At 39.4% G+C, this 288358-nt stretch overlaps 3 protein-coding genes across 14 annotated transcripts; 1 reads left to right on the forward strand and 2 right to left on the reverse strand.

Moving 5' to 3' along the window:
* Positions 1–10537: 10537 nt before the first annotated feature.
* MPPED2 (metallophosphoesterase domain containing 2) lies at positions 10538–203796 on the forward strand. Of its 9 annotated transcripts, XM_035550154.2 has the most exons (11): positions 10538–10650; positions 17685–17792; positions 32021–32168; positions 33175–33273; positions 89653–89801; positions 103164–103406; positions 135144–135325; positions 157123–157348; positions 196755–196870; positions 198999–199112; positions 202383–203796. In XM_035550154.2, exons 6-11 carry the CDS (start codon positions 103279–103281, stop codon positions 202499–202501), a joined length of 885 nt encoding a protein of 294 aa, XP_035406047.1. In that variant the 5' UTR covers positions 10538–10650; positions 17685–17792; positions 32021–32168; positions 33175–33273; positions 89653–89801; positions 103164–103278; the 3' UTR covers positions 202502–203796. The 9 variants fall into 9 exon arrangements, with proteins under 9 accessions (XP_035406047.1, XP_035406049.1, XP_035406048.1 ...); XM_035550156.2 differs by lacking the exons at positions 32021–32168; positions 33175–33273; XM_035550159.2 differs by lacking the exons at positions 10538–10650; positions 17685–17792; positions 32021–32168; positions 33175–33273; positions 89653–89801 and adding exons at positions 110148–110215; positions 111208–111416; positions 134117–134158 and having other exon boundaries at positions 103257–103406.
* A 25563-nt stretch (positions 203797–229359) lies between these two features.
* Positions 229360–243998, reverse strand: ARL14EP (ADP ribosylation factor like GTPase 14 effector protein). 4 transcript variants are annotated; one of them, XR_004779222.2, is made up of 6 exons: positions 243854–243977; positions 240689–241195; positions 239538–239668; positions 238576–238799; positions 229718–230031; positions 229360–229604 (listed from the first exon to the last, which is right to left on the reverse strand). XR_004779222.2 is itself a non-coding variant. In XM_035550216.2 (5 exons), the coding sequence occupies exons 2-5, from the start codon at positions 241109–241111 to the stop codon at positions 229994–229996; spliced, it is 816 nt and encodes a 271-aa protein (XP_035406109.1). In that variant the 5' UTR covers positions 241112–241195; positions 243854–243977; the 3' UTR covers positions 229696–229993. The 4 variants fall into 4 exon arrangements, 3 of the variants coding, with proteins under 3 accessions (XP_035406109.1, XP_035406108.1, XP_035406110.1); XM_035550216.2 differs by lacking the exon at positions 229360–229604 and having other exon boundaries at positions 229696–230031; XM_035550215.2 differs by lacking the exons at positions 229360–229604; positions 229718–230031 and adding an exon at positions 237283–237808.
* A 30544-nt stretch (positions 243999–274542) lies between these two features.
* Positions 274543–275729, reverse strand: FSHB (follicle stimulating hormone subunit beta). The gene is made up of 2 exons (XM_035550218.1): positions 275407–275729; positions 274543–274779 (listed from the first exon to the last, which is right to left on the reverse strand). Exons 1-2 carry the CDS (start codon positions 275563–275565, stop codon positions 274543–274545), a joined length of 396 nt encoding a protein of 131 aa, XP_035406111.1. The 5' UTR covers positions 275566–275729.
* Between the last annotated feature and the right edge of the window lie 12629 nt (positions 275730–288358).

The following is a 288358-nucleotide window of genomic DNA, read 5'->3' on the forward strand; positions in this document are numbered from 1 at the left end:
GGAACATCTCCCAAATGGAAACCAAAGATTAACAAAAATGTTGTTTAATGATAATCGAATACTAATAGTTGTGTTGATGAATTGCATTGACTCTGTCACCTGCAACTGCATTGAATCAGTTAATATGAGCTCTAAAATACACAAATAGATTCAAATATAATTGACTGTGTTACCATTACTATGGCTTTCATGCTTTAAGCTAGTTCTTGTAAAAAAAAAAAAAAAAAAAAAGTCCTCCTTGTAAAAAGCTCTCTACCATATAATCAGTCCCCTCTGGCCTTTTCTTGGACATACAGAATAGATCTTAACTTGTCAGCAAAATAATGAAGTAAAAACATCTGAAAAAAAAAAAGGAGGCTTTAGAAGAATGAAGATCATGACCCGACATAAAAGAAGAATGAACCAGCTCCATAGTTCAGGTGGATCCAGGTTTCATCATTCTTCACCCCCTCATCCACGGAGCACTTCACATAACCCCCTTCTGGATGTGCCATATAGGTAACATCTGCAAAGAATATGGGCATCACTCTAAAAACAGCTATGGTTCTTTGTTGTGTGCTAACTGCGAAGAGTTTCCAATTAGAATTACAGCTCATCAAGACTGTGCCAGCAGGCTTCTGGGTGGTTAAGCCTCCAATTTTAATTGAACTGCCTTTAGCTGGTGATAAAAGCTGTCTTTTTAAACAGGCAAACTGCATAGTTTCTATAGTTAGTTAAATTCAAGTTGGGTTTGCATTCAGGATAATTACATTGAGTGGAATCTAATTGATTTAGTTGAAATGTGTATTTTATTCACCAAAGTTCTGGAAAATGCAGTTCCTTTTTCTAGAGTATTCTGCTTCCCCCCCCCCCCCCCCGCCCCCCTTATTTCTCTTTTTTCTTTTCTTTTTTTTTTAATTATGTTGTTCTTTGCAGAATAATTAATGTGCAAGGAATAAGACATGAGAAGGGAAGAGTTCTCTGGTTGAAAGCCAAGGTGCTTCAGAGTTTCCATACAAATGGAAAAGCAGTTTAAAAACTAAACTTAATTCATAATATCCATCTTGTACTGCCAAAAACATTCAGCACTGTGTGAAATTTAGAAATATATTGCACTAATTTATCAGACTGTAATACCAGAGGTTACCAGAGTTTCTCCAGCTTCCTATGCCACAGAAGAACGAACAAGGAAAGAGCGTATTTCTCAAAATATTAACCAAGGAAAGCATACTTTTAGGACAAGTACTCTCCAAGAGTAGCATGACAGTCTTTAAAGATATTGTTAATCCACCGTGTTTAAATAGAAGTATAAAATAATCTGAGGGGGGGAGGGGAGGGTGGACGGACACAATATATTCTTTAAATCTCATATGTATTAAGCTGTAAGTATTAATAAAACAACATTTTTAATTAAAGAGGTAGTATAAGAATACCTTTTAACTATTTCAGGATATTTTTAAAATTCACAAAGTACTGTAGGGACAATCTGAAACTGGTCATAATTGTATGTGGTATAGTTAAGCTATTAGTGTTAAGAATTCAGTCTATTGCTATCCAGAAAAACGGGTAAGCACACCTATTACTGTAAATGCTCCAATAATCTCCTCAGTCATGTTTATTATATTCATTATATAAAGTGGTGATGAGCAAAAAAAGTATAGTTTGCCTTCTGTCTGCTTCACTGCACGGGCATGTCTGACAGCAAAATAATCTGCCTGTTATATCCAGGCTCACTCGTCCAAGGGGTGCCATTTAACTAGAGGCCTCATTTGCAGCTGATCAAATATGTGGACATGTCATTATTTTTCAATGATGGGGAGAAAGTAATTATTGATCTTCAGTTGCAAAAGCAATACTTGGAGTGAAAAAAGGAATTTTAAGACATTCAGCAACAAAGGCTATCAAATGCAGCAAAAATAATTCTCTAAATTACGCATGTACAAAAACTTCTTAAAAAATAGATTTTTTTATCCAGAATAATCAGCAGTTGAAAGTATGACAAATGAGTCACCTTCCAGCAAACCTGCTGTAATCTTTTCAGGACGGAAATGTCTGGGGGAGGTACACGGAAGTCACTCTGAATGCACACGGCTAGAATACTGCTTGAGAATTTATTTTTCAGAATCATAGTATCATTTCAAAGTATGTATCTCAAATGATGGACTATCTGCCACTCAGGATTATCTCAGCATAAGTATGGGCAAACTGCTTTGACAATCCCTTTTGCAGTGCTGGAGGAAGCCCAGACTTCAGTTGACCATTGTAATAAATAAGAAACAAGAGAAACAAAACACATTGCAAAGTTGTAATGCAATATCATTAGTGATTACCAAAGTTTCTGACTGTTTCTATCTCTTCTTTCTTAATGTTTGCCTTTTTTTTTTCCTAGCAGTTAAGTTTGATGTTAATGGAAAACCCATTTAAAACAATGATTACCCTATGAAGACAAAGTGAGTGCACTCAAGTGGAAACGGAAGACTTATCGATCAGTTTTCAGGTAAGCCTTACTTGCCTGACACTTCACAACAAAGAAATGCATTTTTATTACTTGGCCAGATAGTTCAGATTGCTTTCATTCTTAATAAAGACCTTCTTTATAACATTTATAAAACTTTATTACAGTTATAATAATAAAATTGGATTTCAAAATTCACACGAGATCTTGAGGGGCATGAATCTATAAACTTTAAAATCATTATTAATCTTACTGCATCTATTCTGATAAAATGTGTGTTTCTTCTAATTTCTGTGCAGATTTTAACAGTATTTGTTGTTTCTTTGGACAGGTGAGAATTTCTTTGGTAATCATTTTAAAATTTGTTTGATTAAAAAAAGAAAAGTTGATTTTATAAGTTGGAATTTGCAGGCACATTCTTCTGAGGAACTTAATTAAGGTAGATCACTGTATAGTTGATGTTACCTGGGCTCTCTTGTGCACTAGACACGTTTTAAGAAGCTCGTTACTGTTGTTGTAAACGTGTAGAAAGTAACTAGAAATAAGTATTTGTGCAATCTCAAAAAAATAATTGTGAATTGTGCATGTTCTAAATTGTGTACTAAATTGATTCTAGATATGTCAAAATTAAGTAGTAACAAGAGACTGGAACACTAGGAAGCAGGTGGCCACAGTACTGAAGGATATGCCTCTGCCTGCAACACAGTTAGCGGTGATTCCTCCAGAGGAATACTCAGAGTGTGGATTGAGCTCTGTCCAGGCTTTCTGAACTAGCCCCTGAGGGGTCTTGTCCCCGTTTATTGGGATACAGCTGGAAGAGATCAGCCTCACAAATTAGGTTTTTCAAGTAGATACCCAGGTGGTATGAGTATCTGCTTACAATGAAGTTTTGAAGTCTCTCTCACAAATCCTGTCTGGAGTTTTGAAGTTTAGTGTAAGCATTTAAATATTCAAAAATACACGCCTTCTGAAAAATAGAAGACATATGCTAGTTCTAAATTAGAAAAATGCAAGTGAATTGGAATGAAGAGTGTAATTTAACTAGTATTAAGAAACCTTATACATTTTAATTTGGTTTAAAATCTTTGGAACTTCTTTAGAACTATCCATTGGACTAAGATTCACAGAGATAGCCTTAGGAGGTGAGGTACCATTTTTACTACTGCTTGAATACATCAATATCTTTCTCGAGCTAGCTAGAGAAACCTAACTAGCTGAAGATTCAGTGACAAAAAAAATGTGATCACAGACATCCTTAGAAAGTTAAGAAGTGTTATAAAATCATCAGTATCATCCAAGAGTATTTTTAACTTAGAGATGCTAGGCAAGATCCTCACCAGAGATAAATTAGAAATACTCCAATTAACTCAACTGTACTATGACCTTGTAATTAAAAAGAAATTTGTTTCTTTTCCTGGCTGTTTTTTCTGGAATTAGGTCTCTGTATTATACAGATTCCAGGATCCATTTACCACATTATTCTGAAAACTCCCTTATTTTCAGATCATCTCTGAGTTTAAAGACTCAGATTCTACTTACAGTATGACTCATCAAATGATCGATTCTTCTTTCAGCTTTCCACTGCTCACTCTTTGGGTTTGGTGGTGGCGTTTGTTTTTTGGTTGGGGATATTTTTTTTTTTTCTTCCTAGAATTCCCACTTCTCATATTTCTTTCCTCAAATAAGGATAAAGCCTTATTTCCAAAATCAGTAAAAGTCTAAGGTTATACTAAATGGACTAAAGTGTTTTTTTTTTATTTTTATTTTTTTTCTGTTGAAAATATGGGAAATCCGTTAGTGTTTTTGAGAACAGATTATAGCCAAAGTCATGTTGTCCTGAATGCTTATGGGTTGTTGGGTTGTTGTTGTGTGTTTTTTTTTTAATTATTTCAGATAATTTTTTAATTATTGTCATAGATAGCATAATTTCTGCACTAATGCTACCTATGTAGCTATGTTACCACTGAGTCCCAGCAACAGATGCAATCTTGGAAACTACTGACAATCTACAAATTTAATGTTCTTGTTTTCTCTTAAGTAATTAAAATTTTTCTGCAATCCTTAGAATTCTGTTAGGTGAAGGCTGCACAAAACCAGTTATATAGACAGGAGTATACAGAGACTGATTTCTAGAATCCATAACTGAAATCTTATATTCCCTAAATAGGATTGCCTATTTTAACTAGAAAGTTAAAATTCAGATTCATGGCTATACCAGCCTCCTTTATTACAAGTTTCTTGAAGCAATTGAAAGAAACAGCAAAAGATTCTGGATAGGGAATATTCAGTTAAAAAAAAAAAAAAAGAAAATCAAAAGACTAATAAGATATCTTGGAGAAACTTCTCTGGACCTTTTCTGTACTGTGTGAAAATATATACTGAAGAAAAGCATATCCAAAAGTATGACTAAACATTAGAATTTGAAAAAAAAAAGAAAAGAAAAAAAAAGATACGCAACCACTACAGTTGTATACACCTGCCTATAATTGGTTTCAGATCGTAAATTTTCCAGTTGTAGTTCAATAATCTTAATCTAAATTATTTATTTTTTAGCAGAATTGGCTACAGTTGTGTTTCCTTCTTTGATTATGAGTTTTCTCAAAATCATTTGTTATCATGAGAAAACAGTTTTCAAAATGTAACATGATATAAAAACTGAATAACTAGTACAGAACTGAAATGTAGTAAGGGATTAAGATAACTTCTAAGATAATATAAAACTGTATAAAATAATAAGATAATTTTATGCATTAAGAAAAAAATCATGTTAGTTTAATGCAATTTTTAACAGAGGCTTGATAAAGCTTTTATGAATATACAAAAGACTTGGCTCGAAGCTATGGCTCTTCGGCTTGTATTATTTAGTATGATTTCAGCAGGCATAAATCAATAGTCTAGACAAGTTGGGTTTGAATTTAAATAGTTTTGATCTCATTATTTTAAATTTTGGTTTAAGTTTTGAGGGTATATTAGAAAAAATAATCAAAAGAGAACAAATAAGAAATTCTTAAAAGACCCTTTGATTCTTGCTATGTTAGATCTCATTATTAAAGTATTAAAGAGAAATAATTTTCTACAGAAGAAAGCCAAACTTGATGCCCACAGTGTTCTGTTGCATCTATAGCAGCAAGTGGACAGTGGTAAGTGCCTGATCTTCACACTATTATAAGATAATTGAAGTTGATGGAGTTATTCTACTGTAACTGGGAGGAGAGTGAGGCCCAGTCTTTTGAATTGTCAGTTTTAAAATCACGAATGAGAATAGTTTTAATAAGAAGATTTTCTGTAATGAAACATAATTTGGATTATTGCAGAAGGCTGGGCCCTCTGACAGACAGAATATTTCCTGAAATTTCCTAGGCGTAAAACTGGAAGCATTATATAGAGGTGATAGGAGGAAATGTGTCTTCTAATTTTGGAAAACCTGTTATCTTGCATTCGTTTTAAAACAATTTAAAGGCAATGATGATGTAGAGATTTGTACTTATTATAGCATTTTTTTTTATTGGACATTACCATTTCTACCAGGCTGATATAATGGAATGCTGCAGATTCCTCTGCAGAAAATAGGAGCTGCCAATGCATGTCAAATAACCTCCAAGTAAAAGTATAGGTAAATTTTTAAAGTTAGTTACTGCACTGAGGTGTGAGCAGTGAAGACCTTGACAGACTCATCTACACATTCAAGGGTATTCTCCATGTATTTGACTTCCACCAGTTCACTAAAACTAGTTAAGAGAATCACTCCCACCAGAAACTGAATGCATGTGATTCGCTGTCAGTGGAATTACATTTGGAAGCTGATTAAAAGTGTAACTGAATCATAATCTTACAACCTTATTATTCATGTGGTGCATTAATTGAACAATTTTGTTTGTTAGTGACTTTTAAAATAGCCATACATAATATGTGCTTCTTAATGAATGAATGAAAATGAAATCTATCCTTTGCATTTTTCACGTAATTGGCTTTTACTTATAGAAGTGATTATATTTAAATCAAAAGAAACAGTAGTGCACTTACAAATAAGGCTTTTAAGGATAACTCAAAATTATCACTAACTGAATACTTTTTATATTTAGGAATAATTGCAATACATCAATATGTGTAATTCATGTATTTTTGCCATGCACTGAATTATTTCAGAATCTATAGAATCATTTGTAGCTTTAAAAAATATTATACAAGATAGACTACGAAATACATTTTTTGCTGCAAAATTGAATTCTGTTTATCTGGCATTTGGCATGGATGTGATGTATTTTTTGTGTTATTGCTGCTATATATTCTTTACTATTTAATTTTATTTATTTATTTATTTATTTGAGATGGATCTTTGTAAAGCTTAACTTGAAAAGCATTAGAAATCCAGACAGGCTATAGAAGAAGCCTATCCACTTCCCATTAAAATAACTTGATTGAAATCCCCCACTGATTTCAGTGCCTGAGTCATGCCCAAGCAATTTTTTTTATTTTTTTTTATTTTTTAACCAGGTGTTACCTTAATTCCCTTGATAAAGGAAAGTATTTTTAAATAAGAAAATATTGGACTTGTTTATACCTAATGAACCACTGAGAACAGTAAGATCACACTTTTGCTGTTGAGCGTGTACCTATCTGAACCTCAACTTTTAAAGTGTCTTGAAATCACATGCAGGTTCTAGCACCAGACCTCTGTCAGAAAAGACTTACAGATCTAATAAATTGTATAAAGAATATTCATAATTTAAAGTCCAGTTAAATAAATGGGTGGTTCTTTAATGTTTCATTTAATTTAGACCCATGTCTAAAAATATAGTGAAATATATCCACTAAAATCAGCTCATACTGTGTGAAGCATGTTCACATGTCCTTCTGTAGTCAGCGTCTGAGCTTGAAGACCAAATAATGTGTAATACAAATTTAGCATTGGTATTGAACTTTCCAAAAAAATGTCAGTGTACATCTCAAAATCCCATCAGTCACTGATGAAGGAATGATGTTAAAATAGAGAAGCAAGTGTAGCCAGGAAGCAAGGTATTTGGTAGAATCTCTGGAATCTTTGGAAACACTAAATTCATGCAAAATCTTAAATGCAAAGAAAAGACCCATGCCCTAAGGGGTCATGGCTTCTTGTGCTTCTTCTTCTTTTTTTTTTTTTTCTCTTAAATCATAAAAAGTATTCATTTATCAGGTTCAAGCAGAAATTGAACCTTTCTTCAGAGTTCCAGCTACTCTGATTTAGTGTCTGATTTTGTAGCTCTTTAAATAAATACAAAATCTTAACATATTGGCATGTTTAATATATATGTAACAGAATATACATAAGAGAAATTCTTAGTTTTATTTAGTCTGTACAATATACTTATTTATTTATTGCTTTAAAGGTGCAATTAAAAGTTGTTTTTGATAACAACTACCTTTTACTGGACGAAGAAGAGCATGCTCTTGGTCCTAGTTATCTATCAGAAGTTGATAAATTGTACCAATTCCTTCCTATATTTTTGTTACTTCAGTTACTGTAATGATGCCTGAATAGGCAGAGATTAGTTCCTTTATAACTCACATTTCAATCTTCAGAGGTTCTACCATTCAGCAACTTGCAGGACTGGGCTTAGGAGGAAGACTGCTAGATGAAAGGTTAAAAACTTTTTTTTTTTTCTTTAAAAAGAGGACTGCTGGGATTCCAGCTGCTTTTACGTTGATCATAATGCTTGTAAGATTCCCTATAGTGTATCAAATATTACAACAGTTATTAAGAACACAAGAAATGTACTAGTGCATTTCTGAAACATCTATCATATCAAGGGAGAATACAATAGAATACAAGCATATAACATGTAAATATTTTTAAAAATAAGTGTCAGGAAACAGTATTCTCCTCTCTAATATTTCATTTCTCTAACAGCACACACAAAATGCCAAGAATGCTTAGAGCCCCTGAGCTCAGTAATGCGACACCAGTCTCTTCTTTCACAGTCCTTAAGATACAGAATAATAATTATAGATTTTTGCTTTATGCTAACATCTGAAACTCACATGGAAAATACAGCAGAGCGGCCTATGATAACAGCATAGGGAAAGGCGACTTTAAAAGAAAACTTCTAAAACCAAAAAGAAGGGGCCTTTTTTTTTTTTTTTAATTGCCATACAGTGAATAGGGAGACTGTGTAATGCTATACCTCCATCTAGCACAAGACTGATGCAGTATTTAAATAACCCTTCACACTTAATTAGTCATTTTTTATTATTGGAATAGGAATACGTCCCAGCTGATATCAAGGCCCAAGTATTCTGAGTGCTAGAATACATAAAAAATAGAGCTCTGGAGAGCATCTCTTTGGAGTCCAGAAAATAGGTACCTGCTAAGTCTACTTAAGTAGTTCATCAAATTATTATGGCTCTCCAGCATGTTGTTAACTTGTCTACTTCTTATGTCTCAGGCATTTCCCTTGTTTCACAGCCTGATCCTGTCCACACTCCACTCACACAGCTCCCCGGGCAACACATGCAGGGAGCATTCAGGATCTCAGGAGTTTCTTCTCTTTACATAAAGTTTTTTATTGTAATACCCCATGCTTTTATTCATGATCTACAAAAAGCCAGAGCAGTTGGGTAGCTGGGGCCAGGGAGCAGGATAACTGTTCCCAAATCACAGTATACTATCCTGCTGGTTCCCTTAGCCTATCACTGTTGCTGTGGTCACCTCCAGCATCAATGAACACCTGGTCTGTTTCCCAGCACCACCACCACCTCACAACCCAAAATCTCTGTGCACTATGGACTTCATTTACATATGTCCTCCCTTGACTCCCCTCAGCACAGAAGGTCTCTAACCATGCACGCTGCTGCTTCGTCCCTTGCTCTTCTCCCTTCTTGTTAATTTAGTTTGAAAGCCAGAAAGGTATAGGTGTTAAGGCAAGCAAACACCTGCCCACTTATCCTGCTGCCTTGCCCTGCCCATGTGAACAAGCACAAATTTTAAACTAATTCCCTGCTAGTTTCATGGGGTGTCCCAAGTCTTCCCATTGCAGAATGTGGTATGTAACAGTTCTGCATCTGTGAATGGGTAAAGCTTGCTCGCATCTCTGTCTTCTCACCTCCGTACCAGTTCTAGATTTTTAGACTTTCTTCTTCACATAATGGTTACTCCCTTTGAACATTTTTGTTGCCTTTCTTGGCATCTTCTCTAAATTGACCGTCTTACCATAGCTGTGGAGACCAGGAATGTGCAGTAGTCAACATGACAAAAAGACAGTCCCTTGTGCCCCAATAGCTTTGGTTCTTGTCCAGTGTTTTGTTGGACACTTTAACTGATGCAGTGACCGGATACTTTCAGAGAACTAGCAAAAAAAAACTGCTTTCTGGAGCTAGAGAGACAATATAGGCTCGGAGTAGAGATCTTCGTCCTCAGACATAGAGATACATTTATTTGTGTATTTGTTTTCTTTTCCACAGGCACATCAAAAGCTTTCTAATCAACCCTTTTCTCTCTCGGTGTTTTCCTCCCGGATGTGCCGCTTGGCAAGGCAGGACAGTGAGTGGAAAGGAGATGGCAGGGCCAGGCGGCAGGCTGCAGGCCTCGCCAGCTGTGCAGCCTTGGCGCGCAGGACGGCAGCCGCATGAGGAAGGCCCTGCCGGTCTCCTGCCCCTTCAAAACGGTGAGGAAGGAGATTTTATTTTTCTGGATCGTAGTCTCCACTAAAGGTTTGTTTATTTATTTATTTATTCATTTACGTATTGGGAACGATTCGCCTAAAGATTTATTTAATTATTTATTTAGGAACGATTCGGCCCAGCGCCCCCGACGCTTTGGACACACGGAGGCTGCAGCGCGGCCCCGGCCGCCGGGGGACCCCGTGGCCGCCGCAAGGTGGCGCCTGAGCGCCGGGAACCGCTGCCCCCGGCCGGGAACCGCCGCCCCCGGCAACGCTGAGGCGAGGCGGCCCCGCGGCGCTCAGGTGAGCCGCGGCGGCAGCGGCCGGGAAGGGGCTGGGCTGGGCAGGGCAGGGCAGGGCTGCGCTGCGCTGCCCGGCGGGACCTCGGCCACCGGCCGGCCCGGCCCCTCGCAGGCGGCCCGAGGGACAGGGCGGGAGGGGTTTGAGGCAAGCTCCCGCTTGGCGTGGTGCCTGACAAGCACGACGCGAGGCTCAGGGCTCAGGGGGTGGCGGGGATGTCGGCTGGGACCTGTCCCGTTTGCCACCCAGGTGCCTTCCATTGACTGCCTCTTTTGACAGGTGAGTTGTGCTGAAACTAGAAAATTTGAGCGGAGGATTTCTGTCTTTTCAAGCAGCTTTCGAACTACTGGCGCAATGCAAGCATGCACGTGCTGTGGTAGGAGAAAAAGAAAACAGCTTGAGGTTTTTCTGCCAGAGTTAACGAGTATCCAGTTTGTGATCTGAGCTGCTCGCTCTTTTTTTGAGCAAATGCCAGTGAGCCTTGCATTGCTTACGGTGAGGCGTGCAGAGTAGAAATTTACTGCATTTGGCTGAGGGAAAACCTTGCTTTTAGGTCTTTGGTAATGCTTCTCCTTACTTCAGAAGATTTAATCCTTAAAGTATGCAAGTCTCCAGTTCGTATATTTCAGTGGGCTTTTCCTGACTTGCTAATTATGTTTTGAAGCCTCCAAAAGATTTATTGTAATTGTTCCCAAATGCATAAATACAACCCCTCTACTAGGTGGGCACATGCTTAAGATATCTTCTTTGGTATGAGTCTAGTTCAGTGAGCTATATAACTCACTTGGGAGTTTAACTAGCACTTCCAATGGGCTGTGGAAGTGCAGAGGGCAGAGCGCACAGTGCTCATAAGCAGGTAAGCTGCAACTCGGCTGGCCTGTTAATGAAGATTTTATGGTTTAATGTCTCTTCTGCTGAAGTCTTCTTGTCCAGAGGACAATATACTTGTATCTCAATATATGGTTGTGCTAACACTTCTGTGACCTAGATGTATATTGAATGTGAGTTCATTAGCTTATTTGCATACAGTGAAAACAACAACTGACAAGCAATTACATTTATTTCTCAGGTATTACTTTTGACGAAGTAGGGCTGGGGAACACAGATGGACTGGGGCATGGTTTGTATATTGGTCATATTCAGACATCAAATATTACTAAAATATTTTTCAGAAGAAGTGGCCTACTTCCAAGTGGCTTTTGTTGTGACAGTTTTTTATTCTTGGAAAAAGAAATGTACGGCTGTGACATAAGCCTTTCCTTAAAATGATACATTTGGGGTAGGGTATGGCTTTACCACAGTCAACAAATTCAGAAGAAGTCTCAGTATTTTGGGGCTGAAGTGCTGATTAGGAGGCAAGGAGCTCAGATGGACATTCTCCATTTATATGGTACTCAGCCACTGAATTTTCTTGATGTATTTTCTCATTTCTCTCTCTGCCTGTTACAGGAAATAGGATACAAACAAGTTGCAGGCTATGAATGTTCTCCATTGAGTGAAGCATGATCTGGTCTTCTCTTTGTAATTTCTAGTAAAGTGAACATATTTGAATAAATAAATATATTTATGTGTTCAATTTTTTTGCATTGTTAAAGTTGGCAGTAGGTATCATTCTTAGATCTTTCTTTAATCAGTATGATGAGACTTTTCTTCTCTCTGCCTCTGAGGCACAACAAAGTTACTAACCATGGGTAAACGATAGCACCACCATGTGATTTCTTTAAAAATCATCCAGCCAGGGAGGTCACTCTTCTTATGGTAATAAGAGACAAGTACATCCCCAGATGTTCTCATAAGCCTAATTTAACTGCCTGAGGGGAGGCAGGGTAGATTTAAAATCAACTATTTAAAATAGTCATTGGCACTAAATTATTTGCATTTAAGCCTTTTTTTTTTTTTTGTGGGGAGCTTCATTGGTAATGAGATAAAATTTTAGATTGTTTGACCATATAACTTGAATTTGCTTAAGCTTTCTATTTCTCATGCATTTAGTTGTCTTTCATGTAAATAAAACTCTGGATCAGATAAACAAATGAGGTGGAACATAACTGTGCTGTTATCAGAATAGCTGTGCTCACTTGGACCAGCTGAAGATGTGTCGCTGTATGGTCAAAATCAATGTGTGATTTACTTTTAAGTAGAGGATGGGGGCTTGTTGGTCAGATGCTGGATTCATTGTCAGGAAATGCAAGCTTTATTTCTGCTCTGGTCCTGAGTTTACGTGTAAGCTGGAGCAAGCACATAATTCCCTTACACTTTGTCCATAAATTGAGAACAATTCTTTCTCCCCTCACAGGGGTACTATTAAGTTTAATTCAGTGATGCATAAAATGGGATAAATACTTAGATTAAAGTTGGTATGCAGGGTGTCAGTCACAGTATGGAAATAAATACATTTTAAAGCTGTGGGACATTTCTTCAATGAGGTTAAGTTGAAGCAGTTTCCTTAAACCCCCAGAGGGGTGTGGGCTCATGCAAGCTGAAGGTCTGATCCATGTGTATTTCTTGAGAGGTTTTCTGTAGTACAGCCTATGTAAGAATATTGAGTTTTGCATATTGGAGATGCTGTGAAGGCTGGAAGCAGTCTGTAACTGTTACTTATTAATGGTCTGTATTAATAGAAGGAAAAAAGTCCTTGTTAAATTTTTCAAATCAGCAATGCGTTTAAAGCTGAAGTAAATTTGATTCTGCCAGCTGCACGTAAGTGAAATAGGTCACCATCACTACTACTCTGGTGGGCTTTTTTTCTTCCTTTGCTTTGATGATGCTTTGCAAAGCTGGAGGAGAAATTTTATACGCATCTCCCATATACTTTATTAAAAAAGAAGTCTATGTATGTATACTCTAAAGGAATAGAATAATAAAACCAAGGAAACACCAAAGTGTCTTCAGGCTACTTACCTGTGGTAAAAATGAGTTGAATTCATATATACTGTACTTGCACAAGATAATGTAAAATAGTAATATATTTACTCTGTGATGCAGCGTGGCCCACTTATTTCTGCCCCATATTAAATGGAGAGGGGGATGAACACAACCTCCAGGTGAATTTTTCAGTGTTCTCCAAGGAGTTTTGTCCTTGTCAAATATTCCATAGCTCCTGTATATGACTGAGCTATTCTCGCTAGAAGTGGTTGGATGAGAAAATTAGTTTTGGCCCATGCCATGTAGACCTTTAAAAGAAAAAGGCCCGAGGGGGACATCTTATTTAATAACTCCCCACACCCCTGCATAGCAATCAGGTTCTTCAGTACAGCCAGAAATGGATTTGTGCAGCCGTGAAAGGTATTGGTTGATTTGCCAAGGACAGGCCAGCTTGGAGGTAGGTCAATGGTGGCGCGTCCCTCTAGTCCTGGCAGTGGCAGAAGTGGATGGAGAGTCCGTACAGCACTTCTGATCTGAGGCCACGCTGTGTCTGCGCACTGCAGATATTTGTGCAGTCCTTTGTTGGTTTTGCCTATCACACTTCTACCCATCTCAGGGCAACTAGCTGTCATTGTGCAATCCGTGTAACAACAGCTGGGTGTCAAGAAAGGATGCCATTCAGCAGTGTTTAGTGTTCAACTTAATGCTACAGACTTATGCAGGGTATCTGTCTTGTACTTGTTTGTTTATTTATGTCCTCGGCTATTTCTTTATATTCAATCGGTCCATTTGTCTTCAATCATTGTGACCAACAAAGGGTATCTGGATGACAGTAACAGAGATCATTTGCTTCACAGAAATGTGTTGCCTGTTACTAGCATGGGCTACTGATATCACAAATATCAGGATATTAAGAGTGAATGATAAACACACTTTTCTTATAGACTGGTGGATTGTGATGGCATTAGGCACTCAGCAGTCTTTAGCTTTAGAATAGCAGTGTTAGAATGCAGGTAGCAAGAAGATAGTGTCTCCAGACATCTTGTCTGTAGGAAGGTGTCAGCGTCAAATGAGGAAAGAATATGAAAGAGAATCAAGCGGAAGCTGCAAGTTTGTCCCAGGCAATGGTATAAAAGCATGTAAGCTATGCTAATTGGTACTCTGAGGGGATTGTTCCCCACCCCCCCCCACCCCCCCCCCCCCGCCCCAATACAGTACCTGATGACAATGAGGGAATGGAACCAGGCTCACCGCAAGGGTTTATGTAAATATATCTACACAGCTTGACTCTGAAGTTTACTTCTCTCCCTCTGTTCTTTGTATTTAGTCTATTTGCGACTCTGACATTTCACTAGGACTTCTACTGCTTCTCTTCCATCAATGTATATTTTCATTTACAATATTGTTCTTCTCCTCCCCTACATTTGCTAGAAAGATTTAAATTAGCATTTTACTGAAGCTTTTGCTGTATGTTGGTTTCCTCCTCTTGTAGGAGGGTAAGTTGGATGAAGAGAAAGCTGCTATTTTGTCTTTGTACTTGCTCCTATTTTGTGTCATTTTGTTCTGCTAGACAAACTATCTTTGATTTAGTAGGGTTGAAGTATGACTGCATAATAGATTATCTGTCACTGGACCAAATCAATCATGGTTAACAGTGTATTGACAGAGCATATAGCAAGTATCCTTGACCTGAGGCTGACAATACCTGTTATCACCATCTTGTGGTTCTTGCTGCTGCTTGGCATGAACTTTGAGATAGAATATTCTTTATCAGCTGTTTTTATTCTGCTATATATCTGAGTTTTCTTTATTTGAGGCTTTTTGAGCTAACAGAAGCCGTCTCCTTCATTTGTGAAGCACCGTAGAACCTGGCTAGTCATGCCTGAGTGTTCTTGAAAGTAAGAGACAAACTCCTGTGCTTTAAATAGAAGTCAGCATTTAAATGTTAAGGTTACAATGAGATTTTCACTATAGTTAGGCTGCCATTTAATTGCCCAGGTCAGGTGGTTTGATTTTGTTTATTTTAAAAATACAGTATCATATACCACAAATGAGTGTTGCTGGAGGGAGAGCATTGAATTGATCATGTCTGTTATGGTGATTCCTCTGCTTCTTTGTTCATTTTAAGCATTTATGCTTCAGCATTTCATTCACACAGCTATAGGCACTCCTAATAACATTTCTTTTAAAGTTATAGCAAAAAGTTCCCGCTGCTTGTTGTGTAGTCTCAGTGCTGTATTATTTTCTGCCAGAGGAGAAGTGTCTTTTCCCTCCTTAATGGGGATGTTTTGGGATTTGCCTTGTGATTCTGCACAAATGAGGATGCTTAGCTACTTGCAAAAGCAGTCAGGAGATGACAGGGTCAGCCCGAACCATTGGTCTCAGTTCCAATGAACAGGTGAGATGTGCTCAGTGGTACCTTGTTCGCAGTGTTACTGTTGCTTATGTCTGATTTCAGAAATTGGAATGATGATTATATTTGGGCAAATATATGAACAACTCAGCTGAATTTTCTGGTGTTTAAGTTCAACATGTGCTCAAATGCTGTACTGAAGTAGGAGCTTGCTTTGGGTCTGTGCATATCTTTACAAAGATGAAGTGGTGATGCAGAGTAAGTAAAGTAATCACTACCAAGTGAGAAATAAAAGACTTGGAGGAATATTATTGATGTACTTTGCTACTTCAAGAAAAATGTATTTGGTAAGCTTCCAGGCAAGCAATGTCTGTGCTCAAGTTTGGCTTGCAATTTATGGACAAATGAAAATATATTTTGCCTACGGACAATGTAACTAGATCTTCTTTATCTTGCTTATCAAAGCACACATATATTCATGCAAGAATGACAGAAATTCTACCAGAATGCATTTTTCTTCATTGTTACTTTTTTTTTTTAATCAAAATGTTTTCTCATATTGTTTTGTAGTCCTGGCATATGAACACTGTCTGGTAGCATAATCAATGATGTGGTAATATCTTGTCTGCTTTTTATATCCCAAATAAGGACTGTATGTTTTTGAAGGGGAAGGTGAAATGTTTTCCTCTGTGGACCAGATTGTAAATATATATTGTTGGAGAGGACAAGGTAGCAGTTTGCTTTCTGTTTGAGTCAGAATTGAGGAGATACGTGATGATCCTTACTTTTTGCTTTTCTATGTTTGTGTCAATTTCTTGTGTGAGCCGTGCAATAAAGAGAAGTTTGTGACACAAAGTTAGTAACATGGCACTGTTGGCCCAAGTATGGTTTCTTGTTTCTCTAATAACATTTGTTGTCACACCACCTCTTCTAGGCATCACTGTTTCTCCTTTCAGGACTTCAGAATACTCTGCCTAGTTCGTTCCTCAGGATTTGAGTCTGAGCACATGCTCCTTTCCCAGTAGCTTTCCTGTAGGACATACAGCCACTTTCTGTTATTACAAATATTTGATAATACATCTACCATTCCTGAAAGAAAATGTTTACTAAGATCAAATTTGGTCTAACCTTGGCTCAACTGAAATGCTACTAAGAAGCAGATTGCTCACTCCAGTTTGGAACCAGCAAAACCATTGTTGGAAAAAACAGAATCTGATAATGGGAAAGGCAAAACAGAAGTGGGATAACTGTCATCCACCCTAAACCACAACATTTGAGAAAGAAGAACCATATGGTACCCAGGACAGAAAGGTTTGTCTGTTAACCAGTTTCTCAATGAGCTCACGTGAGGCTAATGAAGAGTTTTCATCCGAGTCAGATGTAGTTAAATTGAAGATCTTCTAGGTTAAAAAGATGAGAAGAAAAACTCATTGTATTAACTTGTAGACCACAAAGCACTCATAACGACAGTGTTCGAAAGCAGCAATGTTCGATTGCCAAAGATATGAACAAATGCTAATCCTTCTCAAACTTAACCCAGAGGGCACTAATGAAATGCTGCTCCTTTGCTCTCCTTAGGGTTTGGGAGGTATTAGGTGCTGGGGAGATTTCTTGCTTGGTTGTTTCACTGGGGTTTTGAAGGGGGAAGTGACACGCTACTGGAACTGAACGAGTAACTGATAACATGTCCAGTTTTTCTTTCTGGCTTCCGACCTAAAGAGAGAGCTACTTTATTAAGATACTTTCTTCAGGCATACGTGTGAGGCTTGATAATGGGTTTTCTTTTATCTCCTCTGATGTGTTGTAAGCTGTAATCTGGTTCAGTCCTAGCTGAATTAGCAACTGTAAAGTTTAAAAACCAGACAAAACAAAGCTCTGGATATAGAGCGGCTACATATCTGTAGCTATATGTATTTTCCTTTTTCTCTTGCCTTTTTCTCTTATGTTTTTGTAAAAATGTTTGGTTGATATAGAGTGTATTGTACTACAGAGGAGATGTAAACTCTATGCTAAAAGAGACTTAACTTCTGTTAAGTTTTTCTCTTAAATCAGATTTATAAACAACTTTAAACTAAAGGTCCTTCTGCATTTGCAGGAGAGAAGGAAAACCAAAACAATTGTGGTGAGCAAAAAGAACCAAAGAACCACAACAAGTGAAGAGACAACAAGAGGAACAGAGCTGGGAGAAAATCACCGTACTTCTGTAAGTAGATGCCCACGTTGCCTGCTAAAACATTGCCTCAAAGTCTAGAGACGCTCAGGTGAAATTGCCATTGCCTCCTTTGCACACCCAGCTGCTAGCACGTCCTGTCGTTTTAAGCATCTGTGGTGGGCTTGGCATTTTTGGTTTGTGGTTTTGCTGTTACCTTCCTGTTATGGCTAATTAGTGCTACTATTAATATCTGCTGAAGTCTTCCAGGTGTGGTGGTGGAAACCAACTTATTATGGGCAAGCAATCTGGGCTGCTGGTGTTCCCAGTGTAAGGTCTAATGGTGAGGAGATGTGAGATGCTTTTGGATCTTTTCCTGTGGTGGTTAGATAGCAAAGCTTTCAACAACTTCAGTTCCAGCTGGGTCATTGGGATTCTGAACTGTGTACTTCAGCATAGCTCATGGATTTTAAACCTGTCACATTGTACTGTTATTATAGATATGGTCCTGCACTTGCAAGCTGTTTTCTTGATCTTTTGCCAGCAAGGCTTTTGTAGCAGTCCTTGGAAGATATACTGTAGCAGTTCTCTTTTATAATATCTATCATTAACACCTCGTTGGCATCTGTAAGAGTTTCTTATTTGCTGGAGATTGGAGCAGTTGATTAAGCAGCCTTTTGCTGTCCACAGGCAATTTCTCAGATTTCCACCTTGTTTCAGATCCACCTTTTCTAGCAAAGGTCCTGGAAAAAGGTTGTGGCAGGGCAACTACAGCCCTTACCTTCATGATAATAATAAACTGTTTGAAAAATTTCAATCAGGCCAAAGCAGTAAGACAGCTTTAATGAGGATTTGTAGTGACCTTCTGTTTTATAGTAGGTGGATTCTGGCACATTGTCAATTTTAATTCTTACTGATCTTTCAGTGGCTTTTGATACTAGAGATCATAGGTTTCTCTTAAAATACCTGTAGAAGATCCTGAGCCCTGTGGGCCCTGCCCTGACACTGCTTCTTTAGTATTTGCCTCAGTGGTGCCAGTTTGTCACTGTAAATATCTCATCTTCTGATACTGCCCCTGTGAACTGCCAGGTTCCCCAGGGCTATGAATTGGGCGTGTCCCTGGGTTTCCTGTATGTATATGTTAGCTACAGCTTGCATTTCCAAACCTTACACACACACAATGGCATGCAGAAAGTGCTTGGACACATTTGTTTCATACAAGTATTTCTGTATATATGACAGCAGTGCTTGCCTGCCAAAATTACTCTGTGTAAAATGTTGCAAAAGTAAATGCAAACACAGTGAGATTATGACTGCCTCGTCTCCTTTTGATTGAATTGTATTGTTTTAGTCTTGATTCAGTATCTTAAATCACTGTGGTGGTCTAGGCACTGGAGGAATTTTAGGCTGTTTGTGGTTAGTCATGTGCTGAAGAAGTATTTCTGGATGCCAAGAGGCAGCATAAACTGACTGCTCTTACCATTTGAGGTAGTAATGGCAGTATGACTTGCTGATGGAGAAAGTCTGCTAAATCATCAACTTCTCCAGTCTGAGCAGAACTTTACCCATAGGACATCTGCTAGAAACTTCTGCCTAATCCTTGTTTAAAAAAAAAAAAAAATCCAGGGTAGGGGAATCTTTATATACAGAAGGAATATTTTTTTTTAGAGTTAATCTAATGTCCTTATTCTTTTTTCCTTTACTTCTAGTTATTCTTATAGTGACTTGAGGTAGAGTTAATCTTGTATTGAAGATGTCAGTAGTTAGATAAATAGCTACCTCTGGGCTAGATGTCTAGACTGTGGGCTTCTGTCTGTAGAAAGACAGAATAAATCTGTACTATGATTCATTTAATCCATAAGTGGGCTTGTATAGTGCAGACATTTAAATCTGGACAAATGAATCCTAAGACTTTTATATGTTTGTGAATTGCTGTGTTGTTTTGGTTGTTAAACACTTGGCCTCAGCCAAGGAACTGAACCATTGCAGTTTGGACGGTGGGTATAAATAGAAGATTATGGTCTGAACAGATGTAGGCTCGGGAAGCAAAAGCACAAAAAGGCAAGATGCCAAAGGATCCACAAGTAGCTTGTGCAATGTTTGCATGTCACAGACTTCTTAGTGGTACTGCTTTCCGTAACCTTGCCCACCCAGGGTGTGCTGTGAGGCTATAAGGGGATTCTTGTAGATTCTTGTAATTCTCAAGGGGAGAATTAGTTCCCTGAAGGCCTGCTATGTTGTAACGCAGAGGCCAGAACGAGTGTCCAAAACATGGAAGGTGTTTGTATTGTTGCTGACTGCCTCAGTTGTGTTTCTCCCCTGCCACTCAGGCAGTGGTTTCATAACTCACTGTCTGAGCTTGTAGTTCATTGTGGTATCTATTCAATTAAACTGTCTCTGTCCATTGTAGAAGAAGAGCTAGTTGATAATTTACCTTGTGATTTGGTGTATATATCCTCAAATTGTACCTGCCTATTTGAATCATGTTTCACTTTGAAATGATTTCTAAGGTCTCTTATTCACAACCTCTGTGGATTTCACTGTGGCAGCTAAATCTGACAGGAGTTATGAATTGGAGCCCTTCACCACCACAGTTCAGTCCAGGGTATTAAAGTGAACTGAAATCAATAGTGGTTTACATTATAATGGGCCTGGCTCTGAACTGGAAACTGAAGAATAGGCACATCTCTTCTTTTGCTTCTTATGCTAGAAGGCAGCAGCCTCCAGCAGGAGGAAGGATGGCCAGCACTAAGAAAGCTCTTTAACCTAGCTAATAGGGCTTGGAAGGGCTCGTAAGAAAATGTTGTTCCTTGATAGTTAGCTTGCTTTCTATGTTGTTTGCTTGCTTCTTCCGTCTGTACTTGGGATTATATTTGCCACATGTATTAACTTCGCATGTGTTTCTAATTTACCTAGTTTCTTCAAATTTTGTAATCTCAGACATTTTTGCCGTTTATCCCAAATTGTTACCAGCTGAAAAGATCACAGTACATTTTTTCACACCGTAGTCCTAATCACAAATGAAAATGCTAACTAAAACCAAAATAGCAACTCTCCTATTGGCACAGGAGACAATTTCTGTATTTGAATTAATACCTTGCTTCACGTCAGTTGCTATACAGTGCTAGAGCTATGATCTGTGTACTTCACTGCTCTGTCTCCACCACTGGTGGTGAGCAGCAAGGACAAGGGTAACAGCTTGTTTAAATATGGGATTTCTAGATGTGTAATGATTTCAAGTTAATTTTACTGTTTGTTTCTGGTTTTATCTAGCTGACTTTTAATTCCTTATTGCTTTAATAAATGTAAAAGAGATGTTAGTATTGGAAACTTCACTTAAAAAATCCTCAATTAGGTGAATGTAACTTTATCAGATGAAAAGAGTACATTACTGATATAATTAAATTTGAAATAGTTTCTGTAAATCAGTGGTATTCAGTAGATGCTATCCTGCTTCTTTCCTAAGCTCTTTTCAAGCTTGAAAGCCGATAAATGTTGTTGCTACATAATGACAATTTCATAACAGAAATGATCAGGAGTACGCCTATCTTTCTAGTTCTGCAAAGCAATGCTGCGTTGTTGTTGGTTGTTGTTTTGTGTGTTTTTTTGGGGGTGTGTGTGTGTGAAGGTGGGCTGGCTGTCTCTCCTAGCTTGCTATGACTTTTCAAAAATTACTGTCAGTGCTGCGGTAAGTGTGGCAGCAAATTCCCTTTTGAGCCATAGGATGTGGGTGTCTGAACCAACCAGGTATGCTTATGCTCTGTTTTCAAGCGTTGCCTCAACTGCTTATTTCTATAGTTGCTTTTGGTGACTCCAAGACACTGTGACCATCAGATAACATTGTTGAGCAGTAACATTAAAGTCTTGTTCATTTCCATGAAGCAGAAAGACAGCAGCAAACCTTGTCACCCTAACTAAGTGTTCACAGCACAGCCCCCCTCCCCCAAGGGCTGTACTAGCTTCGTGTTAAATCATGTATTGATTACAAGATTACAGCATTTTGTATACAAAATGTGTGTGGTCATGGGCCTCTAGATTTCAATTGCCTATTTATCTCTGTGGAAGATTGTATATATTCACAGGGGAGCTTCTTGGGGTGGTTTGGCACACCGTGGGGGGAAACCAGTTGGGACTGAGAAGCAGATGCATGCAGAGACCCCTCTTCTGAGGACTCTGCTCTTCGGTAGACCCTGGACTTCAGCGTGTGAACAGCAGCAGAGAAGGAGACATGGCGTTGCCTCTCTGATCACTGATGCACAATGCGATGTTGTCTCATCCCTGCCAGCCATGAGGCTAATGTATAGGACATGCAGGATTTCTTTATCCAAAACACTGTAATTGTAGCTGTGAAGCATTTCTACTGTCTTAGCTAGGGAAAGTGGAATTATCTTTACAGTGGCTATGCTCTCTTTGATATAAGGAATCAAGTGTCAGGTTAAAGTTACCTCTAAAATCGTGTTTTACAAATGACTGGGGAAAGCAGTTTCCTGTGCATCTTGGGAAAGTCTGAGATATGGAACATCTTGTGCGTGGATCTGCACTGGTACAGGTATGCATAATTTGCAGTAGGCCGTGGTCAACTTCATTTTATAGTTGTAATCTCAGCTGCTTATGATTGAGTTAAGTATGGCTGTCTCTTGGATGGTGTCATGTTTTACACTGTAGTGAATTAACTTAAAATCCCATAGCTTTTCTCCTGTAAAGCACCTACCTCATTTTCTTTAAAGTATTCTGAGGTCTGTGGGGCTGCAGCAGTGTATCTACTTTAGTTAAAAATAATAATTTAATTCCGTATTATGTGAGTATATTTAGCCTTTCAGGGCAAGTAATAACAATGAAATATCTCACTTTAATTCTCAGTTTTTAACTAGTTGCTTAATTTTCACTCTTGTCCTCCAAATTTTCATAAAACTTTGAAAGGCTATCCTAATATTTAAGAAGTGGTTACTAGTATAAATGTGGGAAATACTGATGAGAAATGTGAACTTGTACAGCTGCGCGCAGAACTGTGTTAGTGAGAAGTGAAGAATGGCAGATACTGAGAATTTCCTGGTGGTTGGATGCACTTAAAGTATTCTCTTGATACTTGTACACTATCCATGTAAAGACTACTTGGTCATACAAAGGTCGAGTACATTTAATACAGGGGCATGAGAAGTGCAGAATAGTCCTGTATTTGCTAGAAAAAAATATATTTTGAGACTGTTTTGTACCAAGAGGTGCTGATCTGTTATGATCCCAGTAGGAAAGGCACTCAGACTCTGTAAAGTGTCATCTAACATGTTACTTATTGGAGCTAACACCAAAAAGAAAGAGAGAATAGTATAGATGATCTTAAATCCCTTTCCATACTGGGAGCCTGAGCTGTACAGTGTCATATGGGACTCTGATCCCCATGCTGCACACCACACAGACCTGTCTGTAGAAAGGGTTACCCCGTTTCAGCCATTGAAGCTGTTGTAGGCTTGTCCAACAAGAAAACAACTCTATTCATCATTCCTACTGTCAAACAGAAAGGATGTTCGCGTGTGAAATTCTTGCTGCACTTCTAGATAAAGGCAAGGCCATGCAGGTGGTGCAATCACTGCTGCCAGGGGGAGCTGCTCCTCTGTTACCCTTAGCCAGCAAAGTTTATCCTGCAGATCAGGGACATGCGGAGCACATCACAGCCTGAAGGTCAGGCTGCACAGACAGTGCGGCACAGGCCAGGGACTGCTCAGGTGAGCCGTCACGCGGACCACTAACTTCTCAATGTACAATAGTCTTCTGCTCAGAAAAACAACACCAGGGATTATGACATATATATGTATATATACACGTACGTATTAGCGGTCTTGGATGCAGCTTTAGAGTTTTATACATATTATGGCAAGAATACCTTTTAAGGAAAGGCAAGGATGTCACCAGCTATTGATATACTAGAAATGAAAACCTCATTAAGGTTTCATAAAATGAAAACCTTATTAAGTATTCAAAGAATGTCCCAATATGGTCAATTGCAGTGTTACTGGGCTGCCACAGCTTGAAACAGAGAATATAGAATTAATTGAATCTGAACTAACTCTTTGGACAAAGCCACAAAGAGAATTGTGTGCAGGTAAAATCCTGATGCTGACCTTACTCAGGAATTTCACCTGTTCAGTTTACACTGTCTCTTCACTGTATAGCCCGAACTCTCCTTCGTTATGCAGAATTTCCCTTAATGCATATAAATGGAGTTATAAAACAAAACAGTGACAAATGTTTCTCCTAGATTTTGTATTTTGAATGTAACTATATAAAGCATTCTGAAATATTTGAAATTTATAATGGTGTTACTTTCCAGACATCATATGTTGACTTATAAGTCAGCTTCTGAGCAGTATTAGTAGTAGAGTATTTTACTAATATCTTGACTGTATTTGATACACCTATTACAAAAAAAAGTGTTTATGGAAAAAAAAAAATGAAGACATTATTATTGTGTTTTTTTTTGCATTCATAATCCATGTCATCAGGTTACTTGTGCGAGGCAGAGGCAAAGGAGATGCTAGAAAATCTGAACCTGGCAGCTATACAAAGTTTACCAAGAGTCGTATTTCTCCAGTAACTTGCACTGATGCTTATTATGAGCTGTTGTAGGGAAGTCTTTTGTTTTGTCACTTAGAATAATCTGTAGGTTAAATATTTGAAAATACAATAATTGGGACCATTGCAGTGAGTATCCTGTAGCCTTAAGCCTTAAGTGTGCACGTATACATTTTCCTTATGCAGCTGTTTGGTTTGCATTCTGAAACGTGTTTTGTAGCCACGCTTGTTCCTAGCTCTTACTTTGCCAGTATTGCTGTTCTTCAAGCTCTGATGCCCAGTGTAACATCAAACGGAGCGCGCTACCTAGCATGTGAATACCAATGTGTAATTAGTGTTTTCAGGATCGAGGCTTTTGTGATAAGAACTACAGTACTCTAAGCTGTGTCAAGTCTCAGAGCGGCAGGTAAAACAAATAGGCTGAACCATAAGGGTTCTTTCTGATTATACTGAATTACCTGGATTTCAGAACAAAGATTTGTATTTTTAATATGACATATATTAAAACAAATGGAATCCTTTTTCTGCTTTGAGATGGTTAGGGATATTTACTTTGCAAGGACTCCACAAAGTAATTACTGAGTTCTACAGCTGTTCCAGAATTTAGGAAACTCCAGGAAAGAAACTAATAATTAAAATCTTACATGAGAGTGGGTTTAGGGTTTTGATTTTTTCCCCCACCTACTAGACAACTTGATTGTTTGAATGCCTGCTAATTAGTGTAGGAAAGGTCTAGATCAGTGCTCTCCTCCCCTTTCCTAGTGTATTTGGAGAGGTATGTTTCAAATTATTTACAATCTTGAATTGGTGAGTACTCCCAAATGTTTCACTGTATTTTTTTCCTACTGTTGCCTTAGACTTAATGTAATTAGTTGTCTCCATTTCATTAGGTCACTCAGGCTGATGTATATCCTGAATGAAATCTTCTAATCTTACATGTAACTAGTACTTAGAACATACTTAGCCCAATAGGGTTAAGTATTGATATTTAACTTACTTTTTTTAATTCCCATCTTCTGTATTTCAAAAATGTGGGGTTTCATTTGTAATGGTACCTTTTTTTTTTTTTTTTTATCAAATATGTTGCTTTGTCTTACTACATGGTATTTTAATGTCCTCTTATACTGTTTTTTTGCCATCTGGACCATATTGTTTTAAACTTACTCTAAACACACCCAAGCCGTGCGCAGTGCTGTTCAATCTGTTCTGTTTTCAAGGGATGAATGAAGTTTGGGTTCCCGTTTTGTTTGTTTTTAAAGATTCCCTCTTCCTCCCTCCATTATCTGTCTGGTCCCTTTCACTCCTCAGGGTGGAAAGGGAAATAATATTGTTATTAAAACTGCAGAATACAATTCCTTCCTTTTTTCTCCCATGTTCACAGCAGTCTCCCTCCAGCTGCAAAATGTTTTGTCCTGGTGACTGTATTGCAGACCAGGTTATTAGGAAGTAGAATATTGATAATTTAGGATGAGTTTTTCAAAGCTAGCCTAGAGGGTTGGGGTGTCCAATTAGAAATTAATGACCTAGAGGCAGCTTTGAAAATCCCACCTGAAGAGTTGAAGCTTTTAAATGAGTCTGAACTTAAGAGTGCAGCCATAATGGGTGCACAAATTGTGTGATATTTTCCTGTGATTGGAAGGAGTGTTAAATAGCAGCTCTCTATTTTCATGTCAAATAAGTAAGAAAATTACCCGAAATAGACTTCAGATTGGTAAACTGATCCCCCTTTCTGTGCAACAGGCTAACAGGCAGCTACTTAAAAATACTAAGGCACAATACAGCCCCACTGTAATGACAAGTTTTGTCTAGGAAGTCATGCTGTATGTGTTTTCTGGAGAGAGTTAATCAGAAACTTTGAAATAAGCCTAGAGCAAGAGCAAAAGCAGGAAATGTAGATGCAGATTTTCTTTTCCAATGGAATAAGTGAAAAAAATGTTTTTAGTTATTTTTAAGAATTTAAAGTAGTAGTACATCAGCTAAGAGAATAAAATTAAAGCAAGGCTCTTGCGTGCCAAAGATTTTTTTTTTCTTTTTTAATGATTCCAAGGGTATGGCAGGTGAATCCATTTAGCAAGTCTAATGACTGGAAAGTGGAATGTTTTTCAAATAGCATGGATGAAACGATCTGTAGCCCATCAGCGTACAGCTGGAATGATGTCATACATGGTTATGCTTTAATTCTTCCTGCGTTGCTAAAGGGGGAATGGGGTCTGTAATATCCGCAGACTGCCTTGCTGAATGCAAATCCTCAAGCTGGAAATGGAGAGCCTTCTCTTTCTCAACATGACTAATGTTAATTTCTTTAGCAGAAAAAAAAATTTAATATGTCTCTCTAATGGTAAATTACCATTTATTGTAAATGTGCCACATAAAGGAAGTAATAAGTCATTATTATTGACCTATTACTGTTCTTTCTATTTTACCTCTAATTAAATAAAAATGTGCACTTTGAGTTAATATGCTTTTTGTTTGAATATTCTTTTATTAGTCCAGAGCCTTCAGCAACCAGTGCTGATACTTCAGCACACTGCAGTAATCCAAACTTTGTCTTAGATTTTGGTTAAGCTGGGGGTGAAGTCTTCATCGTAGTTGTTCTCTTTTAATCAGATTCCCCCACCCCATTACTCTCCTTGTGACTTCGAGCCGCAGTATGGTGCTCTTAGGTGGTGTTTCTAGTCACTTGTTGGCTCTCCGAGCACAGAGGGGGGACTTTCTCCATGGGTTTCTCTGATGATACTTAAAATGTGTTAGTGCTTAAGAGAGTGGATTCTAAGAAAAATGAAGGCGAGTAATTATAAAAGAGAGGCAGGAACTTTCAGGATGAGGATGATGTTACAGTGTACCTGCTAGAACAGCTGAGTGATTGAGATAGTGGGGTAGTACGTGTGCTGGGCAGTGTTAGGAATGAGTCTCTCCTCTGAAGACAATTAATGCATTTACTGAAAATTGCCACTAGGGTAGAAACTATCCCAGATAGACTCAGAAACAGATGGTAATCAGGGAACCTAGGGGCAATTTACCCTGTCTTTATAGATGGCCAGTTGTGTTCATTCTTTCCCATGCTTTTTCCTTCATATCAGCAATCCTTTGTGCATAACAAACAGCACAGGGTTAGTGGGAGGAATGGCAGGAGGAACTGTCGTAGCTTTACATACACCCGGGAGGCCACGCACTCTCCTTTGAGCTGGGAAACACAGACTTGAGCCTTGTTAGGTGAGGAGGGCTTTGAGCCTGGCCTCTTACACTCTAAGCAAAACTGTGTGTCACGATGGTATATGATGGTAAATAGTGCAATCACCACCTTGTTATATCACATTTTAGGAAAACAAAACAGCAACAAACAAAAAAGCTTCTTGGATCACATGGAGAATAAGTGCAGAAGACTACCCTGAGAAGATGGTCCAATACTCTGTGTGCTGGTGCTTGTCTGCCTTGCTGAATAAATGCATTAGTTTGGCATTTAGGATATTCTGTGAGCTCAGATTTTTCACTGGATTCAGTGCACTGGTTGTTTTGAATCCTGCTCTGAAATGCCAAGTTCCTCCATGCACTGCAGACATCGGACTCTGAAATCTGAATTCCCTCCTTGGGATTAGAAGCCTAGAAGTTAAATGCCATTGCTTGTTCTTTATGGAGCCCCATGTCTCTTACTGGGCATACTTAATCCCAAGAGTATAGTCAGAGTGCAAGGAGAATATGTTACCTCGTGTCTCCTTAGCGATCCTGTTGCAGTAATTCTCAGCAGCGTTACTCCGGTCCCCCTGGTTCAACTGAATGGTGGCAACAATGCTGTAACTGCAGCGGGGATGAGTCTTTGCTATGCATCTCTTGACTCTAATTAAAATATGGTGATGTAAATGTAACAGTGGACCAAAATTATCATAGTATGATTAAAAAAAAATGCTCTTATTCCTTGAGAGATGCTGAAGAGCATTGCTAATTGAGGACTGTAAATCCTCATAGACTGTCATGACTGCTGATAATTATGTCAGTCCATGGCTGTTGCAGGAAGAGTAAGAAAACCTGTAAAACCAGCTGCCATGTATTTCTCCAGAAAAATATCCATATGCAAAAACAACTGAAAAGTCTTTTGAAGTGCCGAATCTATTTAAATTTTGTTTTCTGGCAGTCATAGTTCCCTTGGTCACCTCTTCCAAAGAACATCTTCCTGCAGCATTTCTCTTGCTTTCCCAGTCTTCCCGTGCTTGCTCAGCTCCATCCTTTGCCTCTTAAACACACATCTCCCCTCGATCTCTTCTCCCAGAGTCCAGCCTCTTCTTTCCACCAGTCCCCTGGTATCCTTCACTGTGTGCTTTGTTTGTTTGTTTTACTTTCTTTTGCTTTACTTTTTTTCCATGATGCCTTTGCTTACCTGAGCTTTGTGAGGAATGCTTTGAGGAACACAGATAACCGAGGCCAGATAGTAATGGCATAAATGCATTTAAGCTAATTGCCTTCTTCCGAGGAAGAAGACATTCTTTCTGGCAGAAGTTCCATTGCCTCATTGTAAGCACTCTTAGAAGAAAAAAGAAGGGGAAAAAAAACACATTTTTTCCTAGAACTCCTAAATGATCGATCTATTCAGCTCAAAATTTTCAATCTCTGATGAGTATTGTTAGTCTTCAGCAGTGCTCCTTAATAAGATAGAGAAAAAATAGAAAATATAATTTCTCTTTTAATGCTCTTTGTATAAGAGTTCTGATGTGGAAAATCAATACTTGCTATTCAAAGAAAAGCTACTGAAACAAATAATATTGCTGGTCAGCGGGCTTTGCCAGGCTGTTTGCTTTGATTATATTCCTGCTGACATAGTAGTGTGCTGGTGTTTAGAAAACCCCTAAAAACAATTTTAAGTGTTTATCTTATGAAACAGGTTAAACAACGTAGTGTTTAGGAATCAGTTGAAACAAAACTCAAGAACAGATGAGAATATGTTATTACTTTAGCCTTAAAAAAATTATATTAATAAGCAAATAGATTTTGTATGTCAACAGAATGACAGTTATTGTCGCACCTCCCCCCGCCCCCTTTATTTTGGCGGTTCATGGTTAAAATAAAAAAGCTTTTTGTCAAATTCTTAAGCAAGAAATATATGATACTTGGATTTTTTTTTCCCAGATTTCTCTGTGCCCATACTTAATCACAGGCATTTTCCTTGTTATATCTGAAACACAGATTACTCAACAGTCTTTCTTTGTCTGTGCCAGCTCATATAATTCACATTTTTATTACCCTGATCAATTGAAACATTTTATTAAAGGTCAAAAGAAAAGAAAAATTGTAAAATTAGAAATGGAAATGGATTTGCTTAACGATTGAAAGCATAAATATGGAAGCAAATGATCCAATTTATTACCTTTTTCTGTTTAATAATTATCTTTGTCTTTGATGCTAGTTCTGCATTTTACTCTAGCTGCTTTGACTCTACAACTATCTATTCTTTTTCTATCTAGCCATATATAAATGTGGGAGAAATCTGTGTTAGCCTAGGTATGTTTAAAATGGCTGGTAACAATGGCAGCTCGAGACAAAGCGTTAGACTTGGTCAAATGCACTAAGCGTTCTTTTTCTGATTTGCAAATTCAATTCAGTACTGAAACGCTGGGGGAGGTAAATCTTTTTCCTGAGATTTAAATTGTAATGCTAATCATTTATTACTATTGAAAGCCTGTTTTACAGACTCTGTGTGCACGGTGCTTAGAGTAACGGTCACCATGGCTGTGCCTACGTTGTGGAGCAAGTATATTCAGCGGTGCGTCGTGACGCTGGTGTGTCAGTACTGATGACACTGATGTTGGCTGTGCTGTGGGCCGTCGTACTGGGACTTGTGCTGCCAGTCAGCCCTGGGCTCAGCACCCATTGTCTCCCACTACTCCTGCTTTCCTCCGGAAGGAGACAGGGCTGTCTGAGCAAGAGGGGAGCCGACTTACAGTACAGTGAGCCAATGGGTTTGGTGATCGGGTGACCAGGGCGGGGGAGTTTCTGCATGTTTGAGCATACTTCAGCCACACGGCGTGTACGCTGTGTAGGTTATCCTGTCTTGGTGGTGGTGTAGCTCCAGGGTTCAGTGGTTGCGGAGTGTTTAATGGATATGGTAGTGGAAAATGGAGCCGTTGTATCTGAGTATTGAGGGCATTCTCCCTGTCAGCGCCCAGGTTCAGCAAAAATACTAGCTGCTTTCTTAACTTTTAAGCATGTCAGTAGTCTCCATGAAAGTTCAAGTCAGTTAAATGTGAGCATATGTAACATGCTGAACTGTAGGCTATTTTCTTTTTCCGATTAATACTGCAAGAGAGCCCTTGAGACCCTTTGATGGAAAATGTAGCCCTATAAGCAGCCAGAAACAGGCACTGAGAAGGAGCAGTTGCACCCTATGTGCGATACGCTGTCTGAAATGCTATCAGGCCACATCAGAAACCTGGCAGAGGGCAGGTGTAGAGGACAGTTGGGCTTTGAGAGGGCAGCTGGGCTGACAGTACAGCTGGACACTCCCCAGGAGCTGATCCCACGTGGATTCATTCCCAATCACCACCCGGCTGAGATTATTTGGAGGGACAAGAGCCCAGCCGTCCCCATGACACGGGCTGAGGGAGAGCTCCCCTCATACATCTCCACATGTCCTAAGGGCAAGGGGGTGACTGTTACTGTGCTCCTCACACAAATAAGGGAGCAGTGCCTGAAGTATCATGTAAAGAAAGTGCTGATGACACTTTGTGCACTTTTAATTACACAAAACAGATTGACAGGTACAGTGACATTAATGTTAACTGAAGACCAAAACAGACTGAAGCCTGTTATCCAGGCGATGACAGTATTCAACAGAGAAACATGCTGAGGGTTTTATTGTTGTTTGCTTGTTTTCTTGGAGAAGTACTAGTGGATTATTTATTTATTAAAGGAATCATAGTACACCATTTTTAGCACTACTAAATCATGTCCCTTATAACTTGCATAAATATATTTGTAATAGTACTTTATCTCCTAATGTGAATGTTTTATCTCAGTGCCCACTGCTTATATCTTACACTAAATTAACAGCTTTCTCATAAGCTTTCACTGATGATTACAGCAATGTTATCTAACGCAGCCATGCTTTCAGCAGCGACCAGCGCTCCAGCGGTCCTCTTTGGCTCCAGTAACAGCTCTGTTTATGCTCCCAGGTGTCTGTGAGCTGCGGTCTCTCCAGGTGGTTAGGTATTGTTGGTAGGGGCGAGGTGGGGAGCACAGAGAGTGTCCATTGGGAAAGTAAAACTGGTGAATGCTGGATGAGTAGGAGGGGAAGGTGGAGGGGTAGGAGGAGAAGCTCTGGAAGAGCTGCAAAACAGTTATTTATTTTTGGATGCTGAATGTAAAATGCCTAGGACATCTACTTTAGAAAACTTACTAGAAACTGGCACTTGATATGTTGAAAGCTGAACTTGCATTGAGGTCACATTCGAATGTGCTCTGTCCACAGAACTGCATTCATACTTATCTAAATCAAACCCCATGTCTCAAGTCAAGCACTGACAACAAACACCTGAGGAATTAGTGACCATCTGAGGCGGGGGGAAAAGTGATTTGTGTAGCAAATAGCTTATGTGGCAGGCCGTGAGGTTGTATAAACTTTCTGGGTCAACTTAACAGCTGACGTATCTTTTTTTGTATCATCCTGGACTCTTTCAAAACACAGCTTTTTTTTTTTAGCAGCTAAAACAGGTTTCCTTTACTTACAGCTCCATTCCTTCTCCAGAAGAACTCCAAGTTCCATGAATGAAGCAAAGAGACTTGTGAAAATGTCACTATAGTGTGTTGCACACGCTGAATGGAATGGAAATGGAGTGAAGGGAATTGTTCAGTCAGCCATAGTCAGATATTTCTCAGGTTTGGAATTCTTGTTATTTTTTTTTTTATTTTTTTGTTAGGCTCAATACTGTTGTAACACAAGTTTTTTTGTGCGTAATTGTACAATACTCCAAATATGCTAATATGCATTGGTTGAGAAGATTGATGGATTCTAAATATATCAACAACGAATTACCGGAGATTATCTCAAGGGGTTATTTTAGAGACAAACAAGACAAGACAGATATTTTGAGCAACAATCATATAATTCTTTTACATGGAACAACTCTTTGAGAGATGTCTGATTCACTGATAATTAAAATTATAAATGACTCTTGTTTGGCCTGAGTGATTATGTTCATGCTCCAGTGACTGTGGCCTCTAAGTACTAAGGCGTATAATTAGACCCCTCTTTGACCTTTCAATATCATGTTGACCACATCTAGGCTATAACAGATCCATAGCCTAGATAGTTGTTTAGGGCCAGATGGTGTTTTCATGCAAAATTAACGCAAGAGGTTGCTACAAAGCTCCTTGTTCCATGCAGAGCACAAGAATGGATTACTGAAGCGGGGTCTGGTATGATATGATGAACTGTAGCTGAACTTACTGAGACTGGGTGCCTTGTATGTATCATCCACCTTCCTGTCCAGCATTCTCCATGTCCATCTTCCTAGGTGATTTAACTTGTAATCTTTTAAGAATTTTTTCCATTTAGAGGCAAAATGTAGGCTTTAATCTAACTGTAAGAATAATTCATGTGTTTTACCAATAACAATCTTGTATGTGTTTAGCTAATTATAATAACGGTCCTTTTAGAATAGCACGCCAAGGTACATAATTCACATGAAGCATTTATGTACTTTGTACATCCAAAGTAAGCATTACCTTTCCAAACAGCAAGAAGAATAGGGGATTTTCTTTCAAAAGTAATTATAGCGTGGCAGAATTTCACATATAAAATCCAATTACTAATTCATTTTCCTGAAATTTTAGTTTGGGCTGTTTCCACTTCAAGCATTTTAGATTTTGACAATTCTTGTAGGAAGAAGGGTCAAACGAAAGAAAATGATAAAACACAGGATAGTAACGAATCTGTCAGGCACTGCTAAGAATTTCCTCGAATTAGAAGATGACAGCCAAGGTAAGCATGCTTTTTGAAATAGCCTTATGGGCCTGAACTTTCAGAAAGTAGCTAATGTTCAGTGTATGAAACCAGCACTACTTCTCAGTACCCAAGAATACAAAAAATCATTTTTGAAATTATGGACTATAGCCATCGACCTGTTACAAAAACAAAGTTATGAAATGGAGAAGTATGTATCAGCTCTACATCTTGAGTGCAGCTGTTACTGCACCTTACCTACTGATGAGTTCATCAAGAAATAATGAAAGAATCCTTAACCTTCCATATAATCTTTAAATATGTGCACAGGAAGGCATGAGAAACATGATTTTTCTGTATTCATTGGTTTGCTAACGAGTTGACGAGATATTGGGCTAAACTCCACCCTTGTGTATCTTTAGTGTTGCTTTACTGAGAATTAATATTGCCACTTTTTTTCCAGAGTCAGCTGTGAGTATTTCTGTAGTGCAGTTTCCTTTTAGTGCTTTCTGGTAGACTTTGGAAATGATATCCAGCAGTAACTTTTTCTGGCAGTGCCTCCAGTTTTCCACATGTTCATTTAAATGATTTACATCTTCATCTACCCAGTCCATAGCCAAAGTCTTCATTCTGTACCTTGCTGCAGGTAATGGACCCAAGATGTATTTAGAAGGCCAGATGGAAGGTTATTGAATTTAAATACTTTGTGTATGAGGCATATGAAAGTAATATAAAACAATTTGACTGTTGATGTTGATAACCTAAAGGAGTATATTACTTTTCAATTATTGATTTTTAAGTAAGCCTTGTGGTGAATGTGTCTTTGGTTCTGATGTTTCAGGCTCTTGACTACAGAAGAAACTGGTGGTTTTTGTATGGTTGGGTTTTTGTCCTCCTAATCTGTTTAAAATAGCATACTGCATGGCCTGTATTTATGTTGGCAAACCAAGGTTTTTCTCTTTTCCTTTTATATGTTTCATCTGTAAATCTGGAGTAATGCCACTAACTTAATAGTTACAGTAGCTTCGTGTGATTATAAAGCAGGTGGAAGTTTGGTCTCTGTGTTAAGTCTCATTCAGTTCTGTTAGGTGTGATTTCCTTCGTAAGTAGAAATTGAGGAGTCTGATTTGCTGGTAGTGGCATGCCTGTTAATGGCATGGAATTGTTTCATGAACCCCATCCTCTTTTTGCTGAAATTTGTATACAGAAGTTTACATAAAACATGTATTAGTAATTACCAGAAAAGCACTTGTAGGCTAAGGTTGTGCTAAAAAGGCCTGAATAATGCGAATTCTTCACTTATGGAGCTGAAGGTAGTGGAAAATATAAGTTGAATCTGAACTTTTTTTTTAATTGTAGAGAAGATAGCTCCCTGTAGCTGTTTAATGGCATCTTTTATTCTAAACCTACTAACAGGAAGTCATGTCGTCCGTTGCTGAAACGGATCTAACACTTGTATTTAAACCATGTTAGCAGCAAGCAAAGGCAGTTTGTAGAGAGCAGCAGAGAACGATAGAATCATTAAGATTGGAAAAGACCTCCAAGATATCTGGTCCAGCCATCCACCTACCACCAATATCACCCACTAAACCATGTCCCTGAGCTCCAGTGACACCTTAACCGCATCTTCTTTGGAGCTTGCCTTTTTTAGGAGAGAGATGCTAGGGTAAGGATGGATGCACAGATGAATGGGGAAGGACTTCTTGTTGCCCCTTTGGAAATCACCGCTGTTACCTTTGTGTGCCTGAGGAGTCCTGGTGAGCTGGGAGCTGTTGGAGTTGCACTTAAGGAGCAGGGTAGGAGAGAGATCAGAGCCAGAGCTGCTCCAGAAAATGCCAGAGCCTTAGGCAGTGAGTGCCCAGGAAGTCTCTCAAGGTTTGAGGTCTGGCCCTGTTCCGTACAAGGGTAGATTTGAACGTCATACATTTCTTGTTCCCTTTCTGTCACCTCTCATGACTCCTGTGAACTTCCCTGACTTCTGCTTTGAAAGGGAAAACTCCGGTTTGTTATTCTGTTACGCAGGGAAATGATGCAGTTTGACCTGGTAGCCCTAGGAAGTTTTCAAGCACCTCTTTGAGAAACTGAAGATCAGTATAGGAATCTGTAAGGAAAAATGAATAAGGCAACTTATGATAGAATTTTCTAAAAGGGCTTTTTAGTAGTTGTTGTTGCTGGTGTTTTTTTAACCAGTGCAGAACCTGCTTTAATTATCTTGTGGTTTCCTTTATTCCATTTTCTCCAGTTGTACCTGTACTGTCACTTAACTTCTTAAAATATGAATATTCTCTTTTTATTCTAAAAAGTGGATTATAAAAAGACACTGTTCAAGTAAGAGTGCACACCTGCTGTGTTAAGGTCTTGCCTTCTTTGGGGTTACTGGGAGAAGTGCTTTAGTAAAATAACCCCCCTTCCAAGGCGAATATATCAAGCACCTCATCTCAACCAATTGTATTTTAACTATTGGCTGTGAAATTCTGATTTAAGTATAAATAGATGTAACGTGTTTTGGTTTGTTGTTTTTGTTTTGTTTTGTTTTCCTGGTGTTAAGTTTTTCTTTTTGATATTGTATCTTTCCTTGTGTATTCTCATTTTGCAAGGCAGCTGTTTAGGCTTATACAATGCAAAATAATGCAAACAAACACAGGAGGTTCAGTCAGCATTATGCTTTTGTTTTACTCTGTACTGAGCACTGAGTACGAATGATAGGTTGCAGTAAGTATTCAGTTTTCTGATGAGGCTTAAAAGAACTTAGGCTCTCCAGTGTATCAGCATAGGACTCCTGTTTCACCATGATAAGAAGTGTTTGCCTTTAGGGAAAAGGAAAATGATTGAACGCGTGTGTTTTACATTACTTGAACCATGATCATTTTACTGAAACAGGCCAAGACATTAACAAGGGTTTGGCCATGAGGGAATTAAGAGTCAGCCATGTATCTTATATCCTAGTCTGAAGTTGCTTTTTTCTTTCTTTTAAAAAAAGTGCTGGAATTAACTACAGTTGGCTTTACACAAGCATACATAGATAAGGGCATATGTTTGTCCATCCACATACATGGGTGGCCTGTATGCAACATCTGTATATAAAGCATGTCATTATCACTCAATGTTAATAGCAATCATCAAGTAGCAAAATATGTTCTGTGAAGAAAACGTTAGAATTTAGGTAATGGAAGTAACAAAGAACGAGATGTGGTTATGCCAAGTTCAGTGGCATTATTCAGATAGATTCGAATCTAAATGAAAGGTGCTTAAAATTCATGTGTAAAGCTGAGTTATGCGTTATATACTTGTGGCATTACAATTCTTTGGTAATTGTTGTAGCTTCCATGTAGACTTCTTGTCATTTCAGACCACTGATCCACCCTCATTCAGGAGCTGTCTGGCCACAGTTGGCCACCCTTTAGATATTGTTTTGTACCTGTAAGCTCTCCCCGGAGCTGCATCCAGAAGTATTGTTGCTTACAAGTCGTGGAGGATTCCACATTCATTGTTGCTGGAAAGCCACCTGGCTGGCAGTTCAGATGATAATCTGGATGTTGTAGCATGACCCTATATGCCATGTCAGTACTGATGTTTGTCTGTTCGCTTTCTTTCAAACAGTAGCCGCATTGATGTTGTCTTCAATGGCATGATGTGAGGGGCAGGCACTGGGCTATTTGCTGATATTTTGTAAGAAGCGATGATTCTGAAACACAAGAATTCCTTGAAGCAGTACTTTATGACCGAGTTGCTTCCACAGACCAAAAGCCACCCATGAATAATGGCACGGAAAAGAAAATCCTGGAATCTGCTTACTAAAAATGGAACGGCACAACTCATTATGCCTTGTCATTTGGTGCTTATTTTCAAACAACAATATCGTAAAAATAGGATGTTGCGTCCAATTAAGATTTGTCTCGTGAAGCTGGTAGGGTAGCCGTGGTTTATTCCAAGTTTAGAGCTCTGGAAATTGTTACCTAGTTGTTTAGAAATGATACTGCAAACTCTCGGAGGTACCAGGTTGCTGGTCCTCTGGGAAACATCGTAGAGACCACTGATGCTTGTGCCAACTCCGAGTTTCTGGGCAGCTCTAGACTTAAGCCCTTAGCCCCTTAGCCAAGCCCTGTTATTTCATGCATCCTGGTGGAATACGCGGGGGCAATGTGCTTTAAGAACTGGAATGGTTGCAGTCCGCATGTTTATATTCACAAACTGCACGGGCCAGATCCTTTGCTTGCCTAGGTCAGTCTCTGCTGGTACAGTTTATGTTACGTGCTTTTAGTTCTAATGATGGACCTTAGGAAAGCTCTAAAAGACATCTCCTTGTATATGCCCAGAGATCCGTGCTGATCTACAAGATAAACTGTTTAGATGCCAGCCAGGCTTTCTGGTGGCAGATTTTGGTAGTTCCCAGGGCCACTTGTTTTCCTGGCACTGCCTGCGCTTCCTAGTGGGGCGCGGAACCTTCGGCCTCATGGAACACGCAGCGTTAACCTGTGAAATCAAGATTTTCACTGCAACATAAGCTGTCGCCCAGGAAAGCGGTGTACAATGCATTTGTGAAATGTATGAAAAGAAGTCCAGGAATTCAGTTAATTAACCACATCAGTTTCTTAACGTGATCAATTTTAATTAAACTGAATTTTAATAGAGATCTGTGTAGTCTGTAGAGAGCAATTGCTAATTCTACAAAGCATGTGCTGCTTTTCACTTCAGATTTGCTCCCATCTAATTAATATGGATAGGGCATTAAGCCTTTTTGGACTCTGGTGGTTTTCATTTCATGACTATTAATGATTTTAATGAACTGGACTAATTCAGTAGTTTTCATCCTAGTGTTTCAGAGCTTTGTTCATCACAAATTTCAGGTTTATAATTGGTTTCCAGGTCTTAACAGTGGTCATTGATCAGCTTCAGCAGTTTCTTTTACAACCCAGTAGGAACATAAGAAAAGTTTTTAACCCTTTGCTAGCACAAGGGCACATCAAAACTGCCTCAGTATCCAGAGAAAGAAGATGGGCTCTAGGAGCTCGTTGAACATGCCAAACTGCCTCTGAACGGGAGCTGTGTGGAAGTGTTGCCATTTAAGATGTAAGACAAATGAAAAAGCAAACACGCGAGGTGAAACTCTGTCAATCTTAAAGTGTAGCTATGGTACAGAGTTTACAAAATGGAGGACTGGATCCGGTACTGTTCCTCATGGTAGTTCTTTATACCAATGCACAACTATGTTAAAGCATTGCTACTCTAAATATGCGTATTACCGATCCGCTGCATATATATCAAATGGTTGTGAAAAAGTGGCAAATGCTTGTTCTTGAAGTCTCCAGTGTATTCAAAATTTTGCATTAAGAGATCAACAGACCTTTTTAACTCTTTCTGGACCTTATGTATTTAGATTGGAAACCCTTCACAGGTTCATCTCTGACTGCACGGACTAGCACAAGGCATCCTTCTCTCAGTAGGAGGCCTTTAGCGTGCTATGTATTATTACTAAACAAAAACATTTTCTCAGTAGGATTTAACTCCACTGTTGAGATAAATAAAATATGTATTATTTTGGCATTTAAATATGTTAAATATTTTTAATGGGCTTTGATCAAGAAAGCTTATGCCTGTAAGGCAAGTCTTATTGGTATGACTTCTTGGACTGCCTTTGCAGTTGTTCAGAACCTAAGGAAAACCATTTCAGAGGAAGAAAATAGCATCATGTTTTATTTTTTAATGAATTGGTCATCTTAGACCTAGGAAATAACAACAACAAAAAGTTTTAGATTTGTTTTAGATGTAAACACTTCCATTTACAAGCCACATGGAATGCTTTGTAGTTGCTACAGACACCAGTGCTGAAGCGTGGAAGTAAGAAGTAACTATATGTGTCCTGGTGTCATAAGGATGCTGTTCTGTTTGTTGAAAATATTGATCACTGATCAACGGAGTGCAGAAGGTAGAAGAAGGTTAGCTTGCTGCACACTGTATTCAGCAGCTGCCTGGCTGTTTGCTGATGGCCATCTGCATCAGGACACAGCCCACTGCAGGACTGCTGCACATTGGCATGAGAAGGCAGCGTGGGCTTGCAGCTGAGCTACCTGTGGACATTGGCTTCCTCTGAAATGAGTTAGGAAGAAGCTGTGCTCTCTAAGTCTCTTGCTGAGTTGTGTGCCAACCTTTTTTTCCACTCTTTGTCACGAACCATGCAAGTTTGGAGTCCATGACGATGAAGCATTTCACGCCAACAATTACATAAATGTTTATATACATTTCCGGGCTCTAAATACTTGGTTTCATAGAATCACAGAATGGTTTGAGCTGGAAGGGACCTTAAAGCCCATCTAATTTCAACCTCCCCGCCATGTGCAGGACACCTCCCACCGGACCAGGTTGCTCAAAGCCCCATCCAGCCCGGCCTTGAACACCTCCAGGGATGGGGCATCCGCACCTTCTCTGGGCAACCCGTGCCTCACCACCCTCTGAATGAAGAATTTCTTCCTTACGTCTGATCTAAATCCACCCTGTTTTACTTTAAAGCCATTCCCCTTCGTCCTATCTCTACACTTCCTGGTAGAGAGTCCCTTACCAAGTTTCTAGGTGTTAATGTCGGCTTGGAATCACATTTGCAGGTACCCTAGATATGGTCAGGGTTTGTTTTTTAGTTAATTCTGCCCTCAGACTGTGTCACTTCTTATGAATATGACAAGGATAAAAATGTATGGATGTGTAAGACCAAAATTGTTGGATTGTTATAATGGTGAAAAAACATGCTAATGACTTTCATTATTCTCTGAAACAAAGGTGTCTTTTATTTTGGAGCTTGCTTTTTTACATTCACCTAGCAATGTTAAAACTTCCAACAATTCTAAAACAGTACTGTCTGAGTCAGAGCTAAGAAAAATGCTGAAGTAGTAGGACCCAGTGAATAGGGTAGCAAAAGACAGTGAATTCCTGGCTCAATATTTCCTATGGTAAAGTGAACAGAGGCTCTCGTTTTATTTACTTGCTGTTTTTGAGGTCGGAGTTTATCTGTAGTCCAGCAAGCTGCTCTTGTACAGTGCTGTGATGATTTCTTGGGTTGAATGTGGGGGGGAGTATGACTTATTAAATTTCAAGAAAGAGGAGTTATCCTTGGGTTTCTACCCTGTCTTGACTAGTTTTTTGCAACTACTGGATAAATGCATAAGGAAATACTTCAGGACAGTAAAATTAACACAGTAGAATCCTTCTGACTCCCCATCCCTGCACCTGCTTTGCTCTGTCTTCTCCCTAGACCACTGCTGTGGGAGGTGAGCAGTGTGCTGACTTTATGATGACTTGCAGCAAGATATGCACAGCATTATCTGTGTGCATGCCCCAGGCAGGATTTACTCATTTCATGAAATTTGCAACTTGCTGCAGTGATTCTGTGAAGTCAGAAAATGTTCTGTGCAGAAGGATTAAGAGCCAGCTTGACAGCTGTAAAAAATACAGATATGTAACCATGTTTCATGATCTATTAATTCCTTTTAAGTGATGGGTGTAAATATTAACGTGTCGGTATAGGAATCTAGTGACACTGAGATACCGCAGTTCTAGGAATCGTATAGGTAAATACTTGTTCTTATACTGGGGTGTAAAGGAACTGCCTGGTAGATGTGTAAGGGAGGAGGTATGTAAGGGCAGGTGCAGTATTATTAGAAAAAACTTGCCTATCTGATTTTAACCATTATGACTGGTTGACTGTTTTCATGTCAGTTGACCATAAGGGTGTTAAAGAAGCAGATGTCAATTGATTCAATTAGGTTTAAAGTGAGGCTTTTCTTATTTTGGTTTGCACTTCTTCCCTTTGATATAATCGAGAGATAATGAAGACAAAACAAAAAGAGAATAAATAATGGGGAAATAAAGACAAAGGAACATTAAAATACAGAAAGCTGCAGTCTAGTTATGGATATGATTTTGTAAGCAAGAGTCAGAGGGGAGAAATGTTAAAAAGCACCAGAAAGGGACAGAATTGTGTTATATTCTGTGTTTAATAAAGACCTGAACATAGAGTTGCTGCAACACAAAAAGCAGCTGTGATTTAGAAAATGGTCACGTTTGAAATGTCTAGATCCCAGTTTTCCTATTTCTTTCATCATTGCAGTCAGTATAGTAACAAAAAATAGCTCTCATGATGTCATAAACTTTACTGAAGAAAGCTGTGTGTTTCTTGAATTATTTATTTTACATAAAACATTTATAAAGTGCTACCAGACAACATATAAGAGCAGCATAATAAAATCAATAAGCGTTAAAATCAGAATAAATTTGGGCACCGTATACACCCTGTGGGATTATTCTTCAACTGTGTCCTATGTGTGGCTACAAAACGCTTTTTCTGCCATCCTTGATCCTGCAGCATCTCTGGGGAGACTGTATGTATTGGAATAACACAGCTGGGCCATCCTCAGCCAGCTCCTACTATTGCCAAAGGTCTGTGTCCCAGGTGGGAGTTGCTTGTCATGGTTTGTGTTGGCCATACCATTTCCTCCCTCCTCGTCTCCGGGGCCTTTCTGAAGTTGCTGAGCACCGGCATCTTTTGCAGAGGTTTGAAGTGTAGCACAGAGCTGGCTCAACTAACCTGTGCAGGACTGTCTCTGAGGTCAGGGATCTCCTAGCTACCTGGTAGCAGAGCTTTAGGTCCATAAACTCCCTTGGAACGGCAGAATAAGGACCAAGGAAACAACTTTCTGTTGCCTTGAACAGCAATTGTTAATCTCAGGTCTGGAAAGGTGATAAAATCCTCAGCATAAGAAATAAAATTCAGCTAAGGAGTGCGAGCAATGTGGAAAGGAGATAGAGATGGATTTTGTTCTTACTGAATAAATAAATTTGTAATTATCTGAATTAATAATGTCACTCAAATATTGGATTTCTGCAAAATGACAGCATTATATAGGACATATATAAACATAAAATGCCATCACTTTGATTAAAAGCTGAATGTGTGCATATGTACAATGCAGAGGCACTGAACGTTGCAAATACAGTTTGGCAAGTGAAATTAGTTTGATGTCACATAAAAAAGCTTTTTGCAGCGTGTGTGCTGGTGTCATACATTCCATCACAAAATTTATTTTTGAAATTGCTGAGTGATAGTTTTGCTGTGAGGTGGTGCTGATGCAGCTAAATGCCTTTTTGAGATGGCTGCTTCATCCCCTCGGATAGTTCTCAGCTGCATCTTTTCGGTTCACACTCGGGTGAGGTTGGTGCCCTGGGGAGGTAGGTTATCGTGCTACCAGCTCTTGCTGTGCACGCTATTTCTCATCTGCTCTATCATCTGCTTGCTTCAGAGCAACTGCTCTGGGTTTCCTGACTTAGTACAGCATGGTTCCCCTGGGGAAGTATTGGTATTGCCTGCTGATAAGCTGTCAATATGCTTCCCAATAATAACCTGTCAGATGCTGCGTGCTCTGCTGTGATTTCTTAGCATGTAATTTGTTGGTGGGGTGTTATAGTTCCCATCTAATTTCTAGACAATGTCTGCCAACAGATGGTCCTCCTGCTCCTACCTCTTCCTCTTGATAATCCTGTTGGTTCCAGAATGCAGTCACAATTCAGTAGCTGCAAATAGTTGATGTGTTTTGGTTGTTTTTTTTTGTTTGTTTGTTTTTAAGTCTTAGGTCAGCTGTTGAAGAAAAAAAGCTGTCAGAAAACTTGCTTTTGAGCTGAAGCAAATCTTGACTACTTATTTTCTTGTCTAAATGAAAGAGGGGAAAAGTGAACAAAGCATATAATTCAAACTTAAATAAGCACAAAAAAACCCTGCTGATTCCTGTCTTTTCTCGGTCGAACCTGCATCTTATAAAATTAACTCTCAGACCAGGCAGTACAGTCACTTTCTTATGCCTTTTTTTTTTCTCAGTAAATATTTACATATTTTGCACTAACTGAAGGAGTATCAACAGCAGAGGCTGAGATCACATACACAGATGCTGTGTATGGTTTTGGCTTGCGGAATAAGAAATGAAGGTTCAGATTTTCCTAAGCAGAGAAATATATTGCATCTGGCCTTGCATTGCTGTTACTGAATGCTGCTGACAGCTCCACTGACAGTTCAGAAAATTGATCTTCAAAAACGTTTTTTCATTCTCCAAGGGTGTTACGGTGAGTTTCACACAAATTTCCTACTAGTTTTGACCCATGTGGTCCTGGGGTGGCCCAAATTAAGTCTTCCACTAAATAACTTGGAATAATATTTCCAATTTTTAGTATGTGTGTTGGCTTGTTTTTGGTTAGTTATTTTTAAAGGACCCTGCATGACAGTCCTCTTCAGCAGTAGGCAAAAATACCTGGCAAAAGTGATGTTTTGCCAAATTTTGCAGTTTGTGACTGTATCAAAGATTCAACAGATAGTTCCTGTACAATTAAAAACATTTATTTCTTTTAGAAATTACAACAGTCGCACATAGTTGTGAACGTACTTTGTGTATTATCATAAGAAGCCTAATCTGATAATTTTTCTGCGATGTGTTTTGCTATGCTGATCAAAGTGTACTGGTCTCATGACTGAACTGCTAAAGCATCTAAAGAGCCTCTAAGGCTTCACAGAAGAGCCACTACAGTGTGCGAGTGCCGCAGGTTTTTGTATGCAGACTCACCAAACTGTGAGTTTTTATTTTTGCAACCTAACTTCTCTCTCCATGGCAAACTGGACAAGGGATCTGCTTGCTTTAACTAGCGTTCAAGTGGCTGTGTCACAGATATCTCAGTAGTAGGCGGTACCCTGACAGCAAGACTTCGGGGCTCAGTTTGGACGAAGTTCTGAGATCTTACGCTTTCTGATGCCTAGAGATGTTCGAGATCTGCTCCAATGTAGAAAGTTCAGTGCCTTCAGGTCTGCACTGCAGTTGCAAAAATAATAGACCTCATTTGACTGAAGTGTTTTGTGGTAAAATGCCGCCTCTCTTTAAAAATCTCCCACCATCCAAGTGACAGATGTGATCTGACACCGACGGAGGCTGGGTTGAGTTCAGTGAATATTGTATATCCTATTGGAACACTCAGCTTAGGAGTAGCAGCTTTGAAAGTTTCTTGACAGCTTTTCCTGGCAGGCCTTTCAGTACACACAGTGTGCTCTGCCCATGGGGGACGATGCCTGCTTTTCCCGTCTTGAAAGGTGGTCGGTGCTGCTGGTACGTGCTGTGGACTTGGGGCTGGGTGGGACCCAAAATCGGTGCCGGAGTTTCTGCTTTTGGGGGGGGGGGGGGGGGGGGGGTTGTTTGTTTGGTTTGGTTTCCTTTGTTTTTAAGTAGCCCTTTTGTTGTAAGTATTTCTAGCTCCTATTCTTATTGCTTGAACATTTCTAAATTGTCTAGTAAGGGTGCAAAGTGGAGTTAGTAACAGAATGGCTATTTCTTATTTTAGAATATTCTTTCTAAATAATGTAGTATAATTTTTACAAATTTGTTCTTTGCTGGGTTCTCCAGTTCCATTACAGAGTTGCTGGTGGGTTTCAAGGCAAATACTTAAAAATTTGCTCAAATAATAACTAGCATAAAGACAGGTTCTAGAATCTGAAAAAATTATCAGCTGGAGTTTTGATTTATTTTTTTTTTCTTTTAACATGAGCCTCTGAAATGGATAAGTATTATAGAAGTATTTAGTAAAAGAAGTAAAGAAGTATTTCCCAGTTAGAAGAATCATCTGGCTAAATGTTAGAAACAGATGAAGTGCTGGTTAGTAGATGCCAGTCCCCTGAATGCGTGCCTCTATTTCCTGTCATGATCCGCTGTGCATCGCTCAGTTTTGGACGCGGTGCCCAGGTAAACTGGGCTGGCTTTTCTGTAGGCAGCAGTGCAGGACTCCTGTAATCTAAAAACTCAGCCTGTGCATGCCTCCACATTGCTATATGTTCTTCTTGCTACTGCTGAGCAAAACGTGGGAGTGCAAAATGGGATGACAAGGCAGTGCTGCTGAACAAGGTCACCTGGAGCCCACGTTTCGTAGCTAAGCAGGCTACTGCTCTTGACTGAGTCCCTGGTGAGTTCACTGCCTTGAAGAGTAGGTGGCCATGACGAGCTTTGCTTGCTTACTTTTGGCAGGAGAATAAAGGCAGCGCTCGGTGCCTGAGAGAGGCAAGAGCAATGAATTCTGTCTTGGAAGGCTTGTTCTTAAGGTGGCAAAATTCAGTTTTTCACATACTATATGGAGCGGAGCACATGACCGTCATACTTCAGACTTAATTTTAGTAAGGAATGGGAAATGTGGAGATGTTAACTTTGAAGTAAGTGATCACTAGCAATTCAGTTTAAATTAGGTGGAAGGATGTACGTAAACACTAAAGTAATTTCAGAAGGGAAGAGTTTGGGAAACGGATTAATTAAAGATCAATCAAGTTAACTGGACTGAAAAATTGTGAGGAAAAAGTGCTCTGGAACCTCAATTTAAAGGAATTCCAAGGTACAGTATAAAATTTGCAACTAAGGACCTAATTACAGGGATTCAGGACACAGTTGCTACGGAGATAACTTCGGGCCAAAATTAAGGTATGCAACCCGTATACAATCACGTTCTTTGCATGCCCCGAAACTATAATTAAGCTAACGCAAATCTGGTGGGAGAACAAATGTGTGTAATCTTGCTTTGAATAAATTTAGATTGAAAACTAACTATGAGATTCTGGCACAGCTCTCCAAAACAAGCCATGGGGGACAGAAGACCTAGTGGGAATAAAGGTGGAGCCCACCGTGTTTAGATGTGCTATCTGGAAGGTGGGTGGAAGTTGAAGGTGTAAAGCAGATATGAACTGTGAGTGGCCTCTGGTATTTTTCTGCACAATGCTGTATTGCACAGCGTGGGTTTACCCTTGGAATTTGTTTGTTACAAACCTCTTGTACTTTTTCCAAAGACTCTCATTGACTGTAAATGGTCCTTGAATTATATCCAAAAGCAACAAGTATGGTTTAATTGTACAGCCCCTGTTACTTCAGCGCAAGGTATTTCTTATTTTCCTTTTCTTACATTGTAAAGCCTAAGAGAAAGAAAAGTCTGATTACCAATATTTTATGCATATCACCTGCAGCTGATATTTTTAAAGGCATACAAGTTATTTTATGTGAAAATAAGGTGTCTAAAAGCATGTAGTCATATATGGATATAGGTATTAAATATATGTTAAATATTTAGTTTCAAAACCTGTCTAATGCTAAGAGCAGGAAATTGTTCTGTTACAATAAACAGGATTATTTATTGGCTTAAATAAAGTAATTTGTGTAGTTCATATATAGAAATATCCAGTGTACCCTGTGTTTATTAAATCGACATATCATCTCCTGTCCCTTTCATGTTTCGGGGATCCAGGAACTATTTGTTTATTGAATACTTGACATTAAATCTAGGAGACTATATTAGCAAAACTATTATACAGTTATAACACTTAAAAGACAGATAACATTTGTTGCTATTAAATTACTGTCTGCAATAGTCCATCGGTAACTGTAGGTACCTGCAATGATACCTAAAATATTTTAGCAAGGTCTGTGAGAGCTGTGAAATTTGCTTTAAGGGCTGTATAGTTAAGCACTTTTTAAATGCACTGCTTAATTTTTCCTCACATTGTAATTCATTGTTGGCCTTTTCTGCAATGAATTGTTGGGATTAACCAATAAATCAGCAGAAAAGACATGCCAATTTCCTCAACAGTTGACAAATTACAGTGTGGGCAAAGTACTGTATGTTTTATTTATTTTTTAAATTTATTTCATGAGGAAGGGTAACATTCAAATGCCCCCCAAATGTGTTGTTTTTATTTGGTAATATTATGTTTAGTCATGTTCCACTGTTTCTCAAGTAGCATATGTAAATGTATTGCTAATAGTTATTACCAATATTAAAGTAACATTTTCCTTTATTTCCAAATATTTACTTTAAAAAAATACATTGTTGGGAACACAAGATTTATAATTACAACCTTTTTCTTTCTAGACCTTTATTTTAATAGAAGACCTTAGTCTTGGGTGCAATTTTTTAGAATAAGTAGAAGAGAACTTGGAGGTTCAATACTATAGCTCTGAATTATTTAAATACTTGCATTCTGCTTTCTGCACGTTCATTATTTCCCATTGTTTTGAGACTGTAGCTGTGCAGTCAAACCCAGTACAATATCAGCATGCACAAATCCTGTACCAGTCTATATGGCTGGACGTTTAGCAGGCCATTTGTAAGCAACACTTGATGTGTGTGAGTAACAGTGATAAATAACCATGCAAATTAAACCCTTAATTGTACATTAACTTAGATTTCTCAATTCTTAAATATCATTGCTTGCATGAGTTAAAACAGATATAATTGCTGGTCAGGAGTGTAGTCTCTTTTTTGTCTTTATCGTAACAAACCTATTGTTTAAGACAAGCTTTTGTTAAGTGCTTAGAAAGTGCCAACAGAGGGAAAATGTTCCTGACCTTGGCCATGTACTACACCTCCTGAAATTGTATTAGCTTTTATACTGCATGATGTATGAGCAGCCTTTTGAGATCTGAGTCTAGAATACGATGGTGAAAAATAACCATCCATGTGATTCATTCAGTATTTAAGGTTAGACATATCAAAAAGACAGCAACATCTTAGTGTATTGCAGCATGGTGGGGCTTTGTACAAAGGTGCAGCTGCCGTCTCTACCTGGGCAGCTCCCTCGGGCACCTGCCTACCCTGGGAAGTTCCTGCACATCAGCAGAGCACATAGCTTCACCAAGTGCTTCCTGCCCCACTCTGAGCCCTCGTGGGGACTCTGTGAGACCAGGGTGTGCTGCCTGTACCTACCTCATGCCAGAGGAGCGTGCACAGAAGCCTTGGTCCTGTCGATTCACTGCCTGGTGGGTGCTGTTGAGAATTCTTCCTCTGTACGAGACATCCAACTGTGGCGGGGAGGAGCTGGCATTGGGATCTGCTGCTTCTGTGTGCAGGGCCAACTGCGGGCACTCTGCTGCCGTGACCACCCTGGTCTGTCTGAGAGCTGCTCCAGAGAAATGCAGTCAGTCTGTTGCAGCAGTTCTAGGTCTCTGTGAGCTTGCCTCATTCCCACCACAGTGCTGTTGTGGGGGTACTTTATTTTGTTATGTCTAAGATCCACGTGTTCCCCTGGGTGTGCAGGTGCCTTCCTTATCCCAGAGGCAGGAGTCATGTGGAAGGGCTGCCAACCTTGGTGGGTGCACCTGCAGGTGAAGAGGCCGTGAATTGGGAATACTGGGGGGCTTCTTGCTCACTTTTTAGAAATGGTTTGGTATTCAGTTATGATAACAGTCAAAAATGGTGCAACTTTTGCAGTTTGGCTCCGTTACTGCGTGATAAAGTTCTTAGCCCGCTTCTGGACAGGGAGTGTTCTGGGAAGTCTGGTGGCCCCATAACAGCCAAAATAGGGGTGGGAGTGATGGGGAAATATATATAGTGTCTGTTTGCATTTTTAAACTGAGTTTCTGTTTACTCCCTTGAAACCCTCTAGAGAGTAGGGCTAGGTATAGCTTATTTTAGAAAGCATACATTATTTACTTAGCTGTGACAAACGTGCTCCTGATTTAAAACAAAACTGCCTCTTTCTTAGGTACCAAGCAAAAATACTCTGTGTCAGAGGAAGCATAAATAATGAAATCATCAACAGTGCTATAGTGTGGTTTTGGGAGGGGGTTGCTTTGTTTCTGGAGCTACCAGACTTGGTGGTAAGATACTAGTAGATATGCTCAAGCAGATACGAAGCAAATTCTTGGGTGTGGAGCTGTCTGCCACACTGGCATTAGTTAGAATATAGTTAACAGGAAAAGATTATGAATTGACAACACTTTGGCTTTATATCTACGCTTTAAAATGATCAGCTAAACTCTGCTCTAAGGAACTCTAGCTGTATTTCTGTGTCATCATAACAGTTTAAACTTGTGTTTGGCTATAAGTATACAACAACTTCTAGAAGTTAGCTTACTCATGTAATCTGAAAAGTGCAATAGCACCACTCAAGCTTTTTATTATACATGTAACAATCTGAAAACCTCAGGGATGCCATTTTTCAATTCATTGCTCTGAGTGGTTGGGCTGATTTGAGCAGTTTCTAGCCTGGCCAGTCATTTCTGTCTCCTCGTGCTCGCCCAGCTTGCTGTGGCGCTGGCCTTTAATGGGAACCCATGCTGGTTAAAATCAGCCTTGCAGACAAGTGAGAAAACAATGAGGCATGCTGCTTGGGGTGGGCAAGAAGGAAAGCTGCTTGTGCCAGCCCTGCCAGCAGGGCCTAAGGGCTGGGAGACTTCGTCCTCTGTCGGATCTTCTGCACTGACTTGCATTTTTGCCATTGAATTGGAAGCTTATAAAATTGTTTGCTTTGTTGCAAGACAGCAATATTTCATGTAACAGTTTCTTTTCTGTTTTCCCCAGTGGTTCAAAATCAAGCTTCACTAAACTGTTACAGAGGGAAAAGGGTTTCCTTTTTGTCTTTTTCCTATAAGCACTCTACCTCTTACATGGTATAAAAATATTATTTACCTCTCTTAAGAAGGTTGCAAGGGAGAGCCTGAGAACTTGGTATATAAATATGTGTTAGAACAAAATGGTCTTGAAGGTTACTCTGTTATACTAATTTTGGTGACAATTTACAACTACTTTTGGAATCACTGTTTTGGCAACACTTCCCTTTTTTAGTCTGTAAACAAAATATGGCTCGCAAAAGTATCATACAAAAAAAACATAGGAATAGGCAATACATAGAGTACGTCTTTCTCTTTTGAACCAGTAGTAATATAGGATGAGATATGTAATTTGTATAAACAGTCACAGATGGAGCTTTAGTTTTACTATTAGGATCTCTCATAAAACACTAATTACTTGGCTTAAATGAAAACATCAGGGGAAAAAAATGGGCTTCATGGATCAGGAAAACATGGAATCTGATGTGAAGTTTCTGTTTCAGAATCGCTTATGCCTTTATTTTGGTTTGAGACATAGCGTGACCCCCAAACTGTATCTGACTCTGTTTTCCTACAGATTAATTTACATAAGGCAGTAGTTTAAATAACCTTCCCGTTAAATGGAAGCATTTGATTTTTTTTTTTCTTGCTGTATTACTGGCAGAAAAAAGGTTTTTTTTTTTTTTTTTTTTCCGTGTTCCTTATTTCCCAACAGGCATATGTCAGACATGAGCTCCTGAGAAAATAAGTAAAAAGATTAACAATGTTTCCCCGAAAGTCTGCATGTTAGGACAGGACCCAGGACTGCAATCCTGAAGAGTGAACCCAAAGAAAAATCTGAATTTACTTTGCTTTTTAAGTCAAAGGTATTTATAAATGTAGGTAATTTAAAATTAAGGTGATGAAAATTGTCTCAAATTGTGCAAGTTTCTTCCAGTTTATTAGTAATTTTACATGAGCTAAAATCACATGTGCACACCCATGGAATGTACACATTTAAAAAAAAGTTGGTCTGTACCAAGCTCTAACAAATTTACCCACTGATGGTACTAGCGTTTTGTCACTGAGCAATGATTCAGATCACCCACACAGCCTGGAACTCTTACTGCTACAATTACATTTCCTTAAACTGGCAGGGCCACCCTGAAACATTTTAGGTATTTTTGTAAATAACTTTTACTGTAAAGCATCCTTACTTATTTGTAGAAAAAGCAAGTTACATTTTTATTTCAAGGCTTAGTTGGCTTCTCTAGCTGATGAAATTTGGATACATGGTCCTGTGTTCCAAGAATTCAACCTGCTTCTGGTATTTGCCCTTTCATGCTTTGCCCAATCCCCTGTTGCATGACTCTTTTGATCAGAAAGAATATGTATGGATGCGTGCTAATAATTTTATCTAGAATTTAATAATTGCTGTGGAGATTCATTTTAGGAATGATGATGATTTAAAAAATATTAATTAACCAGTCAGGTTGGGAGCAGTGGGTATCAGCATTAGATTTACAGGCCTTTGATTTCTTCCATGAATTTTTGTTCTGTGAATCTACATTTTTCTGCATCTGATTAATCAAATTGTCTCTTTGCTAGCACTTTGCTTTTAGGATTTTGTGATCTTGTTCTGTTTATCTGGAAAAAAAAACCCTTTGCTTTAATACATATGTATACTGAAAAAATAACACAATTAATGATTTTTGCAATTTTAGGATATCTAATTAATTGAAACACTTGAAACAATGTCTTGAAATGAATGAATTTTGCTGATGAGGTGGTTCATATTTTATTTTTTTGATACTATTTTAGTTTTCCTAAGGGGAAAAATATTTTTTGTTCTTAGTCCAACATTTGTCTCAAGAATAAGCGTAATGAGCATCTGAGAGTTGACTCTGGGTGAAATGATGTGACATGTCAATGACATTTTCATTAAAAAATATTTTAATGAGAGCAGGAAACAGAAGGGGGAGAAAAACCCTGCAGGGTCTGATACATTGTTAGCTACCAAAAAGTGCAAATACTTTGGAGTGTGGTGGTTGTATATACATCTTCTTTCTACAAAGTAATCCTTAAAGAGGTGCCCAAGTTTCTTGTAATGGGATATAAGTAAAGCAGAATGTAAGAGTGAAGCGAGCCTTTGGTGAGTTCTGTGACATGAGCTGCTCCAGTTCCTTGTACTGCTGGAAACTGGAGGCTCTGGGTAGAGCTGTTTGAGCCATTCTGGCAGTGTGTTGCAGCCCTCTGCCATTCCGAGGAACTGGGAAACCTCTACTGAGATGCAGCACCTTCCTGGTTATCACCTTCTTGGTTATAGTGGCAATGTCATTGGAATCAAAAAAGAAAAAAAAAAAAAAAGAAAAAAAAGGACAACATCAGCTGATCCCTCCTAGGTGGATGCCAGATGACCTGTGTCGGTACCGAGCCATTTCAGTTATCCACGCCGCACTGCAGACTGTGTTGCACTACAGTATGACAGAGCCGAGGCCTTGCAACTGCCTGCAAAGGTACTTTCATTTCCACATATATAGACGTTCAAAGTCACAAAAGAGACAAAGAGCAAAATGTCTGACTGATTGCTTAACCGGCTTCTGACAGTTGGCTGCTGCGTGTATGTGTGATTTTTTTTTTTTTAAATAGGTCAAGATATTCTGAAGGCTTTTGCAATGTTATCTTGGCCAGTAAGAGCCTAAGAAGGTAATACAAATCAGTGAATAATTTTTGTGTGTCTCAGAACACTTATACAATTAGTAATTCCCTTGGGAAACATTCTGAATTTTTGCCAGTGCTTGTATTGGTACGGAGCCAGTGCAGAAATAATTGAGGGGTCCTTATGTGTAAAACTTGTGCTGTGTAATAGCGCTTGGGAATGAGGGAAAGGTCTGGGCTCATGTTTCAGTGATGTCAGCCCCGAGCTTGGGTACCATGTGGGGGATGCTGCGAACTGGAACAAGACCTAGGAACCACCACTGCCCCCTTTGCTTCTCAACGGCTACCACAGTGTGTCAAACCCTTCTTCTCCTCCACAGCGTAGCAAAGTCCTACTGAAGTCTCAAGGCACTTGTGGTCCAGTCTTTGAAAGCAACAGAGAATGAAGCGTGGAAATGTCTCATGTAGGCGGCTGTTTAGACCAAAACAGTAATTAATCTTCAGGTCAGATTCTAAATAGTTGAGAGGGTAAGGACATCTTCCTTCATTAATATGCCTTCAATGCTCACTAGGGAGGAATCCTGAAATTCTAGTAAATATCAAAAAAAGAAAACAAAAAGAAAACAAACAAAAAAAAAGCTCCACTGGAACCTGTCTGTGAAGGTAGCAAAGTTTAAAACAAATAAGACCTTGCATAATTCACTTCAAGCACATGGAAAGGCAAGCTTCATACAAATGTCTGCATGCTGTCCTTGCTTTGTCTGCTGGCTCTGTGTCTTGGTTGCCCTGTCAACACCCCTCACATGTCTGCTAAAGGTCCCTTACAACGGAGACTGACAGTATCATGCCAAACTATGTCGGGCAAAAATTAGGACATGAATAATTTCACCCTAGAATATTTTTTACTTTTCCCTTTGGGTGAATATATAATAATAAAATCTCTATCATGGAAGAACAGCCTCGTAAAATCCTAACTGAGCAATATATTGGTTATTCATTTTGAAAGAAAGCCCCCACTACATTTTATCTGTAGAGAGGAACAGAGAGAGTAGAAAGGTGTACCTAGTTTTTCACGTACTTAGTCCAGTTTTGAGTTCTGTTGGTTTCCTTTTTTTTTTTTTTAACTTGGAAATATATTTTAATGAAAATCCATTAGGTAGACCAATTTTCATAGCAGAAATAATGACATGTTTTCTTCAGAGTCTCTGACCTTACAAGCTGTGCCACAAGGAGGTTTTGCCTTTTTAGACAAACCAAGTATTTCCGTTTGATGAGCTAGCTTTGAAGGGCTGAAATTCGTAACACATAATTGTAGTAGAAGAGTTACAGGCAACTTGTCTTTGAGTCTTCTTGGCACATAAATACCAGATAACATCAACTATACATGGTGAATGGACAATGCTCCCCATACTGAGGAAATGGCAGCCATCCTGCAGATGCAGTGGATGCATCCTGCACCTTCACCACGCGCTGAGCTTCTTTGGTTAGACACTTAACCTGGAAAACAAGCAGTAGGACAAGATGCCATGGCAGTGATTGGAATAAAGAGAGAGAGAGAAGTGTAAAAATGTAAAACCAGATTGCTGTCCTCTCTATGCTTACAGAGAAAAAGCTAAATATATAGTAGGGTTTAAATATGATATAGTGCTTGGAAGGAGTTCACCGTACTGAAGAATTACTGGTTTTTGATCCTTTTCCGGTCCTTAGGACTTGTGCTTATGTATGGACAATCAGTTTGTCGTTCCAACTTTGATATTTAAACTGATTCATATTTTAGCATCCGAGGGCTAAATTTCAGAGTTGCTTGCTGTTCAGGAGGCCAGTTGATGAAAGTACCTCAGTTTGGGGATGAGTTTTTGGTGATTTTCTGTTTTACTGTTGTTTTGTGAGCATGGGGTTAGCATCATCTCCAGACATCATTCCACAAAGTTCTTGCAGTTGAGGGAAAGATTTTTTTATTTGTTGTTTGTTTGTTTGATAGCTCTTTCTGCATCTTGACTAATTAGGTTATGTTTAAATGAGTGCCTCTAAAATTGGAATATTTTAGCGACAACATTTTCTGTAACATGGGTCAGCTAAGATTTCATTTGTAACGTGGGTAGGGTACTATTGATAGTGTTGCAGTAATGATCTGCTAGCAGACAGACAAAGCCTTTCACTGGAAATCAAATAACCTTTGAGCTTGCAACCGTAAGCACCAAAACTGTCACTGGTGTGTGCAGGTAGAAGAGAAGACGGCGATACATAAGCCAGACTACTGATGATTTCCAGGAGAAAAATTTCACGGCTGTACCAAAATGTTCAAAGAAGAAAGATGAAAAATCTGCAGTGCTGCAACTTAGGTCTCATCTGGAAACTGCAGAAGTGTACAGATTCAGACTTGGATCGGTGTGGTCAGCTTGGAGGCTGTCTGAATACAACTTGAATAACAATTTAAACTAAATTGGTTTAGAAACCAATTCAGGTCTATAAACCGCATCAAACTAAATCAATTTAAGGTTCTCTTAACCTGATTTAAGAGGGACTGCACCAGGAAGTTGCACAGGTTTAACTAAATCTGTTTCTAAACCACCTGAGTTAACTCAGTGCTCATCCTCTGTATAAATCAGCCAGTAGATGCAGAAGTTAAAGGGTCCATATTTTATGGTTGTTCACTTGATTCATCTAGATCTATGTACACTGTACACAACTAGTTCATTAGCATGGAGCAGCATGGAGTGGAAGCCACAATTTTCTTTTTTCTTCTTTCTTTTTAAATGAGCTAATATTTGGAGAAGGAGAGATCTGAGGTGCATATAACGGCTTTCTGCTGAAACCTTTAGAAGGATGAAAAGACACTGGATGATAATGAAATTGTATTTTGAGCTTTTTTCCATAAAACGAAGTAGTCATTCTAGTGTGCGAAGTGCTATAATTATAAAGCAATTTGCCACTCTTAATGGGAGGACTTTTATTTCATAAAATATTAACAAAATATAATATCGGTGCAATAGGTTAGGAACAGTCTTATTTTCTCCATAAAAAGTCAATTTGTAACCACTGCAGCCTGTCTTTCTCAAGATGACTATATTAGGGTAACTGATCCTTTTATAGAAGTATCAAAATATAAGCATTAAAATAATCACAACGGCTATCTCATTTACTTTTCTACTTAGTAATTAAATATTTTTCACTGTCTGCCTATTTCACTTAGAGGCTGGTGTTGTTTCTGCAGATGATGGGCCAAGGGAAGCAGCATTTGATCGATGCCTAAAAAGGTAAAATCATTTGAGATGAAACTACATTTAAGAAAGGTCCCTTCTGTCAAGATGATAACCCTCTCTCCCAACGTGCCTAAAAAAGCATTTCTTTTAAGCTAGCAAGTAGGGAAAAATCAAATTTTTTTTCCCCTACAGTAAAATGAGGGGAAGAAAGTGAGGGAGTGTCAGTAATTACGGGATTTCAGTTCTGATCTGGGCAGCTGCAAAGCATATGTATCATACGAAGAACAAAGGACTGGAGATGGCAGAATTAACCAAGACTTAATGGATTCACTCTTTCTCTTGCTCTCTTTGTTACTATTTTTAATTATCCAGTAAATTTTTTTTCCTTTTTTTTTCTTCTTTCTGTTAGTGTTCCAGTATTCATCCAGTCAAGCAGAGCACGATCAACTCCTAGGGAAGTCGTTAATCATACTCATTTTGATAGTGCTTCAAAATCAAATAAGGATTGGATCTCTCTAAATAGTTGAGACAGAGATCATGGAGGAAACTACTTGAGCTGAATGATAAACATGGTTTTTTTTTTTTTCTTAAAATAAAGGAGACACACACCCCAACCTCCCTAGCCTCTGTGCTCACGTTAGCTGCGATGTTAGCTAGGTAGAAAAGGTAGAGCAAGAGGAATGTCACGAGACACAGAACAAAACATTCAGTTAACAAAAGAATCAGAAATAAAACAATCTCTTTCTCCAGCTTTCCATTCTGTCTGATCAGTCACTGAAAATGAATACAACAAGCCTTAGTGCAGTATAAAATTGCTGCAATGAAGCTGATGAGAGAGATGTGGTCTGCCTCTGCGCTGTTCAGGATGAGAATATGTCAGGGCTAAAGCTTGTGTGTTTGACAGAAGCTAAAGGGACAGGAAACTGACATTTCATTTTAGCAACCAGTTCATTGGCTTCAGTGCAATTGCACCATTTTACACTGACAATAATCTGATCCTATATATGGTAAAACAAAAGGTGGAGTTTTGTCAGGTTTCTCCACTAGAAAGACTCAAGGAAGAATCCCGGAAGACTCAAGGTGTTGGTGTTTTCTTTGGAAGCTATGAATCATTGCTCTTCCTTTTTTTGGTTTCGGTTTTGTTTTCCCCCAATATTAATAATGACTATATAATAGTAGTAAAGCCTTCTGCATTAAAAAACAAACAAAAATAAAACTAATCATACGTGAACATGTACCAAACTTTTATCAAATGCAGTCCCAGATCAGTTTGGCAAACTATATTTGTAAACTTTGATAAGTGGACTAAAACTTCATTTTAATGATGTCTGTTTTAAAAAAAGTGTTTGGGTTTGTTTTTTGAAAAAAAACACCAAAGGAACAGCACCACCACAACCCCTCTTTTATTTGTAACTGCGTTTTAAGACGGTCTTTTCTAAAGAGAACAAAAATAGTTTAAGGAAGTTAGAGTTTTCTCATCAAGAATACAATAAAGATGATTAATATTTGAGCCGTACCAGTGCTGTGAGGTCCCATCTCAGCATCCTTTATGCCTCCAAAGCTTCCAAGGATGTTAGGCTCTACCAGGGCTTTGGTTGCTGTTGGAACTGAAGGCTGGGATCCCAGCAGTATAGTTAGCAAATGTGTTTCGTCCCTAAGAGCTCACCGTACAGTCTGAACTTGATTATTAGCTAACAAATCACTGTGAAGCGAATGTTTAGTCAGTCTGCCCAAGCTACTGATTGGAAAATCTGTATCTAGGAATGTCATTCACACTGGAAACCCATCCTGCATCTATTATTAACAGAGGGGAAGCAATCTTGCTTATGTCTCTATGTATGTTCACAGCTGTCTGGCAATCAGGAGTGGTGGAAAACACAGAAGAAACATTGCCTGAACTAGTTGCTTATGGGTTGAAAAATCAGCATGTTGCTATTTATCCCTGTCAACAGCAGGCCCTATTAACTATTTTTAATGAATCACCACTGCTTTTACTTTTGCCATCAGCCATGACCTTCACCATTTAGAAACACATGGTCTCTCATAAACGATAGTCTATGACATATAAACTTGAGAAGGATTCTGTCACGGCTCAAACTACAGTATCTATCACAAAAACGAACTGCTCATTCCAGCTGAAGAGACACTCATATATATCACGGAGCCAGCCTTCCGTATTTTGAAATTTACTGCCCTGCATTGGTGCTTCTTTTTCTTAGCTCGCTCCTTTCTTTCTTTCTTTCTTTCTTTCTTTCTTTCTTTCTTTCTTTCTTTCTTTCTTTCGGCCATGCAACCTTGCTCATTTAATACTTTTGATAAACTTCTACTGACAAGGAACTTGATTAATGATGGTTAAAAGAATTGAATCAAGAGTAGGAAAGACAGGGCCAAAAAAGCAGACTGCTGGGCTGATGGAAACTAACGTCTCTACAGAAATATATGATGGACCCTCCTTTTTGCCATGCCAAGTAATTACTCGCACAGGCCTGTTGTAATAATTCCTATTACAGCCAAAACGGAAAAGTCAGTAACTCACAGCCCTGGGACAAGGTGAAGGCAAGGCCAGAGTAGCGTGGATCAATATTTCATTTACTCACTGAGGTTAGCTTCTATCCCTGTATCAAATTCTTTTACAGAAAGCCATGAAAGAAATGAGGTTTGCTGAAAAACACCAATACAGGCCCCTCATTTCCTTGGGGGTGCTCATAGAGTACACGGAGCAACAAAACCTTTCAGCAAAACAATATGCACTCAAGGTCACTCATTACTTGCTACTGTTGGAAAATAAAGTGCCATTAGCCTGATATGAGTAATGTACATCAATCAACTGCAGACCAGCAAAACTATGTTTTCAACATGGTATTGCAGCTGAAAATGAATGAACCATGTTAACGCTTTCCGAACAGTTTGACAACAGTGAAGAATTTTTCCTTTGGCATTATCATTTACTTCAGAGTTTCACTACAACTCATCTCTGTAAAATCAAGCCAGAGCATATCTGTTGTTTGCTGTGCTTTGTTGTAATTGAATTAATTCTCATTAAGCAAAAGTCATTATTTCGATGGGGACGGTTGGATGCTTTCCAAAAAGCTCCTGTCTGTGCCTTACAAGACTCTCAGGCTAAGGACAGATAAACAGATGTAAAAAGAAACGATCTATCATGTTAGAAAAATAATTTAAAGCAATACTTGCAGCAAATATAAAATGATATTGAGGTACACATACTTCTACTTTACTGCATGCAACAACTCTTTTCTTCTGTATGGGTTTAAGTGTTGAGGAAAAGGAGGACTTCAATATCTCATTCAAGATTGGCATGTTGTATGTAAGGCTACCATTATGCTGATCTGAAAGGCACATAAAACATATGTTCCTGAAATAGCTAAAGTACACTGCAGTGTATGTTTTTGCTGCCTTCTCTCACAGACTGTGTTTAATATTTTAAATATTTTTCCCTGTAGATCTGGGGTTTTCAGAGAAGCTGTTGGGGTGAGGTGGTAAGCACATGTATTTTGGAGCTATTTACAAGAGACCTTCCCTTGGTTTCTATCAAAATGTAGCCTTTCTGGTTGGACCTTTCTTATCTGTAAATACTTCTATTAAAACAGGAGAGAAGGCTCTTTTGCTTCTGTGCACTGGTAGGAAAACAATTTTGCTTTTATTGGCTGCTTTTTGGAAAAAAATATGTGGTGGGTTGTTTAGGACTGCTCATATAGTTGGTGCAGATCTCCTCAAATCGTCTTGATTGTCATCTCGTCGGAATGTTGTGTTTTGCTAGTTAGACCATCTTCTTTGATTTTTTTGTGGCATTTTTTCACTTATTTCGGGGATGAGTCTATTTTGTGTTATTAAAGATAAGAATTCACTAATCTTTTAAAATCTTTAAAAATTTGTAACATAGTCTTGAAGGGTACATTCCCAAGAACTGCTGTGTCATACTGTTTAAAAACAAAGGCATTACTTTGGAATGAAATGAACAATTCCCAAACAGGGGAAATTGCTATGTGATGGTCATAACTTTTTGCTATAGTATTTTCATCTTTTCTTTTTTTACCTTTTTATTTTTATGTAGCATTCTCTGTCTTTCTTCAATGTTTTAAAATCATTTCCTGAATGGAAACTTGAAGTCTTTATTCCAGAATCTTATCCTAAAGACTTACTGGGGCATACAAAGATAGCTGAAGTGTTTAGGATTCTATACTCTCACTGTCTTTTGTAGCGGGAAATATAAAGCGGTTTCCTTTTCTAGCACCATCTCCTGAGATCAGGCACCCAAAGCAAAGCACTCACATCCATAATGAGCACTGAGCGCCTTCTAGCACCTGAACTCACTTAACCCATGTTAGTTCTATGCAACGCTATAATGTGCAGGTAAACAAAATGCAGAAATAATGGGCCAAGGAGAAAATGACTGATCGATGGTCATATGCTAAGTCAAAAATGATTGTGCTCTTTCATGTCTGACATTTGGGAAGTTTCTGCTAAGTGTACTGCTGTGCAGTAGAGTCTAGGGATATCCAATGAAGTAATTTCATGTTTTCTGCGTAAATGCATCCTCTGCAGTTGTTAATGAGTTGGGTAATGCTCTGAAGTTTGCTGCAGTCATAATGTTTTGTATTTTTCTTTACAATTTGGAATTGTGGGCAGTTCAGCAAACAGTCTTAACCAGTTCCTCACATGCAATGCTGTTTTCTTTCCAGTAAATCAGTTGAGCCACTAGCAAATGTTAATTTGACTATGTTTTAGACTTTTCCTATGAATTTCCTTTTTTAAAGATGGAGATAATAGAACCACAGAACACCTGACTCTGCTTCCTATTTTTCTTTCTGCTATTTCATTTTAACCATTTCATGTGAAAAAACATACAGTGCATGAGAGTACACTGAGAGTACTGAGACAGTACTGTTCCTTTCTTCATGTCTTTAAGAAAGCAAGACAGATGAGCATTCAGAAGTGCCTGTTAGACTAAGTAGAAGATCAGTCTAAAGAGAGTCTGTCTTTCCAGTCATATAGAGAGACTGTCTTGGATTAAAAAGGTCCACTAGATTTGATTTGCTCCAAGGTTTAGATGTGGAGTCCTCTCCTTAAGGATGGAGTAATTCAGTCATAAAAAGTCTGGTCATTCCTAAGTGAGATTTTTTTGAAAGAAGTAAAGGAGAATTAGTGAACCTGTCTCCTCTCCTTGTAGGAGAATTGGAATCACAGTTTCCTTTTTATAAATTCCTGGTTTTGTGATTAAGTTTCTTTTTAAAATCTCTTTCGCTACAGGTAGCAAGCCTATAATGCTGTATGGGGCTTAGCCACATCCATGCACCTAAGATTGTCCCTGAGGCCCAAGACCTCAGAATTATTTAGGTAACTGCGTGCAATTTGAAATGACTCGGTGTTTTTTAGTAGTTCCTTCTTTGAAACTGGGAGACAGTGTTACCTTTGGTTACTTTCAGTTACTGGGAGGAAGAGGGGTGGTGAAGCATTGAATTGGTTCAAAGGCATTTATGTGCCCAGTAAAACCAGAGGGAAGTGGGCACCTAAGTAGCTGTTGGAGATCCAGGTTTCATTTACTATAGGGAGGATCAGCATTATAAATCTGTGGAATTGCCTTATGCTTCTGCTTGCAATGAATGAATCTTTCAAGAATGTCTAAATTAGGGTAAGAGAATATTGTGATGGGAGGTGGAATGCTTCAGCGTGTTTTAAAAGAGCATTAAGACACTCTTCCCCCCCAACTTTCATTGGTGTAGAGAATACTTTTTGTTTGTTTGTTTGTAAACTAGCACCCTAACTTCTGTGGTAGGTTTTGTTTGTTTTTGTTTTTGTTTTTTCATTCTTATTTCACAGGGCTAATACCCCAGTGGTTCTTAGCATCACTGAGAATGAGGAGGCATCACTTTTTATCGGTGAGCACTCTGCTATAGCTTTCAGGGCAATAAAGTTGCATGTGGCAGAATTACTTCTTGACCCAGTGTGAACTGAGACTGGGCTCACATCCGTCACCCAAATGTGAGGCGGTCTGCTTGCGCCTGTAATAAAGAACACATGTTTGGTCTGGAGGTCAACATTTTTGGACTCACTGTGCACTTAGTTAGATCAAGGTCTGATCTGGGGTTAAAATCAATATTGCAAATTGCAGATAAAATGACAATGAATATGTTTCCATCTATGTTATATTTTAGGTACAGTAGTATTAATGTATAAGTAGGTCAATTTCATTAAGATGTAATTTCATTAAGGAACTGGAACTGGAATTTGGCCACTAAGTGATTTAATTATTTTTTTTTTGTCTACAGCAAGTGTACAGACATGCATCACTCTTGGATGCTGCTCACTTGGATAGTTCTACTTTAGACCAGTAAACCAGCAATCATAAAGTGCACTCTGAAAGAAAGTTTGAAGGAAATCAGTGAAAAGTATAGAAAATATTTGTCTCTAGTGAACACGTTCTTTTTTTGAACTGTCACAAGACTTGTTAAAGCAGTATAGTAAAGCATTCATGCATTTAAAAAAAAGTATATAAAATGCATACTTCATAGAAAGAGATCTTCAGTTTCATACACTTGTATTAAGCAAGTACATATACAAGTAGAGTATTTAGCAGTAGTGCCTTCGGGCTTGCTTTCCTAATTTATATGGGACATGAGACAAAACATGTAAGTTGAGGAAGCTTCACTTCAGTTTCTGTAATGTGGCAAATCCGTTCATAGTTAACCATAAATGATGGTAAAGGCATGGCATAAAGATATTGAAATATTCTTTTCTGTGTTCATGCTGGCTAAGGCAGAAGCTCTGCGTGCAGGGCACCTGAAGGTTGTCAGATGGGGAAGAAGGGGGGAAAGTAGTCTCCAAATCTTGGAAAATGAGGAAGGCAGTGGGATGTCTTTTATGCAATCCTCGGTGAGAAGTATTCTGTCATGTGCGTAAAGCTCATGTTGAGCTTTGTAACAGAGCATGATGCCGGCTTTACAGAGCTCTATATCCGGCTCTGTATGTGGTGGCTGGACCATAGGCTGAGAATCATCTGACTTATAACCGGTAAGCTCGATGAGGCTGTGTGTATTTTGCACAAACTAGAAAAGCTTATTTTGCTTATTTTCAAAGCTTATTTTCATCCCCACTGCCCGTTCCCCTGGGGGCACTACCCAACCTTGCCAGGCAGTCCAGGGCATCATATGTTTTTTTCTACTTGCAGTGCAGAGGGGAGAGGAAGCACAGCCAAAGCCGTAGCCAAGCAAAGAGCTCCGACTCTCTCTCTTTCTGCTGTGGGGTTCCTAAGGAGCCCCAGCTTGCGGACAAGGATCTGCAGCATGTACGTGGAGGAAGCCTGGGGAGAGAGAAGATCATAACTGGGCAACAGCTGCTCTGTATGACTTGCTTCCCTGGTAACCTGGCAGCTCTCCAAGTAGAAAGCTGAATAGGAGTATAGGAGTTAAAGTGCTTGAAGCATTAATTCCCCTTGCAGTCTGCAGCCTTCTCTTTCTCCTCCCAGTTCCTGCTGGAGGAATGCTCAGCAGAAGTGGAGGCGTCTTAGGGCCATGCAGGTTTTCGAGGGTTCCTGTGGGCAGCAGGGAGGGGAAGATGCAGCTACGTGTTGTCTCCCTTGTCTGGAGCGCCTGCTGGAAGGCAGAGGAGGACCAAGCGGCTGGCAAGTGGCTCTGCTGCCTTCCCTTGGCCCTGCCACCTGAGCTTACCAGGAGTTAAAAGCTGCACGTAAACTGCAGTTGTAACAGGGTCAGTATTGGGGGATTCCTGTTTATGTGCGATGCTTTTCCGTGAATTTCCAGTCATGTGGTAGGATCTCGGGATTATTTTTTGCTGCCTCTGGGTTACTTGGACATCCTCCCCCAGTCCCCCAGGTACTTGACATGAGCAGAATTTTCTTGGCAGCTTTTCAGGACTCTCCAAGTTGTTACTGGGTCCTCTTGAACTTCAAAACGCTGCTCTGCATCTAAACCTCATTGTAAAAATGCAGTTTTATGCCTCTTGGATCTTTATAGATGTAATATTTTAAGTTTTCTAGTTTTAATCTTCTTATAATTTCTGTGACTTTTTAAAAGTATTTTTAAATTGTCCTGTTTCCTTCCTGTTGCCTTTTGTAACAGTTTTGTCTTGAGATTTCAGTTACTATGCAACATTAGTGACTCATATATTCCAGATTATTGCAAAAAGGAAAAAATAATTTTTTTACCTGTTGGGGAGTTAAGAGTTGTAATTTAAGCTAGACACAAATTAGTCCCTATTGAAGAAATGCTGATGTTTATTTTGTCAAGATATGTAATAAAACAGTATAAAATTAAACAAGAGTAATACATACAGCTGCTCTGTGCTTACCAGTAACTTTGCTCTCTATGGAGGCAGTAACGGCAGCAGCCCAGACAGTTTCTTAAGGCTTTTCCTGCTCTTCTGTGCCCTCTATTTGATCATCTGCCAAGGCTTGTGAATAGTGCCAAATCAAACAGTACAGCATCTCTATAAGTCTGCTCTTGGAGGCTAAGGAATTCAGCAGTTGAAGTGCAATGCCAGATATAAAAGAAGCAATTATAGTGGGCTTCCAGAAGTTTAGGTTGAATAACTTTAATATTTGTATAATAGATATTTTGAGGCTCCTTTTACTATCTGGACTTTTGCTTTCTGTATATTATTTCAACAGAATCTTAAGCTACACAAATATAATCTTGCCCAGATGCAAGAAATGTGTGTTTTTTTTTTTCTTTTTTCTTTTTCTCTTTTTCTTGAGGTTCTGAAGTTCCATAAAAACTTTGAAGCCTGTTTCTGTGTATCCTGGCATTGGCAACTGAAGTGCCGTGTTCATTGGCAATGCTCCTTCCTTCGCAGAAGGAACTGTAGCAGTTTTGAGTACAGAAGACCACCTTCTCCTTTGCAAGTCTTTCTCTTTCTTCATACGTATGCAGAATGCTTCCCAAGTTTTGTGTCCTCCTTACTTCGTAACAGTGAAGACACATTTGATGTGGTATCTCAGGTTTTTGTGCCGTATACAATGAAATGAATTAGTGGAGTAGTTGTATTGTTGAGTGAAAGAGAACCCGGATTTCTTTCACTGAACTGCAGTGTGAACACGTGCCAGTTCTGACTGAAGTAAAATTCATCTCACTGTGATTGACCATCCAGAATCTATTAGCCATTTAATCTCCAGGAGCACAAAGAGGAACTTTGCCCCAAATGAAGCTATTTTTACATGTATGTTAGTGAACAGCCATCCTATCCTGGGGTCTAGAGAGCCAGGGTCCACTTGTACCAACTTAGCACAAACAGCATGCTTAAAATACAGATGAGGGAACAGGAAAAATCTAACTGAACTTGAAACTTGATTACAGTATGGCAAGCTTAGGGAAGACATGGGCAAACTCCATGTAGAATTTACTGATTTTTCCATGTTTTAAAAAAATCCCTTTTTACCTTTATATATATTTTCTTGCCTCATAAAGAAGCAATGGTTCATTGCTACCCGCATGATCGAGACCTTCCACATTGAGCCTGTTACATTCACACCACTGTGTTCAGTGGGTAAAATAATTTCTTTGAATAGCTTTAATTAGATAAAAGCCAAGTTCCATACTGTTATTTTTGTTGTTCCAAAGCATCATATTGGAATACTTGAGCCATCATGATAAAGGGAAAAATGGTTGAAGTCTTTCACTTTTATGTGAAATTTATTGAAGTTGCTTTTGATGAGCTCTAACAAACACTAAAATAAATGGAAAATCTTTTTTTTTTTTTAATAATTCTTGACATTTCCCCCCCTATTTATTTTACTGGGCAAGCTCAAGTATTCACTACAGTAGATAAATAAACAACTTTTTTGCATTAGGAGGGCTAACTTATGGTTGGTGCTTGGCTGCATACAGAGGTCACTTGCTCTGAAAACACTTGAGAGAAATCAAATCTTTTACCTGCTTTGGCTGAATCTTGGGGCTGCTTCAGTACATAAAAAATTGCTCCTTTTTCCTCCAAGGCCTTAGGTCTTAATTGTAGCTACTATAACTCTGTTATTTATGGTCTCTGTAAGGCTCGTAGAAGTAATAAAAAAAGAAAATCCTAGATTTAATTTTATTTTTCAGCTCACTGCAAAAAAATCAAACCGTCTATTTGTATTGTAAGTTTTGCTTCACAACATCACAGTCAAATTAATTTTCCAGATACTCATTCAGAAACACTTTGTGAATTCTATCCCTTGGACTAACAGGTGGCTTCATTGCCACGTAGGCACACATTTGCTCCAGTAACATGCTGCAGGCTCATCGTAAAAGATCTCATGCACTCAGGGGAGTTCGCTGTCCTTGTTAGCTGACTTCACCTGCTGGTGAGCTTCCAAGTTGGAATGGCATCAGCTAAAAGAGGGTTCTTGCAGTCTCCTCTGTCTTCTCTTTCCTGGTTCTCCCCATCTCTAGTGAACGATGCAAGCAGATGTGATGATTATCTATCAAGCAGATGTAGGTTCAAGCTTCTGTAGATGAAACTGTGGCAGCATGTGGAAGTCAAGTGTGCTGAGGAAACGATCCTCGTGACATGCACGTAGACCTACACGAAGACTAATGTCTTGTCCGTATGGAATGGTTTGCTTCACCCCTCCAAACATTGAACTGATGATGCACTCTATGCAGGTGAATTACTTTTCATCCCTCTCTTTTGGAGTGAACAGTGTAAACGCAAAAGGAGGTGTGCGTTACGCAGTACAACAGGCTGGGGCTCAGCCACAGAAGCGGAGGGCGCTGTATGGCCTGCAGATCTCGGGTCTGTTACTGAACTCGTGGTGAAGATCTCAGTGTCTCATTTGGGACTGAAAGCAGACACTGTACAGAGCTCTGGGATGCTAAAGAGGCATGTGCTTGGAAACGGCAAAGGGAGGGCTCCACCTGAAACTTCTCCTTCCACCACAGGCTTCAGCCATGCCTCTGGGGAGCTGTGCTCAAGCTGAGGTGGAGGAAAGGAGCAGGAACAGCTCTGGTTAGCCTCTGAGATCTTAAAGCTTAAGTTCACAGGACATATTTAGTCCTCAGGATACAGCTACTCAATGTAGGGTAGAACTGATAGAGTGAATTTTAATATTTCATCTTTGAAAGCTTCTTGAAATGTGGAGAAAAAAAGGCTTGTAAGGAATCTTTATACTTCTTGCATGCAGACTTACTATATTTTTAATCAGTACTGAACATTAAGGAGAGGGGTTTTTGTCTTTTTTAATTTCACTTAGTGATTGTATAGTTTAAAGGAACATATTTCTAACTTTGCCTTTTCCTAGAAAATCAAATTTACATAGATGCATATGTATGTGCTGTCCATTAGGTGACATTCCCTAGTAGCTTTTTCCTAGAGAAGTTGCATACATTGAAAAGACGTGTAGCAGGAAAATAATTCCACTTTGCTTTGGAAAGCAACTTTTGTAATGTAGAATCCTATGTTACCATGTTCTTGAAAAGCTTTCTTTTACCTAAAATAAACTTTCTGAAATCTCTCTCACCATTTGGGAAGCTTTCAACACGTTGTAGGACAGAGTTCTTTCTTTTTCTCTTCCAATAATGCTTTGCACTGTGCTGTGACTTGAACTTTATTTTCACATGTTGTGGGAGCATCTTAAATTCCTTGCCAATCTATCCTGCTCTCCAAATCCTTGAATCAAAATTAAAGAAAAAAGGGTTCCTACACGTGGGTATGATACAAATACATGCACGTGGTAATTGTTTTATAACAATGGTAGGCAGCAAAACAAAACAGGCTGCAAATGGAGCCTTCTGAAATCATTTCAGTGACAGTACTAGCAAATGCTAGTTTTACATCAGGTTTACAATAAACTGGTGCAGGTTCAGTTGGTGCGGAGGCAGACCTCTGATACCTATGATATAAAATGATCTTAACAAAATGACAAAAAAAAATTGTTGTGAATTGGATAGGAACTCTTCTAGGGTATATAAATACATAATAAAATAAGAGGTTGGTCTTTGTTATAGCAAACTGTTACAGCTAGCCAACTGCTCAGAAATGGAAGTAGGTTGTACAATGCAGGCATGGCTGTGGTGTGTGGTGTGGCAAGGATGCTTAGTTTACCTTCTGTGTATTGAAAAAAAAAACCTGTTGGTTTTAATTTGATTGGTGATAAATGGATTTTTCACTTTGTGCAGCTATGTTTTTTCTTTTTTTTCTTATTGTTTTAGTGAATGCAGTTTATGTTTTCAAAAGCCTGAAACCCAGTCAGAACAATGTTTATGAATTCAGTGGTTCATGTGAGTAATACAAAATATTCCTGCTGAATGGAAGTGCTGTTGTATCTTTCACTGATGAATATTTTTTCATGAAATTTAAGTTTATATTAACCCACATCATGTTCAAAGAGAAAAACTAGTTAAGGGCCTGATCCTATAGTCTCAATTTCTTTGAACCAGGTACTGTATGATTGGGTCTTGATATAGTAACAGTTAATGCTAGAGATTCTTGCGTTCACCTTGAGCAATTATATGGTTTAAAGTTTATGCAGCAAATTATTAGGTTTGGCAATGACTCAGTCGTCAAGATTAGTTTTACACCAAATTGCTTGCAGATACCAAATGACAGGTTTTGTAATGAAAGGTTGCAATTATTTCTAATTTCTTCAATAGTAGTCACAAATCACTGATGCTGATTCTGCCATTTGTACGTGGCTTTCTAAAATAATATCCTGATGTGTCTGCCTTACCAGTCCTTTATTCTGTTCACAAAACTGAATAAATCAAGTAAAGTTACAAGTGTGCAGGAGGAATTTTCAGATAAATTATTGCTGAATGATCAGGGTGGGTGTTCTGCTTTTTGTCAGTACATTTGGTCCATGTTTTTTTTTTATTTTCCATTGCTTGTTGATTATGTTTGTTGTTTTTCCTTCTTCTGAATGATTACAGTGAATTTCAAAAAGGGTAATTAACCATGGTACAGCATTACACTGATGTGATTATTCTGCTCCTAGTTCTGCAGGTAGCATGTTCAGCCCTGGCTCGGGGATCTTTGCATTCTTTGCTACTCAGTACAGTATAAACGCTTTCAGTCTTCCCAAGCTTCTGAAATTATTCAGTACACAGAGGCTTATCATATTGCCAAGCTTATATAATCTCCTATCAGGGTCAGTCTCACACCAAGTAACATGATGTCTTATCCTTATGCTGTCCTGGCCAATATTAATGTATTCTTTCCAAATAAAACAGCTTCTAATTGCCTAAGCTGTGTGTGAGCTATCATCCACATGGGTACTCCTGCTATTGCAAGTATTTAATGGCTTAGTAATACTATGGGTATGAAAAACACCATATAAAAGCAACTTCGGTCTATTTTATGTCATGTTTCAACAACTTGCTGCAGCAGCGCTAATGTAACTTTCTGATTAATGTTTTTGTTTATGGTGTATGTATAACTGCATTTGACCAAGGACACACAGGCTGGCATTGCCTGTTTGTACATGAAAGGAAGTTTTTGATCCCTGCATGGTCTGAACAACAAAAAGTCAGTAGGTTCACTTACTGTTACAAAATCTAGAGCAAAGACATTTTGGCATTATAGGAAATATTTTTATATTCATATTTTTTGAAGGTAACTTTAGGAACAAAACTGTACTTCCAGAGAAAGCAGCTAAAATCACATGAGCTATGTGCAGTTCTTTTGGTTGAATACTTGTTTCATCTCATCTAAAGTTTTGGTCAAAGCTGTGTTCACAGTTTACACCTGTTTCGATCAGTACATGCAAGTGGATGGCAGCACTATTCTGGATTGTATGAATATGTGACTACTTTAGTCTGCAGTGTGATCTGGATTTAGATATTCATCTCAAATTCTTTTGCATTTTGGTTACTTGCAGGAAGTAGCACAACTAATGACGCATGATATCATATTGTGGAGTTAAAGCAGTATTTCCTTTGGAGAACACACTGGGAGCTTCCACGTGTGTTTCCAGGAAAACTTCCTCTTTTCTCTGCCCCCAGTTTCAGAATGTTTCTGTTGGGTTTGTTTGCACAGGACGTGTATTTTTTTCGATAAAAAGTACAAGTGCAGGTTGTTGCAAGACCCTTCTCTCCTCGGTGCTTCTCTTTCATTCTGACAAGATGTTAGCTTTAGGAAAATGAGTGTCAACAGACAAATAAGGATTTATTCCAACCTTCCTTAACATTTGTTACTAAAAAGAGTGCCAATATCATCCTTGTATAAATTGCAGTGACTCTCTTAGAGTCGAGCTTCTCTCATTTTCAAACAATTCTCAGATGAAGAATAATAGAAAATAAGCCAGCACCAGTGGATGAGCAGTAAAAAAGTTGACTGTCCTCAGTCTGTTTGGGTTTCTTTGTGCTCAGTTTTTATGTTTGCAGATATGGTTATTAGAGAGGGGGTCCATTATACTTGAAATAAATAAAGTAATGTTTCTGGACTGATATAACTTGAAAAAGCTTTAAGCAGTAGTTTTTTGTATATCTTATACGTACACTATGTTTTCTCAACATTTCATAGCTATTCTGTTGAGGGGAAAAAGTACATATGCTTAAGTACAAGGGCTTTAAATCATTAAAAAAAGAGACAAACGTGATATCATTTCTCTGGGATGCAGTTTGTTCTCAAAGATTTGGGATTCTCAAAGGGGACTCATACAGAAAGTCTGAAACACCCAATTCCTTTACATCTGTGACCTTATCTTATAAGCAAGTAAGACATTTTGCAGTTGGATGCTGCCTCTGTGGAATAACATTGTCAGAAAACCAGTCAGTAGCCTAAAAATGCCAGTGGTAATCACTGGCAATCAGACTAAAGCAAAACTTTTCTGAGATACAATAATAATAGCAATATGTGCGAAGTATGGTGGTGTAAGCAATCTTCTGGCCATCTAGTGCAATACAATCAATTTTAGGAATGCATTACAGAACATGACTACCTGATGGAAAAATAATCCCTTATGTTGCCTGGGAAGGGGTGGTAGCAAAGCTTTTTTAGCTGAGAATATTCTGGGAAGGCAGCAACCTGGTTTCTTCCTTACTTGCTGCGCACTTGAAATGGCAATTTTACTCCATGGCATCTTGGTGCTATACAGTTAATATGAGACTTGACATTAAATGCAAAATGAGTAGGAAGACGAAACTACTTGCAGATGGGACACATTTGAATGCATAATCACACCAACTTATTATTACCAGGGCTTTGGCTAGCATTTTGGTCCCTTTGGTATTTTTTAATTATTTATTTTTCCCGTTTGCCAGGTGGTTTCTGTTCCCTAATTGCATTTACATGTACTGTGTTCCTGTATGATGTACCAGGCAGCCTCTGTTGATAGTCAGGACTGAGCATGTTTTTCACTGTAGTGCCAAAGGAATGATTTTACACTCAGGGCGCTGCTTTATGAGTAAGACTTAAAACTGACAAGAGCTTTAAGTCCAGAGCTATGTTCTTTTTCTTTTACTTAACTTCATTTTTGGGCACTTATGTTCATTTTTAATTCTCTCTGCAGTTTCAAAGAGTTGTTTGTAAAACACATCTGCTTCTAAGCTGCAGTAAATACAAGCAGTGGTTGAAATGATACCTGTATTCTGAATGCTTTTGAAACTACACAGTAATCAATGGAGACAGAAGTCTCTTTATAAAAACAGAAGTTAGTATTTAAAATCAACTTTTGAAATACTGCAGAATTTTTAATTACTCTTAATTTAATTCTCTTATTTAATTACTTTTCAAATGTTCCCTTAATTTTTGTCAGATAGCCTTTTTCTTATGAATTTGAGTCGGGCAGAAATACAGAGATGTCAGAACAGAACAAAGCAGGAAGCTGGCTGTGTCTTTTCCCATCCCTTTCTTTTGTGTGGTTTCATGCGTGAGGATGAACACCCGTCACAGGGCAGAACAGTAAATATTGCAGAATTTTTTCTCTTAAACCTGGATGGTTTTAAACATATTATTTTGCTTGAGACGTTCAATGACGAGAGGACTATGTCTTTCTAATGAGACTTCCTTTTAACACCTTTGCTCATCTCCAGAAAAAGTCGTCCAAAAAGCAGTGCTTTTTATTTCTAACTCAGAGATATATCATCTTCCTGAAAGACATGCAGCCTGCAATTAACTTTCTTTCTTTACTTTTTTTTTTTGTGTGTGTAAGAATCAAACTTTATAGCATACCCTTGACAGCTTGAGTCATTTGATGGGGTCCTTCAAGGTAAAAGGGTCATGAAACATCACAGAAAAAGGAGACTTGTTCAAAAACCCCAGCCCTTAGCCTTTGCTGTAACTATGCTGCTTTTACTTCCCAAGAAGAAACACCATGCTTCAAAACGAAATACTTCTATCATATAGTAATAAACTAGTGTCAAATAGAGAGCAGATATAAAATTGCTCATCAGTTCTGCTCTTTTTCAAGTCTCCACTGGGAAAGATAATTAGTATAAGTTCCATAATGAAAGTGTTTTATTTTGTTTGTACCCTACTCTTTGGTCCAATCTCTTCTTCCCAAATCAATTTTATGAGATACTACTAGGAACTTCTGTTTAAGTAATACTTAAAATACCAAGAGAATTTGCAAAGGTGGACTTAATAGCACAATTCTTAGGATGCACCAGATACCGGCTAAAGCAGTAATACTTTGATCTCAAACACTGAACCTTGCAATAGGTCTAATGCTCAACTGTACCACCGGTAGCAATGAAATCTTGATCCCATTGCCATCAGTAGGGACTGGCTGCATTACTGTCAGTGCTCAGGCTCTCAGCTCATCATCATTATCAGCCATATTGCTGCTTGCTTTTCAAGTGTGATAATGGCTGTTAGCAAAGGGAAATGATATAAAGAAAATCTCTGTGACAACTATGGCAGTTGACCTGAGTTTGTTAATATAAAGAACTACTGATAATAGTTTAAAATAGTTTCCATTTAAAGGATAAAAGTAAGGAGATGAAAAGTATACTAATCTATCATTAAAAGGAAATGAAACTTCAGAAGAACTTTTGGCAGTGCCCCTAGCTCTGTGTATAGCCTTGTTAAAAACATTGATCAGTAAAGGCATAATGGCAGTGATAACAATGGTCAGGTGTGCAGCAAGGTAGTTGAGATAACTAATCTGATTAGAAAACTGGCAGACTATTTGAGGAACATCCGAAATGTTTATGGACTAAGGAATGTCGAGGACCTCGTCAATACAGCGAACTGCATGGACTGGACACCAGGTATGGGTAGGGATTCCAAACGCAAGGTGGATAAGCAACATCTGAAACATGTCTGTCAAAGAGTATGCTTTATATAGGAAGGATAGAAATTTAAGTGATAGGTGGTTTTCTGTGGTGATGAATCTGTGGAGTAATACGAAAGAACAGAATGGCTAAGACAAGTGTTTTGGAACTAAAATGGCTCACTTTTGGTTGAACAGTGATGTGATGGAAAAGTACCAGCAGTGAGCTATACAAGCTAAGTTTTGGTTGTGAGCAAAGAACTTTATAAAATAGTTTGACTGAACACTCTCAGAACTGTGTCACTGTAGTAAGGTTTAATGTCCCACATAAAAATGGGTGAAAAACTGGGAAATTAGTGGTGGGATCCAATTTTAACTTGGTGTGAGAATGACTTCTTCAAGTTGGTACAGGAGGAATAAAAGGTGATACTATGTTATGTGTGATTTTTGGTAAGCAGTAAGCACATAATGAAAGCTGTTCAAAGAGAAAAGCCTTGACTTGGTTGATTCTTTGACTAATTTCAAATCAAAAAGAAGTATAACAATCTATTCTTGAGAGAAATTAATAGAAGCAGAGAGCTATTCAGTGGAGTCGTACTGCAGAACTCAGGTTCTGGATTAGCTGTCTACTTTTGGTTTAAAAAGTGTTTGAAATTTACTTTTAAGCAAGAGGGAATAAACTTGTAAGGTTTTGAGGGCCAATGTTATGTTAGTCTGGGCAGCCACCTAAAAGAATATTAAGAGTAAAAATCTCACTAGAAATTAGGCAAGAAGCTGATGAACAGAGGAAGAGATCTGTCATGGGTAGGAAAATTGCGTGGGAAAAGTGCCGAAGTCAAGATAGCTTAATATGGGAAAGAAACGGAATGTAAACCAATGGTAAATAGTTCCTCATTGATGTTTTTAAAGAAAAGCTGGTGAGAGAAAGTGGGACTTGCCTTTAATACAAATGAGGTTTAGACTGAGGATAATCTAGTTTGGGCCAAAACAGCTGGAGGGGATGAAGAGGGTGGGTGTCAATGAAGTAATGCAGTTCTTAACGAGACTGAAAAGTATAAAAATACAATCTTAGTAAAGCTGAAATGAAAAATATGCATAATATACTTCAACCTGGTAGGGGAGAAGTAGCAGAGAAAAACAAGCGGACAACTCCTTCCAAAAAAACCAAGCACCTAGTACATGAAACTGTTTGCTCTAGTTCCTTTTTATTTTTAATAGATTATTAAAATGGTAAATACGGTGGTGAATAAAAGCATTATTTAGGAAACATATGCATGGTGATAAGGATGGTCCTAGATAACTTTCTGTTGCTCCAGCTTTAATAGTATACAGAGCTTTAAACCAAAAGTTAAAAGAAAGTATTAAAAACGAGGAAACAGAAAGCTCTGGGGATTGATGCGTAATAGGATAACACACCAAAGATAAATTTTGCCACATCTCTCTTTCATATATTAAATTCTCCATGTAAAGGATTTATTGTTTAAACCTGACTTCAGTAAATCATTTCTTATGGGTAATGTACGAAAAATCATGAAGGCTGGGGGCAGAGAGAAGTAAGAGGAAAACTGTGTAAGGTGGCTGAAGAATTCTACAAAAGTGTGTTCCAAAAGTAAAAAATTTTGACTGGAAGTAGATTGGAGTTATTTTAAAGGCCAGCTTTGGAATCATTGTTATATAATAACATAGGAATAAAAAGCAGGTACAATATAATTCAATTATCGCAAAGCCCAAAATTATGAAGTCATTGTTATTTAAAGAAATGAGCTTAAAAACTAGTCATAATGTCTTTTGCGAGATCTGAGCTAATCAATTGGAAATGACTACAAAGAGAAGAACCTGAAAATATTTGCACGTTACAGAATGAGGGTGAGCTACCGCTGTGACGTGGGTTGAAAAAAAGCAATAGTTATGTGCACCTGAAGAAGTATTTCCAAAAGGGACAGCAAATTGCTAAGGTCACATATGACAGTGCTACATGTCATTTGAATTATTGTGTGCTGTTCTTGCCCCTGTGTCAGTAATATAGTTCCAATAGGAAGAGGTGTAGGAAAAGGCTGCAAGGATTAATGATGGGATGAACCAGAGCACAGAGCAGATTGAAATAGCTTCATTTGTTTAGCCTAGCAAAGTGAAGCAGAAAAGTAGCTTGCTTGCTCTTTACAAGTGTGTTAAAGAAGTGAATGCCAGACAAAACAGCTGCTTAAGAGAAAGGAAAATATTGGCACAAGAACAAATTGTATTATCACCTGGTCTTAATAGGCATACATTTGGGCTGGAAATGAGAAGATCTCTTAAGGACTGGAGGAGGGAGATGCCAGAAGTGCTGTTTTATAGTAGAAATGGGAGAAAAATGCCAAGGCATTTCTAAGATAAAGTATGATTAATTTATAAACCAGATTCTGTGATGAAGTAGCTTGTGATAGCAGGCAATTAGTTTTGATTTAGGAGGCTCCTTCCTGCCCCGTGTTTGGGATTCATTAAGCAGTCTTCCCACCTGTCTCAGAGTGCGTGGTGCACAGGATGGCATGGCAGTGAGAAAGCACCAACAATGGCATTTTCATCCATGTCGTAAAATCAGGGGTATACCCTTTGAAATTGTTAAAGTTACCAAGGCTGTTCTCTCGAGTTCTGTCTGACTGCTTGCCACCTTGGCAGTTTGCTGATTGTCTACCTACCATCTATCTCGTAGCAGTTTTGCTGTACCAACAGAACGTTTGGCCAGTTCTAGCCTTCTCTATAGAGCACTGAAGAACAACAAAGAATCCAGAGCTCCTCCACTGCGGGTAGGTCTGAATTCCTGTATCTGTTCAGTTGTGGAGTTGCCTCCTAGAGCCCTCTTAAAGTGTCTGCCTCCAGAGGAGTGGACGTGCGGAGTCGGAGGGCAATGGCTGAAGTGCTCTTGGGCTTCACCAGCCCATGCAAGGTGGGGCATCCGTTCTGGGAACCACAGCGTGGCAATTCAATAAGACCTGCTGAGCCATGCTGGGACTCAGGCCGGCATGAAAACCAGTCCCAGACAATAGCTGTTGCCAATTCCTTTTTTCAGTTTTCTTCTAGTGAGCTTTCTGGTTTTCTGTGATCACCGGGTAATAGGAAGCCAGCTAAGAATTAATTCACATTGTTGTTGCACATTAGTAATCAGTGCCTGCATCCCTGTTCTGAAGTATATGTGCTTTAACAGTGAATTAAATTACATTTATACAAGAACTGAAAAAAAGCATGAGTGAATGTATCTTACACAAATGACAGCTGATTTTTTTATTGCGTTTAGTAAATTAAAAATATATATGGTGTTGGTAGAATATTTACACAGATGCTACAGCTTCAAGAAAAATAAAACAGAAATGAGGTAATGAAGAATAATATGTCCTTTTTTTTTTTTTTTTAAATTGAGATAGGATATTAATAATGAGAACTGGATCTATAATGGATTTTGTGAGTGAGGTGGGGTAAGAGTTAGATACTGCCTTTAAAAACCCATGCAGTTGGATTGTTTACCAACATATCTTTGTAAGAAATCTTTAAAATAAGGAACCTATCTACCAGAAAGTCTTTTCATGTTTCTTTCTACGAAATTGTCATGAAGCTTTGACTCTAGATAAGGGAATTATAATGAAATAAGGGAAACATTGTTTAGTTGTCAAAACGAATTTGAAGTGTGACATGTGTGGGAAGAAAGAAACCACAGAAAATTGGATATTGGCTCCTTGAAATTTATGTATGTAATGTGATGACTGTGGATTGTCTAAAAGAATCTAGCTCTTCATGGTTGGTAGAATCAGCTATTTTACTGACCTTTCTGATTTTATGTTTTATAAAGAGTGTTACTGTTGAGGAAACATAAACAAATACTGCCAGACAGGTGAAGTATTTATCTGTAATCAACTTAATATTCCATGTTTCTGCTTTTTTGCAGCTTTATTATCGTGCTTGCTCGAATTTCCTTGTAAATGAAATTGTAGATTTTAAATAAACGTTTCAGAGTATCCGTGAAACAAAATACTTTTTGCATCAGAAACAGAGTATTGGGTTTTCTTAGATGATTAAGATTCAGTTTTATACAAATAAGAACTACTCAGGTGCCATGCATGGGAATCAAAAATCAAATGTTTTGGTGTACAAATGACTAATGCTATTTCTTCTAATTACTGCTCAGTAGGGTTAAAGTATGCTCACGAGGTTAACGTGTGTAATGCTCAGGTATAAAGGCAGATACAGAAATATATTCTCTCTCTCATGTGTATGTATATGTGTGTATATATATATATGAAGAGTCAAAGGATGAATGAACACATTTTAAAATACAGATACGAATTTAAGGCATTGTGCTTCTCTTCTAATAGCCAAGCATTTGCATAATGATGATCATATCAACTTCAAAAGAAATGTATAGAATCCTAAAGTCAGCTTTGACAGCTGTAGCGAAGGGAGCTATCTCAGTCTTTTGTTTTGCATGTGCCTTTATAGAAAATCCCGGAGTGTGCAATAATGATAGTGCCAACGAGCTTCTGTAGGACAACTTGTTCTCCCAGTAATATGGTACAATTCTGTATAGACTACCGGTGGTTTTTTAAGTTTCTTTCAAATTCTGCACGGTTTTTATAAAACGGCCCAGGGAAATACATGTAATGCTTCGATGCTGGCAAGGCTGAGAAGCTGAAGGGAGGCGGAGGAGAGTTGGGGCTCCAGCCCAGGGTGACAGCGGCGGTGCTGTAAGCAGGGAGCATCATCCCGGGCTCGGCCCCACCGGTAGCGGGGGTGCGTAAGCGTGCCCTGACTGAGGGAAGGCCCGTCCTGCGCGGAGCTCTCTCAGCCCCAAGCAGACGGTTTGGCCGCGCGGTGGTCTTGGGAGGCGAAGAGGTGTTAGGAAGGGGCGGAGGCATCATTTTGTCATGCTTTCACAGCTCTGCCAGCACACGGCACAGTGTGCCGGCTGCTTGTACGCGCTGAGGCGCCTCAGGCGTGCCCTGTGCTGCAGTACAAAGGCTCTGCCCTTTTCTCAAAGCAAAGAACCTAAAGATCAAATACACGATGGACCCGAGCACATGTCCCTTTGGAAACATGGAGGGAAAAAATAAGCCAGCCTCTTTAAAAGTTTGAGTTTCTACAATGGACAAAAACACTGGATTTTTGCTTGTTCCAAATAACGGTAGAATCAAACTGTGCCGGCGGAGGGCAGGTGGACTCTGAGGCGAACAGCGTTTTTTCTTTCATTTGCCCAGACAGATTCCACCGTGAATGATTTTCACTGAGGTACTGTTATTTTACAGTAAGTCTGCCAACTTTAGAATGCGTAATCGGGTTCATGATCATGATAAATTATGTCACAGGAAAATGGAAGGAAACACACAAAGCAACAGTGATAGGACAGCTTGCTGGTTACGCCAGTCTAGAACCCATTATAACCCATTTCTTGATTGCATTTTAGGCAAATAATTTCAAAAGCATCTAAGTCAATTAAGAGCTCATTTTGAAAGCATTGTAGGCATTCAGAATTTAAGCCTCTTTGAAAGGTGTTTTTGAAAATGTAGCTGCAGGACAGTTCCATAGCTGCAAGTTGGGGATCACAGCACTTCTTGCAAAGGTGATGTGTGAATAAACATTCTTGAAAAGGAACTGGGGAGGCAGACAGGCTGCATGGGCTGTGGGACTGTGAGTGTTTATTGACGATAAGTCATGGCTTAAGCAGCCCGCACATCTCTCCTGGCTGCTGGTGGGTTGTGCCTGGCTCCTATGTTTGGGTTGCCGCAGTTGTTTGCACAGTGGCACAGTGAACTTGATCAAGGAGTAGATCCAGCTGGTAAAGGATAAAATATGTGGTGACTACGTGGCAACACAAATGCCTGTGCTAGCCAGAACATTGGGTGGCATGTGCAGCAGAAGGAGGTTGCTGGGAAGGAGGGTGGGAGCCAGGTGAGCAGCCTGCTGCCTGCTGAGTGGGAGATCTCAGTCCAGCCTTATTCTCATGTACCTTAAATGTTAATTGAGGACACAGAAGGGTTTTGTTCTAATGTACAAAAAGGATTGAATGTGGGCTCAGGAGAAAACTTGGAGATTTTGATCACTGATTTGCACACAAGTAAAACTGGCCCTCTCATTCACGTATTAAAAAATAGAAGTAAAGTAAAACATGGTGGTGGCCTATGAAAGAGATGATTTAGGAGTCATACTCTCAAGTGTTATATTTTGATTTTTATGAAGAATTTAGAAGGAAAAAAAATGGAACACTGCCTTTAAAGAAGATAGGTATAATTATTTATAAATTTTCTTAGAAGCTTATAGTGTGTCTAGTACAGCATTACTTTTATAATTACTGCTGCCTAATTGTGAGGTAAATCATTGCTGCATTACCCTTTTACATTTGTGATAGGGATACTCATACTTCAGGTTTGTCTTTCCAGGCTTCAGTGGCGGTATACTAAAGATGAATTTCATCTATTCCATGTGACACAGGTTGTTTAACAGGAAAATGTTTTTATTAGAGGAGCTGGGTTAAGGGTCCATCTGGAACCAATTGAATTCTATAATGGCCTAACCTATTTCTAGAGGGAAAGAGGAGGAAAAGCAGGGAAGAAATTCAGGCTAACAGTGTAGTTCTGCAATGTGAATTTAAGAACATTCCACTCCACACCCTCCAGCCTCTTGTTCCTGGGCTCTTGCTGTAATTTGCCACATCCTCAGCTTTGTGCATACAGACCCTTCTATGACTTCCTGTAAATTAGACTGTTCAAATAAGTGCTCTTAACAGTCTTCATCCAAAAAGGATGGGGGGAGCACCTAAATAGAACAAATGAGGGAAAAGCAAATTATGCGGTGGGAGAGGAAATGAACATGGGTCTATGAGAGGAGACTGGGAAGACAAGTTGCTGCTCGACCCATTATCCCTTGAGCCAGTCATCACTAAAAGCCCATATGTCATGTAACTAAGACTCGGTCGTAGGCTTTGATGCTCAACAGCCCTCCTTAGATTACCAAAGTATCCCCGTGTACCTCCCAGGACTGCATGCGAGGGCTCTGTCAATATATGAAGTTCTGTAAAAATACAAGACTACATATTGCAGCCTGATTCAAAGTCCAGTGAAGATCCCAGATGTCTTTCCTTTATTGCAAATGGTTTTGGACAGAACCTGTATGTGGTGTTTCCACATCAGATGGTAGGAATTCTGCCCGTCATGTGGTACAAATCAGGCTGAGTTTATTTAAAAAAAAAAAAAAAAAGGGAATGGAGAGTTGCAGTAACACTATCTGCAGTTGCAGGTATATCTTTAAAGCACTTTTTTAATATTAGAAATACACTGAGGCAGCATTTGCTTGATGCTGTGTTGTTTATAAGCCACAAACTTACCAAGGTTGCCATTTTGTAAACCTGTTCTCACAGTCAGACGCCATGTTAAGCAATTTCTTTCTCAAATGCAGACAGCCTGAAAGAAAGCAAATTATTGCTAGTTGTCCAGGACAAAAAGGGTTATGGTACATACATTAATATACATCATGGGACTCTGAACTTTTTTGATTGTGTTGTTTGTTTATTTTCAAATAAGATTGTGTAAGAGTCATCATTGATGTATCACTGTGTTAGCTTATGCAGTTTTAGCAGCATAAAATAAGGTCTCTGCCCAAACCACCTTAAAACGTTTTTAGTAAGCTATATAGAAAAAAATGTCTCCAAGAAGAAAGTGCATTTCCTTTTAGAAGGTGACAATTGAAAACATTTTATTTCTAACTCATATTGTACTATTAGCTCACGTCTCATATATTAACTATGTGAGGGTAGACTGATGGCAAAATGTAGAAAAAAATATTGCCTTGATAATCAAAACAAACAGCTGTGAACTCTGAAGCTGTGAATTTTCTGTAGCTTATGTTCCATAGAGCCATATCCTTGACAAAAACATTATAGGCAAGAGTATGGCTGGAGGAAATTAATGTAAAAAGTGTTGATTATAAAATACTGGTGAATGTCTTTGTGTATGCGTTTGGGGAGACAACAACTGTGTGGCTCACTTGTAACCCCATCTGCTTAAGTGCACTGCACAGTTGTTTGAAAAACCTTATAAAAAAGATAAAATCCTGAGTGCAAAAAACTAAAAATGCATCTATATTGAGAAAGTGTAGCCAATTGATTATTCAGCTGGCAAAATGGAAATTTCAAGTTGCATAGACAGCTAATTGTGGCCTGCCTATGGAATGACAGGTCTATAATTTTTAGTTTTGTGCACATTCAAAGCCAGTCACCTTGACACTTAACAGTCCATTATCTGCCGGCCACCGACCATATGATGATATTCAAAGAGTGACAGATCTTTTCCATTACAGAATGATAAAATGCACTATGCTTTATTTGGATAAAGCTGTCTTCACAGACAGAACAAACCAGGTGCTTATCTGATCTTTGCATGCAACAATGACATTGGGACACCTTTTACTCCACAGGGCTAACCCTTTTTTGTTGTCTTTGTTGTTCTTTGGGGATAAAGATGAGGGAAATTGGTATCCCCAGCATTGTTTCCTAGGAGAACAGGTAAACTGGTATTCGTATCTATTTCTTTCAGTATTAAATAAGATAGATTGCAGGAAGCATTGGGACTCACGTCATGCAACTACATGATTCATAACCTAGGAATAAATGTTTATTATTACTATTATTAATAACATCAATTGTTGTATTTTCAGCGTGAATACATAGCAAGGTCAGAAAACGTGTCCCAGGATACTTGTGACCAAATAAAAATCAACGACCCACCACAAATCAGGCTGAGAGCTAGCATTTAATTCAAACTCAAACAAGGGGTTGGATGCAGCCAGGGATTCTGTGAGTTCTACTGCACCTTCCTTGAATGTGGTGAATCTGTCTGCGGCTCTTGCTGGGCTGAGACAAGAACACAGGATAACAACCTTCTCTCTTTGTGGGGAAGACCTAGCTTGAAGACGAGGTGGTGTGATGGTGCTTCCTTCCAAGGCACTGTTTTTTTAGGGTAGGGCATTCCCTGGCTAAGCGTATCCCCAGGGCGTTGGAGTATCTACAGAGGAACATAAAGGAGTATTCTGTGCCAAAAACTTAAGTCACGATAGATAGAGATAGACATGATAGACAGTCTCAGACCTTGCTGTGAAGGGAAGGCTATGCCTTGGAACACTACAAGCATTTTGAGTGCCGGAGCATGCAGTTTTCAGGAGCCTCGTTAGAGATGGGCCCCAGCCAAAGCCATAAACTCTGCTTTGGCCTCAGCACTAGTTTCTGTACTGAATAGTTCTCAGTGAATTGGTTTTGTTTATTTATTTATTTCTAAATGTGAAGTTTTAGTTATAAATTCAGAATATGCCTTTAGAAATAAAAAATTAAAAATATTTCTGAAGTTTTATCAAGACTCAGTATTGTTTTTCTTTGCCTCTTCCAATTCCTAGGGATATCAGTGCAGATTCTCACTGATTCACTGTGTGCTGGAGCAAGTGGTATAGGAGTAACCATACAGAGCATTGAAAGAGAGAAGTTTTATCATTTTAGAATGATCTTAAAATGATAACAATCCTGTGAGTTACAAATTTGCAAACCAATTTCTTGAGCAATTAGACTTAGCGATAGTAACCTTTGCCACTAGAAAACACAATCTACAGATTTTCAAAATAATACACAGCTGCCATTGCAGTGTTAAACGTTATTCCTCTGGCTCCTTGCTCGTTCAGTAATGAGTGAAGATAAATCTACAGTATTTGTGATTTTTTTCCGTAAGAATTGCAGTTCATATGCAAATGTACGATCTCCTATGTGTATGTACAATCTTCTATACATACATACTGTGTATATACAGTGTATTAGATGTATTTATAGCTCTGGAGAAAAGGCTAATGAAGAGAGCATACTCTGAAGTGAACAGTCACGCGACTTCATTTGTTCCCTACATGCTGCAATAATACTAATAATACTACACCTTTTACTCTACAGAATGGCTTGTACTTGGGGAATTGTGTTTCATCCAATTTTCTTGAAAATAATGAACAAGTTCCCTCAGGTTTATTGGCACTACCTTGTGCACACTTTTTTGGTGTAAATTATTTATTCTACTAATTTAACAGCAAACAGTCCTGGATAGTGAGCTTAGTGAGGCAATTTCATACATATTGGTTGTAGGTTAATTATTTAGGGATTGAGATATCTCTGGTAATGCCAAATAAGTACAGACCTAATCAGAGAAAGCAATTGAATGCGGCTAGGTTTTCCAAATCTCAGATTGTGCAACCATTATATGATGGTCATTAAGTTTGGTGTGTTATTGCAAAAGAACACGAATGTGTTTTGAGGTAGTCCACGCATTAACCCTTATGGTTCCTGTCATTTCCCAGGCGATCGGTTCTGATCACTCAGACCCAGCTAAGCAGAATACTTGTATCTACATATTCTGTTATTGTGGAAATTGAGATAGTTAAGGATGTTACTGGATATGCATCTCATGGGATAGTGTAACGGTTTGGGGGCTGATGAAATACGGATGCTGAAGAATCAACGGATAAATCATATTTAGCAACTAAAATAAACATCCTCTGTTTTTTGAAAGGTGTTGTGCAGTCACGGAGAGGACATTGATTAACTGTTATAATTTTCACAACTTTATAGAAAGATGTTGGTGCTAATAGACTAAAAAACATTAAACATCTTGAGTCCTATGTAGCATCACTATCCAGTGTCAGTTAAACGAAAATACCTATTTTTTTTTAAATCAATGAGTTAAAAGTATTCTTAATCGGCATGAGGGTTTTTTCAGCTGACATAAAATGAGTTAGGCAGCTCATTTGAGAGGACTGTAATCTCTGAGCAGAACCTGGGAAGATGATGAATGAAAAGCAGCGTGATGAGAAATCATTAAGGAATGTTTGGTGTTTAGAAAATGTTGATGCTGGGACAAAGTTGTTTCCATTCTGTCATCTTTATTTCTACAACGAAGTTAGTGCTCTGTGCTGTGTTGTGCTTTATTTCTTAAATGGCCCTCAAATCAGGGCCAGAAGGAAGGGCTAGTAACTCTTTATCGTATGTCCATGTTTTAGCATCTCTTCAGTAGCATTGGGGCGGGGGTGGAGGGTTGGTCTGTTTTTCAAAACCACCAGTGCAAGTAATCTGTTCTGCGGGGCATTGTTTTGGTAGGGTTTGGACACAATCTAGCTCTTGGGTGCGGATTCCTTTTTAATGTTAAATATAAACAAGTTCCTAAAACATGACTTGAAGTTACAGTAGGTTGGGGGGAGAAGATTTGAGATGATCCCTTTTTATCTAAAGCAGTTCATTCCACAGGTTTAGGTCAGCCTTCATGGAAATGTTTGCTGCCTTCCCTGTGAGCCCTGCTGTGTTCTTTAAGGATCCATTTTGCTGGAGGAGGAAAGTTGTTCATTGCAAAGCTTTAGTATTCACGGGCTTTCCAGTGTAGAGGGTAGAGGACATGATGGTGAGATCACGATAGTTTGCATTGTTGAAGGGACGTACTGAAGTGTTCTGCACTAATTGGATTTTCTTTAGCACGAAAGCCTTCATGCCAGATGTATTGCACTGGTAAGAGAGATGAATAGCTGAAGCCAGATCATTAACAAGCACGATAGGATGGAGTCACTTAGCAGAAGATTGAAGGAAGCCTCATTTGTTGCCATGTAAGGGCATTATACTAGCAAGGATTTCAAGAGTACAGCTAAATATGTTTCCCATTTCCCACTCACTTGGTCTGAGATGCATCCTAACAATATTTTACCCTATTTTACTACGTAAAAATAAATACCATCCTCCGATGAGGATGAAAAGCTTGGATGTATCACGTGTCCTCTGGTAGGAAGACCTGCTAATCTGCTGAGTTCTCCAGTTGCTATGGGATTTTTGCTTTTGTAAGGAGAGAGCTAATAAAACTCATGATCAGTGGAAGAAGGTAGGAGAATCTTGGGTAGTATTTTAATGACGAAGTTGCTTCAGGGAAGCAAGGAGGAGACTAGGGGCTGGAGTCTAATGCTAGTCCATGGCTACCTTCTGAAAAGAAGTCTAGAAGATGGATGTTAAAATCTGTCCAAGGTTCTAATGAAACTATGGACTGGAGTGAAGAGCTTAGGGATCATTCAGCAACTTATATTTTATGGAACTATGGAAACTGAAAATTAAAAACATGAAAGGAAGACTGTAATAGTTGTAAGAGTGTATGAGGAATGTTGGCAAAAGTATGAAATAAAACGTATACAGCTGTGTTAAGAAAAATACTTAACTCCATTTTAAATGCCATGAGTCATTAGGATGTTTCAAAAGGCAAGAACCAGAATGGTTTGGTTTTCCAGAAAAAAAAAAAAAGAAAAAAAAAAGAAAAAAAAAGAAAAAAAAGAAAAAAAAAAGAAGAAGGAAAACGTCTCAGTTAATCGTAAACTGTTTTTAATTATAGGAGTATGCTGCACTTCTGCTTAGGGGCAGTCCCTGTGCTCTTAAATCCACCAGCTTAGAATCGTGCAGGTACACATGGAAATGGGAACACAGCTAATCAAAGGCTTCAGAGTTACACGGGATGAGTGTAGGAAGGTTGGAAAGGGAATTGTGGAGGATTTGGGACAATTGGGCCTATGCTAGTTCTTGTTATTTTAGAGTCTTATTTTGTTAAGACAAGGTGCCAAAGACAAGTAATAAAAATGACTTTTTCATAATTCAAGAATTATATGAGCTGGTAGGCTGGAAGAAAAGAAAGAAAATCTCTTCATGTTTGGGCAGTACAGCTATTTTTCCTATAAAGCCGAGCACATGTAGAAAACTGAGCTGTGCAGTGTAATTAAAATTGAGGAATACTGCATCTAATGTAGTGATGCTAGTCTGACCAGTGAGTGAGAGTAATACATGAAAGACACAACTTTGTGAAATGAATGGTTTCCTGGATGTGATAAACCACTTGTTCTTTCAGTGCGAGACAGAAAAATGGATACAGACTTAGTGAGCTGTGATGGATGGGTCTTTAAAAGCCTCCCAGTTTTGGGAAAAAATAAATATTTATTTTACTAACCTAGATGGAGACGCTCTAGCCAGTCCAGTGTTTAAATTTATGCCTGCATTACACATCTTAGAGTTCTGTAAAGAGCTACCTGAAATGGCTGTAAATGAGTAAGCCGGGTAGTGGAAACAGTCATAGTAAGGAACTCAACAAGCCCAACTTTATCCTGTTTAAGAAAACCCAGTTTTGAATTCTTCATTTTCCTTTTCTGTTTGTACATGTTAAATTATCAGTGCAGGATGCAGGGAAATTAACAGATTATAAGGGTGCATTTTTGTTGGATGTGACACCACACATCCAGTGTGTTGAATATGATGCCACTGGGTGAATATTCAGTAACAAAGCACTGGATCCCACCCTGTCAGGTTCCTTGTTTCTGCTTTGCTGATCTGAGCTGAGATGCTTGCTGTAATATGACATGAGGTGCAGCACTGTATTTCTAGCAGCAGGCTTGTTCATCTGCTCGCAGATGGAGTTCCCCCTTCTCTTTGTGGCATGGACTAGGTGTTTTGAGGAGAGAATACTGTAGACAGGCACAACAGTCAGGATTTTAATCATTTTCCTAACAAAACACAATGAAAGTCTTCAGAAAGTTGACATAGCTTGTCTGCTAGGCTTTCTGCAGTAGTTGTTTTTTATTTCTGCCATGAAGCAGTTCTAAAATGTAGTGCAAACCAGTAGGAATGACTGTGCAAAAGGTGTGTGATGCTTTCCATTGTTTTACTGATCTGTTTCCCAGTTTACCTTCTGCCTAGTGGCATGGAGATACAGCTCAGCCCATTTGTGTGAGAAGGAGAGCACAGGACTGGTCTGGATACAACCAAAGTAATCATAGAAACTTGAAATAAGAACACCTGACAGATTCAGAGTTTCCTGGGTGGAATATAGCCTTTGAAAGTCTCCCAAGAGAGTTACATTTTGTATTTCAGTGACATGTCTTTCAATGAGTCTTCTGATTTTAACATTGTTCTTTAGTATGAAATGCTAAATGGACAATCCACCTGCCTGTTTCACAAGTAGGTCAGCATTTGATAACTGCATTAAAATTGGCCTTTCCTAAATCCTCTCTCTCACTGCAATCTTTGCCGTCCCTCTCAATTTTTCTACGTTCTAATGTTCCACTGTGGAGAAAACGTTGAGTCTTTTGAGATTATTTCCAAACTGTCACCCACAGTGAAGCTATTTTGTTTTTGTTTTGGATTGTTTCTTCCTCAAAAGCTTGTGAATAGGTATCACAGATATGATGCCACGTGGGAAAGACTTTTTTTTTTTTTTATGCTCATGCAAAATTCTGTCTTTTTTCTATTATCCTGAAAAAAAATCCCAACATTTTGGGCTTGTGAAAATACCTTAAAGAATATATTCAAAATATTTAAATGTATTTGTAATCTAATTCTCAAGCCTAACATCCAGTTCATTTTCAATGTGGCCTATCACTTCTGGTGTGACATTACTGAAAACCTGCTGATTAAAGCCAGCTCTCTTATGCATACTTTACCTCTGTGACCTCTAAGTAGCTTGAAACCATTTGAACTCTGTCTAAATTGGATCCCCCTGGTTGTAAGTGTTACTGCATGTCAGTTCTGTGTCAGTTGGATGGAAATCTTGCTGTAGAGGATGAAAGTTCACAGCTCACTATTAATCTACTGGGCAAACTACATCTAATGCCTTCAGTTTTCTTGAAATACAGCTGCTGATGACCTCTGACAGGTAAAACACAATATAGGATTTTCTAATATTCATTTTTAGTATAGGTATTTAAAAAGTATCATGTATCCTTCTTCTGTACCAAATAAAGAAGAGAGAAAATTAAGAATAGTGACGAGTAGGCGATCGGAAATGAAGACTTCTGTTAATAGAATATGTCTGAGTCCATTACTACATAGTTGTCTTGTTCTCAAAACAGAACGTGCAAATTCTGGCTTCAGTAAAGGAAGCTGTGTACTGTTGAGCTACTGGCTGTGATTCCCCTGATGTCTGTAGGATGAAACGTTCAAACTGGTGTGTGAAGAGGAGCTTAACAAAGGAAAAAAAAAAATCCTGAACCTGCATGGCTTCTGGAGCAAGCAGCATAAATCATTGCGTGCTGGTGGAGTCTAGCCTTAACTCACAAATAAGAACTAATAATTTAGCACCAGAAACTGTTTACAAGAGAATCTGTATAGAGTTGTGTAAACTGGGTGACACCATTACCAACATCTCTGTTACAGTGCAACACCTTTGCTCTGTCAGCGTTAGGGAGTCTTAAATTGTAAGTACATTACATTTGGGTTTGCTTTTGAAGTGACCTTTTTTGTACAGAGAATTCCAAGCTAAAGCAAAAGTTTAATAGGTGCAGGTTTGTAAGTTTGCAACTTGATCTCACTTTTGTTTAAACTAATGGTAAAACCTCTGCCTCTTTCAGTAGGAGCAAGATTTAAATATTTAGTTAGCATCTGAAAGGAAGCTAATCTTGTATTCCTTGCAAATCCCAGATTGTCTCTGAAAACAAGTGGGGTTTGGCAGGAGGAAAGAAGTGTCTAAGATTAAGCACTGGTTTATGGTGGGATAATGATGACACTGGGAGGGACACTTTTAAGGCACTAGACATGAATCAGATTCAAATTTCTCAAAGCCATGTACCAGTCCTGTTGCCTTAAAGTGTGCTTTTGCTAGGTCTGAACGGAGCCTTGGCTGTTAGAGAAACCTATGTTTAAAAGGAAAATGTAGTCTGTGGAGTGTGTTCCTATTTTATAGTATCTTTTGAGCCCTTTCAACTCCCCTTACTCTGTAGCTACAAGTGTGTCGTTACAAAGCATTGTAATTCGGTAAGTCAGATAAAGTATCTCATGTGACAACTCTTTCCCATCCTCATTCCCTCTCAGGGAAGAACAAAACAACAGTAATAAACCAGTAAAGGTATGGCTTAGGCTGTTTTAAGACACTGTCTCGTGGATCACTTCTCGGACAGTTTAAGAGCATGTTTTTATGTGGTTTCCATTTTGAAATCCAGATTTTTTAAAATCCTGAGAGCCTGACTCCTTTTTCTGTGAGTCACACAAAGAAATAGGTTTTTGGTTCTAACATGTGGAGAATCCGGAGTCCAAAACCTTGGAGTTCTCTCCTGCCAGAGGCTCTAACACCTGCTATCAAAAGGGAGCAGCAGAGCTCCCTGTGGTGCGGTGTTCTGGTCACTCGTGTGCGGGAGAACAGAGCTACTTCAGTGGCAGTGCCGCTGAGCTTTCCTGTAAACATGCGCACACATTCTGATGTGAATATAATGTAACAGCATAAGCACTCTTACAACAGTGTAGCAACAACAAAATGCAAGAAAAAAAAAGTTAAGCAGCTTGCAGACTGTGGCAGTCTTGTGGTTTGTGAGCTTTTAATCATTGATTTTTGCTTTGTTAATTTGGCAGTATTGAACGTAGGTAACTAGCGTTCTGATCCAACAAGTATTTGGGAAAGAGCACCCCGATGAAAATCCATCAGAAGATGAGTGAATGTTGGAAAATGACCTGTGCACAGTTACTCAGATTCTGAACTGAAAGTACTAAAGCGTGAACTGACAATTATGATCTCTTCCTTTACTGTTTTTGGCTCACATTATTAATTAAAACAGAGAACTCCAGATAGGAAGAATAATTTACCCCCTGAAGAACTTGCATATATGTTAATTTTCTTTTTAAGTTGATAGTATACCATAGGTAACTTACATTGGAAAGAATAGGAAGTGTTACTGAAACCAACAACGAGGGATTAGGTAGTACGGTTTAATAGGCTTTGTTGTATATGAAATGGCTGGCTAACAGCTTGTTCTAAATAGGAAAGCGTAATTGTCAGACTACTAGTTTATCTTGCATCTCGGTAGACACATCAGCTAGTCTCAGAATGTTTTCCATCCAGATTTGTTTTAGAAACTGTAGAGTTTTGTAGGTTTAGCCCCATACTGGACATGCCACTGGCCTTGTGGAGAGTTGGGATCTGAATCCCATCTTTTTCCTTTGTCTTTTCCTTTGTCTTTTTTATGTTTTTAATTTTTTCTCTTCATTTCTCCTTTTCAGAAGTGAGACATCTCAATGGACACATCATTGTGACAGTGAGGGTGCTCCAAAGAGACACTGTGACTCTGCTTCTCTCAGCCACTGTCAAAGGCTATGTGCAGATCTGAAAGCACAACAGGGATCAATGGGAATCCAATGTGGACAAAAAGGTACCCTGGTTAAATTCAAAATGAGTTTTATAAACTGATTTTAGAAACGGTTTTTCTTTTAAAACATATCTTTTAAACAAGATCACAGTTTTGAATTTGCAGTAATGACATCACAAAAGATAGAACTGCGGCCAATATTTCTGATAGGGAAAAAATATATAAATGGTAAATTTATACTACCCTGACAGAAGAAGTCTTCTCAAGTGCAGAATTTGGATTAACAGTAACTGACTGAAAAAATGACTTTTTAACGCACAGATTTTAAGATCATCTTATGGGAAAAGATGATATTAAAACCCATGGAAATCATGCATAGATTACTTTTGAAACTCGCATGCATTACCAGTAAGTCCTCTCTAGATTCCATTTACCCTTTTTCTACTAAGCTTCCTATCTGTATATCCCCCAATAGAAAGAAATCTTCTAGACATTTACTAGCACAACTTTCTAGTTAGGTTTATTGATAATTAATCTCTGTAAGTCCATGTGCAAAAACATCTCATTATCATTCTTTTAAAGCATGATATAGGGTGTTTGTTTGTAGATCTTTTTCCATTTCATGTTTTCTGCTCTGTGCATGTTATGGTGAGATTGTGGGTATAGCTTAGTTAAATTTTCAAATCAGTCTGTGCTTTAAAGAAATTAGTGCTTGATATATACGGCTGCATTGATGCTGACATTTGCCTTTTGTACATAAAGATATTATGACTGTAAGAAATATTTTGACACAAATATTTTCATTTACAATGGCACATTTTTTTTATCATTTCTGTGTCTCTTTTTTCCCTTGTTACTTTCCGATTCTTGTCCAAGCACACTGCTAAGTGGCAGGAGGAATAACATATAGCTTGCAGACCATCATCTGCATTCCCTTTGCATTAGGTGTAACACTGGCATGAAAATCAGAGCCCTTGCTCCAATTTTTCCAGCTGTCTCTGTGTCCCTGTGATCTTTTTGTACAAATTTTCTGGCAAATCTTTGAATATGCAAGCTTATGTCCCTTTCTTGAGAGTACACATGTTCCTGTCTCAAAACATGGGTACAACTGAACAGAATCTTTATTGCTTTTTTTTTTCTTTTTTTTTTCCCCAGTACTTCAAGTGTGTTTAGTGATCTAAGCAAGTCTTAAAACATGTATCTTCCTCTTGTTCCCAGATTTCTATGTTTGTCTGGTTTGTTTTCATTCAAAATGTATGAATAAAGCGGTATCAGGATCTTTCCACTGCCATCTTCAGGTCTTTATTTATAGAATGCTTTCACAGCTTCAGGAATTGTTAACTTTTAGGCAATAAATGTCATCTTACTTCTGAGGTTACATTTGTTTTATTTTCCTTAGCAATATTATTGCTTTAAAACTGTAATATGTTTTCTATTTTGGTCTTTTTCTTTTGCCCCAAGGGACTTGAGCTATTACTAGGATTTGCATTGGCCGTGGTGCTGTTCTTATTCTGCACATGGTTATGGGTAGACAGGCGAGAGTGCCAGGGCCAAACATGGTATTCTATTGGAAGAGCTTGTGCCAAGATTCAGGCTTGAACAATTTGGAAGAGACATGATGTCACTGTCTCCATAAAGTGAATTTGGACAGGAATATTGCATTGTATTTTGGGTATGTGTTTCAAAAATAACAATGAAAATAACATCTTGTATGTTTCCTTAATTTCTGCATTTAGTCTCTGGTCTCACAGTCCTTGCCCTGCATTTCTTGTGTCCTAGTAATATTTGTTTCATTATTTTTCAAGCAGAGTTTGATGACACCGATTTAGCAGTTTCTCACAGTTCACTGCCTCAGTTTTCATCAAATTATACTTCTAGTTATACTAGACACCTTCATCATCAATTTCCATATGCCTCAAAGACATGCAGGGGCCAGTTTGCCAACACTGAACTCAAATGCTAGACAATAACTGGAATAGAGGATTTTTTTTCCTGGGGCATCTGAGTGTAGAATCCAACAGTATAGGATCCTTCAGTAGTGAACAAGCAGTTTCAGCCTGCATGCATTCAAAATCTAGACAATAACTGCTGTTCAATATTGATTTTAAAACATCAAATCAAGTGACAAAAATGATCATTAATCAGAGATTATACCTTAAGATCTTGTCTGTTTCTTTCCAGAAACCTATCTTACATTAACCAGACCTGTGTGTGAATTCAAGCTTCGCTCCTTCACCATAGAATTTGGGCTTCATAAGCATCTTGCATACCACAGAATTTGATAATTAGGGTAGTTAACACATAATGAAGACTTTGGCTTCAGGCTCTAGGTTTACATGTGCTTTCAGATCAACAGTGTTGTTGGGGACATTCAAAGTGATGAGACTCCTGAAAACATGAAAATCTTTTCCTTCCTTAAGGAAATCTTGTTCTTAGCTTCATTCTCAAATTGGAAAAGATCTTCGTATTGGAATGCCTGTCCCCTTTTAAGGCTTTTCATTATAATTATCCTACAGTTCCCTACAATTTTCTGTAAAGGGAACACACTCCTGGCCCAAAAGTAATTTGGAGTCCATAAACTGGAACTAGAAGTAGGTGTGCTGGAGATTATGGCTGTAACTGCTGTCAAAAATGTAAGTTAATTATGCAAGGCATGAAGTGAAGCTCTGGTGTTTATTTGTTTAGATGTAAAGAGGTTAACTCTGAGTAACCGTTGACAAAAGTCATCAGCAACAGCTGAATTAGCAGTTGGATCTGTAGTTTTAAAAAGAAAAATTCAAGATAGCCTAGGAGTGATATTCTCTTTTCAGCATCGCCATGTAGATTTCTTTGTTTGCACTGTGAGCTAAGGTCTGTTTCAGTCTTGCAATTTGCTTTCCATGTGGAATTTTGACTGATGTCGAGAATTTCGTAGGTAGCTTTCAGTGCAATAGGGACCTTCTCTCAGAAACAGAGAATGATTTTTCTCCATCTACCGAGTTTCCACTCGTGAAGTCTGTAATTTGCAAAGTGCACTTCATGTGATATAAACCCACTTCACTACATGTTGTCTCTGAAATCAGAAGGACATGAGAAGAGGGAGGGTGTAGTTAGGAAGCTTTCTGATATTGCCTTGACTACTCAAAACTCCTGGGTATGAAGTTCATCTTACATCTCCGAACAGAAATCTATTGTGGACAGTCTGCCACAGGATGAAGCGAAGTATGTGATGAAAAGGGACAGCAATTGTTGAGTAAGCGAAAGTTCAAGCAGAAGAGAGGTTCATAATTCTCTCTACTGTAGTAGTGAATGCCTGTTTCCTGCCAGAACTTGAAGTTTGGGAATTATTTGGTACAACGAGCTTTGAGTGGCTGAACTGCAGTAGGAATAAACTGAAGACTTTCTGATGCATTGGCCTTGGCTGAATACATTGTAGACCAATTAACTGATAAAAAGATCACTTGAAAAAAAGGCATCTACCTTCTCCTAAACAGGCAAATCAATACACAACAAATAGGGTGTTTGACCACCTCACATTACTTTCCTTATTCACTGCCACAGCTTGTTGACCAGAAGGTGAACACCAAAAACTTTTCCTTGTAGCGTGTCCCGAGCCTTCACTATGTGGGAGCAAACCTAAATGTTCCTGCAGTAATATCTTTGTAATAACTGCCATGCATCAAACAGTACTTGCATCTTTATGTACATACAAAGCTGAAGTCACTGCCTGCTCTGTTATGAAGGAATAAATCACCCAGACATCCTTCTCAATTTGAAAAATTTCAACCCTCCCCAAAACCTAATAGGAATGGTTTCTTCTCTAGGTACCTTGACTAGCAGTTAAACTGGGAGATTTTAGAAGGGCAAATGATTCACCTACAGCTTTTTTGCATCATTTTTTATTTCTACAGAGAGCAAGTAGGAAAGTTCCAATCAAATATTTAATTTAATTTAATAGGGGCAAGGCGGCAGACAACCATTATCCTGTGACAATGTTCTGGTCCATCGAATATAAAAAGAATGCCCAGAGGACAACTGATGATATTTCCTTCAGTAGTCTTACTTGATGCTCTATCAGCATTATAATGATGTGTTCCTCTCTGTCTGCAGCTTTCTGACAGAAGGCTTCAGTTTCACTTCCTTAAGAGAATTGTCCTTTTTCTGAAAAAGCTGGTGCGCTTCTGTGGAGAGGCCATGGTTTCTTCCTGAGGATGTAGCACTCGCTGGAGTGCTGAACTGGTTAGTGTATGGGCCCCTATTGCGAGAGAAAAAGTCAGATAAAAGAAATGGTAACAGCAGAGACTACAAAAATCTAAAGCCAAGGAGTACTGTATTTTTTTAATTCAATTTTTAGGGTTTAATTTTTTGCTAGTTCTATTCTCTGATTTTCTATGTGAAAGTAACTCCAAGTGATAAAAGAACAATTTGTATCTTCAAAGTTCGAATCCTGGTTTTGTTTGATTGGTTTCATTTTATATCTGATACTGTGTTCTTCTGTTGTATGCCTGCTGTTGTTGGCCAGCATGCACACCAAATACTTTGTGACTTTCAGGCTACAAATGGAGAAGGAGAGCAGTAGAGAACTTTTCATCTATCCGGCTACATTGTGCAAATTTGAAAAGTAGTATTTGCTCAGTGGGGCATAAAGGCTAAACTAAGGTGGTGTTCTCCAATTGTCTTCTGTTCCATAGTTACTGGAGAATTGTTGCTTCAATGAGGGGAAAAAGCCCGTTAAAAATACAGGTTTTGGCAGAATTGCAGTGGCATGTGGTGAAATATGCTCAGTCTAGTGACTTCAGTGTAGGCTGCCACCAGTGGATGTCCGCTGGATCAGTCTCTGCTTTCTTAAAATATATATTGTCTAGCACTGTAGGTAATTTACTAGTGCACCACCATGGCCCAGTCTCTGAAAGCTGAAATTGAGTTCTCTCTGCAATACAAATGAGAATCCTCATGCTGTTGTCTTAAACTGGCCAAAAATCCAGGTAATGCATGTATTGAAACAAAACCAACCAAACAAAAAAGGCAAAAAAAAAAAAAAAAGGCAAGAACAAACAAACAAAAAGGTTACAAAAAATCCCTCTGATACTGTGTCCAGACTCAAAGATAATGTGGATCAGTGGCCTTTTTCTGAAACTGTAACATAGTGTGCGTCCATCTTGCTCCTGTACTGCTGACTGAAGTGCCCTGTATTATGGTAGTGAAAGCTTTCAAGAGACTGTTGTGAACTGGGCTGGGGAAACTGAACTGCTTTAAAAGCCTATTTGGAAGGAGGCTTTTTTAAAAACATTTTTTTTTTCTTACATGGTTTGTGTCCTTAAAGAATGGGAGCAAAAAATAAATGCTAAAGGAGTGGAGAGGTTGTGGAAACAACCTCAAAGTAGCACTGTCAATCATTTTATACTGTGAAACATGGGCTTGTAATCAGGTCTTGCCTCCTTGGGTCAGACGTTGGAATATTCTTGAGATACCTTACTTTGCGAGTAGCTTCAACACGTGACATGCAGCAAATCATGGAGCACAATAAGGCACCACATGATATAGTACATCCTAACCAGGTAGGACCTGTGTCAGGCTAATACTGTAATCACAGACCAATGTCATGATGTGCAGTTGGAAAGTTGTGTGTGTTTTTGTTTTTTTCTTTTCTATGTAAAAGATTAAAAGGTGTCCACTGATATTTAGGGAAGATTTGTCCCAAAGTGAAAATCAAAGTGAGACAGGCTTCCCTAGTTCACTCTGAACTGCTCTGTGTGTATCTCAAAAGTTTATAGCTTTTTCTTGTGCTTGGCAGAAACTGGAGATGATAATACCTATGAAATTAATATCAGAGATTGCATGATAGGTTTTGGAGAATCTACATGCTTTTCATGACACTGTAGTATTTCAAAATTTTTAACACGCATCAACTGTATCTGTGCATTTGATGATACTTGCCTTGGATTTGTAAAAGTGAAAGAACAAAATCCAGAGCAAACTCCGAACATGACTGAAGTTTCATGTATAATACACACTTGAAACGTTATGAATAGGAAGTACTAAAGTAAACAAAAGCTGCTTGTTCACTATTTTGAGTTTCACCCAACTAGAAAAATCAGTCCTGTGACACTCACAATAAACAGCTTGTTTGCTTTTTAATTTTCCAAATTTATCTTTGAGATCCTCTTGTCAAGTGTGTATTTATTAGTAGGTCCATGTTCCAGCCACAATAAAGACATTTTCTTTTTCTGTACTTACATACTTGCATTTTGAGGCTGCTCTTTTGAACTAGAAAGGCAACAAAATAGAACTCTTTTCCTCAGAAAAGCCTGTAATCAATTTAAGAAAACAATTTTTCCCTCTTGTAGCAACTCCACGGACAATGCACTTCTAAAAGTGGGTAGTTTGGAACACATAGTGTTCTTGGGGAAACTGAAAACAAGTAGTTTGTTAAAAGGAAGAATTTCAATATGTGCTCTTAGCAGAAGATGTTTCTGAGTTTGTGGAGTCACTTATTAGAAACAGTGCTCCCAGTGACTGTATTACAGCTCGGTGTTGCTGCTGAACATGCAGGATCGTGAAAAAGGTGTGACCTTAGAATCAGGACCCACCCTTGATTCACGTTGGCAAAAGCCAAGTAAGGCTAACTTTGAAGCCATATACTTTATTTTATGTAAGGACTAGTAAATTAGGTAAACGCTTATTTCAGTACGAGGACACTGAAACGCTGGGGGAATGTGTCTGATTTGTCTCTGACTGTACAAGCTATCAGAGAGAAGGTCTTTGAGCTTTCAGTCACCTACCCATACTTCCTCCTTGGTCTTCCTTCTATGCCAGAAGCTCACATTTGTAGTGCTGAGGGCTCTGGATGCGGTATGAAGGCAAACACAGGAAAAGTCCTTCTGCTGCAGCTGCCGAGAAGGGATACAGCAGGTTCTGGATGGAACCCACTCGCCCTCACTCCCCATATTTTTATATTTAAACAGCCAGTGGCACCAATGAAGCTATCCTGTCCTCTTTGTGTCCCCAGTTGCTCATCCTGCCCCCTGCCTTGTTGCAGCAGAAGCGTTTGTGCAGTCGTGAGGTGAATGGGTTGGGGAGACTGATCGGTGAGGAAACAGGCTGCGTTTCCCTAGCGCCGACTGGATCTCTGTCCCAGGTGGGGTTCCCCGTTCTTGCACAAGGACTTGTGCAGGGACAGAAGGTGGCTAAGTGGGCTGAGTGCTGGATCACTTATTTTCCAGGGACAGGCAGTTAAACATATTTGTGAAAGTATGGCCCCAGACTCATTCCAGGCAAAGATTCCCTGAAAATGTTGCTTCAATTTGGTGAGGAGGACGACTAACTGTAGGCCGTTTTGTGTGAAACAGGAAAACAGGAATTTTCCTTTGCTGGTTCACAGTGTTTACTTCTATTAAAAGGGAAAATGACAAAATAAAAGATCAGAAAGATCTGATGTCAAATTTGAAAAAAAAACACATGCAATTTAATCTTTTTTTTTTTTTTTTCAGGCTGATTCTTCTTAGTTTGCTGTGCTTCTAAAGGGGACCATCCATCCTAGTGGGTTTCTGTCTGACAATGCCCTGGACCCTTCTCATTGTTTTCAGCAACAAAGAAAAACCTGCCTAGTTGCCATGCATATCCAAAGGTTGGCCAGAGCCAAAATTATTTATTTAAAATATGTAGGGCACGCCGTTCTTTGAGCAGCCTGGTAGGAGCTTTCATTTTTTTTCTCAGCTCCTTTGGATTTTTTTTTTCTTGCACTATAGATGTATGGCTGTTTGGAACTCCCCCTTCCCATTTGTTGTCTTGGAAGTAAAAACCCAAACACGTCTAATCTGTACTTCTTTACTTTGTCACTGTTGTGGCTGTTGACACAAATGGTGTGGATTTTGAAAAAAAAATAAAAAGGGGGGGGGGGGAACAAAAAGACAACGGCATGCTCCCTGATCCTACCTCTTCTACCTCTGCATAGAAAAGCCCCACTTACCCTAGGATAATGTTCAGCCCAAATGGTAATCCCCCGGTAGCGCTGCTGTATGTTGTTTTTTTCCTCCCGGCGGCTGAGGTTAGCTCATCCACCGCAGGAACCGACCCCCGCATCAGCGCCTGATGACGGGAGGTGCTGACCGCGTGAAGCCCCGCGGGGGACCGGTATTACTGCCGTTATCCGTAAATCGCCCTTCGGCCCGCTCTGCCCGGGCAGGGGCAGGGGCTGCGGCCGGGCCCCGGGGCTGCCCTGCGACCGGCTCCGCGCTGCCCGGGGCCGCGGCGCTGCGGCTCCGCGCCCTGACCCCGGCACGGCCGCTGCTCTCGCCGGCCTCTGCGCCCGGGTTCGGCGGGGGGAGGCTTTGCCGCACTTGGGAAATGCAGCAGCGATTCCTCCCTCCCTCCCTGCCCGGGGGGGTGAAGTGCGAGGCGGCGGGAGGAGCCGTGGTGTGTGTGTGTGTGTGCGTGTGTGCGTGCGAGCAGCGCTCCGTGGCCGCCGTGTTTCCTGGTGCCTGCTCCCTGACCCCAGTGGCAGCCCCGCTCACTGCACCGCGCCCGCCGCCGCCGCCGCCCCGGACCCGGACCCAGGCCGCCGCCGCCGCCGCCGGGCACCGCCGCGGGGTCGGGCGCAGGCTCTGCCCCGGCCGCGCCCCCGCCGCCCCATGGAGCGGCCCCGCCGCCCGCGCTGAGGCGTCCCCGGCCCGCGGGCAGAGCCGCCGCAGGGAAGGTGAGCGGCCCGGGCGGGGGGCGGCCGCGCCAGCCGGGGGGCTCCGACGGGCGGCCGCGGCGCACAAAGCCGCGGGTTAGAGGTGCCGTGTCACGGGCAAGTGCGGGGGGGCGGCCGGCGGCTCCGGCGGCGTTGGGGCCAGCCTGCTGCACACAATGACCGGGGCGAGCCCGCCGCCGCCTCCCCCGGCGTGACCGCCCCGAGCCTGAGCCTGAGCCCGCCGGGTCGGGTCGGGTCGGGCCGGGTGTGTGCGGCGGCGCGGAGCCAGCCCGCCCTGCCCTGCCCGGGCCGTGCCCCCGCTGCCCTCCGCCGCCTTCCTCCGCGCCCGGGGCGGGCAGCGGCCTGGCGGCGGGGCCGGGGGCGGCGGCGGGGCACGGAGGATAGGCCGTGCCGGGCCGTGCCGAGCCGAGCCGGGGCGGGCAGCGTTGTGCCGGCCGGGGCTAGCGGCGGGCGGGCGGCAGCCCCGGCGGGCGCAGCGCGGAGCGGCTCCGGAGCTCCCCGCGCGGGGGGGGCGCTGCGGGGGGCGCGCCGCAAAAGTAGCGGTGGGGAGCGGGCTGCGCCCCCCGTCCCCGGCGGAGTTCCCCCGCTCCGCCTCGCCGGCGGGGGCTGCCTCTCGCCGCCCGCTCTGAAAGCCCGCTGCCGGAGGCCTGGAAACCTCCCCGGGCGGAGGAACGGCGCTGGGCAGCGCCGGGATACGGAGCCGCCGGCAGCCCCCCGCCCGCCGCCGAGTCGGTGCCGGCCCTCCCCCGAGCTCGCCCCAGCCGGTGCAGCCCCGCTGCCGGTGGGGGGCCGGGGCCGCGATGCAAACTTTGCGCGCAGGAGCCGGCGCGGAGCGGAGCCGCGGAGATGCCGAGGCGGGGGCAGGGCAGGGCAGGGCGCCGAGCCGAGCCGGGCTGGGGGCGAGGGCGGGGGCTGCGGCACACGCCGGGACGGGGCCGCGCCGGAGCCATTGGCCGCCCGGAGCCATCAATCAGCGGGGGGCGAGCCCGGAGCACCGCGGGGCCGCGGCCGGGGCGGCCCCGGGAGCCCAGGCGGCGGCCGGAGGTGGGGAGCGGCCGGGGCCCGGGGGGGCGGCGGAGGGCGGGGGGCAGCCGGGGCCGGCCCCCCGGGCTGGGGGGGGCGGGGGGAAGGCGCGGTCCCCGCTGCCGTGCCCGGGCGGCCGGGATGGAGCCCGGAGTTGGGCGCCAAGTGTAGCGCGGGGACGGCCGGGGCAGCCGCGGGAGCGTCGCCGGGGCGAGCGGTAACAAGGCGGGGGCGGCGGGGCGGGGGGAGGCCGCCGCGGCAGCCCCCAGCGCTGGCTCGGCGGGGCTGGAGCCGGAGCCGCGGCTGTGCCGGCAGCCGGGGTGGCCGCCGAGTTAACCCTCTCCGTCTGCCGCACCGCCCGGCTTTCGTCTCCGGCGCGGTAGCGCTCGGAAGGCACGGGTTTTGAAATTCAGATTAGGAAGGCATAAATATTTTAGTCGAGGGGGATGCGGTGGTCGTAGGCGCGGGTGTGCGTGTACATGGCCGTACGCAGAGCTTGCGTGTGTAGTTTGCCGCGAAATGCAACCTTACGCTCTGAAATGACCTATCTGGGCATATTTTGCGATAGCTTTTTGGTAGTAGTAGCCTGCTGTAAAATTAGCTGCGTGTAAGTTTGTGCCGGCCCTTTTATGGAAAAAAAAAAAGGCTTACAGCAGTTTGCACCTTGAAAACTGAGCAGATTTATACAATAGCACATCTCTCTGTCAGTCCAAACCCACGTTGGAAAATGATTGTTTCAGCCAGGGTAAGCTGTACGTGGGGAACCGCAACGTGCTGCGATTGTTTCTTTGGGTTTTCAATATAATTAATTATTCGTAATCCAATATTATCGTATAAAGTGCGTAAAATTGTTTCACTTGACAGATGTGAGAAATAATGCAACTTTTATTCTTTTCTACTCATCTCTTGCATGTGATCTTCGAGGAGTGATTACATTTGGAGAAAGAACGGTAGTGATACAAAGTAGCCTTTTTTTGTTTGTTTTTTAAACCCTGGGCCTAAAATACATTTAGTTTTAAAGTTGAGAAGCGTTTAGGTCCTTTTTGATATTTTCTTCAGAGAACTCATTAAAGAAGGTATTAATTAGACACTTCTGCTAGGTGGGCTGTAGTACCAAATAGAGCACTACAGGGAATTTAGAGAATTGACACAGAAGTGAGCTACTTCTTTTCCAGTCCAGCATTTGTTGTTGAATTTCATTTTAAAAGGATGCTTTGCTTGGCTTTGTCTTGACTCAAGTATAGAGGTTTATTCTCAAGATTAAAGACTGGCATAGTGGGAAGCAATTGTAGCTTATATACTTAAAATCATGCAAAAGTCAACTTTAAAGTACCTAATATAGCTATTCGAATATTCATTTGTTTTATGCCAGTTGTGGTAATTTCTTTCCGTGACATAAAGGTTATAAACCTTGTAAAAACGCTTATTGTCTTTATGTATGATTCACTCTTACAAACAAATTGGATTTTTTTTTCCAATGAGTGAACTATAATATAAAACTTAATGCTCTGACCTTTCTTACACTAGACTACTGAAAATAGTGTGATTTAGCTTTTCTGAAAGTCCAGACATATTTTTGTTGTTGCTTTAACATGTTATTCTGTATAGTAGCTTTTAATTGCAAAAATGTAACATAGATGTGTAATTTTCATACCACTTAATTTATGCAAATGCTAAAGTTCTTGCAGCGTAAAAGAAAAACTTATTTTTTTTCCTGGGAGCTTTGATGGTGAGCATTCTTGTTAATGACAGTCATTTCTCCAACAGGAAGATGTTTTCATTTGTATTTACTTTTCAGTGCAGGGCAATTATGCTGTTCTGTGTTGCATGCTCCTCGTAGTTTGTATCTCAAAAGAATTACAGTACTTGGAACAGGACTGCAATTTGAAGCAGGTGTTGTGTTTTACTGTTATGCAAAATAACACCGAAATATAATTGTAAGGGAAATTAAGGAAACAGCTGCAAACCTGGTATGGTAACCACCACATTATGATTCGTAAGCAGTTGTTGCACATATCTTAAAACACAGCTGAGATTTAGTTTAGTAAAGCTCACCTTGCTGATTTTTCCCCCTGAAACTATTGTGCTTGGTCTTAAGAGAGTGGGTTAGTGCAAAGGCCAGACCACAACCTTAGTTACTGAGATGGACTGGCTCACCAATGGCTTGGTTTTTAAATGGGAACTTCATGGCTGAGTTTCATCTTGCATTTAAAAAAAAAATAATAAAGAAGATGAGGAATAGAACCCAATTACTGGAATGAGGGTTGCCGAATGTCTTAACCCAGCTAACATATGGAAGCCTACGTAGGCCCGAGGTTGTAAAATAATAAAATAAATGGCCTATAGCAGGCCATCTGCCATTTGCAGGGCATTTTTATTGTACTCCATGCCAAACTGGAAATTAGTCTTTGTATTAAAAATATATTTTGAATACAAATCAAAGATTCCAAATGTTTAACGCTACACATGGCAAACACATTTCGATCTAGGAGCTAAGAGAAGTCCAGGAATATCACAGTGGAAAAACATTGCTTAGTTTGATGCCCAGGGATCAAATCATCCTCTTCTCTTTCTTATCTCTTTGTCTTTCCAGCAAGTGCTGGCTTAGTTTTATAAAGTACGCGCCAGATATGAAAAATTTGCTATTGTGTGAAGCAGCTAAAGAGCAGATCAACTGATACAGAGTGTCATAATTTCACTGAAGTCGTTGCAGCGATGGTAGTGCCGCAGCTGAGGGTCTACCTCATGAGCAGTGCTTTTAAAGAGTTGCTCATCTTGAAAGTATTCTTCAAATACAAGCAGATCAATTTTCACAAAGTCCTTCCAAAGGCAGGCAGCTGAGGTAACCTTAGTTTATTGATTCAAGAAATTTAGACTCAAATTGTGTGTGGGGAACTTGACAGAGTTCAGATTTGGGAAGTTTCTGGCTCTTCAGCTTATCCTTTTATTGTAGAACACTTCCAGCCTTAGTGCAAAAGTATATTTAAGAGCACTTGGAAGAAGTGAAAGATAAGGACACCTATAGAGGCAAAAATATTTCTTTCATCCTATGCAGAAATAGTTGTGCATGAAATTGCTCTGAAATTTACCGGACAAATCATTACTGTCTGATGATGAATCCAAACGGGTTTCATTGCTAGTAGACTGTAACATGGATGTTCCGTTAGTGTTGCCTAGATGTTAGCCTTGCTCCAGGCAGATAAATACATTGATTCAAAGGTATTTGAATGAACCTTTTGCTGTGCAACTGTAGAATTTTCTGCCTTGAGTCAGCTTCCCCAAAGTCCCTCAGATGTAACTCATTTTGTAAAGCTAAAACAGGGCCTTGCAAACAAGTGTGTGTATTTGCGGGAAGCCATTTGTCCTTCAGGAAACTAGGTCCACTTGTTAATTTTCATGGTTGCAATTAGCACAAGATGTTACTTAAAATAAAGGATAGTAAATATGGAATACTTAACTGGGGCTTTCCGCACGGATAGATTTCTAGTAAATAAAGCCTTATTTTAAGCATTCTTTTTTATTTTAATTCTATTTAATGGTGATGGAGTTAAATGATGAAGTGGTGAATACAATAGTGAATAATAATGCATAGAGTGTTGGGTGATGCGTACATAAAAATAAAGAAAAAAACCTTTGAGTGGAAATGGGGAGAGGACAGAGTAATGTCTGTGCCTGCTTATGTCTCCTTCAAGGTTTTAGCAGTATGCGCTGTTGTTCTCTCCTCACAGAGGTCTGTGCGTTGATGAGGAGCTGCTGGGATTCGGGAGCTGCCAGGAACACAATGCCCTGCCCCGCTCTTGGCCTTGGGAAGCTGTGAATTGCTCATGTCCATAAGGAGGAAGGATGGCTCATGGAATTCCTTCACAAGGCAAAGTTACCATAACAGTGGATGAGTACAGCTCCAACCCAACGCAGGCGTTTACACACTACAACATTAATCAGAGCAGGTTCCAGCCTCCACATGTGCATATGTAAGTATTACTAATATTGCCTCTGTGTGTGTGTGTGTGTGTGTGTGTCTGTGTGTGCTTAAATGGAGAACTGCTGCTGAAGGAGTGGGTTGAAAACTGGAAATATTGGTTAGTCACGTTAGCTAATAGGCAAAATGGCTATCGGCTTTCCGCATAGCGTGCGGGAGAAGTACCGCTCCATCAGCTCCTGGAGGAAAGCCTCTGCCTCGGGAGCCATGCCCGGACTTCCAGAACCTTACCTCAGCAGCGAGGTACGGCAGGGTACGTTTTCTAAAACTTGGCACTTTGCTGATCACACTGTAACTTGCCTGAGGGACCCATGGCTTGAAAATTTAAGCTCCCTTCCCCCGCCCCTTACACTCAGCTGCGAAATAGGCCTAATTGGGACTAATTGTCCCCCCTGATCACTGAGTCCTTTGTCCTCCTGGTTGTGAGGGGAACGTGTGCCGCATGCTGCGCTCCACGCAACCCGGGGCACAAAGGAGTGGGAGACTGCTGAACAATTGCTCCCAAGAAATACAAATACTGCGTTAAAATAACGGGCATGGCCTGAACTGAAACCACCACAAGCATGGGAAGTGGCGAGCTCTGGGCTCCCTTACCTCACCTTGTTATTCTTGGGCATTGTGTGACTGGCAAGATCACTCTGCTGCCTGTACCTAGGCACAATGGTTCCTGTTAAGCTAAGCACTAGCTTTAACTCTGAATTTCCTTCTCATTGTTTAGTAGGTTTGATCTTTATCAGTTATTTCTGTTAAGGTTCTTTTTCTTTTAACATTAATAGACTGGAAAGCACTTGAAACTAAAACAAAGAGGACATCTCTTGACCTCCTGTGTGCCATTGTTAGTCAGGATTTTGAGTGATGTCACACTATTGAATTTGATAAGGATTTTGCATAATAAGAGTGAAAAAGTTGTAGGGTACTTCATTGCATTTTTGTTATGTAGAAGCCTACCGGAAGAGTCACAATGTAGGAGTTCAGCACCTTCTAATAGGATTTCATGTGGTTACAATCTTCCGTAAAGGAATTTTCCCGAGGAAGGATGCTGGAGGCTCTGTTGTGCATGTGACTGAAAAAGTTTCTTCATTAATTACATTTGATTTATTACTGCAAAGATGCTGTAACTCTGCCTTTAGGAATATTTCTGTTTCTTATTCACTGTTCAGATCTTTTGTCGGCAAATTTCTATTGCAAGTTTTGCACTCCAGACTGCACTTCTGACTGACATTAAGCACAAATTCTGTGGAGAGAATGAATTCAGAGCAAACAATAGAGATTTAGAAAGCAGTTTTAAAGAACCCCTTCTTATTGAAAACTGACTTCAGTGGGAGCTGATTCTAGGACCAACTAAGTGTGGTATTCAGCATTTTAAGAATTATTTGTGCTTTGGTTCAAAAATGCACAACTAACTATACAACTTCTTCCCTAATAACTCGCCTATCTCTTAAATGATATTGATTTGACAGACATTTTCAAAGATGTTTTACTTGTTTAGAGAAGTTGTACACTTGACAAACGCTGAAGCTATAAAGTACAACATAGTGACAGTATTTAAAAGAGTAACTGAAATACTGCAGCATTCTTAAATTTCTTAGTTTGGTTTCAAGTGTATGGCATATGATCTTTTGGTCTCCCTCTCTTAAAAGAGAGATGAAAACTTAAAAGAATGAAAGAGGATTAGTCTGTTAAAACAGATCAAAGAAAATATTGCAATACAGGAGGTGAGTTGGGGTGTAGGTCTGGATAGCAAATTATGGGTTTTGGAAAGCCTGTTGAGGAAAAAGATGATAGGATCATACTGAGTGTCTAGAGCTATGGGCAGAGGAAAGCAAGAAATGAAGATATGACTAAGGGTATGGATTTGTGTGATAGTAAGAACATAGAGTTATTTCTGAGTAGGAAAATTTAGAGCATGTTGTACCTTCAGAGAGGGGACAGGGTCCTTACTTACTCCCAGTATTTTATAATGGAAGCATTGTGCATATTTCTGAGAGAAGATACCAAGCAAGAAACCCTGAACAGAAAATTAGTAAAAGCAATATTGACAGAGAAACCATGATCTATTTTTTATCGTGTTGTATCTTTGCTAGTACCACATTGCTGCAGTTGCCAGGATTGTTTTCTATTTTGGCATCTGAAGGTAATGCATGCATTTTTTTCTTTTAAAGAGGGAGTTTGAGGAGCTTTTATTCTTCTTTTAGTGAAAAATTAATTTAAAAATCTCGGGGTATTGAGAAATGAGTAAAACAACATAGAAACTGAGCATTGTGACATGTATGTAAATAGTGGGGCAATCTATTGCTGCAAGGCCCTGTTGCATACCATAAATGAGTGGCTGGATGCAGTTTAAGGACATCGTTATTTCCTAAAGGAATTAATTTCTTAAAAAGTCATTTTTTTTATGCATATGCATCTTCACATGCAAAGGCAGTAACTGGATTTTTGGCATATATATTGAGTCATTTTTGTGTCTAGTATTCATTGGGCCAGATTCTTATCTCACATGAAGTAAATTAAAAGTCTTGGAATATCACCAGTGTAAAACTGATGTTTAAAGAAATACTGAAATTAGACTTCCTGTTCCCTGAGGCATATCCTTTCTCCTGCTTTCATTTAGTGCCTTTCACATGATAGTGTCATGTAGTTTAATCAGCAGGGATATGGTTGTCTTTTACTGTCTTTATATGTATTTTTACACCAGTGTTTCTTCGTGAACCCCTTTAAGTGTACCATCAGGTAAATAACAGTGTATTAAAGCTCCCTTTGCTTAGTCTGGCTGACAGTAGTTTTGTGAGTTACTTGGACTCCGGTGTAGTACAAATTTTATATCATTTTGTCCAGCCTTTCTATTTTATTTCTGTACTAATTAATGTTTAAGCAGGTGCTGTGAAGACAATTTTTACTGTAAGTTTATTTTGGATAGAGATACCATCTTAAATTTTTGAACATCTTGAGGCGATGCCCCCACCCGCAGGTTTCCCTAATTGTCTGAAGATGTTATTAAATGTTTGTGTTTGAATATTTTCACTTAGTTTTAATTAACTGCACTACCTTAGTTCCCTGTTTTAAAGGGCAGCTGTAAAATAATAACAATGATAATGCACCTTTCTTTGCTTCTTGATGATTAGTATTCTTTCCCATTTTTTTGTTAGAAAAATGCCTCTTGCTCCTTCGGTGTGGTGCTGCCCTCTCTGTTCTGCAGCACAAGTGACTCAGAGGGCTTCAGAACGAGTCTGGTCTGAGAACCAGAGGGGCATTTAAAAAAAAAAAGGGGGCGGGGGGGGAGTTCTACCAGGTAATAAGCATAAAAAGAAAAGAAAGCTTGCAAACTTGTTTAGACCATTAGTATGTTCTATGTGAGGCCAGTCAGTGGTGCCTACGATACTGGTGAGCAGCAGGAGGATGCAGCCTTGGGAGGGAATCAGTGCATGCAGGAGGATCTGACAGCAGGGGAAGATAGGCTTTAAGCTGCAGAAGGCTTTGCCTGTGAAACCACAGCCTCAAAATAGAGAGGACAGAGAATTTCTGCTACAGTAAACAAACAGGAGGAAAAAGTGAAAATGACTAAACTTTGAAGATAGTTGAATTCATTGAGTATATTTTTTTCTTTTCTTTTTTTTTTTTTTGGTAAGATATTTTTCTTTAAACTCTACAACTTTACAGTAACCACCATAGTGGATCTTTAAACCATTTTAATTTAGCAGAAATCAGTGTGGCTTGGCTTTGCGGAACCTTCCCATCTCACCTTTTCCTCCTCCCTCAGGCCAGTGGAAAGGAGCTGAGAAGAAAATGGGACAAACCCAAATTGAAAATTGTTTACTTAAGTTCAAATCAGAGGGAAGAACCTTCCTGTTGGGTACAATATAATCACTTTCAGGGAAAAAAGGGGAGAGTGAAATAAACATCTTGGATTTGTGGTAAGAAACGCCTGTTTTGATGGGCTCTGCTGCTGATGGTATGAGTCCTGTGAAGGTAAACTAGCTGTAGCCCAAGCTACTGCAGGCTGATCCATTTAGAAAAATTCTAATTAAGTTGATTACCTTTCCTCAGACTTCACCAGAACGGCTCAGTAGTTTGTTTTTAGGATTCTCTGAGTATACATCTGTACTCTGGGACGGTTTAAGTTCAGTACTAGGGGAGTAAGAAAGAAAGAGATTTCAGTGCAAGATAAAGTCTTCTAAATGAGTTTATTCACAAGCGGAGATGCATTGAACAATCTGTAACTATATAATTTTATTGCCTTTTCTGTACTAGAGCAATTCCCTATGTGAATATTCTTGTTTTAAAATAGAGTATAAACATAGAATTTTATATTAGTAGAACTTTATATATAGTTGAATAAAGTACATAAATGTGTGGAAGTATGTAAACGTGAGTATATAATAATAATAGTAATATAAAAATGTAGCTGTGTAGTCACAGAAGAAAAAACTTTCATCTGTGGCAAAGCCTTAAACAGTTAAAACTCAAAGATCTTACTGGACTACTCACCTTGACAAGTAGTATCTTGCATATTTCTTTCTCTTGGGGAAACCATCCTGCATTTAATGGGTTTTTATAAACTCCCAGTGAGATTAGTAGAAAATTCGTGCGTTCTGTTGGTAATGTTCTTAATTTTTGCTTCATATAAGGTGTGTGATATTCAGGGTGGTGGGGAAAGACCAACACTAGTAGAGTATGGACTCGTTTGATGTTTACAGAATAGTGGAGTCTGTCCATGTAATAATATTAGTTGAGAAAATACAGATATTCAGTCTAAGCTATCTATTTATTACCTTGTGTGGCTGGGCTCGTTATTTCAGATGATATTGAGGTGACGAGGGAATCACAGCTTTGGTGCCAACTGTTGCTCTGCCTTTAAAATAACATTTCTTACAAAAGCATATGTAGCTTCTGAGCATCGTAGTTGCTTTTCACTGCTTTTCCAAAAAAGTTGTAAACACTTTAATGCCCCAAACAAATTATATTTAAGCTCTAATACTGAAAACAGGAGTACAGTGAACAAGTGTTGTTAAAACTTGAGCCTTACTTCTGTCTCACAGTGATTTTTACGGGGCCTTTGGCTCGCAGTTAGCTTACCTTGGTGCAGTTTGAGTCTCTTATCCCTCGCTGGTCCCTCCATGGCAGGGTGGATGCTGAAACGCAGCAGTTCGCAACGTGGTGCATTAAGTAAAACAAACCTGTTTTTCTTAGCCCACGAAGCAGACAGCAGCAGCCATTCAGCAGCTGCCTCTGAAGCAGCTGAGCTCTCCCTGTGCCAGTGGGGATTCCAGCAGAAAGGAGGGGAGGACAGCTGTAGGTGAGAATCCTTACAGCTGTCCCAAAATAAATAGTCCCCACTCAAGAAGAGGACCATTAACTGATTGCATTTTCTAGAACAATGGAAGCTGAGTTGCAAAGATGCTAATTTTAATTGTCATTAAGAAAATGTTTTACTGGAGCGTGTGCATGTGTCTGTGTCTCTGTGGGCTTAAATAATGAAATATTTCTATTGATCTTAATGATTTTAAATGATGTATTTTGCAAAATCTAAGCATAAGATATATTCTCAATTTAAATTTCAGATGCAAAATGAAAAACTTTTTTTCATGAGGGTACACTTTAATTATATTTAAAGCCTTTTGAGATGCTTGAGTGGAGCACGCTGAAAGTGAACATTGTGCAGAGGTGATATATGGCTTGCAGTTTCGTAATTAAAGCTCAAATTTAGCCCCCTTATACCGTGTTTATACAGTTCAGTCATATCATGCTAATCTCTCTTGAAGAATTGATTAAGTTTCTGACCTTTATTTTTGTCACTGTAGAAAGGACCCATACCGACCTACCTTTAAAAATATTTTGACATCCCTGGAAGACTGATGCTCTAAAAGTGCCAATATTATTTTAATAAATGCAGGACAGGTTTAAAATAATGTTTCGTCACCAGCTCTCTATCGGTTACTATATTCCTGAATTATGTTGTCCTAAGATGGAGGCCAGATCTGGTTTAAATGGATGATAAAACTGCTGACTGCCGGTGCTGGTTGGAGCAGGCCGCCGGAGTGGTCTCCACACCTACCACAGTCAGCTGGTGTACCGGTTGGTCCCCGTGTGAGCTGTGTGTGCAGTTGCCGTGGTGGTCAGAATAGGAAAACGTGGCCCATTGGTGACTTCGTGGACTGGGAGGGGTGAAGTCCCCAGGCACGCAGACCCCAGCGCTGAGCCTGCTGCCCCCCTCCTGCTTTCAGTGACCTCTGGTGCTGCAGCCTCATGGGCAGGGGTGCACGTGCAGCTGGCGGAGGTGAGAGGGCCATGAGCGTGGCTGCTTGGCAGCTGGGAGCAAGGATAGGAGCAGGTGAACGTTCCTTCGACTTCCTCATTGACAAAATCATGGTCCTAGAACAGCACATTGTAGGGTCAGTCTAGCCCCTGTGGTAAACACTGAGAGGGAGAAAGAAAGTGGTTTGGTTTTTATGCACACGTACGTTAACGTTCTTTCATGCTGTATTAATTGTGCAAAGAAGCCTTCAGTGACAAGTCCATTATTTGTAAGGCCTCGTTTCAGTAGCTGAGCACTACAAATGGAAATTTTCATTGTGATGTAGAATCAGACCATATAGTCTTTCCCATGTCGTTTCTCTAGTGTTCAGTCATAATGAGTGACAGTGGACTCTGGGCTTCATGGTTATGTACAGTACACAATTAGTTCTTATCTTCGGGGAAGTTTGTGGTGGGATCTGACCAAGAATGCTTTTTGCAGCAACGGTCCCTACCACAGGATCCTGTGCCTGAGGGGAACTGCTCACTGAGGGAGCACTTCGCTGTGAGGTAGGTTGACAATGTTGTGATTATATACCTCATAATCACAACGTTGTACTGTCACTGGCAGCATGTCACTTTATTTAAAAAAGTTAGGGCAGTAGGGCAATGTGAAGGCAGCAGGTTGTAGATTAACACCTGGAAGGTGAGGGTGTGATCTGGTTGGTGAAAAAACTTCTAGAGCATAGATTTCTTTCCAGTCAGGGAGTCAATACTTCACAAAATTTTCAGGCCTTGCCCTGGTACACCCATCTTTGTTTTGGGCTCATGGTTTTCATTTCACTTAGTGGCAGAACAAGGACAGACCTGCCTGCCAGAGGGGATGAGGGAGCTTGTTCCCAGTGACAGGTGGCTATTCGAAGCCCAGGGGAAGTGCCACAGCTACCTGTGACGTGACACATCTTGTTGGTTTATTTTACAAATCCTTGTTTGACTATCTGGCTAGACAAATAAACAAAAGGAAAGCCCTGCAAACAGTGCAGATTTAGAGGTTTATGTTATATGTTAAGTGACTATATGCAGCTTATTTGCTTATGTTTGATATGGGACTATTTCAAATAATGGTGATGAACATGAACTTTGTACTGAATGTTGCATAGATATTTTGGAGTTTCCATTTCTGATCTCGAGCTGCCATAAGTGGCTCTAGTAGTAGAGTCAATTGCAAAGCATGGGTATGTATAGAAAAATTTAGGAACAAAGGGGTCAGCATGTTTCCTTCCAAAACGGAGCATTTGATTAGTTTTGGTTTAGAACTCTGTAAAATGCCTCGGCATAACTTGAGAAAGTAGACACACTTCAGCACAGTTGAAATTCAGTGAGGCAGGGAGATTTCTTTAAAACGTGCATCTCTTACAGTGAACTATTTATTTGAAGAAATAGTAAAGTTTGGTGTAGGGGTTACCTGTGTTGTCACAAGCGATGAGTGCTAGCTGAAAAAGCTGAATGTCAGTCTGGTATGGAAAAATCACTAGCTTTTATTTCACACCATGTTTTTCCAGGTCCCTAGAAACGATTCCAGTGAGTTGTCAGTTTTGGTTCTGGAAGCATTGGCTTGTTGTTCCCAGTGGTTTGAATCATGCTTGGCATCTACAGTTGTAGTTTCATGGACTTCAACATGACTGTTTCTGCTTGCAGAAGGCCTCCTACTGGCTTTCTTATTTTTTTCTGTGATGTGTACGTGCAGAGCAGTGCCAAATAGAGGAAGGAGGTAAGTTTGTCTGCATATGTACCTTCACGTGTTTCATAGAAGGTATTTCAGAAGATACAAAGAGCTTTTTCATTTTTTTTATGGGATTTGGAGATTCAGGTCATGCCTATTTACTCTCAGTTTTAATATGGGCTGTTAAGATTGCAATTTTTAGGTCTTGTTTATTGCAGAGGGCAAGTTTTTGTGATACTGAGTTTGGTTGTTTTTAATTATAGAGTGAGGCGTCTGGGGCTTAAATGTGTATGTGTTTAAAACACTGCAGTCAAAACAGTTCTATCATGTAATAAATGTGACTAGACTTCATTTAATGATTTTTATTTTGACGTCTCATTCAAACAAAAAGTCAGTATATGATAATCTTGTACCCAGTAACATGCACAGTACTGGTAACATGCCAGGAGCAGTACCAAGTGGTAAGAGCAGAAAACTGCAAGTCTGGATTTTGAACAGTAGATGCTAGGTACCTTGAGTTGTACCTTTTATTTCTCTCTTGAAAGGTTGACCATAAAGCTTGGTCTTATCCTCCATGCACCCGGAGATTCCTCCCACCACATCAGCTGTCTGTGTCCTGCATGCTTTGCAGCATGAAGGTTGGCCAAAATGTAAACGCTGGTGGATGAGCATTGGTGTTGTATGCTGCTGCTGAAGCTTTCTGCTGGTGCCGAGGAGGAAATGGTAGAGAGGATGGATAAACACCAAGTCAACCCCTAATCCCAGAATCTGGTCACCCTCTTCATAACTCAAAGGGATCCGGCCCATTTCTTGTCTTGTAGTTCAGGATATCAACAGATAGGTAGTTTGCTAGAAGCGTAATCCCCATTGGCAGGGAAATGCCCCTGTTTTTATAGTGGGCACGTTTTCTACATACACATTATGTTGACGGGAGACACAGGTAAGAAAATCACAACTCTCTTGTTTTTACAAAAAGATTATTTAAACGATTGTGCTATGGTATCTTGTAAGATTTATTTATGTCACAAGTTGCAGACTTCATATTCCAAGACCCCATCTTCCTTGCGTGCTGCTTGACATAGGGCTGCAAAGATTCCAGTAGATGTTGGCAAGAAAAAATAGGACTCGAGGCTTGCTCACAGCAGAGTACCCACTTACTGTACTGGGTATTAACTTCTATCCAGCACATTAGACTTAAAAGCAGACAGCCATTAAGTGTAGCACTCCCTTCCCAGGAGGGCAGCAGATGGAGAGGGGATGGGGGAGGGAAGGAGAAAGGAGTATGATAGAGGGACTTTATCTGATGTATCTGTAAGCCAGGAAACTTGCTATTTACCACGTTTACAATTTCTCTGGTATAAGGAATTGAGTGTAGTGACTGGGAGCATCAGGGTCAGCACATTACTCCTAAATGTTTAGCTATTGTATCATTTTATGGGAAGGAAAAGGTGCTGGTCCAGTATATCTTCCCTCATGCTGATTTTTATATAGGGAGCACAAAGAAAAAAGTCATTACTTTTTAATTACTCTAGGTTTCTTTGTTTCTGTAAGCACATTCACTTTTGGTTAGAATTACCAAAGGGTTCTCTTTCTCTCCTTTGAATGGTGAAGTAGTTTTTGGGAAAATGAGAATTGTTCAGAATTGTAATTTCATGCGGTCCAGCGTGTTAAGTAAACTGGAGCCCAGTCCTATACTTTTTAAATGCAGGGATTAGCGACGCTCTTATTGCTTCCAGGGGGACAGTACCAGTTTCTTAGCTGCCAGACTAAGTGGCGCCCTCAATTTTAAGATATGATTCTTCGAGGAATTACATTCCTCTGGTTGTTAATAGTGTGTACATATAAGATTGTGATAATTAAGATATATTAAAGAGAGAGGAAATTTTGCCTTTATGACTTGTTTGTTTTGTAAATTTTAAGTCAGCCAGGCATTTACTTTTCCCTCCTGGTGGAAAGGAAAGAAAAAATTAAAACTAAATAAACACAAAATTACAAACATTTTATAAAGAACTCAGGTATAATCTCTGCAATTACTTGGAAGTTGTTTATGTATTTTTTTCATTTTTATTATATTTCTCTTGACATCAATTTGATTTTCCCATCATCTTGTTAAACAATGCTCACAGCTTTGAAAGGAAGGCATGTTTATAGGAACAACTAATTTTGTTCTGTTATTATTATTCTATACCTTGAAAGTAAAAATGTTCCCGCTTAGGACATGCTCTTTGGGTTACAGAGGGAGAATTACGGCTCATATTGCATTCTTGGATCTTTTAGATGGCATTTTAATTGTTCGTACAAAGTTCTTAGACGGTTTTTCTGCTAGAAATGTTGCAGTATAATGAGGCTATACAGATAAAGTATTGCAATACAAGTTTCAGACACCCTCTGAGAATTAAAATGATGATGATAATCCTCTAGGGGTGGTACACATGCTGGTTTTTGTTTTGTTTTTTTTCACTGTGACCCTTGACGTGGTGTTTTGCTAGGCTGCTTTGCATTACAGCTTTGTGAGTGCCACTATGTTAATGGAAGGATCACACAAACTGTTTGTCTCAGAACCTGATACATCATCTTGGCAACAAAATGAAGACCTTTAGCTCTTAGAGTTTTCATCATTTGTTGTTAGTTGTCTATTAGCATAAATTTTACGCCTTCAAGAAAATAGGGTATTTTTAAAGTGTATGTAAGTCTTCGTTTTCTCAGAGCCAGAGGAGAAAGGAAATCCTGATATCGGTTTCAAGGAAATTAAATGGTCTATTAGGAGGATTTCATTTTGTTTTCAGGCTTGTTCATTTTAGTTATCATTAATTCAGGGCATCTTTTCCAGAAAAGAATCCTTGCATTCAGGCTAGATTGGCAAGAGGAATATTAAGTTGAAAATTAACTTTGGATCACCTGGCTTTCTTGGTAGTCTGTTCATACTATCATTTAATACTGTGATATGCACGAGTCGTTATTTTCAATGAGTACTTCTCTTAGAGGGTTTTTAAGACATCACTCTACAGAACGGGAAAGACCTTTTATGACTCATTTTATTCAGCGTAGAGTTAAAAGGGGTAAACTGAAACACTGAGTGAGGAAGCTGGCAGAAGTTTTTCTGATTCAAATGAAATTGAGGTCTGTAGGAGATTTGGTACAAGAAATGGTGATTTTTCGGATAGCTAGTTATAAAGAGGCAATGCAATTTCTTTAGGGTCCAGACACTTGTCCAGACAAATGTACCGGAGGTGACTAATGCAGTGGTGGTAAGCAGGAAGCAGAATAAATGGAAGACGAGAAACAGATAACTGATCTCAAATACTCAGGAATAACCAGAGATAAGAAGTTGGCCTAAAGTATAGTTCTTAGCACACCTTGCAGCTGTATCTCATTTGCTATGATTTTACTGTCTGCTTATATGTTTAAAGGCAATCTTGCCCTAGCATGAAACATAGAAGTAATGTATGACACATTATTACTACAGCATCAGTATCAGAGTCTGTCTTTCAGTTTTGTGTGTTTTATTATTTTCCTGACAAAAGCTTTTTTAGGTTTTGAGCTTCTAGTCTTATGCCTTGTAGTTGTTCACAAGGGAATCTCGCAATACTGACCAAGAGGTTGTACGTTAACATACTGAGGCGAGGTCATCTGAACCTTTCAGTACTGTGCCCAGAACCTGATGGCTTTAAAGACGCACTTTTTTTTATTCTTTACAATTTTTCTTCTGCTGGGCTTCATGTGCTTGTGAGAAGTGTCAGTGCACTGAGAACAAATTCTTTCTCCACATATGCACACAGAGCTATTGTAGTTACTGTTGAAGCTTCCCTCATAAGTTCCCTGCAAATGACTGTCGTTCGTCTCTTACCTGTACGGACTCGATGTGGAACCGAGGGGGAGATTAGTCTCTGTGCCCATTCAAACTAGAGTTTCTTCAGAGAACATCCATTACAGTGCTGGTTTTTGTTATGTGAACATCTTTATATGAACTAAAACAGAGTCCTTTGTGGGTTTTGTTTTTTTAAGGCAGCAAACAGCTGTTGAGTTATAAAATTTCTCTTGTTTAGGGTCAGATTAGACAATAAGCTCTAAATGAAAAATCAGGTATCCTGCTATATGTGTCCCGTGAGTCACCTAATCTTAAACTGTATGCTGTGTATTTGTAGTGCGTGAACAGTGCTGACCAGTACTTTCCAAGAATGTATGGATTTTACAAAGAATGTATGTGTTTTCCAAGCAGAAAAAGGCAGAGAGCTAGGTGTCAAAACAGTGACTCACTAACAATGACATAACTTAAGTATGTTATATATTAGCTACAGTGGTGGCGACCTGGAGTTACCATCCCCAGCTGTCAGAATTTAGCACCCTTCTGAAGACAGGAGCAGATGAATGGAGCATGAAGAAGTTTCCTGAACTGCATGAGTTTATACTTCAGTATATTAATCAAAATGAAGACTGGCTCTAGTTTACTTGAATACCTTGACTTGAAACAGTGATGGTCCAGAACCTTGCTGTATGGGTGGCTGTATCTGAGAGAAGTATGGAAGAGAGAGTAAAACTTAGGCTGTCCTTGTTTAACTTGTCAGAGCACGTCAGAGTTCCGGTCTGCTCTTGTTCCCTCACACTGGGAACGTTAAGCATTTTAACCTGTTGCCACTTTGCTGCAGTCATACCACAATACTTCCTGGATGTAGAAGGCATCGTGGCTACTGCACTTAGTTGCAAGTTGAGATTTGATGATGTTGGTTCAATGGCTTGCAGATCTCCTAAGTGAAAGGACCTTCCAAAACAGGTGGGTATAGTATTAAAGCAACGGCTACATAAGACACACCAAAAGATGTTTTCTCTTTGTATTCCTCATGCTGCTGCCTGTGTTCGTGAAATACAGTTTTCTGATTCATTACACAGCTACACTTCTGTTTTCTCCAAAGAGCCTTATGACTGTTTCTTTGGATGTCTTCTGTGATGTGTGATACAGCTGTGATCTCACAGCGACCTACCTGGCAGCTTAACTAAGTTATGAGTTCAACTGTGCAAAGCAAATAAAAACCTTATTCATTAACCCCCGTGTATCTTTTGATAATTAGCAAAAGTGGCATGGGTAATCACCAAAAGACTTGAGGCTGAAGTGAGACGTATTAGCAGGTATTTCCCTCGCTGTGAGAATCTTACTTTGAGATGGGATGGGGAGACACCAGTCCACATGTGCAATTTAGATAAGTCTGTATTCTGCGTTATAAATATGCACCGGATGCAGGGGAGAAAAAACAGTGCATTCTCTCAGGATGCTGTTAGGGCCAAGCAGAATCTCATTAGGGACAACTTCAAAGATCAGTTCCTCATGTCCATAAAAACAAGTGTAAATTATCTTCTGTGAGCCTGCTGTTAGCAGTTGCACTGTTACATTATGCATGATTCTAGACTGCACATGGTACGAACAAGCTGCACTGTGCACCATTAGTGTTTTTTATTTTCATGCTAAGCCTTGGAATTTTGCTATTTATTGGTGTTATTTTGGCTAATGTACTATTTGACTTAAAATCTCCTGTTTATATTAGCTGTTAGTAGTGACACAATGTCTGGAAAGGACTTCTAAGGTTCTACAGTGCTTATATTTTTACAAAGGGATAGCATACAGACAACTCTGTATTGACAGCTTTACTTGCTTCCTCATCCTCCTCCCTGCACTCAGTAAGAAAGTGGCTGCTCCTGACTCTGGGAGTGAATGAAGAAGCTTTTCGTGATGCTGCTGTGCAGCACTTGACCTAAATATTTATGAAAATAAAAAAATAAATAAGGTAGAATTTATTAATGTAATGCTTTCACTAAGCTACTTACCTCATTGTATGCATTCAAAAGGCTAGTTTGTTGTTATTGCTGGGGAAATATTTTGAAACTGTGAAGTGGGACCTCTGCACAGAAGTTTTGAGACTGGTTTCATTGGAACTAAGATTTGAGTTTAAGTCTTCGTTATCTTTGCAGAAACAGTAAGATGTGGAATATATTTTTAAACTGAGCTACATTGATTAAAAGGGCAAAATACTCCTTCCTGCTACATGACACTAGCTGCATGGTGAAGCCAAGCTAGCAAAGCATTTGCTTGTCTCTTCTTTCCACGCCTAGCAACTTCAGCACATCCTTCAGTCAGCAGTCTGATCTGTGCTGCGGCACCACCAAGCTGCTCTGCTGCCTGCGGGGTGCAGCTGGGGCTGTTTTAAGCTGCTCAAAATAAAGTCCCAGTAACATCCCGCGTAACTGGCTTGTGAACTGGGCCAAGCTGTTGCTTGTTAAATTCATAACAGCAGTGGATGTGTGAAGCCATGGTTTTATGAGGGCTTTTTTGCCCCCCATTGTTCTGCGGTGGAGGTACTGCCAGCGTGAGCACCTCTACTCTGCCTGTGGTGCTGTTCTGCTCTCGCCCGTTAGTGCCATGTGTGTGACATAACCAGGAGCTGGGAATAATCCCTGGAGGGAGGGGAACGCACGGGAACCGAGGCAGCAAGAGGGGCCTGGGAGCGGCTGAGGCTGGCACTGCTGCAGAAAGGAGAGGTTATCAAACTGTGCCCGCACCGCTTAGCCACGGCATTGCGCTTCATGCGTGGCTGCCTTCGCAGCTTCTGTGCTGAAGTGCTTGATGAGACGCAGCTAGGAGGTTAGTGGCTTGTGTGCCTTGTGTTGGGTAGCCTGGAGTTCGGTGTGTAGGTGAATTGCCAAAATAAAAGTCCACACAAGACTTCTGTATAATTCCCAAACACAAGAGCTGAAGAATTTCCCACCATTGTTCAAGGCTACAAGAGTAATCTGAGGTGGTTTCCATGTCCTGAAGGGCCTGAGCACACCTATGGAGATGGGTGGGAAGCAGTGATGGCACGAGCAGCACCGCGAGGATTGAGAGGAAATGCCCCGATTGGAGCTGTGGGGTGGCCACCCTGGACATGTCCCATTGTGGAGGCCCCTGGGTGAGCTGCAGGCAGCCAGCATTGTCCCACTTAAAGCTGAGTCGGCAGGATGGGGTGGGTGGCAAATGGGTTTTGTACCATGGAACCATGGGCGGGATGCTCTCATCTCCATGAAAACCTTTAATCTTCATATAGAGCTCCTACCTGTGGCTCCCATGGCATACAGGGCAGTTAGTTTAAACAGAAGCCAGATCTATTTTAGTAAAGTATGCTAGTATAGTTCTACTGTTAATCATGTTAACAAAGCCATCTAATTGAGGACACAGATTATGCTGGTAAAAAAGCTTACGCTCTGACAGCAGGCAAGCCATAGAGAAAAACCGGATACAAAAGTCTTACTCTTTCCTTGGTTTAGGGTTTTGTTTCATTCCATATTTACCAGACCTTTTACTGTTATAAAAACGTTGCAAAAATAATTTTCTTTAACTGACATCACTTTCTAGTGCAGTGTTATCTGCATTTTAAAAAAATTATCAAACACAAAGTTCTTTACTCTGGAAAATTCCCAGTCAATTCCGCTGCCTTTTAAAATATAGGAGCCAAAAAGCCGCCTTCAATTTCTTTTCTGATCACCCAGTGTGAAGGAGGAAAATTTGACTCTTCTTTCTTTTTGTTATTAACAAATGAAGAAAAGTAAAACAGACAACAACAACAACAAAAAAAACACATATTTGTTTCTATATGCGTGTGGATATATGCATATACGTATATGTTACGTGATGCTTACCTGTTGCCCAGAAAGGATGTATGCACGCAGTAACACCTTTGAAATTTTCTGGGAGCTTGCTTCCTTTTGACTTTCTTTCGACTTTGTTTTTAAGCCTGTGAAATCCCAACGTGGTTTGTTATCTCATGAAGGAGCGATCAGTTTCATTAGAAGTTCAAGACTGCCATGGGAGGAAGTCTTCATTTAACATCATTGTTTAGGTCTGACTCTGTCTGACCACAGCAGACAATGTTTGAAATGGCGATAAGATAAGAAGTGGCAGTGATAACCGTGCTGTAGGGTTACTGGAAGGGCATGAAACAGCATCTGGCTGTGGGATTTTAGAGGTCTGATTCTTAGTTGTAATGGTTGATTGAAATGTTCTTCTCATGGAGTTGTCAGTTAATGTGGCATTCCTGTCAGTGTGTCCCTGTGGAAAAAAAATGAAGTGGTTGTAGGAAAACAACAACAAAAGCAAAGACTGTAAAGCTGAGCTGAGCATAACTATTCTTCATATACAGTATGTCCACGTGCTGCTTTTGAAGTTCAAATAAGTACATGAGATACAGGGATACAATTTAGTTCAAGGAGGATAAAAAAAAAACGGAGTAACAAAAGAGCATAGGTGGTTAGAGCTGAGAAGATGAGGGGAGAAGTAAAGTGTGAAGAAGGTTGCAAAATACAGCACAATGAAGAAACTGGTCAGGGCTCGTTATCTCAATATATATTTAAGTTAATTGCTTTTCTTTTTTCATTCATTTTGTTTGTTTGCTATTAATTTGTCTGTTCAGGAAGTCTGATTCCCATCCAGGCCCAATGCTGTCTCTGACAAAATGAGCTGTCTAGGATTCAAACATGCAATACGATGTCTGGAAGTAGGGAAAATTCTCATTAGACCAGGGAGTTTCTTATTTCAGCCTCAACAGGAGAAAAAACCACTTGATTAGCACTTCAGAAAATGGCTGCGTCAATCCAACACGTAGCTTCTGCTGGTGGGACCAGCCCACAGCCTTCATTCCTGCTGTGCCCAAATGCTCTTGTTGCTTTACTTGAGCTTGGGCTCTTCTGAGAGCCCGGTGAGCTGAACTGGCTGATGGAGGTGTCACGACTTGGAGGGCTAGTCCACGGCTGTGCCTGTGCCACTGCAAGCGCAAGGAGGGCACAGGAGAACAGCTGGGCCCATCTAGGGCTGTGGGTCCGAGCTGTCCTGTGAGTGCTGCCTTCTGGGCTGTCATTTCCACCCGTGGAGCCTTCACGTGCTCAGGACAGTTGTTAGTGCAGCTGCACTGGGAAGGGGGTTAGGAAGAAGTTTGACTGAAAACCTTCTGTGGAAATGGGGAGCAATAGGAAGGAGGTGAATGGCCAACCTTCTGTAGGTTTGCGGTATAGGTTCTGGATTAGTGGGACAGAAAGAAAGCCCTTTTTTTCCCTTATTCCTGACAACTGTCTGTGAAACAGTTCATGACTCACTCTGACTTTTAAGCAGGGACAAGACCTGAGCTTGTGTGTCTTCATCTGTTAATCTGTAAATAGTGGTCTTTCCAAGATCTGACAGAGGGATGGGTGGTGAAGGCAATAATCTTTATAGGTTTCCTGGCACAAGTTGTCCTCTTCCATGCATCAGAGTCTGCTGGGACAAACGTGAAGAGAGAATCATGGGCTGGGAGCCACCAGGGAAAATCCAGGAGACAGCGGGTCCTCATGGTTAACACTTCCCTCTGTTTTGCATAGTGATGTGTTGATCACAGCATAGTTTGTGCGGTCAGCAGCACTGCCCTTACTTCAAAAAAAAAAAAAAAAAAAAAAAGAACAAAAAGCTGTATTTTGTGTTATCCTCAGTGTGTAGCTTTGTCATGTTGTTAAACCGGTGGCCAGCCATACTAAATGTCCCAAGGCCGAATTCCCTTTGTACCATACTGCAGTTGTCCCTCCACATATAAGTGTGTACCCATCATACTTGGACTGGAATTGCATTTTTGCCATCAGGCTGGGAGCTGAAAAGTGAGTGGCACATGCCAGGAGCCAGAGAACTTGCTGAATTCCTGTGAGGTTGGATTCCCTTCGCATAGTTGGCCTCTGGGAGCCGACGGCAGCTAAACAAGCCCATGCTTAGGGCCGTTTTGGGCCTGATGGTGTACCTGGCAGGTTGCCTCTTGCTAAGAAATAGCTAAATGGCAGGTCTGCAACTCAGGCTGGTCTCTGGGCATAACTGTTTAGCAGAGGTCAAGGGCAGAGTGACTTATTGGAGCATGGGTTTTGTGCGCGTCTGCTCACACGTGTGCGCGTAGAGAGAGTGGCCTGTAAGGAAGGGTGTTGTGGCACAGAGTGTGCCATTGATGTGTAAGGAAGTGATTGTCAGCCACTTCAGTTAGCTGGTTACAAAAAATATGTGTGTAAGTGTAATCCAAGTTGTGTTTGCAGCTCTTTTGGTGATGCAGCAACCTGTTGCTTCTGTGCGGAATGGTCTTTGGGAGACTGTGATGTGATGCTTTGGACAAGGAAATGTCTTTGTGTGGAATAACCCTTAGGAAGTGCACGATGTTTTCTGCATTAGTCAAAATGATCATTTTTTAAAAAATGTAACGTTTGACACCAAAAAACTTGTGATTCTTGTTACTGCAGGTAATACCAATGAGGGGGGAAGCAACTAGAATAGATGGCTTTCAGTATAAAAGCAGTTTTTACAGGAAAGCCTCTGAATGTGTTGCCATGTGGTTCCTGCAGCAGCCTTCAGACAGAGCCGTGTTTGAGGCTCTGAATTCTAGAAAGAGCCAGTCGTGCCCGTTAAGGTAGAGTTAGTCTCAAGCCTTTACAGCCAGCAGAAGATGAAGCAGCTGAGGATTTTGTAGGTCATGATAAACCAATGGAGTAGAACTAGATCGAATAATCAATTGCAGAAGGGGTTTCTGGAACAGACTGAAGTGTCTTGCCAATTTTGTCCTTAAGGGCAGTACTCATTATGAATCAGGCTGTAAGTCTGGTCTTGATTGCCAAAAAGGTTGGAGGGGGGAAGGAGGAGAAAGGTTGCAGGAAATTAGTCACTTCAGTCAAAGAACTAAGAATCTTAACTGCTAATTTTGTTTAATATAGATGACTTAAAGTACCGATGTGAACAAAATAGTTTCTCTTAGCTCACATTCCTGTACCATTACGGTCACTGTGAACTTTGGCTTCATTGACTTCAGTAAGCACAAGCACAAGCCCTTCATGCTGTCCAACTGGAAATTTCAGTGACAGTGCCAAAGTGCAGAAATGTAGAGAAAACTGAAAAAAGAAATGGATCCAGATGTAGAAGAAGAAATGGTTAAAATACAGCTGCTCCCAGGTTTTAACACCTTTTTCTTTTTGTCTTCGTGAGCAGCTTACTGAATTAGCCTATTTTCTCACTTAGAAAAAATCCCCAGTTATAAGGCTGTCAAGGATGCTGGGAAATTTTAGTTCATTACCTTCTGCAAAATGTTTCGCAACGATTTTTTTTTTTCTGAAAACTTGTACAAATGTTTTTGTTGATGTATTTTTTTCTCCAATTCTTCATAGCCTTGCAAAGCTGTCATGGAATTTTGCCATATTCTGTGCCTAGAAGGTATCTCCTCCTGCTCCGTAGTGACAAGGAAGAGAACTGGAGCTCCATTTTGCACACAGAGAAATTACTGTGGATGGGGAAGTGGGTGCAATTTTGCAAATGTTCTTAGTCAAAGCAAAAATGGGTTTGATTGTTTAAAACAACAAAAACAAATGCCCATTAGTATAGCTGACAATGATTGCACCCTGATAATACTCCATATATTTATGTTGTTTTTTTTTTTTGACAGCTTTTGCAGTTTTATTGTGAATTTTAAAGCATCTGGAGCTCTTCTGAAAAACTTACTATCAAAATACATATAAAAAAGATTTAAGTTTCTTTTGCTTGTAAGTACTAAGAGGAGAATGAAAATGAAAACCAAGAATAAGTGTGACCATGTAGGGGAAAAATTATTTCAGTAGTTCAAACAGAAAAAGCTATTCTGCAGCTGCTATTCTGGAATTCCTCCTGGTGTGGACACTCATATTCTCTAGGAAAATTACTTAAGCTAAATCAGAAAACCGGACTGTGCCTAATAAATAGACTCCCTGGGGAGTCATATAGGAAAAGCTATGGTACTTTCAATTCACACAGCCTGTCTTAATTCAGGGAAACCTCCTCATAGTCTCAAACTTTAAAAAAACAGAAGATTAATAAAAACAATGAAACAGATCCTTTTGCATATATATATGTTTAAACTCATGGTTTGGAGGACCTGAGATGTATGATTTCTCTGTCTTTGGCTTGTTAGTGACACGTTTGGTGGAATTCACCACTGTGTGTGAGACCTTATGCATCACAGACTAAGCTTAGATGTTACGTTGTTCAGTTTATGCCTTACCAGTGCACACAACAACAGGATGAATTTCACCCACCGAGGTTATTGCCATCTGAATGTGAAACAATGGCTTCTATTTGAAAGGAAAGGAAGTTTCATGATTTTTCCATGTCTAAAGCATTGGTTGAAACAATGAAATTCCCTCTTTTGTTTCAAAGTGTAATTAGTGAGATTGCATTTGCATTGCTTGTAACTGAATCGCGTAAGTGAAATTGCATTGCCCACATCTCATTTCGTATCGTAAAATGTTATGTGGTGCAGCCTGTTTTCCTTCTTCCTGGAGCTTTTCATGGTGATATCCTTTCTCTAAATTTCAAAGCTACAAAGCATTTGCTTTTTGCATTTGGCATAGGAATTACTTTCTGCAGAGCACTTCTGTATCTGCCACATGAACCAAAATTTTGATAGTGAACAACATATGGATTTGGAAAGCAGATTGCAACGTTTTCAAGGTCTCATGTTCTGTTGCATGTTAAATGATTACTGAGCAGGTTTGTACAATTAACAGCAACTTCAGTCATGCACCTTACTGCCATTCACACGTAGAAGCAATATATTGAGGGGGTTTAGGCTTATTTGGCTTTAGAATTGACTTGAGGATAATATCGAAATCAAAATAATTCTGTAGTGCTTCCCTCTTTTCCCCTGCCTTTGTTACTGGTGTAGAAGTGAAAGTAAATGTATTTTTAAATTGAGTTTTCTGAAAGTATCCCTAAGGTAGATTTATATCTTGGCTATAATTTGGTTTTGCTTTTATTTGATTTTTAGGGAGGTACATCTTTGAGGGAAAAAAAAAAAGGTTTAACACAGAAAATAATTGGTAAATGCAGAAGTCCGTAACAATTCTGATAAATGTGAGCGTCCAAATATTTCCACTGAGGACTTTTAATTCATTGTGTTTTTTTATGATAGAAGTAGAAGCAAAACAAAAATGTTCTTACATAACCTGTAACATGGTGGTTACCCGCAAAACCTCTGCTTGTTAACTATGTTATTGATAAAGGCTCCTGATGATATATATGGCAGTACTTTTCATAATACTCCTTGTTTAAATGTCAAATAAATGCCATAGCCAAGTTACAGTGATGGTGAAACAGTACTCATTGCTGGTTTTTATCCTTAAGAATTTTTCATTTTGTGTAAGAAGACATTGCTGCTGAGTTCAGTAGCATCTAGCATGGAGGTTCTCATTGCTTGGGAAAGTGTAAGAGCACAGCGAATAATGAGCAAGGTTTGAAAAAGAAAAAGAAAAGCAAAAGAGTCAGAATGAATTACGCAGTTCTAAGGAATATCTTCAGCTGAAGCTGCATTCATTCAGTGTTCTGCTAGTGCAGACATGAGGTTTTATTTCTCTCCCCCTCTGCTATAACTTTTATCTACCTAGCCTTTTCTCCCTCAGACTAATGTTTGTATCTTGAAATATTGTGGAACGTATACTATTTGACCTGCGGTTTCCTTGTCATAAGTTGTTTAATCCTGGAGAGAGAGAGAGAAAGTTATCTGGTATAATCTTTTTTAGCTGGGAATGTATTTGGCACAATCTTTTTACAAAGAAAAGAACTTGCTTTCAGTATCTGCAGCACGGCATGCTACAGCCCTCTCCATCGCAGTCACCCAGGAATTGCAGTCTTTTCTTGATTGAATCCAGTTCTGCCTGTGACTAGGTTTCAAGTTAGACATGTATTTTAGGGTGATGATGTTAGCTGTAATGAAGACAATTAGACAATTGTCCTAGAAAGTTAAAGATAGATAAAAGTGCAAAAATATACCCAGTAGAATTTGGTGCCCAAAGTCTTCTTGCACGTTTCTGTGTCTCCAACAAACTTACTGTGAAGTTTTTAGAGCATGCTTAGGGACAGAACTTAGTTCTCACATTTTCTTCCTAGCTGGAAAAAAAAAAAAAAAGGAAGTAAATACGAGTTTTTCTATATACCCTGGGACTGATTCAGTCTAAATCTAGAATTCCAGTTGAGACTAAGATGACCGGTGTCAGAATTTATGGCAATGGATTTGGTAGCAGTATAGGAATAATATTAGGTCAGCTGTGTGACTATATAACATGAAAGCTTATGTAATTTCAGTCAACCATTTTATTGTGTGGAGCTTTTTGGCAACCAGGATGCTGAATAGGAACTTGTATTTTGAGGCTCTGTAGATGTTGGTAGAAGTTAGTTAATAATCTCCTCTCTATTCCTATTACAAAAAAAAATGACATTAGAAGGAGAGCTAAATTGCTGTCCATAGTGTATCATCTTCGCTGCAGAAGAATTCTTAAAACTTAAGAGGGAGCTAAAGGCTGAAATCTTTGACAAGGGCTGAATTAGTTCATGAATATGAGTGGAAAAAAGCCTTTCAGGACAGCATTCTGAAGGGTTTACTTAATAGGAATACAGTGTTAGATGCCCAGATTTAAATGGAAGCATTTTATTACTAAAATCTTTAAAAGTTTTTTCAAGCCTAGGTACAAGAGAGAGAATATATACATCCTGGTGGAGATGGGATTTTTGTGCTGGTTCAGATCCACAAATGGATTTTGTAGATAATAGAGTTTGCCAGTGTACCTCCTTAATATACTATCTCATGCTGCAGGAAGACTAAGAAAGTTCTTATTTGAGTTATTCATTCCGCTCTGTTAGTTCACAGATGTACTAACATCAGTGACAATTTCATAGGCATGTCGATGGCACCGTATACGTTTAGTAATTTTAAAATAGGAACTGGTGGCGTTTGCCCAGCACAAATTGTCTTTCCTTTGAACAGGTTCTTTGGACTGGGCTCTGTTGCCCCAGTGGGCATTATATAATTGTATAAGGCAGAGTAGCAGAGAGATTCTCGTGATCAGCACTCCATTTAGGAGAGGGATAGTGCTTTGGTAGCATGGGGGTTGAATTGCATCTCATCCCTGGAGAGGGTGCTGCCTTCAGGTCAGAAAGCAAAATGATTGAGAAGGCTTGAAGTTTCTTACTTGCGTAGTATGCTTAACGTGTGGATTAAAGAAGGATCTTTTATTTCCTGAGCTAAATGTCGGTGAAATTTCTGGTAGCTGCTATATTTCAGACCAAATACATATTGGAAAATAAATACATAAATCAAAACCAGCCTGAAGTGGTTTTTTTTTGCAAACACTCTAGGCTCTATCCTGTCTAAGCATGGACTATTAATTTCTGGAACACGAAGATAGGCTTCGGGTTAGGTGGCTAATTCTACAAGGTGATCAGTTCTCCTTGAAGTTTTGTGTGCCTTCAAGTCCAGTTGCCTTATTACATAGGAGTTATTCTTTATTGCTGAATTTATCATCTCCAAGAAAAAGTACTGAGTTATGCTTGTGAGTTCTCTGCATTTTGGGACATTCCAGATTTCATTCTGAATGTGAATGGTCATCAAAACATGAGTATATGCTTCAGTATTTCTTCTGCAGTAATTCTTCTTACACCAGTCTTTTTTGACAGAACCTTGTAAAAGTAAATGATCTTGGTAGTTCTCTACATCTGTCCCTCTGATGAAAATCATTGTGATTTTGAAAAAAAAAAAAAAAAAGGCATTTTCAATGTGTCAAGTTAGAGCAAAACCAATTAAATTTACTCTATCCTGGAGATTTTTTTTTTTTTTTTTGCATTGCAATTTGAAAAACTGACTTATGGTTGCATCAAGGGCTGAAGCCGTCTCTGGACTTACCTAGAGATAAGTCCACCCTGTTTTACGACTCATGCAGTTAAAATAATTGGTGGGGCACCACACATTAATTTAGCGTCATTCTTAATGAGATATAAAAATGTGAATCTTTCAGATCTCATTGTCCTTCAAAATGGGATCTAAATTCACATCTTTTGGGGGTTTGGGATTCCAGATTATACTTTGAGTATGTAATGAGTCAGTGCTTGTAGAGCTTATAGTAGGGAAAAAAAAATAGTCTTCAGTGTTCGAAGCTTCTTGGTATATCTTCCTAGTAGGTGCAGTTTTATCATCAATTGAGTTCTTTCAAGGTGAAGGGAGGGTATAATTTATACCAGTCCCCCAACATGAAAGGAATGTGGGAAAAGTGCTTCTTAATGACTTGAAACCGTACTTGCGTAAAAATAGCATTTTACTGTTTTATTTAAAGTAGAAATTTCCGCCTGGGCCTTAGAGTGATGCTGATACTGGTTTTGATATCATTTTGAGTTCTGTTTTGCTTTTGTAACCTTTAGAAAGCCACTTATGTCCAGATTTTTAAAAGTATTTCATTGACTGAAGAAATTTTGTTTGCAAAGAGATGATAAACAGGACTTTCAAAAGTGCTTAAGTAATTCAGTTTCTGAATTCCCATTAGTACCATAGGTACTTTAGAAAAAAAGGCTAGGTGACTATTTGTACCTGAAAATCTGGATTTTACCTCCTGGTTTTATTACTGACCAGAATCTGGATTAACTGATTTTAGACTCTTAATTAGTTATGGGTTATATCAGGCTGTAACTTCCTTATGCAGAGGGTTTTCTTAAGTTTGTCCAAATTATGGCAGTGGGTAATACAGGTCTTTTCTGTTTAATCTCATAAATCTCACTGGAAGGAAAACAGCTCCAAAACCTGTAATAAAAAGATCCATCATTTACCTGCAGCTATAATTGTTGGAAACATTAGCAGTAAGCTGCTGAGTGGTACATTGAATCCTCGTGTGGGTTTGGAAATGTAATTTTTTTTTTCCACATTGCACCGAGACACAATTAATGGCATCTCTGAAAGAAATATCAGCCCTCTGTTTTACAGTTTCCAGAACCTCTCTTAAGGTTTTGATGGGTGACATATGTACATGGAGGTTTCCAGAAAAGGTGTTTTTTTTTTTTTTTTTTTTTTTTTTTTTTTAAACTCATTTGAGGTATTCTGCTCTTAGATATGTGTGCCTGTACAAATAAGACCTGGCAATGAAAACATTGAAAGGTATTTGCATCCCTTTCTTTTTAGTCAGAGGAGAAACCAGATGTTTTCTTGGTGTTTTACTATACTAGAAGATGGAGTCAAGTCAACAAAAGCACGAATATAATATATAATTTAAACAACTAACGTCTGACAGCGGTCAGCTAATGTAATACTGTATTTTGGCATTCATTGTGTTTACTGAGAGGAAACGAGTATTTAGCTTTGTGTCATTCTGCATGTGTTGTATCACAAAATCAGCTCTGCATATGTATATATAGTTTTCAGGCCGGAGATGTCAGGATATTCGTATGACGCACTGAATTTATACTGCAAGAAGCTGCAGACTACCCACCTTTCCTTTCAATGGAGGATACAACTAGATAGGTCCCAGCACACTGAGATAAACTGCCTTTGCCTTCATCACAGTTTTTGTCGTTCACCTTTCAAAGTCAGGAGATCAGTTAAAAATATTGAGAAGTTTATCCATTTGCCAAAGCATTATTAAATAGTCACTACAACTTAAAATATTTGTATGAGGCCTGTTCTGTTTAGAATTTTGAAATTTAAGTTAAAAATGACATAATTCTTCACTTTCTAGAGTAAATTTTCAGGACTGCAGATTCTTTATGCGTTCCAAGACTTGGACTGAGGGCTGGAAATTGTGGTTTTCACACTACCACAAGAGAGGTCTGTTGGACTCTCAAACCAGAGCCCAACTGGACCAGGAGAGGGTCAGCAGGACAAAACCCGTGGGACATGGGTATGACATGGCTGCTGGCATCCTGCAACTTCAGTGTGTGTGTGTGCAGGGGAGTTGTAGTGCTGGGCACAGGCAGGGTGCTAACTGGAAGGGATAAGAAAATGCCTCAATCTTCCAAGCTGCCTTACAAAATGAAATTGGGGAATCGTGCCCAGTGCATGGCTTCAGAGTGCTGAAAGGAGAAGGGGGCAAGGCAGAGTCAACAGGGTAGCGATGGACAGGCTGTGGGGGAGAGTACAGGCACAGAAAGCTTGATCTGTTGAATGAAGCAGCTTAAAGATTTTGAGTTAAGTTTTAATGAGGAATAAGGGCATTGTGTTCATTCTGCACTTAATGCTGCAGTTTCTGTTTTTAATCAGACAGGGTTATCAAGTCTTCAGTAACATGTCCCTATTCATATCAGCCTGGTCAACTAAACTGGATGACACTACATTTTAAGGTTTATGTTCAAGTTTTGAGCTGAAGATTCTAGATTCGTATATTGAGTTTTTATTTCAAAATATAGATACACAATTTAATCTTGATATAGTTCTGATGGTCTGTAACATTAGAAGTCATTCTATAATTATGAAGTTGGCCTAATAGCCTCAAGATTTTGATTTTTAAAGAAGAACAATTGCACATCTTTTATTTTCATTACATTTCTTGAACCTCTGCGGGGCATACAGATTGATTTCATGCATTTTTCTTCAATGAGGAGACCGACTGATGTATTTTGACAAAAATAATTAAGCCACAGGTCTCACATGATCACTCAATTCCAGGACTTGGGACTCACTCCAAGAGAAATAACAAATATCGCAATGTAACAAAGATGGGATTTGGCTACAGTGACAGTGCTGTAAGTAGAGTAGAAAGGGTTTTTCACAGAAATTCCCTTTTTATTCCTCCAAAATTCACATACCAGAGTTAGTATGCATAGAGACAGAGGAATGAATTCAAAGAAGGAAAAAGCTGTAGATATAGAGGGTCTGTTTCTTTTGTTTTCCAATTTCAACAAAACCATCTTTTGTTACAGCAGCTGAGGAGGGGGATCTAACAGCACTTAAAACCAAGTTTTTTGTAAGTGTTTCTGCAGGAAATATTTGGATTAAAATCCAAAAATAAATATACTGAGCTAACTGGCTCTTTGAAAAAGTATTTGGTTTACAAATTTTGAAAATAGGAGTAGCAGGGAGGGTATGAAGATTTTGCAAGAGGAATCTATACTGTAAATAAAGCAAACCATGACTATGCATAGTAAGGATGAGTAGATGATTTTTTAAAAACTGATAATACAGATGTATTTTTAACGTAGACTAGTTGCTAGATGGTGTGTCTCCAAATGACCCTAAACCCATTAGAGTGAGTGCAGTAACACATACAGATTTTATATGGTCTGCGAATAGGAAGTTGGTGCTTAAGTTGATCTATAATAGATGCTAATTTACAAATAAAAACCAAACCCATAAATTCAGTCACAGATATAACACATGGAGAAATCATTAACGGATGAAAAACCAGCATAAGTGTGACAAAATCTGGGAAGGACATAGGCACTTATGTCATAGGACTATTTTTCTGTTTGCTGAGCCTTGGAAAGAGTAAAATGATGTGGTCCTTTGCAGTGACCTCTGACTTGTTCACCTGTGGCAAAGCCAGTAGTGCCAGGTTAAAAGGAGTGGGCTGTAAGCGGTAATACTGCTGGTTTGAGTCGGACGGTTCTGCGGAGGAGGATTTTTGTGCATCTGTGAATGTTTTATCCAGCATAGGTGCTACATTCATCTGAATGATTTATTCCACTTTAGGAACTGGAAATTATTCCTGGCTTAATGCTTAAGATTTTTATTTCGTTTTCATGGATGAATTGGTTTCTTGGGAATTGTTCTATGGGAGGGGATTTGGGGCCTGCATATCTCAAACACCAAGAGAGCAGGAAGGCGAAAAGGCTGTGTTGTGTGTTCTGCTCTCCGAGCACAGGCCTTCCAAGGGCTGGCTAACCGAACCAGAGCCCGGTATTTTCAGCTTTCGAAGTCACCCATGCAGAATTATGCCTTGGAATCAAAACTTTTATTTCTCTGAGAAAAATGGTGCTAGTGTCTTCTCTAAGTTTTCTTTGAAAACAGAATTCCAGTGTAATTTTCCCTGCAGCTATGTCTCCTGGAGGGCTGTACTGCCTTTGCTGTCTCTGATGTACTTGCTAATGCTGCTGATTTATAAGACATCATTATGGGTAACTAGTGAATGGTTGAGCTGAAATGCACAGCTAATGTATTTGTTCCATAGCTTGACATCCTAAATCATGACCTTTGCCTTCATGCATGTGAAAGGCCCAGTGTTTTCCTCCTGTGTGTGTTTCTGAATTCAGCCCTCCTACCTCGCTGTCAAAATCTCCTTGATAACTTCAGTGTTAACGGTTGGTGTTTAATTATTTAATTTCCTATCAGTACCCGCTTTTAAAACATAAAGGCATGACACAATGAGCTGTGTGATGGAGGAGCACAGCCTAAAACTCCCAAGTATTAGTGGCAGTGGGGAGCAGAAGCAGGTAGCAGCAGCCCAGGCAGCACCACAGGCAGGCTGCTGGAACGTAGCCGGTAGGCCGCGGGGCAGCACCGAGCTCTCTTACTTTCAGGGCCCCGGGGTCTTGGAAGTGCCATGGTAACCGTGGTTTTGGAGGAAGGTACTGTTTAGTGATAGCTGATAAGTAAGCCAAATCGAAGTCTGGTTTATACTGTCGCTTGGTTCAATTGCAGATGTGTGTGAGGAACTGTAAAGCTGAGGGTTTTGTCTGAGGGACTCTCATCCTACATGAAGACAACTGATTGCAAATGCAGTTCGGTAAAGCCAAGTTATTATATGATAAGCAAAGTCCTTACAGAAGTATATGAAGATCCTATTGTCCCTTCTCATTCTTAAGTCCTTAAAATGCGTTAAATGTGACATCTTCAGTGACTGTCACAATCTTAAAAAGCAGTCATCATGCAGCTGCTGTAGGGGCTTTGTTTTGGGTCGTATGTAAACTTTTGAAAAAACACATAAAAGCATTATTTTCTAAAGTGCAATTTACCTTATGATGAGTAGTTATTATCAATTACCTACAAAGGATGTTGGGTGCCCAAATTTGTTTACTAACTTTAAGTCAAAACCTCCTCCTTCATATTAATGCTTCTGACTGTTTTGTTCATTTATTTTCCATTTCCTGGTTGTTGTATTAATGTTTTAAATTACACTGAAGTAACTTTCACTACATCTTTCTATAGGCATGCTTTTCCAAATGCAATGATAGAATAATCTGTAAAGTGTTTCAGTCTGTCACGTAAAAAAAAAAAAAAAAGTGTTGTTAGTGAAGGAGTTGTCAGTTAGCTGGATGTATGGTGGTAGGAGCAATGGGGGAGAATCTGCTGGACTTCTTAGGGATGTGCTACCCAAGTAGAGACTGGTAGATTCAGTAGAGACTGGTGTTGGGCAGGGCTGAAATAATTATTTCCTGTTGGGTTGCTGTGAGGGTCAGGTGCGTAACTGTTACAGGGCTTTTAGAAATGCCAACCTATAATCCCCAGTTGCTGGGTCATGAGGTGAGCAGACAACCGAAGGAATAGATGATGCTCACAACCTAGGCAGGGGCCTGCTAGCGAGCTGTGTGCTGCCAAAAGCTGTGAAAGCGCAACGCTTTGCCTACTGCGGTAGGTGATTTCTTAAATTCAGAGGCCAGTCCTCCCATGATGCAGTGATAAAGGCAAATCCTGCATTAGTGTTTCTCATACTGTAGCTGTGGATGAAAAGGAAACTTGGGCCTTTAGGACTGGTAATAACGCCACCTTTATTAAGTTTCTATTGAAGGACTGTTTTGAGTAAGATAAATTGATGGGCTGAACACAATAACAGTCAGTATCTCACTTTCAAATACGTAGTGGGCAAGCACTACTGAATAAGAGAAGAAATTAAGCTAAGATGTAGAAAAAAGGTTACTTGGCAACATCATAGAGTATGTAAAGAAGAGAAAGAGAAGGGTCAGGAACTTAATGAATTTTGATTATGGAATCTCCTATAAGTAAGTTGTTGCATGAATAGAAAAATCCTAAACCAAATTTTGGTGTTATACTCTAGTACAGATTGTCTAAAGCAAAAGAGGGTTTATTTCGGAATAAACTGCAGAGAATAGCAAAAGCAGAGCTGCTGTGTACGAGCAAACTGGACTCCCCAGAGGCAGGCAACACTGATCATAGCTCATGCAGAGACAATCTGAGTAAGGTATATGGTGGTAATGAAAGTTGGTGTTCATATTTTGTGTTGTCTGGAGAAAACATGCTTGGTAGTGTAGAAATATCGATTTATAGAACCCATGTTTACTGTGTGACATATTTCTAAAATGCTTCAAGTTACCTTCAGTAACTGGGAGGAAGACACCAAATACAAGAATGCTATGGCCGACAATTAAATTTCTGCCCATCTTGCTAGTATAATTGCAATGGATAAGTGAGCTTTCTGCTATGGTAATAACCTTATTAATATCTAACTGTTGTAGAAAAGAAGATTTCATTGATTGCTGGAGTTCAGATTTTACATTGGGTCTCTGTAGTGGTAACCAGTTGTGTGGCTCAAGTAATCATACATGGTGCTTTGGGGAGAAAAGGAGGTGCAGTACTGAAAAAGAAAAAGTTACCTACCAAACTGAACCTTTCCACCCTGCCCGGCCTACAGTGACATTTTATTTTTAATATAAAGACTGTATTAAAATAAACATAATTTTGTAGAGCATGAATTTTACAAATAAGCTCAGTGGTCCATGGCAACCAAATGTGGTACATCTATGGGAAATACACTTTAATTTGAACTGTTATGGTACCTAGAAAAATGCAGTCTTACTAATGCAGGGAGCTGAAGTTAAAGACATTAGTGGAAGTTATCACACAGTTCAGCAGATAGTAAATACTAACTTAGCATACTAAATCTAGTAAATAATGTTCATCAAATACAGGAACACATCTGAAGTCTGAATTTTCTTGTTTTTCTTCCCAGCCATTGTGGAGAGCAAAACAAAGTCTGTTTGATTTTCTTTTTACTTTCAGGCACCAATTCTTGAACGGTTACTGTTGTGTCAGTTTGTCCCAGTAAGTCCTGGAATACCATTATTTTGGGTGCTTTAAAATACTTGGTTTGTTTGTGCTGCTGCGATGATTGGAGATATTAGCAGACAGTTGTTGTTCCAAAGTAAGCAATGGGTTGCCTTTTACATTTTAAGTTACTATGATACAAGTTAGAACTTCTAACAACTAAATATACATAAAACACTTGTCTCTTAAAAATAATATTTTTTTTCTCTGTTCTGCGTAAATTAAAACAAACAAAGAAACCCTCAAAACCAAACTGCTATGCTGAATCATAGGTAGCTTATGAGATCACATTAACAAATGTGTAACTTGCAAATAGCCACTTGAACTAAATTTTGAACATCATTGACTGTAGAAAAAAAAATGTTTGTTTAGTGCTCTAGCACATCAGCTTGTGGCTTTATAGGTTTTTGAAAGATGAGCTCAGGATTTTCTGTGAGAGCAAGAAGTTGTCACTAGGCTCAATTCTGTAATTGACAGGCTTCATCAAAGGCTTCATCCTCAGTGAGTGTAAACAAATACTGGTGCTGGAATCAGTAGGAGTGCCCATGCCCTTGGATGAAATTTTATGCTAAGCTCAGCTCAGGTGAGAGCCTGTTGCTGGCCCACCTGCAAGATTTGTAATTTAATAGTCCATGCACCTGTTCAGTTATAAGGCAGATGTTGGGGAAAAATCTATGTGAATTCAAAGTATTCCCCCCCCCATTTTTTTCCCAGTGCTTTATTTTAACATCAGAAAAGTAGTTGTATCTGTGTGGTTTTTAATCTTCCGTCCTTAACCAGGTAAGTATTTGAGAAGCATTGTGATCCTTTCTGGATTTTTGGCCTTGTTACCAAAGTCGTTCTTTCAGCATGCTGCGTGTAAATGGGTGTGTATGTGTGTGTGTGCACACTGATGTATAGATTGATTTGCGTTGATACTTGAAATAAGAGATGGGAGGGTTTTAATCTTGTAACTGTTACGAGATCTTTGTGTCTGCTTTAGGGTCGACCCTATCCCCTATGACACTCCAAAACCAGCGGGCCACACGCGATTTGTCTGCGTCTCAGACACACACTCCAGAACAGATGGCATCCAGATGCCTTATGGGGACATCCTTCTCCACACGGGCGATTTCACCGAACTGGGACTGCCCTCAGAGGTTAAGAAGTTTAATGACTGGTTAGGTAAGGAATTACTGCGTTTTGGTGACCCCAATTAACCTCTCCTGTCCAAGTGTCAGTCACTGCTTCCTAATTGAATTAGAGCACTTGAAAATCCCCCCTACCTTTGCTTCACTTGTCTTCATGTGATGTGCTCTTTCTACTTTCAGTATGATTCTGTTAATTAAGACAATTTTAGAAACTTCACTGTATCTTTGCATTGTCTTTGGGGAAAAGATTCTGTCATTCCCAAACAACAACTGTGTAACCTTCTGTGTGCACTAAGGGCCTGGTGACACCTAATGTGAATGCATTCCGTGTCCCATTAGTTGATGCCGTGGGCTTTAATGTCCACATCCAAAGCTATTGCCTGCTGCATTTCAGGTTTATCATACTTTAAAGCACAGCTGAAAGCTACAACATATTCAGAAATGATGAAAGTCCTTTTCCCCACAGCATAGGATGACAAAATCAAAATCCTATTTGAAAGAGCAGAATTTTACTGTGGTGGCAACATGATTGGCCCTTTGAGTTAGAGTTCTGGTTCTAATTTTGAACGCAGATACTCAACAACTCTTAGGTTGAATGCATTTTGTATTCTGCTATGTTTGACAGCAGTGTCTTGCTGGTGTGCTTCTGCAGATGAAGGCAGTTAGATTGCAACGGCAGAAGACCAAAATGAAGGAAGGGAACTCATGCAGTGTGCATGATGCTCCTATTACAAATGCTGCTGGTAGGCTGGCTGGGTACTGCCATGTCACCACTTGTGCTAGAAATACTCGGAGGTGAAAGTGACTCAAGCAGCTGATCTTCCCAAAATGTTAGAATGAATGTAGAGCATTACATAAAAACCTCTGAAAGCATGGCTTTGTCATCATGCTTTACCTCAGTCACTGCAGTCTTTTTTGCATGCTGTATGATGGCTGCATCTCTACGTGTCTTTAATAGCATAATTTTATTCCATTGGAGTTCGTTGGCTGACCCTTCAAGAGATAAGTAAAGAATATTAAAGATTTACAAAAGCAATTTTTAAATAAAAGAGCTTTCGTAGTCTGTCTTTTTCACCTACCTTTGCATTTTCTCCACACTGTTCTTTCTGTCTTTCTTACGGCCTCCTCTGATTTCTCTAGCCTAATTTTAAAGAATGCTTTTCCATCTTTTTATGGCTGTGCATGCAGGACTGGGGCTCTCAGGTACTGCTGTATTACTGTAATTCCATTTTACTGATCTTATTTCTAGAAAGCAGTACCAGATTTTATGGCCCCAAAACTATCCTTTCTCTCGAATGTAATCACAAGGCTAGGAAAAAAGAAGTGGTATGGGAAATAGGTGGATATGTACATAGGTTGAGGGAAGACACAATAGGAGAATAATTTTCCTTTTTATGCATTCTTTGGGGTGACCTGTAAATGTTCAAGTACTGTGAAAGAGGAAGAGAAGGAGCAAAGCAATGTAAGGGCTGTGGGAGGCTACACAACTTCCCTGGGGTCGGGCAGTGTGGTCTCCACTGAGTTCCAGCTGTTGTAGAGAAGGTGGGCAGGGCAGCACTGCTCTGCAGTGAGGTTCAGTTGCCACAGATGGGTTTTGTATCAGTCAGCTCCAGGAAAGGAATTGCTTTCTGGAGAGTGTAGACTTATGAAGTCTGCCCCTACCAAAGTTTGTCTTCGGACTTCAGGTCATTACACAAGTATTTTGATACACTCAGAGCCCATGTCCCTTGCTTTCTGTTGGAAAATGTTAACTCGATACTTACTGCTGAAAGCCAAAGCAAGTAAGCTGCTGTTACGTTCTTAGACTTTCACAGGGACTCTTACAGTATCAGTAGCCACTTGGCATTCCCCTTGTGTTTAACAGGTATTTCATGATGATGCTATTTTATCATACATCCTTGGTTTAACATTTGCAACAGAAGGATTATAACCCTTTAAATAGGTTTTGTTCCAGCCTCAATAATTTATCGTGGGGCTTTCTTAACATATATATAGTTCTTGCAGAAGTCAGTGTGGTATTTATCTGAGAAAGCAGGTTTTGCATTCCTTGGCAGTCTGTGTCACTGAAACTGTCTGGAAGCTGTGAGAGAGCCTGCTGGCTTCGGCCTCAGGCTTTCATATTTCAGGTACAGAGAAAATCTCTTCTGGTATTTCATTGTGGTGTGTGTCTTTTTTTTTTGTTGTTGTTTTTTTTGTTTTTTTTTACATGCACAGAGTCTACTCTTGCATCTTTATATATAAAACAATGCTGGTTATTAGGTTTCTAGTATGAAGTGAGGCTGCAAATTGATTCCCCTGTGGAGTCATGTCATAATGGTGAATATTTGCTCCGGTGCTGCCCTCTCCTCATCTGGAATCAAAACACTATGAATTCATGCACGTCCTCTTGTCACTTTATTTCAGGCTCCTGTCTGTAAGCTGGGAGTAATCACATATTACTATTTGCTGTGCATATTGTGAAAATTAATACCTTCAAGGTTGTGAAGTGACATGTAATAGTATAAAAAGTACTTACCAGTGGCAGGCAGGGACGAGGAGGATTCCTTTTTCTGCTGCCATACAGTGGAAAGCATCTTTCTTCATCATATTTGGTAGGAACCTTATTCCGAAACAATGCACTGAGAACTCCCATCAAATACAAGGTTGTCCTTACAGAAAGGGGTTTCATATCTTTTGCATGCTTGTTTTTTTTCCCTGGCAAACCTGTTGTAAAGCAGTAATAAAGACAAGGCATTTCTATCACTTCTACCTTTAGGGAATGAAGCAAAATTAAAGCTAGACTTCATTTTACAGCTTAGTTTACCTACTTTGTGGTGAAACAACAGGGGCTTATCTCTCCACTAGGATTATATAATGGGATAACAAAAACACAATGACGGTTCCATAATTTTCTTAACAGGAGAAAGCCAAGGGAAAATTTAAAGGGTGATGATTCTCAACTCCTGTCTCGATTTTATTTCACTGGCTGTTACATATGTCAGAGTTGCATAGGATTGAGAGCAGTTCCATCAACCCTGTGACTTTACAATTGTGGGTCTTGCATAACTTTGCAAGTCTTTGCATATTTCACCTGAGCAAAATGTTCAGCATCTTGTCCATCTACTTCATTAACATTCATTCTTCTTTCTCCTTTTTGCAGCTGAATCACAGAACGTGCTTTCATGTCTTCCCTCCCGTTCTTCCTAGCTTTCAGCCCATCATGCAACTTTTTACTAATTCTTATGTGTTTTTTTCCCTTTGCCTGATAAATTTTCATTATTGGTTTTGCATGAAAGTCATCTAGGCTCATACATTGAGTAACCTCTGTGGTCACTTAGTGATTGCGTACACTGGCTGAGGTAATTTATTCACTTTGTTTTGGTGTGAACACGTCCCTTGGGTCTTGTAACTGCTATAATCACTTGACCTCAGTGACTGTTAAATGCTTTAAACACAGTTATTTTAAATTTATAATTGTTTTCATTAAAAATCTCTGATAGTAACTTAACTGACCTTGCAGTAAACACAACAGTTTGTGCTGAGGAAGAACTATGACATTATTATATGCCCCGTGTATTTCTTACCGAATGTATTCAACATACCATTATTATCATTGTTCATATTTTCCTCAGCCATTCTCATTCAGTCATATATGGGAAACGAACTACAGGAATGTCTAATTATAGCTCTGTCTTAATATAATACTTCCTTTCCTGTGTGATGGGAAGGGATTGAATAACTCAGAAGAATTGAAATGAAAAGAAAGCAAAGCTAAACTCGGGTAGATGTATCTTCAATGAGTGATATGCTTATTGGTCTCAGTTAGCAGGGGCTTGATTGTGCAGATCCTTACTTGGGTGAATAATTTGTATCCATTCTAATCATTTTTCTGAAAAAGACATTTTTTTCTTCAGATTATCTTTTTCTTGTAGTTCTCTCTTATTTATGATCTGTGTTGTTTTGTTGTTGTTTTTAATGCAAAATTTCTAATATAAGGTGTATTACTGGACAAACCAGGCAAAATTCTGTAGGGCCAGTGGATAAATCCAGTAGGTGAAATTACTGCCAGTTAACAACTTGTGGCAGTGAGAGTAAAATTTGGCTAGATTTTTTTTTCTCAGTTGTTTGAGGATTTGGCAGCCTGATTATATTTTTTCTTTCATGTTTTGTTTTTGTTTTGAATGTGTGTTTCAGATTCTATCCTATCATTGCCCTGTTATCCTAGGAGTTGAGGAATTCTGTGAACGCTTTTGTGACCAATTACCTATGGGTTTGGACTGTAACAAGTTCTTATTTACCTGTAACATATCTTTGTGTTTAGTGTTGATACAACTAAAATAAAAATTCAGCTTTTTTTCCCATGGTGTAGCTCCTCTATCATGTTACTTAAAGTGAGAAGAAAAGAGTGGTTATACTATTTTAATGTGGTGTTTTTCTTGCTACTTTCAGAAGCCTGTGTGGACGTGGTCCTCAGAAATGTATTGTCGGTTCTTTTAAAGTTTATTTTTCTGTTAGTAGGACTGATGTTACAGTCCATGTTACTACTCATGTATGAACGTTTAGTTCTAGAAAATAGCTGCTTCAGGCTGGAAGTGTTGGCTGTAACATGGAAAAAATGACAAGACAAGAAGCGCTCTGAAATGTGGTGTGGAGGCATGGACAGACAGGTTTTGTCTACACTTACATTTCTTCATTTAGCTCCTGTAAAAGCTTGAAATTATATCCAAAATTGTCAGCTAGGACCTGCCAAAATAGTCTTTGATCTTCAAGGTAATATACTTAATGGGGGTGAGGGGGAAGAGCTGTAACAAAATAGTATGATAAATTCAAGCTCTTTTCTTATCACCATTTTAAAATTCAGGGTCACAGTCTTCATATATTCTTTCTCACTCTGTCAGGCTCAGTTGTTCCCTCATCTTACCAAGCCTTGATCTGCTATCCAGGGAAATTTCATTTAGGGCTTTGTGTGACTGTGTTCCTTTTGATTCTGTGCACTGAAAACAATTTCACTATGACCAACTGTTTATCATTCAGAACCTCTGCTCCTTACAAGTGTATTTCAGATGTGAATTATCTTAACATCTGACATGAGACTTTTTTTTTTTTACAAAAACAAATCAGCTCTAAGTTTTTCAAAATTCAGAGGATGTTAGCTTAAAGTATTCCAATCTAATTTAGATCCAAAAGGAAGCTTATGCATATTTTAAAGGAAAATTATGGCAATAAAAACAAATTTCTTCCTATTTTTATAAAATGATTTATTTCTGATTTGTGTTTTTACCATCTGGAACATATTTTGAACTCTATATTGCTCTACTTGTTTTAGCCAGAATGAATAATTAAGTGACTAAACATAAAATACCGTTTTGATGAACAAAACTCTTTAACAGTTGGAAAAAAAATGGCATTCATTGCAAGTGAAAGAAAATGCTGAGGTAGCTTTAATCCTGTAAGTATGAGTTTTGCACAGCTGTTCTGGGAGAGAGGGAAGCAACTTTCTGAAATGTCTATTAGTCTAATTTTGAAAACAGCTATGTCTTCTGTGAGTGATTTCAGCAAGGAGCTACTTCAGGCTTCAGACACTGGAATGGACTACATGTATTTTAGCAAGAGGTTGGTACCTGCATTCCTCTTTACATCTAGAAAAGAAAGCTCCTTTAGGAGCTCTTTGTGATTTGTAGGGCCAGACCAGGTCAGCTGTCAGCTTCGGAGGTGCTCTGAACTGGAGACTAACAGAGACTTTATGGTGTACCAGCAAGCCTGCGCAGACAGTTGTAACACATCCACCTGCTTAGTAATTCTAATAGGCAATACATGCAGAATTTTATGAGCATGGAATGTGTTGATGCAATTTCTTTTAAAATAACAGCAACAAAAAAGCATTTATATGATAGAATTTAGAGTCTTAGGCAAGTTTTGGTTTTTCTTACTTAGTTTTCTGGAATATGTATCTCATTCCATCTTTACGGTAAGGTTTTATAAGGATTCTTCCAAGTTCATTTAGATTTTATTGCAATATGAATTCTTAAAAATATTTCCTTTGCTTTTGCTCTAACTTGAACTGTTTAATGTCACTGTTGAATTCTCATTTGTACTTAGTTCTAAATTTCCATATGGCTTGAACAAGTTAATCATCAGTTCTCAGCTTTTGTTTGCATATACCTTTTTTAGGCATAGCAATACTGATCTTAATTTTTTTCTTCTCAGCGGAACACAGAAGTAATTTCCATGTTGCATTTTATTGTATTTATAAAATAACAGGAAAATACAGCCAGGTGCATTTTTTTGTAATAGGCTGAATAACGTTTTCCTGATGTAGCAATCTACAGTGAAAAGGTGAAAAATGCAAGAGCCCTACTTTTTTTCCTACTTTTGTTCTATGTTTCTTTTAGTTCCTTCTTTATATTTATCCTCTGCTCTGAGTCAGATATTTATTATGTGATTTGTGGGCAACAGACCCCTTAATGTATAACTTAAAAGATCAAATAAAATAAATTACTATTATTTCCACACAAAGTTTCCACTGAATAACACTGGTGCTTATGCAGAAATTCCACGTGAGTTTATTCATATCTCATCACTTGTTTCTTGTTTTGCTCTTGTTACTCCTGGCAACTTTTTGTGAAGAAATTTCACAAGAAACTACTTCTACTGTCTGTTAATGGCACACAAAGAAACTTTGAGCTTTTTTTCTTATATTGTAGTCACCTACTTACTGGAGATACAGCGTAAAATTCTCTATACAAGTTGTGTACTGCTAAACGCAATCAGCCAAACCAAATACTGAAGTATTATTTGACAGCCATTAGAAAATGACTCAGGTTAAATATGCTTTCAAACAGAATAATCTTCTAGATTAAGTAGTTCTTCATGTGTTCAAATCTAGTGTATTCACTTGGTAATTTTCAATGAAGGAGAGGAGCAAGAGAGCATTGGAAGGTATTGCACAAGTCTTGAACAGGACTTTCAATCACAATAATTGCTCAGTCATTTCTTGGATCTGTTTCCCTGGTCTGCTGTTGTCTTAAAAGGGCAGGGAATGATCAGGTTTCAAATAGCAGACCGTAATGAAAACTGATTTTGAAAGTAATCAAAATAATTTTCTTTCACTTCCTTCTTTCCCCCATATCTATGGTTGTTGCACTGACCAGTTATCAAGCAAGTAACACTATTCAAATAGAAAGTTTTGTGGGCATTGTCATCAGCTTCTTCCACGAGCCTTGCTGCAGCAGACACATATCAGCTGTGAGAATGATTCCAGTGGAAAGCAGTCACCATCAGTTTATTGTCACAGAAATTAATTGTTGCATCAAAATATGCAAAGTGCAAAAACTCCTGTCACTTAAATTTTCACATCACGCTCGTCGTATTAACAATATCTAATTAAAATAAGAAGTCTTTTGGTTAGCAGAGCATCACATTCCTGCTCAGAAAGAACAATGGTTTCAGGGGGTGGAGGAGTTGTTTCGAGCAGAGAGAGGTTGGGGCTAGGGGGAGAAAGCACTGCAGATTTTAGTATAATGTGTAGTGTTCAAAGAAATTTTATTTCATCATAAAGATTAGCAGGCTGTGTAATTCAATTTAAAGCTGGTTGGCAGTGTCCTGTCTATTACAGAGACTTTTTTTTTTTAATCACCACTCTTTTTTTAATGTCGTATGTGACTACAGAAGCTGACAGACAGCAGGAATGGTCTCTGGGTTTTGTGCTTCGCACCCCCCTTCCTCTTTTCAGTTTCAGTTTTCAGTGTGTGAGATTACCTTAAACTGAGCTACAAAAACGGTACTTCAGTGAAATGCCTTACTGCGTTTTTTTTTGCTTTGTAGAAAATGATATTTTTTTTGTGGCCAGTCTGTGAGAGTGAAGATCTGCTAAAAACATTAGATTGAGGGGTTGAATCAAGCTTAAAACCCAAATGTTAGCATTTATTCACAGTATTGTGGACATTACTATGCAGTAGAAAAGCAACATGCAGCAATTTATGTTAATGCAAGACTGGCAGACCTTTATCTTACAGTAATTGCCAATACTAGGGGGTTAATAAATGTTCCAAGAATTACTGACTTTTTTTTATTAAAGAAAAATAGATGGTTGCTTCTTACTGGCTATGAGCAGCCTGTGTAGCTTGTTAATTAGCCCTCTTGTTCCAGTGGGTGAAGCTGAGGCTTTGAGCTCTGACAAATTCTGCATGGATTTTACGTATCCAGAGCGATAAAGTCCTGGCACAAAAGGACTGTGAAACAAAAACCTGGGCAACACCGTCTCTTCTCCCCCCTACTCCCCACCTCCCAGCTTGCCTGTTAGAAGTGCTTGAAGCCTGCACTGGTTATATTGAGGGAATATTTTGATTTCAGAGGACAGCTGTTGTATTTGTGGGCAATGTGGTACTACTGGTGGGGAGAAAAAGGGGAAGAGAACTCCTGTCAGAGCTCAACTTCTGTTGGAGGAGGAATTTGTGTTTTCTTTGTCCTGTTTGTCACCCTGAGCATGGCAGGGTGAAAAGCTGTACTTGTTCCGAGAGTCTTTCTCCATAGGGTGGTGACAAGGCCGAGAGGCAGCCGCTTCTCTCAGCCTCGTGGTGCAGCGCTGGAGGAACCGCTGTGCTGCCGTGTCCCAGGGCAGGGCAGCTCCCAAAGCTGGCCGTGTGCTGGGTCGCGCTGGGCGCTGAGCTGCTGGGGCTCGCTGTGGTGCCTTGCTGCCTGGAGCTGCCCTGCTTCTCTGTTCTGCTTGCCAGCTGCAAGACGACAGCTCCTAAAGCCTCTCTTCCTATTGACGGGTCTGTAGTAGAGAAGGAACAAAGCAGCACAACAGGGGATAGCACTGCAAGGAGAGGGGCAAGGAGATGCAAAGCCAACACAGGAGAGAACAAAATGACTTCAAACTGGGGGAGGGATGGCAGCTCCAGAGAAAAGAAAGACAAATGAGAGCACGGGGATGTAAAGTAGTAGAGATTCACCTGCTTTTTCCAGAGCTTCATTTCTTCCCAAGATAATGAAATTAACAAATGAGAGCTCAGGAACACTCTGTACTTTCGAATTTCCTGTGACTTATGATGAGTGAACCTTCAAGGCCCCAGGGTTATACACGTCTCTTCTAATGAACCACAATCTTTAATATTACAAGCCAGGCACCAGGGTACAATAACTCCTTTTCTCCTCAGTTGTTGCCCTTTATTATTTTTGTGTGTGTGTGTAACTACCAACAGAAAGATGAAGAGTTTTAGATTAAAACAGAGCTGCACATGCTAAAAAGTTACTGTGCTTCCTTACTTTCATCTGAGCTGCCCTCCCTTGTGTGCTACCCTTGAATCCCCCCACTCCTTAAGAGGCATTTGCTATTTGCATTTCCTGCTGAGAGATGAGCAGAAAAGCTGCAAGGCAACCATGAATTTTTCTGCCTTTTTCTGCAAGAGATTTCTCCTGAGCGTTATGAGGAAGGAGTTCATCCCTTCTGCTCTCCTGCGTCCCTGCTGGAAGCTTTGGAGGTCACTGGGAATTAAGTAACAGTGCTGGCTGTACTCATGCTCCTGAGAGCCAAGGTCGCAGACTAACATCCCTTCATATCCCCTGGTGAAGGAATTCCTGGAACAGCCCTGGTGTCTGTAGGGTCTGCTGTAGGGGAAGCCGTTTCCCACATGCAGTCACCTGGTTGCAAATAACAGCCCTGTGGCATTTGCTAGACTTTGAAAGTGGGGAAGGATTGAGCAAGGATGGCTCAGGGGATGCTGTGCTCTGCCCGTCACCTGGGCAGTCCCCATGGGGCAGCGCTGGGGGCAGAGGGGAGGAAGAGCCGCTGCTTTGATGACTGACAGCTCTGGGTATATGTGCTAAAATGAGGTCTGACATTTGACTGAATTCCTAGAGAGGATGGCATGTACAGTTATAGTGGAAGCAATATAGCCATTCATAAACAAATGCTTCCGTGAAGCCAGCTGTAAAAACAATGATGCTTGCCTTTGAGGTGAAAGGGCAAAACCTTAGCAGAAAGGAGTATAAATAAGACATAAATTGTTACCTTTGTGTAAGTGACTGAAATAGCTGTTCTGTTAGTGCTTTGTCTGAATGACCAGCTGTGATTAACTATGTTTGCTGCGTTATTCAGCAGAAGTTAGGATCTGCATACCTTGCCTTTTTATGGCAGTTTTTTCTTTTTTTAAGTCTAGAAATGATGACTAAAATGGGTAAGTCAAGAAAGACCCTACTCTGAAAAAAGCACAGTAGATGAAAAATTGCAAATGCTGCATACCCCAGCAGTTAATGATAGCATTTAATGATAGAGAAATACTTACTCATCTACCACAGTCCTTGGTGTATTTTGTGTACACAAAGGGAAACTACAGATGCTGCATCATAGAGATTTTACAACACCTCACAAAAATGTTACTGTAAATTCAAGCGCACAGATATAAGTACCATGAATCACACATACTCCTTTAGCTTGCTTTAAAAATACTTAATTACCTTAATATGTTAGGCACTTACTATTATCCTTATTTTAATAAGGAGCGGAGATGGCTGGGGCAGAGGGCCAAAGTATGTATAGTAGCAAGGACAGAAAGATAAGGCTTACCTGAGTTCTGGCACAAATAAAGCACGTGAACTCTGATATTGCAGAATGGAGTTTATATTCTTTACACTATTTCCATTCATCTCTTTTGTTACCCTTCTTTGGAAGGACGATTAGGAGGTATTTTGGCACATAGGTTTGCCCACTAAAAGTTGAAGAGTGGCACCTTGGATTTTTAAAAATCTTCACTCTGAACTTTCTATTGTGGGGCCCTGGGATGCTGTAACATGAACAATTTGGTAATTGAAATTCTGCAAAGCCGAAAGAAGAGAGGAGGTGGCAAAATGTAGTACCAGAGGTGCAATTTGGAACTCAGAACTTGCTGGCTCTGATTTCCATTATAATTCCAATTTCACTTTAGAGCTGATTTCAGGCTTAGTTTCCTTCCTTATTTTTTAATGTTTGGGCTTAGTATATGTGCTTAAACCTACAAGGAAAATGTCTGAGGCTATGTGGCATTATCTTCAGGCAACTGTAGATGGCTAGGGAAAAAAACAAACAAAAAAAGACAAAACGGAATATGAGAAATTCAGTTCATTGTAATAAGATGATACAGCTGGAGTGATTTGGTTGTCTCCTTTAGTAGCTAAGAAACCTCTCTGTGGGCTGGATTATTAAAAGGAATTTCCTTACAGGGCTCAGGAGATCCCTGATATCCAAGTTCATCTTGAAAGACTGTAATGGAATGTTTAGGTTTATGTAGAAGAACAAATTTAAATGTGGGATTCAGAAGATAGTACTGGAGGATCGCAGAGATCTGCATGAATATTTTTAGTTGACTGTAATTTCTGTTTGCATTCTCTTAGTACTTTGTCTTTTTTTATCCTCTAAAAAATTCGGGGGTGGACTGTGAAGGTAATTCTGAAACGCAGTACATAGTGCTGTCAGAAGTGTACTGGTCTGCTTCTAGAAATGGAGTTTAGTTCAGGTTTTAGATTTCTCCTCTTGTGACTTAGAAGAGGAAGAAACAATTCCCAACCAACATCAGCATCACCATCTGAAAGCATGTTTAAAAAACCATTATGAATATTAGATTTGCTTCCTACACTAAATGTTTACAAGTAAAACCACAACAAATGAACACAGCATAATGTTTCAAAAGGAACTAATTGCTTTAGCACATTGGAAAATGTTACATTCTTAGTTACTAAAAAGCTGATGTCCTGCTTTTAGACAGCATTCTATGCTTTTAAAACCTTTATGATATTTTAAAAACGTTACCTTATTTTTCTTCTTCTTCCTTATGGTTTATTTTACTTGTGATTATTCTTGCTGTTCCTGCTTATTAATTGTTCCTTGCCATTATTGGACTCTATCCACGTTATGTTAGTATTTGGTAGTCAGGTAAGTCTGGGCACCAGTATGTTTTACTGTTTATCAGTAGTGTACTCAAAAAATCATACTTTTGAAAGGAAGATATTCAGTTCCATGTACAAAAATGGAAAAGGTATTGTTGTGGTTTAACCCGGCCGGCAGCTGAACACCACACAGCTGTTCGCTCACCCTCCTCCCTCCCTCTCTGGGATGGGGGAGAGAAACGGGAAAGTGAAGCCTGTGAGTTGAGATAAAGACAGTTTGTTAAGACAGGAAAATAATAATAACAATAATAATAATAATGATAATGATAATAGTACTACTACTAATAATGTGTACGAAACAAGTGATGCACAATGCAATTGCTCACCACCCACTGACCGATGCCCAGCCTATCCCCAAGCAGCCGGCCCCCCCACCCCGGCTAGCCACCCCTATATATTGTTCAGCATGACGTCAGATGGTATGGAATACCCCTTTGGCCAGTTTGGGTCAGCTGTCCTGGGTCTGTCCCCTCCCAGCTCCTGCTGCACCCTAGCCTGCTCGCTGGCAGGACAGAATGAGAAGCTGAAAAGTCCTTGGCTTGGTGTAAGCACTGCTCTGCAACAATTAAAACATCAGCATGTTATCAGCGCTCTTCTCATCCTAATCCAAAACACAGCATCCTACCAGCTACTAGGAGGAAAATTAACTCTGTCCTAACTGAAACTAGGACAGGTATGTAAAAGATACTGCATTATCAGAGGAAAATTCAACTAGGTATCAAAAGTTTTTTTTCTTCTCGTAAGAAATGTTCTGATCACCTTTCTGGGATAGAGAAAAAAGGAGGCATTTGAAGGGATTGTTCAGAAATACTGACTCGGCTTCCCAGGCTGTGAGGCAGAGGGAGGTGTCTGCCTATGCTTTGGCAATTGTAAGCCACTGAGACTCTGCGTCTTTCCTTTAAAAATGAGGAAACAGTTAATGGGAATGTGTTCAGAGAGGAAAGAAGAGAATGTTTCTGGCAATTAATTGCAAATCCTGATTTGTTTATTTATGTATTTATTTTAAGATCTGTAGGTAGATATTGGAAATATCTTGGTCCAGGTCCATTTCTCAGTCCTGCTGCTCACATGAAGCTCCCTGTTGGTAAGGCAGCAGAACAATCTGAGGCAGTCTAGATCTGGGTCCTGCATTCATAATTCTAATTGATTTGCAGCAAGTTTCTTTCAGTAAGGAGTAAAAAATTGCCACCCAGACTAGCAAGTCTTTTTTAAAGATTTTATTTTGTCTGGTAAAACGTGCCCTTAGCACTTGCTGGACTTTTGTCGTGTGAAAATACATGTACATGAAAATACCAAGCTATCGTCTGTGATGATTATGATTAGCTTAATTACTTTCTATATAATTGTTCTCAAGATGACCTCCTTTTGGATGGCTTTTATTCATTTATTTTTTATAAATATATAAAATATAAAAGACTTAATTGAAATTGTAAATTACAGAGACAAAGGGCATGTTATGAAAATAGGTCCAGAACTGTTTGTGTCAGACAGTGACTGCTGGTTTTGACATTCTCAAGATTCACTGAGAATAATCATTTAAATTGATACAGTATGTGCATGCACAAGGTAATACCAACTACCAATATATTATTTCAAAAACTGGTGAGTTTCCTTATAGAGAATTAGGTTATATAGTGTGGGGGGGACTCCAAAAAGAAAATAGAATTGTGTATTGATGCCTTTAGAAATATTATTTGAGGGCAATAAAATGTTCCCTGAAATTCCCTCCTGAGTGAAGAAAATGGAGTTTGTTTGCAGTAATTGCATTTACTAGCATTTGCTTTCACACTTTCCAATATGAGTTAAGCCAATTGGAACTTGTGATTTCGTTTTGCTTATTGGCAAAAGTACCATGTAAATTGATCTGTGATGCATTTATAGAGAATGCTTTGAAAATTTTGAAATAAAGATGGCTTTTTCATATTAGATTTAGATAGTGCTAGGGTTCATTTCTTATTTTAGCCTAATACAATAGTAACCAAAACCATTCCTTCTCAATTTTTTCTTAATCAAGTTGAAGAAGAACATTTCTACGTAGCCCAACTGGCCCTGTGAAGGCATACTTTGTTTCCATTTTCAGCACTGAGCTGAAATCAGTCTAAAGCTTGATGGCCCTGGTGTGTTACATCTTAATGCACTGATGTTTGATGTTCATGGTCACAGGAGAAAATGTAAAATTCTGTTGGACAAAATATAACATTTCTGTATATCTGCCCACAGGATAGACCTAAAACTATAGGAGATTAGATGCAAATTTCATTGTAAGTGTAAATATGGGGTAATCCTGTTTAAAGGAATACCCTTCAACTCTACCAGACAAAAACAAGTTCTTAGCTGAAAACCTTATGTAATGTCCCAAGTGAACTCTATTTCACTTAAAGGATCTCTCTAAAAGCATGCATGCAGCATCAAAGTGGTCATGCTAGTCCTTTATGTATTGCTTTGTTTATAGGAAACAGAAGTGGAGGAGGAACTACCATTTCTGCAAGAATCCTTTTTAGAAATGAAAGGGAAAAATAAGGCTATCGTGATTTGCAGTGAGGGTGTTGTTTTCAGAATTTGCTAAATTTAAAGGGAAACTTCATAGCTGTCAGCTTTTTTGATTTTAAGTTACGGTTTTTTTTGTTTTTTTTTTTGAAAGCTCCATCTTTTTGGTTATATAAATACAAGCCTGAAAAGAAACCCTTTCTGTGGACTCATAAACAGAGAAATCTGTGCTGCTTAAGTTCCAATTATGATAATTTTAAAGCCAATTTTGGGGACTTCTTACAGCTACAGTTGGCAGTGCTGTGAGCTGCAAAATCCTGAGGATAGTTTTTGTGAGCTTAGACTAAACAAAACCTTCAGATTCTTTTTCAAAGCAAATAAATGTCATGTATTAATTGATAAGACCTTAGAGAAACCTTCTGTTTCAAGAAAAAAAAATCAATAACAGAAGTCAAATGAAATTCAAAAATGACTTTGAGATCAAAAACCAATGTGTTGTAATGTCAGAATGCTACAGAAGCTGTGCAATGCTGAAGTGAAACAAAAGGTTGTCCTTTATGTTATGCTACTTTCTTTCTATTAGAGGAGAAGGATATTAATCACAAACAGTTACATTAGAATAATGTTATGGTTGAGACATAAATACATAAAAGCAAGGAATTGTTACGATGTCAGAGCTTCGTTAAATCAGACCCGTAGCTAACTAGGTTCGGCAGTATATATGGCCCTGTTTCAGGGTTCGTGCTGTGCTTGGTGATGTTGTGGCCCAGTGTTGTACCAAATTCAATTCATTTACTTAGATGGGAGAAAACAGAAGTACTTGGTATTAGGCAATGCCAGTTCTGCAGCCTCAGATGGCTCATAAGTGACCATATAGGTACAGCAGTGCCTGCATCTGTGGTCACTCAGAGAGGATTGTATAGGCTGCAGTATCTTAGCACTGGGTAGCCGAGTTACAGGTGCTGAGGCAAGATTCACTCAATACTTCCTTGCTTTCATGGGTTTATGACTCAACCTTGGCATTATTGTAACGTAGTTTTTTGTGTTTAATGTTTCTTAGACTTGGTTTTCCATTGCCAGCATGGAAGAAATCCTAATGCATGAGTTTCAGAGGAGAAGGTAGCAGTCTGAACCTGCTGTGTGGCTCGATCAGCAAGTGTGAGTATTAACGCTAGAGCTGTCAGGCCTTGTGAAAATTAATGAAGCCTGACGGTTACAGAGTGAAAGGTCAGAGGCAGAGCTTGCACTTACGTAACATTTCTGTTTTGTTGTGTCTAACAGCATTTTCAACAAAGAGGAGCTTTAATGTGCGAGCTTTAGATTTATCACAGGAACTCAAGGGTCTCAGCCTTTGCTTCTCCCTGCGCTGTGGTCTGATGTTTTCCTTGCATAAAGGCAAAACAGTTAAACTTTCATTCATCTACTCGCCTTGCTGCATTTCCCATGTGTGTTTTGCCTTTATTTTTCCTTCTCCAGATTTTCTTTTGGAGGAAAAAAATGAAGAGGCATCTGAACTGATGAGAGTTTAAAAAGCTGGTGGAATACTTTTCATCAAAAAGATTTTGAGATCTTGGGCTTCAGCTCTTTCTGCTTCTTTAGAAACTTGTTCTGGTTTTGTGCATGTTCTGTCTATTATTTGCCTGCTTTTTTTGTTATTTATTTCATTCTTCAGGTTTCTACCGATACAAAGGAAAGATGTATAGAAATACATGGGTTATGTTTTCAGTCAGTATATCAGTTGGCATCAGCATTAACTGTTTCATTGAAGACTTCTTATGCAGGCTGTTTGATTAAAACAGCCAGAATATTTTTAAAGCCAATCATTCTCATCCTAGAAAGGATGTTTTTTTTTCCATACCCAGTTTTGAATCTCCATACCTACAGTGGGTGGATAGTTATCCTTTATGGTGAGAGAAGTCCAGCATATCATGTGAAAGTTTAGGTCTATATAACTGTACTTGTACAGTCTAACTCATTTGTTGCTGCTGAAGGAGAAATCAGATCCTTTCTGATACTGTTGCTTTTAAAATTCTGAAAGGGGCTTGTGAGTGTTGTGATTATTCTATAAATGCTGGGAAGAAGAGTAATAACCATCGCCTTGAGATTCAATGGACTTTCCATGGGAAACCTCTTTGAGGAATTCCAGTGCTACTGAACGGTGGTAATGATATTTGCTGGCTGCTATCAGGGCACTTATTCAGCTGTGGTCAGACAGCTGATGGCAACCTGAGATGCTGCAGGGACTGGAAGGCCATAGGACCACATAAAATCTGCTCCTTCAGTGTTTATCTCTAGACATGCATAGGGTTGGTTGTAAGTGAATGTTCCAGAGCTAGTTATGCTATCTTTGAAGCATATATGATACACTGTAAATTGGAGGTGATTGACTTGCACAGGCATCTCACTTGTAGAGATTTTCCTTCTTTTTGAAAGGACAAAGCTTTTTACTTCAAGGTTTCTCAGCGCAGTTTTCAGGATATGGCCAAAGGGTCTATGAGACTGTGAAAAGGCCGTGAAAGCACTTAACACTTCATGGAAGTGTTGTGTGGTGTGTATAGTTAGTGCATGTGTGTGCATATTCAGAGCTTCACATCAAAAGTATTTGTTTAGCAATGGTGTGCAAATACAGGTTTGTACCACTATATATAGACAGTATTATGTTATTTCTAGCTCCCCTGCCTCCCAATGCATTTTGTAGATAACAGTAGTCAAAAAACAATGTGATTTTTTTTTATTTTTATAGGGAGTCAGTAGTTAACATTCATTGACAGTCAGACTGCTTTTCATGTCTGGCAGCTCTACCGAACTTCAGTTGTGCGACTAAGTTGGACTTGTATGAAGCATGCCATTAAAATAGAAATGGTTGTTCAATGGATTAAGGATTCCTAGGATCAAGTATTTAAGGTAAACTTAAACCAAAAAACAACAATGTAATTTTTATATTTAAAGTCAGTCTGTTCAGCTTCTGCTTTAAAGTGCTGTGCATCGTTGCTGCCAGTGAAAGAAGTCCTGCCTTACTAGCACGGGCATACAGTCTTGTTCCTTATTTGCTGCATCGGTTTTCAGCAGGTTTGGTTTCCTGATCCACTGTGCTCTGTGGCCACCAAATCCGCGTGCTGGCAAAGGGGCTTAGTGGCAGAGGAGTGAGAACGAAGGCTTGTGGATCAGATGGAAGAAAGTATTGCTATATGGGACTCTAGCTTGACAGTGAACTGACAAACAGAAAAGTTACAGAAATCTTCTGAGGCTGCCAGATTAATGTATTAAATATATATGTATATATTTTTATTTTTTTTATTTTTGCAAATGATTTGCAGTTACGTATCTTTGTTCTTCTTTGAGCAAGAGTGATATTCACCTTTTGTCCTTCAGGGTAACAACTTGTCTAGCTGTGACATTTTCTTAACTACTACCTTCTGCTCTTGTTATACTCCTATTGAGGGCAGATGTTAAATGACATCTTGGCCAAAAAAATATTAACATATACTGAAGATACACACCACGTGTGCGTGCATGTGCACATATATGTATTCTATACCTTTTTAATATTTCAAATACTTCAGTATAAGTGACTCTGCTTCACAGACTTAGTGCTCTAATCATTTTTAGAAGCTGTGATGTTAGCCTTTTGATTTCATCTGGAAAACAGTTAAGTATTTTTAATTTAAATTTAGCTTTTACTTTGTGAGTTGATATTTGGAGTTTCCGAAGTGCTTGTCCCAGCGAACACATCAAACTCTTCCTAGCTTGAGAAGTTATTCTTCTCTTTTTCAGAATCGCAGCGTAAATTGGAATGAATAATGTTACTGAAACATGATAGAAAATTTAGTAGTTAGGAAAGTAGTTTAATGAAGACCAAATGTAGCTAACAGAATTTTAGTGAAGAAAACGGCTTTCAACTTGTGTATTGTGGTGCAGTGGCTCTCTGAACTGACAGAATGGAAGCAGATAGGCAGAGATTAATCTGGTCGAGATGAAAACTAAAATATCATGAAGTAGGAGATTTGTTGTGTGACTGTTCATGCTTCCATAAAAAGCACAAAAGGTCAGCAGATTATAGACAAAGGGCAAAATTGCCAAAGTAAAAGACACCAAAATGTTTCATAAATTATATCAGAGAGGATGAATGTTGTGCACTGCCACAAGGGCCTTTCAGGAAGGCAAAACCTGAATGTGATGAACAAATAGGTAATCTGATTGCAGGTAATTTATTACTGTGATTAGTGCTATATAGTCTTTCCTCAGGGAAGAGGAAAGAAATGGATGAGACTTCCTCTGGCTGCTCTCCTTTGCTTGGGCCTGGCTTTTGGTGTGTTGGCATTTTTATGAGTCATGTTCCTCATTGCTAGCTCGCAATGCAGCTTTGGTGGTTTTTGCCTCCAGAAAAAGTGCAAAATGTGGCTGGTAATAAAATCAGGGAGCTAAGCGGGGGAGCCAGGTCAGAACTCTGTGCCCATGCTATGGTAAATAACGATGTGTGTACAGCTATGGAGTGAAGCACATCTTGCCTTGCCCCTTCATGGGGGACTCGGGACTGCGGTGAATACATCCACAGCCAGCACTGGTTGCTCTTCAGCTCACGCACTGTGGATGTGCAGAACTACAAAGCTAGAGCTTGCAGGCAGATATTGATGAATTGTGGTCCCTGTAGGATTTCTCCTCAGGCGTCTGTTTTGCCCTGTTTCTCAGTCCCTGGTGTTGATCCTGGAGTTTCATTGGTGAGGCCTAGTCTTGAGCTCCCTGGTTACACCTGGTGCCTGAGGCCTAGTACCTGGGCCCTGTGAGGCTCCTTGATGCATTACTGGGGTTCAAGAACTGACCAAGTGGAGCATCTCCTTAGTCTCAGTAAAATTAATGGCTTTCTTGACATTAATTGAAGTAATTATTGTTAGATTTTCCCCAGTGATTTCAGTTGCTTATATAACATGTATAATATTACATTTGTACATTTTAACAATCATTAATCCCACAACTCGTTTTTTTTTTGTGTGTGTCCTATGTGACTTTAAAGTAAGCCTTGTTTTTCAACATGTCAAGATAAAAAGCATTCACTTCAAACAAGGTATTCCAGATTTAATTGGACATAATATCTGCAAAATGTGCTGATTTTCAGATCTCCTATCAAAATAAATTGGAGAAAGTGTAAAACCTGGGCATTCATCTAGTAAGACGAGAAGTTTTCTCTGCTATCATGGTAAATGTTAATAACTTAGCAGAAGCCTGAATTTAACTTTTCCATCCTACTTCTCTGAGAATTTAATCACATCTTTCTTGTTTTGGGGCATTGATAGGTATGACAAGTGTATCAGATTTCATGCCAGTGGTGTCTTTGTGTTTCCTGAGAGAGGAGAAAATAGCAATTTTACCTTGTGCCCAGGAGTGTCAAAGAGCAGGAATTTTTAGTACTTCTAGTATTCAAATAAAAATTAATTGCAGAGCAGCATGTAGCAGAGATGGGGAAAGGAAGAGGGAAAGGAGTCAGGTATAATCTGTAGGGGAGCATTTACTGCGTCTCCCCCAGTTTTTAATCTAATGCAGCAGTTCAGGGAATTATGGATATGTATTAACTGCATTTAGTTCAGGTGTGAGGAATCTATGAATTTTTTGTTTTTGTTTTTGTTTTTCCCCAGGGGATATATAACTGTTTGTTATTCTGTCCAGAATTAACTAATTTCATGAAGACAATGCTTATGTATCTTGTATAATTCCTATTTCTCTGCTGTAAATACTGAAAAGCAGAGAGTTTGGGCTGATTCCCTATAAGCCTTATTTGGGGGAAAGTTAATCTTGCTGTAGATGTTTACAGGTTTAGTTTAAAACTTACTGTTTCAAAAAAAAGAGAAAACACCTTTGGAAGCTGTTTAAAACAAGTTTTGAACTAGAAAAGCTGTGTCTGTTTAGTGTAGGAGAACAGTATTCATGAGAAATACATAGCATACAATTCTGTGTCCCTTGGGGGTCGATGTTGGAAGTTCCAGATCTGGAAGATGTACCCATGTATGTTTTGAGGACCTGTGTTTTATTTCCAAATCAGTGGACATACCTACATGTATATATACGTATGAGCATCTGGGCTAACAGCATTAACAATTACAGTGTGTCAGTTGTTGCTTTCATGGTTTGTGTAAGTAACTGAAGACCCATGAGCAGTACAGAAAGTGAATATATATAATGATATATTTCATATGTATCATCCATTTGGTTGTAAAGTATTGTGCACATTTGTGGGGAAAAATAGTTTTTTTAATGATTATTAGGAATATGCACCAAAATGAACAACTTGGTTCAAGACAGAATCAGACAGTGAGGGCAGTAGAGGAGAGATGTGAGCCTGGTTTTAGCTTTGATGCAAACTTGGATGTGATTTTTGGCAAATCACAGTAAGACAGATTTTGTAAAAGATCTTGACTTCTATGAAGACACCACAGTAGAGGAACATATTTTTAAGGGAGCCCAATACTCAATATGTTTAATTGAAATATTTGGCACTGGTTGTTGGTACCAAGTGCTTGAAAAATCTGTCTCTGAACTCAAAAGAAATCTGGCTCCATGGGCCTGATCCATGCCTCGTTCCAAACACTGGAAATAGCTGCATGGACTTCAGGTGATCACGCCTGTACTCTTAATATCTGAAACTCAAAATAAATGAGCTAGCCACATTTCTTTTTTCCCACCTTATGTCTTAATTGTTTGGGTTCCATGGTTTCTTCTATGTATGTACTCTTTACAGAAATGAGATACTACCATAAACTGAATAATAATAAAATGAAAGTCCATTTCAAATGAGTCAGAGCTTTGAAGAACAGACTAGGTCTGGGAGTAAATGCCATCTTTCGAATGCTTGGGTTCCATATACATTGACCTAAAAAACTGCATAATTCAAAAATACCTGTGCCAGCTAGCTGATTCAGTGCCCTGTAGCTGATATCCTCACAACGTGCTGGTGAGGCATCCTGGTGAGGCATGCTGCCACCTCTGTTATACCCACCCACAGGACACCTGGTTAAATCACTGTGGGTCGCTTCCACGGGCTGGGACTGAGCACTGCTGATTGACCCAGTCCCATGAATTCAGTGGTAATTCACAGCTTAGGGTAATATAAACCAACATATAATCAGCTGAAAGCAAGGAAGCGCTGGTGGTTTATGCCATGCTTGGAGGTGGTTCAGTGCCTGCCAGCTTGTTTTGTTTAATTCTGCACTACACACAGGATTATTGTTTAGGATTATTACTATTATGACATTTATTTCTGTGGCGTTACTTTACATTTTAAAACGGTTTCATTCAATGGAAGAGAGGCAGCATTAATAGCTTCTGCTCAACATGGAGATGCACGCAGATCTTGGGTATTTCATTCTGTCACTGCTAGCTGTCTACTTATTGTGCCGGCAATGCTGGTGTGGGAGAAAAATGTGCTAATTAAGTCCTTTTTTGTTATTTCAGGAAACCTGCCATATGAATATAAAATAGTGATTGCTGGGAATCATGAACTGACATTTGATAAGGAATTCATGGCAGACCTTGTTAAACAAGATTACTACCGCTTTCCTTCTGTGTCCAAATTGAAACCAGAGGACTTTGACAATGTTCAGTCACTCCTGACAAATAGTATTTACTTACAAGATTCAGAGGTAACGGTTAAAGGATTCCGAATATACGGAGCCCCGTGGTAAGTCTCAATTTAAACTTTCTTTGCTCTTTATTACTTAAACCACAGCAGGAATCATTCCTGCTGAAAATGCATGAAGCTGCTTTGCTGTATTGTCCTGCAGAATAGTATCAAACTCAGCTGTTAACCGCTATGAAGAAATGGCCACTTTTTCGTGTGGATAAGTAAGCTGTATTTAGCCATGTATGTGAAATAAAAGAAAAAGTTGTAACCTATCTATATTCTGCATGCTGAACGCACTTAAATTATGGACTCAATATCTATTCAATGCTTGTGGATTAACTTCAGTATCATCTTAATATGTAATATGTATTCGGGAAGGAAGCACCGTTCTACTGTATGCTATTTAGATATTTATATCTGCTATGCTAATAGGTTAGTATGGTGGCATTTATCACCAACGCAGCACAAGGTACAAGGCAGCAGGTGATTTAAGTCCTGTTTCTGATCAGTTTGAGGTGTGTTTTTTTTTCATGTAAAGCTAAAATAACCTGATCTTGAGCTAGTTTTGCTTTCATTCCACCCCTGAGCCAAGCATATGCAGGAAGAAAATTGCTGTCCAGTGTTGTACTAAGGAGACTATTCCTTGTTTTCTCAACATGTTGTTAAATTGCAATGCCTGTTATCTCTCTGTGGAGTCTTCAGTAGCACTCATTTTAAATTCTCACACTAACAGCAATAACCAAGGTCCTTTGAGCCTCTACCAGAAGACTGAAATTCAGTGATCGTGATGATCATTATGTTACTTGGCATTCTCAATTATCAGCTGAAGTGATTGGATGCTAATTTATGCACACCTATAAAAAGGGTTTATTTTAAGCTTACAATTTACATTTTTTATGTCAGGCTTGTTTTACAGGTGAAAGAAGAGGAAGGGGAAATGACAGGGTCTGAACCAAAGAATGGGGCAAACATATACAGGCATAAATTTTTTTCCCTTTCTCTTACTTACCTTCGTCTCATCTCTCCTGACTGTTCACTTAGCCCACGGTATTTGGTAGTTTATACACATGGTGATGCTTCTGACAATACTTTTTAGATAATGCATGTGTACTAGTGCTATCTAGAAAACGATATAGCTCGATCTAAAATTCTTTATTTAAAGTAGCTTAAGTCAGCCTGACAGCTTGCTTAACTAAAAAATAAATAATTAAACAGCCAACCCTCTGTGTCCTGCAGTATCAGCTAATTGGGAAAGATGGTCTTAATTCAGGTTAGAAACCATCTTGTAAAGACATTTCAAAGTAAAAAAAAAAAAAAAAAAAGTTATTTTTTTCAGTATAATAATAAATAACACACAGAAGAAAACAGAGGCCATAAAAGTTCTGCTAGTGTATGGTAGATTTGTGAATAGCTGTGTGAGCTGGAAGGTTACCTGCTGAGATTAAGATTTTGTTCAGCTTCTTTCATATGTATGTTTGAGACAGAGGGCTTGCATTCTGCAGGCACCCAATGATTTCAGTGTGTAGGCATCTTTTCAAAATTTATTGGGACAGATTACATTTATATGTGCTGGCAAAATGTACTGATGTTTCTCCCTCCCTGCCCTCTGTGGTTTCCAAAATTCATAATTGTGATTAGTTATCCTTTTCATCCAGCTGTGTCTAGAAGTCCTTCATTTCACTGGTATACATGTGAATTTAGAATGTTTCTTCTGAAATTCCAAGGGACAAGCCAACAGAGTTAATTTTAACCATGAGTGGCATATATATTGCAACCTTGTTGTGGAAGACAAATCTTGATTATTCATCCTTATAATCTATTGATTGATAACTGAATTTCTCCAGTTAATGATCAATGGGAGATTCAGCTAGATTTCTGAAAAGTCAAGTTTTGCTCCAACCAAATGCAGACTTCTACTCTCTCGTGAAGGATGTTTCATTTGTGTTCAGCTGTGACAAACTGTTGTCAAAGCATGTTTTCAAGCAACTGGTGATGGGAAATGGAGTTGAGGTTATCATTTTAAGTACAACTTTTTAGATAAGTATATGTAATCCGAGTTTGGAGGACAGAGATAAGTATCTTCATTTCTCTTGATTTGTGTGGTTCCCACCACCACTGCCGCTGCACCCCTGAGAAGATGAATATTAAGCTGGTGTCCAGTATTTTACTTGGTCCTCAAGAGGGACAAAAAGTTGCATTAGATACTGGAAAAATCTGTTCCAAATCTGATCTGTGCCTGTAAACTAAGACAGAATGATCAGACAAGCGTTTGACCACTCAAATTTTTTTCTCCTTCCCTTCTAATTGCATCTCACTCTACTAGAATAAATCTTCAGATTACTCCAAAGGAAGAGAATTTGTGGGGATTTTGTGTGTATTTATGGCCTCCTTACTCCAATTAGTTCTGTCACAGATGTGGAACAGTGGTCATTAACCCAGAAGATGCTCCAACCCTAAAATGAGATAAGTTGGCGTGTTCAATTTATGTGCATTTTTGTATTTCCAGAGGGAAAAAAATTCTCATTTGCTGATAAAGCTACTGGTTTTAATTTAAAAAGAGGGATCAAACCAAGAATAACAGCTGTGATTCTGGAGGCTTCAGCCTGTCAGAGGTTTCTAAGAAGTAATTGCCAGAAGACTGGGAAAACTGGCTATAAGTCATCTATCTATTTAGAAAATGTAAATTGCCAACTCAGTGTAACTACAGAAAAGAAATATCAGTCCATATTCATTACATGTTATTGCTCGTGGTACATCTGAAAGCTTTCTAAAGACCTAAGAGAATTCAAGTAGTGCCTCCTAACTTACAATTTAGAAGAATTTGTATGTAGAAAATAACTTACAATACACGGGAGCATTCATGTGTATTTGCAATTGGAATGTGTGGTGGTGCATATCAACAGCCTCTAAGGAGCAGAAAATTTGAATTTAGCCTGATGGTTCTGAGAGTATTAAATGGCATTAGCTGGAGGGGGAGTTAAAAACAGAGCAACAGCCCCCGGAAGAGAAAAGAGCGAGGGTGGGACATGAATCACACTCTGGGCTCTGCTCACTTTCAGAGGAAGATCTAACTGATGTTTTCACACCTTGAGTAGGGGATTCTTTGATGTACCTTGAAGGAATAAAATGGCTGAAGATTTTCCATATAGTCTATAGATAACAATCAACAACAAAAATATTTCCCTTCTTTCTCTTTCTTCTGACTTTGCCCTATGAATGTGACTTGTTTGGTGGAAAAAATGATAAATAGTTTATACTTTGGGTAGTCAAAACTCTTCAGGGTTCCAATAGAAACATTTTCTCCTTTGGAAATTTGAGATTAAGGCTAGTTATTGAATGAGACAAAAACCAAACAGTAACGGATGTATGAATTTCTAAATCCTAGGACTCCCTGTCTTATATATATATATAAGTGTAACTCATATACCAGTGTATCTTTAAAAGGGTAGGGAGAGATCATTTGTTTTTACTGGACCTTGAGGTACTGAATATATGCAAGTGAATTAATGTAAGTTATATTTAAATTCAAATGTACTTTTATGTGTGTTCAAGTAATATTTGAAATTGTTCATCTATGTTGAGGAATAAACTTTCTGTAGCATGCTATTGACATTTGAATACGAATATTCTAGCAATGTCTATTTTCAGATGAAGCTCTAAAAGAGTTCAAACCACTGGAGAGCTGCAGTTAACTGGAGCCAGAATTTGTTTAAACCACATTTTGACAGGAACAATTGTTCAGGGAGAATATTTGCTGTTTTATTTTGTTCTGCTCTACAGCTAGCTTTTTTTGGTTTGTTTAGAAGGAAAAAGTTTAAAGTGTTCTGATGAGCTTCATTTTATGTGCTTAGAAATTTACGGTACATAATTTCATGAATAATGAGATGATAGGTTTATTTATGGATTTTAAATCCTGTTTTCCATAAAATTTCACAAAAATGCCACCAGTCATAAGTATAAAGTAATCTCGTAAAGCAATCATGTACATTATTTTTTAGCTACAAAAATACACCCATATCTAGCAGAATGAAAAATAAAACTGAAGACCAAAGACTTTCAGCATATATATTTGTTTAAATCACTATAGAGAGAGATGAATCATTTTAAGGAGCGAAAATGTTTTATATAAAAGCTAATTTTATATAAATCAATGTATTTTAATGGTTAATTGAATCAACTTTATGGAGTTAACTGAAAAGTGCAAATGTAAAAGATTAAAATTGATTATTTAAATAATGACTCAAAATCTGTGATTTGCATCTTTGTGATTAAAATCACTTCATCCTGAATGAAGCTGGGAATAAGGCTCTTCTCTTCTGACAGGAACTGCAGCATTGTTCAGCAATATCCTGCACATTTGTCAGGTTGTAGCTTGCTCAGGTCTCAAGAACAGTAGCACAAAGCTGGCCTCCCAGTTGCTTTTAATGAATACTGGTGGGTTTTTCCTATGTCCAAGAATTTGATCTGTAGGGTGATCCAGAGGTCAAGAACAAACAGCTCACTATCATTCACCTCTGAGAAGCCAAGGCTTTCAAGTTTTTTTTTTAGTAACTCTAGAGGAAGTGCCTTAACTTCTTTTTCAGAAGCAAAATTTTAATTGGCATAGATAATGTAACTTAAGAAAGTGTAGAAAGGTTCAGTCATCTGCTATAAAAATAATTTTTTGAAATTTTTTTTCTTTTTAGCACACTGTAAATTTTGTGGGTTTCATCAAAAGATTTTGTGTAAGTTTGAATGTATTTCTATAACTGTTTCTTTCTCTGCTTCAGCTGCAATTATATTTTAATCCGAGTGGCTCTAACTTAGTACATCTCCCTTCTTCTGATCAGTGTTTTCAGACTTTGTATTTATCCTGTCAGAAAAGCATCAGATGTTGTTTTTTCTTTTCAATTATAAGTTTCGTAATGCATCATGGATTTTGCTGACAGTCTTCAAGTTCTTGAAATAGCAAGCAAATTAACAGCAGATATTGAGTGTGAGGACTGGAAAACCAATTGGCAACTCACATGATAGGATTCAGATATACTGATGGGTTAGAATGGATCTCATTTCTTTTATTTCATAATCTTAGCTGGCAATTAACTAGTGCCTAAAAAAAAGGAGGAATAGAAACTGGACTACTCAGCAATAAAGTTCTTCATTGCAATTTAGCAGCGAGGGAACCAGGAGGAGACTGGAAAAGAAAACTGGTGATGTACCAGTTTTTGTATGAGTTCCAGCATTTGTTCAGGAGAAGTCAGCAACCGAGCAAAATATTGGCAAAAACTGAAGTCTGGTCCTCTGTCCGTGTGTTAAACAAACACGCTTCCACTGTAGCGTGCTTGTGTTTAAGGTACGGGCTTCTGTTTTGTTTTTCTTGGCATTTGTCCTTCAAGCCTCTCATTTTAGGTTCGAAGAATGTGTTCCCCCAGGTCCAGGATTGCAGCGGTTTGTTTACATTTTTTGCCTTGTTGGGAATGTTGCTGATTTTTCTTCAGTCTGCTTGATATCAGATTCACTCTAAGTTAATTTTTTTTTCTGTTTACTTTTATTTTTTTTTCTTTGAAGAAATAATGGAATGTTTGTAATTTGTAATATATTATCTCGTGATTTTTAATACTACAGTGCTATCCTGTCCTAGCAAACTCTTTTGGAAAGCTCTGCATCCCATCATTGGGACAAGTCACAAAGTCTTAACTTCTCATTCAGGCTCAACTTCAACACAAATTTACTAGTACACACAAACTGCATCTATTTGTGGGTGGAAGTCTAGACAGTTTAACAGGCAAAAATGGTGGTTCTCCTAACTCTTGCATTTTTCCTAGTGTGGAAGCAGGGATTTGAACTCCCTCAGAGCACCCCAAACAAATGATTGAGGCAATAATGTGCTGTATGTCTCTAATTCCTGCACTGTTTTTCTGGAGTTAAGTAGATGCTACACAAAAAAGCAAAGAGCCACAATGAGCATCACCTGTGCTGCTCAGGGGTTACTTAATTCTGGTGGTCTCCTATTCATAGATTAAAATAAGGTTGGCTCAACAGCAAGGTAATTTTGATGTAGAAGTTGTGCATACAAAATCTACAAGTGGTGTACGTGGGTGTGGTTTTTGTTTGTTTGTTTGTTTTATTTGCCAACTGTTAAGGAACAAGAAGTTTGCTTTCCTTTTGTGAACACTGAAAGTATACAGTGACATTTGTGTACACTGTGGAGGCTGAACCCATTCACACCCAGTAAGGAGTTAGGAAGAGCAGGGAATACTACCCAAGTCCTGAATTTTTCAACTTAGCTTCTACAGGCTTCACCGTGAGAGGAGAAACTCTAAATAATGGGAGCTGGGGAAAGAGGAGGGAAGGGGAGAGTTAACCCTAATGTGTAGTTACTCTGTTCCTTGTGAGGTGAGGCTCAGGACCACATGTTGATGATTACTTAAATAAATTCTCCTGTGTGGCTTCTGCGTACCTCATGACTCTTACATTTTCTTCCTGTATGTGTGCCATACCTCTGTGGTGCTCAAGTGCAGAGGGGAAGACAGATAAAATAGAAAATACCGACCTGTTAAGGTTAACTGAAAGATTATCTTACTTGAGGACAGCCACCTTCTCAATAGAAGACTGGAAAAGTAAGAGGGTGCCTCGGGCTGTGTCTGGATTACATCAGACCAGAGTTTACATCCAGTTTTCCACACTGGATGGTGTGCTTCAGGTCCCATTACTTTCTTGACTTCATTGCCCCTGTGTGGTATACCCTAAACACGAAGAAGCGGGGAGCAGCAGAGTGCTTTGAGTGAGAGGCAGAGAGGCTGAAGAGGACTTGGGGGCAGAGTGATCTGGTGAGCCTGAGAAACCAGGACCCCAGCAAGGAGCTAGGTAGGAGACCAAGACTTTGTCGCAGGGGAGGCCAGCTAGATGGGGAGTGTATCACTGGAAGAGAGAGGCCCGTTGAGCCTGATGTGCATGGAAATATGTATATTTTCAGCAGGATATTTAGATCCAAACAACTTCTGGTGGGGAGTTTAGTCAGTAATGCTGCTGCTTTAAAAGCACTGGATGAGTGAATCTTTCCTAAGTCAGGCGTTGTGACCCCAAGTTAGAAGAGACTTACATGGGTCAATACCTTCAATGGAAGGTTGATACCCGTACTGCAAAAATGTAGCCGAAACAGCCCACTTGAACAAGGCACCTAGATGCGCCAGATCTGGGATGTGGCTAGATTCACTGACTAGGTGAGACTAGTAATAAACTGAAGTTAAATATGTAGTTAGTGGTTAAATATGGATATTTATCATTATTTAACCAATTATATATATATATATATATATATATATATAAAATATATATATATTATATATTAATATATATATAATTGGTTAAATAATTATTTATATAAAATTGTAATTATAGATGTAAATAAAAATTAGGAAAATTGCTGAATTAAGTTGTAATTGGAAATATAGAGGACACATTCAAGTGCGTTTTAAAGATTATTTGAAATGAATGAGCTTGAGAGGTGGACAGAAGGTCTTGCAGGTCTTGTCCTGCATTGTCCTGCGCACTGTCTCAAGGAGGTATCAGGTATGTGAAATGGTTAAGTGTAGTCTCCAGGTGGTTTGCTTCATAGTTCATCTATTCTGGAGAAATATGAGGAAAGTGTGTAGAAGAATTTATGTTGCTTCATATGGAGGTGGTGATGAGACTCACATGATGTGATAGTGATAAAATGAAATAGAAGAGAAACTAAGTTTGAAAAATAGTGTTATGGATTTAATAAAAATAAGTCATGTAGCAAGTGACTGGATTTTGTTAGCTCCCAATGAAGTGTAAGATTTCTCATGACTATCTTGAAGATGATTTGGGTCATATTTATCTAATACTTATTGATCAGAATGCTAACTTGAACCAGTTTAAGATACTTAATGGAATTCACAGAGGCTATGAAATAAAGCAGAAATTGCATGAGCACTCCAAATAAGAGAACACTGATTGTGAACCTGAGCATGGATGTAAAGGTCAGGAGTGACAACTACATTCATCAGATTTTCATGAGAATCCCTTCAGTAGAATAGATTTGGCATCTAATCACAAGTGGTCAAGACTCATGGATTTAGTTGAAAATCAGTGAGACCACTGGGTATTTATCACCTCTAAAATGTTTAGGTGCTTGTCAATTTTTTGGTCTGTGTATATCTAAGGTAGGGGAGTTGCTGGCATTTCAGACTCTACTAGGTAAGCATTAAAATCTTTGTATGGCTGAGAGCTGTTTGTATTCGTGCGCTCGGAAAAGAAGGCTTAAGTGGTGTTTACAAGCAGGAAGGTGACAACAACGTATCACCATGCCTTGATGGAAGTGGCTGAGTAGCGTACTCCCCTGTGTGTCTACAGGAGGCCTCGCAAGCTGTGGTGCTTGTGACCTCCTCAGTTAGCTCTGGGTTATCCAAAAGTGCCTGCTCCAGCACAGCCTCGTCATCTGATGTAGCTTCAACAGGTGAGCTGTACCTGCTTGTCAGCAGGGGTTGCGTTGTCTGCCTTTCCTCTGGGTGATGTGTCAGTACAGTCACAAGCATAAGCTGCTTTGCATGCTGTAACCATGCACAAACAGGAGCACCATTTTACAGCCTGGGTGCACAGCATGCTGGGGTGAAAAGTAATGGGAGTTAGCAGCTAGTAACTCCATTCTTTTTTCCTCCTCTTCTAGCGTTTTGGGTAAAGCCATCTCTGTAAACAAACCTGCAACCTTTTATGTATGTGCTTTGCTGGTGGCCTGACATACTGATATGCATGTCATATTTGGGAACCTTGTGCCTACATCTCCATTGTCAAAAGAAATCATACTTCCTTGAAAATGAGCTAGTAGTGATGTGAAATCGTCTGACAAGCGTGTCATCATGTCCTTTGCCCTTTATTTTGCAAGTAATATTCTGAGTACTTGAGTATTGTATCTGTGTATCTGCCAACTTGTCTATCCTCTGCTTCTGGAGAGCCTTCCATTTTGGTGTTTCAGCAGCAGTTTCTGGATGGGTAGGACTGACAAAGTTGTGTGGTCCAGTTCCTCAGAAAGCCTCTTTATTTCTGTACACATGTAAATCTGTGTATCTTACTGACAAAGGCAGGTATTTGGAGCTGCTAACTGTGTTGTTGCCCTGGTGAGAAAGGCTTATAAGTTTGTGCCCTGCGAATATACTTACAGATTGTGTATTGCCTCAAACTTCATGTAAAAAACCTTTATGTAAGAAGGAAGGAGGAATCTTTCAGTCTCATTTTCTTGGCACAGATTTTAATGCATCTTGCTTCCCAAACTGGGAATGTAATAAAAAGAAACCACAAGAAAGGTGTTCTCTTTAACACCTCTCTTGGTGTTCCATCTGGGCTGCTTAGGGCACTTCCATATTCTGCATAGCAGGAAAACGTAGGAAAAAGGCAAACTGAGCACTAACCTGAAAACTGCAGTCCTAAAGTGTTTCCCTTTTCAATGTGGAATGCCCCGATACACCATAATCTGGGACTCTGTGCATCTGAATTTTTTTTCCAGTGCTTAAAAAGTTTGTCTCCTTCTTCTGCTTGTGAATAAAACTTAGGTTTTGTATTTGCTGAGAAATGTAAAAAGTGCCACTTCAAGGAAGAATGTCATCCATTGCCTGCCCTGAAGATCCTTTTTAATTAACTCCTAGATTTATAAGGTTCAAGAATGATATTGCTTGTGTTCATGTGCGTATAGCTTTTGGGAAGAGGTTGAGCTTTTGGGAAGGCTTAGAAAATGTGGAAATAAGTATGAATCACTCTACTAGAGTTCAGTATATTGTTTAATCTTTCTGTGTATGAAGAGATACTTTGAAACATAAAGGATGAAATCTGTCCTCTCTGAAGTTAAAAGGACTTGGGTCATTCAGGGTTTTGGACAGCAGCTTCCATGTGTTTCATGAAGTTCACAGTGCAAGTGGTACCTGGAGCTCTGAAGCAGGCATTTGGTGTTGCCATTATCATCACTAAATTTTATCTTAGCCAATCAAATGGAATACTTTGAAAAGCAGAGAAACTGTTTTCCTCAGAGGCGTGAAAGTCTTTTCCATTATTTTCTGTATGGTATTTGTACAGCCACTGCACACAGTTCATGCATAACTTCTAATTCTTGTTTTACAGTAGCATTAGTTTATCTTGCATCTCCTTTCGGAGAGGTTTATTTGTAGGACTTTTCTCTGAGTTCATTTCCTTCACGAGGTGGAATCCTGCTCAGGGCCAGCAAAATCTGCTGGCCAGAATGGCGCAGCAGGAGCTGCACACCTCCTTGCAGGGTCTTAGCATCTGCTGTCATGTTGCAATGGCAGCAGTGTTTGAGTCCCAGTCACTCACTGTATGCCCATGTGGGATTTGCTGAGCTGTGTGTGTATAACGGAAAAGTGTACTTCCTGCAAGCTTTATAATCACCTAATCTCAACAGCAATTTAAGGGAGAAGAAAATATGCTTTGCTTTGGAGAAAGGTTTTGCTTTGATTTCATAAAGTCTGGAGTTAAAATAGAGGTAAGACATTCAGAGATGCGTAGGCAGATTGTCCATCTGGACATGAGCTGCTTTAGCACAGAAGAGTGAGACCTTGCGGTAAGGATGTGCTGTTAGCTGATAATTACTAGCAGTCAAACTGCCCAGAGTGTACACCTTTTCTTATTTATATTCCAGTCCTGTAACCTTCCCTATTCTCTCGTGCCTTTGTTCTATTAATCTACAAAACAGGGCTCGACTTGTGATTAGTCCTTAGAGGTTGTTTCTATTAATCAGGCTGCAAAACAGGTCTACTTGGATGTTCTGTTGCAAGTGCTTAATGTGCTTTCCTCATCAGCCCACAGCGCAGAGCTGCTGGGCTTGTCTTAAATGGCAATGAAATCAGTGTTGTGTCTGTTGCACTTTCTTTGTTTTTACATCTTGATTGTGTTGCTGTGGGACGGGGAAAATAGAAGGAGGAAAATAATTGCAGTCCTATAGAAAATTGCTCAAGTTGGTGACATTTGTGGCTGCGTGTTGCTAGAAAGGTGAGCAGCAGCTGCAGGAAGGAGCCTGGCACAGCAGAAGTGCTTGCTAGGTGCCTTTTGAATGAGAAGAACCTCGCACCTTTAAAGGTGAGAACTGGAATTTAAGCTGTGATTACAGAAGGAAGGCTATGTTTTTAACTCCATTTATAGAGTATTAAAGATACTTCTAGGCCCCTAATATTCAGAGTCATTTAAAATAGCATGTGTTTTTCTGGAGTAGGTAGAAGGCCAGACAGATTTATGCTGATATTAAAAAAAAAGAATAAAAAAAAAAGAATAAAAAAAATAAAACCCAAAACCGTGCACAGAAAAAAAGAAAAAACAAAACACCAAGGAACTGACGGAATATAAATGGGGAAAAAAAAAAACCTGCAAGCTGAACTGATCTGTAACACTTCCATTATTAGAACTTACTGTAAAATTTGAACAATAAACAGTGTATGTGGTGAGAAACTAGTTTCATTATATAAGATATTACTAACTATAAAAGCTTAATGATTTATGATTCCAATTAAATGTACTATTTCCTCCCTGTAGGAGGAAAGTATCTATTTTCAAAACGTATTGGAAGAAACAAAACAGACCCCTAGTTATTTTTTCTGTTTTGTCCCTTTGGTTTGATTCTTTTTTTTTGAAGTTTCCATTATGTTTATTACATATTTTCATGTCAGATCAAGAATGTCTGTCACTGAACCAAAGAGCTTGGGTTGTTGGCTGGAAAATAAATCGGCAGTGAGGCAGTAGGGTTTGTCTCGACTGCAGTGCTGTTCTCTCACTGTATGCGTGTCCTTTTTTATTGTTATTTCCACAGCACATGCCTCAGTTTCACTAGCACGCGAGCTTAAATCACCATCCTTTGCAAAACTGGACCAGTCTCAACTTCCAGTGAAGTACGTATCTGAATTCTTGTTGGCTGTGATAAGACCCAGCTCCATTATCGCTTCATGCCGTGATTTAACTGCTAATTTAAAAGGCTTTGTGCTGCCTTACCCCCCCCGATACAGACTGCTTCATTAGGCTATGTTTTGTCCAGTTTGACCTTTTGTGGCCTAAAGAACAGTGTTAAATGCTAGCGTTCTGCCTCCCTCCCTGCTCTGACACTGTGCAGATGTAATTCTTTCGGTTGTGTCTTATCGCTGACATGATCCTGACATGAATAGCTGCGCGAGTGGCTTATGTGCACCCCCGTAACCTGTTTCACAGCAATTAAGGCAAACGGGTCCCAAAATGTATCATGCTTTGCAAATCCATCGCACCCGTCGCTTATTTTCTTGCGTGAGTTGAGGAGGGGCTGCTGGGATTCGAGGTTACGTGGCTCTTTTACCTGTGGCAGACCTGAAGTATTACAGCGGGCTAACCGTTTGAAGGTGCCGTATAAAATAAAGCCATTTTTCACAGGCTTGCAGAGTAGTGATAACAGTCATTTAAACAAACAAATCAGTAATACTTTATATTGCGGAAGGCGTTTTTCTTTCTAATTCTAGCCATCTTGGGTAAGGCTCTCTAAAAGCCACCATTGTGAAGTATCACCTGTGTTATTCTTATTAGGGATTCAGAAGAAATAGAGCCCATAGTATGATTTTCTGTAGTCCCTTTTTGACCATTTCATTTTCACCATCTCTTTCTACAGATTTTTTTTTTCCTTATCATTTCCCAGTTATCAGAGAAATCGCTCTTCCTGCATTGATTCATTTCGACTGGAGTCTGGAAGGCACAGAGAATCAAATTAACTAATATTTTACTTTTGCATGTGATTAATGCTAATGCTTACAAAGAAGAAAATACTTTACTGTGATTTAATTTTCATTCTCCAGTTGATTCCCAGTGATTTAATTTTGCAGAGGATTGTCTCTCTGCTTATTGTCTCTTATGGAATCATTGAAGTTAGAGATGGAAAAGACCTATTGAGTCATTCTGCCATTGCGGGATTGTCTCCTGCACTATATTTTTGAACGTTTTGCTCAATTTTGATGAATAAAGAAAAGGTGTTTTAGTTAACTCCTTTCAAAATTGTTCCTTAGTTTGGTAGGTGTTACTAATGGGAATTGATATTCCACTTAACAGTCTTCCTATATGCATTTAATTTCTTAAAAAAATCCAAGTTGTACCGTATTTGATGAGCCTAAAGGTTTCTTTTCCTTTTGTGATGTATATATTCCTGTGCCTTTCAGCTCCTGTCTCTATTATATTATGTATTCAGTCTTTGTAATCCTTCCAGGTTTATCTCTTTTGCTCTTTCTTAATTTCTGTTTTTTTTTTTTTTTTAATTTATATATATATTTCCCAGATATTATTTTGATTTAAATCTTCACAAGAGGCTGAGAAGCAAAAATCCAGTATTTTGCATGAATGTCACTAACATAATGTATGTTGAGTGGAGACACTTGGCTAGTTGAAATACTGATTTAGTATGGCAACTGTATGTTTATTGCTTCTGCAGGAAGCCTGGACTTGCACCGCATTGTCTCTTTGATGTCTTGTGATACATCCATGTGTGGAGCCTGCATCATTTTATTCTTTTTCCCCCCTTCATGTTGCGAGCTCATGCATAATGCGCTGTCAAGTGTTGCCCTTAGGTCTTTTGTTTTAGCTTAACAGTTTTCAGGTTGCTTCCTCTCACTGATTATTTACATTTTTAAATTCTTCTCCAATGTACTAGCCTGCATTTTTTCAGAAGGGATCCCATTTTCTTACTTCTGCATTTCTAACCTCCTTTTGCATAATTTCTTTCCCCACTGTCATGTTTATAACACCTCTTGCTGTATCGAAATCTGTGAATTTAATTAATGTGCTGTTTACCCGTTCTTCCAGATCATTAATAAAGATGTTAAATAAAACTGATCCTAATACCAGTCCCTGTAGCAATCCACTAGCACCTCCCTCGTGCTGCTGCAATCTTATTTGTTTATAGCCCTTTAGCCACTGTTCCTCCGAGTGGTACTCCTAACAGGCAAGCCAATTTTAAGGCTTTTAAAAAAGACTGTATTGCATTTTGTTAAAGTCTAGGATGATACAATCTACCAGATTATTGTTGCATTTTAATTTAATGTAATTAATTTTTTTTACAATACCATATGAGTAATCTATATAGAATTTTTCCACTAATATTTAGAGGTTTGAACTACCTTTTGTTTGTCAGCAGTCACTGTGGTCAGAGCTTTGTTACTTTGTAATTACAGGTATCTTGGTTTGAATTTTCATTCTTCTGTTTGCAAAAGCAACAGTAAACTCCCAACTTAATTTTCAGTGCACACGTTTATCCTTGTGAAACTTGTAAGATTTATGTACTTGCTTAAGTTTAATATGGACTTAAGCGCTTACTTGTTCTGCAGGTTGGGGGAATCACTTGGTTAGTAGTCCACTGAATTTATATTCCATTCAAATTCTAAATTGCAATGGGAAAAATCTTTTGCTATATGATTTTTTTCTCATTTACATTGTGTACATCTATATGAACTTGAATAGCAAGTTGTGCTATCAGCAGTTGAATAAAAACAATCTTGGGAAAGTTCAGTTTCTTTTATATATGTTAGGCTTTATTTTACAAGCTCAGTGCAAAAATTGATTTTTACATTATAAAGTGCAGTGTGGAGAGTGTATTTGTCACAGCTTGGTTGGAATGGCATGCTGTTCAAATCATAACTGAATCATAATAACTGGGAGAAGAAAATGTATTAAAATATGGGTCACAGCCCTGATTTACGACTGTGCTAATCCAGAACTATGGTAACATAAAACCAGAGCACTTGTTGTTACGTTCTGGTTGGTAAGGGCTGGGGAGCGGTGCAGCCTAAACAAAGAAATCACACTCATCGTGCGTGTTGCTCATAAATCACCAAAGTCCCTGAGCCAGGAGTTGTTACTTCTCCCTGCTGAAGGGAGCGACTTCTCCAGTGACACTAAGCAGGAAGGTGCTGTATTAAATGACTTCAGACACAGGGGTTTTGATGTCACCCTGCAAACATTTAAATCCCAGTGAAACTGGGGAAGGGAAGGGAGGCTGGGGCACAGTGTGATCTCAGCCCCAGTTCCGCAACTGGTGATGCTGGGTCTGAGATCTGCCATACTACCCATTAATGTAGGCTTCATCCATGTTAGATACGTTTCTCATTCAGTACGCAGAGTACAAAAAAGGGAGTCTGCACTGACTGCAGCAGGACAGAGCTACTCCTTTGGGTGTGTTCAGCGTTTACAACTGGGTGAATGCTTTGCAGCTTGTTGGCTTGTTGCTGCAGTGCTTTGTTCTGGAGTTTGTTTAGGGTTTTGATCTAGTTTTGTTTTAGTACTGGGTACCCTGAAATGGGATTTACTGTTTTGTTGAACTATGGTTCCAAAAAGAGGTGGTACTTCAGTAAGATCTGCTAATAAAGAAGAGCAAGAAATGGAGTGGCAGGTCTGGTGTCCACATTTGTACTCTAAATGTAAGGGTGTTTCGTTTAAACTAAAGTGCTTCATGAATAAAGCAGGCATTTGGAATTGGACATGATATATTTTTAAACAGCGTTGTTTGTCTGGCTTACATTTTCAGTGGGTTGAATGCTTGAGGAGAAATCCATTAGGAAGTTACTGTACCCTCTCATCAGAAATCCATGTGATTTGCTCTTATGTGTGCATCTGAAAGCCAATTGCACCTAGGTCACCTGCAATGAAATAATTTTAATTCAGACAGTTTTCAGAAAGCTAAGTGGGTGAGAGGGAGATTCAGTAAATGCATCGGTTTATTCAGGAGATGAACAGTTGGGTCATAGGTTGCTGGTGTAGAGGAGAGCGGGCGCTCTAGAAAGGTGTCAGTAATTGTGAAAGGCGGTTGCAGGAACGAGCGTTTCCTGCAGTGCTGGGAACCATGGAGTTGTCCAGGGGACAGAGTGTTTGGTGCTCCTTAGCAGAGCACAGGGGTTTGTGCTGGGTTGAATTACAGTACTCCCGAGGCAAGCTTTTGGAGCTAGAGCTGTAAGTTCATGTCTCAAGCCTGTAGTCAAGCCCATCCCTGCCACTAGCTGAGGGGTGGTTTTTGGCAGTGGTGCTGCTGCAACCCCGCAAAAAAACACTGCAACGTGTGCATGTCAGAGATGCCTATGTCTTTGAAATTACTAGGTAGCACAATTACTATCCATTTAAAAGAACACATCTTCGAGTATGTATCACACTGATCTATATTAATTGCTGTAAAATAATTGGTGGAACCAAATTTTTCAATTTTGTTTGTAGCACTGCAGACTGGCAGGCAGCTGCTATGTATGCTAACCATGCTTTCAGCTAAAGAGCCACTTTATGCCAGAAGGACTGAGCATATGGGGAAGGAAACGGAGTGGGAGTCCCAGCTCTGCTGCTGCCTGGCTGCGCAAGGAGCAGGAAGTAACTTGTTTCTTTGCCTTCATTTCTTGATCTGCAGAATGAGGCTCATGCTATTTGGATGCGCACCTCTCTGCTTGCTGTTTGGGCAGTAGTTTCAACACACGAAGTACTGCCAAGTGCCAAGTATTACTATTAGGTATTTTTAGCAAGGTGGTCTGGGAAGGTACTGAACAGATTCAAGCTTACTTTCATGAGTGATTTCAAATAATCCAGTGGGACTATTTGCCTGCTTGAAGTTTGTGTACTTGCTTAAGTACTTTGCTGGATCGTGCCACTGGAAAGCTAAGTAGGTGTCTATATTTTTGCAGGATAAGAAAGGGCATATCAGAGATAGTGTTGAAGTGGTGTAGATAGCGGTGGTACTTGGAATGGGAGCTGATAATGTGTCCTTTCAGGACACTTGAAGCCCTATTCTGCAAAAAGAGGAAGGTTAATAAAAACTGGGCACTGAATTTGCTTCCTGACATTTTTGTTTGGGCTGGTAAATGCATAACTCAGCACTAACTAGTTTATTAAGAAAGAATAAAAGAATACAGACAGACTTCAATCTGTACTGCAGTGCAGTGGGGTTAGTGAAAGCTGTTGGGAACTCTGCTGGAAACACGGTACCCCCGCTGTCCAAACCAGCAGCGGGCGGCTGGGCTCGTCCTCTTGATGCATCTCCACAGTGCCCTTCCTACTGAAGATGCGGCCACCGTGCCGGGCAGGGACCTGCAGCCATCACCAGTGAGGTACAACGAGGACGTGGGCTGCCCTCGCAAGGAGCTCATCCCCTTCTCTTGTAGCCGACCCCACTGGGAGCCCCTGGGAGAAAAGCAAGAAGCTGGCTCTGTTTTAATTCCCCGGAGCAAAGCCTGTACCCAAATGCCTGCTGAGAACTTCTCCCAGGGAGTTCCTGAGTTGCCAAAACCCACAGCAGCCCCAGCCCTCCACTGCCCAGCTCCAACTCCAAGCCTGAGCCACTGGTTCGGCACAGAGCTCTCAGGATGTTGCTTGTTTTTCCCATGGACCCACCTTGGCTCTGAGGACCTGGGGAGGGGTTTGGGCTTCAGAGGGATTTAGACCTTTCAGACCTGGGGCTCACACATAAGCACCTGTGGGAAGAAACACACCTTTGTAATTCCCAGCTCCTATGAATATTCGTTCCTGCCTACCAATACCACCTCCCTCTCTGTGTTTAAAATCAAAGTAGAAGAGTCAGTCTGCTCTGGAAGGCACTTCCCAGGTATTTGAGAAAAGAAAGCTGCAATCCAGGCAGTGAAAACCGACACTTCTCCATACCTTCTATCAAAAGCTGTGTTGAAACGTAGGGCCTGTTATTGTGTATTTATTCAGGCATCAATCACAATCAAGCCTCCTGCTAGTTCATCTGTAAGGGCGTTGTAAGCCTATTTTTATCAGTTCCTTCCTGTACAACAGCCAGTTAAAATAGCATGAGTAGGGGTCAGAAATATCTTAATGGATTCGGTTCCCAGAGATATCGGTGACCAGAGGAAGAGTTTTGCCGAAATTTCTTCCTGAGCTGATAAGGTGGATAAACAGCAGCAAGGTGCAGAAAGAGGGCATGCTGCGGAAAGCAAGGCAATGGATGGCACCGTAAGGGAGCTGAAGAAAGATTAGGCAGACAGTGTTACTTAGGGGAAAGCCTCGGGAGCAGAGGAAAACTCAGCACTGCCATTTGCCAAGTTACCTGCTTGGAAAAGAGAGTGCTTAATTGTGTTTTTCAAAATGGCTTGGTTTAAGTTGAAGTGACATTTATAATTAGCCTTAATCTGGTTTTGCTTTTGTGCTATTTAAAATATGGGTGATTTTTTATTGGAAGAAAGCTTGAGTTTTGCTGATTAACAGTATTTCTTTAGTGGTAACATCAGATGTTATGCTGCTTATTCTTATTTAAATAACAGCATATCTTGCTATATGTTAGTCACTACTTTTTTTTTTTTTTTTTTTTTTTTTTTACATTTTAGTCTATGCATTTTACATTTTTCTGGATATACAATGGTAAATAAGGCTTTTTAAACTTTTTCTGTCATTACTTCAAGCAGTCTTTGGATGCAAATTAGAATTAATTTATGAATAAACACAATGTTTAAATTCTTTTGCTTGAATAAAACCACCTTACAACTGTTAAATACCTAAAGTAAGTTCATTTCAGCAGCTTTTTTGTCTCGTTAGACAAAGTATTGCTTTTGTCTCAGTTTCTAAACTGAGCTATTGTTCCTGTATTGGTCAAGCTAGTCTTTCAAGATTGCAGAGATAATGGACGTAGTCTTCCGTTGTTAGATTTTATTCATAAATTGCAGGTGGCACCTTTGCTTTTCCAATTCCCAGTCTATTTTTTCATTTTAATTAAACATTAATATGAATTACTTGTATAGCTAAAATTAAAAATAATTCTCTTTGCTCCAAAAGCAGAGAATAATCCTATGAAAACCTTTCTCAGCAAACTGTGGTTCTAAGAGCTTATCTGGGGACTTCTGCCAGTTCAGTGGTTTGACTTTTAACTTTAGAGGCTTACTTCCTAAGTTAATAATGATTTTAATGTATTGTTGGAAGTGTAGATTTCATGTAGATAGTCACAGATTGAGGGTAAATGTTAAAAATAATTAGCTGTCCAAAACAGTAATAATGTATTTAATATAAACTAGAATTCGTTACGTAAAAAATCAGAGTAAAAATCCGTATTAATTAAATCAGAAATAGAAGTTTGCCTCCCTGCCACCATTTAGTGTTGTGAATCTTAACATTTTTCCTGCATGTCTGTGATAAAATTGCAGCAGAGAACTGAGTTTGACATGTGTGGCTTCTGCTTTTCTACTTAGTAAATTTCAACACACATGCACAGCCCGTGAGCCTTTATGCTAGCAATGTTCTGAGGATTGAATGGCATTTCTCTATGTTTATATTTTTACTTGTTAATTATTCTGGTTATGTATTCCAAAATATCCTTTCCTATGGAAACTTATTTAAGATATTTTGCACAAGGAATCAACCAATCAGTGAGTAAAAAAATAATAATAATATATATATGTATATATATATTTTTTGAGACTGAATGTCTTTTTGCAAGTGATAAAGTGAAGGCACCAGCATCTTGCATCATGAATAGTGGGGGGAAGAAAAGGTAACAATAACAAGTCATCTCACTCTCACAGCTAGAACTGTGTACATAGTAAGCTGAATTTCAGTATTTCAGTATTTCTGTACTCCTGGAGTTGTTAGCTGTGTTCCACAAAGCACCCAACAAGCTGAGATGAAGTTGGTGAACTTCTCTACAGCTGCAACTTGTGGAAAGCCATAGTGTTCATCACAGAGTCTGCAGAAGCTTGCAGGGACAAGTGGAGCTTTGGCTGATGGGTTCAGTCCCTCGGGACGGATAGCAAGCAAGCACTGCTGGGAAGTATTCCCAGTTATCTTTTGCATATGTTCTTGTTGCCCTTTTCAGTTTCTGTAATGGAAACTCTTGGTGTTTTTCAGCCAACCTGTCAAAAGCACTGCCCTTTCATACAGAAACATCATGCTGAATTGTGCACTGAAAATCTTAGTTAATCCTAATTTTGTAGTACTTGACCTTACAACATGAGTAACTGAATCTTACTGTTTGAGGAATAAACCTAATGCAATATAGTTCAAGAAGAAATTCAGTGTAGTTACGATGGTCTAGGTTTTTATTTTGTTGCTATTCTTAATTTTCCTTTCAAGAAATATTAATCATTTCTGGAGGCATGGTACATAACTTCATTAAAAGTTGGTCCGGCGCAGCAATTTTTTTCTTTTTTAATGACAAGGAGGTAAATGTTGGTGGGAGCAAAATATGTTTTCCTAGTTACAGCAAGCAGTGGGGGCCAGCCAGGGTGGTAACTTAACATATCACAGCTTTAATGTCCTGCCTTTGATTGTAATTATATGTTGCACCTTCCACTCTTCCTCACTGGTAATATTTCAGGTGAATTCATTTTACTTCAGCAAACACTGGCAGCAAACTTGGCACGTGTATCAAAACTGCTTAGTGTTGATATTCTGTTCCAAAATCTCAACTTTCTCACTAGTGTGGTGATTCGTTAAAACAGCAGAAGGAAATCCATGGATTGTGGTTTCTATGCTTGGTTTTTCACATAAGTAGTCAGGTTCCTGAAAGTAAGCAGAGGAGCCCGTCCTACAAATTGCTGTGTTGAAAAATTTGTAACAAACAGTACCCCTGAATGAGTGTCAAAGATTGTACGTAAATACTTGTGGAAATAGAATCTTCCTGCTTCCTCACCATGTATTCAGCATTCATATATTCTCTACACACCTTTTTCTATAGGGAACTTGTACAGATGATCTGTAACATACCTGTAATTCCTCAGGTAAAATTTAGTTAGCTGTAAAGAAGATGGTGCTTTGTAAACAAGGTGCGATCCAGAGCTGCCTTCATCTTTCCATAGGCTTCAGTGAACATTTGGTCTGGTCCTTCTGATTGCACCTTCCTAGGTTTCAAACATTTTTCTAGCATTATCATTAGCGAAATATGTTTTGCAACAATTGCACAGTAAATTATTAGACCTAGTCCATGCATGCATAAAAACAGCAGGGAAAAATGAAATGTCTTGGCAGTAGTCACCTGGAATTAAATCCATATGGAAACTTTTGGTTTCAGTGGGAGCTGAAGTTGCAGTCTCTGCAAATGAGTGTCAAATCAAGACATCAGTCTTGTTAGGAGTTTAACAAACATATGCTTAAAGGGTAAGTGGTGAATTATAAAACAGAAAATGGCAAATTGTATTTACGGACGTGCATGCACAGCTCTTAAGTCGGCAGACTGACCTGAGTGGGCTTTGGACAAGGAAATTGATTGTGGTGGCTGTGCAGTATTAATACAGCAAAGAGAAATGTGTTTGCTTATTAACCATATATTTGTATGATCAAGTTGCACTGATTTTTAGTCTGCTGGTGCCAAAGGATGCTTTTTTTGGCTATGTAGTAGTATGTGTCTTTGGTACCACATTATAAAACATGGCACTTATTATAAATAAATCTCCTGTAGTCATTGTAATGAACTATCAAATAATTATCTCTGATAGTTACCCTGTGTGAACCGGTTTTCATAATTTAGTATCTTTAAATATGCTACAAAAGTATATCTGTTCCCATGAATAGGGTAAGTAAAAGACTCTGATAATTAAGTCATTTTCTCTTTGGGAAGAATAGAATTACCATCTAAAATATTTATAGGAAATATCTCAATGACCATATCATGTATCAAGTCCAGTTTGAAGTCACCATTTCCTATAGCTTGAGTTCAACAGAAGTTAAAATATCTTTGCATAACATGAATAGAAGTTAAGTGTTATTAGCCTCTATTTTATCATGAGGTTCTGTTGTCAAGGAGAAAATTCCCAAGTGTACCAAACAGAGAGAGAGGGGAAAGGGTAAAAAAAAGGAGCAAAAAAGAGGCGCCCGATTTCCAACGAAACAAAGAATAAAGAAAATGTGAGATTACTGTAGTTCAGGGCAGGAAGGTGGAAAAGTTGAGAGGAAAACTAAGATAACTAGAAGTTTTTGTGCTGAGCTGGCAAAAAAATGGTGTACTTCAACTGAGAATCTGTTTGTTTTCAAAATCTATGCTGAAAGCACTCAGTCATAAAAGTGTTTTCAGCATCTGCATTAGTTCTTTGGAAAACTTACTAGATGCCTGCTTCCATTTGTAGGCCCAGCATAACTTCCTGACTGTGGTCCTCTGAGCCTGATCCAAAGCTTATTGAAGCCAGTAGGATTTTTCCATTGATCTCAGTAGGCTTTAAATTATGTGCTTGATCTGAAGATCTTAGTCAGACAACAGATGAGAAAGATTTAAATGCCGCACTTGGATTTCTGCCTGATTAAGGACTGCAGATTTACATTACGAAGTGCAGCATCCAGGCTCAACCATATCTCCATCTTGATGCCAGCTTTGGCGTCTAAATAGCTTAGAAAAATATACTGAAGTCTCCAGGCCTGTAAGAGTTTGGCTTTTGCTTTATGCCAGCAAAAGTGTCATATTTACATTGAACTGATACCTGCTCATTATGCAGACAATAACGAAAGATCAGGCAGGAAAGCCTACTCCCTCTGAAATCAGTATCGCTGGCTCCTCAGTTCTACAAAGCCAGAATTTCATGTCAAAAATCAGTTCAGAAGGCAAAACCCTTCCCAGTAAAAGGCATGGCCAGTTTGATACTAGAGGACCAAATATATAGGATCCTTACAGCCCCCTCTGCTTTTCAGTTGTACCATACTTTTGAAGCAAATGTGAAATTCCTTCATAGCAGTTTTCTTAAAAACTACTACAATTTTTACCAAATAATTGTAATTCTAAAAATAAACTGTTTCGGATTTTAGCTTGTGTTTGTGATGCAGTCCAGTACTATCACACTTGAGAAAGGGATCTGGGAAGGGTAAAGGAAAGCATAGAATCCACACACCGCCTTTAGAATAACCCTATTCAGAATGTGGGCTGAAGACTGAGAGCATTTTAAGTTAAATTGTGTGGACCTGAAAGCATCGAAGCTGAATATTTTATGTGAAGCTTGTCAAGGGCCTTTACTAAAATAGCTTAAAAGCAGTATCACAGTTGCCTTCTTATAAGCATTGCACACTTTGAAAGATGAAACATGCTGAAGGGTTTTCAGTATTGCCAGAAGTTGGTGTATATATGTTCTTTCTTTTAGGTGTCAAATTTTATATGCCCTATATATACATTCACTCTCATGTGAACAAACACCTTTCTTACCAGTATTTTCTGCAGAAGTCTTATTGCATATATTCATGATGTGTTGAGGGTGGGTTTTTTTTTCATTTAAAGGCTGAGAGTATAAGATAAGCTAAGTTCTTCAGCTACCTTTTTTAGTTAACGGGGAGAGAAAGCAGCCCCTGCATTCCATCCCACTGCTTTAAACATCAGCCTGTGGACAAGTTGAATTGCACTTTGCAAGGCTTGGCTCTCTCCATTGCCTATAAAGGAGCCCAGCCCTGGCTTGGACCAAACGTTTGACTTTTAGAAGGCTAAATTTAGCTGACAGGAACTCTAGTATTAGTAGACGTGCATTCACTTTACATAACAATAACAGGTCATATTTGTTCCTGATGCATTGTAAGAAATAAAGCCACAGCAGGGATAAACTTACCTCCGTAAGGATATCGTGCTGGTGGTTTAGGTGGTTCACTATTAAGCTCTGAAAATACACTCCTAATATATTGTATGCTTGACTCTCATAATTTCACTCGTGGAAGATTCAACTCATTTGGGGCCTCAGTTGTACTACACTTGCTTAAGTAGGTAGTTGTACAGATTCCCATATTCTGGGGACTTTATTGAAGATGCGGTGGAGAACTCTATTTTTACCCTACCTCTATGACTCAAAAGTTCATTTCCTAATGCTTACAAGAGAGTCCATGTTGACCTCTGATGTTTTGTTTTTTTTTTACACAGAGAGTATTGCCATAGTTGAAATGATTTCTTGTGAGGGTAAAGCCAGATGAAGGCTGAAAAACCTCTTGTATCAGAGAATGGATAGCAGCAGAGCCTTATAAAGAGGGTGAAATGTGAAGTTTTAAAGTGGATGTTGCTAATAGAAATGCACCTTTTCATATCTTCTGTGCTCTCAGAAGCAAAGCAATATAAAAGAGAAAAACAGTGAGAGATGACTTATTGAAAAATAGATCATGGGTGAAATTTTGAACACTGACTTCAATGAGACCAGCATTTCACACATGTTGATACAGGTGTTGGATGTTTCTAGATGGAGGTTGCTGCATACAAATGCTCACTGCTCCTTTTTCTTGCCCCCCCCCCCCCCCCCCCCCCCCCTTTTTTTTTTTTGGGGTATGGCTCAGAAAGAGTCATTGCCATGCGTGGCAAGTCTTTTGATCTCATTGAGGTAAACAGGAGTGTTGTTCAGAGCGTTACTCACCTGGAAGAGAGGGTAAGCAACATTTAGGTGTTCTTTTGTAACTTAATCCCATCTATTTTTCTTTTAGTGGTTAGCAGCTCTATGCTATGGACGAGCCTGTATAGAGAGGTTGCTTAATAAAGGTTTCATTACAATGAGAGAGAGGTCTAGGAATGAGAAACCCAAGTTCAGAGTTTGATCTTGAAGTCATCCTTGAAACAATTCAGTGCAGTCAGTAGAAATAGTTAGCTAAGGCGGGACACTGGTCAGTGTTGCCATGGCCTTATCCCCACTGTCACTGAGAGGGAAGTCTCCACAGATTCTGAAAAGCCACCAAGCTGGAGGCGTTCATCTCTTAAGCAAATTTTTTCTGAAGGACGTTTATTTTTTCATCAATACCATCCGAGCCTCAGTCTGTTAATCCACATAAAATATGTATTATGGCCACATGGCTCAAGCCTTACAGTACAGGAAGTTTATTGCTCTCAGTGTCTCATTAACCTTAGTGAGATACAGTAAAATAAAAAATGTATATATATATATATATTTGCAAGGTGTGGTCTTTAGTGCTGTTTTTAATAATGTGTGTGTATATGAATACATACGAAGCATTCTTAACCGCTGATCTGTATTTCAGTCTGCATGAAGTCCCATTCCAGAACTTACCTCTGGTGCCATTAATACCTGCCTGGGTGTGGACCAAGAAACCGGGGCAAAAGTAAATTTTCACATTTACCAGGCATGATTCATTGGAGAAACCAACTATGTTGCTTTCTTGTGCTTTTGCTCATCTGTCACTGTGGCAATATGTAGTGACAATTCAAACTGCTAGCATGGAAATAAGATAAAAAGTGTTTAGGACAACTGGGAAATTTCATTTAGACAGAATGTCAGACCCTAGTCTCCAGTGTAAATACTGTAGGTTTACCATGTCCAGCTTTGCGATATCATTTTATGTGAAATTAAATCAGAGGCCAGCCACGAACAAGAATGCAGTTGAGCCTGTTCAGTTTTAGTTTGCAGTGTAATTCTGTTGCTCCTGATCTCTGTTCCTAGCTAGAGTAAGTTACAATTGGTAACAGTTTATAAAGTGTTTGGAAACCACAGTTCCTATACAGATGTCTTTTAGTTTCTTGCATTACATTGTAGTTTGAAAAGTTTGTTAAGTCTCTCGAAAGCTCGTTCTGGTCCTCATTGTTCTTGTGGATCAAGTTCATGCTGGCTAACAGTTATTTTGATTTGCACAGTAACCTAACACTGATATTTCAGGACAAATAGGCACCAGTGTGGCTCCTGAAAGGGTGAGTTGCATGTATTCATAAGCCATTCCATTCATTTCTCTGACATGGAAAAAAGGGCAGGGCTGCTTTCATCCTGCTGCCAACCCTTTTATCTCTAAAGAATCAAATTTCAGGAAACCTTTCTGCCTAGGCCGAAATTTCAAAGGGATCATGTAATACTTAAAAAGTTTAGCTGCTTAATTCTCATAATTTTAGGGGGAATGTTATTTTTCCCACTGACAAAACAAAGCATTCCCCCAAAACAAAACAGAAACCATTGGAGAAAAAAAAAAAAAAGCTGGTTTGGTTAGTAAAAATGTGTTTAGTATTACTTCACTTCCTACTATTCAGGACAGCGCATTGTTAAAACTGATGCAGTGTTTATACACATTGTGGTTATGACTGTAGTCGTGGCTATTGTTGAAGGATGTTACACAGACGTTTATCACAGTATGTCACTAAACCCATGGTAAAAATGTCCTAGTAGTTAAATGAGGCTTAGATTTAATGAGTCTGTAAGAAAAGAGCATTTTTAAAATCATACTGTAAATAAGGTTCCTATCGTACTGTTATTGGGATCAACATGCAGATTTTCTTTTGTTTCATAATAACAGCAGTATCTCTGTGAAGTTAGGCAAGCAATTTTAAGAACACACTTCTACAAAGGTATTGAAGAAACAGTTACTTGGCCATACTCAAACAACACCAGAATAGTACATGAAGGTGTGAGATCATTAAAAAATAATAATAAATATATATACAAGTACATGTCATACACACACACACCAGTAATAACAATCTAGGTAATAAAATCCAAAAACTAATAAAGTACTATGCTAATCACAAAGTAATAAGTTGTCAATGGCAGAAAAAAAGTTGCTCAGTTAACACAGTTCTGAATTAGTGCTACTTTCCACTCCATGTGCTAATGCAGAAACAAATCTATGATTTTAAAAAACACTACTGCACTTGAGAAATGTAAAAATGATGCTCCTAGCCATTATTAAGATTTTACCGAACATACACTTTTTTTGTAGCTGTGAAAACAGCCATTTAAATTTCTAAAAGGTAGTCATTTGGACCTCATTTTATCTTCATTTGTTTATTTTCAACCTGACATGTTTACTGTGAAGTACAGAGTTGTGCCTTATTTTGTTTAAATTAGGAAGTATGAAACTGTAAGGGGAAAATAATATAATTTTAACCATTCAAAAGGACATTGTAAACAACAGAATGTGAGGAAGTATCCTAATTATTCTCCATGTTTCTTCTACAATAGGGGTGAACTGTTATCTGTAAAGTTGTAGTTTGATGGTAAAACTTCAAGTGAGTTTTACCACCAAAGAACCAGTTTGTGCCCTGAATAACCAGTCCTGTGCGCTGTTCTACCATTCTCCTTTCCGTAGTTTGTGCTGTGGAAGATTTGAGTGCTGTAAATCAAGTAACTGAAAAGATATGCTTTTTTTTTTTTTTAAGATGTAATGTGTCAGTGACCCCATCTCAGTCTCATCAGTACCAAGAAAGTGGAGTGGTGCCTGTTTGGAGAGCAGTGAAAGCTCAGGAGAAAGGCAGGTGGTTCTCCAAGCAGTTCTGCCACCAAAGTATCTTTGTACAGTGCTCAGTGCTCAGCTCTATCAACCCCAGTCAGGATGAGTAACCGGATAACAGAACCAGTAACAGATAACCAGCTTACTGCAAAGGTTTCTCCCTAGTCTCTATAGTGTGAGCTGTGCTAGGCCACTCGTCAGGGATAGCTGTCCACATCACAGATGGCATTTTTGCCCTGGGCAGTGGCTCGTGCTTTTGTGGCAACCTCCTGAGAGCTCAGGGATGGAGTGTGGTTGCCACGGAGGCTTGAGTCATGAGAACTGGGGGCCACAGAATTCCCTTCTGCAACATTTGATTCCTGTTAGAGTATTGCTGGCTTTGAGAGGAAGATCCAGACAATGGATTATTCTCAGGGAAAATAAAAACAAAAAGATAATTCAGGATGAGGATATTTGGATCTATGACAGCAGCTGTAAACGTAACAGCCTTCCTCTTTCACCAAGAAAGGTTTTGACTTAGCCAGTAACTTGTGTGTCCCGTTGGTGTCTGAGGCTCCCCTTGGGCAGCTCACTTCCTTTCTGCTGCTACATTCTCTGCTTAAACCTTCCCGGGGGCATTACCAGGGGCATGATTCTGAATGCTTCATCCTACAAGAGTAGATTCCTGCAGCACTCTATTTAGAAGGCCATTTAATGTTAGCTCTCTCTTCATTTGGAAATAATGGTGCTGGGGAAAAAATTAATTAAAATGGTTTCAGAAAGTAGTTAATTATAAAGCCTACCATGGCCTGAAGTATAAAATACATTGCAGACTGAGAAATCATGTAGGGGTGCATTACTAAAATAATTAATTTAAGATTTTACATATATCACCCACACAGCAAATGCCGTGGCTGCTGCTAAAATGAGTCCAGTGCCCTTCAAAAACTGTTAGCATCTCTTGTATCTCCCACTCACTCCCTTTTAGCTGTGCTTGTTTTATTCTTTACTATGGGCATGCAGTTTGTGTTAAGAACATCCATTTTGCAAAAAGGGCTTTGGGTAAGAAATGAAATCCTTGCCACATTTGTGTTAGCATTATTATTGTGTTTGGGGCCAGGATTAACTCACTAGGTGCACACTCTAACACAGGCAAACGGCGTGTGGACCTCACTGCTACCTATGCTATGCATCCTTCATCTGCAGCAGCCTCTGCAATGATCTGGATCAGTGTTAGGTGTGAAACTACTCTTTGCTGAAAACCTGACACTTTTCTCGAAGGATAGCAGATGTGGGGCCAGCATGCGGTCCTTATATCGCCATGGGTTCCCATCCAGGCAATCCCTTAAGTTCTGCACCATTGTACCAAGTTTAGGGCTCTTCTGCCAGTGTGGCTGTGCTTGCCTTATGTATGCCGAACTGGAGTTACATAGAGAGAAGTCTCACCTCTGAGTGCAGGAAAATAGCTGTTTGTTGTTGTTGTTGTTTGAGGGTGGGGGGGTGGGGTTTTTTGTTTTGCTTTTGACAAAATGAGAGTGTAGCCTGTGGAGGTTCTAGTTTTGTGGTGCTGTCCAAGCTCTATCTCCTCTTGCTAGCTATCAATATGCTGAGATTCCTGCCTCTTGTCAGTCTAATTTCTAGTTGGTACAGGTTCTTGACATTCAGCACTTTATCAAACATAAGCTGCTTGGCACCTATTACTACTGATCTCAGCATTGCTAATAAACAGCAACATCAAGGCCATATTTTCTGGTTCCTGTCAGACCACTGCTTTCCTGGGTGAAATAAAAGTCCTATTAACATGCTCCTCCTCATTGGCTCTGACAGTTTGATTAATTAGGCCCCTCTTTAGATGACCTCTGCACTGACACGACAGGGAGGTGAATATAAAATGAATAGTTTGCCCACATAATGGCCTACTGCAAGTTTCAGATTTTTATCAGATCAGACTGAAAGTCCAGAGCCTGTATTAAAATTGAGAGTACAGCAATATATGGCTGTGGGTTATGAACCGCAGGTTTTACAACATGGTTAAAGGATTAAAACCAAACCAATCCTAGCCATTCTGATATATTGACTTCTCCTCTAAGAATTAATCTTTCCTTTACTCTTGTGACCATACAATACAAATCTAACTCGTTTACATTATCAAATAAAATGACCTTTTGTTTTCAACAGATATTTTTATTGCTAGAAAATACAGTATGTTAACTCTGTGGTTATTCAGCCTCCCATAAAATACTAATGTAAAGCCATTATTCTAGATCCACTCTATTTAAATGTCAGTCTGCCTTTCTATTATAAACCACCAGTTCCTAGGCTTGTAACTCGTCAGTAAAAATTTACTTCAGGTGGAAACTTGGAGTATGAGCTCACGTCTTTTCTTTGAAAATGTGTTTTATAAAAATGCAAGTGTATATGATCGAGAGGGATGAAGAAGTGATTGTGAACCTCTAGCAGCAACGGGAACATCTGATGGTGCCAGCACTTTGGCCACTGCACGGTGCCCCTGGCTGGGGTTGGAGCTTTGTGATTGCAGGAGAAGAAGCAGCTTGCTCTGGCGGGCATGCAGAGGGCTTGAAAACAGACAAACTGAACTACAGTGTCCTCCAGCCAGGAGGCAACTCCATCTTGCCATAAAATCAGGAGTTTTGATGGGTCGTTCATGAGAAAGAGGTCTTTCCTGACTCATGTTTTTTTCCTGTTGCTTGCTTGCACTTAATTATGTGCCATTAACCCTCTTTTGAGGGGAATTAGGTGTTGCATGTTGCCTTTGATAGCTGCAAGGATGAAAAATCCTTGTCTCAGTCACTGTGAGAACTGGATAGAATATGAGGAGCATTTTGTTGATCGGATGGAGTCATTGATACTGAGGTAAAGATTCTACGACATTGGTTTCTAATTAAAGTTTTCATGTTAGCTTTTTTCGCCAGAAGAGTCAAATTGACTCTTATTCAGTATGTGGTAATCTGCATCCCTCCACAAACCTCTTTGAAGGGACGTCATGAAGGTGGGTAAGCCTAAAATTAAATGTTGTGTAAATTGACATGCATGTAATCTGAGATCTTTGCTTAATGATCTTGAAGCCAACAAAAGCGAATGACCCATGCTTAAACAGATCCTTTTCAATTAAAATAATGCTCCTTTTACCTCTGTAATGCTGAATGCTCTGCAGTCTTTTCAGCAGCTCCTGCTTCTTTTATGATCCTCATTTTTTTTTGTCAGCCTCTTATGTCATTTTTTTTTCCTTTGTGTTCATCTGTTGATCAAGTAACTGCATTACTTTAATTGATTTGCTAAATTGGCTCATACATAAAACAACTCCTCCAGGTAATAACCTGAAAACATTAACTTAGGTTACTGGGTTCATGCTTGAGTGCTATAGTAGTTGTAGTTTTCATTGGGTTGGGAGTGCCTTCTTCTGTTTCTTCAAGTTATTTCCTAGATTCCTTGCCACAGGTAGAGCAACAGGAGATAGATGTATTTATATGCATCTGTATTACATATATAGTGTGTATTTATATGTGTATATATATGCGCACATGTGTATACATATGTAAGTTGTGTGTATGTAGTATCAGGTAGAGGATTTTTGTATGTGCCTACAAACAAATACATAAGGTTGCCTGAACTGAGAAGGAGGTATGATATGTATTCAGAGAGCCATACTCACCCCTTTCCCCTGATGAATTTTTGTAGTTTCTTGGTTGACAGAATTTGACAAATGAGGTGGCAGTGTGTTTGGATGAAGCTACCAACTTTTCTGCAGACTCCAAAGTAGGATCACAGTTTTCAGCAAAGTGAAATTTTGATTGTGTCAGACGTTACTTTTCAGCACAAGGCAAAGGCTATGATAAGTGAAGAAAATGAAGAAAACATGCATAGTTTTTAAATAAACGACACCTTCTAACACTTAGAATTAAATGGTAAATATTGTTTAAGGTCTAGCCATGATGTTTTGTGCAGTACTTAAACGCCAAATAAATTTATATCGTGACTCTGGAAACTTTTTGATTGTTTTGGCTGTTTTCATAAGGCTATGGAGGGTAAGTGGCTTTACACCCAGCTTAACAAATAAACTGAAATGGAAAGTGGCACAGACTTCAAAGAAACTAAATGCTGGTAGCATTCTGTGACAGTAACATAGATGAACATTTATCAGTGATCCCCCCCCAATCTCACTTTTCTTCATCTTCTTCCAGTTGTCTATGCTCTTTTTTTTTTTCTCTCTCCTCTTTTTAGTTAGTTTTCTGCTGTTTTAGTGAGTTAAATCAGCTCATGAAAGGGGCCTGCAAGAAGTGGAGCTGGCATAAGGATCTGTGGCAGATGTAGTGTGGAGACTGTGGCCTCTCTGGCAACAATGAGCTTCTGCAGTGGCTCAGGGTATCTTAAGGAATCTCCAGCCAAAGACAATCCTCTGGGGGAAGGAAGATTCAGTTTTTGTACTGCTATCGTTCAGTTACACATATTAAAAGCAGTAAGGAACGCAGATGTAAAGTTATGTAAAGGTGCTGAAACACTGCATTAGAAAAATAAATATATATATATATATTAAATAACTGTAGTTTGTGGCTCCAGCATTTGTTAATGAATAAACAGTCATGTTTTTCTCTGACCAGCATAGTCTTTTGGGGGAAATGCAGAGACTCTCTGGTGATGCTGAAGAATTCTGTTTTAAGTAGTATTCAAAAACATGAAGTTTCAAGAAACTGCTTCTTAGGAACAAGAATCAAATTCACCAATAGGATAGGCAGGAACACCTTCTTTTGAGACCTTTTTTTTCATCACTGGGCATCTGGCAACGTTTGTTTTCACCTTCACCAAAATGTAGCTTGTTTGTGTTAAAGACAGTATTTTTGAAGTGCTACTTAATATCTCTCTCTCCGTGTGTGTGTGTGTGTGTGTGTGTATATATATACATATATATATATATATATATATAAAAAAGCAATTACATGAATGTAAAACATGCAGAAATGCCCTAATTTGTGTTGTCAATGCAAAAGAGGGCTATTCATAAAACCCCTTTCCAGATCTACCTGGGGTTGAAGCTCTGACAATTTATATTTCCTGCATAGAGAGTTCAGAGGCATATAGAAAAAGGAATTTAAGAGGTAATGTGAATCGTATCTTATGATCATGTTTTCTAGAAGAAAGTGGGCATCCAAGCATTGTGCTGGAACATGCACAGTGGTTGAGAAGAATGGAATCAAAGTTTCAGCCAACTACTGTTTGTTTTTTCTTTCTTCCTTCTCCTGCCCGGTGCCTCAGAGTGGACGTTGATTTTATATGGTGGAGAGCTTCTGGACCAGTCAGCTCCTTCCTCTTCATTTCCACAAAAATCAGAAAATCCTACCATTAAAAACTGAGAAATTCAAGCTCTTTTCAATATTGCAGCATCCTTTGACACTGTAAGGGGCATGGATGCAGTATGGGAATGAAGGGGACAATATGCCCTTTCTGGAACAAGAAGCAATTCCTCAGATCAGTCCACGTAGTGTTTCGCAGGCCTGACCTGCTGCCACAGCACTCCTGTTGCAGCTGGGGAAATGCAGCGTGGGTCCTGTGCAGCCCCAGCTGAGCCTCGTGCTAACTTTGGCCCAGGTGCGTCCCTTAAGCCATCCTCAGCCATACGCAATGCAGAAGAACGCAAGGGCTAATACGTTCTTCTGTTAGTAGGTCTGTGTAGTTCTGTGTGTTTTAAAAGTAGAATGAAATTAGCCCTTGAGTCAAGTTTGAATTATTTTCATATTTTTGGGATATTAAAATATCTCCCAGATCTCATTAAGTAAAGCCCTCAATAAAATAATTGCAATACAGCTAGAGATTGGAAAACCTCAGAAGATTTGGAGGAAATTTCCTCTTTGATGAGTGATTCACATACTTAACCAAAGTTTTTCTGAGTCATAAAGTTGAAAATCTCATCTATTCCTTACCTCTCCAGTATCCACTACCATGCTGGTGTCATCTCCTTCTCTGCTTCACTGCATATTCTTTCCCTCCTTTCCTTAAGGAGCCCCATGCTCTGTCTTGCTGTCCTCTCTGTCTTGTGATCCTCTGTGATCCTGCTGGTGTTTTAACCTCCTGACTGTCAGCTTTATTGGCTTTAAGTTTCTTAAACGCTGGCGTGTTTTTGTGTTTCTTTACACAACTTTCTTCTGGTTTCTTTTTTAAAAAGCACGTCTTTCCCGTAGAAGTTAACTTGTGGTCTTAAATACTCACTGTGGTGCTCTGGTATTGTTAACACAAAGTATGTGATTTGAGCAGATATTTCAGTTTCTCCTATGAAACGCATTGCTAACCACCCAGGATACAGGACAGAAGATGTCGGGTGTTGGTTGCATGGCCTTTAGAGAGACCGGATATTTGAAAGGTATCTGCAGAAATATTAGGCTCCAGATTTGGGGACCAGAGCTCAATCACATGTCAATAAAAGTTGGAGCATCCTCGAGGCATCGCAGGCAGAGATGTGCAGAGTGCAAGAAGGCAGAACTGCAAGATGCAGAAGAGAATTCTTTTCATACATTTTCCAACCATACAGATGGCTAAAGCTGTACTTAATTCTGTGTCTGTCCGTGTTTTAGGACATAATCTGGTCCAGACTAGCATATCTGGAGAACTTGCTAAATGGCAGCATTTGAGTACCTCGTTTTTAGTTTCTTACATCTCAAAGATCAAAGCACAGGTCTCTGCCTGAAAGGAGTCCAAGCTAAAACCTCCTCTTACTGGTTTGTATAACCTGAGGTAGAAATTCAGAACAGCTTGGTGCAAGGAGCACACTAGTTTGCGCTAGCTTTATGGGGACAAGGTACTGTGTGGACTCTTTCCTTCCAAACTTGTGGATGTGTGTGTTGTGTTTCTTAAATGTTTTATCATTCAGAGAACCAATAAATGTTTAGAAATTGTAGTATGTGAGTTGAAAGAGAGAAAATCTGCAAAAATACCAGCCGTTGTTGTGGCTTCAGCTTTTTGTAACGTTGGGAGAATAGCAGAACTGTGTTTTAGACATTTGCAGAGGTGCCTGAAATTCGGAGAGGCATACAGTCACATTGTCACAGTACTGGTAACCCACTTTCGTAAGAGCTGTCCCATGAGAGCTTCAGTTGTTTAAAGATGCAGGATAAGCAAAACCCCAAGGAACTGGACTCTGTGATACTTTTTAAGAAGGTTGCATGTTAGTGTCCCCACTTTCCTCAGTGGGACACTGAGGCACAGCATGTAAACGCAGGTGGAAATGAGCTAGGACAGCTAGAACCATTTAACTTTGTCCTTTTCTGATATCACAACGTTATGAGCAATATCACGATGTTATAACAAGCACATTTAGGAAATTATTTAGCCTTTAAGATTTCCTAGTTGTTGTTACATTATATTAAAAAAAGGGGTTTTAATATTCACTCTAAGAAAGAGCTTAATCAAAAATGCTTTTGTGGCACTGAAGGCAAGTGTCAGAGTCTTTACAGAAGCTCTTACCTTGTAAAATGTGCTTACTTAGTGCGCTGTGCACTTGCCCTGCTCAGCCCTTTGTTTTCATGGTTACACACGCTCTGGGCTTCCCCTTCTCCCCTTGCCACAGTCACTGTTGTGTTTTCCCACCAGGCACGCTCTGCCCATTGACGAGCGGAGTGGGCGTGTGTGCTGCTCCGCCCTGGCAAACATTTGTGTGCCGCCTCGGGATGGAGGGCGGAGGATCGGAAGGCTTTTCTTTGCTGTGCACAAAGGTCGCTTTTGTTTTTACTCCCTTTGCAGTTTGCTGTCAGCTAGTGCACTGCACTGCTGCAAGCTTTTGCGTAGGGCTGTGGCGAATATTTTGGGGCTACACTAGTAGGCTAGTCCTGTACCTCAACAATTCTAGGAATGCATATGCAGTGCCCTGTCTCATCCTGTCTTTGCTGCTGCAGGAACTGTCTATCTCCTTCCAGGCTTGTGTGTTCACTTTGAATGCTGACAAAAATACCAAGCGTTTCATTACTGTTGTTCGTTGCGTGGAAGCGCTTCCTGCTGCGGTGTGTTTCAGATGCTCATTCCGCTTGGTCATGTAGAAGGAAACAGCCCCAGATTCTTGCCTCCTGTACACTTCACTCACAGGATTAAAGATCAAACTGAAGCTTTTGTAGGGGACTGGCTAGCCTTAAAAATGAATGAATACAAGAAATAGAAAACAGAATTTATTTTTGCTGCTGCTGTTTAGACGTAACTAATGAAATAATTGGATTTACTCATGGGTTAAAAGTAAAAGTTTTGTCTAGAAGGTCTCATTGTAGGTTTACCTTTTGCGTTGTTGAACTCTGAGGATTGTGTAATTAAATTCATGAGCCCCTAGCCAGAGAAGGAATGAAAGTAGATGGTGGGAGATACCATCCTTTAAAAACGTTAACCTTCCTGACGGAGTCAAAATTCTTGCATCACTTGGATGAACTTGGCGATAGCTGTGTGTCTTCTGTTTCCCTATGTGACTGCTGCTCAGAAGATGTGCATGCCACAGAGGGGTTGTGATTTTGTTTTCTGAAGCTTATGCTGTAAAGTAACGCTCCCTCGCTGTACTTTTTTTTTTTTTTTTTTTTTAATAATAGCAAACTAGTAAGAACACTTAAGTTACTTGGGAAAACGGAGGATGTGATCACCTGCTGAAGAGTCAGCTCTCTGCCTCTGAAGGCCAGTGGATTTCTTTTTCTTGTCAGGCAGTTCTTCCAGTGCACCTGTGAAGGGAGGGTAAGCCTTGCCCTGAAGTTTAAGATCCCCTCCTCCTTGTTATGATGGCAAGTGATGTGCGCGCCTCTTGCAGCACAGGGTGTGAAGGTAATGCGTGGTAAGCATTCTTTTAATTGCAGAAAATGTAACTTCCAGAATGCCAGGTGGAGAGGAATCTGTGGGGATTTCTGCGTAGAAATGAAGAACTGAAGAGGGTATAGCAGTGGGGCAGGTGTCTGCCTTTCATTAGGATATTCCCTGTGACACATCTGGTGCCAGCAGAGCTGCTATGCGTAAATGATAAGGAAGCTTTGCAGTCAGGGGAGGGCTGAGCTGTCAGGTGAGCCAGGGATCAAGAATTACGATGACAGTTTCATGGCACGTGAAGGATGCTGTGAAGCGCAGTGTGGCTCTGACGAGCAGAGGCTAAATTAGGTTCTCCTGGCCGTGGGCTGACACGGTGCGTAAGCGGGACCCGTGTCGTGCCGTGCGTTGCGTATGCGGAAGTGTTCTGGTCCGTCAAACGTAAAATGACAAAATCATTTGTTATCTCTCATTATCTCCCATGGTTTTTTATGTCTACGCCTCCCTTGTGACATTTCAACAGTTGATCGCTTTCTTTTCTTTTGACTATTTAAAAATGAAGCATGCTATTTGTGTTGCTAGTGGTTCACAGAACTCTGTTACTTCGAACTTAATAAGAAGGAAAAATATGTCAGGTCTTAAATACGATTACGAATGCCTAATTAGCCTCTACATAATTATTTGCACTGGATTGCACCTTATCATAGGTGAGTGCAGCCAAAGCACATCACAGACACATCCTCTTGGAGCGGAGGTGTCTTCTCCCAACACATAGTCAGCTCAGGAAGGCATTGCGGGAGGCATGTATCTGCGTGCAGAGTTTTTCCCCTAGATTATTTAAAAGTTGTATGTGACTGTTTAGCTCTTTGGTATGCAAAGAAAGGCAATATCTGGAGTGAAATATCCCTATCCAACATGTGCTGATAGCATGCTACCTGCCTGCAGTGTGGGCTTTTCCTCTCCTCCACCCATTCAGCACTTGCTGGGGACAAGCAGCCATTCATCTGGCCACTCCGGGGATTCACAGCACATCAACTCCATTTCGTCTGCACTGCAACACAGCGTAGTGCAAACACAGGGTGACCTTCCATGGGATCTCATCCCAACCTGAGCCTGTGCCACAGCGCCGTTTTTCTTCTCGCTGCTGTTCCAAACGCGCCCTGTGAGTTTCCATGCGAGGCCTTGAGCGCCTCAGGCCCACAGGGGCCAAGCGCCTCTCCTCATGTTGGCCGAGGCACAGGGCGAGGCCTGCGTCAGGGAGGGGAGCCTAAACCCTGGTGTTCTTCCAGTCACGCCCTCTCATCTTCCCGATTTATTATTTTTTTTTTATGAAAAGATTTAGTGTAATAAAGATTGCTGTCTTTTTTGTGCATGTGCTGGCTATTGGGGAAGGCATCTCGAAAGTTTTCTTACAAGTGGGTTCCCATGTGGTGGCAGTTAGTCACAGCTAATTACAGAGGCTGGTGAAGGAAAAATATATTGGAACTCGGATTCCCCTCCTCCTCCCTCAGTGCTTAAGAATAACATAAAATAAAAAACCTGCAGACAAATGCAGCTTTTTCCGTGGTTGCAGTCTCCAAAGAGCTCCAGAGAGATCACAGATGTGGTTTCATGTTTCAGGTTTAACTATGGTATAATAAGTACAGTACTATCTGCAGGAGAAATGCAAGTGGGGAAAGAATCATTAATTGATAGTGAAAAGTTCAACCTATGTGCTGTGTGTTTGTTTTTTTAAGCAGCTGAATGTTTAGCCAACTGCAGCCCTGAGGGTTTTGATAATCTTGATATGTTAAAACGTGGGAACATTATAGGAAAGGAAACATTCATACCTAATTAAGACGTTTCAGAAAGGTGAATCATGGAAAAGCAGGAACAGTTGTGATTTCGCTGAAGTTCAGACACGTTTCATTTTTAATTCAGTAGCTTGCAAGCCTGCTCTGTGGTGCACTGCCCTCACTTAACAACATAAGATCTTTTTTCAGGTTTTCAGTTGGTGCAGAGTAAGCCAACAGTGAGAGCTGGAGTTTCTTTGCTATGCACGAGGAACCCATAGCTTATATAAAATGCTTAACTAGCATTAATTTTCCTGTCTTTTCGTGCCATTCTTCCAACATGCAGGAAGTCTATTAGGTTGAACAAGTTCCTATGTATGTGTAATATAAGCATTAGCTCAGAAGGACCCCATGGGAGAAGGATGTGTCTGTGATTTGTAACTGTGACCTTCCTGCACCTGTATTGGTAGTGCATGCTGTTTGCCCATACTGCTGATTGTCAGGAACTCTGAATGTACTTAGAACTGGGTAAACCTTTCATTGGTCAAATTACTTTCTCTGGCAAGCAAAGTATGTATTTTAATTACAAAAAAAATAAAATTAAGTAGAGATGTAATCTCAATGGGAAATTTCCACTTGAATGCATATTTGAGATTGAACATATTCATAAGTTAGGGGGTGCAGAAGGCAGATTACATAATGAAGTGATGTAGGACTCTTAATGATCTTTCTTATTTAACAGATATGATTTTCCACTTTTTTTTTTTTACATGAAAGTTTTCTTTTCACAACTGCAGTACAGAGAAGACTGCAGGAGTAGCTTGAACTCTGAGAAAGATGGCCCCAAATATCTATGTCTGGAACAGGGAAAACCTCCTAGAAAATGAAGCAACCCAGTCTTAATTCTGTTGCCTACACTCTAAGAAGCACACACACCGATGAAAACTATTACAAATACTTCAATTCTAACAGCTATCCAAAATGTTGAAATAACAGCTGTAAATGTTGCCTCTTAAGAACAATTGTGGACTTACCCGATCAGGAAAGACTTTACTGTATTATACTTGCATCAAAACCACTCACTTTGGTATTACACGTTGAAAAAGTACTCCTAAGAAAGTTAAGCTTTTTATCATTACATGCCTGGGTTGATGGATAAACAAATGTCACAGAACAATGCTGTGCTGTGATGGAGAAAACTGAGGATCTGTTTTTTTTAAGAAATACTAAATGAGTTTTAAGTGATAAGATCTCTTTTAAAAAGTTACTGTGAGGCTAAACATTGATCAAGGCCTCCAGGGGGCTCAGGGGTTCAAAGCCAAGTTATGTGCAAATGTTCTGATATTAAAAGTGCTAGACAAAGGAAGTTTGAATTTGGTGAAATAATGCAGTACACAGCGCTTATATCCACAATATTATGCTGTCTTCCTGATGAACTGTTACCCGCTAGATGCCTTGTGCTGTAATTGTCCCTTGCCTCCAAAAACTGAGATTTTTGATTGTTTTGATTGGATAATACAAGGTAGGAGTTCTTATATTTGAACATCCCCAAATGTAAGCTTTAGATTGAGCTTCCGTTATTTAAATTTTTTTCCCTTTCTCTTTGTTGGATAAATGCCCCCAGAGCTGAATACTCCTGAAGTACAAAAAGAGCACTGGATATTAATGCAAATTCAAATGTACAGATCAGTATGTATTTGAACCAGTTTGTTTTAGAGACATCCCCTTTGAAAAGGCTGTCTGCAAGTAGTCTCTGTACTGCAGAAGTTACTGTAATTCAGAAAAATTGGAGAAGGGAAGAGATTTTTATTTTCCACTGATGCACTTCATCTTATTTTCCCCCAAAGGACACCGTGGTTTAATGGATGGGGCTTTAACCTACCCAGAGGTCAGTCTTTGCTAGACAAGTGGAACCTTATCCCTGAGGGTATTGATATACTAATGACACATGGACCTCCCCTTGGTAAGTGAAACAAAAGCTGTGTGTGATTTTTTTTTTTGCATGAGAATTTTACCTTCCACCTAAGCAAAATTAATAATTCCATAAGGTGTGCTGTAATTGCACTCTTAACTCGAAGCTATGAATTAAAAAGCCTTTGTGAAAGAAGGGTAAAGTGATGATTAAGGTTAGCAAAATCTGTTGAGCTTCCAGGTGTTTTTTTCAATTACATTTTTTGTTTAGCTCAAGTGAGGGAATATCAAATATCCAATTCCACGGCCATTTTATTTAAGTACAATATTCATCTGACAGTTTCCAATCCCATGTGATTTTTCAGAGGTTGGCTAAAACTTCTAAAACATTTTCCCCCCTACTATGACATATTTCTTTGAGGTTTTAGAGTATGCAGTCAAAAGTTCAAGAGTGTGTAGTCACATTTTCTCCTTTACAATTTCCTTTTAAGCATAATATCTGTAAAACCACTGTTACATATTCTAATTGACTTATAGTAAATTTGTGAAGGAATAAATTATGCCCTCAGATAATTGTAAACTAATGACAGCTATATAAACGTGTAAATTTTTCTTTCATGAATTAGTTGAAGTTTTCCCATTTAGTTAAATTTTGCTTGTCCTGAAAATGTGTGTAATTCAGATATAACAGATATCACAGTAATTCTGCGATAAAGTAAATTCTGGTTGTCTCAAAATGATGCTAAGATGATCGTTCAGCAGAGGCAGAACTACTTGGTTTGGGGCATATCTCAAGTGCCCACTAAACCATTTTAAAATTTCCACTATTTTTTCCTATCTTTTACCCTACAAAATACTATCACACATCACGTATTGCTTTTCTTCAAAACATGTGACAAGCAGTCTAGGATCATATTTTCAATATTTCAGTCAGTTTTACAACTGAGCATTGCCTTTTTTAAATGTGGCTTATCAGGATGAAGGAGTGTCAGCTTCTTATTCATTACTGTTACTGCTAATAGATTGTGATTTTGCCAAGCTTTCAGTAAATTGTTTTGAAATCCAAGGGGTCAGATCATCGCACAATCACATGAAGTCATCAAGTTTTGGGATGGTAGTGAGTTTAAAAAAAGAAAACCCACAGTTCTCAGAATTGCATGGTGCCAGTGTAAAACAGCATTTAAATGCCACCAGGTTGGCTCAGTGCTCTCACAGGGCTCACAGGGACCACAGGGTCAGGATAGACGTAATTTGTACAGTAGTAAGTTAAGAGTCAGCAATCTAAGCAGAGCTAAGAGGAGAAAAAAAAAGTTTTTGACCGATAATATACTTACTGCTCTTCTTATATCCTGGTTACTAGGAGCTCTTTTAATAGTGCTGCAAATTCACTTTAAGCTTCCCGGAGCTACCTGTGTGCTGCTTTTGATAAAGCAGCGATGCACCATCCGCTGACAGTGGAGCACACCGGATATTGAAAACCAGCGCTCTGAATAGCATTCTTTTAATCTGTTTATTTTCCCGAAGAAGCAAAAAACCCCACAAGCACTTTTATGATGGTTTCACGGGTGCTGTTTTACATGGGTTGCTAATCCATCTGCTCTCAATTGGGTTCGTGGAGAAATACAGTGATGCTGCAGATGCTAATGAATGCTTTAAATGCTTTAATATGCATTGCTTCTTGTTGCTGACTGGGGTCTCAGAAATTACCTGACGCTTGCAGACCTCTGGAAGTTGTGGGAGGCTGTGTTGTTAAATCTTTGGGGTGGCAGAGGTGTCAGGTTGTAGAACAGCTGATTTCCTCACGTATTTTGCTTCTGGAGGGAGCACCTCACTGAATTGGGAAGGTGACTGCTGTGAGAGCCAGGGGAAAGGGAAGAAAAATCAGCAGCGGTGCCGGGAAAAAATGTTCCAGGGTTTGAAGGTGGAAGATGAGTTTAAGCCTATAGTTTAAAAAAACAAATCACATCCAGAAAAATATTAATGCATATGGAGAGGGGAAATCTTAAGGAAGACGAAGTGACAGTGAAATGTTGCTTAAAAGCCATTGTGTGCTTTAATGGAGAGGTTATGACTGTAGATAATGGTAATAAACCTTCAGTGCATTATGACTTCCTGAAAGACTATGTAAAACCTTACCTGAATAGAGAAAATTAATAGTATTGATTGCATTTTGCCTTCAGGTTTTCGAGACTGGGTTCCAAAGGAGCTGCAGAGAGTTGGTTGTGTGGAACTGCTAAATACAGTGCAGAGGCGAGTAAGGCCCAAACTCCACGTCTTTGGTGGAATCCATGAAGGTAAGGACCTGTGCTACTCTCCTCTTTGATCTGAGGCTAATTCCAAAGGAGCACATCTCGATGATGCATTGCAAAGGGACGGATACTGGCATATTGGACTAAAGCAGAGAGGGAACTGAGGGAAGTGATTGCATGCACAGCACTTTGTAAATTTATGCCAGAATTAAAACAGGCTGTTTCAGGAATGTGTGCTACATTTAGCCACCTACATCTTTCACTGTGCAAAGGTTGTTCTACACAGGTTATTTGAAAGCAATATAAATTTTGACAAACTTTGTTAGAGAAACAGATGAGATTCCCCACACATGCAAGCCAAAATTAAAATTATTCCAATTATTCCAAGTGCGGGAGCCAAGAAAAGTGCTAGAAAATTGAAGACAACTTACTGTCTCAGCTTACCTCCCTCAGCATGCAAGGAAAAGCAGAAAGGAGGACAGACATCAGGAGGAGAGATTGCCAGAACTCACTCTGCATACATTTCTAAAAGCATCCTGTAGTACAGTTCATACTGTGTATGTTAGCTTCCAGCAGTCTCATATTTTAGAAGAGATTTGCCCATTGTCAGTACCAGATCAGAAATGAAAAGCTCGGTTTGTGGCAGTGGGAGGGAATGAGAGATTAAATACATTTTGGAGATATTTAAATTTTTAATACAATTTTGTAGCTTTCATGTGGCTGTGAGACAAATATTAGGAGGTCTGCCTGAGAGAGAGTGTAAGACTTTGTGACCCTAGAACTCAAAATTATGCATTAAATGCTTTATATTTCCCCCTTGGAGGTTTCTCCATTGACTCTAATTAGCTCCTCTGTAAGCTCACAGATTTGGAGAACTTCAGAAATGAAAAAGGGAAAAAAAAGAAAGAGAGCTTTGTCAACTAGTATTGTTGGTTTTTCCAAAGCCCTCATGACTTCATGAAAGGGATTTTATGCATGGTTTATAAAGATCTGTAAATAAGGAGTTTATAATGGAAATCCTGACGTGACCTTAAGTATAGTAGCATGGATAGCAGTATTTGAATGCACCCAGGAAAAGATTACATATTTTGTACAAATATTAATCCTTGCATACTAAGAGTAAGTGAATACAGCAAGACTTCCAGCTAAAACACACAAATGCAGCTTTTGTAGTTGCATTTGATGCTGAAACTTCTAGTTGTAATAGTCTTAAGTAATGGGAGAGAAAAGAATTTTAATGTGCAAGATCATTATGAAAAAGCACTGTGGAACCACGTGCAGCACCTCACATCTAAATCTCGTAGGAAGGGTGGTAGCACATGTTAAAAGCGAACATTAGAATGCATTCTTACAAGAATACTAAAACAAGTTAGAATCCTGTTTTAGTACTTACACAGAAGACATAAGAATTACCTGTTTCTGTACAGAAACAAATAGCCAACTCTTAAGAGCAGCATCTCGCAGTACAGTTAATTCTCACCCAACTCTAGCTCAGACGAACACACACTACATTCTGTTAAATCAAGGGAGGCTGTACACACATTTTGATCATGCAGGTTTTTTGTCCTGGTTGATAAGTAAAAACAACCACAAACAAGGTTTTCCCCACCGTAAGATGATCTAAATCAAAATTGCCAGTCCAAATAAATAAACTGCAACAATTTTGAAGTGATTATTCTTTGTGAGAGACGCTGTAGGTAGCTGGATTTATCTTAGCTTTCAGACAGCGGTGATCTGTACTGTATCACATTGGTTTAAAAGAAAAACATTTTCCCTTGTGCATTAGCAATGGGGAGTTCTCTTAAACTCTTAATAATAATAAAGTGAAAAGGTACATTTTGTGCCAAATTCTTCCTAGACTTTTTCTAGTTTCTTTGTGCGCTTTCTACGGATATCAGCTGAAAACAATGGATCTCTTCCACCGGTGGAACTGGAGCCCCGTCTCCATGTCCTTGAGAGAATGTCTGTAAGAGGAGACATTTCTGTGCTTTTATTACCATTCGTTTTCTCACATCGTAGAATCACATTGGCTGAATGAAGACTCAGGTGTGATTCAGTTCACAGGTATTCAGTTCACAGGCCCAAAATTCTTTGAGTGTGCAGCCCTCTGCAATGTTCCATCCTATTCCTGTGTGGCAAGTGGAAGAGAAGATAGAGGCCAGAAGAGAAGTGGCATTACTGCTGGTTGCTCAAATTTGTCCTGAACACGGCAGTTGCTGGCCAGATGTTTAGGAGGTTGAGAAGAGTCTCCAGCCTCCTGAAACTGACGCCATAGTGTTACTGAGGAGTCAAGTCCCTGGCATGCTGAAAAATCCTGTGATTTATATTCGGTACTTCTTCATTTATTTGGGAATGAGTTGTCAGGATCCCTTCATAATGAAAAGCAGTCATCTATTAAACTTTAACCTCAACTTTCTGCTTAAGCCAGTGGTTATCCAGTGACCTCCAGTGCTCTATTATGCTTATAGCAAGAGATTCCTTTCCTTAGTCATGATTTTCACTGGTGTCTCCTTGTAAAGAACTTAATCTCTTTAATTGTGTTCTTCTTGTCAAGTCTATTCCTACGTTTGGATTCAAATTGCCTTGCCTGTTCAGGCTGCCATAACTGCAGCTTCCCTTTGAGTCAATGAGACCTGTAAAGACCTGTTTAGAACCAAGTAATACCTGTATTTTTCACTATTGGTTAGATCCACTTGTACTTTCAAAGAAATACTTTGCAGCAGCTTTTATGAGTGGGAATATATGTGTGCGTGTGTGTGTGTGTATTTTTAACCTGCTGCTAATGGGTTTCTGAGGGTTCACAAGCCAATGTGAACACCATCTTGGCAGTCCTGTGAGGATGACCTGGATGATAAAGGCTAGCATGGGGAAAGCTTACCAAGCTTGGTTCATTGTCCAGAGACAGCAAGGATTTTTGTAGGTAGAACTGATGTTACTTCTAAATCTCCTGTTCCTGATTGGTCTTTTATTATCTGACAGATACTACAAGCATGCAAAGTACAACGTACTAATTAAGTAATTAGAAAAAGTACGTGTGATTTTGTCTCTGGTTTTGCTGTAACCAATTGCAGTACAGGATTTTCTGTGGAAAAATGTGTGAACATAAAACAAAAGCCTCAGTTCTTATTTCAAATACAGTATATTGCATTTTTTCCATCAAGTCTTTGTGGCAGCTTTCAAGAGCTTATGTCATTTTGAAGGGATTAATTTAATTTTATTCCAAAGCATTGATCCCACAACAAGCTTTCAGTGGAGCTGCCCATGGGCAGCATCGTTTGTTTATATTACAGTAAGTGTGACACATTCTCCCTACAGGTTATGGCATTATGACAGACGGTTACACAACCTACATCAATGCTTCAACGTGTACAGTCAGCTTTCAACCAACCAATCCTCCAATTATATTTGACCTTCCAACCCCTCAAGGATCATGAAGCACTACTGCACATTTGGAACTGGGGAAGGTCTATAAACTGCCATTTTCTAATTACAAAACTTACATTCTGTTACATGTTTATTTCAAAATTACTGGTGGGGGGGAGCATTTTGGGGGAGAGAATTGTGGTTGTTTTTGTTTTGGGATGGATTTTTTTTGGTAAATTGCTGGTACAAAAGAAAAAAAAGTTAGAGGGTTGTGCTTTTTGGAAATGCAGCATTCATTTTAAATTGATAAAGCATTGTGAATTTGTAAAATGAATTTTGTTTTTCAATAAATTTGCCATTGTAAATTGTTATAGTGTTCTCAAAAGGACAGCCAAGCTTTCTTTTAAGAAGTGAGAGACCTTATTTTAATATTATATGATAAGCTAAAAAAATAGGCAGCATTTAAAAACACCCAAATTTGCACAACTTATGTTACTGTCGGGGTTTTTTTAAGTGTCTTCTTTTTCCGTAGGCCTAAATGTTAGCTTTTCATCTCTCCATTTATATCAATTTTTTTTTTAGTAGCACAAACAAGATTTTGGGGTCCATTTGCCTCTTGATATGTGTGCACGTACTGAAACTTCTTTCTGTTGACAGTAGAATGCAGCAAGGGGAGAATAGACTTCTCAGTTGTTTGTCACTACCTGCTTTATACGTTAAAGACTGGTATAGATAGCCACAGCCTGTACGTGGTATCTACCTTTTATTGTTTGTTTTTAAATTATTTTAGCTTTAAAAAACTGGGGGTGAAAGCTGCAAAGAGCAGGCATTTCACGCAGTAAAAAAAAAAAATGTAAATGCGGACTCCTTTTAAATATGAATTTATATATATATATGTATTTTTTGTGCATTATAACTAAGCTAGGATTTAATATTGCCAGTATAGCATCTGCAAAATTATGCTGTACAGCACATCTAAATTATGAAGGATGTGACACATTTTCCAAGTGCTCAAGGCCTTCAAGAGCCTGAGTTAAATCTTTGTCGTAGTTCAGGCATGTATAGAGTCAAATGGATACAATCAAGCCTAACTAAAATAAGGCTTAGTTGTCCTTTATATTTAAATATTCTTCTTGTCTTTTTATTTTCTTTTTCTTATTTTGCACTGTGTGTAAATGCAATCTTGCTAGCACAAAATATTGTTGCAGATAGTTATTTCTGTTCTACCACTGTAAATGCTATTGAGCTTTGTTCTGTTTTATGTTACCTTGTTAATGGAATTTAGAAAAGCAGTTGTTTCTTTAAATTTATTGTGATATTATATCTAGCAGCCTTTATATGCAAATAAAATTGCAAGATTTTTAAATATGTGGTTTAAGAGAATTTTGCATTTTTCTTTGGCATGAACATTTGGGGGGACAGCAGTAAGAATAAGAAACAACTTTTCTAACTTTCCATGACTTTTTATTGTTTACCATTCGTAGGATGTCAGTTGGGTCAATAAAGCACTCAGACTTTTTACTTCTGTTTCTAAGCCATCCATCTTTCCATTCTTTTTAGAAAGAAGAGATTTTGTCTCAAGATGACATAATTCAGTGCGATCAAGTTTGTGCAGTTAAGCCTTGTAGGATACCATTCCAGACAACATGAGGAAAAATGGATTAGGCAGCAGCCTTTGTAGTTCCTCACTTGTTTGTACCAAGCTGCGGGTGCTTTAAGCTCATCCACTGTGGGTTAAGAAATGAATAGTCATAGATGAAATGTATCTTTTTATTCAGATCTGTTCTTAGTTCTGTGGCTACAGCAGAATTCACTACTGACAGGAGAACTGCACGGGATTATGATTCAGTGTGTGCCAGCAGAATGACAAACGAATCAGGACCTGCTGGTCATGCTGCAATACAGTTAAGTATATAATAACAGAATCTTCTTTAAAAATAGCACTTAGAGCTGTGAAAATCTAGACTGAAACATAAGAAGATACGATGGTGTTTACATGATTCTGAACCTGCAGTGACCAGAAGTGGAGTAAGATAGAGTACTCCCATTTATCTTAGCAGGTTGTTAGCTTTTAAGTCTCTTGGTGGTACTGAAATTTCATTGTCACTAAATATCAGTCATTCATTGTAGATGTAAATTCAGATTTTTTTTTTCAGTTAGCAGTACATTGCCAAAAACAATATTCTAGTCACCTGTTTACTGGCAAAGAACGTGGCTATATTTAAAATGGCTGTCCTTCCTCAGGTAAAGCATTTTATTGGAACACAAAAATTTTTTTTGTTTATAGTGCACCCTAAATTATCATCTTTCATTGGTCTTTTGCTTGTTGTTACCACATAAGGAGGAAGGATCCATTACTTGGAATGCTTCATAGTGCCATGAACTTCTAGAAGAGCAGAGAATAGTGGTTGCATCTGAATTCCTCTCCAGCCTTATGAAGGACCTCGTACCTTTTCACTATGTGCATTGTAGTTAGGACAGGAACAGTCCATGACACCAGTCATTCTCCTCTGCAGGTATTTGTCTGTAGTGAAAACTGGGTTGTTATTCATAAAGCAAAAGTTATAAGTCAGCAGCTTCTGGCAGCAGACGGAGCCAGATGAATTGAGGCTGGTGCAAGTGCAGCCAGGAGTCTGCCTTTAGATAGCTGGTAGTGAGAAAATACCACAGGCAAAATTCCTTGAATAAGCAAAAATCTGCACCAGACTGCAATAAACTGAATTGGCACGTGTAATTGTGTATGTCTTCAAGGTGTGTGCCTCTTGGTTTCAACTATTTCCCTTACAGCTTTTAGGCCATGTAGTGCAGCAGGTGGAACCAAGTGGTTCCGCACTGGAATATGGGGGCCTACATTTGTAACAGACTGAGAGTTCTCCTATTCAGACAAGCATCAAGTACAGTCACTGCTTCATCATCAGGTGGTGTTAGACAGTGAATACATGTCCATTTAGAGAAATCTGTAATCTTCAGGGGGTACTTTCAAAGTATATTGTTTCTCTTGTATTTTTTTTTCCTCTGACTGTCAGCTTCACTGTCTTTACCACCATTTGTTCATCACTGAGTTTGTTCTCCATGGCAGGATCTTTTAAATCGTCTTTCTTCCTTTTCCATCATGATTTCAAAAGTTACCTATCCTTTTCTCCTCTCTGAGAAAGCTAACATCCTGGATAGCAGCAATTACAAAAAGGCTAGGAAAACATTTGCAGAGATAGTTTGGCATTTTTTTGTATTCTTTAGAGACTTTGAAATGTATATGTGTCTGTCTGCTGTCACAGGCAGGTAATTTTCCATTGCTGGATGTCAGCCATATCTGACAATCAGTGTAAATAGGACACAGAATGATTTGAAGAAGTATGGTTTCATTGGGAGGCAAAATGGCGTTAAATCAGCTGCTTTTCAAGGTTCCCTTACTACTAAAAGTAGCTCAACGTCTTTATGCAGAATAAACCTTGGATAATAAGTCTTTCTCTGAGGTCTGATCCAAGTCCACTGAACTCACTGGGAGTCTTTCTATTGACTTCAGCTGGCTTGGATCAGACACCTGGCATCTATCTGGATTGTGTTTCTGTCTATTACTCATCCTTCAAACTGGAGGAGATGGTCCCTGGTTAACATGCAAGAACCTCTTGGCAGGAAGAGGGACCTACCTATTGTAAGTGCTGAATCTTTCCAAGTGATTGATTAACAGCGGTGTAGTCGATTAACCTTTCTTCTTCTGAGAGCAGCTTTCATCTAGTCATCTTGCTGAGGCTGAAAGCAGTCAAGGCCTTTATCAGGGGAGGGCTGCAGAACAGGATGCTTCCCAGAGGAGATTGGTTCCCAATTCTCTCTGCATAGTGAATTTAGTGAATTCAGCAGACCTTGAGGTCAAGCATTTATTAGGCTAAGAGACTGTCAAATCAATCTGGTCTACTCCAGGCAAGTTCTACCAGGAGAATGGGTTTTGCCAAGACTGTGTCTAAGAAATAGATTGATGGCTAACTCCTGGTTGAAGCTGCGTTTCTCTTTTCCATTTTCCGTGAATCAGATTTTTTTTTTCCCCTCACTGACATCAATATTTTCTCCCTAGACAAATTTTATTAAGGAAACTCCTGGAAACCATCTATAATTTAAGTCTCAGGGAGACATCCAAACTCTGCAGTCCTTCCATTTGGTGTTAAATTGACCCAAGGGCTTTCTCTAAGACCTTGCTTTTGACCACACCTGATTGAATTACACTTCTGGAATTTTCTTTACTTCCTTTCCCAATTCCAACACACCCCGTCACCCCCGGTTTTTTTCCTTTTTTTTTTTAATTATTATTATTATTTCAGGATATTTTCTCATAGTTATAGACAGGTAGGGATTTCCATTCTCCCTGCCTGGTGTGACCAACTTCTTATCGGAAAGAGAAACGCATTATAAAAGCTGTGTGCAGCCAAGCCTGCAACACAGGGCAATGTATTCTGTCTTGTCTCTCTTTTGAGATACAGATCCTAACTTCCTTGCAGATTCTCCATTTGTAGTAACCAGTCTTTTTATGCACCATCGTTGTTGCAATTGACATTCATCTGGTACACAGATAGAATCACATTATGATCAGGCTTAGACACCTATTCCAGCTGTTAGCCCTCACAGGATGATGCCCTGTGCACTTTTGCAGAAAGTCCCAGCCATCAAAGCACTGTCCGGCCTCAAGAAGCGCGAAGAAAGGGACTCTAATAAATCAGTGTAGCCTAAGTGCAACATGGAAGACTAAGGCTGGGTTTTTAACATTTTCAACTTCGGTTACTGTCAGCCTAATCAAGAGAAAATGCAAGAGAAAGCTGAGGGAGTTTTAGTGCAGTAAATAGGATTTCAGTCATCCATATTGATTTGTTTTTCCCCATCTAGCTATTGCTTTCCATACCTCCATCTCTGGCTTGTGTCAGCCAGTTTTATAATGATTCATTCACGATGTGGCTGTAAGGATACATCTTGTTTTGTTTTACCTCTAAATTTTGCTGAGGAAATTTGCTTCTTGTTGATTATAGCACAGAATTGGAGGAGTCCTTCACTTCTTCTAGGCAATCTCCATTATACAGTTGAGCTACTTGCTTTGTACCTAAGGCTTACATTCATGGGAGAGGGTCTGACAAAAACACTTACCTTGGTTTAGGATAACTGAATGAATGTCCCACATTCTTGTCTTCCCCCAAAAGTGCTTAGTGTTTATCTAGGTAAATGGCTAAGGGGTACAATAGGATTTGTCAGCTTTATGAACTGAGGAGCTAGGACTGCAAGAGTTCTAGGAGTTTAAGACTTCTAAACTACAAAACATTCAAAAATAGGCTTTAATGTGCAAACTTAAAGGTCTAAAATAAAAGACTGAGACTTAGTCTTCCTCAAATTTCATTATTTTTATACGGCTGATACTATTAGTGTGACTCAAACATGCCAGTCTATTGCCGAGGGCTTTCAGTGATGATTTTCCTGTTAGAAAAGAAACAATACAAAATATTTCATTTTTTTTGCATATCATGTACAAGCCTTTTCACCGTTCACTGTCATGTGAGTATTTCAGCAAAATATGTTTACTGTCTCCAGAGAGTCCCTCTACAATTGGAGGAAGAGAGTAACTTTCTCTCTCTCTCTCTCTCTCTCTCTCTCTCTCTCTCTCTCTCTCTGTCTTAATTGTGAATGTAGGTAGTATTGCCCAAAGTCAGCATGGATCTGATTTGTTTGGGAGCTCAATGCACATGCTGTAAGGCTGAATCTAAAAGGACAGGATGCTGAAAAGGTAGGAGGGGAGTCTCTTGAGTAAGCAGATTGAAAACTGACTTTCCCAAGATCACACAGGAGATCTCACAGAGGTGAATCTGCATCTCCCAAGTAGTGTTTTAGCTCTTTGTTTACAATTTTCTATTTTGTACACTTTGCTTTGCAAATAGGTGGAGATACTAATTCCTTCGCTACACCCAAGTACAAAGCTGCTGCTGTGATAATCATCCATGGATCCTGGAACACAGGCTGACAGGGGAGACTTTCAGCTAGATGGAAGAGAAAAATCAAAGCCGATTCCTGCATTTTTAATCAAGCCAGGATAGAGTGAGGATACACAGGTAAAAACAGGCTTTTAGTAACAGAGCAAGTAATCTATGTTAGATGCACAGCAAAACCTTTATCAATCATCTTAAAGTGCATCTTGTGTTTTTTCTTCAGCAGGCAAATAAGTGATGAATTAGCTTAGTTCAAACTCTCTGAAGATCATCACTAGCATAGATTCCTTAAAAGGTCTGAAGCAAGTACAAAATCTTTACATTACTGTAAGATACAGATGTCTGCAGCTCTGTCAGTAACACCACATTGTTATTGGCTTTGTGTTATGAGGTATCTAGAGAGTTTTGGAGACAATGTATTTGAACATTGTATTGACACTACAAGGCATCTGGCTGAAGCCCAACTCAGGCTGGGAGAGTGGCAGTTCCTAAGAGGAGCTAAATTGTATTGATTAAGGTTTCCTAATCAACAGAACAACTTCTACTACAAACTGCTATTGAATTTACTGTAGACTTAAAAGTAAAAAATATGTGAAATTCTTATTCATAATCATTTATACTAGATATAAAACTTTGAAATTCAGTAGGTATATCAGCTTAAACTGAAGCTCAGTTTATTGTTGTCTTTGATTTTGGGTTTCTATTAATGAAATGCGGCCAGATTTTCAGATATCTTAAGGTTGCCAGGAACATTCGAAAAACCTTTTTGGGCGCCCCATCACTTTGGTGGCATTTAAATCCATCACCTGGTGGTATTTAGAAATATGTTAAAAAACAAAGCAAAACACATTTTTGTGTCATGTCCTATGCAAAAAAAATCTTTCTTATTGATCCAAGATTGCTTTAGAGCTACTGTAGTTACCAGATAGACTTAAACACAGTAGATAGTTAAAGATTAAATTCTTAGTATAAAATACTACAGCAAATAAGATTATTCAAGTATTCTATCAGGAAAACTGCAGCGCTCATTTGTGTGACAGTGGCACTCCAGCCAAGGCTAAGACCTTCCTGGTTTGGTGTTACATGTCCAACAAGGTGAGAGTGTTCTTTTACTATGAAGCACACAGCCCGGAACAATAGGGTAGAGCAAAAAGCAGGTAACAGTATGCTGCTTTTACTGGGTGAGAAGCTATGGGACAAACATTAAGAAAAAGCAAAGTCACACAAGTAACCTGTGGCCAGAGTAAGGATTGAATCCTTGTTTTCTCAAACTGATAGTTTGTACCTGTTTAGATACCCCACCTTTTTATTTGTAAACGTCTGGCAGTGAGAATAGACAGTTTGGTGATCCTACCTCAGAGCAGCAAAATTAAAAATAATAATAGTAATTCACATACAATGGTTTCTTTTACTTTTCAGAATTAGTACTGTTTACATGCTTCAGGCAATGTGATGGACATTGGTTTATTTAGACAAACAATATTTTGTTGATTACTGAAATCTTCCTTTTTTTTTGATAAAGCTTATAGAGGCATATGCCAAAGTGCCCATAGTAGGAACAATTTTAAGACTATCCCGCCTAACGTTTTTTTTTTTTTGTGTGTGTGTGTGAAGTAGTTCACAAAGCACTGTTAGTTGGGCAGGGAATGTTCTTTGTTGAAACCTTAATCCCAGTTTAATTTTTTCAGACCAGTCAGTCACCATGCTTTTTTTTTTTTTTAACTGTGTTTTGATAGATTTAGTTCCATGATGTAAAGACATGCTCAAGCAATGAGGGCAGCATGGTTGCTCTGATGATTTAGAGTTTGGCGGCTTTTATACAGAGCAAGAGGAAAGCTGGTCTGGTGTCAGCAGTCATTACGTTTTTGGCTGTGATGTGCTTTCCCAGCACATTGGCACTTGAGAGACTGCTATGTAACTATGAAAACAGACTTCTCCAAGGAGTGAATTATCTATCCAGAGTGTAGTAACCATATGCAGACAACCACAACTGTAGCTGTGGCTTCAGTAGTATCATGCGTACAGGCCAGAATATTTATATAGTTGCCAGTTAAGCTGTGGAGGCATTATTCATCACAAAAAGTTTGGCCACATGATGAAAATATGAGAGTATGGCAATGGAAGAAATACTGGAAGTGTTTAAAGGGAGGTAACACGGAATTTACTCTCTCTTCCAAGTATATATTCAAACAAGAACATAATGTCTAAAGTAAGTTTGGCCAGCAGCAATTACAATGCCAATTTTAGAAATGAGCATTAAACAAGATGCATGTGCCGATGAGTCATCCTGTGTGTTAATTTGTGTATTTAGTTATTGAAATACTTGTTTATTTTTTTCTGGCCTCTAAAAATCAATGTGTAGCCATGCTTCTGTTATTAGTTACTATACCCATAGGCCAATGCTGTGGTGATAATTTGATACATCTGCAGTAAGAAGCATGTGCTCTGCCATCTAGGTCAGCTGGTTCTTTTTCCTTTGAGACAAGATAGTAGCTCTTCATAGCAAATGAAGCCTCTCTAATCTTCAACCATTGTCCATTTACACATGAGTAAATAGGTTAAACTGTTCATAAAATGATAGAATCATACCAAAGAGTAATACAAAGTGGCAGCAGCAAAACTGAAAAGCAGTCCATTATATTCTGCTCTGCATAGTACCTGCCACTGTACTGAAGACTGAGTACAGCACTGGATAATGATAAAGTTAATGAATATGGAGAAACAGAGTAATTCAGGGTAAAACAGGGTAATTCAGAGAAGAGTCTTGCCCTCATTCCTCCTGCCAGGTGACACGATGCTCTCACGATGGCCCTCCAGAGAGCTCAGCCCAGCAGTTCGCTGGTTTCCTGCAAGTGAGGGGTGGCCAGCAGCGCGAAGGATCCTGCTCCAACAGCTAAACGACCCGATTGTGCTAAATGTGCCTGACTGCATTAGGACTGTGTCTCTGCATACAAGAGCAGTGAGTTTCATTACATGATTAGTGTTTCTGCCTACTTCTTGGTGCTCTAGACAATGCGATGTCCTTGTAACCCTCCCAGCCTTTAGCACTGCGTCACATTTTCTCCTCTGCAGCTGTACTTCCGAGGTCTGCTCCTGCCGCTGCTGGGCTGCATGCTGGGGAATGCCATGGCTGCCGCTCGCCCTGTGGGGCCACGTGCAGTAGCGGGCATGAGAGTCAACAAGTGGTATGTAGTGGCAATGTGGTTTAGAGTATGTTCACACGCACAGCAATGGCATTCTTCTAGGATATAAATAAGCACAAAAGAGTATCAACGTTACTCTGTCAAGCAGGAATGATTAACTGAGCTAGGCAATTTCCCAAGCCCATCATTGTCCCTTACACTATAGAAAGCTGCTATGATCCTGTAATAATCACTGAATGTTATCTTTCCATTTGGATAGTTTGTCCAATATAATTCAACCAGGACTTATGGCTCATCCTTACAATAATAGGTCACCATATGCTTCACATCTGGTCCTACAAAAAAGCCATATTACATGCGTGATGTCAACTATTTTAGGGGACAGTCTCCAGAGACCCCTAAGTGTTACTAGCAGTCTTGACAGTTTAGTGGTTTCATTAATCAGCATTAAAACTTCATTTTACTATTACAAGCATAATTGCTACTAGTCCAAATGACAACTAAAATAAGCAATTTCACCAGTTTTGTTATTTAGTGAGCTGATATAGCCATTTTTTCCCCCTAAGATAAAGGCACTTAAAAAGCCAACAGCAAGTCCACCATTTTGCCTCATCAAAACTCATTGGACTGCATTAACCCAAATTCTCCAGTGATGATAGAGCAGAAGTTTGTTTAATCAGACATCAAGGTAAGATTATAGACTTTCATATTTGTATTTCTCAGAATTCAAATATCTCTAGTTTGTCATAGGAGAAAGTGCTATGTTAGAGTTGCCTGCAATATCGGAATATTTGGTGTCAGCTGAAGACTTCAGTTTACAGTCAGGATCTAATTCTAGCTTTTATCTGAGAGGGAAATGGAAAAAAAAGAGCTTGGAGGCAACAGTATGCAGAGAAAATGCCTTCTTGTCTCACATACCACATCCTGGGATTTGCTGGTATTTAAAGCTTGAAACATTTTATTTTCTATAGGTTTACTGTAGAGGATTGAAACTTGATACAAATACATTATGTTAAATACTTGAAGTTCTCCTTTGAGGATAAAACACAGGAGCCTGGATTAATCACTGACTGCCATGCACAATTTTGTGCACGTCTTTTGTTCTTAGCCTATGTCCTAACAGGCTTTTCTTAACATACCATTCCCTAAAATATTAATAAGAGGAGAGTATGCAAAGTGGAGAAGTACACTGTAACTTTCAGTAGTTCATAATGTTAGACAGCTGCCTGCAAGAAGTCAGCGTGACAAGATGAGAAAAAGGTCCTTAAAAAGAGCCAGAATGCAATAATTTGGTTCTCTTCTCCATTACTCACCAAATGGAGATTCATCCTGTGCTCCATACAGTACAGCTGGCAGCTTTTAACGTCACCAGCTCTGGGGGTGCTTTTGAGAGGACTGCCTTGTATGCTACCACTGAATGGGCTAGGAACAGCAGGCTTCATCCTTTTCAAGTAAAATGCTTTCTTCTTCCCAACTGAAAGTAGAGTTACTTTCCCTTACATTTAGAGAACATTTGGGGTTTCTGGACCCCAGGTGCAATACAACAGCAAGGTATATGTACTGCCTTAAAACCTTGGAAGGATAAGGGCTAATTTCCAGGTGGTTCATTATAACAGGAAGTCATCTAAATGTGTTCTGAAATACTGGACATGCCTTTGCTCTACGTGTGTCTGGTGGGCCCTTCTTCCAGGAACAAAGAATTCCTTCAGTGTTTGCAGCCAAAGTTTCCCCTTTTCCTTTTGATGGGCAGAAAGCTCTTTCGTTCTTCCAACACAAGGGTGGCTAATTTAGTATGGGTTTCGTGAGCAACTTTGAATACTTTGCATTGCAACTGATGATGTACACAACTTAAATGAACTATGTTAGAGCTACAAAGGAAGGAAAGGTATTTATTCCAGTCACTGCAATAAAATTGGATTTATTCCACACCCCACCTTTAAACAAGCTAGATACTGGGGTAGATGAGCGTGGGTTCTGGCCCGGGGCTGCACCGTGAGGTCCCTTTCAAGGCTGTTGCTGTCAGTGCTGGCTGGCTCCCTGCCAGGCTGGAAACTGGAGCAGGAGGCAGCTGAAATGGTTTGAAAACTGTCATTTTTCCCAGCAGCGAGAACTATGCTGCTAATCAAGAAAAACACAGGAGATGTACTGGATTCCTTACGTGAGCAGGTCTCCAGCATTGAAATTGTATTTTAAGCTTGTGCTTATTTTTAGAGCGTTGTTGTCAAACCTATGCTAAAGCAATTACTGTCGGTGAGGGTCACCAGGAGTTCAGTGTTACTGAAAAGCTTACAGCACTGCTACGAAGGGCCTGCATGGCCAGGCAGAGCAGTCTGCGCAGACATTGTCGTTTAAAGAAACAGCAGATTCTTGCCTTCCTCCTGCCTGTTCTGTTTGTTTGTTTGTTTTTAACGAGAAGCACGTTTGAGCCCTTTTCTTTAATTACTCCAAGTCACCCTGCCAAAAACCCCTTGCCTGCTCCAAGCACCCCAGCTCAAATCCTGCCCTGCCCTAGTGTGACCTGACAGCTCTGTCCTTCACTCAGCTGGATGGTCAGGGGCCGAGCAAGCTGCCAGTGCCTTCCAGAGTAGCCCACTGAGACAGGCTCCGCATTTCCACACCTTCTAAGATGGATGAAGCAAGACAGAAACAAGCTAAAGACAAAACAAGAGCCAAACCCAGTCACCTAAGGGAACCCCTCTTGCGTGTCTTACCCCCTCAGTCAGCTGCTGGCCTCAAGCTGCTCCATTTCTGTCTGGCCAAAGTGGTAGGTGTGAGTTTGTGCTGCTCCAGTGCTCGTGTTGCTACTTTGTGAGTGTGAGCATGGTCCCAAGGAAGGACTGCTGACTTCATGCAGCTTCATTTTAATTTTCCCATTTTCTAACTGATAACAAAATCATTTCTTAAATAACATCATTTTTACATTTAGACGAGTTAAGAGACTAATTTTTCTACTCAGTCCATTGGCTGGGGAATTACTAAGTAATGCAAGGCAGCTGTTCCTGCATTATCATTTTAAAGTGCTAATGCTGAGAACTTTATACATACAAAGACAGAAGCCTGCGCAAGGAAGGAGTTTGGCAGAAACAGTGGAGGCCCTGGCTGTCTGTTCAAGGTGAAGAATGAGGACTTTTCTGAAGGTGTGGCAGAGCACAACAGCCTCTCCACCACAGAAGGATTCAACAACCAAAGTACTATATTCCTTGCATTAAAGCCATGTTCATTTTTCTCCCAGCCATAAAAAAGGCAAAATACACGAGTCCATAGATTCCCCCAAATGCTTTATATTTTGACAATTACACTCCAGAGAAGAGCTGGACAAATGTAGTTGTTGCTCTAGGCAGGGAGGAAAGATTTAAAATAAAACAAAAATAAAAAAGCCTGCCTGCTTTCCCTTACCTGATTCACTGATGCAGATGCAGTCCATCTGCTGTAAAACTACATGTGTTACTGAAATTGGAGGAGCTGTACTGGTTCAGGTGGAAGGCTACTTTACATATATATATGTGTTCATATATGTATTTTGTACATATGAAACATCATGTTTTCAATTTTATGTGTATGTATGTACCAAAAAGTGAAGGTGTGCTGATGTTTTGTGAGCTGACAAACATCCACAGGAGCTAAGGCACCTGGTTTCATGGGATATGTGTGCGCATGTGCACAGGCACTGACTTTAGGCCTGGTTTTATACCCAGCCAGGGGGAGTTTTAATAACAGGCCTCAAGAAGCTGAAAGAGAGATTTGTTTTCAAATTCTCAGCCATTCATAGAAAATATCTGCTCACAGATTAACCTGTTTGTAAGCTCAAAGAGTTATGATTATAGGCAGTCTTCAGCACAAGCCTCTAAGACAGTACAGAAATGTTGCAGTTCTCATCACAAACAGATTTTATCGGGTACTTGGGAACTGTACCCGAAGAGTCTAAGGTTTTGCTGGTAATCTTAAAACTGCAGGTGCTACCAGCTTTTGGTGAAAATAGGGTATATTTTGTTCTATGATTGTTTACTCATATTTAATAATTAGAAGTATGGGTACTAGAAAAGCACCGCAAAATGAAAATAGTTTCCTGATGAAGACCGGCGCCTTCAGGAAAGGGTCAGTCTTTATTTCCTGAGAGGGTGCTGTCAGCATAAATAATTATCATGAACTTCAACTTCAAGCAATCAAACTTCATTGTATCGAAGGAGCCCCATTAAATGCTTAGATTGTTCTTAATTTGATCTAGTGCAGTCAATTCCCTAGGGAAAGAGAGACGGAAAAAAAAAATCAATACACCATTGCAAAGGAAGCAGAGGTGTTCTGGTTATGTCTAGCGGAGGAAAGGGAACCATCTGAAGAAGGCAAGCATGTCTCAGTCCTGATAAAACAAAAGGGTGATAAAGCTTTCTGGACGTGAAAGCTGCTCATCAGAAGCCCTGGAACTGCTTGGAGCAGATGATGACAAGTTTTGAAGGCAACTCAGTGGAGATAAATCGAAGTAGCATTTCTTCTACAGTTGCACTCAGATAGCATTACGCTCCTCTCTTACCTTTCGCAGTAGTTCTTACCTAGCTAGCTTGCATGACAGTGTCTGGTCTGCCCTGCCGATGCTTTCCCACTGCTTGCATGCAGCTGGCAGGCGGCTGCATCAGGTACCACTGCCTCACTGCAGGTTCAACTTCTGTCCTTGGGAGAGAGGCACAGAGCAATGGAAGCTGCAATGCATCTTCTGTTCCATTTCTTTGTATAGTTCTGCTAGTCATTTTTTTTAATCTCCATTTTCTTCAGAGAAGATGGTGGAATAACATTAGATGTTGAAAGGGGAAGATTGTGGGTTCATGGGCAAAACTATTAACAGCAGTCTAACCCACTAGACCCATCTTTACTGTTCATAATACTTAGACTTATTTAACTCCCTCCTGGACCCACATAAAACCCACCAAGCTAGCTCCTTTTTCTACCTAACATGTCTTGCACTGTGAATTTCTGCTGCAGTACCTGTTGCAAATATCGCTAGAGGACATTTAAAAAGTTGAAATAATTGGCACTTAATTATTAGAACTGCTTTTATTTCTTTTGACTTAAAAATTACCCTCTGTCACCTTGTAGTTATTCTTTTAACCAAAGTTTGTATTGAAATATTTCTAAACAGGTTTTTTTGCCTAACATTTTGACAGTAGGGCTGTGGAGGAAAAATTAACTTTACAAAAGCACACGCAACAGAGAAATATTAATACATTCAAGGCCATTTTTAAAGTGAAATGCCTTCTCATTTGAAAGCTTGTACCTGTCCACTTACAGGAGTGGGGATTGCATGTGTGCATAGAGCTTCTGAGATCTAAGTTTTCCACCAAAAAGAGAATGAGAGATGCTTCTTCTCAATTGTGCTGTGGATAACTAAATTAATTTTATGTCAAAGATATTGCAAGTGGCGCATATGGAGATTATACAGAAGGATATCACATTTCCCTTTCTCATCACTGGTTGAATATTAGGAAACTTGACCTCATTCAGAGCAGGAATAGCAACCCTACTCTTTCACGTTGGCTTCAGCAGACAAAAGACATCTTGCTCCTACTCCGTCGAGGTAAAGAAAGACAGCAGGCTTTCATAGTGCTTTGGCCTTTCCCCTGTAGCGAGAGCATGCTTAAATCCGCAAAGAGCGGGTAGCCAGCTTTCCTTTGCCTTTTCAAAACAAATGAATAAAACTTGTAGCTTGCTTGTACCAAACAGCCACCTTTTTGTGTGTGAGAAGATGGCTTTTGACTGACTGACACGGCAGGTGCCGCGGGAGCCAAGACAATTCTGCATTTCAACTGATTGTTGTCACTACCAAAGCCTATTATCTAGGGTAATAAAGTTTAAGATTAAGGGGATTCTGCATGTTTGTGTTATTCCCCACAAAGCTTATCTTCTAATAGACCAGCTGCTTTATTGCACTTTGCCCACCCTTTCTCATTGTACGGAGAAGCTGCGTGTACAAATGGGAATGCACTGAGGCAGGCCTTGGCTACCAGCTGGGAATATCGTATCGCCCTCAGCCTCCATCTGCGGGTATTACGTTACCATTGGTTGCCAGCTGGGAACGTCGCATCTTCCACCTTGCCCAGCAAAGCACATCGCAGCATTCTCAGGCTTCTGCCAAGACCATAACCTGGTTGTGTCCCCACTCTTCCTCTCTGGAACTTGGGTGCTCCGTGTGCAAATCTTCTGGCTCTGATGGCCCGCAGTGAGCACATCTACTTTATGATGGAGATGCAAGTATTCAGATGAAAAACTCTCCTCATTCTCTTCTCTGGCATATGCCCTTGGAAAAAAATGTTACATTTCTGCAGCAGAAAGTACTCAAATGAAACTGCCAGCCATTCATCACTCAGAGAATTTATGGATGTCTTTCCCTCAAGTCTTAAACCTTGCATTTGCTGAAGGCCACAACATTAAGATATTATTGCCACATACCTTATACCAAGCAGGGAATCAACTAACCTCAGGTCAGGAGGGAGTGGGGACGGAGGAGTACTCTGTGTTCTCCCCCTCACTTCTGTTATTTTCTCACCCAGGCTGCTGTGGCCATGCTTCCTAGCCAGTCTGTGGTAGTGTTTTTCCCTTGTTGTTCTCACACTCTTGTTCCACTTCTGTTATTCTCATGGCTTTGTACCTGCAAAGCCCAGTAGTGCTGTTGTAGCAGATTCTCATGGGATGTGATTGCCACCAGCATGAGCATCACTCCTTCTTTCCCACCTTTTCTCATTCAGTTGTAGCTTTGGGTTTATGTTAGGAGCCCAAATAATACACAGACATGAAGCTAAACAGCCAACAGGGAGTTTGAGTGGGTACAGATGAAAACTATGAACTACAAAAAAGATGTTATCTGGCTTTTGTATTATCAGTAGATTCTGCAATAAGAGGGTCCTTAACAGCCCCCATGGTAATGTATGGGAAGGAATCCAATAGCATGTCAGCTCCGAAGTCCCTGTCGTTCATCTCAAGGCACTCAGCATCAGTTCCTGTGATACCTTCTAGCTTCAAAACAAAGACTAGGGATGACAATTTTGGTCTTTGGGGATGGCATTACCTTTAATTAGCAGATAAGACTATCCCTAAGTTAGAAACTGAGGCATCTTTGGGATTGACATGAATAAGCTGTCTGGAGGGATAAGAACAGTTTTGAACATGACTTATTTTTGTCTGTGATTCAGATGCATTCTCTTGATACTGGCTCAAGAAAACTACTGCTTTAAAGATCAATATACTTCAGGGAACAGCTTGAAGGAAGAGAGAAAGAGTAATGGTGAGATGATTCTCATATTTCTTTGAGGCATATTAATATTTCCTTGGTCACAAAACAGAGATCACATGTGACCTAAACTCCAGAATAAGGTAGGTCTTTGCTGAAAAATGCATAACACTTTTATGAGCTGTTAGCCCTGCAGGTATCTTTAGCAGGTACCAATCATTTGTTGGGAAGACCAGAAGAAAGAGTGGCAATTGTGAGCCAAAGCACTCTGCATGGACCGGAAGACTCAGGCTCTTCTCCTGTCCTGGGACACCCTAACAAGTATAGGCAACAATGCTCATCTCTCTCAAAACTCAGAGAGGCAGATAAAAAGGCTAAGGATTTAAAAATAATAATAATAAAATAAAGTAAGGATTAATCAAATATCAAAGAAAAAAGGCTGAAAGAATATCAGACTTTCCCATTAGTAATTTACTTTCTAACCAGAAAACTAGTATAACCAGAAATTGAGCTTGGAGCACAGAGTATACATACACTATAGTGACAATACCACTGTTAACACTCCTGTAAGCTCCTTTATCATAAGGCAACAGCACTTAATTTAGCTCTTAATAAAAAGTGTCAGAAGATTAAGACCCAGCTGAAAATTTCTACTGCCATCCTGGGATTTAGAGGTTATGCTGAAATCATTAATACAACCACTATTTGAACTCTTTTGATCACCCAGCATTAAATTCATCCATAAGTACATAAATCCTAGGACACAGGAAAGCAGGGCTACCCAGCACAGGCAGTCCTTTTAAACTTGCTTTTCTCATCTTTGCCAGTGGTTGTAATGCTTTTCAATCACTTCCTGAACTGCATAAAGAAACAATACTATGGTCCCTCCCCGTAGAACGCTGTCCTAAAGTATCTTAGAAGCTCGGTTTTCTCTTTTTTCAGGGTGTCAGAGCATGCATTAAATTCCCAGGTGGCTTATTTCCCTCCCTTGGGCTCCAGAGCTCCAGAGGAGCAGGCCCGACTTTGTCCCCTGCTCTTTCCAGCAAGCAGCTACTTCTCAAGTCCATTTCAGTAATGCGGAGGATTCATTTGCAGTATCCCAGAGCTGTGATATCTCAGAAAGAGTCAAGCCAATGCAGTGTGCTGAAAGAGGGTGTGACAAATTTCATGGGTCAATGTAGGAATGTGCCTTCTCATTCCCTGGGGGAGCTTAGGTGCATTATGTATTCCTGCATTAAACTTTGGTTGTGTATTAGGGGTGATGGTGAGATCAGGCCCTCCTGTCCGTCCTTTCTGTATGTACTGGAAGGAGCAGACATGATGGTTCAAAAGGGCAGCATCAGTTCCGCTCTAAGTTTTTTGTTGAACATCAGTCTTTTTTTAAATTTTTTTCTTGCTATTATCTTTCTAATGTGTATGGCTTTTGGATTTCTCTGTCAAGATTATATTCTGTATTTTATTATGGTGTTGTCCATGGCTATGAGTGCTTGCCCACTGGCACAGATGACTCGATATGCTGGTTCTCACTTGCACATGTCACTGTAGTAGGTCTGGTTGTAGGTCTAACAACCTGATCTCTGAGCTGTAGTGATGAAGAAGAAAACTTTGTTTTTTTTTAATGAGTGGCTAATATAAAATCACCCTGTAAGGTCAAGAGAACTCAATTTATTAAAAATATACATCAGAAGAGGACAAGTTAGCACAGCAGTCAGGGAACTCTAATAATGTTTTTTTTTGGGGGGGGTAAGTTCTTAACAAACATTACTGAATCAGACAAAGGATTATGCTGATAAGCATGTTTAGTTGACGCTGCCTTCTGACAGCCGCAGCTTTTTAAGACAATGGCCATGTTTTCTTTTAGAAATAACTCACTCATTAGAACAAAGACTCTCACAACACACTGATTCTCAGAGAATAACGATTCTAATTATATTTTCTATTCCGCTTTAGAGAGTATTTGGATAAAACTGTCACTCCACAATATTATTCCATTGTTTCATCTTCTCTCTTTTCACATATTCTTTTTCTACCCTTAAAATCAGGATTTGTAGGAAACCTCTGTTTACCATTGCAAAAAACTGTTGTTTTGCTTTTTTCTAAGCATCCCTCATCACAGCGCTGACAGCTCAGGTTATGTTATAAGATCTCTTAGGAGGTGAAATGGTCTTAGTAATGCTTCTGACTTTCATTACTCAGCCAGATTGTGGAGTCTATCAATTATACCCCCATTGACAGTCCGGTGAATTAATTGGCGCATTTGACAAGGACAGCTATTACCCCGTGTTGTTCTGACAGCTGGGTTTGATATCAGAAATTTGTCAACCTTTCCCTTCACGTGAGCTGCTGGATGAACAGATCAGCCCAGGACACTTCAAGATTTTTTTCCCTGTGCAATCTCAACATATGGCGATAACCTAAACCCTAAATAAAATCACAGACATTCATAACATCAGTAAGCAAACAGCATGCCAGACCTGTGTCATAAAACAATCTACTGTCTGGGCTGACAAAGTGTTCAAGGAGTCAGAAAACTAATTTATTATCAGAAAAGTTAGCGCCCTTCAGTAATGACTTTCTATGTGTCCTTCAAGTGCCAGTTATACTTCTGGGGTGGAAGTATTTTCAGTTTATCTGAGTTCAGTGGTAACAAGGCAGCTGATAACTTAAATTTCACCTCACTTTAGATCAGCGGCAAGATTTGAGCTACAACTCAGTGTAAGCAGTCCTGGGTGGGGAACACGGTGCTAGGGAGCTGTGCTGTGTGCTGACTACTGCTGCCCCAATTTGAGACAGCCAGCTTCTGACAGTTTCTCATTTTCTGTTGGTTTTGTTGTTGCTAGTTTGTTTTTCCATGGCTGTTCACAAGAGCTTTTCCTTGCCTTTTTAAGACTAGATTAGAGAGTGACTCAGAATTTTAACAGAGAAAACAAGAGGCAGGAGCTGGCAGTGGCTCGCTGGCCTCGCAGCAGTGGTTGGTCTCATTCCTTCTTTCCTCCAAAGGAGAACACTCACTAGTCCCTGGGTCTGCCAGAGATCATCCTGTCTTGGTGACCACCATCCCTCGGCACCCCACTGGCAACACAGAAAGAAAGAAATGCCCCTGCAGGTACCAATACATCCCTGGCAGCTGAAAGCAGCTTAGGAGTGAGCCCTCCGACACATAAATTCATTAGGTCTAGAATTTAGCACCAGTCATGCTCAAAAGTTAATTTGTAAACAATTAGTGTGTGTTAAAGCTATTAGAGAGTCAAGGCTTACAGCAGCTCTGTAAAATGGGAAAGAAAAAACTTCCTAATTCCCCAGCTCGGCAACCAAGCAGCAGCTAATTGGCTTTCCCAAGGCCATGTGGCAAACTGCATGTGTACCAGGGAAAGAAGCCAAATGCTTCAGGGTGGTACTTCAGCCACAAAGCAAGTACCTTTTTCTTGGAATAGAACGATTTTGCTTTTTTAAATAATAATCTGGAGAATGAGTTATCAGCATCTCTTATCCTAAGGATGCGCATGTGTGGATGGATGTTGTGATGGGCTCTAAAGGGGACAGAATTCACCAAGAGCTTGCTCAGTCTGACTGATGGACCTTAAAACCCACAGCCCAGGTTTGACAGCCAGCCTCTCCGGGCAGTGCTCCAGAGGTCACTGATCCCTATTTTGGAAGCCAGCGCACTCAGCAGAGCCGCCCAGAAATGCCTGAGCTGGCCGGAGACAAAAAGCTGAGCCCCTGTCTCACCGCTTTCCTTCAGAGAGAGGTAAGTGTTTCTTTCCTCTGAGATCACAGCTAGAAAGCCTTTCTCCTACAATCACATTTTCCCTTCTTGAGAAAACACAAGGAGGAGGAGATGCTCCCCTCCATCCACCAGCCAATAATCCATGGGTTAACTGGCTCTTGATAGGATTTTAGCACAAGCTAGATATTGGAGTGCACAGCTCTCTAAAGATCTCAGCTAACTCTGACTATGCCAGGAACATTTAGAAAGATTTATTGATAGACAATTAAAACACCTAAAGAATTAAAGCACAGTGGCTAGGTGGCAACCAAGCAGGAGGACTGAGATCTTGTTACTTCCTAGGCAGTTAGATGCTCACTCTTTCATGTACTACATGCCCTCTCCACACTACAAAACCTTCCAGTCTCTTGATATTGCACTTGCTGCTCAGAAGGCCTAAAAGGACTGAAGTTTTAAATATTGTCAAAACTGTGGTGTGATGAAGTATTGCTGTCTGTGATAGCAGTCAGCTAAAAGGTTCAAAATGTTGAATGACCACATTATCATTAGTATCTTGTAAAAAGACCAGTCATTTCAGATCTAGTGCAACCAGGTTTTTATTTATACTTTACTAGCTTTGATAGTAAGTGGTATACAGTAAAGATGGGATCATTCAAAGTTTAGTGAAAAGATACATAAGAACTGTCACAGTGTTTATGACTCTGTTGAGAGGAAATAGCTGTAACCAGCTAGTTTATTTTCTTTGACCAGGTTGCATGTTGGTGGATGACAAATTCATTTAATCTAATGCACAGATACATGGCTAAAACCAAACTTCCTTAGCAACTAGCCAAAGACAAGTAAAGGTAAAAAAAAAAAGTAAAGGTCCGATTATGGCATGTTCGGAAAATGGGCAGAAGGTGATCTGGCTCAGTCCCACAGATCCTTGTAGGAAAACTTTGCCTCACGCAAGTCAGTTGTTCCACTTGCATGACGAGGGGCTGATTGCATGTGCAAGGGTTTCCAGAGTTGAGCTGTAGGGCTGCTTTCTTTCCATGGGAACAAAAACTGTGATACTGTCCTGCCTTGGTCTTACACCATAAAGAAATGGACTTTTTGATTATTTTTGTTCTGCATTTCACCCCCAAAAAACATAAGAAGGGGGAAGAAGGTAAGGGAAACAGCTTGCTTATTTTTTCTGCATCTGACTGTAAACTTGGTGAGTGACAAACTGTACACAAGGAGCTGGAAATATCCCATGGACAAAACACATTGCAATCTCCTGCAGGCATTATATGGCAAGTTTGGTGATATCATCTCTGAATTAAATGGATGGTTTAAAAAGATTCAATGGGCACGCAGAGAAGGTTGCAAAAATTAAATGCAATTTAATGGTGAAACATTTCAATTTTGAAGGCACTACATTAAATTATGCAGCCGTACATCAAACTAACTTTCAAGTCAAAGTGACCTTTGCTTAAGGTATATTGAAATAATCTTAGTTTATGAAATATTTGTTAGGGGAAAGAAAAAAAAACACACCGACATGTGACACACATAAATTTTGCCATTTAAGATACTCATCTTATTAAATTAAAACATACATCCTGTTCATTACCAGCAAAAGAAGCACAGGGATGCATGCAGTTATTGTGATCACGCTGAAGTGTTAAATTACCTGAACTAGAGCTGCAGTAGTAGATTTCTTTTAGAAAAAGGATGCTCAAATAGACACAGGCTGTAAGATTACCTTTAAAATGTTTTACTGTAGACCTAAAATAGCTTCCTAGCTTAAAAAAAAAAAAAAAGAGAGAAGGGGAGGGAAAAAAAGAGGGAGAGAGAGAACATAATTTCAAAACCCTTAGCTTATTTTTAATTTATAGTCCTTGGAAAAAAAATAAGTGGATAGCCCAATCATTTATATGCCTGGGCAAAAGCAATACATCTATATAAAAGTACAGTGATATATTTCTGTTGCTAGTTTAATGTGCTGCTCTGTGCCCTGCGTGTTCTGATTCATTGGAGAGCAGCAATCATGTCGACAGGAGCTGTTCTTCAGTTCCCATCAGCGACAACTAAAGGCCAATTCAAGGTTGTGGTGGGGTCATGAATCTAACACAGTCACTGATAGAACAATTTCCCTTCCACATGACATCGTCAGTGGGACACAGAGGGAATATACAGCCAGGACTGCAGCAGGTATGTCTTGTTATTCTCATCCCTCCTCTCCTTCCCGTCCTTTTTTAGTTTTAATTTTTGGCACTGGGCTGTGCTGTTAAGATGCCTCTGGGGAATACACAATCAGGAAATAAGAAGAGGAAAATCTTCTCACTCTTTAAGAAACCAGCATCTCCCTGGCCTCTGTGCAGGGCAACTCAGCAATACAAGCTCGGTTTGAAATCTGGATCCACCCCAAGACAATATGAGATGTACGTACATGCCAGCCTTATAAGTGAGAAAGGTGCTGGACCAAGTTCTGCAGTGACCTCACCTCTGCTACAGCACCTTTTGAATTAAATAAAAAGTCATTTTTATCTGGATTGAACCCCACCAGAGTCCCTAGCCTTTCACAGTATGAAACTTGGACCTGAATTTTGCCTGACACCAGTATTCTTTTCACACATTCATAGATGATCCTTCCAGGGGACTTGGCACACACCTTGAACAAGCCCCAAGAAAAGAGCCAGCTCCCACTACTGTTTCTGCTATACATGTCCCATGGAGAGCAGATTTTGGACCAGATGAGTAATGTTTAATTCTTGTACCACTATTAGTCATCACAGGAACACACAGATCTGACATGTTAGCATGGTATAGCTGAGCCCAGCAAATTCTAACCACTCATATTAGAAAAATTCTATTTTTCCACCATTCATATTAGAAAAAGCAGACCTGTAAAATGTGCATTTCTGGATTTTGTTAGAAAGAGACCACATATATTTCGTTCACAATGAATGTCCAAATAATGCTAGAAAGAGTGGCACAGTACTAGTTAAAAATCTAAAAGCATCAGCTCCAGCAATATGCTCAGTTATACTCAAAGCTTTGTATTTCTCACATCTGGAATGTCAAAAGCCTAGTTATATCTGTAGTGAATACAGACAGGGTCAAGTGTTTTTAGACCAAATTTTCCTCCCTCGTGCATTATGCTCATTCCCACACCTGAGTAGAGGTCTCTGAGCAGGCTGCAAGTGGCCTTAGCCTGGCTGAAGCTCAGCCTTGCCCCGGTGGCCGTGCACAGAGGGGCTGAAGGAGCTGCAGGCCCCTGCTCACACCGCTGCTGCTGGACCAGGTGTGGGGGAGCTCAGCCAGGCTGCGGGGCCCAGCCTGCACGGGGCCTGGCCTGCTCCATCTTTCCCTTCTGTCACAACCACACCTGCCGTGACACAGCAAAGCAGGGGAAGAAGGAAAGGCAGAAATGCCAGATGAAAAGGGAAAGCCCCAAATCAACCTGCTCCCTTGGGACTTCTTCTCAGGTTTGTAGTGAAAATAAGGGCATTCTCACCTTGTTTTAAGCTGCTTCAGAGTAAAATGATCCTAGTCTGCCATTTCCCTTTGATCCCCAAGACTGTATCAATGATAGCCTACATGGAAACATGCACACAATCCATTTTAAGTATCTAAACAGAATTTAGGTTGTCTCCTTGCCTCTTCTGCTATGGCCTTCAAGACTTTTTGAACCATTGGCATTTTGCAGATCAGCATCTGGGACTTAAATCCAGTTGGTTTGCAAGTTGGTGCCAGGATCCTTAGCTCAAGGAGCATGCTGGGTTCCATGTTAGTCATGCGATGGACCTAGCAAAGCCTCACCCCCACCAAAGCCTCAGTACATTGAGTAGCGTTGTAACATATTCTGACGGTATTTCAGTGCCATACACAAAATCAGCACATAGTCTTGCAAATGCACCCCTTGTACCATTGGCATCATGATGAGAGTCCACGTGGAGGCTGGGATGAAGGACCTTGTTCTGAGCACTTTTAAGTCAGTAGCAAAGGAGGGGTCATTACTCCTCTGCAATGGGTGGTTTCACGGGCATTGCTAGTACATTTACTCACACCCTGATACTAAAACATGACACCGAATGAAGGAAGATGTTGCTTTCCCAGGGCTAAGAACTCCTCTACAACTCTCCAAGTCTTGTCTGGATTTGAACACGTCTGTGAAGCTCCAGATAACCTTCTCAGTCCTAGAGGTGGTCCTCTTCAGGCTGATACTTACCAATAAAAGAAAACCTGGAAAGCGACAGTGGGCCTGTGTATGTGCGGGGTATAAATGTAAGGCATCAGCGCCCAGTGTTGTCACACAGTTAGCAGCTGTGAGTACTAAAATCACTGCATTTCTGGGAAACACTGAAACTAAATTAGCAAAAAGCTTAAATCTAAAAATGTAGCTGTAATTCACAATTCCCTTTAATAGAACTTCATTTCTACACTTGGTGCAACTGCAGATATTTATAGATAGGGTGAAAAGATGGAATGGAAACTTGTATTTATGAATAATAAGGAAGTGCTGTGAATGGAAAAAAGAGAGGTTGTGTAACACTCGCGCTGAAATGCCGACTTCTGAAGGGATGTCTCAGCAAGGATATTAGCTCCTGGTTCTGGCCCAGGCCCTGGCAGCTGCACACAGCTGTGTTGAAGTACGTGATGTTTTACTTTTGTTTATCCTCTTCTAGCTGACCCTGATCTAACTCACTCCAGATACGATCGCAGCATGCATTTGAACTCAGCAGTGACTGTACACGCCATCCTGCTCCTGCTGAGCAGCTTCCTGGTGCACGGGCGCCTCTGCCATGCCGCAGTGAGGATCGACGAGGGTCGGAAAGCCACCAACCTCAGGTATTGTGGTCACGCTCAATCCTTAGCCTTTCTCTGGGCACAATGCTTGGCCATATTGATCTCACTCACGCTAAAAATTCTCAGAGAATGAGGATCTATTTCACTATTTTAGATTGAAGCTGGCAACTGAATTAATATTAAAATGACATACACACACAACTCGCGTTTCCTATGTTACAAATAACTGGAGCAAAGCGAATATACTGACATTAATAATTCACCTTATGAGCTTAGCTCCTTTTTCTTTGTATGGAACTTTCAGAAGCAGATTGCAATTTCCTCAAATTTATTCATTATTCACATTCAGTCAATTTAAAAGAAAATGTTTACCTACTAGAGAGCTTGCATTTTGCTTCCATTTTCAATACTCAGTATTTGTAACTTGAACTGTTAGTCACAATAATGTAATTAAATCTCATAATATGATTTCTGTCCCCTGGCTAGATCAAAATATAAAAATAGTGTCCATGTGTGTATGAAAATCAAGTTTTCTACATAATCTTTTCTGTATCTGAATTTCATCTACACTTATTCAGACTAAGAACTCAGGTGCTCAGATGTGTGGCAAATGATCATTAAATTAGGCAAAACATCTTCATTTCCTCACTTCTTTATAAAATAAGAAAATAGATTTTCTTTAGTAATGTTTAATCTTTCATGCTATACATTTCTTCCCCTTCTTCACTTGTTCTGCAAATCAAAAATTAGCAAATTATGGGCTTCTGACAACGGCGAGAGAGCTTTTACTCACTTCTGAGAAGCCTTTGGGTTTCTAAAGGTCTGTGGGCCACAAGTGAAAGCCAGGGCTACAATGAAGAAACAAACCCCGCCAGGTGCCTTCAGCCCCCCGGCTGCCACAGGAAGCGTGTCTTACCAGCACAACGGCTGTGTTTGCACAAGTACCCACAGGATGTCCTGGGGAATGATTGTAGTGGTAACAGAAGGCAAAAAATAACTCCTCCTGGTTATCCTGCATGCCATTTTCACCTGCCTCTCCATGGCTACACTTCTATCGGCTGAGCTGCGATTTCTGCGGGAACCCGGTTGGGTCTTGGTTGCTGGATTGTACGTCCCTGCCATCAGATGACAACAGGAGCAAACACACAGCACCACCAAAGCACGCTTCTGTCTTGTGCTCCTCCGTTCTGGCAGCCTAATGTCTGACTGCAATCGTGTTGCGTGCTGTCTGGGCCTGGGCGCGCTGCAAGGATGGCGTGTGCGTGTCTCCCTGGCCACTGCTGCTGCTCACCTGCTGCGAGATCCGCACTGGGAAATGGGGTTCAACTGAGAAGAAATTATTACTTCTGGAATGAACACAGCAAATACGCAATACTAGGGGACAGCCTGCCAAGAGCAGTATCGCAGAGCTCCCATTGCTAAAACATGAGTGCCCACTCTTTGTCAAGCACACGCAGTGGCTCTACAGGTGCGGCTGCCCCGTCAGTAGGGCTGTGCCAAAAGGGGACACTGCCTGCCCTGGCTCCTGACATGCGGGCAGCTTAGAGCATTACCTGTGTATTCAACATGTGTATCAGTCAAACATCCAAGACTGCATTCTGTGGGGGATTTCAGCCAACCTGGTCTTAGATGCCATGAAGCCAATGTAAGAATTTTAACACCAGTTTGCACGTGTACAGCTTTTAGAAATGAGCAATCTGTTTTCTGAAGAGCTGAGTCACAGCAGAAGCCACACTGCTGTTCAGAAGTAGGTGAGAAATCAGGATCTCTGTAGCAGATGTTTATGTTCCCAGAGGGCAGGGGTCTCTTTTCCGAAATCTATTCTGTCTTCTAAGCTGCAGTGCTCTCTCTGCGTTTTTGGAGGAGACAGAATAGATTTAGAAAGTGGCTGCTTTATCGATTTATGGTCTTTATGCTGGACATGGCTTTTTATTAAAGAAAGCAGATACTCAATACTGTTAACTAGTAATGGGAATTGACTTTTCACTAATTGCACAGAACCTGGCATTAATACACTTTAATAGAAAATGGGCCTGCGCACTCCTGATCAATCACGAAGTTTTTCCTGCCTGCACTACAGACAAAGGACTCCAACAACAGCAACGTGGCTAAATAAGATGTTTTATTTATTTATTTATTATTCCTCCAATTATCGAGATAAGGACACGTCTCCAGGGCACAAGAGAAAGGCTTTAACTCAGCTGCTCCTCCTTGGTCTGTCTGTCCCACGGGGACCGTTACTTCCTGGTGTGCCATTCTGCCCTGGTTTCCTGCTTTGGGCGGGGAGCAGGATTTGGTGCAGTGGGGAGATGGTATGTCTGCGAGCAGATAAATGTCCTTGAAGTAAGGCTGGCACTAGAAACAAACAGGTATTAGTAACAGCTTCTTTTAAATGCTGATGTTAATGTCATGTTCATGCTACAAAACAAACTGTGTGTGTTCAGCTTCACCTTCCAGCTTCACATTACCTGAGCACGGGGGATTTTCAGCTGCACTCCGCAAAGCCCCAGCCCTGTGCCTGGGCTTGCTGCTCACGGGGCAGCTCTGGCCACACAGCAGCAGTCCCTGCAGTTCTCTCTTCTTGTCCAGAGAGCTCCTGGCCACCAAAGCCAGTCTCTAATGTCACCGAAGGCTGGTGGGTGTTAAAAGCACCCCAGTGTTATTTAGGAAGTGGGGTGCCTGGAGGAGCCTCTTGATGGGGTCCAGCTGTGCTTGGCATGGCAGAGGAAGGCCGGTTCACTCACTCACAAGTGCCACAGGAGAATTTTTCTTCTGCTCCTTACTGGAGAGGAAGATGGACAAAATGGAATCCATACTCACTGTCCCACCAAAACTCTCACAGAAAATGGGAATACTTGCTCTCTCAGAAAATAGTGACTCAAAGTGTAGCAAGTGGGAGCCCAGGCCCCTTCTAAGCACTATTACCAGTCAAATAAAGCAAATAATAGTAAAGGATTGCTGTTTCACTTTGAGCACTTAAATAAAACAGATTGTTAAAACCTTGCTAATGACTTGTGACGTTCAAGCGTTACACCAGCCAGCTCCTAGAGCCAGCCCCTGCAAATGGGCAGATTTTTCACCAGTTTCAGGCTTTTAAAGGGCCTGAGTCCACAGCTCCATCCGAAAGCTTGGAGCACCCTCACCATTGAAACGACTTCTCAAATAGTCACAGGCAGCTTTCAGTTCTCCCGTTTGCTTCCGCTGTGCCCAGCAGAAAAAAATCTTATTTTCTACCATCAGCATGCCTTGTAGTGTTCTAGGCACCAGCAATGAATGACATGGGGACAGACAAAGGGCAAAGCTAATTAATGCTTCATGCTAGTTAATGATGGATGTTCATGTCATGTGAAAATCATTTTTAGCTCCCTGCAGTTCGCCCAGCTTGACTCCTGCTGCTGCCAGCCTGCCATCAGACAGACCCTGAGACGAGCCGGACACAGCAGCGCTGCTTTTCCCTCCATAAACACTAAAGCAACTCTGCGAAAAGAATCTTGAATTTTTGAAAACCTCTGACTCACACAACACCTCTCCCATGATGAAGCTGAACCACAGAGGTGAAGTCCCTACCCCGAAATCCCTCCCTTGGCTGGTCCCAATGGCTCCAGCTAGTTGTCGAAGGGGGTTGGCCAGGAGCCTGCCATCAGAAAAGACAGGGGCTTGGTCTGGCAGGCAGCTTGGGTTGCAATGTGAACGTTGCTGATCAGTGGTAAAGCCACCTATATTTGTCTTTCTTTCATGAGATGGTAGTTATTACACGCGTAGTCGCTCCGCTGGTAGTGCCAAACAGTTGGCTGCTTCTGGATACTTGCAGATATGTGGAGCAACTTGCCCCTCAGGAATGGTTTATTTAGTAAGACAGGACTTAAAAGTGAAAGGGTAACCACTTCTGATCATAACCTTGGCTTTGCACTTCTAGCAATTATACTTTAATTGCATTACCCTATTTGAAATAGAATGGTAATTGGAAAAAAACAATTTGACGTTCCCTGATGCGTACTCTGACATGCGTTATTTGCTTTTTATTCAAATATAAATGTTCTCTGTAATACTATCAAAGAAAGGGGAAAAATAAAGCAAAATTGAAATGTCAGTAGCAATTTCTGACATGTGAGAAGCATCATCAACTAGGCAAAGGTTTTCAATTCGGCTTAAAAAGAAACCCAGTTGTGAAATTAGCAGTCAGAGAAGAGAAAGGATGTGAGAGGGAGAAGAGTCACAGCTCCAGCCCTTCAGGAGAGCTGGCTGTTGCACATGTTGGTATCAAAATATCAAAGCAGCTACCAGCTGTAATTGTGTGATAAACAGCCCTTTCAGATTACATTGAAGCAGAAGATGCAGAAGGATAATTTCTGACCTTACTGTTCACCACTGAATAATTGCTAGGGTCAATAAAAGTCGATGAAACACAGGTTCCCTTCAGTCATACCCTATGCTATAGAAAAGCATCTTCACATCTTCCTTCTCAACCCCTCTCCGGAAGATCCAAGCAAATCTACTCTGATCAGTGGCAACTTACACCGCATAATTTGTGCTTGGTATTTCTGTGAGGTGTGCTCCAACTAGTCTGGCTGGATAAACCACATACATGGAAAACCGTGGCTCGGGGTATCACCCCATTTTGGGAGAGGTACCCAGCTGGGAGGTGGGTGCATGCGTGAAAAGCTGGATGCTGCAGTTCACTCACACCTGGAGGAGGAGAAGATGCAGACATCTTCTGCGGTGATTTTTATGATGGATTTCCTTTGTCAGCGGCCCTCCATTCTCATTTGCTCCAAAACAGATCCAGCCCAATGTTTTACTTTGGAGAGTCAGCAGCTCACAGACAAGAAATTAACATGGGGGAGTCATAAACCAGAGGTAGTTGGCACAGCTAGTTTATTACGGCTACATCCACAACAAAGCACACGAAAGGCTATCTGTTCTACCTTGCTGTGTTTGGTGGTCTTGTCCCTGTCCCCAGGCCTGACGCTGAACTCCAATGGGCCGTATAAACACTTTTTCACTGGTGTAGAACGGATCTATCTGCTTAGCCTGCCTACCCACGTGAGTAATTTCACTGAAGTCAATAGGACTGTTGATGTGAGCTCACTGCAAAACTCGCTATTGCCAGAGAAATATATAGACAAGTGGGCTTGATGGAACACCATGACTGTAGCTTGATGGAGCCTGTACAATTTAGGAGTCTGGCATGAGGTTACGCATACTACATAAGTGTATTTAACAGACTTAGTAATGGTGATTTTCTCTTTTCTTAGATTGAGCTCAAACTCCCAGGAAGTGGCACAAAGATAGTAACTGAAAAGTAACCTGAAGTATAATCACTCTGATTAATAAGGTTAACTGTTAAGGAGAGCTGATTGTCAGGAGAAAGATTCTAGCAACATTGAGGTCAGCTGGTAGGATTCAGCCCACGTGATTGGAAACTCCCAAGGGAATCACCTGCCAGAGCAATAAGATGTTATAAAACAGAAGGAGCAGATTAGAGGTTTCCTTGTGGTGGGGGTTGCTTCATTTGTCTGACTTTTTTGTTTGTTTGTTATTTTTGTGGGCTTTTTTTCTTTTTGGTCCTTCAAATTTGCAGTAGAAAACGGATGAAGTAGGGAGAGAAATTCATTTTCTTGACTACATCTGGACTGTCAGGTACTCCAACAAAAAATACTCAAGTTAGGGAGTTTATTATACTACTGGAAGTCTCTAACATCTGTTTTTTTACCTTTAAGCAGAGCGGTTGTGTTAATGGAATAGCTCTGTAGAGTCTCTATATGCATTAGATTACGATGTTTGTTTCTTCTCTATCTGGACTGGGCTGTGGAGAGTGTATTTTGATCATTAAATCCAGTTTATTAGAAGACTGGTGAGGCCTGAAGGGCTGTGAATTGAGTAGGATCTTTGAATTTCTAGTGACTTATCTTTCAGAAGTTCTAAAGTTGTAAAGATTCTGGTAAGTGCCTAACCTGGATTACTTAGTTGGTGCACACTGCAACTATTTTGATCGTGTTTTTTTGATACGTAAATTGATGTTTTCTGCTTCATGCTATTAACTTAGTAGCTAAAATGAACAACTTAAAGTTAGTAGTGCTATTAATTAAAATGTAAGAACAAATAAAGAATAACAAAGAAAATCAGAAGATGACTGAAGGGAATTGCTTTTGCATCTGGTTGCAGCCTGGGCTCAGCATAGATGCTAAATCCCTTTCCCTGTTTACTCTCCAGAGGTTAGAGGCAGCAGTGCTGTCATCTGTGGGTGAGATGGAGAACTGAGCTTGTTAATGGTGCACTAACTAGAAGGGCAGGTCATTCAGTGTACTAGACAGATTGAACTTGGTGGTGAGCCCATGTGCAGGGCTGCCAAAGGGAGCTGGGGGAAGAAGACAAGAATTAGGGCAGTTTTCTCACCGCTTCACAGGAGATCCAGAGAAAATTTTTCCTGTCCTAGGTACCGCTGTTATCTTGCTCTACCCTGGCCTACAACAGCTGATGCAGTACTTCTGGCTGCTCATGTTGCTACTCTATCAATAGTATCTCCTACAGGTGTGTGAGCTTGGGGAGATATAATAGGGCAGAGCACAGAAAGGCCACTATGGGAAGAGATGCACAGCCTACCTGGAGGCTGCCCTCGATATTCTTGCATGCATGGTATGGCCACTAACTCCTGATGAAACGTGAAGAAGCAGATAAAGGGGTAAAATGAGGTGACATGCACAGTGTGTTAGGAGGACTGTGTTGGGGTTGGGACATTCTGGAGGCTTGGGTGGCTATAGCTTTCCCATGGGTCAGAGTGAATTAGTATTTCATAGTAAAATACTGCACTGGAGTACAAACATTTGTCTGAGAAATAGAGCGTGTGCAGTTCTTCAGCTGCATGCTGCATACTGGAAGCAGCAACAGGGTGAATGCTGGAGAGTCTCCTTTTTTGCAAGTGAGTGCAGAACCCTGCTATGAATGGGCTTCTCAGATACCTAGCACTGGATTTCTAAAAGCGTGGTGAGATAGAAGCTTTTAGTCAAGTTTTCATAGTGAATATTGTAAATTAAGAAACGTATCTGTAAAGAGTTGTGTGATCTCTACTGAAAGACCTAACAGTCAGCAAGATAAATAGGTGTGGGGGAGAAGCTTTTATAAAGACCATGAGAACATCCATTTCTCTTATTAAGTGCTGATCTTGTGCTTGAGTCTGCTATATTTCAGCCTCACAGATGTGGAGGTTGTGCATCTCTTGTCTAGGGCTTGATGCCAGAATCTGTCCAACAAGGAAATCCTCTCTGCCCCAAAGGCAGGGGCTACACCTCTGCATCGCACCAGAAGTGAACCGTCAGGTTTGCAGTGAGCTGATGCCCTCTGCTGGATGCGAGGAACTTTTCAAATGCTCTTTGAAAAGTGTTCTTTTAAAGCAGGATAGTAAGTTCTGAACAGAACCCCTACAACGAGTGAACTGGACAGCTTAATCACAGTCGTTCACACCTACCTACAGAATTCTTAATATGTGCTTGGAGGAGAGCTGTTAATTTGAAATTTAATTACAGCCAATGAATGAACATAAGAATAGTTTGGGCAGGGTTTTCACTTGGGTAGTCTGAGATGCAACTGAAGATCTTTAAATGCAAGTACAGTTCTTTTAATAAACTGTTCCTCTACTATTAGTGGGATTTAAAAGCATGTATAACTTAAAGTTGGAGAGAAGTGGTTAACCAATTTAAATAAAGAAACACTGTTGTCATGACAATATTAACTGATTAGAAGTCAGTATGAATGTGAATAAAACTTTAGAACTGTTTGCTTGAAGAATTATTGGGGAATAGTATCTGGACTATCAGGGGAAAGATATTAAATGGGAGTTACTACATGTCTGTACATCCTCCATTCTATTGAGAAATTAGTTGAAATATGCTGAAACTCTGTATCTATTGACATAAATAAGACTAAAAATGCAACCCCCTAAAATTAGTGGGAAACAAACTGAAACTGGAAGCTATGCTTGTTTTTTCATGAGACTAGAGGAACTCAAAGGCTTTAATGCTGATTCTAGCAAGGTAAGTAGTAGCTGTTTTTGTCATATAAGAGACAGGTGTGCACCTGACCATTTAACTTCTCTGTAGTTATGTCACTTTAGGATTTCAGCATTTGCTCTTGTGCAGTTGTCTATTGGTCTTCTCTGGCTAATATTGATAGTACCTAGACTGAAAAGAACATTCAAATAGGTCTAAAGTTGTCACCTGAACTCAGCTTTCTGCTTTTTCTCCATCCCTTCTCCCCCACATTAGACAACATTAAAGCCCTGAACCTGTCCTTGTTTGCATACTCATTTAAACCCCATTCAAGCAGAAATATTTAGTTTTTCCAATAAAAGATTTCTCCTGAGAAAGCTAGCTGAAAGACCCCCCCCCCCCCCCCATTTTGTCTGTCTCATAGGCTTGGTTTTAGTCAGTCTCACTTCATGAAAGTAATCAAAGATCAAAGAAAACTGAAAGTGTGTCCAGAACAACTAAAGTATTAAGCTTGTAACATCAGCTTTTTCTGTAACTATTAATATAGGTGATGATTACATGTTCACCTTGCTCACGTTCTAAATTTGATGTGAATTCTGCTGTGAGAAACAAACCAAAACAGTATTTAGCACTGTACTTGAGATCACGTATCTGGAGCTTCTGTTTAATAAAATCAAATTGATCAATGGGACATGCATTATTCATAAAACAGATTATTCTGTTGTCACTGACTTCTGTCTCTTGAATATGTGAAGTTTGTCTAGGCATTAATTTTTGCAATTAATATCCAAGGGCAGAAGTTTTAACAGTAACTGGGGTATATCTGCAGTTGGCCTTTCTCTTTAATGCATGCAGAGCTGCAAATGGTTATAGCAAAATTATGAACTGTGCCTTTTACGGAAAGCAGTTGTTTCTTTTGGCTATATTCAATAGAACATACTGTTTGATAGGCTTAGTTGGAGTATTTCTGAAAGATGATGTGAGTTATTGGGAACGTTACTTTTAGATTACAATAAAATTTCTGTGTTAGGCTGTTGGAATAACTTTCTGCGGTGTTTAACTTCATAAAATCATCCAGGCAAGTCAGAAATTCATGGCTGTAAGTTCTAAATCTAGTAGGAGGGTAAAATTTGACTTGTAACAGTACGTCTCTAACAGATGCACACAGCAGGGGGACATGGTAGTGTGTAAAGACATAATATTCAACTCAATATTGTGCTGAACGCTAGGCTTGCGAAAGAAATACTCCGTAACTGAGAGTCCAAAATATGTAAGTAGGGCAACTGAACAGCCAACACTAAAAAACTTTATACAGGAAAAACCCAATGCCTCCTATAGCTTCTGCAGCAATCAACAGTGCTCAGTACTTACTACAGGTTTTCTGTCAAACTGCAGCTCTAAACAATTTGTTAGAGAAGAACTTGAGTGATTTATTTGGGAAAGTCAACATTAGTAGTGTAAAGTGAGAGACTGACTGTATTAGCTTTTCAGAGACTTAATGGAGATGCAGAAAAAAAGTTCTAATAATGGGATGCTCTGGACAATTTAAGCTATGGGTGGACTTAAAAGCCTTTCACTTCAATGAAATTCAACAGCCACTGAATTCGAAGCCCAAGTGTGGGATTAGGTGTTAATAAGTTTTATTCAACAAATGGAAGCTTGTTAAGAAGGGGTACTGCTGATTCTGGTCAGATTTAAAAATAAATAAATAAAAAGACACCACTATCAAGCTTACAAGATTGAACTGGCTTTCTCCCCCTCCTTTCCTTTCACGGAGGTATATATTAGTATTTTCATCTAATACAAAATTGTTGTTTACAAGCTGTAACAGTTGCAAATATGGATCAAGAGTGTGATTTTAACTGCTGTTAGGATAAGAATGTTCTGTAGTCAACTAAGTGAATTGTATTAAATGCTATTTGCATGTAATGGAAGCCACAGATATTACTTGTTTGTGGTGTTGCTACCTAGAGAAGAGTAAAGAAATCTGCATGATGATTCTTGTGATAAATGTGGCTGGAAACCAAGGCTAATGAGACAAGCATGCATTGTTTGTTCTGATCAAAAAAGGAAGTCTATTTATTTTCTAAGCAGACCTAACAAATGCAGTACAAAACAATACTTCACTAGGACCAGCAGATGTCAGTAGAACTCAAAGCATAACTTTGGATTTTGGGGTGACAACCTTTGTGACACTTAGCAGAAAATAAAATACTCTAAACAAATAGCAAGATTATGTAACTTTACCACATAAAAGCCTTAAGAAAGCAACAGTTAAGAGTATTCTTGAATAAATCTGATGCAACAAACATGCAGATCTTCCAAGTCTGTCACAGAAGTATAAAGTTCATCCAGCACGTAACACAAACACCAGGGAGTAACACATTAAATGTCAACTAATATTTCAATTACAAAATTTCACTTCCATACATCTTGTAACTTTGCAAGATTTAAGGTTTCTGAGGATAAACGCTGTATGGACCAAAAAATTTCAACTGTTTTTTGTAGCAGTCTGGATATTCTTAGTTTGGGAACAGATACTTGAATTCATTTCAGCTGCATGTAAACCTTTACCTTAAAAACAAGCAAAAAGAAAAAAGAGGAGAGGGCTGTTGAAGTATCAGTCCAGTCCAATTATAGACTGATTACAAATACAGCAAAATTGGTTTCTGTGTAACAATTGAAATAAACAGTACCACAATGAAATACTTTGACATATTAAGCTGTCAAGGCATTGAAAAGTAACACTTTAACAGTGAGGCTCTTACATTCATAAGGATAACTTGATCACAGATCCCAGTAACTCGGATGGGATCTGTACTTCTAAATACCTTTGAATTAAGTCAAATGGAAATGACTGACTTTCAGATGTAGCTGGGATAAAACTATAGAAGATGTAGTATTCACTATTAATACTGGAGAGAGCTTTATTAATACTGGATATAACTTCGCTGATAACTTAAAATAGGGGAGTTTCACAAAACGATTCCAAACCATGAAATTCAGAAAAATGAGGGATACAGGGAGATGGCAAAAGCAGTATAGGAAGTAATGGTGAGTGGCTAATACGTCACAAGAAAATAGCACCTTTATATTTTATTATAGTGCAAGACTGTTCAATGAGAACTTAGATGACTAACAAGACAGTACAAGGTAGAATGAAGTGCAGTAACAAGTAGTATGATTAAGAAAATTTTCATAATCATACTGGGACTGAATGTGAAAGCACATTAATCATGTAGATCGTGATAAATTCCAGTGGATTTCATAAAAAAAATTAATGTGTTTAAGCATGGAACATCATACATGCAGGCTAAAAAAAAAAAAGCATATGCACTAACCAACGTGCTTATTTCGAATGATTTCTCCTCCTTCAATCTCAATCTGCTCATATAGCCACTTGCGGTCACAGCGACATTCAGCTCCACACTTATTGGAACCACACTTTGGGCAAGCATAGAAACACCCCAGGCAATCTTCATCAAGACAGTCACAGAGGTCCATCCCACTGTAAAGCAGTAGTCCCTGGCTATCGTAGACCTTACTCTTGGCTGGTATAACTTGCCTGTATGATGAAAAACAACACTTATTTCCTTGTTAAAAAAGATCCACACATTTTGATGCCAAGCAGCTAACAGATGTGGACAGAAGTTTGCTTTTTTGAAGGTGTTCATTTTAACACTGCATTAATTTAAGATGTTAATGTACTCAACAATGTTTCCCAGCTTTATATTGTATTTCCAGTATAGTGCTTCTGAACTAATTTCAGGAACAGGAAGCTTTTACTTCTTCAATACTTCAAATATTTATTAGGAATAACACTTAAGAATATTTATGAGGTTAACTTTTTATTACCTTTCAAATGATGTGAAAATCTCCCTTAATTAAACGTAAGGATCTGACTTGCACACTTTTGTTTCTGAAGTGTAGTTACTGAGTTTATTGAAATATGACAACTCCATTATTTCAAGTATACTCAACCTTACTGTATTCAAGTTTAATTTATTATCAGAATTTTATGCATAAATTAATAGCTTCATCTATTATCCATGTAGTATTGTCACACCTAACACACCTAACCTGTTTGGATTTTAAGCATCTGAAATATGGACTGTCTGCTATCACTTTACCTTGTTTTGTTTACATCAATGAGTAACCTTCAACACCCTCAAAACAAAAGCAATGCACAGACAAGCAAAACATCCTCTATACAGAATATGTTAGTGTTATAGGGACACCAACTATCAAATTTTTTATTTCTAAGAGAAAGCTGATGATAACGTAAATACAGGAAGCTGCTCACCTGTCTGAATTAAATGATGTATTTTTTGATTGCAGCCTTCTTTTTTCCCTCTTACTGGTCTCAGGAGTGAATTCAGTCTGCCGCCCTGGATTAGCAAACTGAAGAGACTTCAGAGCCTTAGCTGTACGCCCCTGAACAGAGACAGAAAATCTTACTTCATTATGAATACAAATCTAAATTCATGAGAAAATATCCAGTCAAACCAGAATACTGCAATAACTTGGTAAACTGTTGACCTCAATGCTAAGCACTGGAGAAGACTTAAGTCGTAAGTGTTATAGTGGAGAACTGTACCAGTCTTAAGAAGCAATAACACAAGCTTTATAGTACAGTTTTAATCAATATTTTCACATTTCACACCCCCCCCCCCCCCCGCCATCAGTGTCCTAATCATGCTGATAGGCATATTGAAAAATATAGTTGGGTAGCTGCTCCTCAAATGCAATCCTATTTTACTATAGGGCATATGAGGATGAACTCTTGCTGATTTTGTTTCCCACACCCGTGAACTTCTTGAACAAAGCATCCAAAAACATACAAGCTGTATTCTGATTTCAGTACTTAAGGCATCACCCTCCCACACCAGTTCATTACTGCCCCTGAACAAACACCGTGGCCTTCGCCATTCAGACACCACACCAGAGTACACTTAATTCACCTCAAAGCAGGTCCACTTGATAATGAACTGCTAGAGACAGCAGATGTTTTTAAAACTGAAGAGACTAAAAAAAAAGTTTATCTCAACACCCTTAGAAGCAACCTTTTGCAGTGTTCAGTTTTAAGCACATGAGCTTGCTTTTTGCAAGGCTTGAGTAACAGCTTAAAATACTAGCAGCAGTCTGGTACTTACATAATCTTAAAGGAGTAAGTCACCCTAGTACACGTAGTTACTTTAATTATAACAGCCATAATATTTAATTAGGGAAGAGGATTTTTAAGGTAAAAAAAAAAGTGGAATGTGTGTATGCACTCATTTCACTGAGCAGTCCTCCAAGTAAAGGATTAAATACAGTAAATTCCCATGCATCAAAAAGACTACACCCTTTCATATTTCTATTAAAAAAGAGTTTCCTTATGTAGCACTGAATGAAGCCCAGTTCCAATAGTTTTCAGAATTTAGAGGGAGTGGGTAAACTGATCCATATACATACGTCCGAATCAAGTTTTCTTCTCTGGCGCTCTTCAGATTCGACATCCACGCTTCCATTTATTACCTGCATGCATTTAGGACAAAGCTTCCAGCCAGGTACAAACTGTCTTCCAAACTTGGCACTTAGAAAAGTTGCGTCATCTAAGTCAATTGCACGCAAGTTTTTCTTTGATAGCTTTCTGTGCATATTAAAGGGATCACAACATGATTTTTGCAAGTCTTCAAATCTTTCAATATAAATTTTTGCGTGATGGAAGCAGATAGTGTTGTTCTCTGAAAGGGACATTCCAGTCCTAAGCTGAAGTAACAGTAGATCAGACGAAGATATATCTTGCTTAGTCTTGAAGCCAGTGTGACGGGTATAATAGGTCTTATGACATTCATTGGTAGCTTGAAGCTGAACTCCAACTGAACAAGGATCCATTTTACTTTATCAGAACAACTTATTTCACTTATTTTGCCTAAAATGAGTTCTCTGAAGTCTCTAGTAGTTTCTATGAAGATCACCCTAGAGAAAGCATTAAAATCAATCAGATTTGTGCTGCAAACCCTTATCTGTAAGCTTGACAGACTAGGTTTAAGTAGCTTAAAATACATTTAAAGAAATTATACTATAGCCTTCCAGTCTAGATAAGACTGAAAATACACTGAATGTAATTTTAGAATTAAGCCATGCATTTTATACTCCCTTCAGAGGCAATTTTTTCCAGTCGTTGTAAGTATTGATTCAGAATGTTTACGCTAGTAGCAGCATCACTTTCTCAAAGGCAATCTGGAAGGGAGGCGTAAGGTGGACAAATTGCTCAGACAGCAGCCTGCTCCTGTCACCAGTCTCCTGGAGGGCCCCCTCTTGGCACCCTCCCAGCTGGGCAAGGAGAGCTGCTAAGATGGCCCACAGGAGGAGAGGGCTGATGGCTGCACAATTCACCCTTCTGGTTTCCGAGTGGTTTCTAGGGAAAAAAAGCCGCTGCACAGGCTCTGATGTCAGTTAGCACTTTACATCCAGCAGCTCTTCCTCATGTGCTCTTCTCATATACTCTCGGGGAGCAAAGGAAGGCCTGAACAGGAGCAAGTCAATGCACACAGAGTGCCCCTGAGCCTTTCCAAGAAACATCAGCCCATGGTATATGTGAAGAGCAGTAGCTCTGCATGTGTGCAGTTGTTCTGGTCATTTGGCCTTTGCATGCAGCTCTTTCCACCTTTCTGTGTTCCACCTTTCTGAGTTCTGTGTAAATACTGAGCAGTCATTTAAAGTTACTCGAACACAAAAACAATTGCAAAAAATAAAGCTAGCTATTGCAGTGGTTTTGTCCATGCCAAAGCTTGTTGCAAGTCCAGTGCTAGCCCTAAAAATGAGAGCCTGAGCCAATCTTGTGCTATTTTCTACCATAACAAAATGGGAAAAAAATTCTACCCAAAGAAAGGAATTAATTTGCTTTCCAAAACCTCTGAAAACCTTAAAGTGACTATGACCTAACTAGGATCTTAATGTTCACCTACACGCTACTCTGCAAAGACAAATCAGAGACATGAAAAAGCATAGTTATTTGTTCTAACATCTTTTTAATCAATGAAGGTATCAGCCAGTTGTCTAACAGAAAAAGATAGACCGGGATGCTACTTCCAATAAAATAAAAGCAAGTAGCATCACACACAACCTAATGACATGAAATGTGTAAATTTAACCAGTATAAAGAAATATGAACATGGCAGCTTTAGTGCAAAAGCTTATCACAGAGCAACAAGAAGTTAATCGGCCTTAGAGGACACTCAAGGTCACTGCCTTGGGCATTTTTGCAGCAGAAATCCCCTTGATTGTAATGCTTTAGTTTCTTTTAACTAGGTGCATATATTCGAAGCAGTTACACAACACATTTCCATGTATGCACAGCAATTTAAAGGTTTTGCACAGGACGTGCTACTGTTGAGTGATTCACCTGTTCCAAATATAAACAACATGCGTGGCTATACTTAGACCAGTCAGCTTGTTTTAAGGAATAGTTTTGTATCTTGTTCAAGATGGAGCAGAGTATAAAAATTATTTTTAAACAACGTGTCTCAGCCTACTGTTACGAATGCTCGTGCTTTCAGATCTACAGCAAGAACAACAGAGGCACTAAGAGTCCTGAATGGGGAGGCACAACGTTAAAACACCTGAGTATGAGAAGAAAAAAAAGTATCATTCTGAAAAGAAAACAAGGTTAGTTTTTTTTTTGCACTTTATCTGTACAGAAAGATGTAAGTCAAGAAGTTAATAATTAAGGCTTATTTAATATTGATTTCTCAGGTCAAAGCTGAAACTCTGTGTTTATAAGAACTACAACTAGCCCAGTCCTAAATTGCTAGCTTATCTGAACTCATCTTTGCCGTAATTTCTGTATTCTAAGTCAGTTAACAAAGACGTCTTCTTCAAGTTTAGGCCTTGCACGGCTCTTCAGACCTGCACTGAATGCTACAGGTAGAGGACAAGGAGTGTACGTGAGTGAAGTGTTAAGAACTTTTTTCTCGGTGCCTGGTTCTCAGCGCACCAGTCTGTGACCACATAAATGTTCCACTACCTGTGCCTACTTATGAGCTTCCACTGTGGTGCTGCCTTTGAGTGACTTTGTTTCTCTCTCTGTCAGAAAACCATCTGACAAACTTTACCGTGTTAGTAAACCAGCTAAACTCTGAACTGCTGTTTCTCTTTTACCATTACACGCACGCTGCTTGTCTTTCAGACTACAGTACTCGGTCACACGTATGAACAGTGTTCCTTACAGCTGAGGTAACATTTTATTTCTAGCAGTGATTCAGCCGATACCAACTAACTTGACTCAAAGAGGTCTGCTGTAGGCCGTGCACGAAACTCGCTTCAAATGCCGAGATGTGTGCTTGTGGCTGAGTCCTGCTCTGGCGGGTGGGTGCGCCGATGAAGAAGCACACTAGATAAATATAACAGTAACTCTAAATTCTCAAAACTCGCAGGCGCATCAGAAGGCCGAATTCTTGGCAGCTGCTCTAACTACATAACGCCAGCCTATTTCCTGTGAAACAGAAAGTCACTGCTACGGTGCTCTCCTCGGCAGGCACCGGTTCTGGCAGTACCCAAGCCGCGGGCAGCACCCCCGTTGGCTCCAGCAGCGCCGTGCCGTGCCCCGCGTCCCGCTCAGCCGGCCCCCGTTACCTGGCCGTGCGCCCTCCGCCGCCTCTGCGCCGGGACCCCCGCGGCCGTAGCTCTGCCGGCAGTGGCCATCCGGCGCCGCCTCACCACAGAGCGGACGAAGGGCTCGGAGCGGCGCTTCCGGCCGGGCGCGGGCACGGCGGCGCCCTCCGGCGGAGCGGGAAGGGAACGGGAGGCCGGCACGTGGGCGCGCGGCGCTCGCGCCTTTCCCGCCTTCGGCGCGTGCTGCGGGTCCGGGCGCGAGGCGCGGCCGTTGGGCTGAGGGGAGCCGGGCGGCGCCCGTCCCGCTGGCCGCGGCTTCCGAGCGCCATCGCCAGCGGGGCCGCCCTGCGTGCGGCTGGGCGAGGGGATCGCGGCCGGGGACAGCCCTCGGGGAGCGAGGACTGGCAGCCCCGGTGAGGTGAGGCGCCGGGGGGCTGCGAGGTTGGGGCGAGGCGGGGGATGAGGTGGTCAGCCAGGCGAGGGGAGCCTGGGGGGTAAATGTACACGTATATCCAATATTTTTTCCGCGAGTTTCCTCGCGAGGATGCTGTCATGGCCAACACGAGTGCTGCCGAGGCTGTTGTTGACTAAATAAAGCAAACTTTGAAAACCTGTTCTTCTACAAAGAACGAGTGTCGGAAGTCTCTGTTCTTGTTTTGTAAACTCTGTACTGTGACGTGCTCAGGACAATGGATCTTCCTGTGGAGAAGGTAAGGAATTCGAATGTGGTTTGTGCTATGGCTACATAGTGACAACACACCCTACAGTTCTGGAGTTCTTAGAACAGTAATAATAATAGAACACAAGCTTACCACTAAGTGCCTTAGTTCTATAATACCAATGCTGTTTTCAAATTGTGATGATGTTAGCAATGCCTAAAAGAAAGCTTTAAATAACCACTTACACCTGTAAAAAGGTTTTGTTTTTTTTTTTTTGTTCATCTGTTTATATTTAGAATTTGAGCATTTACAAGCAAAAAGTTGTTGGAGAGAATCTTTCTTCAACTCCTGTCCAGTTGTTTTCTTTCCAGACTGGATTCAAAATGGACTTTTTTTTTTTTTTACAGAATGGTACTGTTCTTCCCAAACCTCTTCAAAGGCAGGATAGCCTTTCAATAGGTGAGCTGTGACAGGTGGATTTAAGGGACTCAGTTGCTCTACCTGCTGCTGCTGTGTTACACAGTATGTGTGTTCTGCAGAGTTGCCATAAAATGAAAGAAAAGGTCAGAGAGAAAATCCACTGTATTTCTGCCCACCCAGAAACTGTTGTCTCCCAGCCCAACACGAACAACAAAGTAAGGCCACCCAGTTAACGGCTCTAGAGACTTGTGTTTCCCTCCTCTGTCATTTATAACTAAGTAATTACTAATTGACTTTACAGCAGACTTTTGATGACGATAAGAATAAAAAGTTCAGCTGTACTTAGAGCAAATACAGCCAGGCATAGCATGAACCTAGAAACATTGTAATGAGCAGTACAAGCTGGTGTTAGTAACAGAACAATGAGTAATACCATACCATTTACCTGAGGCAAGGCACAGCTGATGGATGCTACAGTAACAGCTGACATCTTTTTCTAAACAAACCGATGATTTTGGAGCTGAGCTAGGGTAGTGAGTAGAGCAATAGAAGCCAGTCTTGATTCACCATAAACATTTGGGAGTAGATCCAGGTGGTTAAAATTGATTCCAACAGCTTTTGGCCCTGGTCTCCTCAAAAGCATTCTTTAGCAATGTCAGAATCAATGTCAGAAATAGTAGCCACGCCCCCTAAAAAACTCAATTTGTCTAAAAGGGCAAAACAAATGTCTTGAAATATATAGCCAATTTAATCTCAAATAGTTAATAATACACAACTTTTTTGAGGCCTAGAATTTCTTTTTCCTTTTTTTTTTTCCCTCTACTGTATTTTCTAACTAGAAAAATTTCTTGGCATAAGGAAGTACTGAAGCCAACTGGGCACAAATGTTAGAAGCAGCCAAAGTCACAAAGAGCCAAAGTAATAGGGTGGTAGTGGTATTCTCTTTTAGTCTGTTACTTGTTGTAGCCTTTGGCATCACTGATAAAGAGATTACATAAAGGATATCCGAAGGTAGAAATATATATATTATATATTTTTGTAATTGTAAGCATCCCTTTAAAATGTGAGATTATAAATTAGGATGCCTTTTCATCTAACTTATTGCCACAGTGTTGAAGAGTTGGTGGAATGGTTGTCTATAAATAAGCAAAAGCCTATGGAGATGAGGGAGAATTTTGCACTTCTGGAGATACCCGAGATTCCAAAGCACTGGAATATAAAGCTTTAATCTTCATGTGACAGTAGTGGGATGTAGGCTGTGTATCTGATATCTGACCGTTAATAGAAAGCTGTTATAAATTCCATATATATTGCTTAAGTCATACATTGGCTTAATGATGACAGAGAGACTGTGAAGTGCTATCATTCAAGGAGGGTGATAAGGCTTCCTCTGCTGCCTTGTGCTGCTTAGGATGAAATGTGTGGAATTAATGAAGGGGAATAATTCATGAGAGGAGATATTTGAGGTACAGGTTGTGACATCAATTTGTATTAAATAAATATAAGAAGAGCACTGAGGTGTGTGTATTCACTTTTTCAGTGTTAGTGTCAATTTGTGAGGCTGATTGTATAGGGTTAGAGTTGGAGTTCAGACTCTGACCTGTGTGTTAGCTTGTAAAGAGTCTGCCACCCATGGGTTTAGACTGGCTTTGATCGCATTAGTTTTCATCTACGTAACTGGAAATGTACCCTAATGAGGGAGAAGTTCTGGGTTAGAGTAAAATGATTCTAGACATGGAAGATGAAAGGTAGCAGGATCATCAGCTATATTAAGTAAAAATATTCTCATGGTTTTTGAGCTAGAATTTAAATTTGTTCCTCTGCTAGTGCAGGTTGACTCCATATGCTGTTTTCATACATAAATGCATCTGAAAACTGTCAAAGCCTGTGCTGCATAGGAATGTATGCTGTCATAGTAATCTTTAATGGATTTGGAATTGGACAGGAGTAGAAGTCATACTCTGAAACCAGTTTCGATCTGCTTGCTAAGATTCAGCAATTAGCATGTGCCTAAGTTCACCCACATGTGAAATTGGATGAAGTAGTACTGACATCTGTCAGCACATAAAAATAGCCTTGATTTTACAGAGCAGTGGCAGGTTTGTTACTGACCTGCAGAACACTGGGACAGATGAAGGGGAGTGATGGTATTAGCACTGCGTTCAGTACAAATGCTAGGTATCTTGGGTCAATTTGAAAGATAATCAAGTAAAAATTTTTTTGGGGAGAGAACTGCCTGAGAAAGCATAGAAACTAAGTCTTTTGCTAATTTTTTTGTTCCTGGGTGTTGTGGTTTAACCCGGCCGGCAGCTAAACAACACACAGCCATTCGCTCACCCTCCCCCCTCCCTCTCTGGGATGGGGGAGAGAAACGGGAAAGTGAAGCCTGTGAGTTGAGATAAAGACAGTTTGTTAAGACAGGAAAATAATAATAACAATAATAATAATAATAATGATAATAGTACTACTACTAATAATGTGTACGAAACAAGTGATGCACAATGCAATTGCTCACCACCCGCTGACAGATGCCCAGCCTATCCCCGAGCAGCCAGCCCCCCCCACCCCGGCTAGCCACCCCTATATATTGTTCAGCATGACGTCAGATGGTATGGAATACCCCTTTGGCCAGTTTGGGTCAGCTGTCCTGGGTCTGTCCCCTCCCAGCTCCTGCTGCACCCCCAGCCTGCCCGCTGGCAGGACAGAGCGAGAAGCTGAAAAGTCCTTGGCTTGGTGTAAGCATTGCTCTACAACAATTAAAACATCAGCATGTTATCAGCGCTCTTCTCATCCTAATCCAAAACATAGCACCCTACCAGCTACTAGGAGGAAAATTAACTCTGTCCTAGCTAAAACCAGGACACTGGGGTTTTAGTTTTTGGTAACTTATGTCAACAACATTTTTTAAAGAGCTTTAACCTTGCCCATAGAAAAATGCTCTCAATTTATTTTAACTACATAGTATCCGTGTAAATTGGCCCAGAAACAAGAAAAATGCTGATAATGGTCAGAGACTTGATTTCTTCTTTAAAGTTTTAAAGTTCATTTTATTTATTTATTTATTTTATTATTATTTAACTGAAACAGATTGAGATACTCCATTTGTGCAGAACCTTTTGTATCATGTAAAGTGTCTTTTAAATTTGAATATTAATTGAAAATAAAATTTGAATATGATATTTGGCCTATTTGATAAGAAAAAAGTGCCTACTTTTGGTTATATATTCTTGTTGCAGCCAGAGTTCCTGTTTATTTTCTTCAAAGTTTTCGAAGCAAGCACCTCTGTGTGTCTAGCACCTAGCAAATGTGCTGGAACACTCAGTACGGATAAGGCATTGCCTGCTCTGAGTTTTTCTGTGAGTTTTCCCATGAAATATGGTCATGTAAGTCTCAAATATGTAATGTCAGAGATAAGGTGAGTGATTATAGCAGGGAAGGAGGAAGAAAAGAGCTGACGGTTTTGGTAGGGAGAGCACTTTAGCACAGATGGAAAATAGGTCTTTACTGTGGAGGAGTGCAGCAGTAAAAGCAGCGTGAAGGGGCAAAATCCTGTGAGGTACAGCTCAGAACCTTTGAAGCTTCATAAGGGTTAGGAAGACAATGCAGAAAGGAGGGCCGTGTAAGTTGGAAGACAGGGTTGCAGTGAATTACTATGCTCTTGATTTAAAAAAATATATTAAAAAAACAGGTGATAGATTTTAAGTAAATCCTAAGATGTGTTTGGAGAAAGTATTGCTTGATGTTTGTTGTCAGACTCAACGTTTTTTGTGATCAGCATGCTGCCACTCTTGCTATGCTTTGTATGTTCCCTGATGCTACGGGGATCCCTAACTCGGGGGACTTCATTCTTTTCTGACTGATCATTACAGTTCAGGAGTAAATGATAGCCTGTTTAAGTGTCAGCTGTGAAACGAGCAGTATTAGTTTATGGAAGGATGAACAACAACAAAAAAGGACCTTAGAGGTTTTATTTTGTTGCCATGAAATTCGTGTTGTCCAACTGTTTCTTTTTTTTTGTGTTGCCATTTGTGAAACTGTCTTGTCTTTGGCTTTTACAAGGAGCTACAGTTTTATTTGCACAATGCCTCAATAGATATATTTTGTTACAAATTAGAGTGTTGATACATCCTTTTGCCCACACAAACTCACAAGCATAAAGACATTCACTAAATCTTAGCAAAACTGCAAATAAGTAGTGCACATGAGTTTCTCCTTAGTGTCACGTGAAAAATGTGATGGCAAGTGCTGCATTCGATCTAAGAGTCATGAACTAATGACTTGTCAGCAGCAGAACTCTCTTTCACACCAAATCTTAAACCTGCTAAAAGTGCAGGCATCACCATAAAGCTGCTGGTTTAAAATAATTTCAGAAGGTCTTTAAAAGTTCTTTGGGGTATTTTTAATGTCACGCTGATATTTTGTAAGGTATGGATATGATACATATACTATGCGTAATGTGGTTGTAGTAGTCACTGTTTTGTCAGACTGGATATAAAAGCATACATAAAATCATAGAATGGCTTGAGTTGGAAGAGGTGTTAAGGATCACCCAGTTCCAACCCCCTGCCATGGGCAGGGACACCACCCACCAGACCAGAGGGCCTAGGGCCCCATCCAGCCTGGCCTTGAACACCTCCAGGGATGGGGCATCCACAGCTTCTCTGGGCAGCCTGTGCCAGGGCCTCACTGCCCTCTGAGTGAGGAATTTCTTTGTAATGTCTAATTCAAGGCTACCCTTTTTAGTTGAAACCAGTATACCATGTACTGTCATTGCACTCCCTGACAAAGAGTTCCTCCCCAGCTTTCCTCTAGGCCCCCTTTACATACTGGCTTAAATCACTTTCTAACCTGGGAGTGTGCTAGTTTTATTTTAATTTGGCAGTATTATAAAGATTATTGATTATTTTCAAAATCTGGATTTGAATTCTGACCCACAAATGCTGAGTGTTTGGATTCGTATTACACTTTATTTTTAGGGTAACGTATTTCTATTCTGACAGGCTGACAAAAATCTAAAATCCTCTCAGTGCTTTGATACTGGATATGTCACGGTGAGAATCATCTGCTTTAATGGCATTTGACTTTGGGTTTCCTCTCTGGGAATCTTTTGCCCTTTGTAGGCTGATTTCTTGACACCTTTTTTAAATTTATGTCCTGGCATGTTCTGTCTACTCAGTGGGATTTTTCTTTTTGTGTTGAGCAGGGTTTGGGCTTTTGCTTCCAATCTACTCCTCTTGTTTGAGCAACTTCACAGATGTTGTAGCAACGAATGCATCATCACCCTGTTGCTATACTGTGTTCTTTCTTTCAGGGCTGACGAGAATGTGCTTTGAAACATGGGTGTCTGCTATGCTTTGGAATCCATGCAGCATCTGTCTGTCAGGTTTGTGTCTCATGAGAAAGCCCAAGTAAGGTAGCATTTAGTTCTGACATTAGTCTTGTATGGTGCTGATTTTCAGGAGAAGTTTTCTTACCCAGCTGTAAAAATACTGGTCTTTTCTGATTCAGAAAGCAGGGACATTCATTCTGAATGTTTGTAAAAGCAGTCTCATTCAGCCTCTTTTCAGGCTCTTTGGAGAGCAGCTAATACTTGCGCAGACCTAAGTGCAGTTAGTGCTTACTCACTGGTAACAGGTTAGGGTGTTCAAGGAATTTAGGATTTGACCTTTACTAAGAAAAATGTCCTCTCCATGTTTGGATTGCTGAAAATTGCAGGCTGTTAATCTGACAGGGAAAATGAATACAAATGGAGAAACTGCTGTTTTCACATTGATTCGTGCTCGAGCATTTGTCTGTTTATCTGCTACTTCTTCCCAATGCGCTCTTGTGCCTGAGGAAGCAAATAAATAATGAATATGTGCCCATGAGAGGGCATTATTTCTGAATGCAAGTGGGGGTTTAGAGGTCATACATCGTTCGAGGAAGCCTGGTAGGTTTGTTTCCTATTAAAGAGCAGGGCTTGATTCATGGTTATTCTGCATTTCTTTTATGCTGTCTGCCAGAGAGAGCAAACTGTAAGGCTCCCTGAATTGAACACCAAAGTTCAGGGGAAGAAATGGACAGATCAGCATTCACATCTAGGAGCGGTGGTTGTACAGCTGCCACCAGATTTGGATCATTGACAAGGACTGTAGTTAAATCCTAGTTTTTGAAAACCTATCCAGCACAAACTGCTCCAGTGATTATCAGCAGTGTCTTGGTAACCCTTGCTCTGTGATACTGTCTGGAAAGGAAGAAATTTTCCTCCTCTGATATTTTTATGCAAGGAAAAGTTTTATTTTATTGGCATAGTTATACTGGCATGAAAGTGTCTCTGCTGCTGAGGGTAGCTGATACATACTGTACTTTAAATAGCATGTTTTTTCCAGGGCCAGTCGCACCTATCTTAACGCTTGTCAGTTTATTACCTTATTAAGGAGGTCCTAGTCATTACCACCATTTTATTATAGCCAGCAAAATGGCACTTAGAGATGTTAAATGACTTTCTGAAATTCTGAAGTAGCTCAGTAGCCAACTAAAAATAGCATCTAGCAAGTCTCAGAGTGGACTTATATCCCTGGGAGCAGCTGTGCAAGGTTTTATTGGTGCTGTTGCATTGGTATAATTCATATGAGACACATTTTAGTATGGCCTGTTGCTTTAGTGAGACCCTGCTGCAAGAATGCATTTGCTTGCTAAGTTTGTTGTTGCTAACAAATGAGTTCTGCCCCCCTCCCTCAGTTGCACTTGTGAAACAGCAAGTCCTGAAATGTTTGTGATGAGGAATGTCAGAACCTGACTCTTATTTTTAACTCTGTGTTGCATGACTTCCTATCAAACCTAAAGCCTTGGTAATGAAGTGGTCAGTGCAAATGTGTGTATGCATCACCTGAAATGAAAAGTATCCGTGAGCTTAGATTTTGTTTAGTCCTCGTCTGTTAGAGGGATTGGGTTGTACACAAAGTTCTGTAACTCCGACCTTCAGTTCTACAGCATTTTGCTCCATTGCTTGCTGCACAATAATGTTCCTATTAAACTTTTCTGACAACTGTAGCTGTGGGAATCACCATGGTTCCTTAATCCTTATAGAAATGAGATGGTTATCCCATGAAACCTTTACTGAAATCAAGTTTATTTATATCCTTTCTGGTTTTACATTAAGGAGTAATTTTTGTGTATGTGTCTTGAAGTGTGGGAGACAATTACGTTGTCCAGCAATTTTACAGCTTTGTGACAAATTGGTGGCCTAACAACACACTGCTCGCCCCTGGATTTCATGCATCATTATGTAGTTGGAGAGAAAATGGTGTATTTGGCTGCAACAGGCTCGTAGGCCTGTGAGCAGGTACCAGCAAGTACTGCAAATAGTCACAGCCTAAATGTAGTGGTTTTTAACTTTCAAAAACTAATGTAAAACCAATACATACTGTATTAGACAGTTTTATTTAAAAATAGCATAGGAAAAAAATAAGAAAAAAGAAAGCCCCAAATGGCGTGAGAAGAAAGCTCATACCACTGGCTGGTTTTACTTATGTTTTAATATTCTTCTCTTTTCATTGCCAACTTCAAATTTTCCTTTTAATTTTTTTTTTTTTCCCTGGGTGTGTTGTATACTAGTTGTACAGTAATGACTTGCTATAATTTTATCTGTAATGGTTTTCTCAAGGCTATTCTTCTGTTTGTCTTGGAGGTTGTCCCAGCATGTAAGTTGTCTGGTTGATTGCTGACAAGATTTTGTTGTTTTTTTTTTTCCCAATAATATTTCTGATGTAATCATTCCTTGTCATCTTCTAAGATGTCTTTGTCACCATCATGTCTCAAAGGTTTTGTTGCTTGTGTCAGTGACGTGAATTTACTACGATCCTTAAACACAAGTTACTGTGGGAAAATAAATTATTTCTCCATTTAAATAAATTCATGTTTGGAGTGTCCACTGTCTTCCTGAACTTCAGTAAGCTGTCTAGCACTTTCTCTTTCTTCAGAACAGCTTCATGTCACTCTCAGACAATTTTCGTTCTCACATTTTGATTGTTGGCACCATTTTTTTAAGTTAGCATACTGTGTTAATGCTCTATTCTTGTAGGATCATCAGCATTTCTCAACATTTTTTAACCAACTCCAATGGTCGTTGCATTCCATAGCAAAGATTGACGTATGATCAGTGCATCTGAGATAGTTCAGAGAGACAAGGAGATTTCTCCTTCTTTGTGCAATTTGTTCATGCTGTGTGACTGAAGGTAGAACACACTCTTATCTCTCATGATACTCAGCAACAAGATATCTAATCTCTTGTTGGTGATGGTAGAGACTTCTGTTAAGTTCACTGAGATGCTTGTGGTTACTGAGCCTCCTCCAAAAGTTGTCCAGCCTCCTCAAAAGTTGTTTGTTAGGAAACATCACATGCTTTTTCAAAGCTAATAAAAACGTGCTCAGTGGTGACTGAAATCCTAGGGAAACGATAGTGTCATGATGTCACAGGGTTAATACTGCTTCTGAAGTTGGCTTCATGCAATCCTGAATTACAACAAACAATTCTGATATTGAGAGTAATACCACTGCATCAAAACTGCATATCCTCATTGTTTAGCAAGATCAGAAAGATTCCCTTTATCTACTTGTCCAGCTGATACCTAGCCAGCTATACGTCATTGTAGGTTTTCCATAGTAACACAGTTATTGATTACTTTGAAAAAAACTGCTGGTACTTTTCCAGTTTTTATTTTTAAAGGAGCATGTGCCTTTCTGTTTTATAGAATTATTATTTGACTCTTATTTTCATTTCTGTTGTTTTGTATTTAAGTAGGTTTGATAAGACAATTTTCTTCATAATCTTTTTCTTGTTGCTTGATTACATCTTCACTATTTGGACAGAACCACCATGTTGTTGAGTGCCACTGTAGAGTCAGATCCTGGCTGAACACTTGCTCTCGAATTATACTCCAGGATTTTTTGTCATTGGCTCTTGGTTCAGGGTGGTCATTTCTCTGAGACCTCTGAAGAGCAGAGCTAGAGAAGAGCAGTAGCTGATAAGTCATCTCAAAGGTTTAGTAAGCACAATATCCTCCCCATTCCCAATACTTAGAACCTCCTTTATAAGTGCATGATAAACTGGCTGCCTGAATACCAAAGTTCCCACATCATATGGAGGTAATAGTGTCTTGTCTACAGACAAGACCAAGAAGATTCCTCAGTGTGCTTGTTGTGGTCGCTGATTGTCTGGATTGAGGGACCTGTTGGAATGTGTGGCAGCTCTTGCCACGTGTGGGTCAGTCTGAAAGGGAAGCATGGGATGGTGGCCACCTATGAAGTCATGATCTGAAAGATGGGAACAGCTCCAAGAGCCCACACTTGTGCTTGAAGAAATATGCAGAGCACAGAGGTGTATAGATTACCCTATTATGAACTATTTTGTAAATAAAGTTAATGACTGTCAAGTATGCTAATGAAAAACTTTGCATGCTTGTGGAGGGGGGAGTTGAAAGGCTGACATCTCAGATATTTGAAATGAATATTATCCTTTCCTTGCTTTGCTTTGTTTTGTTTTCCTATCTTTATTATCCTCCAGCTATAGGAGATGAACATTTGGGCCATTTGTCATCTTGAATTCATGTCATTTTAAGTATATAAGCATACCACTGGAACATTTCCTTATTTATTCATTTTAATGGACTGTGACCAAAATGTTGTTTTCCTTTTGTGCAATTCCCATTTTCTTTCTGCAATCTCTGTGTTTACGGTGTTTTATATTGCTTTCTTTTATTTCATAGTTTATGAGTGTTATGTTCATGCAGCCTCTTTATGCTACTGTATTAGAATGAGCAGAATAATTTTTTAAGTCTCCTCATGATTCTTATTCTGAATGATAAGCATGCATTTACTTATTTTCTAATGCTTTCCATTGATTTTGAAAATCTAGAATGTCCTTGGAAAAGTCCTTAGAATATTACATAGCTGTCAGCTTTGTATTAGTGTCCTATTGAAAATGTAAGTCATGTGCAAGTGCAAAGTCTGAGGAGAGCAATAGGCAATCTAACAGTTGAGCAATAACTTACCGCCCATTGGCGGATACACATGCAGACACTGGAGTTCATAGAATATAGGGTGGCTTGGATGGTGTGATTTTTCAGTTTTATGGCCAGCATTGATAGTTAGTCTATCCAAACCCAACAAATTTCTTTTTTTTTTTTTTCTTTTTTCTTTATCTCAAGGCAGCAGTTAAGAGTAAAGTTCTAGTTCAGCTAAGCAGCATGCAGTTATCAGCAAGATTGATGGAGCCAGTGTCTTACCCTATGTTGTTCGACCTATTAAATAACAAATCGGAATATGTGTTTTTTTAAATGACCAAAATGCTACGCAAAAGAAATTAAAAAGACAGTGGTTGTATCTAAAGATGCATGTGCAGTGTGCTTTAGAGTTCTGTCTTGTGTAAATTGAAGGCATTTGTAGCTGAAGGGGAATAGGAAAAAGGGAAGGCTGTCAGTGGTTCTGTTTGGCCCCTATAACTCAAGTTGCACCTAAACTGCATATTCAGATCTAGGAGCAGAGAAATGCTGCCATATCCAGTACACATCTAGGCACTGAGACCAAATTGAATCCTTTACCCAAATTCTGCCAGTATTTTGCAATAATTTTGTTTTTATTGGTATGTTATTAATCTAGCAGCCAGGAGCTATGCTTATGGGCTATAATTTGTGTCAGCTGCTGCATTAAAAAAAAAAAAAATCTTCTGTTGCTGCAAGCAAATAGGTATTAGGAAACCTGTCCAGCAGATGGTTCAGCAAATAGGGTATGAGGGCTATAGTTAGGCTTAGGAAAATTATCCATCAAAGGAATAATTAGTATTGTTAATATTTTATAGTGCCTTGGATTTTTTTTTTTGCTGGAATTGTTTTAATGTTTTGTGTTTATCTGACTGGCACCAAGACACTTGCAGAGATGCTTTTTATCTGGACTTTACCTGAACCTTCCCAAAGTTCAGACTGCACATGCCAGGATGCAGGTTTATCCTTTCTCAGATTAGCTCCTGCTCAGGTGAGGGATATGCAAGGAAACCATGGTGTTCTATCTCAGGAGAATATTTTCTGATAAATTTATGATTTTTGTGTTTCTGATTTTTATTTTTTTTTTCTGTTTAGTAATGACAAACTCTTTGGAGTGTTATAATTCAGTGGAGTACACAGCAGCCTTTGCTTTGTTCAGTGTTTGTTCCCATGAGGTAACTTGTACTTTACACAGTGTTTCATTCTTTTGTTGGCTCTCTTTGCAGAAGGAGAAGGAAACTAATTTTGTGAAGTGAAATGTGGCTACTGTGTAATGCGCTTGAGTCAGAGTGAGTATTCTAGAATTAGGTCAGAATTGTGTTTAACAGTTTGTTTTCTGGGTGGTTTTGGATCTTAGCACCAATTTTTTGGTATAGTGGGAAGTGTTAGAAAATGGCAAACATTGATTTTTGTTCTTTTTAAAGGGAAAAAAAAGTAGAAATATTTTCTTAATGGGAAATAGATTATTTATACCACCAGACAGGATGGGTATTAAACATTTTTACTTCTGCCTTTACTCTCCAGTTAGCATCATGACCAACAGAAAAGTCACTAAAGCTCACAAAAGGAGAGCTCAAATGCTCCTGAGGTGCATTATGCAAGACGCAGGGTTGAAAGTGATGGAAGCACTGACTTGGCTTTTTGCTGACATCCAGCTTGTAGAATAACTTGGTTCCTAAGGAGCAAATTAGAGGCGTCAGCAGTCACATGCTGATGTTCCATCAGTGTAAGGTGTTACTTTGTGGTTTCCCTGAGCACCCTGCCTAGTCTTGGCGACAAGCTGATAAATCGCCACAAATTCCTCTTTGTACATTTGGTAAGTGTTTTTCTTGTCAGCTGCATTCTAAAATTTCTATGCAGTGTCACACTGCAAAACCAAAGCATGAGCAGCAGGCATATGTAGTAGATTTCTGATCTGAAGTCGAATGTTTAATTTTACACTAGGTCATGCTAGATTTTAAACTGAACGTGTTTAAAATTTGAGAAACAATATTCAGTGTCATCAATCAATTCTAATCATTTTTAGGACTTTAGAGATAAATTATTTTGGGCTATTACAGGCTTTATGGAATAAATCTATATAGACTGTTTGCAGACTTCAACGGTCTATAGTGAAAAAACAAAAAATCATAGAGTTGAATGGGGGGGAAAGGAAACAGGTTAAAATTCTAATGTAAAAGTCCATTAAATATATGCAGCATTCAAAGCAGCTAGGGGTGGATATTATTCAATAGGTAGATCAGTTTATTTCTCATAACTCCCAAGAAAACAAACAAAAAGCCTGAAGTGGATTATAGGAGTGAATCTGTCATCAAATGCTCCATTCAGATTACTAAACTGGATGGGTTAGGTTTTCAGATACCAGGAACCAGAAAATTTGGTTGCTCCTCCTGGAGTATTTAGTCAAGATTTACCAGTCTTACTCCACTAATTACACAGGTATGTGTTGTCATACCTGTGTAATTACACTTCCCTTTACCACTCATTCCCTTCCCAATCACTCATTTGAATGTCAAGTGCAGGGGAGAGATAATATCCTCTAATTTATGTTGATAAGGGGAAAGAAATGTCAACAATTTATTTTTATTTTTATTTTTATTTTTTTTTACTAGAATGCAATAATATGGGCCAAATTCTCTTTCTTCTCTTGCAGTTATTCACAACTACTGAAAAAAGATTTCAAGAAGTATATAAATAACTGTCAGCTTTGAGGGGTCACTTTAGTTCCCACTAGAGTGCAAGAAGAAAAGGTCTCCCATGAGTGTTAACAGAGTATGCCCTTACTAAACAGTTTGAATCTGATAGTGATTTTTTTTATTACCTTTCACAGGCATAAATAGGCTCAGATTCAAAGTCTATAAACTCAGAAGGTATCATTAAGGTCATTCAATTTTATTTCCTATAATGATTAAAAAATAAAACAAATTAATTCCTGGATTAAGTGTAAAAATTCTTGTTGAGCTGGAACATGTCTCTTCAGCATATCACTATGCTGTAGGAATGAGATGATAAAGTATATGGCTGTATTTCTGCTAGTAGTAGTCCTTGCTTGGCCAAATATAGAATGTGTTTTATTTTCCATCACTTTGTTACTACTGAAGAAATGACATATTCTTCAGTGTAACCAAAATTACATTTACTTACAAATTCAGAGCCACTGATATTTTGGGATAGATTTTAGCTGTATCCCTAAAACCTCCATAAAGTAAGTGGTTGTATTGATGCTGCAAAACACTTGTTGTTCATACATATCACACTAGATTGAGCAACTGTTGTTCCTTTTTGTTTCTGATTCCATTCTCAGTGTGAATTCGTGTTGTATTCCAAGAGTGTCATCAGTTAAGTGAAATCTGTTTGTTCCAGTGACAGGGACTTGATCTTCTTGGAGGAGGAGGATCTGAATTCCAAGTTGCTAACTGGATGATTCATGAGTACATGCTGAAACAGCCCAGACAGCAGTTTTTCTGTGCAAGAAAGGTTTTCCTGTGCATGCTGGTTAAAATATGGGTATTATTGTCCCATCTCTCCTGGAGCAAGAGACTATTTACTCATCAGTGGATAATTTATGGAATAATGTCTGTTTCTTTTGCTATTAATGGCAATGACTTCTGTGTGATGAAGCAGAAAGAAAACGAGTGGTTTGGGAATGAAAAGTTCTTTGTACGACAAGCAGCATAATTTCAAAGGAAATAAGTAATATCAGCCCATTTAGTTTTTATTTTTATACATGCTTTGAATCACAGTGTTGTGCCATTGAAAATCACACTTTCTAGTCTTTTAAATATAACAGTGGTCTGAGCAGTAATGTTTGCATTAGCAAAATAGTCAAACAGAAAACCTAGTTGAATCTACATCTAAAAGAAATGAAAAATAAAGTGCTCTGAGCATTTCTCTACTTCACTGTTATGTTCATTCTTCAGAAAGCAAGACCTACAATGTGTCCAACCTTTTGTATCAGCTTTCATTTCTTCATTTTCTGGTGCATTTGAAGCAACATGTTATGCATGTAGTTTTCTCTGAAGCATGAGTTAAGAGCTAAACTAGAGCAAACAACTTCAGGCTGCTTGCTTTGTTATTACTAAAAACTACCTCAAACTGTTCCTTTCTCTCCTTTACACACTAATTGTAGTCTTTCTGGTGGGAATATAGTGCTGCTGTATTCAGACTTGGTTTGTCCTCTCTACAAGCTTCTTCTTCTTCTAACTGCTTGCCCCTTGATATCCTTTCTGTTTTTTTTTTTTATCCATCAAGTATCTTCTGAACAGTGAGCTCACATTATTATCTTGCAGTTTATGGAAAATCTGTGGTCTCTGTTAAGCTTCCCTCGACTGTTCAGTTCAGAAGGTCTTCAGAGCTATCACTTTTTCATGCTGTTGTCTCGTTTTTTTAGTATCAGTATTTTTGATACTCAGAGAAAGGTGTGCTGTAAGAAGATCAGCTAAGCTACTCTGTTAGAATTGGCATTTCAATTGCTATGACGATAGCTTCATCCTGAAATGAGGATCTGCCCCCAGTGATGTTAGGATCTTCTGTAACAGCTACGCGGTGTAAATACACTAGGGGATGCTGCAGTTACACAGTTTTTCTTTAAAGTTTTCTTGCTGATGATTGTACAAGCATATCTGCTGCCCTGAGAAGCATAAAAATGAAAGCATTCCCATTAGAGTAGCAGGCAGGAGGGCTGTTAATCAACTGAGTGTCTTGCTAAAGAGAACTGAGAAGTATTCCTCAACTCAGGCTTGATCCAGAGCCCATTGAGGTCAGCAGGTGTCTTTGAATTAGATACAGCCTGCAGTGTTTCAGATGAAACTAACAATAAAGCAGAAACTGCCATGGCTGTTTGTTTTAATTGATTCTCCCATCACTTGATCTTTGGGAAAGAGGTAGATCGTGTTAGTCAGTTTTAGTACTTCTTACTGGGAGGTCTGAGTCTTTCCTGGCACAGAGAGTTTAATACACCACTGTACTGCTGATTCTGTGACTCTGTGCACCATTGAACAGGACAACGACCAAGTAAGTTACAGCTTTGATACAAATCTGTTTCATTTGAAAATAGAATCATGGAATCGTTTAGGTTGTAAAAGATCTCTAAGATTGTCAAGTCCAACTGTTAACCTAGCCCTGCCAAATCTACCGCAGGACCATGTCCCCAAGCACCACACCTACATGTCTTGAATACCTCCAGAGATGGTGACTCAACTATATCCCTGGGAAGCCTGTTTCAATGCCTCACAACCCTTTCAGTGAAGTAATTTCTTACCATCCAACCTAAAACTCCCCTGGTGCAACTCGAGGCCATTTCTTCTTGCTATATCGCTTGCTTCCTGGAAGAAAAGACCAACCCCCACCCTTCTACAACTTCCTTTGAAGTAATTGTAAAGAGTGATAAGGTCTCCCCTGAGCCTCCTTTTGTCAAGGTTAAATAGCCACAGTTCCCTTAACTGCTCCATATAAGACTTGTTCTCTAGACACTTCACCAGCTTCCTTGTCCTTCTTTGGGCACTGTGAGTAGTGAAGGTAGAATTAGATAAAGGAGCATAGTTCTAGCTGTGTAGATTATCTTGTTCAGCCTGAGATGTTACATTTCATAGGATCTCTCTCCTGCTGTAGGATTCTGTCTCAGCCTCTACATGCATCCTTCAAGAGCATTGTCCTGCCAGAGCCTCTGAGAACATACTGTCTTAATCTTAGTGTGCTACTGGCTTATCTTCAGTAATGCCCTGAAATCTCATCGTACTATGTTTTTACTGCAGAGGTACCATGCATCTTCTTCACATGCAACAATTTACAAAGACTTTACTCGACTCTCAGGAGGACACTGAAATTACACTGCAGTTGTTTGTTGTTGTTGGGGTTTTCTTGCTAACTGGATACTTTTAATAATTGCAGAGTGGCTGAATGCCCAGATCAGTGCTTTGATAATTTTCACCCTACTTGAATGTTAATCTTGCATTCCTTATGGGCCAGTCTGCATGGGTGAAAAATAAAGCTTCAGGTAGAGGATTATCTTTGTCAGGGACTGAGTGAGCATCTGAAGTAATGGAATTGGTCTTGCAGTGACAGTGAGACAATCATATTTCATAGACTGCTCACATATTATAAAATATGTACTCCATGTTTTCTAAAATGAAAAATTGCAGTTTTCACTGTCCTGCATTTTCCTTCCCTTTATATGTTTTCTTACGTTACTTCCAAGAGATTGGGATTTCTTTTCTGCGTGCTGACTACTTCCATATGATTCAGTGAATATTGAATCCTTCCTGAAAATAAACAGTCAAGAGAGTGAGTGCCAATGCCTCATATTCCTCCATCTGGGCGTGGAGGAGTGCCATCTTGTGGAGTTGTTCTTGTATTACTCTAAACTAAAATGGGTGACTTCTGCGGGTTTGGTGAGTGCTTCCTTTGCCTCGGGGGGATACCTGCACATTTATCCTGTCATGAGTAGTAGAATGAACCACCAGGCTCTAAAGCATTATAGAGAGGAATAAACAATTCATAGCTTTAAAATAAAGCTTTAAAATAACACAGATACTTACAGACAGATTGTCAAGGAGACAAGTTAATATTCCTGATCAATGTGTTAAATATCTATCTTCATACATCATAATATTCTTTTTACTGGCATCACAATAAAGGAGCATTTGAAAGGAAGATATGAAGGAGAACCACAAACTGCCTTTTTGCATGTGTCAACTCTAAACTTGATGACAGAAAGTATACAGGTGATTATCTGGAAAATTAACTACTAGATGATGGAAGCTGTCACTGTAGCTTGATCAGAGACCTCTAAATACTTTATGAGAGGTGACGGGTAGGAAGGATTGATCCTAAAGAGCCTTGAAAGTGATGGCAAAAATGTCTTATGGTTGGTAAAATAGAGAAGGCGCGGTCAGTGTAAGGCTGCAAAAAGCAATGACACAGGTAGGTTGGCAAGCGAGGCTGATGATCAGTGCAGGAGCATTCTTCATAAAACTCTTGTCTATAGAAAGCCCAAAGGTTTACTATTTTTCCATGTGTTTTACTGCTGTATGTTAATATAATCGCTGACAATTTTTTCTTTTTTCCTTCTGTCAAATGTTTTGTTATTGGACAATATCACTTGGGGGAAGACATATTCTCTGGAAGCTCTGCAGCAGAAATCTATCCAAGGAAACAAGAATATCCCCTATATGACATAGATGTTTACAGATGTTTATATATAGCATAGATGAAACAGCAATGCTTAATTCTCTGAGTTTCTGTTGGTTTCTTAGCACACAGTAACTGTATAACTTGAGTGATGTTTCACTTGAGTGGAAGTAAGTAAACAGGCAAATACTGTCCTAGGAATATGAAATAACCCCCTTGTCTGAGGTCATATAGCGTGCCTGATACCTATTGTTTAGTATCTGCTACATTGCCATTATTTGCTGCTATCTAAGAAGAACAATTTTTAGGAACCAAGTTCTGTGAGTATATTTGGTTTGTTTATTCCCCTGCCCACCCGCAATGAATGTGCTTCTGCTGTGATCAACTAGTTTCAGTCTCTCTTTTTACTTAAGTTAAATTATTACATCAGGAGTATGAATTTCTGTTTATATGTGAGAATGATCATATGAAGGAAATTTCATATTTATACCTGTGCTTAGTGGTATCAGGAAGATAAGGACATACAATGTGGCTTATGTTGGAAAGCCAAGTCCCCTATTTGGGTCCCAGCATAACTAAAATATCTAAATACATGTCTGTGACAGAAATTTGACAGTAGCTATGTGATCTGGAAAAGCATGTACAAATTCCGTAGGTGATGCATCAAGGATAAATCCTTAGTTAGTTTCTTTTTAAATCTTGTGCTTCAGTTTCAAATAATTGATAATATTTAGTGACACGGTGCTGTCACATGATAAATAGTTAGCTCCATTTCATCTCTTTTCAGCTTCCTGGGAGGGTCATAATAATGTGATAGAGACCAAAGATGTTCTTAAGTTACAATGGAGTTGAATTGACTACTTATATCATAAAGATAATGAGAAGTCATCCACAAGTGAGTTTTGGAATTAAGCACAAGACATTTGATTTGCATAAATTCATTGCTGTGCTTAATGCTATATAGGCAAATCAGAAAAGATTGTATGTTCAAAAGTTCAGTTGTGGTTTCAAGTTTGTCTTGTTTTCAGAAAAGAATTATGCATTAAGGAAGGACTATTCAAATGGGGGAAATCTTATAAGTTGGTTGGAATTTCAGAGCCTAGCTTCAGGAAAGTGATACACAGACTCATAGCTTGATCTGGTGAGATACCTGAGGACATATTTGTGTACCACCGAGTAAATCAGACTTAGGAAACCTGAGTTGTGGAGATTTTAATTTAGATAGCTAAAGCTGGGTTCCTGAAAGGATTGCTTACAATGAATTAGTGTGAATTGTTTTGGAAACTCAAGTGTTCACCAGGAAAATCTGTCCGGCCTTGGTTTGCCAATGAATTTTACTCTAGTGCAGGTGCCACATAAAGGTCATACTCATCCAAGCAAAGAAAAACATTACTTGAAATCAAAACTTTATGCTCAATGAATGCCAAAGGGTGTCTGAGCTGAAGAGGTGAAAGGGAAAATTATCTTTTGTTCTATGGTGAATGCAGACTGTGTGAGTTTCATTACTCATATGTGCATTTCTTCTTCTCACAATATCAATTTCATTCTCCGTTCTTGCTAGAACAGCAGTAAAATAGACTCAGTGTGGTACTCAGCAGATGTAGGTGGAAAGCCACTTAAAGAAGCATTTGAAAATACCAGTGGTAGCTTATTTATAGAGTTTATTGTACCTCTTTCTGATCTGGAGGGATTTACTCATAAACACAGTTTTTTCCAAAGAGAACCAGATTTGGGAGTCCTTCAGAAAGTTTTTATTTTATCTTCACTGCAGAATACAAGCATTGTATAGTTGTGCATGAGCTAACTCACTTTTGTCGTATGTCCTTCAGCTGAGAACTTTTAAGAAGAACACAGTCTGTTGTGCATTTAAATTAAAGGCAATATTGAAAATAGCCATTTAGCATCTTAAGCAGAAGATGAATTATCATAGAAGCATAGAGTGGTTTGGGTTGGAAGGGACCCTTAAGGATCATCCAGTTCCAACCCTCTGCCATGGGCAGGGACACCTCCCATCAGACCAGGCTGCCCAAAGCCCCATCCAGCCTGGCCTTGAACACTGCCAGGGATGGGGCATCCACAGCTTCTCTGGGCAGCCTGTTCCAGGGCCTCACCACCCTCATAGGAAAGAATTTCTACCTAATGTCTAATCTAAGTCTACTCTTTTTTAGTTTAAACCATTACCCCTTGTCCTGGCACAGCTCTCCCTGCCATTTTGGTAAGGCCCTCTTTAGACACTGGTAGGCCACTGTGAGGTCTTCCTGGAGCCTTCTTTGCTCTATAACCCCATACTTTCTCAGCCTTTCTTCATAGGAGAGGTGCTCTAGCCCTCTGATCACCTTTGTGGCCCTCCTCTGGATCCACTCTAGCAGGCCCATGTCCTTCTTGTGCTGGGGGCCCCAGAGCTGAGCACAGTACTCCAGGTGGGATCTCATGAGAGTGGAGTGGAGGGGGAGAATCACCTCCCTCAACATGCTAGGTATGCTTCTTTTGATGCAGCCCAGGATACAGCTGGCTTTCTGGGCTGCAAGCACACATCGGCAGCTCCTGTTGAGCTTTTCATCCATGAGCACCCCCAATTCCTTCTCCACAGGCCTGCTCTATATCCACTCATCACCCAGCCTGTATTCATGTTTGGGATTGCCCCAGCCCAGGTACAGGACCTTGCATTTGACCGTGATGATGGCTCTTGGTATCTTATGTTATTGCCATTTATTGAAATTTTAACTTTTGGACATGCAGTATTGTGTGCACAAACATGAGAATGCAGCTATGCATCCAGTTAATATTACAGCAAAGCTATTGAATAACTGGATATATGCATACTCAGTCTGCAAATGGGAATAAGGTGGGTATGCAGCTATCCACATAATTTGGAAAGCAGGCATGATTTCAGGTGCTTGTGTGAAAGGAATGAGAACAGTTACTGACATGAAAACTCTACTAGAATTGCACTTCAAAAGGCTTTATACTGAGTACATGTGATTTCTTAATGAAGTCATGATAGAAGATGTGCAGGAATGTCTCTTTCTGCTACTAGCAGTAGGCAAAAAATGTGGTGAGGAAAGCTGCTTTTTTTTTTTTAAAAAAAAAATTTGAGTACAAGTGTAAAATACCCAAATAACTTTTTTTTAATATTTTTTTTATTTTTTATTTTTTTTTACCTTTTTTCTTGAAAGTCTTAAGAGAGTTACACAGCCTGAAATCTTGAGCATCAGTTAAGAAAATGAAGGGGCAGTAAGATATGTCTCACTGGCGATCTTCTCGATGCCATAAACAAAGGCCAAAGAAGACTATTCTGCTCTTGAAGTTGAAAGGGTAGTGCTGTTTTGTTAAACAGTTGAGAAAACTTACAAAGCCTTGTGGGTCTCAAGCCAAATGAGACTCAGATGGGACTGACAGTTGACTTCATGAGAGAAACTGTACATATCCCTGTTGTTAACAAACAAGATATCTAGCATTTTAAATTTGACTTTTGAGTCTATGTAAACAGTAGAAACTGATGCTTCATAAATATTCACCTGTATTATTTGCTCATGTCTGTTAGATTATGTGATAAAAGCTCATTTGCATACCCAGAAAAGCGCACAGAGACGGTGGCAGGTGGGGGCAAAGCAATGCCCTGCCCCAGCTACTGACAGGCCCATCGCAGGAGAGCCTCAGTCCATCAGAGGCTCCTCTCTGTAAGCCCCGAGGAGCACAGAGGCACAAAGGCAGGTGGGCACCTAAATTAAAGACTCGAAAGAATGGACTGCCCTGTCTGGGTCAACTGGGGCCAGCCCCAGTTTCCTGGTGTGAAAGCTCATTAAGATGAGTCAAAACTGGAGCACCTTTTGGTGTGAGGGGGGTTGCTGCCTTAGGCAACAATGCAGGGGAAGAGTAATATTTATTGCCATGTCATTACTTACACGCTGGTTGGAGTGTACCAGGAAAACAGGTCCCTTACTGTGTTCCCTCATTAATACGAAGAAGTGGTGTAACTAATAAGGCATCTTGCTTTCTAGTCTTGTTGGATTGTTCGGTTTTGGAAGTATTACTGACTTTTAACTCCAAATACTAAATATTCTAGCCAATAGTTGTAGATAGCCGTCCATGATTCATCCATTATCTGTACAAACTGGACCTGAAACCCATGTAGTCAAAACACTTACTAGCATCTACTTGAAAATAATTCACAATTTGAAAGAAGAATTAAATTGCATAAATGAGAACATCAGGAATCAGCTGAGGTAAACAGGAAATCCTTTGCCAGCGCAGACCTGTTGTTCACCAGGAGAATGTGACGTATTTCAAGCAGAAGAGTTGTTTTGTGGCACAAAGCTCCTGATGCGTAAAAGATCTTGTTTCAGTGCTTTCCCAACAGCTGTTTGCATAATGGTTTTGTAGCCATGTAACATAATAAGGATTTATGTAGTAATGCTGTATCAAGACTGGAAGGGATTTCCCAGTTTAGTTGTCTGTTTTCAAAATCTTGGCAGGTCTACATTAGGCTCTTTTCATCTAGTAGTAGAGTTATAATTCAATTCTTGTCCTTTGTTCTTCCTTTTTTCATGGGCAATAAGCTTTTATTTTATTTTCAGACCAAATATTGGATACATTTTTAATAAACTGGTGTAGTTTAATAATATTGCCAGTTGAATTATGCTTCAAACTGTGCTTTTGTGTGGCTTTGCTAAAGTTAGAAGTCAGGAGGTCCTAAAGTCTTTCTTACTGATTGTCATATCCTTGGGCAGGTTACTTTTCCTGTTTTGAAGTTGATGGGGCTGCAGATGTAAATTGCAGAATTGTTGGTTACTAACCTCCCCCCCCGCATACTGATGTATCAAGAAAGAAAAGATCTTTTTTTTTTACTTTTTTGTGCTATTAGTATTACCTAGTTTGAGATGTGGCAAATAACCCGAAATAATGTGACAGAAATTAACGCAAGAGTGACATTAAAAGGAAATTTTCTAATTTGAGATCTGACACTATTCCAGTCTTCAAAGTGTTAGTGAATATTTAATGGATCAGACATCTACTGAAAGGACGTGGACTGAATTATTTAAGGGCATCTCAAACCCTTGGGTATTTAACCCCCGAAATATTGAAATTCATAACTGAGGCTTAGTTATTCTGATGTAATGCTGTTCATTCCCAGAGATACTCTTGTGCTATTTTTTTTTATTACTAAAGCAGTATTGGTCTAGAAACTACAAGCAAAATGAAATGGTTATTCTTCAGACGCTGTATAGAAATGCTTTGCAATCCCACTAGCTATCCTGATACTCTTGAAATATGCTCTGAAGAAAAAAGTGATTCCTATGAGTCTGTAAGACCATTCCAGGCAACACATTTTCCATTACCGCAGTGCTTGTTTTCAGAGGTGATGTTTGGTGCTTGCATGGAGGTGAACTGAACCTTTGTCAGACTGCTGAATCTTCATTACCTCTAATGAATTTAACACATGGATATTGGGACTTGACAGGGTAGTTTCTAACTCTGCTTAGACATATTATGGAGAAGGATACTAATTATAAGATATGTTAACTTTATTGACATCTATAGAGGCTACTGGCCTTTCTATATGTTTGTTTGTTTGTTTGTTATCATTAGAATATTTATTAGAATACCATCAGTTGAAATATTTTTTAAATAGTGGTTTTTTTAGAAAACGGACCAGAAAATTTTGTCACCTAACTTTATCTGAAATTAGGTCAGTTATGTTCTCTGGTTGTGTGTATTTCTTATTTCTGCATAAGAGAGTTGAATAAGGGTGACTGGACTTTAATAAAATGGATTCTTTTCTGGACTGCTTTTCCCTACTAGGAGTTGCTAAAATGCTAGATGGTGTTGTTGATAGTAGAAGCACTCCATTTCTATGAGAAAGATCACTCTGACCTTACATAGCTTTATGTTGTCATCTTGTCTTCTTAAAATTTTGGTACTTAGTTATAGGCTAATTAGGATAAATTGGATAAAGTTTGAGAATAATGGGTTATCACTGTATGGAAGCATCACAAAATAGCTTTGGTGGGGTCAAAATCTACAATAGCCAATGTAACTTGTAAATAAATTGTTGTGTATTGGTGTTTGTATGAATATATGCCTTAAAAAGACAGTCCTCTGCGTGTTGTACACACTTACTGACAAACACTGACTAGATTGTGCATAGACAGGAGCTGGTTTCATTATACTTTTACATTGTCCCTGAACTAAGCATCTCAGCATAAAGTGGTTTCAAGTTCCAGACATAATAATCCAAGTATATGAACACATCCAGCTACTCATAGATAAAGATCTACTTGTTGTAAGGCTAGATTGCATAAACAAAGCCAATGTGGTAAAGGTGTATACATTCACATTGATGGTGTAAGTCAGTCTCCCATCTGAAGCGTTAGATTGTATGTGACTGAGAATTCTCACGAAGATTCAGATGTTTATCCTAAAAGGAGAAGTCATTCAGTGAAGAAGAAATTTATAGATTGGACCAGATCAATTGCTTGGTAGGATCTGTCTTGGATACTACTTGGAAGTGGTGGCAGAGTTCATTTGTAAGCTGTCTTCATTATTTCTTAATCATTACGCTAGCTGAAATGCAGACCCTACTTTTGCGTTATATGGAATCGTCACGCCATTGATGTTCTTAAAGGCCTGCTTGAAAAGGCTAGTGCTGCCAGGGCATAGACCTAATCCTTAGCCTTTTGCATCATTGACAAAAATTTTGACAGTGTCTAAACCAAAAAAAATTCTTTCTTGTTTCTTAACGTTTTTCTTCATTATCATATTATTCTGACTAGGAATTTCCACAACATTCACACAAGCATGAAGACCTGCCAGTGTTTTACTATGAGAGAAGGAAACAATGAAAACTAATACCATAATTGAATGAAACTTTTTTTTTTTTTTAATACACAGAGCAAGGGAAAAATTGGATTTCTCAAGTTGTTCAAGTTTTCTCTTACAGAATAACATTATATTATGTATGTAATACCTCTGGAAAAACAGTATTTTTCAGTGAGTTAAGAAGTCACCAGTGTGAAGTAAAAACTTTGTTCTTGCCCTTTAGAGTTGTAGCATGTAAGAAAACCAATAGTTAAAGATGGTAAAGCATAGCTAGTTAATTCTGTCTCTTCCCCACCTACACATAATAAAACACTGACATTTGATTTCTTGAAAGTATGTTCTTTCTCTAACCCTGCTGCTTTGTTTGCTGTATTTCCCAGAGACTGCAGCCTTGTGAGCTGCTGTAATGTCTGTCAGTATAAGTCACATTGAAAGACCAAGGCTTTGATAGCTTATGTTAATAACATAAATTGAAGAGAAACATGAGATACACAGAAAAAAAATTATAGATCCCATTGCCTGAGTGGAGGGGAGCCACTAATCTCAAGGCTACCATCTCCAAATGAATTTTTCAGGTTAACTGCTCAGCTCTTTTTTTCTTTATTTGTAGTTTCAAACAAGATGTTAATTGTATTTTTAATGAAAATAAAGTGTGTGGCTAAATATTGCATATTGCAAAAGCAAAATGCACTTCCTGAGGTGTGAGGGTGAAGAAATATGGCATAGTAACCACACTCTCAACTGTCTTTCCTTTTCCCATATAAATAGCCCCAGATAAGTGCTGCCTCTACCTCACAGGTACAAGCCATGATTCTAACGTTTCTGTTTTCCACCTATTGTTTGGACTTACCTCTCTCTCAAGTTAGATTTATATGTTTTTTTTTGTTTTTGTTTTTTATGACTAATAAATTCTTATGTGTCAGTTGGGTTAATACCAGATGGCATTTATATATATATGCTTTACTTATGGCAAAAAAATATATGTTGTGAGCCTGGTTATATGCCAACATTATAAAGACAAGTGGCAACTTGTTTTAAGATAGGATTAGAGGTTTACAGATTTTAGTCAGAGAATAACAGCTGAGCATTGACAGCAGTGGGGTGATGCTATTATGCTGATGCTTTATTAATGGCTTATAGGTGAGGAATGTGTTTTTCTTTGCATCCCTGTAAAATTGGGGTGTGCTTTATACCTAAAAGGCAGTTAGGATTAAATGGTCATTTCAATTAGTAGGACTATGAATACTGCTGCTGAACTTCATGTTCCCATCTTGATGTCTGGAGAGCTTCAAGTACGACTGGCACAGACACTCATAAGATCAAGGTCAAACTGTCTGCATAATAAATGATAGAAAATATTAATTCACCCATAGATGTGGTGACAGAGATGAATAATCTTCATGCAGTTTATCTGTACATCTGGGTATTTGAAAGACTCAATTAATTACAACATATTGAATCCTACATTGTGTTCCTCTCAAAGGTCTTTAAGGGACAGTTCAATGCTATGTACTGCCTGCCTCTATGCTGCATGCATTCAGCAGGGGATTATAAGTAACAGTTTTCCAGGTTTCCTGCTTTCAAGCAAGAAAAGAGAGAATTTTATTTACCTGGGAGTAAATAAATTGTATAAGAGTGAAGATAGGTTAACCCATTTTAGTTTTTTCTACCTCAGGGGCATGACGTTTCTCTAAAAAGTTAATTTCTATAGGTTGGTGACTAAATGCTGACATATTACAAGCTGTTTTTTTTTAGAGCCTGCCTTTAAAGTTAGAATTTGTATGAGGTTTTTGAAAAGTTCTGTGTCAGCAGAACAGTTGTATTGAAGCTGAAAACTTTTACCTATTGATTTCAGTGGAAAGGGTTAGGCCCATGGTGAGAACTTTTGCCAATCTCCTTCTGAATATATTAGGAATGTGTCTAACAGCTTTCCCACCAATTTACTACTTAGTAGCATATCATACTAAGACTTACTCCTCCTGACAGAGTCGCCATTTATTCATCATAATAGCACTAAGCGAACATCATACGAACTACTTCTTAAATATTTTTCTTAAATAATAATTCCAAGCAGATTTTAACCTCAAAGTACACTAAATTTTTTGAAAAACATTGAAGTGTAATTAAGTTTAATGAAATGATTATTGGGAACTGAATGGAAAGTGAGCTTTGATTAGACGAAGTCTGTTGGACAAACTGTTGAAGGTAGTAGTCCATGGTATCTTCAAGTCAAGCCAGCCTTCTGTAAGAATTTCTGAATTTGTCAGTGAAACTACTGACAATGAAATGTTCGTAATCAGTCTATAGAACAGCAAATAACTGTTGACTTGATGTGGAATGGATTTTACTTTGGAGTAGAATATCATTGCTAGTTTCATAAAAATAGAGGTGTGCATTCAAGGCTTGCTGTTTTTAACAGAAAGATTTCAGTGGGACTTGCATGTTTTCTAAACCTTTTTTTTTTTTTTTGTATGATCAATTATGACCAGAGAAAGAAGCTAAATTCAAGAATTTATTCTTCTACTGATCTCCTATTGATATATTGAAATGCATAATGCTTCTGACGCATGAAATACTCATCTTTTCAAAAGCCAGCTATATGGAAGAGAGTCTGGTAGAACTCATCTCTAAGTACTGGACAGGGGTTGAGAAAGCATTTGAAAGAGGTATTTTCAAAGGCAGTACTTCGCTTGTGCTTATATGGAGAGCACCTTTATATGAGAGGTTAATTTTTATATGAAGTACCTTTTTCTTTACATCTTTCTGACTCTAGGTCTTGGTATTTTACTCAGCATTGGTACCTAAGATGTGTGAGAGATAAGAAGTGAGTCTGGAGGCTTGAAATGGTACATGATTAGGAGTTTTTTGCTAGCATTCTGATATTAACTTTACTACTCTTTTGACTACAGTTGTTGCAGTTCTGAGGTTCTGAATAGATTCCTTTGCAAAATGAAAATGAGTGGTTGCAGTTGTCTGGTAGATGAAATAATACCTGTACAATTTTTGTTTTCACATGCAAGCAAATTCATGACAGTTGTGGATTGAGCTCTGGAGAAGTTCTAATCCGTATAGTTCAAAAAATATGTTCGTAATAATCATTATTCTGATTCACAATTCTGTTGTGTTGAAACTAAAAAAATATTTCATCGTAATGTTACCAGATCAGGCTAAAGTGTATCAATCTTTTATTTAATGTGATTAGGATATGTATTTTTTGGCAAAGCAAAAAAAAAAAAAAAATACGGCTCAGGTGGGTATATTAGTCCCATGAAAATACTTCTGGGGAAGAAAGGTGTGGTTTAAAGCATAATTAAGTGGACAGATGGACTTTTGATGGACTTCTAAGGTTTTAGTTTTCTAATTAAGAAAGACATACATAACACAAGTGCAACAAAATTGTTTTTATTATTCCAAAGTGCACAACAGACAGTGTAGATGTTTACAGATATAAAGCATATATTTTTCCATACTTTTTGCTTCAAGCTCCTCTGTTTTGCAATTTTTATTCAAAATTCCCTCATCCAGATGAAATAATTCCTGATGTAAACAATATATTTGTATTTAACTGAAGTCAACTCTTGCTTAAAATTGAAATTACACACAATTTGATTTACCTATTATTTTACCATTTTTAAAACTTCACTAGACCGAAGAAAATGCCCGTGATGATACAACCTATAAATAAAATTAAGTTACGAGAGCTAATATCTTACAGTAAAACAGTTACAAATGAAATAAGTTAAAATATCTGTAATAAGAGATATCCAGAGTAACAAATTCCCTTTCAATAAACATTTGTGTAAGGGTCTCAAAAACAGTCATGACAGCTGGTAGAGTAATACCAAAATAGTGTTGGAAGACACCTCAAGAGGTGGTCTACTTCCTTCCCTTGCCTCATGGCAGGTTAACTTTATTGCTGTCATTCCTGATAGGTCAACATGTTATTGAAGACCTGCCACTACTCCACAGACCCCCTTCCCTCTTCTTTCCTTCACCTAACTATTTATTTCAGTGTCTATTTGTCTTTTCCTTTTGGGAGATTTGCTAGTGACTACTCTGAATCTTGCATTAGTTGTTCTGTTTGCTATGAACATGGCAAACTGACTGTTCCTTTTCTCTTTGTAACAGTCTTCAAGCATGCAAAAAGTTTCACTGTTTTTTTCCCCTATTACCATCCATAAGACAAACAACTACACTTTAAAAAAAATATCTTTCTTCTAAGTCATGTTATTTAGGTCTCTACTCATTCTTATTACTCTTCTGTGGACTTTCTCCAGTTTTTCAATACCTTGATGTTCTGTGTACAAAACTGGAAATAACATCTTGTCTGAGGCCCTTAGAAGATTGAACAGAGTAGTGGATGTAGATTGTGCATCATGTCAGCTCTGCTCCTGTTCTTACAGGTCACCTTTTCCATAGTAGTGTGGTACTGTTGACTCATACTTAGCTTGTATAACCTCCAAGTCTTCTGTTCAGAACTGCTGTTGAACCAGTTGCTGTCAGTTGTGTATTTGTGTAGGTGGTTGTCTCTGTTGAAGAGACGTATCTTCTTTTTTTCCTGGTAGGATTTCATTCTGTAGATTTCTGACCATTTTCCGAATAATTTTAGATAACTTTCCATTCTCATTTAGATCTCCAGCTTGCTTCCAGCCTGTCCCATTCATACTGATTGCTGCAGAATTGTATGAATTCACTTCAATCTGAGAGGCACTACTGCGAATGACTTTGAAGGTATGCTCTCACACCAGGTTTGCAGTACCAGGGTCAGATTCTTCTAGATTCATCCCTAAACCATTCATGAGACTCCTCTATTAAATAGCATTGAAATAATTCTCATTCTTAAGTTCTCTTGCATAATAAGAGGAAATCCAGCATTTCAAATGCATGGCAATTTTTTTCAGAATTGTTTAACTGACTTAGGACATTTGTTTACCCAGGTGAAGGTAAACAGCCAAGCATTTCAAGCAGCAAGTTAGCCAGGTAGGACCTGGATTTCATGTCATTTGTGTCACTGTGTCATTGAGCCTGAGCTAACAATCCTTAATGAGAGAGCACAAGAGTTTGGTGACTTTCAATATTTGAACACAGGATCTGCGCTCTTAAATAAACATGCTGTTATTGTTTAAAGAACATAATGACTAAGAAATATTTTGTCAAAAAAAAAATGAATCAGAATCTCATCTGAGAGAGGTTTACAGTCCAACTAGTAGCTAGTAATACTATCGATGTTGGATCTGATAAAAACCAGTGCTGCAAGGCTTTTTAGGATAAGTGAATTCTAAGGAGAGATGCAAGGCATAATAAAGGCATGGAAATTGTGAACTTTTTAAAAGTATAGGATAGCATGGAGTGAGCCAAGTGAACTAAGCTGTGGAAATACAGAAATATAAAGAATGAAGGTGGAATAGAAAAGAAGAGGAGGCAAGAGCGGAAGGAACCATAAGCAGCATTCTATAGACATTCTATAGAAAGTGATTTTAAGGAAACTAGAAGAAGTAGTGAAGGCCTGAAGAGAAGTATAGTCAGTAGCTCTCCATTTTAGCCTTAAAAATCTTTTTCAGTCTTGTCAGTTTCTAAATAGCCTTGGCTATTAACTTCCACTTAAGCCTGGTCAGCACTATTTAGAAGAGCACATATAAAGCCAAACTGCTATCTCAAGTACCCTTCATTGGTTACTTCCATTCTGACTGAAGGAGCAGTAGGATGGCCCCAGTCCCCTCACAGTGCAGTCAGTGCTGTCAGTGTCACAGGTCTCACAGTGGCACTCTGTAGCTACCGGGTATGAATAAAAAGATTCAGGATGGTCACCACAGCCAGGGATCTTCACTGTTTCATACACAACCTCCTTGAAGGTACATGTTTGCTGAACGGATGATACTGGTGGATATTTATATACCGGATCCTGAAAATTACAAGAAGGAAATATTTATTTAGAAATTTGTCACGGGGTAGAATTCTTTGTTTTTACAAAATAGATAAAAGACCTAATGTGAAGTCTTGTAAAACCAGTGGGGAAAATCCTGCTGAGATAAAAAGGATTTGGATTAGGCTATTTGAATTGCACCTAGATCCATATACTTCTCCTTTCAGGAGAATGGTTGTGCAAGATAGGTTTCATACCATCACCAGACAACCTTTGCAGATCAATGGCTTGATTCTTCAAATTATTTTCTATTGGAAAAGTAGAGTCTACATAGTGATCGCTGCTTTATTGTGTCCATTTGCGACCACAAACTGAACAGAAGGCAGAGATCCAGATTCTCATACTTTCAATGCTAGTTATACAATATAAACAATGTGTGCAGCCAAATAAAGATCTGAATTCAACTAGTATCTTTTCATTCTTCCCGTTACCGTTCAGACTGTCAATGTATCTACTTTCCTATCAAATAACACAGTCATTATTCAGCCTGTTCTTTCACAAGGCTCATCCTGCCCATGTGTTCATTATGAACCGGAGAAATTGGTTATTCATACATCACTTCAGTACTTAATTTTGATGCGTGAATTTTAAACTTAAGATTCTCACCCTTGTGAAGCAGTATCCTGAGCACCACGTGGCATTCACTGTAATACAGAATTCACATTCTTCTCTTTCCACTGCTATAGTAATATTGGTGAGCTCACAGCTATAGCAACAAATTGCTTTCCAGCAAAATAACAGCACATAGCAGTTAAGCGTCTTCATCCTGTGCGTAAAGCAGAAAATGGATCTGTATTGGAGAAACGTATAATTATTTTCAACAGGAAATATTTATAGAAACAGGGAGGAATTAAGTCTTCATATTACCTTCAAGTGTTTCTATAATAGCAAGCTTTCACAGGATAAAGTAATTAAGTAGATCTATCTGTATGTTTATTGTTAAAGGAGTTTGATTTTCCTAAGCAACTGAAATGGTATATCAGCAGTCTTTGCAGAGTAAGAACAGCTGAGCATCATACTACTTTCAATGAAATACTTTATCTAAGCTTTGGTACAGATAATGTGTCCTGTTTTTTAGGAGAAAGAAAATGAAACAAGGGGAAAAAAAGAGCAAAGGATAACTTGCTTTAAAAAATAAATTAATTGCATACAGTTTGCAATTTGAAAAAAATATTTCCAGATCAAGATCTGATGAAAACTCACCTGTATTCTACTTGCCTTTCTGGTAATAGCTATAGTGAAAAGAAAGCCCCAAGCTTACCTTTTATACTAAATCATGTGTAACTTATACCTTGAGGATTTGCAGAGAATTAATGCAGCAGGCATTAGTTTGGTACTTGGTGAAAGAGGATTAATGTTCAGCCAGACAGTGAGATCAAGCCTTGTTAAGAGGGGAAAAAAAAGAAAAGCAAAACACACTTAGGAAGTGATCGTGAAGGTTACTGTCATGATGTCTTTTTAGAAATTTGCCTGGATTTTATTCTCTGGTGTTTAGAAATAGCTGACCCATTTCACAATTTGGAAATAGGTTGAGAAGCCTATTTTTTGGAAAAAAAAAAAAAAAAAAAAAAAGCTCAGGAGTTTTAACTGTGTTTTATGTCAGCCACCAAAGTGATATGCTGGGGTGCAAGGTGGTCCTCTGGTAATTCACAGCAGAGATGTTGCCAGAGTGTTTCTTATCTAATGAGTATGCTCCTGAGACTTTCAGGATACCAGTCTTAATTGCTTTTCTCTGTGTTATGTATGAGTGACTTTACTCAGTAGGCTGTGTGTGTACTTGTTTATTGATCAGGGGTCCAAGAAGGCTAGGAGTGTTTTGTTAAACCAAACTTGACATTTCTTTATCATCTACAATAGCGCTGTAGCTCGTCACAGTTCTGATTTCTGTCCCAGTATAGGCACTCCTGGTTCCTGTCTGTCACGTTGTCACTTTTAAAAAAAATTATATAAGGGATATCTGTATGTGGAAGGGGACTATAAAGATGTCATAATTAGACTCTAGATCTGTGTTTTCTGCCAGTGATCTCAGATCAAGTATTGTCACATTACAGGGAAACTTATAATGTTTCTAACAGGCAATCGTGTAACTCAACTTGAATGCATTCCCTAGTTTGTCGTTATAATAAGGTTCTATGACCAGTGTTCCCTGTTCACTGCCCTTTTTCTGCTGTCAAAGCTAGCGATGTGTGCCTCTTTACCAGAATAACGACAGAGAAATAACTTTGTTGAGCTTCACATAAGATCACTTCTGGGGAAAATGACTCACAGTAGTACTGTATTTACTATCACCTGCCCAGAACAGCCAGTCTTGCTTTGTTATGACTGTTCTATTATGGTCAGTCTGACTTTTTACAGAAATCTATCCACAAAAGAAAACTAGGCAAGGACATGCAGTTAAAAGCATTTCACCATGAAAAGAAATTCTCACTGGCTTATTAGTTGTCCTGCAGATGGGATGCTTTCCAGAATGTCTTTTACAAGCGAACCCTTTAAGTGTCTCATACCTTCCTGCGGTCCTGCAGTCTGGCCATCTGTTCCAGTGTTCATCCAATCTGCAATACCGTAATTTGTTACTGAATTTCCTGTCACACCAAAATTAGAAGGTGATCTGCAATTTCTCCCTAGACATCTGTAATAATAGTTTTGTTTAAATGAAAACCCAGTCCAATTAAATGTATAAAGAAGTCAAGAAAGCAGATATCTACCTTTTTACTAATAACATAAACTCTGATTGAATAATGGTGTTTTCTGTTGTTTAGTGCTGATATAGTCACACTTCTCAGGAAAGATTCTCACTAATTTCATAGATGCCAGACAAAAGCTGATTAAAATTAATTATATCCCTACAGAGTACCTGGCCTTTTCTAAGTACTAACTTATGCAAATTAAATAAAGCTAAAGGAACTATATTTGAAAAGGACAATACAGAAAATATTGAATCTCTAATTTGCAATGGTCTGTTTCATGATCTGAAGAAGTCATACACATTCACTAACACCATAGTTTTACAAGCAGAGCGTGCAAACTTAGCCCCTGCCATGCTTTCTTCCCCAAGCTACTTTGTTGTGTCTCCCACAGCCTCTTCAATTGTGACAGTGCAAATTAGGGAAATCATTCTGATTAAAAGGAAAAAAAAATAGAACCAACCAACCCTCTTCTACAGCCTTGCTTTTCATGCTGCTGTATCAGCTTGTTCCCCAACAAAATACACAGCTGCAGCAGTGCAATTGATGGGATTGCTTGGGGAGTGGGAATGGGGGAGGAGGTAAACAGGAAATGTTTGCACAGCCTTCTCACTGAAGAATTCATGAAGCCACGTTGTAATTGCAATACACTCTTAACAGGTGGATTCTACTGCTACCCTCACTTCAAGAGTGGTTGTTTCTGTTTTCAAGTTGGTGAGCCAGCTATCATCTCTGCTAAATTTATTGTTCAAGTATATGGATATGTATTTTTAAGGCTAATAAGAAATAACAAATTGAAGCCGATTCATTTGCAATACATCATTTGAGGAGTGGTAATTTGGAGAGTTGTTATTTTGATAGTGACTTTGATATTGTTCTCATGCCTTTTCTTAGAAAGATACATGAAATGAATTCTTTCTCCTGTTGGGTAAGGTGCTGTATTTGTTTATTTCTAAGACTATTAGTTCATATCTCTGGGAAATCCTTATATTCTAATTGTATTGTACTCCCTTAAGTTTATATTCCCAGTAGATTAAAACAAAGTTTATGGTTCTTGTGAAGGGAGTTCACAGATGTTACTGATTCAGGAAACTTTCTCTTTCCCACATATGTGAATATTACACGTAGGCTCTGTGTTATCAGATTTTGTATTGTTTTGAGCAATAGAAATGTTTTCCATTTTAAATGATTTATGCTTCTTTAGGGAATAGAGGCAGAGGGACGAACCCTTCCACCTTATACGCTACAGCATCTGTAAGTGTTATGTAGTGGTATTATCTATCTAGTTCTTAAGTAATGTTGCTCATCCCAGATATAGCAGTCGTCGTTATGGTTGTTAATGTATACAGCCTAGGAAATGAAAAGACATGGCAGGTTTTTTTACAAGTCATAGCAGGCATCACATTCATATGGTTGCGTTAATACCTTAGTAGCTTCTCAGGGAAATAAAAAACTTCTCTGTGCTGCTATCTTTTGTGTTCTTTGGCTGTTTCCCTTGGACTATTTATTATTGTAACCTAGCAAGCTATTGTTACCAGTGCTGCCACAAGGGAGCACTTGCTTTGCTATTTCTAATGGCTCATTTCAACCAGAAGTGGTGTGATACAGTTCTGCTATTGTTTCCTATGTAGCAGTTAATGTTCCTGCCTTCTCTGTTCCTGCCTTTTTCTTTTTTCTTTTTTTCATTTTTTCCCCCAGAGCATTTGACACAAGACTGAAAACTTTGTTTTGTTTATATACCTTAAACTAATGAAATTCCTGTCTTCAAGAGAGGTGGTGGTAAGGCTAGCAATTCTGTTACTAGAAGTCATAAATCTGCCTTGCTTTAAAGCAATGTGGTTTATATCTTTCAGAGAAGTTCAGCATCTATAAAAGTACTATTAGAAAACTTGTCTTTATGTGTGCAACTTGTACGCTGTGAGTAATAAATCTGACTCTGGTTAAAACTTATCTGCAAATTATTCCAGTTGCAGAAAAAAATTAGCTTATATATTTTTAAAAAGTGTCAAGGGACCTTGGGTTTAAGTTTGTGAGATTCATGGTTGTGGTTACATGTTTTAGGTCTTGTCAAATATTATGTTACTGGGAAATTTAATGGTTTCTTCATCTGAGAGCTGTTTCTCATGGCAAGTATGCCTCGAGACATTTTTAAAGACGCTTAAAACTATGGCTTTAGCTAAGTTTCTAGGGACTAGAACAGAATGAAGAGCTGGTTCTTCGAGTTGGGAGTTGTGTGCTTTGCTGAGTATAATGGGTTTTGTGTCAAGTTTCTTCTGTGCGTGGCCTGCCTTGACTGAGTACTCTTCCTCTCTCCTTTCTTGTTTGTTGTTCAAATCTTTTTCTGCAGAGGTCCAAATTTAACCTGAGCTATTTAAAGCAACAGACCTTTTTGCTGCTACCCAGTGTTTCACTAATTGATGTCCTTGAAGTACGCAGATTCATAAAGCACAGATTCAGAAGCAATTTGCAGTCTCTGTGTGGGGTTGATGTTTCACAGCACAGCAGCCCAGGCCTGTGTTTCATTGTTAAATAAGTTCACTGGAGTGTAGTCTTTGCCTCCTGTTGTTGCTGCTTACAACAGATGACTTACGTCCTTGCATTGCCCCTCTAGGTGCCTTTGGGATTTGCCGTGATTCTTATCCAAGTCACTGGAGAAACTCTCATGGCTTTAGTAGTAATTGCGTTGGGTAGTTGGTCACTACTGTTCAATACTATTTTTGCTGATACTAGTTTAATTTCCCAGCACTGATGATGCAGAATTGTGGAGTAGCTTGTGCCTGCCAAGCACAGAGCTGGATAGCTGAAACAAATTGTAATCAGCTAGAGAGTTATTCATTAATAAAGAATTGCAGTATGCACCTATATGCAAATAGAATATTTCAGCCTTAGGAGAATAAAGAAAATCACAGAATGCATCAGCTATGTATTTGGTAGCACAGAATTTTAGAAAGCTTTTGAGATGTCAGTTTTCATTGCTTGGTGCAGAGGTTATGCTTCCCTTATTCCCTAGGCAATACCTACACAAACTGTTTGTCTTTTTAAGTCTTGTAAATATCCTGCTTGCAATCAACAGCAGCAGAAGCTAATCCTTCTGAAACGTGTTTAGTATACAAAGAACAATAGCATTCAGTTATTTTTCGTGTATTTCTGTCTCGCATGATGTAAATTCATTCCTGGCTGATTTTTATACCACATTTCTGAATATATAACAGCTGTGTTTTCTAACCCTGTTTAGTGATTCTTACAACCTTCAGCTCTTTGCTGTTGTAAAACCACTGTATGATCTTGGCTTCTTATGTAAGATAATTGGATAACTCCAGTGGTATCTGATAGGAAGTGTGTTAAGATTCTGTTGAGCACTGAATTTATGTTTGTCACAAATGCTTTTTTTTCCTAACATGCTAAACCAACTTGCATTCTTTCATTTTTAGCATTTCACTTTATTCCAGAGTATTTTTTATTATTCAGTTTTTCAAAAAAATATAAATATATCTTTCTGGATTATTTTCTGTGTATGTAGATGAAGTAGCAGTTTTGATCCTGTGACTGTCCTGGAGAAATATGGTTCTATATTTGGCTTTAAGGATGAAAGCAGTATTTATTTTATTTTGTTTTATTCTATTTTTCTCAAAAGGGACAAGAAAGCATCTTCATGGACTTGACAAAAAAGATTAGTCATATTAGAAAAGAATTGAAAAAGCAAGGGAGAGGCCTGATGGAAAATATCTCTCAAGACACATGTGCCACTGATACATAACCAGCTAGGATTTCCTTTTTGTTATGTAAGCACTTCTTGGGGCTGTATAGGTTTGCTGTTAAGCTGTTGATAGCTAAAGAGCAAAAATATTTCTACTGGGATGTGAGTTGAAGAAACTAGAAATAGGAGCATGAGGCTCCACCTGATATGATTCATTACGATTTGTCTTCGCTGATTTTGTGCAGAATACAGAGACCTGTGCAGAACTGTCACACTCCAATTCAAGCGGTGCCTGCATGCCTGTAAAGCAGGAGCCATGCTAAGTGTTGTCATCTTCCACGATGAGCAGAAGTAGAGACCCCTCTGGATTTACTGGAGTCATGGGTTGTTAAACAGTTCAGTGTGAGTGGAAGCAAAACTGTCAGAGAGGAAGAGCAGTTTGTTTTTTAAATTTTTATTTCAATTTTACAAAATAAATCTGAAAAGTTTGAAATCCTCCATAGAAGGAAAGCCTTTTACTTTGCGGACTTGCTTCAGGTTGCTGTATTTCTCTCTCAAGTTACTGTCTGTTGAAGCCAGAGCATACACGTGGACTGCCGAGGCAGCTGCCAGTTCCGGAAGCACTGGGTTTCCCGGCCTTGGAAGTGTAGTATCCTCAGCAACCCAGCCTGGTAGGCTTTGGAGCAGGCAGATGAGAAAGCTGGCAGGAAGCCTAGGTTTCAAAGAACTTCATGGAAATAGTCTTTGTACAATTGGTTTTCAGCAAATTTGGGATTTGCCATTTACCACCAAAAATGGTAAATTTCGAGGAAAAAAAATGTCAGAATTTCTTGGTCTTCTGTTTTGGAGAACAATGTTCCTAAGTTGCTAAGGAAGCATTTAAGTGTGTATTAATTAATCTATTAAACCATATTGATCAGGAGCTGACTGAATTTTGAAATCCAAACCAAACATACCTGAGTATTCATTTGAAGGGCAGAGTCTAATTTGACTGTTGGAGCACACTGTTACTGCATATACTGAAAAGTAAGTGCTTAAGAGAAAACTGAGATACTTAGCTGCTTTCACACAGCTTGCTGAGTGGCATAACTGTCAGTTTATGAGCAAGGAGGCCCCTTGTTTTTTTTTTTTTTTTTAAATAAAAAAAAAGCATGCATTTCTTAAACAGTAAATTTGGCAGGACTATGGCTTGCTCACAAATGGACAACAGCACCTGCTAATTGATTTCAAACTATGTCTATGATACGTAGTATAAGGCTTATGTGAATATTGCTGACAGTGTGCATTGATAACACACTGAAGCTGATGTAGAATGATTCAGCACACTGGATAATTGAGAAAAAGACTGTATTTGGGATGCTATATAAAGTCCTAGGCTTAGGTTGGAGATGCCTGACCCGTATTCTTTTTTCAGGTGCTGCGATTTTTAGGTCAAATTGTTTAAGAAAAATAGGTCAAAGAGAATGTATAGAGCCACAGCCACTTTCAGCTGTGACTTTTACTTCTTATCTGACCACCCATCTCTGCAATATTAGCTGCATTTAAGGATTCTGAGTGTTCTATTTTTTTAAGGATATTTTCTCAGCGGTCTAATGAAATTTTTGTTCCATAGCATGGATCCATTAATGCATAAAATATGAGGTGATGGCATCGCTCTGTAAGCTGCAGAAATTCCTATTTAACTGACACATGGGGATTTTCATCAAGTAGGAGTTTGATTGTAATCAATACAGATTGCAAATTTGCAAAGAAATTTCACAAAACTGTAGTATAGGAAGCAGTATTCCAGGGATCTAATGAGGGAACAGATTTTTATTACAGAAAAAGCTTTACAAGTATCAGCCCAATCTATAGTTCAAATAAACAAATCTTATTTGTTAGGTTGCATTAGCAGAATGATGAAATACAAAACCAAGTACTGTATTAGTCTAAACTCCTAATGGAGGTATATTTTTCCAGGAAAAGTATAATAAAGTCAGAGGATTTATTCTTAAATAAAGGAGATGCAGACTTGGCAGTTCAGGCTTGATCTGAATTCCTAACATTTGTTTACATTGTACACTGTTATGCACTGTTCGAGCAACTCAGCGGTTAGCAAAATGTATTTACTTTTCTCAGTGAAGTGTGCATCTCTTTCCTTTTCCTCCCATTCTGCTTTTTTTGTTCATGTGATACTGTCTTCTCATTAACCACAATGTAGGAATACTGCTGTTCTTATGCAGAATTAGTCTAGACATAAGCAAAGCGAGCTGTGGCAGTGAAGCAGACTTCTAGAGTGAGGAAGAGAACCATGGCCTTGTCTCCTCTGCCTGTGACAGAGCTGGAAATGGGTCTGTGAGAGTGTGAGAGTTATGGGTTAGTTCTCCTGTGGAAGAAACAATTATCTATCTCACTCTGGGTGTCTTCCTGGCTTTAGCCATACCAAGACCACAAGATTTCTGTTTTGTTTGTTTGTTTTCTTGGCAGCAGCATTCAGACTTCAGAATCCCAGTTTGGAGGACCAACAATGCAGTTTTGTACATTTCTAGAGGAATTGGTCTGGTACTGCCATGTGGTATTTTTACTACAGAAATAATTGCATCCAGGATTTTTCAACAATAAATCTAAAAAAAGAAAAATAGAAAAAAAATAATCTGAGATACCTTATTGTCACTGAATTTCCAAAAAAGCATGGTGTGATATCAATCAGAAAATTGCTTTAATTTAGTCGGGTATTGGGAACTGTTTGCCTGCTGAGGGTTGAACTTGTTATGGGCAGCAATACAGGCAACCTTTATTCAGACATACAGGTCTAGAAAGCTTATTTGAAGGTATATTATTTCAGGTATTGTGTTTAATTAATTAGTCTTCTGGATTTGAGGTTGTTTCTTTGGTGATCATTGGAAGTTGAGGAGGGAGAGCACAGTCCCATGGTACAGTGTCATTTTTTTGTCTTCTCCAGTGTACAGGGAAAACCTAGAAATACTGTTTCTGAGAAGAAGCAGGAAGATGAAGCACTGTTATAGTCTAGGGGATGTAAATTATAGTGACCAGAAGCACTCTATTATTTAAGGGCATAAAGAAATAGCTGGGAGGGTCTGTTAGACAGCAGGAGCCTTCCATGGCAAGTGACAGAGAGCATGCACTGCACCAGTCCATAGGGGGACATAAATGCTGTTCAGCCTATCTAGTAAATACTCTTGTATCTACGTGATGTCAGAAGGTGGAAAGATTTCTTATGCCAGAAAAGTAATGCTACTTGACATCTGGAGCCTCCAGCCAGAGTCTTGGCCACAGTGCCATCAGAAAATACTGCCCGTAGTTCCCTTTTAGGATCCTGGAGTCCCCCCCCCCCCCCCCCCCTTTTTTTTTTTTTTTTTTTCCAAGAACCCTGGAAACTCCTTATCTCTCTCATTAAGAGTTTGGGATCCTTTTCTCCTACCTCCATGGCAAGTGTCAGGCAACGAAGTCCCAGTTGGTAGGCTCTGTGTGGGGACTGGGCAGTGTGGGATGCCAATCAGGGCACCAGAGTAGGCAGGGATTGTTGAAAAGAGTCGTAGGAGGAAGGAACAGTGTAGGCATCCTGCAGGATAAGTTGAATGAGACAGCCTGTAAAATGGGGGTTCAAAAGTATGATTAAAATCACCTTGAAATTGGGTACCTGTCGTCACTGATCACCTTTTAAAATACTGATCTATGTTGTGTCTGTTTCGGCATGTTATTAAACAGCGGCTTGAAATAGAACAGTCTAAACACTGCCTGATCGGCTTTATAGGAATAGGAAAGTCACAGAGCACAAATCCATCTGTAATCTCTGTAGTAATGCCTGAAAAAAAAACAGTCCTACTCAATTGCTTTATTAATTATATAAATGGGCAAGAGCTTAGTTGCTGATAATTAAACAGCTTTTTGTGGCTAGTTGTGGTGCCATCTAGTGGTTCTCGAGTAAAAGTTCACGCACTTCAGAAAGTTATTTTACAGCTAAGGTAGATTCCACGGCATTGCGGCAAGCCAAACCAAATGAGAGTGTTTAGAACTTAAACAGCACTTTAAGCCTCCTCCCTCTCGGCCACGTTCCTGCCGTGTTCAATCCTTTCTGTATCAGGTAAAGCCTCTGGGTAAAAAGAAGTTTCAGAACTCTCACCAAGGAGCCTGAGTAGTGATAACAGTCCTTAAATGCAGCGGTGTTAATTACTTCAGGTCGTTTTGCTTGTCCCTGTGTATAAGAGGCAAGGAGAACTGCACTCAGGAAAACATGCCTTCTTTTTTCGTTCTCTCTAAACTGTGGAACATTAAGTATAATCATTCCTGTTGGTCACTTAAGAACAGAATTTCTCTCAAAGTAAATAAGCAAGTACAGTCTTCCTGCTGCTTATGTGCCTTGTTTGGAAAAAGAAAAAAAGATTTATAGGAAAGTGTATATACTGGTTCTCTCCATCTCATTTCCACCTACACATTGCAGAGGTTGTATGCTGAGGGGCGTTTCTCCTAATTTCAAACAGTCTTTCTGCTTCCTGTTCAGGGAACCTCACTTGTCATACTACTGTCTAAACCTTGAAAAACAATGTTTACTCTGAGATGTATTCCTTTCTTCCAAAGTCATGTTGACAAGTAGATTATTAATGAAAGTCTGATTTCATTGGGTTATATTTTTCCTTTCAAGCCTCAAAAATAGGAAACTCGAAATAGCATTAAAATGGTTATCATTTCGCAGCCTCCTATTTTGTTGATGTTGTCCGCTGTTCCCTATTCTTTTTTTTGTGATATTTTCTCACTTTTTTTTAATTGCATCCTGAAAATTAGCAGGCATTTTCAGAAAAATCTTCATTATATTTGCTTTTTCCTGAATTCTAAGTCCTATTTGATTTCTTTTTAATACAGATACTTAACAAAGAAGCTGTCTGTTTTATCCACCTGTAATAAAATTTCTTGGTGCTTGTAAAAATTATGAATCCCATAATTGTTGATCGTATATGACTGAATAGCTCCAAAGGTTTTTTGCTTAACATCTCTGTTTCCATAGGTGGTAGACATAAAATCATCACAAGAGAGCTGAGCAGGCAGAGCACTGAAAGGGAAAACGAATTCTGCTGTATAACATTCTGCCCTTTCCGAAGTAATCTGGAGAGGCTACAATGTGATAGTGCCATAGACACAGTCCTGGAAGTAGAGATGAGAACTGCTGTCTTCATTCAGCCCCAGGGAATACTGATGGGCAACTTAATCAGCTGTGGTTTTCGTAGCCTTGTAAAATGCTGCACGCAGATCTTTCATTGGTCAAGAACACTAGGATCTACCTGCACTGAGGTCAGGGAGTGCAGGAAAGGAGAGCCTTGGGTCTCAGTTGTCAAGCTGATGGGTTTGAATATTTTAGAAAACAAACAAAAAACAACAAAAAATACAGAAGACTCAATATGCATTTTTGAGATCAGTGAAGAAAAGTTTTGTCAAATGTCCATAATGGGAGAACAGTTGTGGACAACCTTTATGGACTCAAGTGAGATCACAGAGTGTACTACCACACTCTTATGAGTAGAGCAAAGTTGCAAATTGCTAATGAAATTGACTGATTGGTTACCTTCTGCAGATTGTAAGCGAGGAAGCTTTTAAATAAAATAATTAAAAAAAAATATAATTTTTTAAAAATAATTTTTTAAAAAATAATCTTGGCTGGCTAACTGAAGTGATCTTTCAATATACCATGATTCATTAGTCAATATTAGCTAGAACAAAAGTGAGATCAGAGAAGTGGTGGTTGTCACAATGACAGTGAGGACTAGTCATTACCTTCAGTAATGACTTTAAGGGATTTTAAGTAATATTTAAGCCATTTTGAGTGGCAGACATTTGAGTGGCTTTGAAAGGAGATATTTTAAGGTTGTGGAGCTGTTCTGCATATTCTTGTGCATATTTTTGCCTTCATATATTTATTAATGTATTTTGGGGTTGCCACCTAGAGCATCACATGTAGTAGAGATGATCCAGTGTTTGTGAGACCTATAAGCTCTGCAAAAAATGCCAGTGTGTCCTGTATTCTTAATTTCTCTTCCTGACTACCAATGTCATCACCTGCTCCTGGATACTGGAGATTATTATAAGACTTGAATGACCTATTTAGCTGTTCTGAATTTTGAATGGTGTTTTTTTTCCTCCCTCATCTGCTGAATTTCTTCCCTCCCACCCCCTCTTAGCATAAAACAGAGGAATTGTGAAAGATTATTATATACTTTTGTGAGGCGCTGATCCCTGTATAATCTGTGATCGCTTTATAAGAAAATTAAAGACAAATTTATCATGGGTACTATAAAACTGAGGAGAGGAAAGGAATCCATGTTTTTAAGGTATATAAATAATTATGTCTATTAGATATTCTCAAGTCCCAATCCAGAGTACCCCATGGGGATTAAAACAAGTTTTAGAAAGAAATTATATGTTACCAACAAGCAATAGTTAAAACCTGCAGAATTTCAAAGGCATACATGCACTTTTGCATGCAAATGAAATAATACACCTATCTAACAGTCCACCTGCGCAATGCAGAATTTTAATGTCAGGCCATAACCCCCAGCCCACAGTGACGTCAGGTCAAATATGCACAGACATTTGCAAATCTGGACTTTGCATGATGTTCAAGGATCTCTCTGCAGCAGTTTATGTAAAAGAAATAGAACTCTTAGGTACACAAATTGGCATACTTATGATGTGTAGATACAATAATTTGAGTCTAGTTCAATGGTGTAAAACTGTCCATGATACTTGGTGTTCCAAGGTCTGAAATAAAAGTAATTTTCCTGGAATTAGTGTCAATTCTTTCTTCTAGATTAAATTCCTGAACACACAAAGAGTTCTTTTTTGTTAATGGTGACAAAAAAGAACATTCAACTATTTGAGTCTGGATCCCTTCCAATTAAACAAAGGATGCAGATTTGCTTAATTAGGAAATAATTGGATTCTGCCTCTCAAGAGAATTACTTGATATCTTAAGGAAACAAATGCAGCCATTTTTTTCACATATTGTAAGTTTTAAGTGAAGAGGTTTTTATATCCTTTGCTCTGCAATGAACTGTAAGCTACAACTAAACGGAGTTATCATCAGTGAAGCAAACCTGTGCTTATTTAAAAATATTCCATTTTAAGTATTTCTCAGTATCAATCTGTGTGAGAATTGAAATCTTTCTGTGCTTCAGAAACTTTTGCC

Source organism: Cygnus atratus, chromosome 5, assembly GCF_013377495.2.
Source record: "Cygnus atratus isolate AKBS03 ecotype Queensland, Australia chromosome 5, CAtr_DNAZoo_HiC_assembly, whole genome shotgun sequence".
Classification (NCBI taxonomy): domain Eukaryota; kingdom Metazoa; phylum Chordata; class Aves; order Anseriformes; family Anatidae; genus Cygnus; species Cygnus atratus.

Excerpts from the sequence above, each read along its gene's own strand:
- MPPED2 (XM_035550154.2), top strand. The coding sequence starts at position 103,279 with ATGGCTCATGGAATTCCTTCACAAGGCAAAGTTACCATAACAGTGGAT. Across the intron at positions 103,407-135,143 it reads CAGCCTCCACATGTGCATAT|GGTCGACCCTATCCCCTATG; the intron begins GTAAGTATTACT and ends TGTCTGCTTTAG. Across the intron at positions 135,326-157,122 it reads GAAGTTTAATGACTGGTTAG|GAAACCTGCCATATGAATAT; the intron begins GTAAGGAATTAC and ends TTGTTATTTCAG.
- ARL14EP (XM_035550215.2), bottom strand. The coding sequence starts at position 241,111 with ATGGATCCTTGTTCAGTTGGAGTTCAGCTTCAAGCTACCAATGAATGT. Across the intron at positions 238,800-239,537 it reads ACATCATTTAATTCAGACAG|GCAAGTTATACCAGCCAAGA; the intron begins GTGAGCAGCTTC and ends TTCATCATACAG. Across the intron at positions 237,809-238,575 it reads CATTCGAAATAAGCACGTTG|GTAAAGGTTTACATGCAGCT; the intron begins GTTAGTGCATAT and ends CTTGTTTTTAAG.
- FSHB (XM_035550218.1), bottom strand. The coding sequence starts at position 275,565 with ATGAAGACGCTTAACTGCTATGTGCTGTTATTTTGCTGGAAAGCAATT. Across the intron at positions 274,780-275,406 it reads CAGGATACTGCTTCACAAGG|GATCCGGTATATAAATATCC; the intron begins GTGAGAATCTTA and ends TGTAATTTTCAG.